Source organism: Tachypleus tridentatus, chromosome 10, assembly GCF_004210375.1.
Source record: "Tachypleus tridentatus isolate NWPU-2018 chromosome 10, ASM421037v1, whole genome shotgun sequence".
Lineage (NCBI taxonomy): Eukaryota > Metazoa > Arthropoda > Merostomata > Xiphosura > Limulidae > Tachypleus > Tachypleus tridentatus.
In genome coordinates this window covers 176,076,501-176,332,099 of record NC_134834.1, presented here as the reverse complement: position 1 = coordinate 176,332,099, position 255,599 = coordinate 176,076,501, and the positions used below count along the sequence as shown (strand labels likewise).

The window sequence follows — 255,599 nt, the reverse complement described above, 5'->3', positions numbered from 1 at the left end:
CAAATTCTTTACCACACGCTATACAGTTGTATGGTTTCTTACCAGTATGTACATTTTTATGTGCCTTTAAGCCACTACTTGTAACAAATTCCTTGCCACATACTGTATATTTGTTTGGTTTTTCTCTAGTGTGTGTTTTCTGATGTGTTTTTAGTTCAGTACCTGTTCCAAAGTCCTTCCTGTAAACAACATGATTATATGGTTTCTCTCCAGTATGTATCAGCTGATAAATGTTTAAATGATAATTTCTTCCAAATATTTTTTTGCACACTGTACAGTTGTATAGTTTCTACCAAGTGTGTATCTTTTCATGGATCTGAACACCATTTGTTCCAAATTCTTTGCCACAAACAAGACAGTGGTATGGTTTTTCTCCTGTATGTGTTCACTGGTGCACTTTCAGGCTACTACTTGTTTTATATTTCTTGTCACACAACTGTATGTTTTCTACACAGTGTGTGCCTTTTCATGCACTTTTATACTACAACTTGCTTTAAAGTTTTCATTACAATCAAAGAGTATTTGCTGATGTTGTTTTGGATAATCATTACTAAATGTTTTTACACACAGAGAACAATTGTACACTTTCACCATTGTTTGTATCCTCTCATATTTCTTTAGTAGACTGTTTGTCACATGCTCTTTGTCACATTGTACATAACTATATAGTTTCTGCTCATTCTGTATCCTCTCATATTTTTTTAGAACACCTTTTTTATCAAAATATTTACCACACTCAACACACCTTGACAGTTCTTTACTGTTGTTAGATATGAGTTTTCCATTTAGGCGATTATTCACTGTTGAAAATGTTTAAAACACATTTCCACTGCTTGGTTTCTGAAACTTGCTTGTTTATACTTCTCTGAAAGGAAACTTTTCACAATTGTTGTCAGTGTACATCACTGGATCTAGAAACAAAACACAGATGCAACAAATGCAGTTATTCATACGTGCATTATATACACTAGTAACTTAAATACACACTCTACTGGTTTATATTTAAGAAATTGATAATTATACTAATATCTAACTTCATGGAGATGCATGCTTTACTTGCCACAGCCAGTTTATCCAAGTACCCAGATTTTCCATTCCTACTACTTGTTTAGAAGTTTGGAGGAATTAAAAAAATTGTTTGTTACTTAAGCCATTCTAAACAAACTGTGCTTAACACCAACCATTTGTGTAGCTTTAAACACAAATATTTCATTAAAATAAAATCTTGAAATCCATCATTTGTGATACCACTGTTAACTTTCACTCTTACTCTCTACTTTATCTGACACTCAGAACACCTCAAGCAATTCTGTTAATCCTTTCTGGACTAGAGAGGTGCTGCTCATATCCTTTGCTTTTTACCTTTTCACAGTGGAAATATGTAAGGTATCTGAATCTCAGAAAAATCACACTGAATAGCATCTAGTTTTAGCTTAAAGCAATCCAACTTATTTGATTTTCTTTTTCTATAATTGTTCGATGTTGTGAAGTTTCTTAAATTTTGCAAAACAGTTTGGAAAACAATAAAAAATACATCCTTTAATCTTAGAAGTATTTAACTGTTGATCAACTTGTTTTTTTATAGAGTAAAGCCACCACTGCAAGGAATCAAATCCTGGATTTTAGCACTGTAAGTCCATAAACTTACTGCTGTCCCCCTTCCCCTGTAAGATTCCAGGGTAGTAGGGTAAAGGAGCTATGCCCCTAATATGAAAATAAGAAAAATATCATGGCAATTTTAGACCAGAAACAGGTGGTTTGTCAGTATGATTTCTTACAATGTGAAAATGTTTTTGAGCCCCATTGTTGAGAGTTTAATATTGAAAGATTACTTTTGGTTCATTTTCAGATACATTATCTGTTCCATATGACACAAATGCACAAAGCTTCTGGGGGTATTGCCCCTGAACCCCACCCTATAAACGTTTACACTCTCACTAATACCTTTGACAACATCTTTCCAAAACTTTAGCTTCCCATAAATACTAATTCTGGATCTGTCTGTGGTCCCCCTGGGAAGACATTGATCAGAAGTTTCCACTTCATATATCCAGCTTCAACTTGATGGATATATCTTATTGTATTTATTTTTATACTTTACTATAGATAAATATGACATACACTGTACTGTAAGTGATAAAATAAATCATAATAAACATGTCAAAAATTGACAAAAAGTTACTGGTGACTATTTCAAAATATTTCAAATATTTTAAAGAAATTATATACCACTTATTCTGAAGTTACACCCATAGTTGTTATAAATATTTAGTGCATTCACTATTGAAACTGTTCAGCTGTTATGCTAGATAATCAACTTGGATGGATATTTGTACTTAATCTGCAGAGAAATTCAGGAAGGTTATAACCTTAATTAACCTACAAGTACTAATTATGAAGTAAAAAGTCTTAAATAACATATATATGCATATATGTTATATATGTATGTGAATTTATATTGATATATATATAGATACATACAAATTAAAACATTTTAATGTACAACAGTAATAACACTTAATACATATTCTGTGTATGTGTGTGTAATTACAAAAAAATATTACATCTTGGTTATCAGTCAAATATTTTATGCTTGTTTGCATAAATCCATTTCATTTTTAAAATTTCTAAAGCAAATGATCTTGTTTCCTTATGTCAAATAAATATAACTTAAAGTGATCTGGTTAACCAGTCTCTGAAGCCATACAAGTAGTGTGCTGTTCATAGTGGTAGGAAAATATACGATTTTAAGATCTAGGGATCTATAAAAATATTAAATCCATGTCTACAATGGTAAGTATTTCACTGGTTAGGGCTCATTTGTATTATGTCAGTCTTGGCCTCTTCACCTTAAAAGTGGAACAAGCTATTAGAAAACGTTCAGAGAAGGACTACTAGGATAACACTTGAAATTGAAAAGTTGTTATATAATATCATATTCATATCTCTAAAATTGTTTTCTCTTGATAAAAAATATAAAAAGAGTTAGGATCTAATTGAGGTGTTTAAGATAATCAGTAATGTTGATGTATCAGTGTTTTTCATAATTAATGGTGAGAGTGGGGAGACTAAGGGATACACATACAAATTTTGGAAGAGTAGGGGATCATCTTCAGCTGAGATAATTCTAATTTTCTAATACGGTAATTGGCTTTTTGAATAGATTGCCTTCAGATATGGTGGAAGCGGTAAATTTAAGAGGAGGTTTGATAAATATTCAATGATAGTTTAGGATACATGCTCACAGCACAATGTTCACAGTAGTGTATATCAACATCCAAGGTGCAATAGCTTCCAAGAAACATGAGATCGAAGACCTAATACAAGAAATTAACCCCCATATTATAATTGTAAGCAAAACTCTAATATACAATAACAGTAGATTTAAAATACCAAATTATTCAACCATAAGAAAAGACAGAACAAATAAGAATGATGAAAACAGAGGCATTATGCTGCTCTACAAAGAGGAGCTTTCAGTAATAGAAATTAAATTTAGCAGTAGCAATGTACATATTACTGTAGACATTCTGCAAAGAAATAAAACTAAAGTAACCGTAGCAGGAATTTACTGCTCACCTAACAAACAAATAGATATAACATTACTTAGCAACATCTTTTCCCACAACCAAAACTCCATAGTTATGGGGGACTTAAATAGCAAAAATGTTACCTTTGGATGCCGTAGCTCAAATTCCAATGGTAGAAATCTAATAAAATTCATAGATGATAATAATATAGCTTTATTAAATGATACCACCCCTACACATACAGCGTATGCCACTAACACCAGTGACATACTAGACCTGTGTATGTGTACATATAACCTAAGCCAGAAATTAATAAAATTTCAAGTGGGAAAGGATGTTGACAGTGATCACCTCCCAATATATTGTGTCTTTGATCTTGCCCCCCATAAAAATATAACATATAGGAAAGAAAAATTTAATTACAGAAAAGCAGATTGGCAATATTATAAACAGGAATTAGACAACCTGTTACCTAATAAAGTTATAAAAGAAGTTAAAACACATGTCGAAATGGATAATTACTGTCAAACAATTACGGAATGCCTTCAGAAAGCAGCCAAGTTAACAATACCAAAACAACAAACAACACATGTAAACCCACCACAGAAATGATCAATATAATCAAAAAACGAAGACAATTAAGAAAACAGTACATGATAACAAGAAACAGAGAAACCAAAACACAAATAAACAACATTAGAAATCACATCAGAACACAAATAAAACATCAAAAACAAAATAAGTGGGACAATTACTGCAATAAACTAAATGATAAAACTGACCCGAAAAAATTCTGGTCACATCTTAAAAGACTCACAAATGAAAACACAAACACAAAGAAATATCCTCCACTTGAACATAATAATACTACAGCACACACAAATAAAGAAATAGCTGAAGCTTTCAAAGATCAACTCCAAAATACTTTTAAAACTCACACTGATCCAGATATGAATACATATTTCTACACTAAAGTCACTAATCACATAGTCAACAATAAACATCAATTTGAATCAATTTTTCCAGTAAACATAACTGATACAAATACAAGATCCATTACAGATTATGCAAGCACATTACTAACAAATGAAATATCCCTTCAAGAATTACTGGAAGCAATAAAAAACACAAAAAACAAAGCACCAGGTGAAGACGAAATACAAGCTATCCTCCTAAAAAAGGGCACTCCGAAATTGTTTGACCACCTAAATTCACTTTTTAACTTATCACTATCCTCAGGATACATCCCAGTTTCTTGGAAGCTTGCAAATATATTAATGTTCCATAAGGAAGGAAAGCCAGCGAATAAACCTAACAGCTACCGACCAATCAGCCTGACCAGCTGTGTAGGCAAAATTCTTGAAAGAATAATCAGTAATAGACTCTCCACATTCTTGGAGATAACATCAAAATTGCTAAAAGAACAAAATGGATTCAGGAAATTTAGACAAACGACAGACCACCTAATCAGATTAACTGAAACCATAATAGATAGCTTCAACAAAAAAGAATGTACAGTCGCTTGCTTCCTTGATATCGAGAAAGCATTCGACACTGTTTGGCACGATGGTCTAAGGTTCCGAATGAATGAAATGGAACTACCGAGGAATTATTCGCTGGTTATCTAACTTTTTGGAAAACAGAAAATGTAGAGTAAATGTTGAAGGAACCTTTTCTGAATACTTTACTCCACAAGCTGGAGTCCCTCAGGGAGGGGTGGTTAGCCCTATACTCTTCATCATGTATGTAAACAATATGCCACTGAGGGATCCAAATCACGGATTCTCTTCACAGTTCACAGATGATGTGGCATTCAGGAAAAGTGCCACAACACCCACGATAGCAGCCACTAACATACAACCGCAACTTAATAGAATAAGTGAATACTGTCAAAAATACAGAATAAAAATAAACACAGCTAAAACACAACTCGTAGTCTTTACGAAATCCACAAAACACAAAAAACAACAGCCAGAACTATATATGAATGGCACTCTACTCCAGATTGCCCCATTGGCAAAATTTTTAGGTCTGACCTATGATTCAAAACTAACTTGGATCAATCATGTGAACGAAATTAAAAATAAAGTCTGGCGAAGAACTAACTATGCTAGGAGTGTAACTGGTAAAAACAGTGGAGCATCTACAGATAACATACTAAAAATCTATAAAACATATATTAGACCTGTAATAGACTATGCAGCTCCAGCATGGATAACTGTAAGCAATAAAATAATTAAAACTAAACTACAAACAATCCAAAACACACTCCTCACAACTGCATACAGAGTTCCAAGAACAATATCATCTCAATTCATTCACAAATACTCGAACATACCAACCATACCAGATAGACTCTTACATATTACAATGATGTATTTCAATAAGAATTGGATGAAAAATGAATTACTATGCGAACTAGACAGGTACCTCATACATGATGAAGCTAGTCCTAAATATCTCTCTCCAGTTAACTTATATTTCAAATATAAAAATAAATAAGAAAGGAAAAAAATATAAAAACTCTAAATAATAAAAAATAAATATTTATAGTTTTTTTTGTATTTTTTTAATGCCACCAGCAAACTTGACATTCTGCTAATAGAATAAAAACTGTATACGAGCCAAAATACATGGACATTGTCCTGAAAAGGACCAAATAAAATTCAGTTCACAGTCATAAATATCAATCAGCCAAGAATATAAGTACGGGGAGGAGCAAGAGGTCATAGAGAACCTGACCCTCCAGGATATGAACTTTTATTACCCAAACACCGACGACATTCATTCATTCAACGATAGTTTAGAGATGTTGTTCTTTAAGTTTAGTAGATGGGATAGTCTAGGTGAACCAACATGTTTCTTGCTGTGTCTTTAAACTTTGTTAGTTTTATTATAGTAAATGAAGATTATGGTTTTTCTTACAAATAATTTCAACCATTATCAGTCTGAGTCTATTTTAACCTTTCTTATACCAAATACTTAGCTGTAAGTTATCTCAGTTTTAAAAGTAACTCAATATTCATCTTAATTTTTTTTCTTAATACAATGCACTTAGTAGCCTCAGTGTTTTGGTTTTGCATTTATGTAAGCTGTACTTACATCAGCAGATCACATTATTTACTAAAAGCAAAGCAGAGAATGATGTGAATTTTCTAATTCAGATTTATCACTTAAATATCCTTCATAAATACTTAATGTCATTGAATTTGAGGTTATAATGCAAGAACAGTAGTCACTCTGGATTTTGTGGAAACAACTGGTTTCTCTTTGCCTCATAAATCTTGTCAACTACTGGGAAGATGCACTCACCACACACACTCCTGGTTAGGTCTGATAAAACTAAAGGAAACACTACTGGAAATACAGCTTCAGTTTCCACCACCATAATAGATTGGATTGTCACTTTAAGTGTAATAGAGATAAACAGAAGATAATTTCAGTGGTTACAAAAACTTGTTTCTCTTTACTAGTTTTACCAATATCATTTATATCATAGATGCCTGTTGATAGTTCACTGTGCTAATCCATGTCTGGTGGAGCTAATGGTGAGGAGTCACTTCCACTATTTCTGTCTTCAACCACATTTCATTATGAAATTGTTTAATCTAAAGTGAGGATCTAACAATGTAGATGTTGAAATTTTGATCAATTTATAATTCTTCAAATCTCATACATTTCTCTAAACTGTGCTTTCACTGTTCCCAGCCCATAGTGACATGTGTTATCCTTTGATAGCTAATAATGAAAAGCATCCAGGTAGCTTTTAAAATTACAGCCTGTGTAACAATTTCCTAATGATTTCTTAAAATGACCATAGCACTTTTAAACACACCTTCAACATGGTGAGATTGGTGATGTTATTGTAGGTAACATATTGTCTTCTTTTGTTCCAAAATACTTGAGGGAATAGAAATATAAGTTCCTCCATTGTAATATTCTTAAAGTTTATTCTGAGATATATTTGAATTGCTTGGATAGCCATTAATTATAAAGATTTTATAGATGAGTGGTTAAAGTGCATAAAAACCTTTCTTTTGAATGATATAAGATCAACTACAGCTTTGTGGGATTCCAGAGAATTTATAACTACGAGTTGTTATGTGCAGAGAAAAAAATTATTCACTTCATTATCCAGCTTAATTAGAATCTCTCACAGTATTATATACACTATCTCTTATAAGGGAACTAAATATTTTTCATTTCAATTTCTCTTATATCTAGCAAATCTTACAACATTTTCCATGCCCCTTGACTTTCTGTTAGAAGTTGTTTCTCCTTTGCAAATATAAAAATAACATGAAACGTAACTGGCATTTTACTTTGAAATAATTAAAACTTCAAAGTAGTCCCACACAGACCTTTCACATTTTAAATCACTTGTGGGAAGTTAATACAATGAATTACTCTTCAGGCCACCAACAGAAATCAACAAATCACAAATTGATGTGTGAACTGGAAAAGACAAATTTGAGCACACTTTATTATATGTAGCTGACACAGTAACTGCTGACATTTTGCAGCTTATATTTAATGCATTTTGGGATTTATTAAAAATAATAGGAGACCTATCTATACAAAATTATACTGTTACACAATTCTTCTATATGTGTATGAAAACATTAATGGAATGTATAAACACTTCAAAAATCCAACTAAAATGAATGTGGGTATTTATCCAAAAGTATTATATGAACGTTTACTTTTTTCGTATTTATACATTCCACAATTTGCATAAAAATGATGCAATTTTAATAATCATATCACCCATAACACATGAAAAATATAATAATTCTAATAGTCCTTATTATATTTAATTACCTATTCAAAATAATACCAAACTATGTAGTAAATTAAAAGATACAAAACCTGAAAAATGCATGTTACTAATGTTCTAACAAGACCTACACCATTACATCAAATACCAGCTCTTGAACTGCATATTACTTACTTCTCTTACAACTTGGAAATTTTAAACATGATTGATAGAAATCTAATGGTACATCATTTAACTGAGTATTTTAATATATATAGACAAGAGAGTGATACTTATGTCACATGTAATTACATGTTGTCTTTGCTCTAACTTTCCTATTATAATATTCTGATGCAAAGAACTGTATACATTTTTGTAAATTTTTTGAGTAATTGTCAATGACAATTTTCAACGTCAAGGGTGAACCCATGGTAAAAATATGTTTAAGATGGTGCTGTCTCTTTCAATCTTAATGATGGTATGACAGTAAATTGTGGACTATTATGACCTGAGTGTTATATAGACCACACACTGATGCATCAGTACCAGATAAAAGAAAGCAGTAAGTTAAAAAACCTGAAACCAATGCACAGCCTTGCCAGAACAACTTCCTCCTTCCAATCCTCATTGTAGCAAGATGGCCAAAGAGCAATAGAAGGTTTGACCTGGAAAAGCTTGTTATCACATTGCTCATTCCAAGTCGACTGCCAACTGGCTCAGATCCAAGCCTTGAATACAGGACCATAGTCCATGTATGAGACAGGCATGGCAGTGATAGTACTGGAGCAAACAGATTGAGTTGCAATGTCAGCGAGCTTGTTCCTGCAAATACCAACGTGGCCTGGTATCCAGAAGAACTGGATAAAAATAGATGATAGAAAGAAGTGAAACAGTCAGTTGTAAATATCGACAAGAACAGAGTAAGAACTAATGTCAATCAATTTCAGGGCCAATAGAGAGCTAAGCAAGTCAGAAAAAATTATACAGTTCATGTACTGTATAACTTCTATGTGATCCAGGGCGAGAGAAGTGGCATACAATTCAACAATGAACACAGACTCTGAAGAAGGGATTCTGTGTGCAACAACCAAATCACAACAAACCATGGCAGAGCCCACAGAGTTACTTGTTCTGTCAATTGGGAGTATCCACTTTTCTCAGATGACTCAAAGAAAGGTCACAGTTGGGGATGGTTATAAGCTACAGTGGGAAGAGCTGACCAGTGGATACAGCAATGTTATCCAAGGACAGACCCAATTTATCCAACTGCACCTGGATACGAAGATCATCTATTCTGAAAAAGCATGGCCCACTGAGGAAGAAAAATACAACCCCAGGTGGGGTGCTGTAGTAAGGATTGAAATTTTGAAGCATACATAAAAGACAGTTGCAAACAGAGAAGGTATAGAGGAGGTTCATGAGACCCAGTGTACAAACTCTGGACTGGAGAAGTGCAGAAGACCTCTGTGCAGAGCCAAAGCCCCTGATGGCAAACAGGGTCCAACGTCTTCACAGCCAAAATCCTGGCAGAGCCATAGACCAGAGGCCAATAGTCCAGTTTCGATTGAATAAGGGCACAATAGATTTTTAGCATGGAACATCAATTCACTCCCAAAGAGGTGGAAGAGAGGGCACAAAGGATGTTCAGTACTCTTGTACACTGTGTGGAATAAAGGCCAGCTTATGGTCAAAGATAAGCCCCAAGAACATTGTCTCAGGGGTCACAGAAAGTACAACTTCTCTGAGATTAAGCTCTGGATCTGGGTGAATACCCCATTCATGGCAGAAAGGCATGCAAACGATTTTGGAGCAAGGAAAGGTAAAACTGTTTGCTGTGGTTCACTTCAGTAAACGATTAATGGCAGTCTGTAGCTGCTGTTCAATGAACCTCATGCTCAATGACTGACACGAAATGTGGAAGTCGTCGACATTAAAACCGTTTGCAACTGTAGGGGGAGTTGTCAAATGATGGCATTAATCTTTATTATGAAAAGTGTAACACTCAGGACACAGCCCTGAAGGACTCCAAGTTCCTGTTGGAAAGAACAAGAAAGTGTCAATCCAACACCGACTTGGAACTGCCCATTCATTAAAATATGTTTAATAAAAATGGGTAAATTGCCAACCAACCTGTACATGTAGAGATCTCATAAGATGCCATACCTCCATGTTGTATCATAACCTTTCTCAAGGTAAAAAATACAAAAACAAGATGTTGTCACTTGAGAAAGGCTTACCTGATTCACGTTTCAAGGTGAATCAGGCAATCCATGGTGGAGCAATGTCGTCGGAACCCAAATTAAGTAGGTGAGAGGAGGTTGTTTGATTGCAGGAACCAAATAAGATGAGCATTAACCATAGTAAGTCTGTCTCAAAATAAGAAAAGATCACTGCCCCATGGGTTACTGTCAACCCTTCAAGAAAAGTGAAGAATTGCAGATAGAAAAATCAACAGCAGTAAAAGACTGGCTACGTGCATGAAAATAAGTATAAGAACCAGTATTGAAGAGATGTAGGTTGTGATTCAAGAGCATATGCTTTATGTAACAGCCCCTCCCGTCAATATCAGCAAAATGCCAGAATTATGACCATTAAGACCCCTCAGGATTAAAAAGGGAGATGGTAACTGCTCAATGAGGGCATCAAGGTTTAACTGATCATAGGTCTCTTCAGGAGCCAGGTAGAGAGAACAAATAGTGATGGTACAACCCAAGGAAGCATGAATGGCTACAGCTTCCAAGGATGAATCAAGTGGCAAAAAAGGATGGGCACATACTGATCAATCAGCATTGCCATCACACCATGCACTCATTCATCACACAACCTGTCATTTCTGTACAAAGAAAACTGCCAAAGGGTGACTGTATCAGCAGGTTTCAGGAACATTTCCTGTAAGGAGAGACATATAGATTGTAAGAATCAATCAAATCCTTAACGTCATCTATATTTGAACGAAAACCCCGACAGTTCCACTGGATCAGGGTGGCCATTTTCATTTACATGGAGGAGAACATGGCAGGAAGCCCTTCTGTTTCGACTACATTTTTTTCTTTATTGGACAGAGGTCTATCGACCTCCATGGATCCTGCCGTGGGTTGAGTAAGCAGGTCTCTGTCTGTGGACAGAGATTCCAGTGACTGAGAGTATGAACGCATGATCGTTTTACTTCTCAGGACTGCAGAAGAGAATGTACCTGGACCCAAAGCTAAAGGAAATGGAATCAGGAAGTCACCAGAGGGAGTGGCAGGAATACAGATGAAAGTAGAGATAGATTCGTCAACTCTTTTAATCATGGAGGGCAAAATACTTTTCAAATGTTTTGCAAACGACTCTGCTGGAGGCACGGAGAGGTCTGTCTGCACTCCCACTGAGGCAGTGAAATGAAGTGCAGTAGCATATGTTCAAGATGGAGTTAAGGACAATACGTTCTGAGCTTCTGGGTAGGAGATGTTGTTTATAGTCTTCAAGCATTGCATCTTTTTCTTCTCTACCCATTTAGGGCAAGGAATATAGTAAGAGGGGTGTGGACCATTACAGTTAACACAGCGTGGTTCTAGTTTGCACTCGTGTCTTAGTCTTTGCAACCACAACGAGCACATGTTAAAGAACCACGACATAATATTTTTGAGTGACCAAACCACTGACACTGGAAACATCTAAAATGGTTGGAAATGTATGGCTGTACCTTACAGTTCAGATAACTTGCTTTGACTGTAGCAGAAATTAACCATTCAACCTGGATGGTATGAAAAGGTTTGGTAGTTGTGCACCACATAACGTTGGCAGAATATGGGTAAATTTAAATATTAAGCAATACATAATTTAATATAAACTATATATTTAAACTTGTTGAGTTTCATGTGAAGTTACACTAGGGATATCTACTCTAGCAGTCTGTAATTTAACAGAGAAAAACTAGTCAGTAATCACCACCCACCACAGTCACATTATAATGCCCCAATGGTTGAACGAGAGAGCACGTTTGATAAGGCAGAGATTCGAACCAGTAACCCTCAGTTTATTATCCAAGCACTTTAAACCACCTAGTCGTGCTGAACTACTTAAAAAGTTAAATACCCGACATTTAGTTCACCTTTTTCTTTCTTTTAAATTAGTACATTCACATTATTATAATAGTAAAATAAATTGATTTTGTGATATTGACACAACTTTCAATTTATATTTTGTTCAAACATTTTATGTAACTATTGTAATACATTATTACTCATGTTATTTACTGACAAACAAGTTTTATTTTGTAAACAATTTATGTGTTAACGAAACTTGTCAAAATGTAACAGTATATATTTCTGGTTTTGCTGGTGGGCCCGGCATGGTCAGGTGGGTTAAGGCGTTCGACTCGTAATCTGAGGGTCGCGGGTTCGCATCTCCGTCGCGACAAACATGCTCGCCCTTTAGCCGTGGGGGTGTTATAATGTGACGGTCAATCCCACTATTCGTTGGTAAAAGAGTAGCTCAAGAGTTGGCGGTGATGACTAGCTGCCTTCCCCCTAGTCTTAAAATGCAAAATTAGAGACGACTAGCGCAGATAGCCCTCGAGTAGCTTTGCGCGAATTTCAAAAACAAACAAATAAGTTTTGCTGGAAAGAGAAGGGAGGTAGAGGTTTAATGTACCTGACCCTCCTGGGTATTTAACCTCAATACCCAAATACCCACTCAGTGAGACCCCAACTGGAAAGAGAAGGTGTTTTTTTTTATTGCAAAGCCTTATTTGACTATCTGCTGAGTCCACCGAGTGGAATCAAAGGAAAGAAAAGTATTACTGTTAATAATATAAGCATATACCATATCACGCTCTGCTGAAATTTTACTTATGTTCTTTAATCACATTTTAAAATTACTATGTGATTCGTGGATTACAAAGCAAATAGCTTTGTGCTAATACCAAAAAGAAACAATGTTCATATCCTTATTTTTGAAAATACTGGTGTGGTATTAACCTTCAGATGACTGGAGGTGCGTTACGGAAGTGTAGTTTTGAATTTCGCGCAAAGATATGTTAACAGTTCCTAATTTATCAGTGTAAGACTAGAAGGAAGGCAGCTAGTCATCACAACCCACCTCCAACTCTCGGGCTACTCTTTTACCAACGAATAGTGGCATTGATCGTCACATTATAACGCCCCCACGGCTGAAATGGGGAGCATATTTGGTGTAACGGGGATTTGAACCCGCGACCCTCGGATTACTAGTCGAGTGCCCATGCCGGGCATCGTTACAGAAGTAAAGGGGCTTCTTGGATATGTATGGCACTAGTTTGTAATCAATTATCTCTCGAGTAAATTATTTTATCTCATATTTATCGTTAGGAGAAATAGAGCCTAACATCACAATATTGCATGTTTGTGACAACGTTTTTTTGACAAACTTGCAATTTGCAAGTGTGTGTATATGTTTTATAGTAAAGCCACATTGGGCTTTCTGCTATATCTAGAATGCAAGATTCTAGAAAAATTCTAAAGATGCTGGATTGTTAAGTGAATGATGTTTCCTCCACAGATTACGACTCGTAATTATAAACTATCTGGAGTTCAATGAGTTGTATTTGATTTAACGTGTTTGTGATTTTCCTAAAGCACAGCCACATCTGGCTATCTGCTGTGTCCACTGAGGAGAATCAAACCCCTTATTTTAGTGTTGTAAGTCTGAGGTCTTACAACTGTCCCACTAGGGGACATTTAATTTATAAACAGCCAAAAGAAATGCTGTTACAAATTTCTGGAGTGTTCTGCACATGCATATGGGAAAGGAGTCTTAGACACATAGAAATGGCTTTCATCCTGACATTTCACTTGTTGAGTAACAAGTTAATTTTGCTAATTTCAGGGTAGCAATTATGTGAACATAATAAATAAAACTTACCTTAAGACTGTTTACAACTTTCATCAATACAGATGAGATCATTTCAGGTTTTAAATGCTTCTTAATAATTTTTGTGCATCATGAGATTTAGTTTCTTCATATGTATGCTGTTGCTGTTTTGAAATGAAAATAACTTGTTAACTGTAAATGCTTCTAATGTATGTCTGTGAATAATGACTAACATATATTAACAGATTTTAAATAGAAATTTAAATTAAAGTTTATTTCCCTGTTTACCACAAAAAGACAGAAAATAATGTTAAACTCACAGTACTAACTAACAATTTAAAACTCAACCAAACTTTCTTAGAAACTAGAATACCAAGTTCAAGAAATTATCACTTTGTCAATATTATATACAATAGCATGAAGACAAGTTCTGACATTATGTTCTGATTCTATACATTCTTTATTATTTAAGACGATTAATAAAATACCTCTGTAATAAATAAATGTCAACATACAAGATTTACAGGACAGTTATTCAAAAACAAGTTCTTCACAGCATTAACTAGCAAGAGTAGTTATTCGTGATAGCAAGAAACCCACTTGAAGTAAAAATGTATCTCAAGATGGCTGGTATGGGTATTAATACTTTTATTACAATAAAGTAGAGAACAATGTTTTGATCTTCCATACCAGCTGTCTTGAGACACAAGAGTAATTATTTAAAAATGGAGAGGCTGAGAGCAATCCAGTGGTTAATGTACTATGATATGGAGTTCAGGTTCCAGGATGCTTATCGCGTTACCACATACATACGTAGTGTTTTGCATTTTGAAGCCATGGGTGCCCTGTAAGAGTGATGGTCAAATCTCACTGCTTAGTCACACAAGAGGAGTTCAAGATTTGGCAATAGGCAGTGTTGACTGGCTATCTTCCTTCTAGTCTATAACTTTAAAATATAGGGCCAGTAGCACAGGCAGTATCTATGTAAGTTTATGCTAAAAATTCCCCATTCAAGTAAACTTTTAAAGTAAAACATTGTTTATCTTGGAGTATGTTCCATGATGGGTTTACCAAATACCAACTTCAAACAAAACTGGCTGTTGTAAATCCTGTTATTGTAATCTTCCTTCCCAATTTCTCAAGCAAGGAAAATACAGACCTTATGATAACAGAACATTCTAGGTCTTTCCAAAGAAAAGAACCACAATGGCCAACAGAAATATAAACAATTCCAATTCTGACAACCAAACTTTTAATTTATTTTTTTAATAAAGTCAATTATTTCATGAGAGATTTTCATTAAAACTGATATTTTTCAGATTCATGATTTGCAAACATTTCCTTAAGACTTCTGGTACTAAAAGTTATAAAACTCATATTTCCAAGACCTGTCATGATTTCACAGGTTTATGGAAACCCAGTTGAAGGATCAACAGGTTACTAAATGAATAAAAACTAACCACAGAGATGGTAAAAAGAATCAAGAGATCAGAGATATAAGTATTTTCACAAAATATAAACAAGGCATTTCTTCTGCCTTTTGATGGATATCTAACAATGACATTTGGAAAAAAAAAGCATCTTTTCACTAACAAGTATATTTAGTGGATGACACAGTATATGAACTTGATTGCCATGTTTTAAAATCATACAGCATCATTGCTTAGGCCTTCATTTATATCGAATTATTTGCCAGAGAGTACTTAATTTAAAGATTAACAAGTGATCTAATATTGCTAAACAAATAAAATCATTATATAAATATGCAACATTTTTTTCTAATTTCTTTGTCACAAACTACATAACTGCATGATGTTATCTTAACTATGGGTAATATGATATCTTACTAGGATAAAATTATTTATAAAGAATATGGGACTGAATTGTTTTTTGTCTCTCTCTCTCTCTCATACACACATACATTATCAAATGGATAATTTTTTTTCACTGTATGTCTTTGGACATATTTTTAGTTACTAACTTCTTTTAAATATCTGAATACACACTACATAACTTTACTCTTTTGGTGAGTTTTTAAGCAATAACATCTCACAAATTTTTGATACACAATGTAAACCTGTATCATTTTTCTCTGAAGTGTTTACGTATTTTCATGCTTTCTTGTCACAGACTATACAATTAGCTTTTTTTCACCAGTATGAATCTTCTGATGTCTTTTTAAATGACTACTTCTTCCAAATTCCTTGCTGCACACTATGCATCTATACGGTCTCTCTCTGGTGTGTATCCTCTGATGTATTTTTAAATAGCTCATAGTTCCAAATTTTTTATCACATACTATACAGTTATGTTGTTTTTCACCAGTATGAATCCTTTGATGTCTTTTTAAGTGACTACTTCTTCCAAATTTCTTGCTACACACGTCACAGCTGTATGGTTTCTCTCCTGTGTGTATCCGCTGGTGTACATTCAAGTCACTTTTTCTTCCAAATTCTTTCTCACAAACTAAACAGTTGTGAGGTTTCTCTCCAGTGTGTATCCTATTATGTTTTTTCAAGTCACTGTTACTTACAAAATCTTTTCCACATACTACACAGCTGTATGGTTTTTCTCCTGTGTGTACTCTCTGGTGTATTTCAAATTGACCTTTACTGCTAAATTCTTTGCTACATACTGCACAACTGTGTGATTTACCTTTAGCATGTGTTCTCAGATGTACTCTTAAAAAACCCATTTTTCCAAAACTTTTTCCACATACCGCACAAGTGTGTATCTTTTGACAAGTATGAATTTTTTTATGTCTGTTTAGATGAGTACTCCTTCCAAATTCCTTGCCACACACTTCACATCTATATGGTTTCTCTCCAGTGTGTATCCGACGATGTATATTTAGGTCACTTTTTCTTCCAAATTCTTTCCAACACACTACACAGCTGTATGGTTTTTCCCCAGTGTGTGTTCTCATGTGAGTTTTTAGTTGACTATTTGTCCCAAATTCTTTTCCACACACTACACAGACATAAGGTTTCTCCCCAGTGTGTATCCTGTTATGTTTATTTAGGTCACTATTACTTCCAAATTCTTTACCACAAACTTCACAACTGTATGGTTTCTCCCCAGTATGCACTCTCTCATGTATTTCAAGTTGATTTTTGTTACCAAATTTCTTGCCACACACAATGCAAATATAAGGTTTCTCCCCAGTGTGTATCCTATTATGTTTTTTCAGATCACTATTACTTCCAAATTTTTTGCCACATGCTACACAGCTGTATGGTTTTTCACCCGTGTGAATTTTTTTATGTCTGTTTAGGTAACTACTCCTTCCAAATTCTCTACCACACACTACACACCTATACGGTTTCACACCAGTGTGTATATGCTGATGTGTTGTTAGATCATTTTTTCTTCTAAATTCTTTCCCACACACTACACACCTGTATGACTCCTTTCCAGTGTGTATCTTTATATGTATTTTTAAGTGGCTCTTTGTTCTAAAGTCTTTGCCACACATTGAACAACTGTACTGTTTTTCACCAGTGTGAATTTTTTTATGTCTATTCAGATGACTACTCCTTCCAAATCCTTTACCACACACTACACACCTATATGGTTTTTCTCCAGTATGTATACGTTGATGTATTTTTAGGTCACTTTTTCTTCCAAATGTTTTCTTACACACAACACAAATGAATTGTAGACCTCCAATCTGACATTTTTTTATATTATTTTCCCTAGGAAATATTCTGCCAAATTTTTCACCACAGCTTGGTTTCTGAGAACTACTGTTTTTTGTATTGTAAAGCTCATGTACCAAACCATTATACCCAGGAAACTGTCTCCCACAATGATTTTTCATGGAGGTCTCTGCATCTGCAAGTAGACAATACAGATGTACAATTATAGTAATTAATGCATACATCATGTATGAGTTTAGTAAGTTCTTGAATACATTACTTAATTACTTAACAAGAAATATTATTATAGATATGGATATTAATTTCAATAATATATACACAGCCCAGTTTATAGATCATAGACATCATTTGTGGTGAGTATAAGGCTATACATCTAAGCCAAACAAACAACTTACATTCTGCCACTATACAAAACCTGTCTTATTTATTTACTTTGCCTTTCCAAGCATTACTGATGAGCTGTGAATTCAGTAAAACTAGTTTGTTGCAGCAGTAGTAACAAACCAAGGAATAAATTAGGTCTCTTCATCATAATTTTATATTCAAATGCACATTTCAGTGAACAAAATAAACTAATGAATGAATAACACATTAAATAGTTATTATATAAACATATGAAGATATTTCCCAGCTGTGTAGATTACTATATGCAAACAAATGTAAAACTGATAATGTGATTAAAATTAATTGCAGAAATGTAGTAACTCTATCCTAGGCCTAACAACTTGATATAGCAGAAATGAATTTGCATCTCACTCTCTATAAAGTCCCTTCACTCGACTAATGATATTTGTGAAATATAATAACTGGAAATTTCTTGTTACAGCATATAGGATTAAATACCACAAAAAATAAACAAACAGAACATAAATCATAAAAAAAAAATTAGCTTTCATTCTGAACTTTAAAGACATTATAGATGTCAAACAATACATGATTCTGTTTAGTTAACTGAAAGAATAACAGCCCTGTATGCTTAATACAGTTATGTTTTTAATTAATTAAAATTATATTTTTCTACCCCTAAACTATTTTAGATTTATATTATGAATCATGAGATTTAGAATCTTTGTTACATCAATATAATGACAAATTCTAACAGATGTAACACTGACACAATAATCTTGCAACACTGAAATATCTCTTAAAGATGTGTTTTATATTAAGCACATTATTGAATGTTAAAGTAAAATAAAATAAGCACATCAGAGAGTTTTGATGCATTATTGCTCTCCACTTATTTATCAGTGAATGAAGCCCTAAAGGCAGAAATTAGAACATCACAAAATACAGTAAAATGCATATCTAACACCACTAATGTTCACAGTGTAAAACAAATAATAACAGAAAATTTTAGGTGGAAGAAAGATAGTATATTCTAGGTCAATGGTTCCCAATCTTGTAACCTGAGAACCTCTTTTAATTTCAAATCTTTTTTGCAGACCACTTAACCTATCAATGTTTTTTGGTTTTGAAAATATGCTTCTGTGAACATAAAAGCTGTATTACAAAATAACTGTTTTTCTTCATATAAATTTAATTTTATGAAATATACTTTCTATTCTATAAATCATACTTTATAATTTTTGTTATGAAATTTTGGATGTGATTTGCATTGTTTTATCAGTTCAGCATCCTCACTGTTAATATGTTGAGCCATGATTCCAATAAGATCTTAGGAGGTTAGGCAAGACTGGGAGATTTAGGTTATTCCTCCACACATATTAAGCTAATAAAGCAAAACTATCTTTGTAATAATATTACAATAATCAATACAAAAATAATGATATTCAATATATGAAATAGTATAACAATTAGTATTGAATGAAATTCCTTCAACAGTGGATAGATTCAAAATTATTGGAAGTTGGCTAATATTACTCCTCTTTATTAAAGGAAGATGATTAAATTGTGCAGGTGGTTATTGAAAGCCTGTTAGTGTTACTTTGTTAAATGATTTTTTGAAGTATCTTTCTTCAGACTTTCAATAAATCACACTAAGTAACAAACTTTGTTGGATGGTTAACACAGTTTCACTAAAGAGAAATACTGCCTCATTAATCTTTTGATATTTTTTGAAAAAGTTTCTGTTAATGTTGATGAATTGATTAAATGAAAAATAATATCTTTTTTAAATCAGTGTTCTTGAAAATGGGTTCTTATGTTGGTATCTGTACTTACCAAATGTACCTTCTAACACAGAGTCAAGTGGATGTAATTCTTCTTGAAATTCATTTTCTTTTCCTACTCTCAAAATTTCATCTTTCGAACTATCTAGATCAATATTATTACTCTCACTGAAACCCAAAACAACCTCACTTTCTTGGAAAACACCAGGTGGCTCAGGTTTCACTTTGATTAAAGTGTCCTGAAATATAAGGATCACATTAAATGGATCACTAACTAATAACAAGAATTGTTATTAAAGTAACCAAACACAGAAGTCTTCTGATCCAGACTTGGGTAGTTTTTTACTAAAACAATTTTTTATTGCCTATCACCAAAATGCTTACTTTCAGTAATAAATAATTTCAAAGTAACTTGAAAATAATTTCATTCTTCATGTGTTCTAACACGGATGTTTGATGGGTATATGAATTATTTTTGAACAACTAACACTGTGAGAAAAAAACATAGGCTAACTAAATCACACATCTGAGTGTAAAAGGTTTAAAGGTTAATGAAAGTGCTATATATTTCTTGTTCTTTTATGTATATGTTTTATTTACTGTTATATTTTCTAAAAAAAGTAATTCAAATATAAAATTTAGAACCTTATTACATAAAAACTGAATAAACAGCTACTCATGAAACAAATGTGGGCTGCTGTCAGGTAATATAACACAGCAGCTGCTTACCCTAAGCACATGCAAGATGATGTACTGATTTGTATCTCAGAGCAGCTGGTGTGGGTATTAACACTTTTATTGATAAGCAGACGACAATATTTCAACCTTCCTAAGATGGTCAAAATGATGTTCTCTGTTTATCAATAAAAGTGTTAATACCCGTACTAGCCGTTCTGAGATACATTTTTATTTCAAGTGGGTTTCTCATCATCAAGCATGTATTGATTTATCCCACTAAATGGACACTGTTCAAAGAGCAATTAAAACAACAAAAGTATATGAAAACAGATGTGACACTGTTTAGGAAAAATAATTACAACTGTCTGTTACAATCTTCAGTCCTGACAAAAAGGAGTATTTTTTTTACTGTTAGCAAAAAAATCAACTTTCACTCAGACTGACTCTGTAAAGACTTCATATGTTCAAAGACAATTAGTTAGTAAAAATAATTTATCAAATGTCAGATTTTTTTGCATGCAACAGACATGTAATGTTTAATAAACATCTCACAAATTTTGTGAAGATATGCTTAGTATATTCAGAGTTACAGTATGTATAATTTCATAGTTAGAAGTCTGATCAAAATTGCCAAACCAATATATTCATATATAGCTACTATAGTCATATTTTTTTCTAATCTACAGGGTTAGAAAGAGTTTTGGCAGAGATAAATATCATTCTGAAATACAGTTTACTACCAAAATGCTAATTTCAAATACAATATTGTACTTTTAATATAACCTGGAGATTAAATTCTTAAACTGAAATTGATACGAGACAGGATAAAGCACAGAAATATATCTTATGATTTTTGTAAATGAAAAAAAAACAGATTGAACTAAATCTGTAAACATACCAATTAAATAACCATGTGGAATTCAAAAAGTCACATATGTTGTGGTATATTTTGCTAACTCTTATGTAATTATTATTAACTGAATTGTTGGTGTTGGGTTGTGTGTGTGTGTGTGTGTGTGGGATGATAATGGTATTGAGGTAAGAAGTCTAAAGACCTGGTATTAAGGCACATCCTTGATAGTTATCTAGGTAATACACTGAAACACTAATAAATGTAACATCCCACAGTAGAACATTCTCAGTAGATATACTAGCTTTAATCAAACAGCAGACAAAGCAGTGAAATGGCACTGGAAACACAATTTATGTATTATTGAAAATGAGCCATGCTACAACATGGAATTTAAGTATGTACTGATGGAGTGCCAAACTATATCAGAATTAAACTGTCAATGACGGGATAAAATACACAATGTTACTTTAAGCAGGGATCTCTTAGAGAAAAAAAGCTAGGTATAAACTCATCTGATAATTAGAGATTGTTTAACCTACTCTTTAATTGGATATTTTTATCACTCATGCAGTTTTAACTATATTTGCTTTTATGAAGAAGAGAATGGGCAACCATGAGAGAAATATAATGAAAACTATTCATCAATAAAACTTGATGGATGTAACAGTCAGTGAAAGTGTAAGATTTTCCACTAAACATAAGTAACCATAAATAAAGCCACAGAAAAGTGGCAGGCCTGTTAAGGAAAATCTAGAGTATTCATCAAAGATCTACATTTAGAATAATCATGTATAAAAATAAGTGTTTAAGTCAGACTTCTGAGAATTATTGGAAATTTCCAGGGTTTTTCTCATCACAGAAAATATATATTATATGATTTATCAGCTGACAGAATGTTTATGAAAGTTAACATTTTCCTAACCTGAAAATGTATTTCTAATAGATGCCTCTTCACACACAAATACTATTTCCTTCACACATCTCTCTATAAGATTTGCATGCCATTAGCCTTAAGCTATCTTCCATCTAAATTCACATTTATTGTGAACTGAAATGGTTTGTGAGAATTGCATTATACAACAATAGCCCTCAACAGGAAAGTGATACAACCTCTATTCACAATAGCTCCCTCTATGCACTTGTGATAACTTCATTTTTAAACATGGTAAGAAAAAAAAGAATTGTGAGAAGTGAGAAAGATGGGTGGAAATGTGTATGGAAATATCTATTGGAAATAAATTCTTAGATTAGGAAACTGGTAACTGCCAAAACGATAACTCACCTTTCCACACAGTAGGGAGTTGAATGTTAGTAAGGACCCATTAAGTTCCATTAGTAGAAGAACCAAGTAAGTATGGATAAGGCAAAAGTGACATGAGCCATTGTAGTAAAAAGAAAAGAACAAACATCCTCTTAAAACACTTCTGCAACATGATGAAGAACCTTAAATGTAAGAAAAAGACACAAAAATTGGGCACTAAAGAGCAAGACAGAGGACAGATATCAGAGACTGATATTCTAGAAACAGAAAAGAACAGCTAGCTGTAAGCTAAGAAAGGTGAAGATTTTGCCAACAAGTTGCAGTAGAGTTTGTTTGAATCTTCCAGCCATCAAGTAATCACAGAGAAATTTCAGTATTCAACTTGTAAGTTACTTTCTCCCATATGACTAGCAATGTAATAACTTATAGCAGACTGGAATGCCTATTAAACCAAAAACTAGTAGCTTAATTGTTTTTATTGATCAAGGTAACTGAGTTGCTACTGAGAATTTTAGAAGAATTTTCTCAAAGTAGCAATTTCATTAAGGACATCCTGTTTTTTGTAATATATACTGCAGTAAATAAAGATGTGTTCTGTGACATTTGAGCTCTATCCAAGTCCTTACTCTTTATGAAAATTCCTGGAGTTGGTGATGTGTGTATTAACAAATGCATATCCTGGAACTTTTATATTATTTGCAGTGTGTATTGTTCAACACATGATCTACCCATTCCATTAATTTCAGACAATGATAATTATCACTATATTATTAAATACACATGTTCTGTTATAAACACATGCATGTAATCACTTTTCTATCAGAACAGAAATCTTTGTATTACCTCAGTCTTTCCTTTTATTTCATCACAGTTCTTTCCTTGTTCCTCTACTGCTACATTCAACTCATGGGCATGTGAAACTCCATTTTCTAAGCAGTTAGCTTCTGAAATTCCTAGAGGTATCAATAATATATGTGTCTGAAAGAATTTATATGATGACGATGATTAAAAAAAATCATCAAATTACAATAAAATCTCTTGTGAACTGTTACAGGGAATAGCTATTGCAATGTTTGGCCAAATGAAAGTGCATTCCTTAAAAATTCACAGTGACAAAATAAAACTTAGAAATATTATTATTAAAGGTGTGCTAAATTCTAATTAATTACAAACTAATCAAGAACTATTCTAATCAGCTGAACTGATCAATAACTGATTCTTGGCACAGGTTATTATGGAAATGGATAGGTAAGAAAATTAGATTTTTAAGTGCCCATATTTTATTTTTTAAAGACAGACAACAATGTAAGCTAATTAAGGATCATGTAAACAACAGATAATCTTATACATTATTAATTAACTTAATGATGCAATTTAATAGTAATTTTACAGTGATATGGCTATTTCTCCATCAATCAAAATGGCAAATGAAAATATCTGACGATTTAAGTAGCTCAACAAATGTTCTATATTTTTAAATTAATTAATTTTATGCATTCAAGATCTTCAATAATAGTAGTATTTTCATACACTGAATATAAATTCCTCACACACAATAGCTTCTCTCATTCAGTGCTACCTTCTATATATCCAAATTAGTTTTGCCCATCAGTCAACTTAAAACTCCCACTTACCCAACACTTAACATGGTTTTACCACATCTTTGCATGGGAATAATCATGTAGCAATCCTCTACCAACAGAAGCACACTCCCTGTATACTATTTGGCCTATTTTTCACTTTGAGATTAGGTGCTAAAGAAGCATTAAAAGGGGGAAGGAAGGGTGAGAAATGTGACTGAAGTAAAAGCATATAGAAAATTATTTTCACTGCAGGAAAATATTAACTTCCAATGGAGTATTCTACCCCCTCTAACATAATTGCTAGAATCCCACATTAAAAAGGTGGAGAGACTTGTGCGAAAGTTAATTAGATGAGCACCCTACAGAAAGCATCCAAAAAATGTCCATTGAGTGTGACTTCCCTCAAGAGAGTAACACATCCATGAGAGACTGCATCACATTTGTACCAGTATACTCTTCATCCATTGTAATATGAAGTATCACATAAGTGGGCAGAAATTAAATAGAGCACATCCAATAATTTGTACATGTTGGTTAATCAAGCTCATCACTCAATACAAACACCAAGGAATTGGCATCCAAGAGATGGAAGGAAGGAAGGTTTCCAAAGAAATATAGTAATGCTTGGGAAAAATAAATGGACGTGCTCCATTGTGTGGAATGAGTAGGGTGTGCCAGACCATACTTGGTGGGTCAACTTCAGTCCAACACCAGGCAGCATCAAGTATTTATCATCCAGTCTGTGATAGAAGGAGAGTCCCTACTGTCTTCACCTCTGAAGCAATATACCATTAATTGAATAATCTAATAGCAGTCTTGTCGAACACCAATCTCAACAATGTGCATTGTAGGCCTTGAGAGGTAACTATATATATATATATATATAGTTTTGTGGGGCCAACCCCAGGGTTTCCTCTGGTGAGGCATCCAAGTTAACTACTCACCTGATCATTCAGCTCCTTGCTACACCAGCAATAGTATAAAGAGTGATAAAGAGTACAAGAAAAACTAATGTTGAAGTTGCCCAACCTCCAATGACCACAGGCCAAAAGAAGTAGGAAATAGATTGAAAGTTGCAAGAGAACTAGTGGCTAAGAATTCAAAGTGAGAACAGATAAGGGTGTGTACAGAACAACAGAAATATCCCAATTCTCCTTATTACAACTTTTGTAGGTGATCCTGTATGCTATCTCTTAATCTAATTCCCAATTCAGCAATACTGTAGAGTAAGGAGGATGACTAATCCATAATGAAAGAAGAAGGTGTGAAAGATTGTTGGTTGGTTGATTTGGTGTTTTATGGCAGCTAGGCTATCTACACAAAACATCTGGTAAAAAGTTAAAGTTAAAGAAAATTTAATAAAATTCACAAAACAAAATTAAGGTAAAACAAAACAAAGTTTAAAAAAACAACAACATAAAACCAGCATTTACATCTAGTCTACAGTGGAATGAGAAAAACTACAGTGATACAAGTTGTAAAGGACTTTCTGTAGCATAATTGTAATTAGCATAGCTCACCAAGAAGACTAATAGGTAAGTGCAAAAACCACTGTCAATCACCTAAAGTTGGCCTTTCCAGTCCTGGTTCTGAGTTATTTGACATTATGGCCATTTTCAAAAAGTAATGTAATAAATGTTTTAAAAGACTTGAAACAAAATTTTAATAATAACTCACCAGGAGGAACCACAGAACCACAACAAACCATGGCACAGCCCACACAGTCACCTGATTTCAAACCATCTGTATGATAGGAATGGAAGGATGGTTCAAAATATGTTCAGCAAATAGCAGACAGTATTTCCAATTGGAAGTGTCTACTTTTCTCAGGTGACTTAAAGGCAGGTCACAGTTGGATGGGCTGATCAGTGTATACAGCAATGTTATCCCACGACAGACCCAATTCATCCAACTGTGTCTGGATAAGAAGGCCAAAAGAAGTAATGGCAGATTGTCTGTTCTGAAAAAGTATGGCTCACTGAGGAAGAAAAACACTACCCCAGGTGGTATACTTTGATAAGGAACAAAGTTTCAAAGCATATAGTAAGGACAGTTGCAAACAGCAGAGATGCAAAGAAGGTTCATGAGACTCTCTGTATAAGCTTTGAACTGGATAAGAGCAGGGCCAAACTCCTTAATGATGAATGGGTCCAGCATCTTTAAGACCAAGGTTCTGGCTGAGCCATAGACCAGTGATCCATACTTAAGTTTCAATCGAATAAGAGCATGATATATCTTTAGCATAGAACGTCGATCTGCTCCCCAAGTGGTGGAAGAGAGGACACGGAAGACGTTCAGTGCTCTTGTACATTTGACCTGTAGCTACTTGATGTGTGGTATAAAGGTCAACTTATGGTCAAAGATAAGCCCCAAGAACTTTGTCTCAGGGTCCACAGGCAGCACAACTTCACTTATATCAAGTTCAGGATCAGGGTGAACTCCCTGTTGGTGGCACATGTGGCAAACCCACACGAACTTGGAATCTCCTATCCATTAAAAATTTTTTAATAAAAATGGGCAAATGGCCATATAACCCATATATGTGACAGTCTCGCAAAATGCCATACCTCCATGTTGTATCATAAGCCTTTTCTCAATGTCAAAGAATATTGATACAAGGTGATGTCATTTGAGAAAGGCTTCTCTGATTGATATTTCAAGTCGAATCAGGTGGACTACGGTGGAGTGCTGTCGTTGGAACCAACACTGGGTGGGTGAGAGGAAGTTATTTCATTTGAGGAACCAAACAAGACGAGCATTAACCATCCTCTCTAAGGTCTTACAGAGACAGCTAATCAAAGCAATTGGGTGATAGTTTGAAGGAATCTTGAGATCCTTCCCAGGCTTAGAGAAAGGTAGGATAATAGCCTGGCACCAAGCATCAGAAAAAACATTCTCCTGCCAGATCCAGTTAAAAACAATCAGAAGAATAGCAAGAGAAGCAGGAGATAGATGGTGCAGCATTTCATAGTGTACATCATCAGGTCCAACCAATGTACTGCCAGACAGATGAAGAGTCAGTTTGAGTTCCACCAGTGTAAAGGGAAAATTATAGTCATAGAGACAATCAGCTCTAAAGGAAAGAGGTGATTGCTCTGTCTGAGTCTTGATGGTTAAGAGGGTGGATGACAAAGCAGAAGAGCTAGATACCTGGCAAAAGCTTTTACCTAGAGTATTGGTGATGCTCTAAGTATCAGCTACTTCTTGGCCATCAGAGAGCAAGATCGATAGGGGAACAGAATTATATTGCCCACTGACCTTATGAATCTTGTCCAATATGATTTTGGAACTGGTGGAAGAAGATGTGCTGATTGTGAGCTTAATCCAAGATTCCTTCTGGCTTTGACATCTTACCTACTGGCGTGTGCACGGGCCTGCTGGAAAGCAATGCGGTTTGAGAGTGTATGATATCTACAGAAAGTATCCCAGGCCCAGTTTGAGCCTTCTGTGCCATGTGGCAGGCAGGATTCCACCACAGATGAGGATATCATGGAAAATGTGTCGAGGTTTTAGAAATACATTGAGAACCTGCTTGTATAATACAGTCAGTTGCTGCTGCCACACAATCATCTACTGTTGGCTTACAGATGATGGCAGGATCAAGTTCTGCGAGTAGTGAAAGAGGGCCAGTTTGCATGATCCAGCTTTCACTGGGACATGCTGGTTAGGTGGCATCAACCACAGCCAGTTTCTCTCAAAATTATAAGAAAATGATCACTGCCTCGTGGATTATTGTCAACCATCCATGAAAAATGGGAGAATAATGAAGGGGAGCAAACTGAGATCAATAGTATTAAAGGACTGACTAGGTGTAAGAAAATAAGTAGAAGAACCAGTATTAAAAAGAGAAAGGTTGTGATCAGAGAGCATATACTCTACAGAGTGGCCCCTCCTATTAATATCAGCACTTCCCCAGAGGGGATGATGTCCATTAAAGTCCCCCAGGATTAAAAGGGGAGATGGCAACTGTTCAATGAGAGCATCAAGGTCTGATTGGTCATAGGTCTCTCCAGGTGACAGGTAGATAGAACAAACAGTGATGGTATAACCCAAGGAAACATGGATGGGTACGGCCTCCAAGGGTGTGTCGAGTGGCAAAGACAGGATGGGCACATGCTGATCAACTAACAGTCCAACCCTTCATACACTTGTCCATCACACAGCCTGTCATTTCTGTACAAAAAAAAACTGCTGAAAGGTGACTGTATCAGCAAGTTTCAGAAATGTCTCCTGTGAGAAAAGACATACAGGATAGAAGGAAGCAATCAGTGTTCTGATGTCATCCAGATTAGAACGTAAACCCCGTCAGTTTCATTGGATCAAGTTGGCTATTTTTATTTATGTATAAGCAAATTGGGTGGAGAACCCTTCTGTTTACATCTTTTTTCCTTACTGTCATCATTCGACGGAAGTCTATCGACCTCCATGGATCCTGCCCTGGGTCGATTGTGCAGGTCTTTGCTGTTGGAAGAGGATTCCAGTGACTGAGGATGTAAACAAATGATCATTTTGCATCTTGGGGTTGGAGAAGAAGATGTATCCGAGGAAATGCTTCTATCTGGAACCAAAGGAAGTGAATCTTGGGATTTGTTGGAATGTATGTAAGGGACAGAGTTGATTCATCAACTTTTTTAACCATGCAGGTCAAAAGACTTTTCATTTGTTTTGAGAATGATTCTATTGGAGGCACAGAGAGCTCCATCTGCACTCCCACTGTAGTAGTGGAATGAAGTGCAGCAGCATATGTCTGAGATGAAATGGTGGACAGCAACTTTTAAGCCTTGGGATAAGTAATGTTATGAATCATTTTCAAATGCTGCACCTCTTTTTCTTCTAACCATTTAGGGCAAAAATGAAAGTAGAATGGATTAGAGCCATTGCAATTGATGCAATGAGGGGCCATTTCACACTCATAGGCATCATGGTCCTTGCCACCTCAACGAGCACAGATCATGGAACCATGACATGATGTTTTTGAGTGACAGAACCACTGACACTGGAAACATGTGAGAGGGTTTGGAATGTATGGCTGTACTCTGCACTTACGATTACTTGCCTTAATTGTGATAGGCAGACATGGTGACGTAAATGTGAGAATGAGGACATTGGTCAGCATCATAATTCTATCTTTGAGAGTGGATATACATCTAACTGCAGAAACTCCTTGGGTGGAGAAACCAGGGAGAATCTCTAACTCTGGGATGTTTTTAAAATCCCTCTCAACAATAGCTCCTCATGATGAATTCAAAGCAGCATGAGGTGTAACCTCAATAGGTATATCCCCAATTGTCTTTGAATGCAAGAGGAGTTCACTGTGTTGAGATGTTGATGTTTCCACTAACATGTCACCAGATCGAAGCTTCTTTACTGACTTTGGAGAGCCAGCAAGTCCCTCTTGTCCCTTCTGAATGAAAAAGAGAGATATTTGCCCTAAAACTTTGTCTGAAAGTAGGATAAGAAAATAAGGTAAAACAGGTGTTACAGATGTTGAAGATTGCTGCTCAGAATCTTCAAGATGTGGTCAATTTACCTATGGACTATTTTTCACTATTTTCTTTGGTGGATCCATAATAAAAAAGGAATATTTTGGTGCCTTCTGACCCCATCTACCATAGAGCCCTATGAGGGGATGTACTACAATGCAAACAAGGAACTGCAGCAACACCAAGGTTTCGTGAGCACTATACCCAAACAGTAACATCAGATATTTGGTTAACACTGGTACTTGGTTGACCCTAGCCCAAGTGGACCAGCCGACTGACCCAATGGGAGCCACCCCAAGGCTGTCTGTCTACAAGAATTCAAGGCCAAAGTGGTGTGTTAGGGTTGGACCCCTCTACCACCAAGATCCTCTCTTCCTCTTCAAGGTCACCATACATGGCAAACATGTGAGTGGATGTTTAGATTCCAGAGGAATTAAACTGAAAGAACAGAACCTTTCCTGGGAGGTCCCCTTGCCACATACAGGAATCCGGGTGTGAAAGAAAGCACTTTGTAGTGTCTGTTAAACAGGTGTTGGACAAGGCTGTTCAATATACAGCTATGGTAGATACTAAGAAATTATGATCAAAAAGGCAGATAAAAGTCTGCAATTTGAGGTATGGTTGCTCGGGAAGAACTCATGGTACATAACCAGCAGTAAAAGGTCTGTCAATTTCCCTGCTAAACAAGAAATAATTAAGGGCAAACTGAATAGGAGTAAAATAATACCACACCTTTGAATAGTTGCTATCTCCTTGCAAAGGACCAGAAAAAAATCCCATGCAAAGATGGAGTGTACTAAATGCAAGTTGAAAAATGGTAAAGGAAAACCTGGAATTAGGGTTGTGCTGGCCTGAAAGGTGCTATCAGAAGTACTTGACACTGTATAGACTGGATGATTGATATAACCCTGGGTAAGAGAAGGACTGTTGGGAAGGCCAATATGTACAGTTCGATTCAGTCGTGACTGAGAGCATCTACCACCAAAGCCAAGATATGAGATACTTGGGGCTAGCACAGAGGGAAGTGGATGTTATAATGTGTGACAAAAGTATCCAAATAAGGAATATTCCATTATGTGCACAGACAGTGGAAAATTGGAGGGTCTAAGGACCACTCTGTTGGGAGGATCTGGATGTGATAAGGAAAGAAATGAACCATAAGCAGAGTAAATGTATTCAGAATATGACATGTTATGAGGTGTGTGTGAGAGGCATGGGCCCATAAAAATTGTTCTAACATCCATAATCAGTGTGATTATGAATGGGTGCCACCCTGTTGATTGACGTATGAGATAACTATTGAGCTGTTGGAATGATTCACAATCAATAATTCTCATACATTAGCAAGGAAGTGTTCCAAGGCCTGATGACCCAGAAGTTCCAAAATGTCGATAAGCACAATCCTCTCAAAAGAAAACCCATGCCTTAAAACCTCCTGATGCTCCAAAATCATCCCCTCCCAACCTTTGAGTAAAGCATATTTATACTCACTACCTTTTATAAGTACTTAAAGAGCTGCACTACCATAGTTATTTATTCTAATAGAAAAGGCTATACTTAGAGGCCTTAAGTTCTCCAAGTGATCTTTCAATCTGAGCCTTCTAGCCACAGCTAACATAGTTGATATCTTTTTGATCAACAGAATTTCAGTTTACAATTCATTTGTAGCTATTCCCATTTTTATACAGTGTTAATGCCCTTATCAGTTGCTTTGGTATAAAATCTACAATTAATGGTACATCACACAATATTTCCTACCCTGTTAATTTGGACAAAAGATCAGTACAACTAAGTAGAGACCAGTTTACACAAGTGTAAACAAATTTCTATATAAAACAATTAGAAAGTGGGAATGCTAATACCAAAAGTAAGGAAACAAGGTAAGAATGAACAGGATAAAATAACAACACTTGATGGTTTTTGACATGGTACAACCTTAAAGTGGGTGTGACCATCGTTCCACTCATTCTTACTTCGTGTTCTACTTGAACTTTATCAATTACAGATTTGAATAGAGTTTTGTCAGTTGCTAATCTTTTCCAAATATCGAACAAATTCAGAAGTTTCAAAAGTCAGTAACTTTTGATACTATTCTTCTGGCCTAGTCCTTACCAGTCAGACATTATATTTTCCTTTGCTGAAAATTTATTTCAAATTATTACTTCCCTTCTAATAAGATTAACTATTCTTGTCTAGTACTACCTTTTTGTTCTATTTGTTCTTTACACATGCCACAAGCCTTTGCTCCCCTTATCGAAAAAGCTTAAGAATATTTATATGCAAAGATCTTTCATCTACAGATCAACTACCCAAATCCCTGTGAGAAGTGAACAATACACCTCAGCTCTGAAGGATGCATCCATGAAAGATGAGGAGGAGAAAATGGGATGCCCACCAAAATATGGACCTTGTCCAACAACCAATGCAGATTGTCCTATAGAGTAAGAGAACGGGTAACAGGAGCTGACATGGGATCATGAGAAAGGTTCCACCTAATGTAAAAGAGCCATAGAGGAGAAGGTTGGGCCCTACTGAAATGGATATTACAAAAGACACCTAAGTGGACAAAATACTGGGTAGGTTGGAGGAAGGACTTCTCCAATTTTATTAACCAGCCCACTTGAGAGACCACTAGTTAGAGCTGACAGTATGGCTGGCCAACTCCAGTCAGGAATGAGCCAGAAGAAGCGGTTTGCTCAAATAATGATAGAATCATAACCGTGAAGCATGAAAATAGCAAGCAAAGCTCTGACCACCTGACAGAAAACATACAGGGCAGAAGCAAGCTTAAAGAGTAGGGTTCAAAATTGATAAACCAGCCTGTAATGGACAAACTGAAGATACAGATGAGACCATGGTGATACAGGAGTGTAGAAATAAGTATTGGCAATGTCCATCTTAATCATCCATAAACCCACAGAAAATGCCATAGTAGGGTGAGAAATGACTCAATGGTAAAACGAGGCAGCTGAACAAAGAGATTTAGGTTAGACAAATTGATAACATGCCTCCAGTCTCTGGTTTTCTTGAAAATAACAGAGTTCAGAATAAAAACCTGGTGAAGTATGTAGAACAGGTATGATGGCCTGCTGAGACAATAGTTCCCAAACCATCTTTGACAGATGCTCACTTGTCATGGGATCCTGAGAGAAGGAAATGGTTAAAGGAGACATGAGAGGTGAGGGAAAAAATGAAATCACAAATCCTTCCAATAAAATTTGAAGTATCCAATGATTCTTGAGTAAAGGACACCACTGATGAAAAACACTGGCAAACCAAGCTTCCACTGAGTAGTCACAAAGGGCACAGGAAAATCAGGAGGTGGAAATAGGTAATCCAAATCCTCATCTACCTAAACAGGCTCAGCTTGTTTGGGAGGTAGTGAGGCAAGGTTTGTAGACAGAGGTTGATCCATGTAACATTCAATCTCTTGGTCAATAAACACAGATAAATCCTTTGACAGGTTACCTGCACCTGAAGCCTGAGACATAAAACTAATAACAAGTGTCACCTAAGAAGTGGTAATATGAACTTCAGAATTCTTAATGAGGAAGAGTCAACCAATAATTGAGAGTATAAATAACAATGCAATTGTAGTAATATGAAATTAAAGTGAAGTTAAAAAACAGTCTTAATAGAAACTAGAATTGAAATAAATGAAAAATCACTTCTTAAGTATACTAAAGAATGTGAAACTTTAAACAACAAAAATTAACATGTCCAAGAACAAGCACTGCCAAACAAAAAGTGATAGTTTTGTTAGACATACACAGAGAATCACATGTGCCACATAAGTATGTCATACTCCTATTGGTGGAAAAGTAATTCATGATGATTTAAAAGGGAGACATGTCCAAATCATTTGATTCCAATAGAGAAGCAAAAGGCTTGTGGCATGTGTGAAGAAAAAAGTTGTACACAGAGGGCAACACTGGACAAGAATAGATAATCTTGTGAGTGAAGGGAAGTACCATATCAGAATGCTACAATGTCTTCCATGACCAAAATATGACCACTGGAACTTCCTGTCTCTTTTCCGACACCAAACACCCCCACTCGTAATGTTGTGCATTCCATATGGATCACGTAATTTAATTACACACACACACATATATATCTGTATTTAGTTGCTGAAACAAAGTTTACAATATAAAAATTTACCAAAATACACTATTTATTTAGTTTGAACAACCACCAAGTTACAAAAAGCACACAAAGTATGAAGGGGCAGAATGATGGCCATACTCACTGTAACGTTGCACCACATCAAAAATCCATCAAGTGTTGTTATGTTATACACCCATTCCTACCTTGCTTCCTTACTCTTTGGTGATCCCATTCCAAGTTCCAAATTTTTCTAATTAAAAAGCTATAGCTTTTTATGTTACTAAGTCTTGAAAGTGACTTGGCTCTAGGCCTATTGTTCTCATAGCTTTCTTTATGGCTTTACTATAATTTTTCCCTTTTCTTTGGCTGGATTAATAACTAAGGCTTGTTTTATGTATTCAGCATTATTGTTTCTAACCTTATCTATATTCTTGCAGTAATGTTCTCTTCACTAGCACAAAGATTTTTCAAAGTTACTGTCATAAGGTTTTCTCTTTTACTCTAATTTTAAAAACTGCAACCTGATGTTATTATGCCACTTAGTTTGAAAATAATGCAAAAGTAAATTATATAACTTATCATTCTTGTTTTCAGTCCAGAATACTCAAACAAAGCATTGTCAAACTTCAGTAGTGATAGTGTTCGTTTTCACATAGGAGACTGATGACTTAGGCATCAACTGCTGTGAGAGAATTGCTTTGTCCAACACAGAGCCTTCGAGTCAGATGCAGAAAACTAAAAACCTTTCTTTCAAAGGTTAGATAATAGTTAGAACCTTCATCTAGAGAATCTACATTGTCCAATTTTTCTTATCTAGCTGATACAGCTGCTGGCTGATCATGTATCACGTGTACATGAACAACTGTGCATCAGCACAAGATACAAGGGTAGGTTGTTACTTGGCAACTCACAGTGCATGTTCTTAATCACAGAATATGACTACTAATAGTGTTTCAAAATGGTTATAATTACTTATTGTATTAAAGTTATAATTAAAACTAAGTGAAATTAAATCACGCGCATTTACATTTGCATAAAGTGAATGCAGGACAGAGCTATGCCTTTCTGACATCATTAGTCAGTCAGGCTGACAAATCTGTGGCACTGTAAAATCTTTTGTTTTCACTCTAATGACTTTCTCAAGTGCCTTTTATTCTGAAGTTGGTTTGTTTATATGCTGTTTGCTGAGTGTTTGAGATTATAATTCTGGTCCTTCATGCAGTGCACTGTTGTAATGATTAACATTTTTATAAGGTCAAAAAATTAAGTAACAAAAAACAAACACAAAGTTGCAAAAATACAAAGATTATTACCCTGACTAGTTTTGCTGTACCACATATGTCAGTTTCAAGGATGTAGTGTGTGTGTGTGTGTATACAGAGATATCTTGTGTTGTATTATTTTCTTGGTCTGATTTCTTCATACATAACATACTGTTGCTAATGGTAGGGAAACCTGGATTTTAGGTTATAGCTGAAAATAAGCCTTATAAAGCTATACTTTCATAGTATAGATCATTGATTCAATGAAGTTTTAAGTATTGTGTTTATTCTTGGGCTCTTTACTTTAAGAACGGCTTGAATTTTTCAAAATAGTTCAGAGGATGGCTATGAAGATTAACTGGGATAGACCGGTTGTCACATGACAACATGTTAAGACCTCTCATAGTATTCTTTTCTTTAGAAAACCATCAGAAAAAATCAAATAGGAATGTTCAACATCAACAGTATCAAAGTATCGTATTTAACAGTGAGAATGGTAAGACTAGAGGACATAAATATACATTTTCAGAGGGAAGGAATCACCTCCAGCCTTCAAATGTAATGAAGTAGTAAGTTTAACAGTTTAAAGGAAGGCAAGATAAATATTTGAATGGCAATGAGTAGACTCGAGTTCTTTTTCAATTTAACGGATGGGGCAACCTTTGTGGACCTGCTGGTCTCCTGTTGAACTTAGAGGTTACATCATGTAAATATATTCTACAACTCTATTACACATAGCTTTATTATGAGCAATAGAGAACAGATTCAACTACCTCTGTTTTTTCTACAATCATGCTACTGAGTGTTTCATATATAGCAATGCCCAATAACTAGGTTGTGAAGTACTATAATTTCTATCATCAAAACATGCATTGTGTTAATGGCAAGTATGACCATTGAAATCATGTTAGAACTGGTCTAAATATTACTACTACAATAAAAGTATAATAATAAAATGATGTATCTTTAATTGTTCATGTGTCAAGAGAGTAAATAGCTCTGCTGACATTAAATAAGTTTCTAATCAATGTAAAAGAATATGAAACATTACTACACTATGAAAGCCAACATACACCATAATCATGAAAAACGTCAGGAAGAAGATGAAAAGTAAGTAAAAAAAAAAAAGTGTTTACTTACTATAAGGTGATGTTATAGTTTTTTCTTGATTTTCCATCAGTTTGATATTCAACAGAGCATTCTGCTCTTCATCAAAAATGGGTTCAACTTTTATTTCTACTTCCTCCATTGTGGAATCAGTATCATCTCAGGCTCAAATGAAGCACACATTTAGCCTAGAAATAAAGAATTATGATTTTTTTTTCCTTCTCCAAGTGCATGAACATTGAATAAAAATGTCAACATTTTTATTACTATGATGTGTTCCACCATCAGAAATACTAAAATAAATGTCCTCTGTTTTTTATATCTTTAAACTAAAATTTTTAACATACATGTTTTAATGATTTTTATAGCTTTGACTTCATGTATCTTATGCATATCTTGATTAGTAAATGGAGTTTTACTTCTTTCCTAGCTATACTTATAATAAATTGATCTTCATGTCTTTTATATGCATAAAGGTCTAGCATGAATTTTTCTTTATCTGATTCAATTAGCATTTCAAATTTGTTTCATATGCAACAGAAAATTAATATTTTCTTTACCTGAAAATGTATATATCTAATAGATATAGATACTAGCATCCATATATAGAATAGCTTCTTTCCTATTGAGGTTGTGCAGCTTGCATGCCATTAGCCTTGAAACAACTCCTAACTAATGTTACATAAAATCATGTGAATTTGCATCCCTACCTCCATCAAGAGAAGTGCAACACATTTCCATGTGCACTGACTCCCTTTACATTCATGCTCATGAATCCTCATGATTTGATTAAGTAAGAAAAAAATGTGCATTGGGAAAGTGAGTAGGATGAGTGGAAAAATATTTGAAGTATTTATTGGAAATACATTCCCATGTAAAGAAAATGTTAACTTCCAAACCAAATGTCAGTGCAAAGACATACGCAGTACTATTGTGCCATATTAAAATAACATATCATGTGTATCAAGAGAAATGTTATTGAATAAAATCACAGTAAACTGCATAAACTATCAGATTTGAAGTTAGAGATACCAGTTTTGACACATTCATGCATCCTTTTTTATCTTATGTCATCTTTTGAAGATATAAAACTGATGAGAATACACAACTAGATTCAAACTGGTAACCCAATTCCAAATATTCCGATAGTTTGTTCCATTTATTGTATTTTTTCACCAGTAAAATAATACATTTCATAAGTAATGAGAGAAGTACGAATCAGTAAATTAATTACATTGTAACTTAGTGTCCACTAGTATTGATTACTTTAGTTATACAACACTGCATATAAGTTATTTCTTATGTATGTGATAATTAGGATTGAACATGTAGTACTTTTTATGTCTACCTTGAGCCTAAATGTTTAATTCTGAAAAAAAGCAAAAAATATGTCAAGTGTCATATTGAACTTCCAAGGTAATATGATTGTGTGTATTTATAATTTTAAAAAAACAACAACTAAAATTAAAAATATAACATAATAATGATTAGTAATTTTGGGAATTCAGCGATAAGAGGCAGTCTCCACACTATTTACTTGTAATGGTATTACTACGCATACACAAAATAGAGTTAAGAGAGATCTGATGTAAATTAGAAGATTATATTTACAGTTTTATACTATAACCTATAGTAACACCTAACATTATTTTTTATCAAGTTCAACACAGGAAGGGTAAATAAGTTGTCACAAGTTATAACTAATAAAAAAGATAACTTTCGATAACTGTTTTTATTTTGTTATCTGCAAGTTGTACTACGCTGGTGATAAGCCAAGTTTTGAAACTTATCGAGAAAAGAGCAAATATAGATAGCATGACTAGGCCTAAACTACGCTCAGACTTACGTTAAAAGTATCATTAAAATTTCTTCCTTTCAATCTTGAAGAAAATATTTTATCTATGCAGTCTCCCAATGGGACAGCAGTAAGTTTACGAACTTATAACGCTAAAATTCGGAGTTCGATTCCCTGCTGTGGAGACAGTAAATAACCCTATGTAGCTTCGGTCTGCTGTTATAAATTAACTGACTAGTTGTTTATATATCCAGTTTAAAAAATACGTTTTCATGTACACAAACTTAAATGTCTTTGTTCATACCTTCTTGGGTACAGACATTAATGTTAACGGAGAGAAACTAATTTCTCGGTATCTTTCATTTTTGCAATTTTAAATTTAAACCAAAGTTTCAGAAGTACAAAAGCTAGTTAAGTTCCAAATCTATTACACCTATGTTTGTGACATTCAGGCAACAAAGAATCCACAAACAAACAAATCAAAACAACATATCTTAAAAAAATTATTTTGTCAGTTTATTGTAAATCGACAAAATTTATAAATGCCACAAATATTAATAATAATGCACAAGTTTTCACAAAGAAATAATAATAATAAACAAACAAACGGGGCTTCAATTTAATCTTTACAATCCGTGCTGTCACGTCCACTTGTTCTCTCTCTGTCTGACGACCGCGCATCCTGATAAAACTCATATAGTGTAGTTTTATTGCAAAATACTCCATCCTAAAGCTGTTTTGTACACTAAACCATTCATTCCTATAAGAATTTCCATAACACATTAAGTTTACAAGTATGACGGTGTCCCATTTGATATTTCAACGCTTTGATCACACATAAATCTCTATATGCTGAACATTATTTTTATTCTCCAACTTTATGAAGTATATAATGGTTAAAAGTTAAGTATGGTTGGAAACCTTTATCTTGGTGAATCCGTATGTTGTTGCTCTTGTTTCTAGTTGAAGATCTTTCTTGATTATGTTACGTACTTTGTCCGGGACACATGGTCAGCTTTTGATATTGATCTTTGTAATTATAGCTTCTCACCTATTACAATATGTTGCACTTTTCTAATTATGGTATTAATTACCATAACACTGTAATGTTATGGTGTGACGGAGTCACACATCATAAGTTGTATGATGTGATACAACATCACATAAAACCTGATTCTTTTAATATATATATATATATATATTCACACACATATGTTTGTTAATATGCCTATTGTTTATACAAAATAAACCATATTATCCTGGCCATGTTAACAATGAAGACGAAGTCCGTTTTACATACAGTTCAATCAGTTTCTACTGTCCAAATACCAGCCAGCCTGCTGGCCTACTACTGGCGACATGATGCCTAGGTACGTGTTTAATTAACCTTCTCTATTCGATTCGAGTATAGAGCATGTGTCATCTTCTGTAGACTTTCATTCAAAATTAAAATAAACCTAATTTGAGAACATTGAATCACGTGAAACAAAGAAATGTAATCCTATGCTTCTCTCATAACTCTTATAATAACATAAAACTTTAACCTGGAAAAGTATCACATTTAGGTTATAATATAATGATTTGTCATAGTATCGTATTTTAATATCGATCAAGAAACAAGCAACTACGACGTGAATTGGATTACTTCATTTGAAGTTTGAATGAACAGCGGTATTGTGACCACTACATTAGAATGTTAAAACTGAAAACGTAGGTAACCCTTTATTTTGTTACACATTAGAAAAATGTGTAAAAACAAATTCACATTTCAGAGATACAACATCAAAATTCCTAAATATAATTTTAAAAATTTACACATACAATCAATAAGTATTCCTCCGTACTTTGAGGAAGTAGTATGTGAGGTGAATTAAACGAAGCACTGTAATAATTTCGTATTTTTTAATACACTTCGCCTCTGTCTTCTGACTGTTGTTGGCTGAGGCAGTAAATATTTTGACTGCCGTCAATGGATGATATTATTTATAACATTTTTATTTATCACTCATATTGCCTCTCTGTTAATTAATGAATTAAGTACTGTATTATTATTTATTTTATTTCCCCTCTCTTCCGGGTCCTGGGGAACTTTTACCTGGTATCCCTGCCCTCTAGGTGGTCCTGTAAATCAGGTGTTGTTATCACTTGATTTGCTAATTTATATTTAAAATCGTTTTAACGTGATGCTTTTAATCCTCTTTCACATGAAAAGTCACGCTTTTCAGTTTGTGAATTAATTCATAAAAGCTTAATTATTGTGTAAAGATCTTTATGGCATCTGAATGCAATTATTTTAGTTTAAATAGCTTTCAAAAATGCTATTTTGTGGTAAATGTGTGCGTAGAAAAATTTAAAGTAATTTCAAAAGGATTCCTTTGGATTTTTCTGCTAACAGGTGTAAGCTTTAATCTATCCCTTCACATTTCGTATTCTCTTTTGGATTTTTTTTCTTTGTATCATTTTCAAAATGAATATAAAACCTCTCTTATTTTTTCACCGGAAATAACAAACAACGATAAGTGTAGCTAACTAGTCTTGGAAAAAAATATTGTTTTATGCATATAATGTCAAGTTTCTCAATTCGAAATAGTAATTCTATAGATTTAGCAAAGGTCTCTGGAATCTCCAGTTAAGAATCCATCTTTTGTTACATTCGTGAACTTGATTGTTCGATGTTCGTATTTAAAAAAAAAAAGAAGCTTCAAATCGTGTTCAATCTTCACCATTCTTCACAACTCAGACGGAAGTCCCTCGCTGAAATAGCAGTAGTTTTCAGATAAATATAGCTAAAATCAGGAAATCAGTTCCCCTCAGTGGACACAGTAGATAGCCCAATGTGGCTCTGCTCTAAGAAAAACACACACAAACACGAATTCAAAATTCATTGTTTCTCTACATTTTCAGGTTGATCCTTTTATTTTCCTGTGAAACCAACTCGAAGACGATTAATGGAAGTCAGTGTACTTGTAAACATTCTACCACGTTCTTATTGATTACTGATAGTTAAATATTCCACTTCACTACCTTTTGCATAACGTTTGGTCAAGTGCTCCACTTCGCCATTTGAATATGTTAACCAACCAGTCTTATTACATCTAAAAGGGAAGAGTTTAACTGATTGTTTAACTGATCATTATTACGATTTAGTGAGAGATCGCTTGCTTTGATTATTTCTATAATTTCTAAATAATCGCTTTACTTTTAGCTCTAGGGTGGTATAAGAAAATAATTTTTATCCCGAAATACTTATAACACTAAAAACTGCGTTTCGATATTCGTGGTGGGCTAAACATAGGTAGCCCATTGTGTAGTTTTGCACAAACTGCAAACAAACACAAAATATTTTGTGGCTTACTTGTTTCAAACTGATGGTATATTAAAGTTGATATTTGAAATTCACCTCTATATTGAGGCCTAGCATGGCCAGGTGGTTAGGGCGCTCGACTCGTAATCTCCGTCACACCAAACATGCTCACCCTTTCAGCTGTTTTGGGGCATTATAATGTGATTGTCAATCCTACTATTTGTTGGTAAAAGAGTAACCCAAGAATTGGCGGTTGGTGATGATGACTAGCTGCCTTCCCTCGAGTCTTACACTGCTAAATTAGAAATGGCTAGCGCAGATAACCCTTGTGTAACTTTGCGCGAAATTCCAAAACAAACATTCACATGGGATGCTAAATGTGTCTTGCTTTTGTTCCTTTAGTAAGGATTTTTCCGGGATAGGTAGAATGTTAATATTATGTGAATCTTTGAATATAGTTTTAACAGCAATGTTTAACTTGTTAAACAGGTTAATGTCTGTCATAAACGTGTGTGTTTTTATATAGCAAAGCCACATCAAGCTATCTGCTGAGCCCACCGAGGGGAATCGAACGCTCTATTGGAGGGTTGTAAATCCGTAGACTTACCGCTGTACTTGAAGGGAACGGTATAAAAGGGAATGAAACAGATTTTCTGCGTGTTATGTCATTGATAGGTAAAAGGCTATATTTAGCATATCTTTTTAAACAGTTTTAGAATTCAATAAAAGCCGTATCTATTATGTTGAAACTGAAACTTCTTTAAAGAGTTCAGCTAATAAGTCTTCTTGTGCGAGCCAAATTGTATAGCAAGATAATGCAGGCGAAATAGGAAACTATTTTCTGTGATTGGTTGTTGTTGTTGTTTTGAATTAAGCACAAACCTACACATTGGGATATCTGTGCTACGCCCACCACGGGTATCAAAACCCGGTTTTTAAGGTTAAGTTCGCATACATACCGCTGAGTTACTGGGGCGGGGGGGCTGTGACAGGTGGTGATTAGATTTTATGTGTGGCAACATGGTGATAGAATGGGTTTTCTGGTATATACTTGTGGCAAATTTAATTATTTTCTTCTTTCTGTTTGCATTAACATCTAAAAATAAAAGAAAACTACTGGATTCTACTTCACATGTGAAAATTATAACATTGGGTCTCAAGGTGTTTGAGAATTTAATAAAATTAAAGAGATTTAACTTAATTTAGTTTTAGTGCATGTTTAACACGGTGGGTCGTGATGGTCTTCCAGTAAGACCCACAAGACCCACCAGTAAATCTTGCTCTATGTTTTTAAATGGTCACTTATTGGCTGGGATACAACAGGTACATATACACTCTTCCTGAAAAAGTAATTGTAAAATGACTAGTGGGACCCTGAAAAGTATTCGCAAAATAGGCTTGGGAGCCAACGTGTTAAGACATGAAGTCTGATATAAGTAGTAGTGTTGGTAAGATCGACCTCAGTGTTAGTAAGAAATGTAGTGCCTGCAGTGATCACAGTGAGGTACATGTGAAGGTTTAAGGACACCAAAAAACACCAGATCCATCACTAACTGACATCTACCAGATGTGAGGAAACCTCAGTGTGATGACATCTCCAGTCCAAAACACAACAGCACTGGATATGGTTCTTCAGGCCACAGTAGAAGGTATACCTGGTCAGAGTGAGATCAACGATACCCTAGCAGAAATGCCCATGTAAATATAAAAATAACAAAAAATATTAAAGAAAACTAAGCATGCAATATAAACAGAAATGGCAACAAATTTTTAAGCAAAAAGAAGACTGTCTGTACAGTGCTACTAATGTAGAAATGATCAATAAGTGCAACTGCAAAGAGAGCACTGGTTACGACTGGGGCTGTGCAAGATATAACATTAGAATTATTATATTTATCTCTAGTTTCATTCGTTTTATTGTTTTTACTGAATTATATTTGTTTCCTCTTTTTCACTTATTTAGATTACAGAGGTTCTAGCGATCTCTGTCTGAAGCATCTGTATCTATGTGTCATCTGGTCCAAATTATATTTTGTCATACTTTATACCCTTGTTAAATCTTTTTTGTTTTGCACACAGATATGTTAATGATATCTGAAATCATAAATTATGATCATATACATTACATGGCTAAAAGTACGTGGACACCCTTTGCTGCTATAACAACCTCCACTCTTCTGGGAAGGCTTTTCACTAGATTTTGGAATATAGCAGCGAGGATTCTCTCCTATTCAGCTACAAGAGCATTCGTGAGGTCGGGCACTAATGTTGGGCTAGAAGGCCTGGCTTGCAGTCGCATTTCAGTCCAGTCAAATTTTTCCACACCAACCTCAGCAAACCATGTCTTTATGGATCTCGCTTTGTGCACCGGGGCATTGTCAGGCTGAAACAAAAAGGGCCTTCCCCAAACGTTTGCCACAAAGTTGGAAGCACACACTTCTTTAGAATGTCATTGTATGCTGTAGTATTAAGATTTCCCTTCACTGGAACTAAAGAGCTTAGCACAAACCATGAAAAACAGCCCTAGACCATTATTCCTCTTCCACAAAACTTTACAGTTGGCACTATGCATTCATGCGGGTAGCATTCTCCTGACATCTGCCAAACCCAGATTCATCCGTCAAACTGTCAGTTAGTGAAGCGTGATTCGTCACTCCAGCAAACGCGTTTCCACTGCTTCAGAGTCCAATGTCGGTGTGCTTTACACCACTCCAGCCGACGCTTGGCAATACACATGGTTATTTTAGGCTTGTGTGCAGCTGTTCGGCCATGGAAACCCATTTCATGAAGCTCCCAACGAACAATCCTTGTGCTGACGTTACTTTCAGAGGCAGCTTCAAACTCGGTAGTGAGTGTTGCAACTGTGGACAGATGATGTTTACACGCTTCAGCACTCGGCGGTCCCGTTCTGTGAGCTTGTGTGGCCTATCGCTTTGTGGCTTAGCTGTTGTTGTTCCTAGACGTTCCCACTTCACAATAACAGCACTTACAGCTGACCAGAGCAGCTTTAGCAGAGCAGAAATTTGACGAACTGACTTGTTGGAAAAGGTGGCATCTTATGACAATGCCACGTTGAAAGTCACTGAGCTCTTCAGTACGACCCATTCTATTGCCAATGTTTGTCTATGGATTTGTTTGTTTGTTTTTTGGAATTTCGCACAAAGCTACTCGAGGGCTATCTGTGCTAGCCGTCCCTAATTTAGCAGTGTAAGACTAGATGGAAGGCAGCTAGTCATCACCACCCACCGCCAACTCTTGGGCTACTCTTTTACCAACGAATAGTGGGATTTACCGTCACATTATACGCCCCCCACGGCTGGGAGGGCGAGCATGTTTAGCGCGACGCGGGCGCGAACCCGCGACCCTCGGATTACGAGTCGCACGCCTTACGCGCTTGGCCATGCCAGGCCTTGTCCATGGAAATTGCATGGCTGTATATTTGATTTTATGTACTTGTTAACAATGGGTGTGGCTGAAATAGCTGAATCCACTGATTAGAAGGGATGTCCACAAACCTTTGGCCATGTAGTGTATGTGTACAAATGCGCACTTCTCTGTGTAGTGCACGGCCTGTGTACAACACTAATTCAACTATGGAAATATTCTGAGCAACGTTAATGAGGTATGGTTCTCTCTTACACACAAGTTACTGGTATTCAGTGCATGGCTTCCAAATCTTAAGCAGAATGATATTCTCTGACTTTTCCTGTCCTAAGTTCATTATTACCTAACCATTTAAGTTACTGTTGTAACATATCATTGAACTATAGCCTATAATAACAGGTAAAACTACCAAACATTATTCGTGTCCTGTTTAATAAAAATAAGACAGGCTGTACGTTCAACACAGTTTACTCAGACGTCATCTCGAAAGGTTTAAGTATGATCAGTCATGTGATTCTTAAATTATTGATACATTATCAGAACACACAAAACAAAAACAGTTTATTCATTTGTTTATGATAGTGCATACCAATCACAATAACTGTTAATTTAAATAAAAAAATTGTGTATTACATTATCTTCAAGGCCAAGGTCCTGGCAGAACAATAGACTAAAGACCCATAGTCCAGTTTTGATCAAATGAGGGCACAATAGATTTTTAGCATAGAACATCAATCAACTCCTGAAGAGGTGGAAAAGAGGACACAGATGATATCTAGTGCCCTTCTACACTTGGCACATAGCTCCTTGATGTGTGGAATAAAGATCAGCTTACAGTCAAAGATAAGTCCCAAGAACTTTGCCTCAGGTACCACAGGAAGCACAACTTCTCCAACATGGAGCTCGGGATTGGTGTGTACACACCATTCACGGCAGAAGTGCATGCAAACAGTTTTAGAGCAAAAAGAGATAAAAGCCATTTTTTATGGACCACTTCAGTAAACGACTGAGGGCAGCCTGTAGCTGCTGTTCAATAAACGCCATGCTCAATGACTGATACAAGATGTGGAAATCGTCGACATTGAAACTGTATGCAACTGTAGGAAGAACTGTCCTCTGATGGCATTAATCTTTATAATGAAAAGTGTGATGCTCAAGACACAGCTCTGAGGGACTTCAAGTTTCTATGGGAAAGAACGGGAAAGTGGCAAACCCACAAGGACTTGGAATAGCCAGTTCATCAAAAAATGTATAATAAAAATTTGCAAATTATCAATCAATCCATACGAGTGGAGGTCTCGCAGGATGCCATACCTCCAGGTAGTATCATAAGCTTTGTCAAGGTCAAAAATACAGAAACAAAATGTTGTTACTTGAGAAAGGCTTTCCTGATTGATGTGTCAAGACAAATCAAGTCGTACACGGTGGAGCGCTGTCGTCAGAACCCACACTGGGTGGGCGAGAGGAGGTTGTTTGATTCGAGGAACCAAATGAAACGAGCATTAACCATCCTTTCTACGATCTTATTGAGACAGCTAGTCAAAGCAATTGGACAGTAGTTTGAATGAATCTTGGGATCCTTCCCAGGCTTAGAAAAATGGAGGACAATATCATGGCACCAAGCATGAGGAAAAAATTCTCCTGCCAGATCCAATTAAAAATAACCAGAAGAATAGCAAGAGAGGCAGGAGAAAGATGGCGCAGCATTTCGCAGTGAATATCGTCAAGCCCAACTAATGTCCTGGCAAACCGATGAAAGGTCATCTTGAGTTACACCATCGTAAAGAGGCGATTATAGTCATAGAGACAATCAGCCCGAAAGAACAGAAGCGATTGCTCCGCCCGTGTCTTGAAGGCGCTGGGAAGGTGCTATATGAAGCAGAAGTGTCAGATGGATAAGAAAAGCTTTCACCGAAAGTATCAACAATATTCTGAGCGTCAGCAACTTCCTGGCCATTAGAGAGCAAGAGTGAAAGGGAGCAGAAGTGTACTGTTCACTAATCTTTCGAATCTTGATCCATATGACTTTGGAACTGGTGATAGAAGAGATCCTATATTCCAGGTAGCATAACATTGGAAAAGGACTATGATGGGTCGTTATGATTAAGTATTTAGGTATTCTAGGATGATACCTTGGTTGCGTAGACTGACTGGCTGCTTCAGAGGGAGGGCGTGGAAAAGATGGCATCATTCCTCAAAATGGCACCAGAAGGCATAGCTACTTAGAGTTGTAGTTCATCAAAGTGGTAGAAGAGGACGCATTGGTATGATAAACATGCAAATATTTTGTGTACAAATTTCAACTTATTTCATCTTATGTTTACAGTTTGCATTAAATAGATTTAGCGCGTTTCTATAGACATATATTATTACTAATACATTTAACATCCTACTAAAACGTTTTATCAATTGAATATGTTGCTTTTATAAATACTGAATGAAACAGTTAGCGTAATCATTTGTGTTTCTATGATTTAATACACACTTAATATATTGTAGTACAGCTGTTTTTTCTGTATTTAGTTTGCATAACATTCTTTTAACAGTTATTGTCCTGAAGAGAATGTTTATTTAAATATCGTGTTTTACTATTACTATTCTTGCCTTTCTGTAGATGTTTTTACTAATCTTTGTTCAGAGCTTGTTTCCTGTTGGTTTGGAACTTTATCCATAAAGTTTGTGGTTTTAGAGTACAACTCATAAACGAAGCCTCTTTATGTGTAAATCCAAATGCCTGCAATTATGGCCTGGCATGGGCGAGCGCGTAAGGCGTGCGACTCGTAATTCGAGGGTCGCGGGTTCGCGCCCGCGTCGCGCTAAACATGCTCGCCCTCCCAGCCGTGGGGGTGTATAATGTGACGGTCAATCCCACTATCCAAGAGTTGGCGGTGGGTGGTGATGACTTGGTGCCTTCCCTCTAGTCTTACACTGCTAAATTAGGGACGGCTAGCACAGATAGCCCTCGAGTAGCTTTGTGCGAAATTCCAAGAAAAACAAAAAAGCCTGCAATTATTATCTTGCACAATATCATTTCTAACGTAAGGATCCCAAGAATGAACACAATATTTAATATGTGGCCTGACCAGTAACGTATACAATGAAATTATATCTTCTTTAAAATTGTAATCAATATTTGTGTAAATACAACCTAAAACTCTATTTCACCAAGCACAAGCAACAGCTCACTGCTTGAATGAATTAAGAAACTGATCAACCATTACATCAAAATTCCATTCTTTCATAACACTGTTAAGGTTATTCTCATACAAATTATACTTATAATTTAAATTATGATACCTTACACGCATTACCTCACATCTATTATAATTAAATCCAATCTGCAATTTATTTCCCCATCTCACTAAATTATCTAAATCCTTTTGTAAAGCAGCAGCATCCTCTTCACAGCTAACTTCCAAGACTTTTAATATCATATGCAAATTTAAATAATTTATTTACCATTCCTTCATCTATGTCATTAATGTAATAAAAAAAAGAACAAAGGCAGTAAGATTGGATCTTGAGGTACTCCACTTGTGACATTAATCCACTTTGTTTGTTGTTTTTTTTTTAATTTCGCACAAAGCTACTCGAGGGCTATCTGTGCTAGCCGTCCCTAATTTAGCAGTGTAAGACTAGAAGGAAGGCAGCTAGTCATCACCAACCACCGTCAACTCTTGGGCTACTCTTTTATTAACGAATAGTGGGATTGACCGAACATTATAACGCCCCCACGGCTGAAAGGGCGAGCATGTTTGGCGCGACAGGGATTCGAACCCGCGACCCTCGGATTACGAGTCGCATACCTTAACACGCTTGGCCATGCCGGGCCCTCATAATGAAATACATACTATATGTTTCGACAGAGCACTGGTCTGTTATTTTTCTGGTGGTTCTTCGTCGAATTCTTATTTTAAGACAGCCTCACCCTCTATTGGAAGTGTGATATCAATTTCTCTACCTTCTCCCCTCTCCCTGAGGTAGCCATTCAGTGCTTGAGTCCAGGATGTTACAATAACTATTGTGATATCGATTATAAGTTTTTAAACTTGATAAAGGATATTTTTTTTGTGTTATGTGAGAATGTGAACTTTGCTTCTGTATCTTTTTTGGTTATAGACAGAAATTAACATGATGACTTTATCTAATGATAATATTCCATCAGTTAATCTTTGTGTTAGTATTGTCTTCTCTATAGCTTTTCTCGCTTAATCACTTTAAGGAAAAGAAATGAAAGAAAACAAACACCAATCCAGGTAAGAAACCCCCAACTAATTAATGCATTTTTGCAAATTCACTTCGAAGAGTGCAATAAGCGTCGAGACCCGCAAAGCTAAGTGTAAACATTTTAAGCTCCGAATTATATATAGCCTCATTCAGAAATGAGCAAGCAGCAGAAATTTGTGGGTTAACTTATTAGCAAAAAGTTAAGTAGTTTAGGAATTAAATTATGTTTTAAAGTTAGTGCATGTTATTTTACACAAAAGAAAATTCTTGCTGAACAATTCTACTTGCACGTAACTTTTGTTCAATCTAAAGGATTAACGTAAGTTTAAATCTTTCAAATCTTGCTTACAAAGACGCCCACCAACCAGTGGCAGCGCCAGGATATTTTCGTTGGGGGGGGGGGGGCTGAAGTAAACTGTGGAGAGGCTTCCCAAAATGCCATCAATATGAAGTATAGATGGTATATTATAAAAATGTAAATACCAAGGTACATTTCAGAAAGGTGTGCCATTTTGAACTGCGTTTTCAATGCAGTTTTTATTGGATTAATAATTCATTATTATAAATTAGAAATAATCTGTTTATAAAAATATGCGTATATGTAAAAGAGGAAGCTCACCTAAATTCCACCCAGTTGACCTTCACAGAAAGGCTGGTTTCTTCATAAGTTTACATTATTCATACAGGCCAAACTGTGATTGTGATATTGTTCTTATTATCATAAGTGTGACAAGCACCTGTAACAATAATGTAACTACTACATTACATTAAATTTGGCAATTCTAAATAGCCCAATGACAATTTCAAAATTCATTCTGGAATTGTTTACAAATATTATTTAGTCAGTTAACATGTGAGGTTATTATCTAATCATAAATATAACATTAATTGGATTGTAATTCACAATTTTAAGTGTATGCCACAATCATCAGTACAATTTTGGATGGCTGATACACAATGCAAAATGATCTCACAGAGGACACAACACTGGCTAAATGCTTCATAGTTTTGACCTATACACAATACACTTTTACATGCATGCTATGTTTTACTTTTCAATAAAAGATAAATGAAATTAATGGGTAAATACCAGTGAAACCTTTGGTTTATTAAGTAAAATCCCTGATGATCTGTTGTAACTTGAAATCAACGTGGTTGTCTAATCTTCGTCAAAGCTCAAGATAGAATGGCATTACACAGGGAGCGGCAATACAGCGCATGAGTTTCAGTGCATTCAGTACGTTGCAATGGGACGCATGACACATACTTCTGTCTTAATGAAGACGTTGAGTTCTACAGATCTTTGTCTCTTTGATGTTAATTGTTAAGCAACAACGACGATTGTGTTTTCCATATTTTATGAATATATGTAGGTAACAATATTGGCGCCGCCACTGCCACTAACTATATAATCTAAACAAACTTTAGGTAAATTACCAGAATGTTTCCAAATAAAAATACACTCTTCCTAGTTAGGGAAGGGTAAAATATAATAGTTATTTCAACTACGATGACATTAAAGTGGTTTTGCTTTACTAGTCTGCAAAATAATGTTGTTGTTTGATTATTTTGGCTTCCACTTTGAGAAAAGTTTATGTATGAGGCAGTTGATTTGTCTACGTAACTAATATCTAGCACTTTAACAATTTAGCAGAAACTATTAAAATTTTATGGAATTTAAGACTAATAATGTTATTCAGCATTTAGCCCGATGTGGCTTTACTGTAAGAAAACGCACACTAATAATGTGTTAAAGATTTAAAAGAAGTTATGGTATATTTTTAGGAATAATTTTTAGTTTAACATTTGTCCTTGTTGATGACAAGAAACCCACTTGAAATAAAAATGTATCTCAGAACGGCTGTAATGGGTATTAACACTTTTATTGATAAGGAGAGAACAATGTTTCAACCTTCCAAGGTCATTTGAGATACACTTTAACCTTTGTGTTATTTACCTATATGGCAACTGATATAACAAATTTAAGAAATGCTTTTAGTGTATATGTGGGGGCCTGGCATGGCCTAGCGCGTTAAGGCGTGCGCTTCGTAATCTGAGGGTCGCGGGTTCGCGCCCGAGTCGCGCCAAACATGCTCGCCCTCCCAGCCGTGGGGGCGTTATAATGTGACGGTCAATCCCACTTTTCGTTGGTAAAAGAGTAGCCCAAGAGTTGGCGGTGGGTGGTGATGACTAACTGCCTTCCCTCTAGTCTTACACTGCTAAATTAGGGACGGCTAGCACAGATAGCCCTCGAGTAGCTTTGTGCGAAATTCCAAAACAAACAAACAAACAAAAAAAAAAGCTTTATGGGTGTGTTTTTCTAACAGCAAAGCCACATCGGGCTATCTGCTGTGTCCACCGAAAAGAATCGAATCTTTGATTTTAGTGTTGTAAATGCGAAGACGTAGCGCTGTCTCAGCTGGGGACTGTTTTCAGTGAAATACTTCAGTTTGACCAATGTTCTTTATTTGATCACGAAAAACACACCATTGGTAACTGGGTGAATTCACCGGAAGTTAATAGTGCCAATAAAGTATATACTAAATAGAATTTTCGCAGTTTTTCTAGTGCAAGTGTACAGTATTAAAAAAAAATCCAAAAAATAAGTACCAATATTTTATCTTCTGAACCAAACAGCATCGATATTTAATTTATTTCGGAAAAATTGCAAGGAAGGGCAGATATGTATCTACCACTTTTTAGAACTTTAATGATTAAGAAAAGGATGATTGGTGATACGTTCAAATATTTTGGATAGGCGTAGAGATAAAAACTTCCTTCCAGAAACTATATTATCATAATTCGAAGGGGCGTTTCAGTATTTTAGTCTCACACGTGGTTCGTTTGGTAACTCGTATCGAAAATAATACGGTTAGCATTTAATCGTATGGATATCAAAGTGTTTTTTTTTCACGTCGTTAGTATTTGCGACAGTTTAGTAAAAGATATTGCCTTGTTATTTGTGTTATTGTAGTAAGTTTTAAATTTGATACACATAGAAAGTTTTGAAATATGTAAGTAAATGATGAAGGGTAGAGATGCAGATTTCTTGGGTTAGGTTTCAGTTTTGTAACTTGAGCCTTGTTATTGTGACTAACAGTTATGTTGTAAAAAAAAAACCGTGTTTTATGAACTGATGGCAATGTATCCAACAGAAACAGTTTACACAGAGAATAAGTTGGTCTATCATATTTTAGTTAAGTATTGGTTCTGATGTTTCAGACTTTGTGTATTATTGTTACTAATATTAGATAATTAAGAGTAAAGCAGTATTAGTCAATCAAAACTACTTGTTGACCTGATGTGGTAAGATTATCATACAAGGTCAGGTTTTTATCTCTGAGATTATTTTCTCTTCACAAACTAAGAGTTGGGAAGTATTTAAGGTTCTTAGTTAAGGTAATAAATAGTGTTGGTGAGAATGGTAGGACTATGTGGATACACAAATATATATTTTGATAGAGTAGGGGTCATCTTTAGCTAGGACAGTTTTATTTTTCTAACAGGGTAGTTGACCTGTGGGATAAGCTGCCTTAATATGAGATTGGAGGAGTAAGTTTAAAGGAAAGCTTGAAAAATATGTGAATTATCAGAGGTGTTTTTTTCATTTTGGTAATTTAACAGATGGGACAGGCATGGTTGACCAGAGGGCTCCTTGTAGTCCTGAAATCTTATAGTTTTAGTTTCAGATACTTAGGAAAATAAAATTGGTATAGGATGAGTAAAACCTCTGTAACTTGTTCTGCATGATGTAACATAATATTTAGGGACAACAAAAGACCTACTGATCCATCTCAAACTAAAACTATAAAGAAAAAAGTCAACTCTTATCATTCACATAGCTGTTAAGCTTTATTTCAAACTTGCTCAAATGACAAGTGGCCATTGCAGAAATTTTTTACTCCTGATTATATTATTTTTATAATATGAAATCACTTGTTTTATCTCTATTGCATACTTGTATTTTTAAAAATTTAGTTTGTAGTGTCTGTGATAAGTTTCCAAGTAATCAGTAAAACAAAAGATTGCAAGACTTAAGTATTGTGAGATAGTCTTCTTTCTAGAGTAAATCTCTAATTATTGTAGAATACATATTAAAAGTTGTTAGAGAATGAATTTTTTTTAGAAACCTTTGCTTATTGGGGACATAAAACATTTAAAGTAGCAAATATTTCTGTTTAAAAAATGATTTATTATCCAGTACTTGGAGTTCATTGACATTAATAGATTTGAAATGAGATCTTAAACAGAAATTTATCTATCTCTAGGCTTACTTATCCCAGAAAATTCATCCTAGGATGGTTTGTTGATACTGTGAGAATGTTTTACATTGATACATCTGTAGTATTATTTGTAACCAGCAGGAAATAACCTTTGAAATTGATCAACCAACTTAAAGAAATTGTGTTTCGTGAGTGTGAATATTTTATCAGTTGTTACATGACAGTAAGAAAATTTTCCATGTGTAATTTAAAGTTAGTTTTACTGAAGCAATGATATATATATATATATATATATATTACATAATAAAAGGAGAACAGTGTATTAAAAGGTAGTTTTTTCCAGTAAGTAGTAGCCAGAAATAAATATATAATATGGAAGTTATTTTACCTGTAATGGAAGTAATGTATTAAACATTTATAGAAATGAAATTATTTGTTCCCATATTCTTTTTTGTATATAAATCCTACATAGGTTTCCATAATGCCTTTTTTGTTCAGTTTATGATTATTTATTGAACCTTGCTTCTGCATTTTAGTGTGAAAACCATTTTTTAATTACTTAAGTCTTAAATATGCTGAATATCATTTTGTGATAAATAGTAAAAGAAAATGTATTGCACAAGTCATAACCATATTAACTGAACATCAAGGTGCAATCATACTAAATGTATTATTTTACAGAAAAATAAAGTATTCACTTGATGTTTAACTGTTGTATATCATGAAATAAACCTAAAGATTTATATATGTACGTGCTATAACAAAACATTAATAAAAGTTTTCTCTTGTTCATTTTCTGGTTTTTCAACATTTGTAAGATAAGTTTAACACTGTATATGTAAACAAAGAAATCTGTGTGGAGAAGAAGGTTTCCTTCTTTTAGATTCATATCCTTTACATGTCAAACTACATAGTCTTACATGTAAAGTAATAAGTTGTTTAGATGAAGGATTAGAATGTTCTGTAATTGTTGCTAAAACCTTTGTTAAATCTTAAACTATTACGTCAAAGTATCAGTTGAAGTTTGCTTACTTCAAAATAATCACTCAGAAATGCAAGTTGAACTGGATAAAGAAAAAAATCAATACTGATCTTTATGTACTTAAGATACTTTAAGATCAGTACAGATTATGTGTATAGCCCTTAAAGATGTAAGATACCATTTAGTAGTAATATATGCATGAGGAACTTGAAGCTAAATCTATGAAAATGTGTATATTAAGCATTTTAGTTCAAAGACTTAACATTAATACTATATGAGAAAAATAAGTTACAATTATTTACAGTCTAAATGTAGGTTTCAGTCAAGCACCAAGAGTTACTTATACAACAATGGAGGTTTTAGAAATAAAAGTTGAACCTGTTTATGATGAAGAACTGAATGTTCCATTGGATACTGAACTACTAGAAAATCAAGCAACTGTAACATCACATAGAGGTAGGTAAAATAATGTTTTAAATTAAATCTCTTGTGCTCTTGCTGACTATTTTTCCTATTACAGTGTTTGTGTTTACAGATTTCTAATGCAACATTACTTTTCATTCTTTTCCATTGATTAGAAATTTATTTAATGTACAGGATAGCCCGTAAGCCCCTACCCATCCATATGTTATTATGTTATATTCAATTACGCATGTATTATAAATTTTTCTTTTTTTCCAGAGAAATATGGTCAATGTAAGCCCATTTACACTTGAAAATGTCTCACAGAACATGGCGTTGCATAATATTATGCAGTGAGAATGAGGGACACCACACAGATACACTGGATACATAAGATATATGGATGGGTATGGACTTACGGGCCACCCTGTAGAATAAAAACATTTAGTCTTCAGACACATAGCTGTTTAACTTTAGTATCATCATTGTATTAATTCTTGGTCAAAAAAGGTCTTAACCATCTGGCTACTTTGTCTTAATTGGTAAAGGGGAAATAATTAAATTTGGCCTTCTATGTTACCATTGTTACTCTACTCACCAATTTAGCAAGTGTCTGATGCTAACAGAGCATCTTGTTAGATGTTTTATCAAACAATACAGCAAAGGAGTACTCACTGTCATATCTTTTACACACTCAGCACTATAAAAGAAAATTGTATTTATAGGCATACTGAGTACAAGCCAAAGGAGATAATTATAAAAATTGTTAATTAGGCCTCAGATGTTATTACAATACTGTTTACAGTTTTGGTCTACATATTTAAGAAAATATTCTGACATTGTAAAAGGTTCAGATGCCTTTAGGAATAAAAGAATTATTATTTTTAGGCTGTTAAAGATATTCTTTATTGAGAAAAAAAAGTAATAGATCTTGTAGTTTACAAGATTGTCTAGAAGATTGACAGGATAAAGGCCTTATCTCCAATTTCATTATGTTGACTTCTGAAGACTGTAAGATTAGATTGCACAAGTCTAAGATTTGGCAAAAATAGGTGAAGCTCTATTTAATTTATTTTTTTATCAGTACTGTTCTCTATCAGTTCAAATTTTCAACACTCACCACTTGTCTTCGTCTTCCACCTCCTACTTCTAAATATCCACATGCAAATAACCATGGAACAGCCTTCCACTAACAGGAGCATTACAGCTTCTATTGTAAACAGCACCCTCTTCATATTTGCACTTGTTAATCATTTCTCAGTTGGCAGTAGTACAGACATGCTGGTTTTTGCTTGCAGGTTTATAGACCTTTATCTTAATGCTACATGCTTAATTTTTCTTTACTATTGATTTACATTTCTGCATTTTAAAATTATTGAATGCCCCCCACCCACTTCTTGTTTATGAAGGGGCCTTTTTGGCTAATGTATTGTAGATCCCTCTCTGTGGCCAGTGGTGTTTTCTTGTGTGTTTTAAATCCACTGTGTATGTCATGTGCTTAAGCTCAATGTCAATTAAGTTGTAGCTCTTCCTACCTCTCAGTGCTGTCATGCATTCTCTCCAGTGGATATTGTGTGATCAAAAGACCTTCACTTGGATCATCTTGTTGTCTTTCTTTCTTCCATTTGGACTGACCTAGCTTAGTGGTTGGACAGAGACAATACTACAACTGATTTTTCTCTCTCACCTCCTTGTCCAGACCTGCCGTCTTTCTACCAATGTTTCCTTTTTTTTTTGGTTGGAGTGCCTATCTTGTTCACATTTAGATTCCTGGGAGTTATTCATTGTCTGAACTTGGGCTTCATGTCTATGTTTTGGGGCTCTTAGCTGTTTGTCAAAATATGTCTCATTTCCTTTGTCTTCTTATGGGGACAGAAGTTATGGTGTATTCCAACAACTCCATAGTGATCTTGTACATCACTGAGCAAGGAGGTACCAAATCCTGTTCCCTTTGTTTTTTGACTCTAGAGCTCCCATTCTGGGTCCATGTGCACTGGATACAGCTCCTGGTTTTCTATAATCCTGGTGCTTTAGATTTTGTTGCAGATTTGTTGTTGACTCAGCATGTGCTCATTTCCTTAGATTCTGAACTTTTCTGGTGGTTCTGTTCTTGTCTTGGTTTCCTGTTCATAGTTGCATTTGTCACTCATCTCAACAATAAACTGCTTTTGTTCTGGTCTCTGTTTTTTTTTATTCACAGACTTTAGAGTCAGTGTCTTCAGTCAGGATTGACGTGGTCTTCCTCTTTATGCCCTTTTAGCCGTGGGGGCATTATAATGTTACGGTAAATCCCACTATTCATTGGTAAAAGAGTAGCCCAAGAGTTGGTGGTGGGTGGTGATGACTAGCTGCCTTCCCTCTAGTCTTACACTGCTAAATTAGAGATGGCTAGCACAGATAGCCCTCGAGTAGCTTTGTGCGAAATTCCAAAAAACAAACAAACAGACAAACTCAGTCCTCGAACAATTTATGCATGTATTAGTATGTACCATACTAGTCTATGGTGTAATAATTATGAAATTATTGCCTTTTGCCAGTAATCTTCATGAAAATAAAGGTTTTTTTCTGTAGTACAGAAATTATGTTTAAAGAATTGCAGAGGGCATACTAACTAACTACCTGAGAAGACTAGTGTTTTTGGTCACATCAGTAACAGTTCTCTGTCTGTTAGTTTGTTATTGAATCATTAAATATGTTTTTTATATTTCAGAACACTTTGTTTGTAGAGAAAATGGAGCAGTGTGGTAATTTAAAAGAAGCTGATGTTTTAGGGTTTAGTGAGAGTGATTATGGTGATATAGATAGTTCAAAATTTGAAATACTGAAAGTTGAAAAAGAGGATGAATTTCAAGATGAGATGCATAGAATTGACTTAGTGTTAGAAGGTACATTTTGTAAGTACAAATAGCAATGCAAAAACACTATATAAGAATACTGACTAAGAAAGGAGTTTTTTCATTGAATTAGATTAATGTTTTGTAATTGAAAATTTATGAGGCAGCTGCCTGATATGTTAAGGTCAAAAGTGTTTGGTAGAATAATTAATTTGAAGGGCAATAAAATAATGACTACTTAGCAAAGCTGAGCTTTCTGTTGAACTGGATGCATACACCCATTATATTAAAACCCAAAACAGTTTTGCCAACAGTACATTGCATTCAGTCTCTGTTGTTGGAAAACAAGTGCAATACAATTTTACTGAAATAACATATGGAATAACAAAAGATTTGTAAACAGACCACTAGACAATTACATTAGATGCATACTAGGATACAAGGCATTGCACTGATTGCACATTTTTAATTTATTCATCACTATGTTTAGAAAGATTACAAGTCATAATATATTACTAATATTTTTAATATCATCTATTTCAGTTTCAGTTTGAAAGTTTCTCCTATTATATTTAGGTTGAGAAACTTTGGGAATTTTTTTAAGGTTGTTACACCATAATTAGAAAACCAGTTAAATTATGATATCTATAGGGCAGGGTTTGCTTTGTTTATGTTATTATTGCGGGTTATTAAGCACCATATTTAAGTAAATAAAAATTTAGTATATTAGTACCATTACTGTACGAAAAAAAAAGTGCTTAAATTTCTCATGGAACTGACAGGAAGAAACAATAAGTTAAAGGTTTTGTGTTTTCATGAGTATTTATTATAAAAATAATATGAAAAATGTATTAGATTAGGTAAAGTTAGAATAGGTAACATAATAAAAAATTATGATAATAACATTCTTCATGAGGTGTGTTTAAGATAAGGTTATGCATTGTGTCACTCAATATGGTAATTTGAGCTACACATTTGTTGAGGTATTTGCAGCTCATGTGGCAGGTTTATTAGTTAGACACAGTTTAAAGGGCAATAAGACAATAAAATTATATATATAAATGGATGTACAGTGTTACAGATTTTAAGCTACTTAGAATAAATGTAGCTTCCTGTTAAAATCTGTATTCATTCTGGAAGGAAAAAAGGGAAAATATTTTAAAGTTTTACAATGGTTGTAAGGTTGGTCAAATTTATTTAATATGTACAGAGTTGGTATAGAGAAAATAGCAGATGAAATGTAATGTTTTACTGAAAAAATTTTGATATTTGATAGATAACATAAAATTTGATAATATTCAGCTGCAGAAAAGTATTTTTAATCTTGACTTAAAAATCACTTTTTACTCAGAGCAATCAACACTTTAATTCCATACATTTATGGGAAAATCTGCAGTAAAAATTGTTATTTAAAATTTGTTGTTTTTTTTGTGTACTAAAAATTTGTAATGTTCACTGAAAGCTTATCAAATTTTGTGAAGATAAACAAAACATATTAAAGTTATTATATAGAAACTCTAGTGGTTATTTTGTAGTTACAAGTTTGGTCACATTGACTGATTCCGTATGGAAAGTGTTAGTATTTTCTGCATGCAAACAATTCAAAACTCAAGGATGTAATTCCTTAAACTAAGTGAACAACATATATTCAGTGTCCTTTGAATTGAATTGAAGTTAAATTAGCAAAAATCATATGTTTCCACTTCTTAATATCTTAAAAATGTGCAAATAAATGAAACACCGGCATAATTTATGAGACATGAAAAAACATAAATATGATTCAGGATGAACTTATTTTGATATTTAGATTCAAGCCAAAATGATGTTTATTTATAATTCATTTAACATGATGAAATGCCTATTTTGCCAAAATAACACATTATTTTATTCATTCTGTGCAAACAAATGATAGATAAAGTTTCATAACAGTTTGTGTTGGATGTACCAAGTAAAATGTTTGTTTACTTTGTCACAGTGCTGCAACACTTAATGGACACTATGATGAAACTAACAGAAAGTAATATTTAAGTAATAAAATTGTTCATGTATCTGTAAGTCACACATACAGTACTGTACAAAAGTTTTAGGAAAAGATAATATTTTTCATTCTTTTCATTTTATAAATCTAATTGTTCTATATCATTACAGAATGTAAATTACAACACTATGGTAATGCTTCACTGATTCCTCTTAACAGTTGAATGAGCCAGGATGAGAATACTTAACTTATCATTCTGTAGAATTCCCATATACTTGTACCAAGGGCATTATGAGGGTTCTGCTTGAATGAGCATTACCAATCAAATTTAGGGTCTGAAATAACTGTTGTAGTAATCCATGCAGTGTGTTAACTATATACAAAGAAGCTAGAATGTGGTATTGTTAAAAGCTTCAAGAAATCAAGTTAATAGCACTCCACAAATTAACCATGATAAAAACCAGTGTTTAACACTACATACAAGTTTCTTGTTATGTCATGGCCTAAAGAGCATAGAGAGTTGTCAGTAGAGTAGAGAGTTCACATAAAGCTTTACATGATGCTGGTTGGACTCTCCAACATAGTACTACAAACTTGAAATGCTCCCCAGAAACTATTAAGTATGTTTTAGATCATGAAGCTGAGACAGGTAAATTTGAAAATGGGAAGAGAAGAGACAGAACACCTAAACTCAATGATACTGATGTTACGTATCTTTGTTTATGCAGTCTTTGGGACGGAAGAAAACCTGCCACTGATCTCAAGGACAAGATAAATTACCAAATGACAAAAAAAATATCCAGATTTACAGTATCAAGAAGTCTAAATAAGAATGGAATATTTGGTCATTTAGTAGTTAAAAAACCTTTACTTAAATTTTCTAAAAAGTACAAAAACTGGACTGTTGATGATTGGAAAAGAGTATTATGGATGGGTGAATACAGGTTTGAAATATTTGGTTCAAACATAGGTTGTACATCTGATGGAAGAAAGGTGAAAAACACTTACTTCAAAGCATAGTACCTATCATGAAGCATGAGGGAAACAGTGTGATTGTTTGGGGTATTTTTCTGATGAGGTGACAGGAGATATTACCTAAATAGAAGAAACAATGGACCAGCACAAGTTTCATCAGGTAGTGATGCTTCATGTTATATCTAATTGTTTGCATATTATTGGTAAAGGATTCTTCTACCAAGAAGATAATGACCCCAAACACTCATCCAACCTATGCAGATATTTCTTAGCTAAGAAAGAAACTGTTAGAGCCATTAAAATGATGCATTGGCCCCAGTCACAAACCATTTGACCAGATGTGTGATTTGAGGGATCAAAAACTTGATTAGAAGTTACTTTCAAAGAAACTTTATGGGAGATGTTTGGAATAAAATTCCAAAAGACACTTTAATTAAATATGTTTCAGTAATGCCTGAAAGACTGCAGTTATTAGAGCAATATGAGGACACACAAAATATTAATTATTTGCTGAACTAAAGTACTTCCACTGAGATTTTATTGTACTAAATATGAAATTTAATAAAGTTTTGATGTTTCATCTGTGATTTACCTTCCATTGCTTGTTAAGAGTAGCCTGAAATTTGATTTTGTCTTAATACTTTTTTACAGTACTGTATGTATATATGTAATACTGTTTGTTAATTAAGTATCAAATGCAAAATCATAAAAATAAAATTCTGTTGCCTGAACCTAAGTATGGAAACTTTATTTTAAATATAAGAAAGTCATTAAAATAGATCTAAGTGAACATTTTTGTGATGGTTAAGATTAGGTTTTATATTAACAGTGTTCTTGATGACAAGAAACCCACTTGAAATTAAAATGTATCTCGGAACAGCTGGTATGGGTATTATCACTTTCATTGATAAGAAAACAACATTTCGACCTTCCTAGGTTAAGAAACCTGAAGATGACCTAGGAAGGTCTGCTTATCAATGAAAGTGATAATACCCATACCAGCTCTTCTGAGATACATTAACAGTTTTTTTCTTTTGTGTATGTTAGTTGCTCTGTTAAAGATTTTTATCTTAGAAGAATCAAAAGAATGAATGTTTGAAGACATTAATTGTATATTTTAAATTTTTAAGCAAAGAAGAATAAACCTGTTCTTTAGTGTTTCCAAAACACCAGCCTGTGTGTTCCACTGCACATTTTCTGAAGTATCATTATCAGTTATGTTTTTTGTATAGAAGTTGACCAAATACTTTTAAAAGGTAGAAATTTGAATAACACATTTGTATTATTCTCATATTCTTTTATTGCATGGGGTTAAAGGTAAAACATAATAAATAAGAATATCTGTAGATTTTGTTTTCAATTTATGGCTTATTTTAAAAGGAAGTATTTACTAGATTAGCAACAGTGGGAGGGAAACTGTTTTGTACACGTAACTGAAATTTATGTTGTCATTCTTTTTCCTGAAATTGAGTTCTAACTTAATATTTTATATGTAAAAACAGCATTCTTAATGTATGTAAATTTGGCACTGATCATGAGGTACAACTTTTAGTTTGAGTGGTCTTGTGAAATACTGAGGTTTGGAAGCTAGTGTTTGTCTTTTCTGTAAGAATTATTTAAGAATAACAAGTTGACATGCATCTCTTTAGCAACAGAAATCTTATGTTTAGGTGTATCTGGTCTACATTAGAAAAACCATAATAAATAGCATTAAGATTATCATAAACTGTAAAAATATCATAAAAGTACCTAACCAAAAGAATAAGTTTCATTGAACACTTCAGAATTATTTATGGAATAGGAAGAATGAGAAACAATCAGAGAGCATCCAAACAAGGAACTTCCCAAAGTGTTCATGAAAACACTTTGAAAATTTAGTCATTTTTTTCAGTAAGTTACATCTGATGCAAAAAAACCCCAAAATCAATGTCTTCTGAAATCACCATTCTTAAAGCAATAAATGTTGTTTTGGAATGTTACCAAAAAAATTCAAGTCTTCATTTTTGCTTAAACATAGACATCATAGGAGAGCTTATATGTCTTTGCAAATGAATCTTCCAGTTTTCAGTTTGAGGTTGTAAATTAAACTATACCAATACAGTAGGGTGTGAAGGGAAACTAATTTTGTGAGTCTTTGAGAAGCCATGAATTTGAGGGCTTTGAGAAACCAAAAGATGGAGAAATTTGTATATATTGGTAGAAAGTTCTGAAATATTTTAAAATGTTTGAATTTCTTTTCTCTAAAAGGGGTTAAGATTTTTTATTTTTTTTTTGAAAAATGACATACATCATCAAGGAGTTTTTGTGTGTGTGTATTCTACACAGGAAAAGTGTTTGGATTGTGTTCTTTAGTTGTATACAACTTATTGCATCAAAATTATTAAATTTACAGAGCTCAAAATGCTAATAAACTTTATTGATGTAAACTGCTTTTATACATTACAAATGCTGTTCTTTATTGAAAAAGTATTTTTAGTTCTATGTTTAACAATTACATCAATAAAGATGTAATCAAACCCTTGTGTACAGTCCTAGTGAAAGTTGTGTTCTTGTTGTGAGGAGAGTACTTTTATTTAAACTTGTGTTCTGTCATAAAGAAATGGTTGTTGCATGTACCACAGCTATTTTTTTTAATTGTCTGAATCTTGAATACTCAGTGTGAAATTCTTCTATTGGTTTTGCTTGTGGTGCCATTCAGTTGATGGCTTCACACTTCATAAGCCTCAATCACTGCTTCTGGTATTGAGATCTTGTATTTCATCATAACAGATTATATAAATAACCATTGTATTTATTATTTCAATCACATACATAGATATTTAGATAGAGACACAGCCACACCAATCCTCCATTATAGGAAGAAGAAATACTACCTATCTCTAAATTTAACCATGTGTGTAATTGTAAGACATCATATTTACAGATTATTTTATGCAAATACTATATATAGTTATAGAGAGAGAGACCTTATACCTATTCATGTTTATAGTTGTAATGATATAAACTCCACATTTTCATGTTGATATTCTCACTTTCTATTTTGTATTTTATTTTAAGTACCACAGTTTCATTACAAATAGGAATAACATATCACAAAGTTACTGATTTATCAGAAACAGGTTATCAGATGTATGGAATCTCTTGGTAAGCATAATTATAAATAAATATGCCCCTGTTTTGATTTAAATGTTGCATTGCCTGCAAAGTTTTTAGTATTGTTTATATTGCCCACTCTTTAAAGAGCCACATAAAGCTGTCTATGGGAGAAAAGTTCCTTATACCAAAGTCTGATCTTAGATTTTGTTTGGTTCTGATACTACAGTTCTTTGATCAGATTTATTTTGAGATATCCTCCTCAGCATCTCAAGTCTTTGCTCTTTCAATTCTGTGGCTCTTTTTATCTTCACATAATGTGATATTTTTCTCATCCTGTCTTGTTTTTCCTTGAGAGGTTCTTGAACCCATCACTCCTTTTGCCTCCTAGATCTCTCTTGCTTCCCATCTTGAATAGCTTTCTTTAGATCATCTTATAAGTTTAAAATATACCCTAAAAATAATCTTTAAATAATCAACAGTTCATTTCTGCATTAATATTATCAGTATGTTGATTTTTAAAGATTTTGATTATGTATATAGATGCATTCTAAATCCATTATGGTAAGATAATACTAATAATTTTCAATTATATTATATACAGATATGTAACATGAAAGTAGTTTAATAGCTATTGTTAAGCATGCAAAAGGTCTATTATATTTTAATGTTTGATAACAGTATTTAAAAGTCATACATAAGTAGGAAATTATGAAATATATTTAAGAAGTTACCAATGTACTTGTATGTAATGTATAAGTTAAGTAATATTGTTATAACCTTTATTTTCTAATTATAGATACAAAGACCTGCATGAACAGCTATAGTGGAAAACAGTTTCCCTGTTATAATGGTTTAGTACAAGAAACTCCTGATATAACAAACAGCAATCCTCAGAAACAAGGCTGTGAAGATGAATTTGGCAAAACACTTTCAGTGGAAAATAAACTTGAAAGGTGTTGGATTCCCTTTGTTATAGGTGTACCATACAGTTGTGTTATATGCGATAAAAATTTTGGAAGGAAAAGTGATCTAAAAATACATCAGCGTATACACACTGGAGAGAAACCATTTCAGTGCGTAGTGTGTAACAGAGACTTTGGAAGGAGTAGTCACCTAAGTAGACATAAAAAAATTCACTCTGGTGTAAAACCATACAACTGTGTAGTGTGTGGCAAAGAATTTGTAAGCAATAGTGACCTAAAGAAACATAACAGGATACACACTGGGGAGAAACCTTACATCTGCATAGTGTGTAGCAGTAAATTTGGTAATAAAAATCAACTTGAAATACATGAGAGGATACATACAGGGGAGAAACCATACAGTTGTGAAGTCTGTGGTAAAGAATTTGTAAGTAATAGTGACCTAAATAAACACAATAGGATACATACTGGAGAGAAACCGTATATTTGTACAGTGTGTGGAAAAGACTTTAGAACAAACAGTAATTTAAAAACACACATGAAAACACACACTGGGGATAAACCACACAGCTGTGTAGTGTGCAAGAAAAAATACAGCAGAAAAAGTGATCTAAAAATACATCAGCGGATACACACTGGGGAAAAACCATATAGATGTGAAATGTGTGGCAAGGAATTTGGAAGGAGTACTATCCTAAGCAAACATAAAAGGACTCACACTTAACATATTTTACAATGTGTGGTAAAGTATTTGGAAAAATAAGTTATTTCAAAGTTCATCTAGGAATATATGCTGGAGAAAAATCATACAATTGTAATGTATGTGGGAAATAATTTGGCAGGAAAAGTGTCCTGATAATACATCAATCAATACTAACTGTAGGAAAGCAAAATAGGTCTGAAATGTACTGTAAAAGTGCACACTTTTATAAAGTGTGGTAAAAGAATTTTACAAATAGGTTATTTAGAAATATTACTCCACCTTCCTGTACCTAAGAGGTATTATGATAATACTGTGTGTGAAACTGCTGTGGAATTACCTGTGCTTGTTACCCTTGAACAAAACTCACTCCTCTACACATGTCTCTGTGTACTGCATTGGCCTATAACATAATATTTATAATACTGTTTATATCTCCACTAGTATGAGAGTGATACACTCTCCATGTGCAATAATCCCCATTAGCACTAACACATGATCATGGACTTATTCTTTCCACAGCATTTCCTATGTTTAGATTTTGTCTTCTAATGCCATTTGAATTTCTAGTTTATTTGATTGACTGCCTTTCTTCCTTTAGTTCTAAATAACCTTGTTTGCAACTTTGTTATCTCTAGCTACTATATATATGTGTTATTTGTGCTACTTTTAATAACACAAATGCTTAAAAAGATATCCCAAAGCCCATACCTATTACTTATAGCATTTTCATCAACTGAGTCAATAGTGATTGGAGGCACCTTATCTACTTATATAGCTAATGTTCAGAAATTATTTCTTTAGCTCAGTTAGTGAAACAAATGCTTGGCATATGACGGGCCACAATTTTTAATCTGTGGCAAGATACTATAAGTATTATGGAAATAGTAAATTACCGTGACCTTATCAAATTGCATTGAATCGTGGTGTGACAACATGTTCAATCCTGCTATTTTATATTAGGTTGTTAGGTCTTTTCAGCTTGCTTTTTTTCCAGTTCAGATCCAATGTCATTCTGTTTCAATGCTACTCTTGAGTCTGCCTTGCCTGCATGTTATCTTGGCTAGCTGTTTCCCCTCCAGTCTTTGCTTCTGACTGAGGTTCGTACGTGGCATGCTAAAGTATCTCATTTGCATCCTCATGTCATGGAGGTCTTAATGTTGAAGGCTATTCACTCTCTTTCTCTTCCTGTGTGGAAAGTTTGCTAACTGTGGCTTTACTCTACCCATGCATTTCCTTCATTGTGCTCTGGGGGGTACCTGTGGGCTGTGTCCTGTTATTCTTTAACTACCCTTATGTCTTTCTGCTTATCTTTACTGTCTTTTTTAACATGGTAGATAAATCATTTCATTGTAGTTGTATGCATGGTAATAACTTTCAGTGGTGCAGAGAGTTAAATATCTTCTGAAATACTTTTTAGGTAAGAAAAATGTTAAACTTCAGCGGGAGTATACAGCTGTGTGATGTGAGAAAAATAATTAAAAGGAATAGTGACATAAAAAACACAATTGGTTACACAATAGAGAAAACTTCAGTGTTGTTTAGTATGAATGGGAAAGAATATGGAATAAAACTGACCTAAAAGTTCACCAGTAAATACACACTAGAGAGAAAATATACAGTGGCAAAGTTTGTGGGAAAGAATTCAGAGGAGGAAATCACTTTAAAAAAAAATCATAGGTTATTTAACGGATGTTTAACACTACTTAGTAGAGAGAAATCTTAGTGTTGTATAGTGTGCCATGAAAAATTTTGTTGTAATTACTGAGAAAACAATTAGATAGTATACAAACTCCAGAGTGCTGATTCAGTTATACAGCATATATCAATTTTTTTAATTATATCTTAAGAATAACCATAAGATCAGTTATGTAAATATATATATATATATAAAAAAAAAAAATCAAAATATATCATGTTGTGTGTATCAAAAAATATAAAAATTATTAATCAAAAATTTATCAAAAGATTTATGTTGAACAAAAAGCATACAGTTATGTAGTGTGTCTACAGACTTGGGGAAAAAAAAAAGTAGCCTAAAAGACATAAAACTATACATACTTTGGTAAAAATTATTCAGTTGTAGTGTGTGTAATAAAGAAATGTTCCTAGTATGTAATTATACATCATTATAACAGGTGAGATAAGTCATAGTTGTGAAGTTTGTTACAGAGTTCTGAAGAAAGTACTTGAAGAATAAGTATTATACAGTGAATAAATAAATAAATACATGTCACTTATAATGCCTTTTCCTGATTCTGTACATGCTTTCTCTTAAAATATTAGCTATTCTCACTTGGTGCACTCCTCGAACTGTAAACCTTTTTATATGTCTCTCATGCAAATCATCATGTATCATTTGTTAACCAATAGGAGCATAACGTGCTCACTTGATGCATACAGCTACCACTATACTCTCCCACCTGATCCTCATTTGACAATATTCAAGTGCAGACATCTTTAGTTCTAGTTTAAGCTTGAAGTGGTTTCCCTTCATTTCACTTTCACTTTATTTTGTTTAATTCTGCTTTTATTTTAAAAGTATTTTTTTACCTGTGTTTTGCTGACAAATCTTTCACCATAAGAAGTGCCTTCCTGCACCTTATCTATGGATTTTGCTGCTCATTCCTGTCATGTCTTGAGTGAAGAACTCTGTATGGTCTGCTCTTCAGAATAGGATTTCATGATCACTCATTGCACTGTCTCCAGTGACAATGATCCTCCAAAGTGCAACACTTTCCTCCATTCTTCAAGTAGATTATGGGAATCTGTCAATTTCCAGTTCAAAGCTGCTGGGATGGTGGACCATGGAGCACCCTCCTGTATGAGTTTCACAGAGATGGCTATAGCCATTCAGTTAAGAGTAGGGTGGTGGTGTTATGCTAATGTAAAACAAAACAAAAAATGTGGCATCCATTGATGTTGCATATACAGATCAAGTGTCCTTATCCTACTTTCACAGGATGTAGATTCTTTGCAGACAGGTTTTGGACTGAGTGAACCATACTTGCATTTTTTTACAATAGTTGCTTACATACTTCATTTGCACTTATGGAATGGGTCCTAATACAAAACCTCCTCTGTAACCAACAGGAGCATAAATATATTCACATGAGACATGTTGAAATCTTCTAATTCCAACAGGAGTGTGAAGCTTGTGGCATGATTTAGTAAAACAAAGTTCACAGCAGTTGGAGGGCAGCACCAAACAATATTATCTAATCTTTTGAGAGGTGGTAAGTACCTATTGGATATACATTTTTCATTGTAGGAAAATTATAACATTTCTAGGACAACATTAGTTCACTTGTGATCAAACTGATCTTTATATTGTATAATTTCTGGTAAATAATTTAAAGGAAATGAACAGTGGAGTGATTACTTTATGTTATTACATTCACATCCTGACTCAGCCATTAAATTACCAAAAGTTTACTTCTTTGTGAAAAAGTAAATGAATTTTTTCTTTATCATCATTTTAGCAGAGTGGAGAAAGGTATGTGTTTATAAAAGTGTGAATATATAATTTTTCATCTCAAACCTTTTAAACTATTTTTTACTAGTCTAAATGTTTGTATTTTGATAAACATAAAATATTTTTGTTGTAAGTTAATTGTATGACAATGTTATTATTAATAATGCATGAAAAGACACAATAAATAAGTTTATATTTAGCAAAGTACTTGCTATAAGATGTTTAATTTATTGATTATTCTCCCACATGAGCAGGGGTTGAACAAAGTCTTGAAAAACAAGTTTTAAAAGTTATTATCAACACTGAAGTTCTGGAAAAATTGTTTTTAAGCCATAGTCCTGGAAAACTTATTGCATTTCTATTTGAATATGAAATTGTCAATGAAATTATCAGTTAACTTTAAAAAACTTTACATATATTTAAGAAATAGTTTGGCTATTGGAATTAGTTTCATTTGTCATGCTGGCTGTTGTGAATCTCATGTCTGATGCATGATGCCTACTACAAGAATCTAGAAGGGAGGTAACATAAAAATGTTTTTTTTTTAAGTCAGTATATGTTAAAGTGAGTAATATAATAAGATGTAAATATTTTACTGTGAAAGTTTACTTTTTTGGTTATTAAAGAATTGCATTTGCTAGTTAATTCTAAGAAAAACCTTTCTGAATAAGTTTCATGTAAATCTTTTATGTCTATTATAAGTGCAATTCATTAAAACCTTTGATTATAAAAACAAAAACTAGAATCAGAAAGAAAGGGTGTTTGGTGGCATATAACTAGCATCATTGTGTATACAGATTACATTCCTTTGGAACTATATTTCAGTTTGACTTCTGCAAGAGACATCAAGAGTCCTTTTCTGAGCTGCAGAAGGAACTTCTTTCTTTGGTTTTGTTAGGGTAAACATAACTACACATATCTACAACAACATATCCTGTGGTCATAATGCCAAAATTCTCTTTCTGTTGTATTTTTAAGTGAAACAGACTTCCTTCATGAGCAACAGGATAGATATGCAGCATAATGGAATATATTGAACAAACTATTTATTATGAAGTAATTCTTACTGCTTTGGGTGTGAAGGAAAAAAAAGAGTGGACATAGTGTGATAGCAAAGTACATTGTGCAAGAATGTCATAAATGGTGTCATCCAGTGGTAGGTCACCTTAGGCCTTGAGGTTATAACCTCTATTTTTCTGTGCAATTGATCAACCGAGATATAGATGGATATAGAAAAGTAATCAAAAAGTTCTCTGGAGAGAGACTATCATACTGATGAAAAACAATATAGTTGTACACTGTGACAAAAAAAAAGGGGAATATGGGTTATTTAAAGATAAGTAAATACATATCAGGAAAGCAGTAGCACTATCAAGTGTAAGAATGGTTTGGAGCATTCATCAAAGTGGTATTTTAAATATCTCCTGACTCAGTCGTTAAAACTTTATAATATGATAGTGTTAATTTTTATGACAATATGTAATGACTGAGCTGCATCTTTTGGGAATGTCTATGAATATCATAGCAAAAAATTAAATTTATTTTTCTTTGTTCTGCTTCATGTTGTATTACATCTCAAACATCAAAACAATGGTGCCATCCAATTTCACAGAGGTGATATAGAACCTCATTGTATTTAGAAGTTGGTTAAGAGTACAACACTTGAAACACTACATTAAAAAAGGTAAAGAAAAAATAAATGAAGATTATAGGAATACAGTTAAGCATTAATATACAGTGATATGTAACTATTAAGTCACAATTGCCCATGGTGAATTTCTTTATGTTGTGGGGAAATGTTCTGTATTTTCAGTTTATCTCCTCTGGGATGTGAACATCCACCCACATGTGGTGCCCCCTGCTCTCAGGGGAGGAGAGGATCCTGGTGGTTGAGGGATCCAAACACAACACTTTAGCCATGGATTCCTTCAGATTGGTGGCTTTGGGGTGGCCCCCAACAGGGTCAACTGGTACTGTTGGGCATTATCAACAGATTTTGTGAACATAGTCTGATGCTAGTGTTTGGGAATAGTGCTTAAAGAATTCTCATGGGGTGTAGGCACTAAATCTTCCTCTCTGTATTATGGATTATCCAGTCCTTGATAAAAAAAAAATCATGAAAAAACAGCTAATTGGTAACTACCATGCATAGATGACTGTTACAAAATCACTACCACATTTAGAACTTATCCAATGATTTGTAATTCTCCACTCTTTGTCAGACAAATCCTTTTTTAATCAAAAGGGATTAGAGGCACTTGAAGCTACATTCTAGGGACATTTTGGAGGGAACTCCTGCTAAATTCAAAGGCTATTGGTGATATACTCATGCTACTCTGAATGTCTTGCAAGGAGTGGTAACTGAGAGGAATTTGAAGAACTTTCCAGAGTTGGTGATCCTCACTTATTTCTTCAGTCAAGCTGCTTCTGTTGTGTACTATATTTCCACTTGCAAGGATGAAATTATGTTGCTGACAAATGTCTTAGTTTTTATGTTTGCATTACCACAGTCCACCTGCATCTGTTCAGGCAGCTTATATGAACTATAAGGTTCAGCCATACATTCCTAACCCTCTCCAATGTTTCTAATACAAGCAGTTCAAACATTCAAAAACATCATGTCATGCTTCTTTGACATGTGCTTGTTGTAGTGTCAAAAATCACAATTCCTACGAGTATGAGCTGGAAACACACTGTGTTAACTGTAGTGGTTCTTGCCCTAGGTGGGTGGAGGAGAAAGAAGTGCAGCATTTGAAAACAGTTAACATTTCTTACCCCAAAGTTCAAAAGTTATTGTCTTCAATTCTTATCTTGGACACATGTTGCTGCAATACGTTCCACTGTTACAGTGGGAGTGTAGACGGATCTTTCTGTGCCTCCAAGAGAATCATTTTTCCAACCATGTAAAGAATCAATGTCTACTCCTGTCTCTGTCCTCACCAACCCTTCCAGTGACTGACCAGGTCCAGCTCCTTCAGCTCCAGGTTCTAGCATCTGCTTGGGTCTACTTTCTTCACTCCAAGATGTAGAATGATTATTCGTTCACACCCTCAGTTACTGAAATGTCCATCTACTGACAGAGACCTGCTCACTCAACTCAGGACAGAATCCATGGAGGCCGACAGATCTACTCCTAATAAAAACAGTGTGATTGTAAACCAAAGGATTCTCCACCTAAATAAAAATGGACACTTTGTTTAGTGGAACAGTCAAGATTTCCATTTTAGACTTTTTTGTTTTTACCGTTTTACTTCTGACGTTGGACAGTGTCATTGACGATGGTGACTCTGTCCAACTTGTTTGATTTTAAAACTTTTAAGGAACCATTGGCCCTTTTAATACTTTTACTCTTATTTGAAATTTGGACACTTTCATTTTAACTTAATTTTTACAATAATTTTACATGTTTTTCGTGCAGATAGTCTAGGTGCTTTGTCCTATTTGTGTTAACATTTTACTGTTTGATTTCGAATTTCATGCAAAGCCTTCCCTAATTTAGCAGTATAAGACTAGAGGGAAGGCATAGTCATCACCACCCACCACCAACTTTTTTACCAATAATACATAAAAAAAATCCATTTATGATTATGTGAATTACACTAAACCTATATAGTTTATAAAACAATATTCTCTCCAGTTGGGCCTGGAGCTACGATTAAAAAGTAGACTAATAATAACATAAAAGAACAAATTATTCCTTTTAAATTATCGCATTATTTTGGATTTACAATTAATATTAATGATATCCAAAAGGAATTGGAAAAATTTTTATCACGACGACAACCTAAAAGTTTATTCGCTATCAGGGGCTATCTGAAAGCAGAAAAATAAAGTTAATAGAAACATGATAAAGGTATTTTGCCATAGAATAAGCCAAATTGTTATATTTATGGGGTTTGGTTTTGAATTTCACGCAGTTACTCAAGGGCTATCTGCGCATGTTTATGGAGAAAGTTATATCACAATGGTAATATATATACACACACACACACAAACAAGTTTATAACTAAAATTAAATAATTATTTACTATAATCAACCCTAGTTGTCAACATTAAGTCAAAATGGATAACATCTATGGCCACCCAAATGCGTTGGGGATATTCCATCTATCAAGCTCCTCATATGGGACGGCAGTAAGGATTCGGATTAACGATGCTATTATTAAGGGTTTGATTCTCCTAGGTGGACATAGCAGATAGCTCGATGTGGTTTTGCTTTTAAGAAAAACACACGTTTTGGCTGTCTGCAGCCAGTTGTGCGAAGGTAAATTCAAATATAACCTTAAAGTAGAAATAAAATCACCCTAAACATTCTATAAGGTTAAACTCCCATTTTATATTTCACTTATTATTATTAATCCACCATCGATAACAAAAGTACTTCCTTTTACTGTATTCCCCTTCTATTAAAACAACAACAACAAAAAGAAAAATACGCCTGTGACGTTGATGACTGATATGTGGAGGTATAGATAGTCCCACTAATGTGAAATGAGAATAACCTGTCACATGACAAGCGCTTGGTGCTCTGGGTATATGCGATGTTTTTCCAACAAAATACAAAAATAGTGAAAGTTGTTTCGGTTTGAACTCCCTTATCCCCTGAGAAAATAGAGATAACCGGGGGATGCTCAGAAAGATATTTTCTCTTTGCCCCACTGCTAAGACTCTGCTAGTAAACTCAGAAACTTGTTTAATATCATATGATATGTTTCGACAAAGTGTCATGGTAATTTTATTTGTTTCTTGTATGTACAGATTTTGTACTAAACATGTGTGGAAAAAGTTGTAAGTGTCAATCTTCATGTAATTCCCCTTAAGTGAAAAATTAGATTTTTTGGACACACTTGTGTAATCTTAGACCTTAAAGCTTCATTATGAATACAGAATTTTAAGCCTATTGATAAATTATTTTTTGAACATGATTTTGCTTATAGGAACAATTTCTTAATTACAAGTTTGTAAAGTGAGCAATCAGTTTTTTTTTCTGCATTATTTATCCTTCAGTATTATAATAATTGAACAAAAGTTGCTTTAAATAGTTTTAGCATTTTATTTCTCTTGAGCATTAGACAGAAAGTGCCTACACATGTATCTGGTGTATTAATATATTTGTTTCTATCCTGTTTCAACAAAAAAATATTCCTGTACAAACAGAAAATTTGAGTTCCAGTAACCACACAGTTGTGATGCTTTTGGCAAACCACTTTCAAAATGAAGTAATCTAAAAGAATTTCCATTTCCATACAGTGAAGTTAAACCATATGTTTGTATATTGTGTAACAAAGAATTTAGAACAAAATGTGGACTCAAAAGACATGAGAAGATACACACTGGGGAGAAACCATACAATTGTGTAGTGTGTGGTAAAGAATTTGGAACTGTTACCTGAAGGAACCTTTGAGGATATACACTGGGAAGAAACCATATATTTGTATGGTATGTGGTAAAGAATGTGAAACAAACACTAACTTGAGAAAACATGAGAGGATGCACACAGAGGATAAACCACATAGTTGTGTACTGTGTGGAAAAGAATTTAGAACAAATAGTCATATAAAAATACACCTAAGGATTCACTCTGGGAAAAAAATACATATTTGTGCAGTATATGGCAAAGAATTTGGAACAAATAGTAACCTGAAAATGCATCAGAGGATACATACAGGAGAAAGAACTTATAGTTGTGTTGTATGTGGTAAAGAATTTGGAAGAAATTGTGGATTAAAAATATACGAGAGGAAACACACTGGAGAAAAACCTTTCAGTTGTATAGGGTGTGGTAAAACATTTGGAAGAAATTATGAGTTAAAAGCACATAAGAAGATACACACTGGTGAGAAACCCTACAGTTGTGTAGTTTGTGCAAAAGAATTTAGAAGAAGTAGTGACTTAATAGCACATGAGAGGGTTCATGCTGCTTAGAAACCTTATTGTTGCGTAGTTTGTGCAAAAGACTTTGGAAGATATTGTGATTTAAAAAACTTGAGATGATACAAAGTCTCCACTTTCTGATTCTGTATTTATGACAACCATACCTGTAATGTCCATCCATGCCTCGACAGCTCTACTCATTAGGTGTTTTCCACATTGAAATACCTCTTCAACATATTGGTGTGGTAGATCTTGGTCTTCTCATCCACTTTCACCTTGTAGTTCCTTCTGTTGACTACTTCCAAATGTCCTTTCTGCTGCAGGATGAATTTGTTATTGTCTTTGGTTAGCAGAACTAATACCTTCTGTCTGACCTTGAAATGTCGATCCTTGTCCTTCTTGTTATAGAAGTGCTTCTGACTGCCTTGAACTGTATACAGACTCTCTCAACTGAGTTAACAGGTCTCTTCCAGTCATTTTCTGCAATCTAACATGTACTGGTTTGTGTTCCACACTTGTGACTCTTCTCTTTCTATCCACAATTCTCTCAATATCTGCATCTGATATTATATTATTCTTCCATACAGTAACTCAAAGAGTGAAAATCTGTTATTACTTATAGGACATCTTGGTAAGCAAATAATACTACCTGCAGGAACCTATCCCAGTAACTTGGTCCTCCTGACACATCTTCAGCATTCCCTTTAATTTTGTTGAATTTCTCTCATATGTTATGTCTGGGTTGGTATGGAGTGATATAAAAGCTGCCTAGTACTCTTGCATCAGTTCTAATATAAACTGGATCCCTCTGTTACTCAAAACTTATTGCGGAAATCTTCGAGGAAGGCTTCTAATAGTCTCTCTGTTTCTAGCTTTAACAGTGCTATGTTTTCTGGTAAAGTGTTTCATGGTAGACTACTGTGAGTATATACTGATTGTCCTTTTTGGATACATTTGCTAGTGTTATGATCAAGTCCACAACTACTCTACTGAATGGCTCTTCTATGAAGGCCTCTCCGTCAGTGAGACTTTGACTACTTTCCATATAGCTACTATCCCATGGCAGAAACCACGACCTGCAGAATCTTGTCACATCTCTGTTGACCTTGGACCAGTTGAAGTTGCTGGTGATTCTGTCTGCCAATCTTCTTCACTCCTAGGTGCTCTTCCACAATTGACTTGTGAGCCACCTTCATTACTGGAGCCCAATAATCTGTTGGTTCTATGATCTATTTAAGATCCCAAGTAGAACCATTTCAATAGATATGGTACAGCACTCCCTTCTGGTCTTCTATTCTGTAGATCCTTGGTCTTGTACTTGACTTTTTCTTCGGTACTGTCTCAGATTTTCTGCAGAGTCTTTCTTCTATGCTTTCTTCAGTTCCCATAGATCTGACAGCTTTTGAGACTTGCAGGGACTTGATGTCCTGCTTGTTTTTCTTCTTGCATTATAAGTACAGAATGCTATCCTGAAGTCAAATAATTCATAGCAAGAACAGTATGCTAAAATTTGAAGTGTTTTTTTTAGGAATTTGTCTTTTGAGGAAGATAGAATAAAGTGCCCATAAGAAAAAAAAAACTGAGGGGGTTAATAGGTTGCTTCATCAGCAAAACTTGTAATACTGAAAGTGATTTTTTTTTATGTTTCTGTTGAAAAAGATCTTTAACATTCTTAACAGCAGTATTAAAAAAATTATCTTCTGCTTGAACTAATTTCTCCAGTATTAATTCGTGTTTATCAATATAGAAAACTAACATCAATTTCCCAGTCCTCAATGGTTTTAACATTCAAACACTGAATGATTTCTAGCTACCTCTTAGGATTCAAAGACTATATGGTATTAATTAGCTTTTGGCTGAGGAACATTCAAAATTAATTCAGGGTCACTATAATTTGTTACAAATTTGAAATCACTGAGAGACAATCCCTGGGTGTACCCTGGCTGGGAAAGTGGGGTTTCTTGTGATTCTTCCATCTCTCAGTACAGCAAAATTCGTTTTTTTTGTGTGTGTGTTTGTGGATCCTTTGATCCTAGATTTTCTGTATTAAACTTCATGCCATATCAGTCATATCGTATGTTATTAATATTTTGCATATAAACATTAATTTTTGCAACTTTTCTGATTTAAACCAGTTTTTCAAACAGGAACTGGCTACTTTTTTTCACAGCCTTGGTCAGTCAAGTCAGTCTTTCTTTATCTAGTGGTCACCCCTCTCCTCACACTTTTCCTGTATTGGACTTTCTACTTTTAGTATTCCCAGGTTTCCTGGTTGTCATGAGGCTCTCAATTAGTCATGCTTTGTGCATATCTGTATCTCACACAGTTATTGACAATTCCATGAGCTACAATTCACATTGCACCATTTAAACTGAAGTTGGTCACTTAGTTTTATTCACTTTAGTTAATTGTCCAAATTCACATGAGTCTGCAAGTGGGCTGAAGAGAAACAGAAGTTTCTGAATGTCCTTGGTTGTCTAACAAGCCCTCCCCCAAAAAGGGCTTGTTAGATTTTAAAACCACAATACTCATGTAAGTTGATGCATACATACATACTTCTTTATTTCAAGGAAGTCACTGTCATGTGCAAAACTTGCAAACAGTTCTAGAAAGCAGAACCTAATGTTGTTATGACTTGTGTTCGTGACTCAGTTACAATATGTAGCACTCAGTTAAGTGTTTGAAAATTGATGAGTTTTTCTGGCAGTTGTACCAGAAACCTAAGTTAGGTTAGGCTCAGTCTGAACAAAGAGTTTATAGTATATATCTAAACACACTAGCCACTTACTAAAGAAAATTAATCTGCCAATAATTATAATTCTATATAGTGATAAAATTAAATTTTTAGATATAAAATTTTATGTAAAAAGTAGTTAAGATCAATAAGTTTTAGCTGCCACTCGAAAAAAATTATATGACTAGATACTTTCACTAAATATAATAAATGTACAATTTCTTAAATAAACTGATTGGATAGAAGAAAAAAATGTTGATATACATAATGAAACAGTAGTTAACAGTAACACAATGAAGTGAAATTTACAAAAAATTAGATTAACTACATAGAAATGTACAACACAACTTACCAGATGCTAAGAAATGGATAAAGCATGGAAGACAAGGGTGATTCTCCAAATCTAGGAAAAAAAAGTTACAATACAAACACAAACACGCACAATTATGGTGATAAAATAACTGCAATATTAATCAAACAAACCTTTATTTTTTTAACTCGTTTTTTTAAAATGTTCCATTTTTTTGCATACTAGTGTATGCGTGATGCAAAACACATATTTTGTGTTGTCGGTGTGTGGAAGTGACGTATTTTCAGTAAATAACTATTTTTTTATTTCTTTAATTATTTATGGTATTTAAATAAAATGACTTTTTTACCCTGTGACTTTATTTCCTTTCACAAGTTCTTCATGGATTGTGGTAAAAATCTGATAAAGGTATCAGTCCACATTTCAGGGATGTTATCTGTTGCCCACCTACATTGATCATCCAACACTAATGTCAAAAGTTAGCTTCTGTAAGGTTTTTAAAGAGAAATTTTTGTTACACCATCTGTAGCTGGAGTTCATTATTTGGATGTATTTATGGTTCTGTTGTTTTCATCCAGCTAAAAGTAGCTAATGTGTCGGCTGGTTTTTGTACTTCGGGTAGCGATTTTTGAAGCTTGAAGTTCTGCATGTCACCATGTGCTAATGTATTTGAGCATGAAGACCTTTCCTTGTTCTTCATCTGTATAGAGTTGATATGATCAACTTCATAAAAGATTGACATTGTCATATTTTTATTTCCTGTGAGAATTATAAAACAATAGAGGTACCAAAGTGAAAATTAAACTTTCTGCACAGATCATTTCATATTATGTTTTGAAAGCCAGTGACCTATAGAGAGCATAAACCATATTTCATACAGTCCTTCTCTCTTCTGCCTGGGCTATGTTATGTTTTATCAATATGAACTCAATATGAGATCGGTTGCTTGCTTTCTAGGTTTTACCATGATCTCTATTCCACCAATGTTTCCATACACATCTACTCGTGAGATGAACACTGCATATATTATATCCCCTGTGCCATGTATGACACTCAAGGTGGAATTAATCAAAAAGGATATGCAGGAGACTCTGTCACTTTGCTGTACAATTATTATTGTTGGTTCACCTGAGTTTGGCAGTTTAAGTTAGATGGCTGTACTGTAGAGACCAGAGCATAAACATTTGTTATTAAAGTCTTCACATGCACCCCAAACAGAAGGTCTGGCATTGAAGTTTCTTACTGCTAGATTAATAAGTGCTATGAAATATGTCAGATCAAAACTTTCATCTACACCTAATTCATATGTAGACATGGGTGACCAGGAATTGTGTAGGTAATTTTTGGTGGGTTGTCTAGATTGTTTTTTTTGCACTAGTAACTGTTACAATATATGCTGTCATAAACTCCATAATAGATTTTGCTGTCATGTCACAAATTTCAGATAGCTTCTCAAGACTGTATTTGATGCAGTAACCTGTTATAATGCAAGATTGGCAGTTTTCATGATTCATTTAAAAGCTCAATGTTTAGACCTTAGTTTCCCTCTTTTCCTTCTGAACAGCTGTGGTTCTCTGCAGAGTGCATTACCTCCATTATTCCTGGAGACTGTTGTTATAAAGTATCTTTGTTTGCAGACAGCATAGTAACAACTATCTGTTTAGAACACCATTCCTAGGCTTGACTACCCTAATGAAATAGGTGAGTGATACTGAGCCAATAACCTAACACTAGTCAATGAAGTGTAAAGCTACCTTCTCACCATTGAGAAATTTTGGCAAAGGACCTTATGTGAGTCAGCCCTGCTGATAACCAGTAACTAAACATCTCAAGAGGTAAGTTTGTATCTTGGAACAGCTGGTTTGCAAACTCTCTTTTTGTCAACTTGAAGATGACCTAGGAAGATCAAAACGTTGTTCTCTACGTTATTAGTAAGTGTTAATACCCACACCACCCGTTCTGAGATACATTTTTATTTCAAGTGGGTTTCTCGTCATCAAGGAGTTAAGTTTATTTTACATACATACCCCACAAGTGGTAATACATTATTATATTCTTTACCTTTACTTTGGAGAGCAGTCACCTTCCCACAACTGTCTACAGGCAGTAAAAGGTAATACAGATGTGGGACATTGTGGGCTTCAGCACCCACATCTTGTTCTCCTAATATCTGTTTCCATTTCTTTGATTATTTAATTATTCTTCATGTAAGTCAAGACTGATAGACAGTGTATCCTCACTACAATGTGGGTTCTACTTCTTCAATCACATCCATAACCTAAAGTTCATGTTATATCTCACATTATAGCCTGTACCCTGGGGATCCTTTCAGTTAGTAGTGTTGGTGATTTTTGTTTGAGCTTGTTTTTGTTTATAACAAATTATATATATATTTAATTTAACCTTATACATCATTACTTACGTTAGCAGTTTTAGACAAACTGCCTTCAGTTTTTGAGCCATTACCATGGTTACACAAACAATCTTATAGTATTATAGTATTTTTCTTAATTTATGTTTGGTTTCATATAACACTTGTAGAGAAAAACCATTGAACTGGTTTCATTTTAAAGCTGCCTTTGTTGTTCTTGGAAGTGATAATATCTATAACTGTCTAAGAAGGATATTGTTCAATACAATATATTTAACAGTTGTTCATGTGATGTCTAGAGTTTATAGATCCACCTGGGTTTTAAATAGCATGAAATCAAGTGAGTAGTGCAAGTAATTTTCCATTTGGTTTAGAATATCATTTAGTTCTACCTTCAGTAATGTTCTGTGATCAAGTTATAAGAAACATATACAATGTTTGTATTTAATGTTTGATAAAGGTTGTTCATTTTGAATTACATTCTGTGTCTAGTATCTTTGCTTCACTTTCATTGACACAGTAAAATTTAGTAATATTCCATATTATCTTGAAAATATTTCATTAGTTGAAAAATATGTATAAGAGGTCAAGTGTAAGAAAACTAAATTACTTTAAAGCAACTAATTACCTCATCTTTGCTATCCATTTATTTTATCATTGTGGGTTTTTGGAAAGCAAACTAATTTGCAAGTACAATTTTCAAAATAATGAATAGAACCTGAAACAAACTATAATACATTTTTCTCAAACTGTTACAACTTATGCTAGTCACAATACAGGCAATAAGGGTGGTGTTTTGTGAATTCACAAAAGAGAACTATTGGACAGCAGCACTGATACAAATGGCATCAGAGCAACAACTGTTCAAAGAATGCTGCTTGAATTCTAGCAAAAATGTGATGTTTAATGGCTTGAAGATATCTTAACAAAAGACAATGCTATCAACTGACTACTTATAACACTTACTTCTATACTCAGGGGATTTATGATTCCCCTCTTCAACATCTACATGTGAAGTCACTATTGGGGGTTTCTAAAAGGTTAAAATTAGATGGTTCTACTGCACAGCTGCCATGTTTTGCTTCCACAGGTGATGCTAATTTACCACATCTTCTTCAGACTCATCTCTACCCATTCCATGGGCAAAAATACTGAAAGAAAGTTGGAGATTCAACCCTATCAACAGTCATCAGTGAAGTATGCATTTACCTTACTTCAAGTGTCTAGGTCGATGAAGGATTAACAGGAGGATAGACAAGGCTGCTGCTCAGTTGTCTCATGGCAAATGGGGGCTCCAAATATTTTAGGCTAGGATACTGTAAGTAAAAGTTGTTGTTGAAAAAAGGAACTTTTATTAGAAAGGTTTTTAAAATGTGTCTTTTAAATTAGAAATGCTGTCTGAAATTTTATCATGAACCGTGGTAGTGATTGCCCATTTTTTCTGTTTTATTATTACTCATTTCATTATTATTGTTCTACCAACCTACAGAAAAAGAAATGGCTGCAGGTATTACAGTCAAATTTGGGCAGTATTACTAAACAGAAAATTGTGCATTGTGTGTAGTACTTTTAAGTTATTTATATATCTTTCATAACCTCAAATAAAATTATAATTCTAGTGTAAACAATATCATTACCCCTTGAAGTTAGATTTCTTACAAATATGTGGTTTCTTTATGAAGCTTAAGTACAGGGTGAAATAAGAATTACCAATCAATGATAGATTAACATTAGACGACTTTAACATGTAGCTGCTCGATGCTTTGTACACTATATAATCAGTGTCTTCAGAAAGCTGATTCTTATTTTACGTATGAAGTGAGGAAGTATTAAATAATCATATTAAATTTTGTTGCACACATTCATAGAATAATTACCTCAAGAGACACAAAGGTTTATTTAAAGTGATGTTTCATTTGAAAAGACTGCTTTTCTACTGGTATAATTTTATACACCCTTAGTTGGGGTTGTGTCATAGTCTAGGTATAATTTAATTGCACAGAAACTATAAGTGCTCATTATATTCTCAAATTTCAAGCTGCAGCTTAACATTTTACATTTCAAATTAATGCAAACAAATAGTCAAAAGCTGTAGTAGGTCATGAAATAATCAAGTGAGGCAGAAATTCTGTAGATGTATATTTATTTAAAACTAATTAGTTTCAGATAAAGTATGCAGTAGCGACAGCCCACCAATGTTTTGGGTCGTCACAGCAGAAAAAGGTCATAGAAGTGCCATGACCTAAATTCCATCAGAAATGTTGGGAGGGGTAATTAATACAATCAATTTAAAGTTGTTAATTAACACATATTTTTTACCTTATTTAGAGTATGTAGAATGTCACAAAGAGGAAAATCTGTGGAGTGCATTGAAACCACGACTGGCTTTACTATGGCATGCGTGTATAAAACTCTTGTGGTAACAAACTCCACTCAATGCACCTTTCCAGTGGTTCATTAGTCCTGACTCCCCCATATAGCTACAAGATATAAATACACTAGTTACTTAGGAAAGCTTAAAATAAGAAATACTGAAGTACATTATTTAGATTTAAACATTAAGGAAATTAATAATTAAAGTAATGTTAATATTTAAGAAAAAAGAAATTATTTCACATTTCCAATTTTTGGACTTCCCTTTTGCAAATAGTAAAGTATCAATAAATGCAATAGAGAGCATTATACAATCACATCTTACTGGACAATTTATATGCTATATAGTTAGATTAATGTAGTTGTATAAGTTTCCTTACACAAGATCTTCTACTGTATGGATCTCTTTAGAATCATTGAAGATCTAGGTAGTAGTATGGGAAGTGTATAAGATGGAAGCTATACTTATAATTTGGGTTTAGTACAGTAATACCTTAACATCTTGACATTTATGTCAAAACATCATACTGGGGGCTAGAATGCTAACTTCAAGGAGTTTGACTGCCCTAGTGATGTCTTGTGTTTTATTTTCTTTCTGCTTATTATCATTATTTTATTTTTGAGAGCAACCACCTTCCCACATCAGGCTGCAGACAGAGAAAGGTGGTACAGATGTGGGACACTGTGGACTACAGCACCTACATTTGCTCTATTAAAAAACGAAATCTTAAGCGTGTGAGGCTGTTGAGGTTAAGGTTAAACTGAATAGGTCATGTACCCCCCAATGTAATATGGGTCTTACTTCCACCACTACCTCAAAAACCAGAGCATGTTACATAATGACTCACCTCACAATTCATGCCTTGACATTGATGTCTGTATTGTATTGCAATTTAATTAATTTTTTCTTTTCAAGTTATTGTTATTTCTGTTTCCACAGAAATATATTTAAATATACAAGCATATACATAACATGTATCACAGTGATAATACATACACTACCACTATCAATGACACCAGGAGTAATAGCCATCCAATCTGCACTATGCAAAGCCAATTTAAAGGTTGTCATTGTTTTCCAACAGAGCATCATACACAAAGTACATGATTCATAAAACTAAACTGTTTCAAATAGATCAGTATTGCTGTTATACACATTTACATCCATGATGGAGATAAAAAACAACAACAGGATAATTAAAAACTGTTAATTTAAAAATGGGAATAGGGATCATAAGAAACAAGATAACTAGTTTAAAGTGAACATGCAGTCACAAAAATGTAAATAAATAAGGTCAAGGTTTGAGACACAAGATAAGTAAAAAATTGGGAATTTAAAAACCTGCTGACAAGGGTGGATATATTGTAAACTTTATCTACTCAAGCAACAAATCCCCATTTTGACTCCACCAAATGTAATTCCAGTTAAGAGCAGAAATATTATGTATAATCCAATATTAGAAATTTATAATATGTAATATTGATTAATTTAAAAAATATCTCCAAAGGTCTGTTTTCAGAAATTTTGTGAAATTCTACAGGATTATTACTACACAACCCTCCCTAATTTTGACTATAAGGAAGGCAGCTAGTTAACAGCCAGCCACTACTAACACTTGCACTCTTGTCTGACCAAATAATGAAATATGACCATCATTTTTGAAGAAAACCTATGGCTCCAGAGTGCAAAGTATATTTTAGAGAAAACAGATGTGAAACATGAATCCTAGGATTTAAAGTACATGCATGCTAAACAACAAGATACAACAAGTCCTTTTTACAAAAGTAGTACATGAATTCTTTTTACACAACATAAAAAATAAAATACACATCAACTCATAGTTTAGCCATTTTGTGACATCCTAGATTTTAATTAGAATTTTTAAAAAGCACAATAGAATCAGCTTCATGGAAAAACTATTAACACTGCTAATTTGAGAATGAAATGGATTGAAGATGTGGCAAAAGTAACAATAATTGATCATCACCACTAGAACTACCATCTATAAAAATGTACTATTAAAACACTTCACCCATTCTGGGATTGCTACAGTTGAATGGCATTAATGACAGTGGTTAAACTAATCGTGACAAAAGTAATGTTGTCACCAATCTAATTCATCTATATCACTTTTAAATCACAATCCAATGGGTTATTGTGGTGCAAGCTAAGTAAAGATGGTACACACTGTTGAAATTAACTATCAAAGTATAAAACCCAAACAGTTTTCTTAGTAAGTAACATAACAGTATAATCAAAAGATTATTTTAAAAAAAACAACAGTAACAAAAACACATCAAGATTAAAGTCACATCTAGAAATTCATTAATGAACATGGTAACAAAATATTAACACGTGTTTAAAAGATTAACTTTTCTTAACACAATTAGCAAATCTTAACACACATCTGACATACATCATTATTCAAAGACTTTATAAAGTGGAACTGTTTGAGGAAAAATACATCCATAAGTACATAACTTTTCCCATTCCATGAAAATGCTATTTTATGAAATAAATAGCAACTAATGATTAATTTTTCTCCCTAGTTTTTACATAAAATTACACATTGTCTACCATAATGCATAGCCACCACTAATTTTAAACTTTACACACTGAAAGGAATTGTCAGCCAACACCAATCTCATGCTCGTAAGTGATGCAGCACATGAATCTGATTGGTGTGCTTTAATAAAGTAAAATCTTGTCATCTAAACTTTCATTCCTTTTAATTATTTAGCCACAAAATAACCAATCTATGTGATCAAATGATATTTTACAGATAAAAATCACAACACATACATATATCATTCTTTTTATCTGATTACTTCACTGCTTTTCACTTAATAATTTCTTCCAAATTCTGACCATAAACTTCACAACTGTACAATATACTTTACGTGTGGATAATGTTTTTCTAAGTTATTTATTCATTTCTATCAATACACTTCAGAGGCAAGTTGGGAAAGGTGGTAATCAAATTTGCCCCTGAAGAAGAAAGGTCCACCTTTTTGAAAGTGCTCAGCTTATAGGGTTTTTATTCATTTCTATGAAGATTTCTTGAACCAACCTGTTTTTCTAACATCATGAATTCACTAGGATGGAAACATTTCTCCATCACACATCTCTTTAAGCTATCATTTCTTTAAAATCATCAGACATACTACAAATTGGATTTTTTTCTTTAGTGCAGATCTTTTGGTGTATTTTTAATTTATTTTTATAAACTTTTTATTGCACAATATATTATCATTCCTTTGTTTTATTAAGGTCACAAATGTTTTATGACACACATAACATCTATATGACTATGACAGTATATGCTCTTAAATTTATTTTTAAGTAACAATCCAGACTGTTATTTCCACAGACTATGTAAATATATTATTTTTCATCAGTACGAACTTTCTCCCACACTCTTTGGCATGTAATACATCTGTGGGGTTTCTTTCAAGTGAATTCTTATTGACGTATTTTTAAGTTTTTTTTTATTGTTAAACTCTCTTTTTTTTCCCCACACCACAAATATGTGGAGTCTTTTCCCTGCTGTGTATTCTTTGATGTATTTCAAGATGACCTTTACTAATAAAGTTTTTACTACTCACTACACAATTGTATTATTTCCTGCATTATATATTCTCAAGTGCACTTTTAAATAACTCAGTGTTCCAAATTATTTGCCACATGTATAGTGTTTTGTAGGTGAGTTTTCTTTCCAAACTCCTTGTTACACATTTCACATCTATATAGTTTTTCTCCAGTGTGTATTTGCTGATGAATATTTAGGTCATTTTTCTTTCCAAAGTCTCTCCTGCATACAACTGTGTAACTTCTTTCTAGTGTGTATCATTACATGTATTTTTAAGTGACTATTTGTTCCAAATTTTTTGCCACATACTACACAGCTGTATGGTTTTTCTCCAGTGTGTATTCCATTGTGTGCCTTCAGATGACTATTTCTTCCAAATTCTTTTCTACATTCTAAGCAAATATAAGGTTTCTCTCCAGTGTGTGTCCTGTTACGTTTATTTAGGTTATTATTGCTTTGAAATTCTTTACCACACACTTCACAACTGCATTGCTGATCAGCAATGTGAATCTTTTCATGTCTCTTTAGGTTATTACACCTTCCAAATTCTTTGCCATGTGCTAAACACTTAAGTTGTTTCTCTCCTGTGTGTATACAGTGAAGTATTTTAAGGTCACTTATTTTTCCAAATGTTTTATCACATGTGACATACTGTTTCTCATCCTCTGACTTATTTCAAGTTTGCTTTCACAGTAACCTTCTTTGCAACACACAAAACTACTACAAGGTTTCTCCTGAGTACTTTGTCTTCAGATGTGAATTTAGTTCCCCATTTTCATTAAATATTTTATCACATGAAACACAATTGAATGGTGCATCTCCAGCATAGGTCATCTCACATCTTTTTATGTTATTTTCTGTAGAAAATTTTTTGTCAGATTCTTCTTCAAAGCTTAGATTCTGAGATCAAACCATCACAATCAGGAAATCCACAATTGTTATTCACGGAAGTCTCTGGATCTACAAATAGAAGTGTGTATAATTATATCAGTTAATATATACATCATGCATAAATTTGGTTAACGTTTTAAAAACACTTTCTAATTCTATAATTTAAAATGTTAATAAGGTATTGTTATTAACATTTCACTCTTTTAGCATGGGCTCAACCCCTAGGACTGATCTTAAAACCATTTTGTGCTTATATTAGTTTTCATGCTATGACTTTTACATTATTAAGGATATGTTTACAAATTTTGACAGGTTATCAGTAAACATTACAATGCTTTCATACACAAAATTCAGACTGTTTTATTAAGTCTTAAGATTTGTTAAGCAGTACTTTCTTGTACCTTTTTTCATTTTGCAATTCAACATGCAAAGTAATTTTCATTTGAAGATTAAAAATACTTTTATGCATCAGAAAAGTTTGAAATTTTGTGTGCGAAATCCTTATAATGTCCAGGTAGTTATCAATTATTTTGTAAGAAAAAACTTCATATATTATGTTATTTTCACTAACAAATCTGTACGAGTTCAGTCAGTTTGATCAATCTCATAACCACCATAAAAAAGTAGGAAATTGTTTTTTTTTGTTCTAGAATAACTACAAATTATAACTAGAATGACTACAAATTATAACACAAAAACACAAATGTTTAGTCTAATTATTTTAAATCTCATAACATTATACATTTATATATATTTATCTTTCAGCCATATCTGGCTAGCAATAGAGAAGTTATAATAATGAGAAACGTGCATTTACGTTACTGTATCCAATAATATAAAACTGACATTAAGTCTTTACAAAGTGACCTGTTTTGGCTGTGATTTAGAAGACTAATATTTCATAAAATTCAGTCATGTTTCAATTACTATACATTATATTTGTGTATAGATTATTACTATTTACAAAAATATTTCTAAGCTTATTTTTCTTCAAGCATAGAACAGTAAATAATGAAGCAAAGCAAACAAGTTATGAACCTCTGTACTTGGTTGCTGCTCATAGTAGCTTGCTAAGCCTTAACAAATTTTCCACATGGAGAATGTGAAAACATTTTTTTAAGCTTATATATATATATTTGAATAACAAAAAAATCACAAATAACTATATTTATACCACAGAATTCTACTGTAATTTATCAAATTTAGTACCTGTATTTGTGTCTAAAGAAATATGAAATTTTCAATGGGCTTAAGACTCAACTCACTAGCATGAAGATTTGTATAACAGATGAAGCAGGTATATTTGAAAGTAACTGAGAAAATCACTCTGAACTTATGAATGTACATCCACATATCATACATTGAAGTAAGTGTATACAAGGGACCATTTACAAAAAAGGAAAGAGGTGAGCAAGACCACAGTATATGAATGATATCTCAGGAAGTAAAAAAGACAGGAGATTATTATTTTATATTCTATTTTATCAATATCGGTAACCTGAGTGCATAATCCGTAAAAAATTATAGACCTTGTATTTTGATATCACAAATGTTTAATTTGAACCAGTGCTACATTCAACATACTATGCAAACACACAAATATCAATGTGTATTTTTAATTGTTTCATTTTAAATTAAGAAATTAAATAATGTATAATAGAAAAATTGAATTATAATCTAGTATTTGATATCAAACATGACATAAATTTTTAAAATAACAGATGAATGAAATTTTGAATGCAAGTTAACAAATGCAATGACATGGCCTTTTTACCTGTCTGGAAAGGGCTAAATCATATGAATAGATCCACATTTGTAAATCATGATGTGGTACATTAACAATAAAACTATATAGTTGAGTGAATATTTAACTTTTTAATGACAATTCGAATAATTAATATATTCACAAGATATTTGAAATCAATAAATTTTACAAATAAGGGATCACATCCTTTTCTTCAATGATTATCTTTACTTTCAGACCCATGGTGTAACTGTGTTTCCACGTTAGCTCATTCTATAGGTAATTATTATTTTATCAGTATTTTTGTTTTCATGAAAAATAAGTTTTCCAGTTTTCTATACCACAGAACCTTTCACTAAGTGTTTTTTTTTAATCATTTACCAACAGCCAACAATTCATTAGGTAAAAAACAATAAAGGCATACAAGCTAATGACTGCTGTTTTAAAATTCATAAAGTAATGGGTGGAATTAATTTATACTCATAATTATACGAAATACTTTATAATTTATCCACAACTGCAATTAATCTATAAAAGAAACAACAACAAAAATTGTAAACTATAGGATACACTGTCGACACATAGCTTCTCCATCCTCCTTTTATTACAACTGACAGATGCAACTTTTTCGGTCATCGAAGAAGGTCGAAACGTTGTTCGCTCTTCTATGTAAAATATTTTCTCAACCCAAACGAGCCGTTTTTGCATATAAATTTCTCAACAAGTGGGTTTCTCGACATCACTGAAGTGGAAACACCATTGGGATAAGTGTGTGCGTTGGGGAGGAGAGTACTTTGAAGGAGTCCAAGACCTGTAACTTCTAAATAAAGTACATTTTGTTTTATGACGTCAGTCCGCGTATTTTTTGAACAGCCCTCGTACATGCAATGCAAACTCTTTGCTCATATGCGCATTTAACATAGAAGTAATAAATCCAAAAGTATTTGAGTCAGCAGAGCAGACACAAAAAAACAACACAAATTTATCAATTTTGCTGGTTGACTGACGCATTATTAAATGCTTCTAGCTACATAATAAACACATTATCATAGTCATAAGTGCATATGAGCCACATACTAGTGCTAGTGTTTTTCTGTACTAAATCACAACTCACACTACATCAGTCAAGTGACACTGCTCACTATTCTACGTGCCTTCCCATAAGTAATATCTGAAAATTTAATACAGAAATTGCATCATCATTTCTGTCTTTGTAGAAGGCTTTAATGACTAATATATGTGGTAGGACAGGTTTAAAAATGTTTAGACAAACAAAAGAAACTATCCCAACTCCACTTTTTCAGATCATGAATCAAATAAACCCTTATGAAGATGGGTGTGTCTGAGGAGCACATTAGGCATATAATGCTTTATGAATATAAAAAGGCAACAGTGCAGCAGAAACCACACGAAACATTCAAGGTGTTTACGGTGCAGAGTCTCTCAACAAAAGAAAATGTTGAAGGTGGTTTCAGAAGTTCAGATCAGGTGACTACAGCTTGAATGATGCGCCCACCACATTCAGGTCATCCTGTTGAGTTTAATGATGACTTGCTACTGGCTACACTTGATGAAGATTGTGCTATAACAGTTGAAGAACTAGCACAAAAGCTTAATTCAACCCATTCAACAATTCACCGTCACCTACGACAGCTTGGAAAAGTGTCAAAACTTCGAAAATTGGTCCCCCATGATTTAACAGAAAGCAACCTTGGAGCAAGAGTGGACATTTGCACTTCTCTGCATTCTAGTGAACGTAACTCACCTTTTTTTGACAGGTTAGTAACTGGAGATGAAAAATGGATATTTTATAAAAATGTTAAGCACCGCAATGGCTCAGTGCAGGTAAACTGGCTAAAGCACAGCCCAAAATGGACCTGCACCCTAGGAAAGTTCCGTTAAGTGTTTAGTGGGATATCGTTGGTGTGATCCAATTTGAGTTGCTGTCACTCAATATAACGATCACATCAGACTTCAACTGTCAACAGTTAGAGTGCTTGAATGTTTCACTGAAAGAAAAGATGCCTGCTTTGATCAGTTGTAAAGGTGTTGTGTTACACCAGGATAATGCAGCATTTAGCAAGGATCACATCTACAAAGATCAAAGAGCTAGACTGGAAAAATTTCCACACCTTCCTTGTTCTCCAGACCTTGCCCCATCTGATCATCATCTATTCCGAAGATTGCAGAACTGTCTTGATATAAAAGAGCTTGGAACACATGAAAATGTCAAAACTACCTTTTCCACATCCTTTTCCTCCAAACCCAAGGAATTTTATAAAAGTGGCATTCAGAAGCTTGTGAATCATTGGCAGGAAGTAATTAATAATAATGGAACATACATTACTGATTAAACAACATTAAAAGCATTTGAAATCCTATCTTTTTTTCTAAACTAAAGTCGGACATTACTTACGGGATGACTTGAAACAACACACATGCACATTCTGGATATCAACAAAAAGAAACTAATGATGCATAAGAGCATGTCACCATTATGACAAAAGTGCATAACAACTGGAGAAAATGTTTAAACAAAACTGAAAGTGTAGAAGTGGATGTACCAAAAAGTGAGAAACAAGGTAAAATTGGGCATGGTATAATAAAGTTTCCTATATACAATCTCACAAAGATCTGTGCCAAATATCCTTTCCATGCCATGCACCACTTGCCACAGTTTGTTTTTGAATTTCATACAAAGCTACACGAGGGCTATCTCTGCTAGCCGTCCCTAATTTTGCAGTGTAAGACTAGAGGGAAGACAGCTAGTTATCACCCATTGCCAACTATTGGGCCACTCTTTTACCAACAAATAGTGGGATTGACTGTCACATTATAAAGCCCTCATGGCTGAAAGGGCGTATTTGATGTGATGGGGATTCAAACCCACAACCCTCAGATGACGAGTCGAGTGCCTTAACCAGCTTGCCATACCGGGCTATATTTTGTTTTCCTGAAGAATAATAATGAACTATTCAAAAATGCTCAAGTTCTGTATCTCGTGGGAAAACCAATCCTTCTTTCTTGTGGTAAATGAATTGATCTATTTACTAGTAACAGATAGACCTGATAATAACAGCAGATATGGTCAGGAAATAAGCAGCATAATCTGTTTCTGATAAGTCCATCACATTTTAGTTTCATGATAAATGAACAGATTGGACAAATCTGATGGACATTGAAAACCTACCTTTCTCTAGACACAACAATAGAACAGTCTGTATATCTATGTATAAAAGTAGACAAGTGTCTCTTCTGGATTATTGGACAGTTCGCGTTTTAAATTTTTGTTCCATAAGATAAATCTCTGCCAAACTAGTCATGATGAAAATTATATGTAACTTAACTAAGAGAAAAAAACAAAACAAACTTAATCTGAATTCAACTGACAAATTTGTACAGTTGATGGTGTCACCTCATGCACTTTGTTCTCTCACAGCAGTAGTTGGCTACAATGTTAACTATGACCAGCAAAGGATACTAAGATGCCAATCCTTTTAACCCAGATGTTATGTGTTACTGTAATATCTTCTTGGATATAACAGGCATTATGTGATATAAAGAATAAAGAAAAAACAACTAGAATATGATAATTTCAATGACTTTCTGGTGCACATATTTGTGTATAGAAACTAATTAAATGATTTGTTTATTTTTTATTTCATGCAAAGCTACACAAGAGCTATCTATGTTAGCCATCCCTAATTCAGCAGTGTAAGACTAGAGGAAAGGCAGCTTGTCATCACTTCCCACCGCCAACTTTTGAGAGACACTTTTACCAACGAATAGTGGGATTGACCATAACATAATAACACCTCCACAGCTGAAAGGGCAAGCATGTTTGGTGTGATGGAGATTTGAACCCATGGATTACAAGTTGAGCACCCTAACCACCTGGCCATACCAGGCATGTCTAATTAAATGCACATAAGAGGCATGTGATATGCTAGCATATAATAAATTTCTCACTTGTTTTTTTAGATGAGCCATAATTAATTTCTGATTTTTTTTTATCAATTTTTGAAACCAAATTGATAATTAATTCATTTCTTTTGGCGACATAATTATGTATAAACTTTTACTTCGTATATTTATCAGAACCTTTACTTTTATATATTGGTTTGATTGTTTGTTTTTCTTTTAAGCCAAAGCCACATTGGGCTATCTACTGTGTCCACCATGGGGAAGTGATCCCTGGATTTAAATATTACTCTTTTACTCATGAATAATGGGATTGATCGGGCACTATACCGCCCCCACAGCTGAAAGGTCGAGAATGTTTGATGGGATGTGGGTTTAAACACGTGACCCTCGAATTGAGACTTAAGCATCCTAGCCAACTGGCCGTATAACTTGAATCTGAAGCAAAATGTGCGAGTTTCTTATTTTCAGTTGTTACATTTTTTGCCTTTAGATGAGCTATTATTTAGTTTAGGTTTTTATAACTTAATTCAATTCGTATTTAATGGATATTTATTTGGTATATAATGGTTTCAATAATAATTATATATATGTATATTAGCTTTTATAAATATAATTATTTAGCATAACTTACTTTTGTTTGTTATTAAACACAAAGCTGCTACTCAGTCAACTATCTATGATTTGCCCACCATATCAAAAATAAATTTTTAGTGTTACAATCCCTTAGACATTCAGAAGAAACACTGAGAAAGCATAATATATATATATATATATATATATATATACACACACACACACACACATTTAAGGGACAAAAGAAGCCCCTTGGCATATATGGGTTTTTCCTTTTATTCCAGCATCTACCTGCTTGCTCCCCAGTGATATAGTATTAAGTCCAGACTTGTAACAGTGGGAATAGTTTCTATATTCGTGGTAAGCACAGAACACACAGTCCACTGTGTTTTTTGTGTTTAACAACAATTAACAATCAAACCTACCCTGAGTATTCATTAAGCTCTCTTCACATTCTTTTGGATCTACCACATCTGAAGAGGACGTGTTCCAAAGGCTGCCCATACAAAATACATACCTTTACCCTTATCAACACATTTGAAGTGTAGAATTATGGTCCAGTGTCTAATATGGACTAGCATGTATATCTGGTGTAAGACCTAGGAAGGTCAGGTGTAATGGTGGACCTGCTTTCTTTTGGTTGTAATGAGACCTGGAAGACACAGGTACAGAGTGAACCTTTACCCACCTCCTTGGCTATTATTTAAAATTGTTTTAATATGTTCAATGAAGTCTACATATTCTTCAATATCACCAAGTACACTAGTGCTTAGTGTGTGGGAAGAGGCCAGGAAAAAAATGGCCTGTGCATATTAAGTATTGCTAATCATAGTCTCTTATAACAATCCAAGCCTTATAAATACATAACATAGGTTTTCAAAAGCTATTAAAATTTTCAATTTATTCAAGAAATTTCACTAAGATAGAAAACCAGCAAATAGCATAATAGCCAAATGTTCTACTGATCATTCTGATTCTGACATCAGAAGGGTTAATTCATCAATGCTTGAAGTTGTTGAGATGATTTATACACCAAAGTATTTGTATTTTAGCTTGGGGGGTACAGAAGCAGTATAGTATTTCACTAATTTGAACACATTATGTCCAGCAATACAACTAGGCTGAAACTGCTGCCTTCACAGCTACTAACCTTCATTATAAAATATTCATTGGCATTTTTAGAGAAAGAGAGCAAACGTAATAAACACTGTTTTGAAAAAAACAAGGATGATGTAAGGATGGAAATGCCAAAAAATAATAGAATCAAGGAAGGGATGGATACACAAAACCATACAAAATTCTTTACATAAGGCCAGTTGGTTAAGGCATTCGACTCATCATCTGAGGGTTGCGGGTTCGAGTCCCTGTTGCACTAAACATGCTCACCCTTTCAGTTGTGAGGCCTTTATAATGTGATGGTCAATCCCACTATTCATTAGTAAAAGAGTAGCCCAAGAGTTGGCAGTGGGTGGTAAAGGCTAGCACAGATAACCCTCATGTAGCTTTGCGTGAAGTTCAAAACAAACCATAAGTAGCCACAGAGTCAAATACTACAACCTTATGGGAACTATCCACTAACCATAATAAGACATTATAGTATTATTCAGTTTAAATGTTTTTCAAACCTAGACTTGCAAGAATGAAACACAAGTTTTCACACTTCATCTGAATAACTTCTAGAATCTCCTAAATCATTACAAAAAATTTCTTTTTTGGCAAAACTTTGTTTATTTCTCAATTTTTCTACCCAATGCTGTTATGTCATCAATGCCAAGTGAAATGAAAAGTTGTAAAATATGTATGTAGTTAAGCACAAAGCTGAATGATTAGCTGTCTGAGCTCTGCCCACTGTGAATATTGGTTTTTAACATTGTAAGTCCTCAAATATTAAATATACTGACTGTAGCAGATTATTTGTCCTAATATCTTTAACTCCTTTCACATTTTGTTTTTTAGTTTACTGCTTTACCCCGTGAATTTCAGAGGTTTCACATTTCATGAAGTCTGAGACAGTGTAGCATAAACAAACAATTTATTATCATGTCGCCTCAAACTGAATTATATTAGCTAGTATCACAAGAAATTTTTTAAATATTTTTTTTCAATTACATTTTTTTTTGTTTTCTAACTTAACAAGTTCATAATTTTTACATCTTAGTTTTGTTTAAAATATATAATAATAATAATAAATACACATGAAAATCAAGAAATTTATCATTAATTTGACTTTGAGAACATACTTGGATAATATTACTTTTTTCACACTCTGTTGGCTGTCTACAAAATAAAAAATAATACCTACTGTTTACAAATATGCATTTTATAACATGAAATGTTAGATACAACAACAGGATGTCTCAAACTACTATAATTTGAATGGCTTTTTATCTAAGCTAAAAGTGGGTTAAAGAAGTTCCATTAGCTACTCAGATCTGAAAAAGCATCATAACATACAATGGATGTTGAGCAGTGTGTATTTATGACAAGCAAAATGAAATAACTATATACAAAATCTTACAAAGAAAGATATTTTCTTTCAGTTGACTATAAATATGTCTAATAACACTGTCACAGAAATTTATAAACATGTTTTAAAATACAGAGAGAGGTGGGAGGGTATCTCATGCAGATGTAAAAAATACAGTGATATTTTAGTAAAGCAAGATTTGATGTTCACATTTTTATTCTGGCTTTGCAGTATTGCAAGTATTTCTAATTATCTATGTAAGATTTGAAAAAAGTCTTAAACTAGGGATTCAGAGATCAGACATGTCATATGATGCAGTGAAGATTTATTTATATACAAGGTGGTCCAAATTATCATTCCTACTTTAAAATTTAATATTTAAATAGCTGAAAAAATACATCATGTTGTTTACAAATCTTGTAGCCCAACTCAAACACATATTCTGACACGAGTTTTCTCAACAGAATGATGTTACCTTGTAAAATGGCAACCATGCAAGAAAAGATCTAATGCATCATTTAGCTTGCATGGTGAGTAAATTCTGTTGCCTCCACATTCTTTACATATCACTCCACTAAACTTCTTTCTTTGGGGGGTATGTTAGGGGCATCGTGTACTTAACACCTACAAAAAACAGCACAGAGCTAATGAACAAGATAGCATATGTCATCACCATTGTAAACAGATGCAGAAGTATATCTGCTTACTGCCTTTTCTTCCTAATCTTGAGAGCCATAACCAATTCCAGAATGTGTTTAAAAGCAGAATAAGCAACTACTTTTGGTTATTTTTCCTGCTATAGCATCTAATCTAATATAACCAATTTGGAAAGAACTGCCAAAAAAATGACTTCCAAGACTCATGTGATGACACAAATATCAATACACTAGCCACTTGTGGATCAGAACTTCTTCACTATCTTCAGCTGATAAATCTTAAGAAGGAAATTTCAGTTAATCATATATGTAAAAAAACTATGTTCTCAAGGAACAAGTTCATTAAATAGCTACTCTGTGAAATTCTTCACAAAAACTTCCTGATTAACCGTAACTGTTATGTCTTCTGATAGAAACTTTAACAAGTCACTGTCCAAGTCATTAAAAAAATGTTCCAACATTAAGTGTTCTTCAGCATTATACATCAGACCACAAAAGATCAATATCAAGCATTGAAATGTCTATTTCCAAGTTCACATTCTTGGGAGAACCTTTGAAAGTTAACCTGTTTGACTTTACCACCACTATATAGTGGTTACACAGGAAGGTACCTGCTACTATCATCTCTGGCACAGTGGGGATGAAACATTAACAGTGTCTATTATTATCCTCTTTAATACTGTAAGGGATATGTGCACCTTCAAATATTAACACATCATTCTAATGACTACTACAAAATGCAGTGACATACTGAACAGAGATATCTGTTAATGCTGTGCTCTGCCACAACTTTAGTGACTAGATCTTTACTTGATGCATCACATGACCACCTCACTAGACACACAGAGTCCTGGTCATCTTTATGTTGTCTAGTCTCAAGACAATTTGCTGAACTTTGAAACTTATGCTGTCTCAGCTCAACCTACTTATTATCATTAACCTTACACATTTCAAGCTTTTCTCAGACTAAAAGTGACTGAAACATAGCTGGTTAACATTCACCTTGTGGTTTTATACAGACTGAAACATTAAGTCCAAATACATTTAAACTGTTTGCTACCATCACAACCCACTTTCATCATAAGCTCCTGAGCCTGTAGCAGTCCTGAGGTCTTTCCTATTTGTTGTTAAATGTCCTAGTTATGAAGTCAGACTGATAATGTTAACATAACTTCCAGTATTAAAGGCAAGAACCCTTAGGCTAGGATATAATTCTTCTATGTCCTTTTACAGTATCTTTATCTCAAATGCAGACTCCTCCTCACAGCCATGTCTTCCACAAGAGACTGTTCAGGCTGAAAAATATGGAAGTTCATATCAAGCACTGTATAATTCACAATCAGCACCTCAGTTCAGAGGGAGAGGAAAAAGAGAAACATGGTTATTTTTAATGGAAATCTACTGTATATTAACACATCAATCTTCAATACTAGAACCACCATCTGTTAAAAATGTACTATTAAAACACTTCACTCATTCTGGTATCGCTGCAGTTTAATGTCTACAGGCTTCTATAGCATTAATGACAGTGGTCAAGCTGATCATGACAAATCTTTTGCTGTCAACAGTGAATATTATTTTACTCCAACACTTTTAAAGCCACAATCTTATCCGTTACTGTTGTGTACAATGAATGAAGACTGAAATTAATCCATAGCCCTATCAAAGTATAAAAGTCAATTTTCTTAAAAACTAATATGATAATATAATTAAAATTTATGTCTCAAAGGCATTACACATGAGAAACAGCAAGGGGTTAAAGTCAGTACATTATTTAAACATTCATCACTGAATATGTATAACAAAGTATTACCATCAGTGTTTAAATAATTAAAACCTCCTAACATAGTTAGCAGATCTCAATATACATCTGATGTATGTCAGTATTTAGAGCCATCGTATGTTACACATAAAGTGAAATTATTTCAGGTAAGATATATATGGAATTTCTGGTTGTATTAAAATGTTATTTCATGAAACAAGTTTAGGCTAACAACTATTTTTTAAGCAGTTTTCATAGAAAACTACACAATGGCTACCACAATGCACAATCATCACTAACTTCAAACTTACAGACTCAAGGGAATCCATACTGTCAACTAACTCCAAACTCTTGTTTGTAAGTAATGCAGAACATAAACCTGATTAGTGTGCTTTAATAATGTAAAATCTTGTCTAAAATTTCATTTCTTTTAATTATTTAGCCACATAATAATCAATCTGAGTGATTAAATGTTACTTCATAGATAAAAATCACAATATGTGCAAATATCTCTTTTTGAATCTCCTATTACTCCATTACTTTTCATGTAACAACTTCTCCCAAATTGTTACCATAAACTTCGCAACTGTACAACTTACTTCAGATGCAGAGTCTTTCTAGAAGTTAAGACTATCTATTTCTTGATAACACAACACTAGGACCTAATCACTTCCTAGTGTGTACCATCACAAATAGTTTCAGATTATTGTTTCTTTAAAATCTTTAGACACTTTACAAATTGAATTTTTTTCTTCAGCAAGGATATTTTCTTTTTAGTTAATATCATCTTAAAATTGTTTTTATTACACACGCAGTGTAACTGTCCCATTTCTCCCTATTATGTACTCTCAAGTATACATTTAAATTACTTTTTCTTCCAAATTATTTGCCACACACTAAACAGCTAAATGGTTTTTATAAATGGTGTTTGTACTGAAGTATTTTAGGCCTTTTTTCCAAAATGTTTTATCACATGCTACACATTCAATGTTTTTTCCCAATTGTGAATCCTCTTATTTGTTTATCCTCACAGTTGCCCTGTTTAGAACTTACAAAACAACTATATGGTTTCTCTTCAGTATGTGTCCTCAGATGTGAATTTAGTTCGCTACTTTCATTAAATGCCTTACCCCACAAAACACAACTATATGTTTCATCTCCGTTGCAGACAATGTCACATATTTTCATGTTATTTTCTATAGAAAACATTTTGTTAAATTCTTCTTCAGAGCTTAGGTTCTTAAAACTTCTGTTTTTTCTATCAGGTGTTTCTCATATCAGTTAATTACAACCAGAAAACAATCTTCCATAATGGTTGTTTCTGGAAGTGTCTGGATCTAAAAAATAAAAGGACACATTATATCAGTTAATATACACATCATACATTAACCTGACTAACATTTTAAAAACACTTTCAAATTCTCTAACTAAACATGCAAATAAAAATATTGATATTAACCTCTAAAAAGTATAAACAGATATATACAGTTAAGTGCAAGTTTAATTTTTTAAATGACAATTCAAATAATTAACATGTTTCCATAAGCTCTATTTCTGAAAGCAATAAACTGTGCAACTTAGTATACATTATTTCTTTAATGGTTATATTTGTTAGTCGCCTAATGGTGTAGGTATTGTTTTGTATTAGCTCAAACTCTAGGGTAATTATTTTATCAGTATATTTTTATTTTCATGTAAAATTACATTTCCAGAATTGTAAACAGTTTTATACACCATTATATTATTGAAGGTACGAAAATTATAGTTTTGCCATTTTCAAAGACCCAAATAACATTTCTCAATTAGGTTTTTTTTGTATTATTTACCAACAGTCCAAAACCTCATTAGATAATAAATACTAAATCTACACAACTTAACTGCTGCTGATTTAAAATTGACAAAATAATAAGTGAAATTAATCTATACTCATTATTGTACCAAATAATTTATAATCTCATCATAATTGTAATTAAGCCACAAGAAAGATAAAAAAAAAAACAAAACTGTTAACTACAGGTTATACTGTTAAATCACAGCTTCTGCATCCACCTATTATAACAATGCATTGATGCACAACTCCAACTTCAATTGATCTTTAACTAACAGACTTTATCACTAAACTTAAAATTCACATTGTATTTCTGTAACTCGGGTAATCCCATCAATCAAGTATAGTTCTTTTCTGATGTTATATTTGGGAACATTTATTAAAGGACACTTGGATGAGAGTATTATCAAATATAATATTTAAACTTAAGAGTTAATTCTGTGTCAATTATTAAACTTTAATTTCTTAAAAAAAAATTTTGAACCCAGATTCTTGAATGTATGTTTTTACTTACCAGATGCACATTCTACCTCAGAGTCAAGTTGATGCATCCCTTCTGGAAATTAATTTTCCTTTCCCATTCCAAGAACTTCATCTTTTGAAATACCTATATAATCATTGTTATTCTCACTGTATCCTAAAACAGCCTCATCTTCTTGTAAGTCAGGAGGTTCAGTTTTCACTTTGACCAAAGTGTTCTGAAATATAAGGATCACATTAGATGGATCAATATCAAACAAGATACTTGATGATGAGAAACCCACTTCAAATAAAAATGTATCTCAGAACAGCTGGTATGGGTATTAACACTTTTACTGATAAGTCAAACACACAAAGCTTCCCATTTCATAAATTTACTTGTACAGTTCTCTGTACAAACATTCTGTGATGTATATCAAGTTAGTTTGATGGAAAATCCCCTTTCATCAATGAATAATTTCCTCGCATATAAATGTTAACATTTTCCAAAACTAAAAGTGTACATCTGATAGATACTTATTTCAACTCGCATGTAGCTTTACTGATTCAGTGCTGCAATCCATATGCAAGAGTGTTTCTTCACCACTAGACTCAAGACACCAACTTGGTCTCATGTTTCCACACTGCAGACAAATAAACATACAATAATCTTCCACCAACAGGATGCCCAAGACTATATGGCAAAACTTTTCCTTAACTTCCCTTATGTCCTATCTTTCCCAAGCTCCTTCTCCACTTCCATTTGTCCCAAATTCTTTTTACTCTCTGTTCTTCTGTCCTGTTCCTCTTTTACCATCCACTAACAGTCTCATCAGTGACAATTATAAAAATGGTGGGGGCCCAACTGGTTTGATTTGCAATTCCATGGTATACATTTGTAGTTCATACTTGAGGACTACAGGTTTTATCTGTTGGATCTACCCTTCCTTTTTCCTCCAACCTTTAATCTACTGTTCACATTTTTTCCCTCCAAAAGATGATTCTGTTTCCTTTCAGCATTTCTTTTTGACCAAGGGTGCCTTCAAATAGCTTCTCACCCTTCTCTAGATTTGTATTCTTATCTGTTTGTTGTTCCTCAACATACTGTGGATTAACATCTAGTCATTTTCTATGCTGAGGAAAAAGTATGCATATAGAGGGCAGCACTGAATCAACACTGGATGTATTTTATCAGAAATAAATTTTACATGTGTATATTATCTAAAAATTCATTTAGTACATAATGGGTATATTATCTAGAAATATTTCCAAAGTCTACTTACTGCAAAATAAGCAAAGGAATTTTAGGAATCTCTTTACACCAGTAGATATTAAAAGTAATCTTTAACACTAAGTTCTTTGTTGGTATAATATATCAATCTCTGTGTCAGTGATGATACACATAATAATATTTATTATAATTCTGTATTTACTAAGTATATCTTAATGAATTTAGGGAAGTTTTTTTACAAGTTTGTTGCACATAAGAAAATCACTGTCAGCAAATTATCTTTACAAACATTTTGTGTGTGGATTTCCCAAACTGTTACTGAGTCAATCTCTCTGAAATGTGGCTTTCATGTCATGTTTTAGAATACTTGTTTCATCAAACAGTTTTTTATTTCAATAAAAAAAAGCCTCAAGAATATTTTAATATTAATATTTTTGTTAATAAATCTTTGTATTTTATCTCTTATTTTCTCAACCCTAATATTAACTGAATGACATGAAATGTTAAAAAATATGAAATAAAAGGAATAATACCTTTTTAATTCTTTGAATGCATATTCTACTTCAGGTTACTTAGTTTCTTAGTTTTAACTTAATAGCTTTTAACATTATTTACTTTTATTCACTGTATCTTGGAGTACAAGAGAAGTTTATTCTCCATCAAAAGCACAAAATCAGAAAAAAAAAAAAAACATTAGCTGTTTCATGAAGAGTATATGATGTTTGTATATAATTTTGTTCTCACAGCCTAAGGATCACCAAATCTCACAAATCTGGGTGTCAAAAAATAATTCATGTAGCTTTCAAACAAATATCCTAAAACACAAAAACATTTATTACATGTTCTGAGCAAGATTACAAAATTTTCTTACTAAGAAACTACAGCAAACTGTTAATCTAAAACATTTGTTCTAATAAAACTTGTACAAAGAGAATCTACTCTTCCTATTGGTTAAAATATGTCCATAAACTCAGTAGAGTTAGAGAGAGAGGGGAGGGGATTTTCATATAAGTTTATGTCAGTAAGTCAAATAAACAGGAGCCTCATGTGTAATAAAGTGATTTGTAATTATGCTTAGTTTTTCTAATTATTTGGAAGCTCTGGAAGCTTATTATTGACATCGGAGAATTCAGAGCTCAGACACATCTTTGATTAAAAGCAATGTAAGAAATTTAATTTTAGAAAATTATTATTATGTCCACAATAACAAACATATGTTCTGTTACCATTGTATGAATGCAGCCATCTTCCCCAAAACAGAAAACTGTAAAGTTTTTATTCTACAAGTTACCTCAGTCTTTCCTGTTACTTCACTACAGTTATTTTCTTGTCCACCTTTGGCTACAACAGACCCACAGACAGCATGTGAACCTCTATCACATAAGGACAAAGCTTCCACAGTTGCTAAAAGTATTAATAATACATCTATCTTTAATGGAACATACAGTCGTGATTTAAAAATCATAACATAATAATAAAAAAACCTTATTATTAAATTACCAGAGTACAGATAAACAGATTTTTATCCATATTAACTTTATAACACCTGGATTGTTACATTTTGCCTTTAAGGTAAAAACTGCAACACTGAATTAAAATAATTGGTGAAAATCAATTTGTAGTTATTTTTTCATACATAAAATATCAAAACAAGAAAGCTGAGATTAATTCATTATAACTTTTATTTATTTAATCTTGTAATTAAAAGGTTAAAATAACATACAAATTTGATTTTGGATTGATTTTACAAGATCCCAACAAAATCATTGTTGGATAAGAATTTCCTGATTTCTTTTTAAGCATAATATGGCATTCATAATACCCTGGAAGTCACACAGTTTTAAACAAAACAGTGATAATAAGTCTATGTAACTTAAAATAAGTATAGCATTTTCTATATTTAACCAATTTTTTTTTTTTCAACCACAGTTTCATGTAATATGAATGTTGCATCTCAGCTTTGAAACTTCATGGGCTACACATCTAAACATGTCCTGAAAGTTTTTTTTTCTCATTTGTTTAAACTATAAAAGTCAACAAGGCACCCACTGCATCATAAATGTCCATAAATACCACAATAAAGGAATAAAAGCTTGACCTTGTAGTACATAACTACTCAGTTAGAAAACAAAAATTGACAATATGAAATTCAAAATACATACAAGTATATTAGTTCTTATACCAGGAAAAGGGTGGAAATGCAATGCATATTATTTACTGACATACACCTTTTCCAACCAAATAATAAATCTTCAAAAGTATTTGAGAAACACCCTTAAGTGATAAATAAAACCACACACAAAATTACAAGTCTTAGAACCACTTCAGAAAGTTGGCAGAACAGATACAAACTACAAATTTCTCAACTTCACTGGCTGACTGACATTGCTGAATGGTTCTACCTATGTAACAAACAGATTTACTATAATTATAAGTGCAAGAAATAGAACAACAGCACAGTGAATCACATCCTAGTGGAAGCAATTTTCTATACTAAACTTCACCAGATAATTAATTAATTAACTAAATTATCAATTCATCCACAACTCCAACTACATCACCCAAATGATTACAGAGTGTGTGTCATGACATGTACAGCATATATGCACACTCACAATCTGTAAACCACCACAAATGAATAGGTAGTGGGTGGTGTTGACTAGCTAGCTTCTCTCAAGTCTTTCACTGCTAAATTAGGGATAGCTAGTGTAGATAACCCTCACCTATATTTGCATGAAATGCATAACAAACTAGATGCTCAAAGTTTCACCATTTGATAATAATCACAGCAGTGACAGAAATCTTTTAAAAGTATTTTGAATCCTTTCCAAGTTTGTTTTCAATTCTGTCTTCTTTATTATCTCTTGATTATAATCTGTATTTGTATATTGTTGAACAGAAGTCAGTAGTATAGACTGTAACCTCTCTGTAGAATTAATTATTGTTGCTATTGTGTCTTGTTTAATGTTTTATTATCTATATTGCCAATCAGCAGTGTTGAACATCATTTAAATCATGAAATTAAGACTCAGTGATGTTGAGAAATTAATCACAAACATCATTAAGACCTTTTCGACCCTACTGCTAATACAGTGATGTTGTTACTGTTAAACATACATATCAAGTGAGCTGATGGCTTTATTCTACACAAAATAAAATTTTAATCAACCAAGAAGAATGTAGAATGTTACTACATTTAAAAACAACATTAGGTACAGTGGTGAGAACAGTCAGTAAGAATATGAAAGATTATAAAATATTTACTTACCACTAGATGGTGTTATAGTTTTTTCTTCATTTTCTGTTAGTTCCAGATTCAATAGAGCATTTTGTTGTTCTTCATCATAAAATGGTTCCATTTTTATTTCTAAAACCTCCATTACTGCATCACTGACATTCATTTCACACTCACCTGAAGCCTAAAAATGAATAATTTAACTTCAAATTTTCTAAAAGGGCATTTACATCAAGTCTTCCTACTTTTTGTTATCATGATGTTTTTATCATTAAAACTTCTGAAACATGTTATTTTTTATATATCTTTAAAATTTTACACCTGTTATGGCTGTACTTATAACCTAAATTTATCTTCAAATATTTTAGATGTTTCTAAATGATGATTCAAAGCAATCAGAAAAACTTCAGTTTATAGTTTGACTATTAATATTTAAGACCTAACACATTTTTATGACAACATTTTGTTATATTACAGAACATTTTAACATGATATAAACTACCTAATACTTAACATTTAAGAAAATTTAGTTTGAGATGTAAAGAATTAGGGTCTATAACAATGGAACTTTGCCCACTCTTAAAACGTCTTTATTTACACACAGTATTACCTTGTACGTGTTGAATACGAGAAAAATTACACTAACTTGTTTTAAATATTTTCTATTACTGAAGACCAAATAACTTGGTTTACTTCAAGGAGTAAAAAAAAAGTCACCTGCATATAATTTTTGTTTTTCATAACTAACACATTTGACATGACTGTTACCAAGTTTAATATTAAATGTTTAAAGCTTAATACAATATCTTTTCATACTTACTATGTTATAATCAACATACTAAAAACTCATCTGAAGATTGTTATCACATTAAAATGTAAAAGTTCAATTGTAATGATATTTTTCTGAACAAACACAAAATAATGACAAAAAGATACTTATTTTTAAGGACTTCTTAATCATTTCTTAAAATTGAAATGGGTTACTTATGCTGCACAAATTTTATTCTGCTATGTCATGTAAAGAGATGAATATTAAAAACCAAAATTCCTCTTATTATTGTATTTTCTTATATTAAAATAACTGGTTTGTTATAACTGTGCAACATTTTAGAATACTTACATTATCTTTAGTTGCAGTTTAAAAAAAAAATATTCTAGAAGTTATTTGCTGAAGAAGTCCTGAACTGGTCAATAATAGCATTTGTCCTTTAACCTATGAACCAATCAATGACTTGCTTTGCACAATGTGTATGTAAATAATAAAACTTTGTAGAACAGACAGAATCTGTCTGTTATGAAGAAGACAACGTTTCAAAAGTCTTCTGTCTACTGAAACGTTGTCCTCTACACTTGTGTCTCCACAACAGGCAGTTGCCATCCATTCTACCCATTCTACAAAGTTTTATCATGAATATTCTGCCTAAACACTCTATCAAATAATTTATGTAAATAAGTTACACGTATTGCACAGAAAAATAATAATTAATTGGCATTTTGACCTCTAGCTCATTCCAGCCATGTAGTATAGCCATATCCAAGCATGAAATATTTACTACAAGCTGAGATACCTGTCCTTCGTTCACATTATGAACTTTGAAAAAAATGTAGGGGTGGATGCTACAATAAATAACAAAATCATTTTAAATGTAATACAATCTATTATAACATATTAATACAGGATTCATTGTTACCTCACCAAGAGTTTGGTATCCTGGTTCTGTGATGATGGTTCCAGCTCCACAAGAGGTCATTTGGAAAACACTGTTATATTTTCTAATATTGGTTAGAAGGTTCACAGACTCTTCGTTATTTCCCTGAAGGAGTACATTAAGAGATGATGGTGGTTTTCTAGTACGATTTCTTTCTTGTGTGGCAACAATTTCATCAGCTTTCTCTTGTGCTCTTCTCCTAGCTATCCTTTCCCTATCTCGAGCTTGTCTTGTAGCTTTTTCATCAGCTGTCTCCTGTGCCCTTCTTCGAGCTTTCCTTTCCCTATCTCGAGCTTGTCTTGCAGCAGTTTCGTCAGCTGTCTCCCGTGCTCTTCTTCTAGCTATCATTTCCCTATTTTGTCTCTGTCTCGCAGCGGTTTCTTCATGTGTCTCTTGAGCTCTCCTTCTAGCTATTCTTTCTCTATCTTGAGCCCGTCTTACGGCAGTTTCTGTTGCAGTTTCTCGCAATCTTCTCTCTTTCATTCTCTTGGCTACTTTTGATTTCCGTGAAAACAATGATTTCAAAACTCGTTTAGGCATCTTGACACACTGAGATAGAGGTGTAGTTTACTATTTCGGAAAGCATAAAATAACACCAATTACACACAGAGATATATATTATACCACTTACTTACAACTACCATCGAAGTGTGGAACAACATGAGACATCTTTGATAATAAAGATGAAACATTTTAGACCCACAAACACACATTCCAACTTCAGTTTCATGCTATTAAATAGATGAAGATCATTAACAGCGTTATTGATAATTTATTTTTTAAGACGTTGCGCCATCTATTAATGTATTTAATGTTTATTTATGTCAAAAATAATAAATGGCCAATAACATCAATTATCGGGGGTAAATGAGGTCATGTCCCCTTTATTAATATCATCCTTCTTCTTCCAAACTATCATCTCACAAATTTTGTTTGAGTTTTGTCGAGCGAACTGGAAATAGATAGATAATGAACGGAGAAACAAACAGACAGACAGACATACTTTTATGCTTTATATATATATCGAAGATATAAATTTTTATCAGTACATCAACTAAAAACTAATACTTGTATTAGTTAGTTAGTTTGGTTATCACCATTAGATTCCATCTTGGAACATAGGGCCGCAATCGCTTGCGGATTCTTCAACAAGTATTTAAGTGAGTAGGTTGTTAGCCCACTGCACCGAGCCGTCCCCAGTTTAGCAGTGTAAGACTAGAGGAAAGGCAGCTAGTCATCACCACCCACCGCCAACTCTTGGGCTACTCTTTTACCAACGAATAGTGGGATTGACCGTCACATATAACGCCCCCACGGCTGGGAGGGCGAGCATGTTTGGCGCGAACCCGTGACTCTAGAATTACGAGTCGCACGCCTTACGCGCTTGGCCATGCCAGGCCAATACTTGTATTAAGTAATTTATTTGACTGACACCATACGTTTTTATTTATTTTTTAATGCACAAGCTAATACTATTAAATAAAATGCTCTCTCTGCCATTCGACCTGATAGTGTTATTTATGGCAATTTCTTATGGCACTGACTCATCCTTTGTATATTTCATCCAAATATGTTAAACAAACTGTGAACGTTTACTTCTTTAATTTCATACCGTTAAAGTTGCTTTTCTCTCATGTCATCAACGTTTTCTAGAAATAGTCGAGTCGATAATTAAGGAAATTTAATGTGTTACAATAACATTAGTATATAACTGGTCATAATTAGCTTGGCTAAAAGCTGCTTTATTTTTCTGGATTAGTCTTATATGCTTCTCTAAAAGCTATTTTATTGTATTTATGGTTTGCTTCTTAGCTAGATTTTGAAGATTCATTTTGGATCCAGGATTCATCTCTCAGTTCATCTCTTAATACAATTATCTTCTCGTTATCTTAATATTTTATCTTTCTTCCTTGGTTTTTCATTTAATCTCTAGGATACGTTAATTTTTTTAGCTAAAAGTATTGATCAGTTTTTAGCTAGTATACCGTAAATTACAACCGCTGGAATGCAACAGCATACACATCTTCCATAACGTTAACACAATGAGTATGAAGTAGGTGTAGTATTTTAGTTTACATTGCCTCGTTGTTCATGGTGCAAACGTGTATTGCACCATCTATTGGCTTTAGCATATAGATAAATAACACTAAATTGAAAACCACATGACTTTCGGCTTGCGCAGCAGCTGCCATTGTTACATGTTGAACTTTCAAAGCCAACCAATTGCAATGACAAGGGTTGGTGTTGTTTTGAATTAAGCACAAAGCTACACAATGGGCTATCTGTGCTCTGCCCACCACGGGTATCGAAAACCGGTTTTTAGCGTTGTAAGTCCGCAGACATTCCGCTGAGCCACTGGGGGGAGCACAATGACAAGGCGATCTCAATTCACAGCTTATGTCCATTTCCATCTAAACTAGAAGTATGAAAAATTTTGTTTTTGACTGAAATTTATTTGGGCCAAGATGACCTAAATCTAATTTTTAACTTAAAAGTTAGTGTTAAATTTGTATAAAATGAAAAATGCATTGGATTTTAGCTCACGGGGAAAACTTAAGATAAATATCTTTTCTTTTTCTTTGGTGTTTATTATGTGTCCAAGAAAAATATACATCTCACTTCATCACTTGTTGTCATTGAACAAAAGACGGCGCTTTATGTCTTTTTTCTTAGGGGACAATGGGTGGAGAAGAATGATATTTATGCATCTGCACTTCCAAACATTTAACGTTCCTAACCGAAATAGATGAAAAGAATTTTTAAAAAATATCAGTATAATAAAATTCATTTGGATTTATTTTATAATTTGTGACAAAAATTATATAAATAGTTGAAATAAAAACAACAGCACACAAATCATTACACCTATTTCCTCAATAATGCATTACAAATACTGTACTAGATATCTATAGACGACAAATTTAGCAATGTTATTATTTCAAAAAAACATTTTTCCTCTTTTTACCGAGTTATGACGAATAATCATGTTCTTCTCCTTTCCCTTCACCGACTACTACTATATATTTTTTGGATCTGAGCCTCTTCCCTCCAAATGGTCTTTGCAAGGCCTTATAATCAAAAGCTTTAAGTGAATGAAAATTTTTGCTACAACAACTCTTCAGTTTCTATTGTTGCTTAACTAGTATTTTATTGTAAAGAGAAAATAAGGAATTCCTCATGGCATTATAAATAATTTATCATCTTGGTGAAACCCAGTTTAAGACATTTCACCAAAACACTGCTGGCCAAAATCTTAAAACCAATGAACATAAAGAGAAAATATGCATTTTGCGTTGTTAGACTCAACCACTTATTTGAGTAGAGCTTCGAAAAATGAAAATAAGAAAGGAAAAATAAAAATAATAAATTTTTTAGCATTTAATAGGGAAAATGTGAACATTATGAAACTAACCTAAATACTAGCCGGTTAAAAGTTAAAAACCATACTGAAACGATCGGTAAACACGTAATGAAATTTAGTCATTTGTGTTTAAGCATTAGCGTTGTCACCATCTCACACTGACATCTCCTGAGGTACACTGGATAAAAACATGGCAAAGTTTAAACAGTTGACAGAGTTTGAACGTGGCAGAATCGTCGAGCTGCAAAAGCAAGGTCTCTCTCAACATGCTATCGCTGGTGAGATTGGGCGTAGTAAAACTGCTGTTGCAAATTTCTTAAAAGACCCTGAGGAATACGGAACGAAAATTTCAAGTGATAGACACAAGAAAATTTCGCCGGCGTTGAGTAGGAGTATCTGACGGGTTGTCTGGCAAAAACCCAGCCGATCGTCGAACCAGAATAAAGCCCTTACGGACGCAGAATGCAGCTCAAGAACAATAAGATGGCATCTACGAGAGAAAGGCTTTAAAAACCGTAAACGTCTTCTTCAAAGGTCACGCCTTCTTCCACACAACGAAACAGCTCCGTTAAACTTTGCTGAGAAGCACCAAACATGGAACGTAGAAAAGTGGAAGGTTTTGCTCTCTGATGAAAAAAAAATTAACCTGGATGGTCCATATGGCTTCTAACGTTATTGGCACGATAAGGATATACCACCTGAGACATTTTCTACACGACACAGTGGAGGTTCCATCTTGATCTTGGGTGCTTTCTCCTTCCATGTAACAATGGAGCTTCATGTTATACAGGGGCGTGAAACAGCAGCTGGCTACATAGGCATGTTTGAGAGAGCATTCTTATTGACTGAAGGCCCTCGCTTGTGTGGAAATGAGTAGATCTTTCAGCAGGACAATGCTGAAATACACAATGCCCGCAGGACAAAGGACTTTTCCATGGCGAATAACGTGATTCTTTTGGACCATCCAGCGTGTTCGCCCGAACTGAACCCCATTGAAAATGTTTGGGGTAGATGGCAAGGGAAGTCTATAAAAATGGACGTCAACTCCAAACAGTGTATGACCTTCCTGAAGCCATCTTCACCACTTGGAATAACATTCCAGCCAGCCTTCTGCAAACACTTATATCGACCATGCCAAAGCGAATATTTGCAGTTATTCGCAATGACGGTTGTGCAACTTACTACTGAGATCTCTTGTTGGGCATTTCCTACCCTGTTTAGGACTTCTTTTTGTATGGCCTTAATCTTTTGACCAGATAGTATTTAGGCCAATTTCATAGTGTTCACATTTTCCTTATCAAATGCTAATTTTTTTTTGTTTTCCCTTTTCTTATTTTCATCTTTCGAAGCTCCACTCAAATAAGTGATTGAGTCTAGCAATGCAAAATGCATATTTTTTTCTTTATGTTCATTGGCCTTAAGATTTTGGCCAGCAGTGTATCATCATTCTGTAATCACAACAAAATTGTTTGGGTGAAATACTAAAAGTATCCTGATTAGAATAGTGGCTTTTGAGATCACCCTGCCATTAAGACCAAATATCATTCTCCTTATGGGATTCACCATTGAATGTCAGGTTATTTAATTATGCAAAACATTTTATTTTACATGAAAATCGAATATTACCGGTGTTGTACTTGTGAAGAGTAAAACATGTTTACATTTCATCTGATATACTTAGTTGATGATGACTTCATGAAATTACAGATTAGCGAATTATATAAACTTTCATGTGCAAATAAAACTGTATGTTTTAAAAAGGTCAAATTTATGGCTATGGACTTGGATAATTAAAAACAAATGAGACTGTCACTTTTCATTACCATTTGATTAGACTGACTTTCTCTAATCTGCATACCACAATACAAATCCAATCTTTACTATAAGTACTCAGGCGTCTTTCTTTACCATATTAGTACCTTCATTTTCCCATCAAGGATACTTCATTACAGTGTATAATCGTCCTTCTTTAACTTCTATACATTTATAATTGTACAATAATTTTACTCTACTGCATTTATAATAACAAACTAAAAGATTAAAATAGAAATACTTCTTCCTCAATACCTAATTTTCTCCCAAAGCGGCTATGTAGGTAATATACGCCACAAAGTAATTTCATAAAACTTACAAACATAATTAAATCGAAAAATACCAAATGCATAGGCTTGACTTTTTCCACTGAATATAATACACTACAGTGGATTAGTTTTAAAGTTACTACAGGAATATATTTATCTACAGTATAATCAACAATTTTCACCATTTAGTGGACAATTTATAATTATATACAAGCAAAATTCTGCTATTTCATGTGAGAATAATTTCTGCAGTACTTTGTTTTCATGCGAAAATGCAAATACACAACATAGATTGATTGTTTGTTTAGAATTAAGCAGAAAGCTACAGAATGGGCTATTTGTGCTCTGCCCACCTCGAATATCAAAACTCGGTTTCTAACGATGTGAGTCCGCAGACATACAGTTGTGCCACTGAGGGGCTAATAGACACTGTGCAAAACATTTATACACCAAACGGATACATTGAAAAAAAAACAACAGAAAGAAAGTTTGTTTGTTTTTTAATTTCGTACAAAGCTACTCAAGAGCTATCTCTGCTAGCCGTCCCTAATTTGGAAGTGTAAGACTAGAGGAAAGGCAGCTAGTCATTACTGCTCTCGCCAACTCTTGGGCTACTCTTTTCCAACGAATAGTGGGATTGACCGTCACATTATAACGTTCCCACAGCTGAAAGGGCGAGCATGTTTGGTGCGACTGGGATTCGAACCCGCGACCCTCAGATTACAAGTTGAACGCCTTAACCCACCCGGCCATGCCGGGCCTAGAAAGAAAGATATGCAGATTTATACTGTAATGAAACTAGGCTCACTCTGTTTCAAACACTCATATATATTACACAGGTACATTAATGTTGTTGTTAATAATGTTTTTCAAATGTTGTTAATGGAAAGGGTACTGCTACCATATGCTTTATGAACAATAATGTGAATTCTCTGATGCAAATTGCTGTCCAATGTTTTGATAAAAATCACTTGAGCAATTTTGTCATATGATAAGAACACTACAGCACATATCACCTAGTAATGACTGTTTTTCACCACTTACCCAAAGTATGTTTTTTCAAGCAACTGTTGTTGGTCTCATTCAATGGAATGTTTGTGAATATAGGTTACATTAAAGCCAGACATAAAACATTCTTTAGGACAGCATAGGTTTCTAACTCTTTAACAAATGAGAATGAGTAAAGAGCATTAAATTCATTTGATATTAATGATTTGAGAATACGTACAAGGAATCTGATTATTTTGTAACTGTGTATTCCAAATAGTGCATAGTGAATGATTAGGCTGATGAATATGTTATACAAAGTTCTGATCCACAAGGCTGAATGCATAGCGGATAATGTTTCTTTAGGACTTGTTATTAAACAAAGCAAACAATCTTTTAAGATGTTTGGATTATTTATTCATGTATGACAGGGACCAGAAAAGAATCATTTCTCTCCAGTGTGCATTATTTCATGCTACTTTTTGTTTTTTAATTATTAGATTTACTGTCAAAGGAATGTCTCTTTACCGCAATTTGAATTAATATCTTTCTATAAATGTTTCTGAAAAAACTATGTAACTATGATTATTTAATATAACTCTAACATCTTCTTATGTTGTAACATAAACACAGATTTATTGACATACTAAACAACTATGAGACTTTCTCTCTGGTACAATCTTAAGTAACCAACAGTTCCAACTTTATTATCACGGATCACGCAAACATTGTTCACATTAATGTGAAATTTTGTAATGACACTACTAAGAAATTACATCTTCCAATTCCTTGCTACACACTACACATCTAGGGGGTTTCTCTAGAGTATCTGACAGTGTACTTTCAAGTCATTTTTCAATTCTAAACTCACTGTCATGTTCCAAATACATGTGGAATCTTTTATATAACTTTGGTGCTTTTCAAGTTGACTTTTACTGTGAAACTTTATCACACACAACGTAACTCTATCAATTCTGTTCCTCATGTGTTCTCATTATCACACATATTGCACAAGTATACATTATTTCACTGGAGATTTTTATATATACATAAAAATTATTTGTCACACACTTCATATCTATGTAGTCTTTCTCCAAAGTGTATGATTAAGTTTTTTAAGACATTATTATTTCCACATTATTTTCCATACACACTGCACAACTATGTTCCTTTTCACCAGTATGAACTTTTTATGTCCATTTAAGTAATTATTTTCCAAATTCCTTGCTATATGCTGCACAGTTATATGGTTTGTCTCCAGGTCACTTATTGTTGCAAATTCTTTCCCACAAACTTTTCAAATAGATGGTTCTTCACATGTGTATCCTCAGATGTATTTTTAAGTGACTATTTATTCTAACTTCTTTACCACACACTGAACAACTGTATCGTTTATCGCAAGTGTGAGTTTTTCATGTCTATTCAGGTGACTTTTTCTTCCAAATTCTTCACCACAATGTGAACACCTATAAGGTTTCTCTCTAGTACGTACACTGTGATGTATTTCAAGTTTATCCTTGTAGTCACCTTCTTTAGAACACACAAAACAACTATATGGTTCCTCCTCAGTGTGTATCCTTTGATGTATGTTTAGTTCTTGTAATAATAAGTTACAATAAAGAAACTGTTTTCTACAGTGGTTGTTCAATAAAGGTCTTTGGATCTACAAATAGATACAAACACATCAGTTACTATATATACCATGCACCAATTTAGTTAACCTTTCAAAAGACATGTTAATATTGATATTAACCTCTAAAGAGTATAAACAGACACATGTTTATAAATAATAATGTGGTTCATTAATAATGAAACCACATAATTAAGTGAAAGATTCACTTTTTAATGACAATTTAAATAACTAATGTACTTCCATAAGAGGTATTTTTGCAAGTAAGGGATAAATTTTTTCTTCAACTCTTTCAGCATGGGTTGGTCCATAGGACTGACCTCATAGCCATTTTTGATTGTTGGTTTTCATGTTATTACCTTTAGGTTAGCAAGTGTATGCTTATGAAATTGGTAGATTATCTTGTAGCTATTACTAAGCTTTCATATTCAAATTATTAATTTTTTAAAATTAACTATTAAGGTTTCTTAAGCAATGTTTTTCTCATGCCTTTTTTATTTTTGCATCATAAAATTTTCAAATTTCACATGCAAAATCTTTATAAATCTCTAGATAATTAATAATTAAGTTTAAAATTTTTTTTTTAATTTTATCTGTTATTTTCACTGTCAAATCTCTGTACAGGTTCAGTAGATGTGACTTATCTTGTGACCACCACAAAAAATTTGGAAATAAATGTAAATTACACCTTTTTCATTCTATAATCACTGCAAGTTATATAAAAAGAAACAATAAATGTTTAGTCTAAATAGTTCAAATTTCATAATATATTTATTATTTTGAATTTTCAGCCATGTATATCTAACGTCACAGAAGTTACAATGACTTGGTGCACGGACATGCATGTTACTGTATCCTATAATAGAAAACTGTCTTTACAAAGTGACCCATCTTAGTTGTGTTTTAGTGGTGTAGTATTTTGTAAAATACAGACACATTTTAGTTATAATACATTATTACTGTGTATAAATCAGTTCTTAGAACACAGAACAGTAAATAAAGAATTACAGACTACAATGATCTGTTCTACTTACTAACTGTACTTGTTTGCAACCTACCATAATTTGTTAAGCCTTGTTAGCTTTCACACCTGGAGGATGTGAAAATAAATAATTTTCTTTAAGTTTTATATGTACTTTTAAAACAAGCAAAAATATCATAAATTATAATATCAATACCATAGAATTACACTAATTTATAAAGCTTAGTAACTAAGCTGTATCAGGGTGTAAAGAATTATGAAATTTTGAACACACTAGAGACTCAACTCACCAATTTGAAGTCTTGTATTGAAAGAATGAGCTGATGTCAGAATACTTAAAAATGGCTGAGAAAACCACTAGACTGAAATCTGGGGCATTCAGTTAGTTATTCACATATCACAGATACTTATATGAGGAAGTGCTTAAAAAATGGAAAGAGGTAGGTAGGGCCACTATGTCTGATTCAGTAAATGAATGATATTTCAGCAAACAGAAAAGAAGGAAGGTTCTCATTTTATATTCCAGATTGGCAGTATTGGTAAGTTGAGATATTAATTTGTCAATGTCAAAAAATGTAACAATGTGGCCTTTGGCCCACATGGAGAGGGTTAATGGTTATTTTTATTAACAATCTGGTCATGGACCTAATGTTTCCACATAAACTCATTCTCTAGGTTGTCTTTATTTTACCAATATTCTTTTCAATGTAAAATATGCTTTGCAGAATTATAAACAGTCTTACAAACCATTAAATTATCAAAGGAAAGTGAATATACTATTTTCAAGGACCTAAGTAACATTTTTACTTATGGATCACAGAAACCACAAAATGAACAGTACTGTACTCTTCCATGAGTGTTTTTTTTTTGTATCACTTGCAAACAGCCTAACAATTCAACAAATAATAAAGCTGTAAAAGTTAATGATTTCTGTTCTAAAACTGACAAAATAATGCATGTAATTAATTTACACTCCTCACTACACCAAACCCAACCATAACTGTAATTAATCTATAATAAAAAAAACAAAAAAACATCACAGATTTCTTAACACAGGATACACTGTGAAACAACAGCTTCTGTACCCTCCTATTATTACAACTGATAGATGCATGACTACCATTTCAGTTGATCTTTAACTAACAGACTTTTAGTTTATCATTAAACCACATATAATATTTCTGTAACCAAGGTAGTCTCATTCATCAGGCAGTGTTTTTCTGATGTTATAGTTGGGATCATTCATTAAAGAAAACTTGGGTAAGAGTACCAACAAACACAATTTTTCTTTCTACCTTAGAATTAACTCTGTGTCAATTATTAAAATTTATTTAAAAAAAAAACTTCCATTTTGATACAACATTCTTGAATATGTGATGTTGGACTGATATCTTTACTTACCAAATGCACGTTCTAACTCGGGGCCAGGTTTGTGCATCCCTTCTTGAAATTAATTTTCCTTTACCACTCCAAAAACATCTATTGATCTTCCTAGATCATCGCTGTTACTTTCACTGAATCCTAAAACAGCCTCATCTTCATGTAACTCAGGTGGTTCAGTTTTCACTTTGACAAACATGTTCTGAAATATAAGGATCATATTGGATGAATCAATAGCAATCAACAAGAGAACTATTTTAACAGTAGCCAAACACACAAAGCTTCCAATGTCATAAATTTACCGAGCATATATTTTATCTCACCTCTTCAAGTTTTTTAAATTACAAGTTTTGATAGTTAAGCTGTTGACAGATGTTTGCTTTTAACCTCATGGTTTTACTGACTGTACTTTGGACTACAGGAAAAGTTTTTTTTTCCCATTAATAGCATTAAATTACAACAGAAGGAACACATTAGCTGTATCCTGTACAATACATGTTGTTTATCCATAATTTTGTTCTCACAGTTTAAGGATCACTGAATTTCACAGATTGTTTCTCAAAAAAATAATTAATGTAGCTTTCAAACATAAATCCTAAAACACAAAAAATATATTAATCACTGGATTAGGATGTCTCAAATATAATAACAGGTGGCTTTCTAAGTCAGCTATAGGTATATATTAAAAAAAATTCATTAGATTATGAAAATTTTCACACCAAGAAACTACAGCAAACTGTTATTCTATACATACCAAAACTGTTGTTGTAACAAGTCTTGTAAAAACAGAATCTACTCTTCCTATTGGTTAAAATATGTCCATAAACTCAGTAGAGTTGGAGAGAGAGGAGAGGGGATTTTCATATGAGTTTATGTCAGTAAGTCAAATAAACAGGAGCCTCATGTGTAATAAAGTGATTTGTAATTATGCTTAGTTTTTCTAATTATTTGGAAGCTCTGGAAGCTTATTATTGACATCGGAGAATTCAGAGCTCAGACACATCTTTGATTAAAAGCAATGTAAGAAATTTAATTTTAGAAAATTATTATTATGTCCACAATAACAAACATATGTTCTGTTGCAAATGTATGAATGCAGCCATCTTCCCCAAAACAGAAAACTGTAAAGTTTTTATTATACAAGTTACCTCAGTCTTTCCTGTTACTTCACCACAGTTATTTTCTTGTCCACCTTCTGCTACAACAGACCCACAGACAGCATGTGAACCTCTATCACATAAGGACAAAGCTTCCACAGTTGCTAAAAGTATTAATAATACATCTATCTTTAATGGAACATACAGTGATGATTTAAAAATCATAACATAATAATAAAAAAACCTTATTATCATATTACCAGAGTACAGATAAAGAGATTTTTATCCATATTAACTTTATAACACCTGGATTGTTACATTTTGCCTTTAAGGCAAAAACTGCAACACTGAATTAAAATAATTGGTGAAAATCAACTTGTAGTTATTTTTTCATACATAAAATATCAAAACAAAGAAGCTGAGATTAATTCATTATAACTTTTTATTTATTTAATCTTGTAATTAAAAGGTTAAAATAACATACAAATTTGATTTTGGATCGATTTTACAAGATCCCAACAAAATCATTGTTGGATAAGAATTTCCTGATTTCTTTTTAAGCATAATATGGCATTCATAATACCCTGGAAGTCACACAGTTTTAAACAAAACAGTGATAATAAGTCTATGTAACTTAAAATAAGTATAGCATTTTCTATATTTAACCAATTACCGTTTCTCAACCACAGTTTCATGTGATATGAATATGGCATCTCAGCTTTGAAACTTCATGGGCTACACCTCTAAACATGTCCTGAAAGTTTTTTTGTTCTCATTTGTTTAAACTATAAAAGTCAACAAGGCACCCACTGCATCATAAATGTCCATAAATACCACAATAAAGGAATAAAAGCTTGACCTTGTAGTACATAACTACTCAGTTAGGAAACAAAAATTGACAATATGAAATTCAAAATACATCACAAGTATATTAGTTCTTATACCAGGAAAAGGGTGGAAATGCAATGCATATTATTTACTGACATACACCTTTTCCAACCAAATAATAAATCTTCAAAAGTATTTGAGAAACACCCTTAAGTGATAAATAAAACCACACACAAAATTACAAGTCTTAGAACCACTTCAGAAAGTTGGCAGAACAGATACAAACTACAAATTTCTCAATTTCACTGGCTGACTGACATTGCTGAATGGTTCTACCTATGTAATAAACAGATTTACTATAATTATAAGTGCAAGTAGAACAACAGCACAGAGAAGCACATCCTAGTGGAAGCAATTTTCTATACTAAACTTCACCAGATAATTAATTAATTAACTAAATTATCAATTCATCCACAACTCCAACTACATCACCCAAATGACTACAGAGTGTGTGCCATTACATGTACAGCATATATGCACACTCACAATCTGTAAACCACCACAAATGAATAGGTAGTAAGTGGTGTTGACTAGCTAGCTTCTCTCAAGTCTTTCACTGCTAAATTAGGGATAGCTAGTGTAGATAGCCCTCACCTATATTTGCATGAAATGCATAACAAACTAGATGCTCAAAGTTTCACCATTTGATAATAATCACAGCAGTGACAGAAATCTTTTAAAAGTATTTTGAATCCTTTCCAAGTTTGTTTTCAATTCTGTCTTCTTTATTATCTCTTGATTGTAATCTGTATTTGTATATTGTTGAACAGAAGTCAGTAGTATAGACTGTAACCTCTCTGTAGAATTAATTATTGTTGCTATTGTGTCTTGTTTAATGTTTTATTATCTATATTGCCAATCAGCAGTGTTGAACATCATTTAAATCATGAAATTAAGACTCAGTGATGTTGAGAAATTAAGACTAATCACAAACATGATTAAGACCTTTTGGACCCTACTGCTAATACAATGTTGTTAATGTTAAACATACATATCAAGTGAGCTGATGGCTTTATTCTACACAAAATAAAATTTTAATCAACCAAGAAGAATGTAAAATGTTACTACATTAAAAAACAACCAAGAAATTAAAGGATTCTATAAAAGCTCATATCTGAAAAAGAGAGAGAACTGCCCACATAAAAACAGAAATGGAGACCAATCACTCCCTCAAACAAACTCAAAAGGCTGAGATTTGATGAGAGGAGAACTGAATATCACAACCAAATGAATCGAATTCTAAAAAGGGTGTAAGATGAGACTTCTCCTGCTTCATCAACCAACAATTAAAATTGACCTGTTGAGATGGGGTGAAAAGAAACCAGTGTGAAGCTAGAGTACACATTATTTGTACAAATGTGCAAGGCTAGCACAAAGCCAAAAGGGAAAGTGATAATTCATAAACCCAACCCGATGAACAATCTGAAGGTAGAGTCTGGATGCTTTGTGTGAAATTCAAAACAAAATAAATTAGATGCTCAAAGTTTCACCATTTGTGATTAATGTCACAAAATGATGACTACAGACAAGTCTAATATTAATCACAGCAGTGACAGAAATCTTTATAAAGTACATTGAATCCTTTACACAATTATTTTACATTATCTTTGTTTGTTTTCTTTTTTCACTTTTGACTGTTTCATTATCATCTAAATTTATATATTGTTGAACAGAAGTAACTAGCATCAACATTCTGCACCAATAGTTATAAGAATAACATCTTGTTTAATGTTTTATTTATATTGCCAATCACCAGAGTTGAACATCATTTTAATAACAAAATTATGACAAGTTAACCATATGGTTAAAACCTTTTTGACCCTACTGCTACTACAGTGATTTTATTACTGTTAAACATTTTTGTATCAAGAGTTGGTGGCTTTATTCCACATGAAATAAACTTTTTAATCAACCAAGAAGAATGTAGAATGATGCTATATTTAAAAACAACAACATAAGGTACAGTGATAAGAACAGCCAGTAAGAATATGAGAGATTATAAAATCTTTACTTACCACTAGATGGTGTTATAGTTTTTTCTTCATTTTCTGTTAGTTCCAGATTCAATAGAGCATTTTGTTGTTCTTCATCATAAAATGGTTCCATTTTTATTTCTAAAACCTCCATTACTGCATCACTGACATTCATTTCACACTCACCTGAAGCCTAAAAACGAATAATTTAACTTCAAATTTTCTGAAAGGGCATCAACATCAAGTCTTCCTAATTTTTGTTATCATGATGTTTTTATCACTAAAACTTCTGAAGCATGTTATTTTTTTTTTATATACCTTTAAAACTTTACACCTGCAAGGACTGTACCTATAACCTAAATTTATCTTCAAATGTATTTGATACATAAAAGGTATATCACATGTAAGTGATCCAACTTATATTTCTGAATGATGCTTTAAAGCAAACAGAAAAACTTCAGGTTATAGTTTGACTATTAATATTTAAGAGCGAACATATAAACTGCCTAATACCTTACATTTAAGAGTATGTAGTTTCAGATATAAAGAATTAGGGTCTATAAAATTGGAACTTTGCCCACTCTCCATATTCAGCATATACCAGATAACACAATATATGTGAACAAAGAAGTTTTATTCAGGTGACTGCTACTACTTGAAATAAACCCAGTTAATTGTTTTTAACAAATAACATTTGACATGACTGTCACTCACCAATTCAAGTTTTTAACAAATTTTACAAGTCTGGTGCACACACACACAAAAAAAATCATATTTTTAATATAGTTTTGAATGTGAATTTCTTGACCTGTTAATGAGTCAATCTGAGCAATATGTGTCTTTCATGTCATGATTTAAAATGAATATTAATATTTTTCATCAGTAAAACGTGTTTGATCTATCATGTTCCCTGTCCTAATAATAATTGTATAAAATAATTGATAAACAGTAAAATGAAAGAATGTATTATGTGAAATTAAAGGAGCATCATGTTTTTCGTCTTCTTTGAGTGTATATTTTATCTAAGATATTCAAGTTATTTAAATTAACAGTTAAGCTGTTGACAGGTGTTTGATTTTAACCTTATGGCTTTATACTTAATGATTTAACTAATTTGCACATTTTGATTTGGGACCGATTTATGCAAGCTTCTAACAAAACCATAATAATTTATGAATTTCCTTAACATATTATGGTATTCACAGTCCCTCAGAAGTCACAACAATTGTGAACAAAACAGTGATAATAAGTTCATGTAACTTAAATACAAGTTCAATTTATTTTTTACTATTGGACCACAGGAAAAGTTTATCTCCCATCAAAATCATTAAATTACAGAAAGAACACATTAGCTGTCTCCTATAGAGTACATGTAATTTTGCTCTCACAGTCTAAGGATCATTGAATTTCACAATTGGTTCTCCAACAAATAATGTATGTTGTTTTCAAACACGCATCCTCTAGTACAAAAAATATATCAGTCACTTGACGAGGATGTCTCAAATATGATACAGCTGACTTTCTAAGTCAGCTATAAATAAATATAAAAGAAAATTGTATTAGATTACGAAAATCTTCACACTAATAAACTACAGCAAACTGTTATTCTACGGGTGCCAAAACCCTTGTTGTGACGAGCCTTGTACAGGAAGAATCTGCTCTTTCTATTTGTTAAAATATGTCCATTAACTCAGTTAAGTTAGAAAGAGAGAGGAGGGTATTTTCATACGAGTCTCATATCTCAGTAAATCAAATACACCAGGTTAAAATCAACACAGGAACTTTAGTTTTAGAATATTATTATTAATCTACAATAATGAAAACACACATTATGTCAACAATTGATAAATGCATATGTTTTCCCCAAAACAGAAAACTGTAAAGTTTTTACTCTACAAGTTACCTCAGTCTTTCCTGTTACTTCACCACAGTTATTTTCTTGTCCACCTTCGGCTACAACAGACCCACAGACAGCATGTGAACCTCTATCACATGAGGACAAAGCTTCCACAGTTGCTAAAGGTATTAATAACATATCTATCTTCAACAGAACACACAATGATGATTTAAAAATTGTAATATTATAATAAAAAACCTTTTTATCAAATGTACCAGAGTACAAATAAAGTGATTTTTACCCAAGTTAACTCTTTCACACCTGGATGTTACAGTCAACCTTCAGGGCAAAAATTGCAACATTGAATTAAAAAAACTATTGAAAATCAAATTAGACTTTTTTCCACACATAAAAACAAAATTTCACAGTTGAATTTAATTCATTAAAATGGTTTATTTAATTTTATACTTAACAATTTAAATAATTTACAATTTTGATTTGGGACTGGTTTTAGCAAGCTTCCAACAAAACCATAATAATTTATGAATTTCTTAAGCATATTATGGTATTCACAGTCCCTCAAAAGTCACAACAATTGCAAAAAAGACAGTGATAATAGGTTTATGTAACTTAAATACAAGTTTAATTTATTTTTTATTTTTAATCCATCACTGTTTCTCAACCAAAGTTGTCGTGTTGTGACGGAACTTCTTATATCTCAACTTTAAAAATTCACAGGATACACATCAAAAAATGTCCTTAAAGTCCATGAAAGGAACAAGTTCAGCACAAAAAAATGGTCTGCACAAGGAGGAAAAAAAGGTGATTAGAATACAAATGGGTGTTTTCTTACATCACACTATTTACTGTGTTCACTGAGGGGAATAAAACCCCTGATTTTAGAGTTGCAAAACTTATGAAGTTCTGTCCCACTGGGGGACAGAACCCAAATGAGAATAAAGATGAGAAAGAGAACAGAAAGATACTGGTAAAAAATGCACTGTTACCCTACCCTGCCACAGACATTTTAGGAAGAAAAGCACAATCGGAATATAGAGTACAGAAGAGATGAAAAGGAATACATATAGAATGTCACTGATCACAGGTGAAAAGTTTAAACTGTTGCTTACCAATCACTCTGCTTTAGAAACTGGGTGTGGTTATTACTAGAGAGGAGATAATTTATAGCTTTTTTCTTTGAAATCTGCTAATGTAATCTCAAACAAGTTACGTTGCAAACAAGTTCTGAAATGGGCTTTCTTGACAAGACATACATATACACCACAGATACAATATATTTAAAATAGAAGAAACAAAAGCTCCTTTTATCCACAAGGGTTTAATGTGACAACAAAACTGAAGTTTTATTTATTGTTTTAGAGGTCTCTTTTGAAGTAGAGGAATATAATTATAGACAATGGTTAAGACCTTTTTGACCCTACTGCTACTAGTGATGTTATTACTGTTAAACATTTTTGTATCAAGAGAGTTGGTGGCTTTATTCTACATGAAATCAACTTTTAATCAACAAAGAAGAATATAGAATACTGCTACATTTAAAAACAACAACAACATAAGGTACAGTGGTAAGAACAGTCAGTAAGAATATGAGAAATTATAAAATCTTTACTTACCACAAGATGGTGTTATAGTTTTTTCTTCATTTTCTGTTAGTTCCAGATTTAATAGAGCATTCTGTTGTTCATCATAAAATGGTTCAACTTTTATTTCTAAAACCTCCATTACTGCATCACTGACATTCTTTTTGCACTTAGCTGAAGCCTAAAAACAAATAATTTTAACTTTAAACTTTCTCAAAATGACTTAACATCAAGTCTTCCAAAGTTTTATTATCATGATGTTTTTAATAACTAGCAGATCTGAAACATTATTTGTTTATACATATAATACTTTATCAAAATGTTTTAGACATTTTATAGCTTGATCTTTAAGTACCTTGTGTATATAATGATTAGTAAATAGAATTTTAACCCTCTAATGGATGTATCTATAATGCTGCACAACAAAGTCTTTGCTTCTTGAACACTGTTGGGTGTTCCTTATAGATTTTTGGCTGCTGGTCACAAAAATCACATCCAAATTTGCCCATCACATACAGTTTCATTGAAATCTTCAGTTTCACCAGGACAGTGCTACAATGGAAAAACAATATCAGAGCAAATGAAATCCATCAATGCTTGCTGACTACTGTTGGACACTGTAACATGATGCACCAGACATTGAATACAAACGAAAATCAGGAGCAAAACACTTTTAATTATGATGAACTTAATAGTGTATTAGAAACATAAATGCAATTAAATATGTTATTGCTGGCAAACAGTTAACTGTCTATTTCTCAAAGTTCCTATGTGATGAAGCAAACCCAAAACTATATTTGTGCATATCCACCAGGTACCTGTCACAATCAGTAAAAACTTTTCAAAAAAATTGTTGTGCAGTATTATCTAACTTTATCTTTAAATACATCAGGTACATAAAGATCTGTATGGAATTTAACTGATCCAACTCACATTTCTAAATGATAATTCGAAACAAACATAAAAACTACAACTTATACTTTGACTATTAATATTTAAGATCTAATAAATATTTCTCTCCACACATTATATTATATTACAGAACATTCTAACATGATCTAAACTTCCTCAAATTTCATATTCTTAAATGTAAAGTATAACTAACCCAATTCATATTTCTTCTTCTCAGTGAAGCATATAATTTGTTTGGTTACTTGCTTCATTTGTCGGCACAAAGCTACACAATGAGTGAACTGTGCTCTGCCTACTACAGGTATTTAAACCTGCTTTTCACATTATAAGCCCTCAGTCTTACTTCACAGGGATGTGAAACACAACCATGTGAACATAAGTGTGTGTTAATCAATATCACACTGCAAAAATATTTTCTTGAATGTAAATAGAAAAACATAAAAACTACAGTTTATACTTTGACTATTATTTAAGATCTAATAAATATCATATTACAGAACATTCTAGCATGATCTAAACTTCCTAATACTTTACATTTTAGAATATGTAGTGTCAGATATGAAGGATTAGGGCCTATAAGAATGGAACATTGCTTACTCTTCAAATTTCTTTATTTACATATATTGAATTAAGCTTATCTCTCACATCTTGAAAACCCACAAAACTGACAGAAACTTATTTTTGATACTTTTCATAACTCACAAAAACAAATGTGTTTATTTCAAGTGGTAAAAGTCACTTGAATAAAATTTTGTGTTTGACAAATAACACATTTGACATGACTGTTACTCATCATTTCAAGATTAGTATTAAATGTTTAAAGCTTAATATCACATCTTTTAATATTTATCACATGTTACAGCCAACATACTAAAAATTCAAATTATCTAAAGATGGTTCTCACATTAAAATATGGAAGCAAGGCTTAAAAATGATCTCAAGTTCATTTCTAATTATATTCTTCACAAATACCAGATAATGACAAAAATCTTAACTTTAAGATCTTCTTCTCTCCCATTTTAACATGTATTCTATAAATACTGGTGTTTTTATTTTCAATAAATCTCTAAAACACTACCATGTCTTTCATTGTATCAAATAATATAATATTTATCTAAATCTTCAAAGCTTTTCCTTTACAGATTACTTGAAAACGTTTATTTTACACTTTAGTAGCAAAATTTTTAAGGGTATAAGTAACAGAAATACAGCAAATTATTTTATAATAAAACAAAACTATGAACAGGGATGGAAAGTTTTGGAATGACTTATTTATCCCCTAAGAATAATTTCAGATGTCCTTCCTTATTTATCCTGTACTAATTATACACATCCTACATGATGTCACATAAAGAGAAGTATAATGAAAATAAAAATTCATCTCACTACTGTATTTCCTTCTATTAAAATGGACGCTTGATCACAAAAAACTGTGTGATACATTAGATGCCAACATTATCCTTTGTAATGATTTCCAAAATCTTTAATAACTGTCAAATGACGATGTGATGCAGTGCTATGAATAATACTCAAATTTCATAAAACACCAGTTGTCTTGAATACATCATTACAAATTTTTGCATATTCAACTTTAGAACAGAATCATGGCCTTATTTACACCATTTTTAAACATGGTAACTGCATGAAGGTCTACAACAATGAAGTACATGTATCAACAAAGTGAGACCAATAAGTTTAATGATAAGGAGAAATAAATTATTTACTGAAGTACACTCATTTATCTTTAACACTGCAATCAATATTGAAGCAACTCCACGAAATGCACTTGTATAAAAAAAAAATTAAAAAATGAACCAGCTGATTACCCGTGGCACGGGTGATCACTTGGGATTCCAATGCATGATTGCTATTGGCGATTTGCAGTAATCTTTATTGATTTTTTTTTCTTGGTTATTGGTAATACTTACCTTGAGCCTCAAACACTTGACCTTACATTATCATATCATACACTATTTATTTAGTGGTGTTCACTTTTGTCATGGTAAGTCCACTACACTATGACCCGATATTTGCCACGAAATGTGTACACGTATTTTTATAACCAGGTGCAATATTGTTGAAATCAAATAATTTACATAAAACCTCTGGGGGATTTTCCTCAGGCTATAATAAAACACAGTTTTTCTTTCTTTCGAAAATAAATACGCTCTACAATGTACACAATTGAGTTTAAATACAATTTTCATCAAAAGTATCAAAAAAGACTTGACTTCAAGCAACTACTCGGTTTCCTTTACCTTACTACGTCTCTTTCTGTCACGAATCATTTGACGTTTTAAACGCGCCCTTCTTTCTTCTTCAGTTTCAAGCATAAGGCGTTTCTGTTGCTGTTCACGCACCCGTTGTAACCTCTCCAAACGTCGTTCATAGCTTTCCCTTTCAGCGCGATACTGACGGTTTAAATTTCGCTGTTTTTGATTGTATGATCTACCTGTTATTGATTTTCGTTTACCTTTAGTTTTTGGCATTTTGAAGTTTGAATACACTATAGTTTTATCAGTTATCCTGTTATTATACCACACTATTTTTTTCTTCGAATTACTGAAGCGACGTCTATATAAAATATAGCAATGTCACACAAATAAAAAAAGGTATACAATATAAAATGAAACTTTGTTTGTTTGGGAATTTCGCACAAAGCTACTCGAGAGCTATCTGTGCTAGCCGTCCCTAATTTATCAGTGTAAGACTAGAGGGAAGGCAGCTAGTCATCACCACCCACCGCCAACTGTTGGGCTACTCTTTACCAACGAATAGTGGGATTGACCGTCACATTATACACCCCCACGGCTGGGAGGGCGAGCATGTTTAGCGCGACGCGGGCGCGAACCAACATGAGTTTTTTGAGAATTTGTTGTTGTTTTTTTTCCATTTCGAGGGCTACCTAAGTTAACCGTTCACAATATATCTGTGTAAGACAAGAGGGAAGGCAGCTAGTGTTTATCACCCACCGCCAATTCTTAGGCTACTCTTTTTACCAACGAATAGTGGTATTGATTGCCAATTATAACACCCCCACGGCTAAAAGGGCAAGCGTGTTTAGTGTGACGGTGATTAGAACCCGCAGCCCTCAGATTATGAGTGGAGTGACCTAACCACTTGGCCATGAAGGACAAGTTTTTGGAAAAAATTGTATTCAGTAGAATGTAAAATTCAACCGTTTTTCGAATCTTAGTTTTTGTCCAAATGACAGGTTTATTTGCTTGAAAAATGGGAAGATACTTGAAAAATTAACAATATCAAACTGTCTCTTAAGCTATTCATTGCTTTATAACTCCGTAAAAGTCGAATCTGCATGTAACCTCTTCACTTTCAACGTTTTGCCCCACTACACGCAACAAATTCGGCTACCAATTTTTTTTCTGAACACTCGAATAGAAAAATTAAATTTCCCCGTAACGGGAAAATCGTAACCCTATTGCAAATCCAGATGCACATATGATAAAAAAAAGTTCGCAAAATTGAGGGTTACAAATCACGTATGATTGTTTGTTTGTTTTTTTCGAATTTCGCACAAAGCTACTCGAGGGCTATCTGTGCTAGCCGTCCCTAATTTAGCAGTGTAAGACTAGAGGGAAGGCAGTTAGTCATCACCACCCACCGCCAACTCTTGGGCTACTCTTTTACCAACGAATAGTGGGATTGACCGTTACATTATACGCTCCCACGGCTGGGAGGGCGAGCATGTTTAGCGCGTCGCGGGCGTTGTTGTGGCCCGTAGTATTTTATTTTCCTCCTAATTGTTAACTGCACAGTCAAAAACATCAGAACTAATATTAATAAGAATAAAAAAAAACCCCAGTAGAGCAGCTTTTTATGCAAAGTGTTGCAGGTGGTTACATCACACATAGAAATTATAATTATTGTAAATACCAAAAATATTAAATTGCCAGTCACGTACATTAAGTGATGTCTTAATATGATGCTATTTGTGCTTGTTTAAATTGGTGCACAAACTATCTATTTTAAAGCTTTATTTCTGAGCTAGCCATGTAATAGCAATAATGTCTGGATATGAAATATTTACTGTTCTTTGTTCAGGTTATGAACTTTAAAAAGTGTTGGTGAGTGGATACTACAATAAATAACACAAAAATCCTAACTTTCACAAAACTTATTTACAGCATAAGATATTAGTACAGAATTAGACATTACCTCACCAAGAGTTTGGTATCCTGGTTCTATGACGATGGTTCCAGCTTCTAAAGAGGTCATTTGGAAAGCACTATTATATTTTATAACATTAGTTAGGAAACTTGTATACTCTTGAGCATTTCTATGATGGAGTACATTATGACATAGCAGTGGTTCTCTCATTGGTTGCAATATAACGTAACACAATCCTGGCTTTTCATTGGGATAACTTTTGCACTGCAAAAATCACATTCTACAGATCTTCTTCCAACATCATATGCAGACTTTGATTCACAATCATGATTTGAATCATAATTAAAAGTTGTTGTGAAATTCACTCTAAATTCCCATTCAGCTACTGCAACCCCTCTTTGAACTTGATATTCCATGTCTTGTTTTTTTCTAGCAGCAATTTCTGCAACCAATTCTTTCACTCTTCTTTCTGTCATTCTTCTACTATTTCCTTTATGTGTGGAAACAGTTTAAACTGTTCCTTGTGCTCTTCTTCTTGCTATCCTTTCCCTATCTCGAGCTTGCCTTGTAGCAGGTTTTTTCACGTTTCTCGCGCTCTTCCTTTCGTCTTTCTATTGATTTTTTTTTTTATTTCCGTGAATATAATGACTTCAAAACTCGTTTGGGCATTTTGAGACACTGACGTAGGTAGGTATGTAGTTTGGGTGTGCACTTCACAAAGTTAAATGACTATTTCGGTAACTACAAAGTAACAATACTTATATATATACACAAAGTTGTATATTACACCAGCTACATACAGTTACTACTGAGAATGGAAACAACGAGGAACCTTTATGAAATTATGGGGAAACACTGTGAAACTAAGGGGTACATATGTTCAGTTTGTCTTCATTTGACGGCCACCAGTCGCGTTATAGAAACTTTAATTGTTGTTTATCCGTTTAACGTGGCCCGGCATGGCCTAGCGCGTTAAGGCGTGCGCTTCGTAATCTGAGGGTCGCGGGTTCGCGCCCGAGTCGCGCCAAACATGCTCGCCCTCCCAGCCGTGGGGGCGTTATAATGTTACGGTCAATCCCACTATTCGTTGGTACAAGAGTAGCCCAAGAGTTGGCGGTGGGTGGTTATGACTAGCTGTCTTCCCTCTAGTCTTCTTACACTACTAAATTAGGGACGGCTCGGTGCAGTGGGCTAACAACCTACTCACTTAAATACCTGTTCATGAAACCGCAAGAGATTTCAGCCCTATGTTCCTTGAAGGAATCGAGTGGTAAATGAATGGATCTGTTTAACGTAGGTATTTATAAATCACGTCAAAAACAATAAATTGTGGAGAGTGGAAAATAACTGAGAGAGGAGGATATTGTGAATCCTCAGTTAATACGCCCTTTACTTCAAACTGTCATCTCATAAACTTTCGTGAAGGGAGAAATACGTTAGTATAACATAATATTACATTGGTAATTATAAAACTTTTCATAGTATAAGGAAAAGAACAAAGAGATACTGATAATACGAGGTCTGTTCAAAAAATACGCGAACTGTTTGAATTGCGCGGGTCCAGTTGGATCCAGGGGAATCCGCTTGGTGTCGCTAGGTTTGCACAGATCAGCTGATTACGACGCCATTTTCCGATTGCAGATATCTTCATTTGTGTATTAGCTACGCGGTTTTAAGTGAAGTGCGATTTTTTTCGTTTGGCGGATTTCAGAAAGAATGAACTGAAGGAGCAACGACTTGCTGTGAAATTTTGTGTTAAACTTGAAAATCTGCAACTGAAACTTTTGCTGTGCTTAACACGGCTTACGGTGATGTTGCTATGAAGCGTACGGCATGTTTCAAGTGGCATGAACGTTTTAAGGATAGTCGAAAGTCCATTGACGATGATGAGCGTCCTGGACGTCCTTCCACGTCAACTGACGACCCACACGTCGACAAAATCAACACCCTGGTGCGGGCAAATCGACGTCTGACTGTCAGGGAGCTTGCTGAAGAGTGTGGGATATCAGTTGGATCTTGTTACGAGATTTTGACCGAAAAATTGAAGATGCACCGCGTTGCTGCGAAATTCAGCCCTCAGAACTCGTGCGTTTTTGGCCAAACACTCGATCACTGTTCTTCCCCACCCCCCTACTCACCTGACCTTGCTTCTTGCGATTTTTTCTTGTTCCCCAAACTCAAAAGACCCTTGAAAGGAAGAAGATTTGAGACGATTCCCGAGATTAAGGCAAATGCGACGAAGGAGCTGGAGGACATTACAAAAGAAGTGTACCAGGACTGTTTCAACAAGTGGAAACACCGTTGGGATAAGTGTGTGCGTTGGGGAGGAGAGTACTTTGAAGGGGTCCCAGACCTGTAACTTCTAAATAAAGTACATTTTGTTTTATGACGTCAGTCCGCGTATTTTTTTAACAGCCCTTGTATACTCTGTGCAATTCTCTCCTTCATTCCACTCCTCCGTGTATAATGAAAGTGTAATATCTTGTCTTATTTTTATTGTAGTTGTGGTTGGTTGGTTGGTTGGTTTGGCGTTTTATAGCGCAAAGCAACTAGGATATCTGCGCCTGCAGTTGTGATACAACTTTCCTCAGTACAGCATTGGTTACATAAGCTTTTTTTAAAGTTGCTTTCCTTTGTTCAGGATTGGCTGCATGAACCTATCTAGACGCACTTTTCTTTTGTACATAATTATAGGCTTAAGCTTGTACAGATGCAACTTTCTTTTGCTTAGGATTGTCTGAATAAATTTGCCTATGAGCTACTATTTTTACCTGGATTAGTCTTATAAGCTTGTTTAAAAGCTGTTTACTTGTATGTATATGTTTCGTAGCCAGTTTTCTTTAAAGAGTCTTCTTTTTGGGTTGAGGATTAATTTTACCATTCTATTTTTTTCCTTTCTACAGCTATCTCGTCGTTAACTGATAGTTTATCTTGCTTTCTTATCTAAGCTCTCGAAGACATGTTAACTTTTACCTTGCAGTGATAATCACTTTCCAGTTAGTGTACTGTACAATGCGATCATTGAAATGCAGCAGTAAAATCACATTCCATAACTCTGACACAATGATGCAACAAGTCAGTGCCCATCCGTTGGCATAGTGGTATACCTATGGCCGTACAATGCTAAAGACTGGTTTTAGATACTTATGTTGGACAGTCTATAAATATTTCATTGTGCAGCTACGTGTTTACCTTCAAACAGACAAATCAGTAAGATATTCTAATTTATAATGTCCCGTTTAACATGCGTATGCATGTATTATATCATCTAATGTCTTTGGGTTTGGTAGCTGTGATAGCTATTCGTTGTTATAGTAGTTACAAAATCCTTAATTGTCAATTGTGTCAACCTCGAAATTCTACCTTATAGACCTTCTGTCTAGTTTATGTACTATAAGAAATGAATTTATAATTAGCAGTGTATATTTGTGTGTAATTTGGCTTGCTTCACTTTAAGTTAGAATAAGAGAAGAGAAAATTGAAGCAGTGTTGAATGTAGTAGCTTTGCAGCTTTCTCGCAACAATTACCTTGCGTTCCACAGTGAGGGAAAGTCAAAATTACGAGACGATGGACCTCACTTCAAAATTATGGAATTGCAGTCAAGAGAATACTTTTACCATTAATGCATTCTGTTTATCTTCGCGAAAATTTGCAGGTTATCAGTGAACATTGCAAGGCTTTCGTATACAAAATATCAGACTTTTGTATCAAGTTTTAAGGTAGTAAAGTAATGAGTTGCTTGTACATTTTTTTTCTTTTCGAATCTTGACTGACCAACAAACAGATTAAGATTTGAATACTTTCATGCATCAGTTTGTTTGTTTTTGAATTTCGCACAAAACTACGCGAGGGCTATCTGCGCCAGCCGCCCGAAATTTAGCAGTGTAATGCTAGAAGAAAGGCAGCTAGTCATCACCACCCACTGCAAAATCTTGGGTTATTCTTTTACCCATGGCCAAGTGTGTTAAGACGTTCGACTTGTAATCCGAGGGTCGCGGAATTACGGGAATCCCAGTCGCATCAAACATGCACACCCTTTCAGCCGTGGGGACGTTATAATGTTACGGTCACTCCCACTATTCGTTGGTAAAGAGTAGCCCAAGAGTTGGCGGTGGGTGGTGATGACTAGCTGCCTTCCCTCTAGTCTTACACTGCTAAATTAGGGACGGCTAGCACAGAGAGCCCTCGAGTAGCTTTGTGCGAAATTCCAAAAACAAAAAAACAAACGTATCACACACATTTCACAACATCTAAGCCCGAAAACATTTTACATAAATACTCTTTTCAATGTTTTCTGCTCAGTTTAAAACTAATGCAGGTTGTTCATTCGTGGCCCAATTCATTGTTTATTTCCAAGATGTTACCAAGGGAGAGTTGCTTAGGTCTATATCGTGTGTAGTAATGGTTATATTCGCAGAGTAGGTCGTTTTTATGCCAATTGTTTATGTTTTGAATATTTCGATAATATTATCTGGTGGAGCTTCATGCTTTTTGCCTGTTAGATTTCTTGCATAATTTATTCATTTCTAAACTTTTGTTAATATATTATTAATACGCTAAACCTACATTGATTTTAGAATCGTAGGTTTGAACTAAAAATTTTGTGCTGAAGTTGTGGTCTGGAGAAGTTACTTGAAAGTTTATGAATTTTCGATTCGTACTGTAGGTACACATGCACAAATACAGATGTGTTATGATACCGTGGCCATCAAGGTACTTCTGTCAGCCTCCTGATTAACAAGGTTAGGAATGACCATTAAAAGGTTGGGAAATTATTAGATTTAGCACTAACATGGTTGAAACAAAGTAGCATTTCTTGATATCCAAGCTATTGTGTGATAAATGTACAGATGTATGCACTATATTACATGAGTTGCACTTAATTAAAATTTAGGATAATAATGTATTTCAAATGTTGTTAATGGAAAGGGTACTGCTACCATACACATTCAGAATAATGTAAATTCTCCGATGTGAAATGTTGTCCAACGTTTTTATAAAATGACAAGTAATTTTGACATGTGGTGAGTACTCTACAGCACATATCATCCAGTAATAACTGTGTTTTTGATCTCTTACCTAAAGTATGATTTTCAAGCAACCGTTGTTGGTGTCATTCAATGGAATTTTTGTAAATAAATAAGTTAAGCCAGACATAAAACATTCTTTAGCATGGTGTAGGTTTTTAACTTTAACAAATGAGAATGAGTAAATAGCAGTAAATTCATTCAATATAAATAGTTTGAGAACATGTACAAGGAATTTGGTCATTTCATAGCTGTGTATTCCAAATACTGAAAGTGTTGTGCATAGTGAATGATTATGAATCTTGGAGAGCCCACACATTATACCAAGTTGTGATCTAAAATATTGAATACCTTGCTAATAATAATGTTTCTAAGTCTCTTAAGAAAGTGCTAAAGAGTTTTTTCCATTTAATTGGTTAGAAGGTGTGTGTGTTTTCTTATAGTAAAGCCACATCAGGCTATTTGATGGATCCACTGAGGGAAAAGTGCTATTTGGAATGGTGTTCATTTTTAAGAACCTGAACACTTTCACAATGTGAACCTTTTTTCTTTAGGGGCCAAGGTACTCTGCATGGTACCTCAAGATTTGTTACTAAACACATCAAAGAAGCACTAGAAATAAATCATTTTTCTTCTAAGTGTACTATTTCCTGTTATTTCATATCAACTTTTCTTTAAAATTATTAGACTTAATCTCAAATGAATGTTTCTTAAGAGTAATTTTATTTAATAACTTCCAATAAATGCTTCTAAATAGATTATATAATTGTGATCACATGGTATAACTGAAATTAACATATTTATATAAATGTTTAGTTACACACTATATATTTATATTAACAACACAATACATATCACTCATTTTGTGATGTACTAAACAACTACAAGTTTCTCTCTGGTACATAGTCTCAAGTACAATCTTAAGTAACCCACAGATCCAGCTTTAATACCACAGACCATACAAATATATTGTTTACATTAATATGAAACTTTTTAATTGCATTACTAAGAAATTACTTCTTCCAATTCCTTGCTACACACTACACATCTAGACTAGAGGGCTACTCTAGAGTATGTGACAGTGTACTTTCAAGTCGTTTTTTAATTCCAAACATACGTGGAGTTTCTCCCCAACTGTCTACTTTTTAATACTTTTCAAGTTGACCTTTGCTATAAAACTCTTTATGAAACACCACATAACTGTATCAGTGCTCTCTATTATGTATTCTCACAGCCTCTCGCACTCCACACATATATACTGTTTCACTGGAGAGTTTTTTTATGTTTGTTTAAATGAGTACTTCTTCCAAATTCTTTACCACACACTTCATATTTATATGGCTTTCCTCCAGTGTGTATTCACTGATGCATTTTAAGGTCAGTTGTTTTTCAGTTTTCTACTACAACACCATAAATGTATGTTTTTTTTTCATGTTTGAACTAAAATGTACTTTTACGTGACTGCTTGTTCCAAAGTTATTTTCTGAACATCCTACACTGGTGTATTGTTTCTACCCAGTGTGTATTCTACTGTATGCTGTAGATGACTATTTCTTCCAAATTCCACATGGTAGGCAGGTATAAGGTTTTTTTCCAGTGTGTGTCCTGTTATGCTTATGTAGATCACTATTACTTCAAAATTCTTTACCACACATTCAACAACTATATGGTTTTTTCCCCAGTATGTATCCTATTATGTTATTTTAAGTCACTATTATGTCTAACGTCTTTGCCATACATTGCAAAACCATGGTTCTTTTCACCAGTGTAAATTTTTAATGTCCATTTAAGTATTTACTATTTCCAAATAATTTGCTATACACTGTAAAGCTATATGGATTTTCTCTGGGTAACTTATTGTTGCAAGTTCTTTCTCTCAATCTAAACAAATAGATGGTTCTTCAGAAGTATATATCCTCACATGTATTTTTAAATCACTGTTTGTTCCAAATTTTTACTACATGCTGAACAATTGTATTTTTTATCACAAGTGTGAATTTTTTCATGTCTATTTAGGTGACTTTTCTTATGATTCTTCCTCAACTGTACACACAAAACAACTATATAGTTCCTCCTCAGTGTGTATCCTTTGATGTGTATTTAGTTCTTGTATTCATACATTCCAACCAAGAAATTGTTTTCCACAGTGGTTGTTCATAGAGGTCTCTGGATCTGCAAATAGACACAAAAACATACTAGTTACAATATGTTTCATGCATAAATTTAGTTAATCTTTTAAAAATATTTTCTGTTTACATAAATACACATGCTAATAAAATGTTGATATTAAACTTTAAAAAAATATAAACAGACAAATTTATAAATCATAATGTGGTTCATTTATAATGTAACCATAGAGATAACTGCAAGATTAACTTTTTTATAACAATTTAAGTAACTAATGTATCTCCATAAGTTGTGATTTTGAAATCAATATATTTTGCAACTAACCTCATAACCATTTTGCAATTTTAGTTTTGACGTTACTATAAAATTGGTAGGCTTTCTTGTAAATATTGCAAGGCCTTCATACACAGTATCAGATTTTCTTATTAAGTCTTATAGTTTGTTAAGCAATGCTTTTCTTATGCCTTTTTTATTTTTGCATGTTGCCTAACCAACATGCAAAGTAATTTTCATTTCAAGATTAAAAATACTTTTATGTATCATAAAATTTTCAACTTTACATGCAAAATCTTTATAAATCTCCAGATAATTAATTATTAAAAGTTTTAAAGTAAAAAAAAAACTTTATTTTATCTGTTATTTTCACTGTCAAATTTCTGTACAGGTTCAGTAGATGTGACCAATCTCATGACCACCACAAAAAATTAGGAAATAAATATAAATTACATCTTTTTCATTCTGTAATTACTTCAAGTTATATGAAAAGAAACAATAAATGTTTAGCCTAAATAGCTTGAATGTCATAACATAATATATTTATTATTTTGAATTTTCAGCCATGTATAACTAACATCACAGAAGTTACAATGACTTGGTGCATGATCATGCATGTTACTGTATCCTATAACAGAAAACTGTCCTTTACAAAGTGACCCATCTTAGTTGTGTTTTAGTGGTGTAGTATTTTGTAAAATACAGACACATTTTAGTCATAATACATTATTACTGTGTATAAATCAGTTCTTAAAACACAGAACAGTAAATAAAGAATTACAGACTACAATGATCTGTTCTACTTACTAACTGTACTTGTTTGCAACCTACCATAATTTGTTAAGCCTTGTTAGCTTTCACACCTGGAGGATGTGAAAATAAATAATTTTCTTTAAGTTTTATATGTACTTTTAAAACAAGCAAAAATATCATAAATTATAATATCAATACCATAGAATTACACTAATTTATAAAGCTTAGTAACTAAGCTGTATCAGGGTGTAAAGAATTATGAAATTTGAACACACTAGAGACTCAACTCACCAATTTGAAGTCTTGTATTGAAAGAATGAGCTGGTGTCAGAATACTTGAAAATGGCTGAGAAATCCACAAGAGGGGCATTTGGAACTTTCGATTCATTATTCTCATGTATAGATATTAGGAACTTATGTAAGGAAGCATTTGAAAAATAGAAAGAGGTAGGTAGGGCCACTAAGTCTGATTCAGTAAATGAACAATGTCTCAGCAAGCAGAAACAAAGGAAGGTTCTTATTTTATATTCTATATTGGCAAGTTAAATTCTTAATTTGTAAAAACTATAGACATTCTATTTGTACATCACAGACATATAATGTGAACAGTGCTGCATTCAACATACCATGTGACACAAAAATTAATGTTGAAGTGTGTCTTTTTAATATTTACATTTAATTTAAGAAATAATGCATAATTATAACATTTCAATTATAAGCTACAATCCAATACCAAACTTATTGACATAAATTCATAATATAATAGTTCACTAACATTTTTAATACATATCAACAAATATGACATGGCCTTTGGCCCACATGGAAAGGTTAATGGTTATTTTTATTAACAATCTGGTCATGTACCTAATGTTTCCACATAAACTCATTCTCTAGGTTGTCTTTATTTTACCAATATTCTTTTCCATGCAAAATAAGCTTTACAGAATTGTAAACAGTCTTATAAACCATTAAATTATCAAAGGTATGTGAATATACTATTTTCAAGTACCTAAGTAACATTTTTCAGTTATGGATCACAGATACCACACAATGAACAGTAGTGTGTTCTTACTTTTTTTTTTTTGTATCACTTATGAATAGCCTAACAATTCAATGAATAATAAATAATAAAGCTGTAAAAGTTAATTATTTTTGTTCTAAAAATGACAAAATAATGCATGGAATTAATTTACACTCATCACTACAACAAATAATTTATAACCCAACCATAATTATAATTAATTTATACTACAAAGAAATAAAAACATTACAGATTTGTTAATCACAGGATAAATATATAGATAAAAACAGCTGGCATGGGTTGAGAAAATTTGTTATGTAGAGGAGCGAACAAAGTTTCAACCTTTTTCGGTCATTGTCAGGTTCACAAAGAAAGAAAGAGGTAACTGACCAATAGCTGACCACATGTTTGAAGGGGGTTGTGTAATTGAGTGTAGGAATGTAGAGGGCGTGCTTAGACGTTTGATTGTATTTATTGATATAGGTATGAAGGTGTTCCTTTGTATTGGTTTATTTTGGGCTTGAGTTGTATAAGTTAGGCTTCTTTAATTTTGCATTTGTTTATGTTTGTTTATTTATTTAGTATTTGGGTGTTTTCTATGGTTATGTTGTGTTTATTGACTTGCAGTATTTGAAAACTTGTGAAGGTGGCTTTTTATATTCTTTGAATCTGGTTTCCATTTTTCTAGTTGTTTCTCCAATATAGAAGTTGTGGCATTTATCACATTGTATTTTATAAATAATGTTGATGTAGTGTTTGTCAGTGAGGTTTTACGTAGTATAGACCTTAGTTTTGTGCCTGGTTTTTGAATAAATTTGGCATTAACTGGAATGCCATATTTTGTTACTAGTTTTTGCCAAATGTTGGTTATTTTTCTGCTGATCTTTGTAATATATGGTATGCAGCAGTAAACGGTTTAGTGATTTTTTAAATCGTGGGGTACATTTACTTTTGTCTAGGTGTGTGGGTATAATGTTTTCTATGGTTTGTGGAGGAAACTTCTTGATGTTGATGAAGTATTGTTTTATTTTGTCTAATTTATCGTTAATTTTATCTGATGAGCATAATTTTATGGCTATGTTTATTTGGTTTCTTAGTATGTTGAGTTTTTGTTTTGTTTCATGTGCTAAGTCTCAAGGAATGTATAGTCCTGTATGGGTTTTAAATTGTATCTGTTCTTGTAATTTTGAGGTTAAGAAATGATATTTAATTGCTTTCTTCCTGTTCACATGTGAGGTTAATGATGGATGTATGGAGTTAATGTGATTGAAAAAATTAAGTGTCATCTACATGTCTGTACCAGTATAATGGTGAATGTAATGCTGTGTTAATTGCTTGTGTTTCAACTTGTGTCATAAAAATATTGACTAGAACTGGTGATACTGGGTTGCCCATAGGCCATTTGTTTGTATATAGTTGTGGCTGTTGAACATGAAGTTTGTCTTCCTCGTGGTGAATTCTATGAGGGTTGCTAGGAATGTCTATTGATGGGTTAGGGTATCGAATATAGAGTTATATGGCTATCTTGCAGGCTTCAGCAGTTGGGACTTCTGTAAAGGGGATTTAACATTGAAACTGGTTATTAAGGCTTTATGATTAAGTTGATTAAGGTTAGACTTGAAATTAAAAGTCTTTGATGAATGAGCTAACTGATGTTACATATATGGAGATTACCCATATTATGTATTTACCAAGATTGTAATTAAACAATTCATATGTGGACATTATTGGTCGTAATGGACAACCTGGTTTATGAGGTTTGGATATATGTGGTGTGCGAGTCAGTCTTGTGTAGGTAGGAATAAAATGTTTTTGAAATTGTGATGGCTTTTTTTATTTTTAGTAGTATTTTGTTTAGTTGCATTTCCTGTGTCTTTGTTGAATTTGTGTGTATTGGTTTAAATTTGTTCGTGTCTGATAAGATGTTATTCATTTCTTGGATGTATTCATTCGTGTTCATTATGACTATAGCATTTCCTTTATTTGCTTTTAGAATTTTTATGTTTTTGTCTCGTTTTAGGTTTTTAATGGAATTAATGTCTCTTTTTGTAAGATTGTTTTTTAGTTTTCTGTTTTGTGAAATTATGTTGATGATTTTGTGAGAAAATTCTTGTTTAAGATGTTTTTAGGTGTTTCTGGAAAATATTAATTTTTAATTTTTTTCTGGGAAGTTTGGCTGTTGGATGTCAATAAAGTTGTCTTCTTTCTGTTGGTTGTTTTCAGTTGTTTTTGTTTTATGTGGAAAGTACTACAAGTCTCCTGGCTAGGTCTTCTAAACATGTTTAAATTTTTCAGGTTGGAATGTACCTAGGTGCTATTGCAAAGTTGAGTCCTTTGTTAAGTAGATATATCTCGTCTGTGTTTAATTGTCAGTCTGATCTGTTAATTATGAGGTTAGTCATTGGTATGTCGTGTAAGTATCTTTTCTGTTATTTGAATCTTAGTTTTTCTAGTTTTTTGTTGTGGCAGATCTTTTTGTCCCTGTGTTGATTTGGTTTATGTTTCATAGTATAAGTCCATAAATCTGGTATAATGCAGCATGCCAGTTGATGGTCTAGGTTCATTTTTTGTTTCTATAAGTCATGTAGTTCTTTGTATTTTGTGTTCAACATGGCTTTAAGTATTTTTTTCTGTAAATTTTGGATAATTTTTGTGCATTGATTAAAATTTTTTTATAGTTTTAACTTTACAAAGTCAGGGGTTAGTTGTTCCTTTCTACACATATTCTATATACAATGTAAAAACTACATTGACAAACACCACACCAACATTATTTATAAAATACGATGTGATAACTGCCCGACATCTATATTGGAAAAACAAGTAGAAAATTGGAAACCAGATTCAAAGAACACAAAAAATTACCTTTACACGTTTTCAAACACTGCAAATCAAATAACTATAAAAAACACCCAAATACTAAATAAAGAAACAAACATAAACAAATGCAAAATTAAAGAAGCCTTACTTATACAACAACTCAAGCCCAAAATAAACCAATACAAAGGAACACCTTTATACCTATATCAATAAATACAATCAAACGTCTAAGCACGCCCTCTACATTCCTACACAATTACACAACTGCCTTCAAACATGTGGTCAGCTATTGGTCAGTTACCTCTTTCTTTCTTTGTGAACCTGATGATGACTGAAGAAAGTCGAAATGTTGTTCTCTCCTCTACATAAGAAAATATTCTCAACCCAAACCACCCGTTTTTACAAATATATTTTTCTCTACAAGTGGGTTTTCTTGTCATCATGGATAACCACAGGATAAACTGTGAAACTACAACTGATAGATGAATATTATTACAACTGATAGATGAATGACTACCAGTTTAGTTGATCTTTAACTAACAGGCTTTAAGTTTATCATTAAATTGTATATAATATTTCTGTAACCAAGGTAATCTCATTCATCACATACTTTTCTTTGATGTTATAGTTGGGAGGATTTATTAAAGGAAACTTTGGTAAAAGTATCAATAAACATAATTTTTCTACCATAGAATTAATTCTATGTCAATTATTAAACAGTACTCTTGAATGTATGCTTTTGAATTGATATGTTTACTTACCACAATCACCTTCTAACTCAGAGTCAAGCTGATGCATCGCTTTTTGAAATTAACTTTCCTTTTCCACTCCAAAAACATATTTTGAACAATCTAGATTATCACTGTTACTCTCACCGAATCCTAAAACAGCCTCATCTCCTTGTAACTCAGGAGGTTCAGTTTTCACTTTGACCAATGTATTCTAAAATATAAAGTTCATATTAGATGGATCAATAGCAAACAACAAGAGAACTGTTCTTACAGTAACCAAACACACAAAGCTTCCCATCTCATAAATTTACTTGTACAGTTTTTTGTACAAACATTCTGTGGTGTCTATCAATTTAGTTTGATGAATGATTCCCTTTCAGCAATAAATAATTTCCTTGCAAATAAATGTTAACATTTTCCAAAACTAAAAATTTATTTTTGATAGATACTCACTTCAGCTCATATCTAACTTTACTGATTCAGTGCTGCCCTCTATATGCCAGTTTGTTTCTTCACCACGAGACTTAAAGCATCAAGCCAATCTCATGTTTCCACACTGTAGACAAATTAACATGTAACAATCCTTTACCAATAGGAATCCTGAGGCTATGCAGAAACATTTTTCCTCAACCTTCCTCGTGTCTTGTCTCTCCCATGCTCCTTCTGTTCAAGTTGTATTTATCTTCCTCCTAAATTCATTTTACTCTCTGTTCTTCTACCATCTATTCATCCATCATCTGTAGGTTTCAGATTCAACAGTCTCATCTGTGATTACTATCTGCCCTCAGGAATAGTGGCAGCCATTTAGCTTGAGTTGTGGTTCCATGGAATACATTTATAGTTGAGGGCTACATGTTTTAGCTGTTGGATTTACCCTTCCTTTTTTCTCTAATCCTTTGTCTACTGTTCCCATTCTATTTCTTCCTACAGAGGATTCTGTCTTCCTCTAGCATTTCTCCAATGAATCACCAGACCTTTTGGCCAAGGATGGTATCGAACAACTTTCTCACTAATCCCTAGATTTTATTCTTGTCTGTGTGTTGTTTCCCAATACACTGGGAATAAGCATCCAGTCACTGTTCTGTGGAAATTAAAGAAGTACGTATACAGAGGGCAGCAACGAATCAAGAAAACTAGTTGTGACTGTAAATTATGTACTGTATCATAAATGATATCATACTTAATGTTTAAAGTATCTAGTAATCATTTCAAAGCTTATTGATTACAATATAAGCAAAGAAACTTCAGAAATCTCTTTACACTAGCACATATTAAGACTAATCTTTAATGCTTTAAAGTTCTTTATCAGTACAATGTATCGATCTCTGTATCAGTGATTATATACATAATAATATTTACTATAATTTTGTATTTACTAAGTATATCTTAATGAACTTTGGCTAGTTTTTAGTAAACTTTACAAGTCTTCTGCACACAAAAGAATCATATTTTTAACTAATTACACTATGTAACACAAATTTTGTTCCTGGATAATATGTGTTATTTCTTAATTGCTTATTTTGTAGAGGTACAAAAAATGGCCATTATTCCCTTCAAACTTTGTTTTTGTGACCTGGATAATGAAATTTAGAAATTAACCTATTTTCTATGTAAAAACTGGCAAATTTGCACATTTTCATTTACATAAGGTCTGAATAAAACAATATGAATCAAGATTTATGTGTATTTATACTAAAGTTATACAAAAATGTCTAGAAGTGAGTAGTTTTTCGAGATTTGCAACTGTAATGTAAATCACTTTCACATATCAGCCCCAGATATAGTCTCCCATCATGTTTGCATTATACACTCCTTGGTAGCGGCATTCAAAGTCCAGTATATCTTGCTGGAAGTGCTCGCCTTGCTCCTCTGAGTATGCTACCATGTTCTCCTTGAATTTATCAAGATGAACGTCAAGGATATGGACTTTCAGGGACATCCTGCAGCCCCTTTTGCCATAATTCTTCACCAGAGCCTCACCTAGTTCCACATAATTTTGGTCTTGTGATTGCCCATGAAGCCCCAAACAACCGCAACAAAGCTGCCCCAAGCTTTCTTTCCTTCCTACTGAGCTTCTTTGGGAATTCTGTGCACTCCAGGATCTTCTTTATTTGTGGTCCGAAGAAGACACCTGCTTAGGGAAGAAGTCTTGAAGGTACTTGAATGCTGCAGACTCTTTATCAAGAGCTGTGACAAACTGTTTCATAAGACCCAATTTTATGTGCAATGGTGGGAACAACATCGTTTGGAGGTCCACTAGTGGCTCACACTTGACGTTGTTCCTTCCCACAGAGAACTCGGTCTGTTGTGGCCAGTGCTTCCTGTTGTAGCGTGCTGCAGTGTCCCTGCTGTCCCAGACACAAAAATAACAGGGAAACTTGTTAGAGCCTCCTTGAAGACCCATCAGGAATGCCACCATTTTGAAGTCTCCGATAACCTCCCAGCTATACTCATCATACTTAAAGGCTTCTAGTTAGGTCTTGACACTATTGTATTCCTCTTTGAGGTGCACCGAATGAGCCAGGAAAAGAGACAGATACTTATTCCTGTTATGAAGCAGCACAGTTTTGAGGCTTCTGCATGAGCTATCAATGAAGAGGCACTACTCTTCAGGTTACAGGCAATTCAAATTGCCTTGTGCAGATAAGATACTTTGTGGCAGAAGCAGAGCCCATCTTGACAAGTGAAGAAGCTTGAAAAATGTTGGTGATGCCTTCCTCTGACTTGCAGCTTGCACACTTTCATCTTACAAATCCCACTCCTTGGCTAAGATGTCAAAAGCTCAGAATTCGACTTTGTTAGACCAAGATCTCTGATCAAGTAATTGAGGTCTCTTTGGTTGGTGTAGTATGGGTTTTTCTCACTGGCTGCACCTCTGAAATTATAATCTGGATCTTTAATGCCTACCTCCTCTTCTGAGGATGGTTGCTTTCTCTCTGGCAGAGTGGGTACTGGGGCAATGGATGATGGAAGGCCCGGATACATGATAGCAGATGCATTCTTGCCAGCCCGACGTTTGGAAGGGTCCACCATGCAGAAGTAGCAATTGCTTGAGTGGTCAGTGGGTTCACACCAAATTCTTGGAATAACGAACTACATGGCTCTCTTTTCCCCTCTGTACCATCCTGCAAAAGAGCAAAATAAAATTGTTATTATAAAGAATAAACTTATTTCATCCACAACTAATGTGTAAGAGGTTCATGCAAAATATTTTATATGTGATATTTTTTCTATACTATTGGAAATTTAGAAAATATTTGAATTTTAAAAGGTCTAAAATTTGTACAATATAAAAGCTTACTATTCAAGCAAGCAAAAACTGTCTGTCTTCCCTTCTAGAGTTTTTCTGAAGTGCTTGCAGGTAAAATCAGGTGCCCAGGGTTTTGTCTTGATCCCTAACAGGCAGGCTGAAATATGTCTTGTAGGCTTCACACATTTTAGCAGATGCTGTTACAGAGTATTTTTTTGCTCTTGTCTTGATAAATTGGCCACATACATAGCAGAATGCATCTGAAGAATGCTTGCAGCTTCTTGATGCTATCTCTGATAAAATCAGATAGGTCTATGTGTTCACTTAGGCAGCTAGAACTAAACTGAAGTGGTAAGCACCTGAAAATTCTTATAAGTTCGAGAAAATTCTCTATCAGCTACTCAGCACTGAATCCACCTGGAATGTTCTAGAAAATGGGTAAATTTGAAAATTTCATTACCCAGGTCACAAAAGCTAAGTTTGAAGATAAAAATAGGTCTTTTCCATTTAGTTTAGGCATACACAATTGGGAAATAACACTTTCTGCCCAGAAACAAGAAAAATTAAAATTTTGTTTCATAGTGTTGTTTTTATTAAAGTTTTAAATGTGGATTTACTAGTCTGTTACTGAGTCAATATAAGTGATGTGTGGCTTACATGTCATGAATTAAAATATTTTTGTCATTATACATTTCTTACATTTCATAAATAAAGCCTCCAGAATATTTAAAATGAATATTAATATTTTTTATCAGTAAAACTTTGTGCTTTATCTCTCATGTTCTCTGTCCTAATATTAATTGTATAAAATCATTGATATATAATGAAATGAAAGGTTGTAAAATGTGAAATAAAAAGAGCAATATCTTTTTCTGTCTTCTTTGAGTGTGTGTGTTTTCTTACAGCAAAATCACATCAGGCTATCTCCTATGTCCACTGAGGGGAATCGAACCCCTAATTTTAGCATTGTAAGTCAGAACACTTACCGCTGTTCCAGTGGGGGACGTCTTTGAGCATATATTGTATTCCAGATATTCAAGTTATTTACATTAACAGTTTTGACAGTTAAGCTGTTAACAAGTGTTTTCTTTTAACCTCATGGGGTTACTGATTGAACTTTGGACCACAGGAAAAATTTATCCCCCATCAAAAGCATTAAATTACATTAAATTAAATTAAATGAACATTAAATTGTTCATATATAATAAACAACATGTTCACTACAGGTGACAACTTTCATTGGATTATCAAAATTTTCACATTAAAAAACTACACAAAACTGTTGTTTTATGGGTGTTAATACCTTTGTTGTAATGACCCTTGTATAGAAAAAATCTGCTCTTTCTGTTTCTTAAAATATATCCATCAACTCAGTAAAGTTAGATAGAGGGAAAGGGATTTTCATATGAGTTTGGTATTTCAATAAATCAAATACACAAGATTAAAATCAACACAGGAAATTTAGTTTTAGAATATTATTATTAATCTACAATAATGAAAACACACATTATGTCAACAATTGATAAATGCATATGCTTTCCCCAAAACAGAAAACTGTAAAGTTTTTATTCTACAAGTTACCTCAGTCTTTCCTGTTACTTCACTACAGTTATTTTCTTGTCCACCTTCTGCTACAACAGACCCACAGACAGCATGTGAACCTCTATCACATAAGGACAAAGCTTCCACAGTTGCTAAAGGTATTAATAACATATCTATCTTCAACAGAACACACAGTGATGATTTACAAATTGTAATATTATAATAAAAAACCTTACTATCAAATGTACCAGAGTACAAATAAAGTGATTTTTACCCAAGTTAACTCTTTCACACCTGGATGTTACAGTCAACCTTCAGAGCAAAAACTGCAACATTGAATTAAAAAAAACTATTGAAAATCAACTTACACTTTTTTCCACACATAAAAACAAAATTTCACAGTTGAATTTAATTCATTAAAATGGTTTATTTAATTTTATACTTAACGATTTAAATAATTTACAATTTTGATTTGGGACTGGTTTTAGCAAGCTTCCAACAAAACCATAATAATTCATGAATTTCTTAGGCATATTATGGTATTCACAGCCCCTCAGAAGTTACAACAATTTTGAACAAAACAGTGATAATAAGTTTATGTAACTTAAATACAAGTAATTTTTTTTTACTTTCAGTCAATCACTGTTTCTCAACCGATGTTTGTTATTGTGATGAAACTTCTTACATAGTTTTGTTCACCTGATTTGTTGTATACAGAACAGAAAGAATAAACAAGACAACCATAGACCAAATGTTGGATACACTCCTTTATGAGGTTGTACAAGTTTTATTACATCATCTATATTCCTATCTTGTTTCCTGATGTTTTTGGTGCACCTATTCCTATACTTTTATTTCTTTGAAATATTTTTTCCATTTGTATATGAACATATAAAAACATGAAACATACATACAACTTATCATATATTTTAAAAAAACACTAATTTAATGATTTTAAACAACAGGCATGATAATAAATTTAGTGTAATAACAAAGTTATTTTTATTGTACATCTCTCATTATCAACTCATTTACACTACATGTTTTGTTTTTGATTAACAAAAAAATATAATTTACTTTATTGGACAGTTTTAAAAGAATGTAAGATATAAAACTCAGTAATTAAAATCAACAACAAAATAGGTAATTTTTATCGTTTCATAAAATATAACACAATGAAATATTTTTGAAATTTCAAACATACCACTTCATACAAGTATCACATATACAAATGCATTACTTGTAGAAGCCACATAATCTGTAGAATATAATTCTGAAGTTCAGAACTATTTGACCCAATAGTTTTTTTTTTCAGTACAATAAAACAAACCACACAAATGTGTTTTAAAACAAATACGCATTTGTATCAAATAGTTAAAGTACATTTTTTCAAAACTTACCTCTAAAAATTGAAATTGGGAAATGTTACCACTAAAGAGTGCCTGTTAATAATAATCTAATCAATACCTCTTGTAACTTAAATCTTGGTCTGAACAATTCTGTCAAATGAATACCAGAAACAAAACATCCCTATGATGTGATTGAAAAACTCTACATCTTCCTCACATCATATCTATGTTATGTTATATTTATTCACTTTTATTTCAGAGCTTAACAACAACATAATGTTTCAAAAACTTTGCCCTCCCTTGTGGCATTCCAGTATGAATCATGTATTACCCTCAGATTTCAAAATGTAAATATAAAGAAGGTTCAAAGATAATTCTTCAGAGTAAAAATACTAATAAATGCAACAAGGCTTCAGCTTTAAATAAACTAATAGTATTAATCTGGTTTATTTTGTTTCGTGTTATGTGCTCCAAACAGAGATTTTGAGAACTTTAAATGCTGCATCACAACTGCTATAATCAACAACAATTATCTTTACAAAACATTTACTCTACTTGGCAGAACTACTCAAGCTCTAACTAACTTCATAAATGAGTTTAATTATGCCCAGAAATTCTGTCAGAAAAATAGAGTGGGCAAATGTAGTTTAAACGAAAATGTGCGAGAAAGGTGGAACAGCATTTTGACTAGCGAGATGAAGATGAAACTCTACAACTCATAGCTTTCTTCAAAATAGATGTGTTTATGTGGGTCTTCACACAGTTTTCATATTGTTTTTACATTTTACAGTCACTTATTGACTAATTCAGCATCATAACATAAAGGGCAACAAGGGATCTTTTCATCTACCTATTTACTTAATGTAGCATTGAAAATCTCATGACCAGCTTTTATTATTTAAATATTTTTAAACTTTTCCTTAACCCCCCCCCCCCTAAATTAATTGTATCTGTCACATCCAGAAGCATCTTATGCCAAAGGCCAACCATCGTGTTTGAAAAATAAATCTGTCTTTATGATTCTTACACCAATAAAATTTAGTCCTACCACTCTTACCACTAAATATGGAAATAGATGATGTACAAACACTATCAATTTCCTTTAAGATCTTAAACATCTCAATCAGATGCCCTCTGACTCTCATTTTTTTCAAGAGGAAATAAGTTCTGAGATCTAAACCTATCCATCCCAGGTATGATCCTAGTAGGTTTTCCTTGAAAACCCTTTCCAAAATTTCAGTGTATTTCCTATAGATAGCTTTCCTATTCACTGTTGTCCTCTATATGCAGACTTTCTTTGTTTGCACTAGCCTTGAGGCTCCCACCTAATCTCACATTTCCATGTGATATTACTGCATTGTTGCATGCAAACAAGCATGTGACAACCCTCCACAAAGACAAGTATGACACACCTTCCTTGAGCAGCTGGCTCCCTCTATACTGATTGTTTTTTCATCACTTCAAGATTAGGCAACAAAAGTTGCACAGAAATGGGGAGGAAGAGTGCAAAGTGTGAGAAGAGATATCTATCAAAATACATCTTCAGTATTAGAAAATGGTAAGTTTCAATATGATAGCTAGACTCCCATGTTAAAGTGGTGGAGAGGTCAGTGAAAAAGTTGTACCCAGATGAGACTCTTCCAAGAAACACTCAAAGTATACCCACAAAGTGTGACATCTATACCATGGAATAACACAGACACACATCTGTGGGAAACCACACACCTCGTCTGTATAAAGAGTATTGTTTTCATCTGTAAGTAAAGCACGTATCACTAGCATGCATGAATAATACAAGCACAGTTTCAAAACCTCCATCAGGCAAATGAAATTTATTGATGTGTAGTGTGTTTTGGGTGCATCAGACCATACATGGTGGGTCAGCTTCAGTCTGAGAATTTGACACTCGTGCTGCAGTTGCAAGAGGGTCTCAACCATCTTTATCAAAATGCCAGTGAGGCAGTATGGGAATTTAGAATCCAAAATGCAACTGAATGAAGACATACTAAATGAAACTGGTCACATTAGGGAGGTAACATCCATGTTACACCTTCCCATGCTTCAGTTGAAGAACAATTAAAGGTAAAAATGTGCTGAGGAATCCAAATATGGCACATCAACACAAGACACTGTAAAAGACCATGAAACCCTTGTTTTATAAAACATGCCAGCACTAAATTTTAAACTGGGAATGAAGATTAGGCAGGTGTTACCTAGCTGCCATTTACCCAATCAGAGACAGTAAGGGGTGTGGAGAATAGTAACTGGAGGTAGTATAAAGGTCAATGAAGAAGAAACAACCATGTTATGGAGAAAGTGTGCAACATAAGTATGAGGCTTTTCAACATGCCAGCCTGAACAACTTCCTCCAACAGACAGTGGAAATGAGGAACCAGAAAGTGTGCAACATAAGTATGAGGCTTTTCAACATGCCAGCCTGAACAACTTCCTCCAACAGACAGTGGAAATGAGGAACCAGAAAGTGTGCAACATAAGTATGAGGCTTTTCAACATGCCAGCCTGAACAACTTCCTCCAACAGACAGTGGAAATGAGAAACCAGAAAGTGTGTAGGGTGATGAACTTGATGGGAGAATATGCCAAATGGATGAAATGATGAAGCTATCCAGTAAGAGATAAGGAACCATGAAAGGAACAAGTACAGCACAAAAAATGGTCTGCACAAGAAGGTGATCAGAATATAAATGGGTGTTTTCTTATACCAAAACCCAATTACACTATCTACTATGTTTACTGAGGGGAATCAAACCCCTGATTGTAGAGTTGCAAAACTTAGAACTTACGACTATCTCAGAATCCATATGAAAATAAAGTTGAGAAAGAGGGCAGAATGATATTGGTGAAAATGCACTGTAACCCAACCATACCACAGACATTTTAGGAAGAAAAACACAATTGGAATATTGAGTGTAGAAGAGATGAAAAGGAATACATACAGAATGTCACTTATCACAGGTGAAAAGTTTAAACTGTTGCTTAGCAACCCTCTTTCGATTTTAGAATTTGGTGTGGCTTTTATTAGAGAAAAGATTATTTATGGCTTGTTTCTTTGAAACCTGTTAATGCAATATGAAACATGTAAACTTTCTTTACAAGACATACATATACATTAGAGACCAGTATAGCTTAAACAGAAGAAACAAAAGCTACTTTTAACCACAAAGGTTAAAAACAAAACTAATGTTTTATTTATTGTTATAGTTCTCTTTTGAAGTAAAGGAATACAATCATAGATAATGTAAAATTAAATTATAATGAACTTCATAATTTGTCTCAAAAGTTGACACAAGCACCCCAACCTTTCAAAGAAGCATCTGTAAAAAAATGAAGATCCAGACAAAAAGAAGGAAAAGGAACATATTTTTTTAGTATTAATTCTGTCAAGCCAAAGGTAAAAATTGGTTTGGCTGGAAGAAGGACAGGAAAAGACAAAATTTCATGTGAGAAGTTCCATTGATCATGCAGAGTCCACTGCAAAAATATGCATATAAGTATGGACCAAGAAATTAAAGGATTCTATAAAAGCTCATATCTGAAAAAGAGAGAGAACTACCCACATAAAAACAGAAATGGAGACCAATCACTCCCTCAAACAAACTCAAAAAGGCTGAGATTTGATGAGAGGAGAACTGAATATCACAACCAAATGAATCGAATTCTAAAAAGGGTGTAAGATGAGACTTCTCCTGCTTCACCAACCAACAATTAAAATTGACCTGTTGAGATGGGGTGAAAAGAAACCAGTGTGAAGCTAGAGTACACATTATTTGTACAAATGTGCAAGGCTAGCACAAAGCCAAAAGGGAAAGTGATAATTCATAAACCCAACCCGATGAACAATCTGAAGGTAGAGTCTGGATGCTTTGTGTGAAATTCAAAACAAAATAAATTAGATGCTCAAAGTTTCACCATTTGTGATTAAGGTCACAAAATGATGACTACAGACAAGTCTAATATTAATCACAGCAGTGACAGAAATCTTTATAAAGTACATTGAATCCTTTACACAATTATTTTACATTGTCTTTGTTTTCTTTTTTCACTTTTGACTGTTTCATTATCATCTAAATTTATATATTGTTGAACAGAAGTAACTAGCATCAACATTCTGCACCAATAGTTATCATAAGAATAACATCTTGTTTAATGTTTTATCTATATTGCCAATCACCAGAGTTTAACATCATTTTAATAACAAAATTATGACAAGTTAACCATATGGTTAAAACCTTTTTGACCCTACTGCTACTACAGTGATTTTATTACTGTTAAACATTTTTGTATCAAGAGTTGGTGGCTTTATTCAACATGAAATAAACTTTTTAATCAACCAAGAAGAATGTAGAATGCTGCTATATTTAAAAACAACAACAACATAAGGTACAGTGATAAGAACAGTCAGTAAGAATATGAGAGATTATAAAATATTTACTTACCACTAGATGGTGCTATAGTTTTTTCTTCATTTTCTGTTAGTTCCAGATTCAATAGAACATTTTGTTGTTCTTCATCATAAAATGGTTCCATTTTTATTTCTAAAACCTCCATTACTGCATCACTGATATTCTTTTCACACTCAACTGAAGCCTAAAAACAAATAATTTTTACTTTAAACTTTCTCAAAGAGAGTTAACATAAAGTCATTCAAAGTTTTATTATCACTATGTTTTCCATTACTAGCAGATCTAAAACATGTTATTTGTTTATACATTTAATACTTTAGCAAAAATGTTTCAGACATTTTATAGCTTGATCTTTAAGTACCTTGTGTATATAATGATTAGTAAATAGAATTTTAACCCTCTAATGGATGTATCTATAATCTAACTTTATCTTCAAATATATCAGGTACATAAAGATCTGTATGGAATTCAGCAGACCCAACTCACATTTCTAAATGATAATTCAAAGCAAACATAAAAACTACAACTTATACTTTGACTAATGATATTTAAGATCTAGTAAATATTTATATCTACACATTATATTATATTAAAGAACATTCTAGCACGATCTAAACTTCCTAATACTTTACATTTAAGAATATGTAGTGTCAGATATGAAGGATTAGGGCCTATAAGAATGGAACATTGCTCACTCTTCAAATTTCTTTATTTACATATATTGAATTAAGCTTATCTCTTACACCTTGAAAACCCTTATTTTTGATACTTTTCATAACTCACAAAAACAAATGTGTTTATTTCAAGTGGTAAAAGTCACTTGAATAAAATTTTGTGTTTGACAAATAACACATTTGACATGACTGTTACTCATCATTTCAAGATTAGTATTAAACGTTCAAAGCTTAATATCACATCTTTTAATATTTATCACATGTTACAGCCAACATACTAAAAATTCAAATTATCTAAAGATGGTTCTCACATTAAAATATGGAAGCAAGGCCTAAAAATGATCTCAAGTTCATTTCTAATTATATTCTTCACAAATACCAGATAATGATAAAAATATTAACTTTAAAACTCTCTCCCATTTTAACATGTATTCTATAAATACTGGTGATTTACTGTAAAAAACAGAAGATTGTATTATAATATCTAAATCTTCAAAGCTTTTCCTTTACTGGTTACTTGATAACTTTCATTGTACACTATAGTAACAATATTTGTAAGAATATAAGCAATAGAAATACACCAAGTTATTTTATAATATAAGAAAAGTATGAACAGAGAGGGAAAGTTTTGGAATGACTACTTGTCCCCCAAGAATAATTTCAGAGTCCTTATTTTTTTCCTGCACTAATTGTACTCTTCCTAGAAAATGTCACATAAAGAGAAGTATAATGAAAATAAAAATTCATCTCACTACTGTATTTCCTTCTATTAAAATGGACGCTTGATCACAAAAAACTGTGTGATACATTAGATGCCAATATTGTCCTTTGTAATGATTTCCAAAACCGTTAATAACTGTCAAATGACGATGTTATGCAGTGCTATGAAAAATACTCAATTTCATAAAACACCAGTTGTCTTGAATACATCATTACAAATTTTTGCATATTCAACTTTAGAACAGAATCATGGCCTTATTTACAACACCATTTTTAAACATGGTACTGATTCAAGGTCTTCTTGATGACGAGAAACCCACTTGAAATAAAATTTATCTCAGAACAGCTGTTATGGGTATTAACACTTTTATTGAAAAGCAAAAAACAACATTTCAACCTTCCTAGGTCATCTTCAGAAATAAAAAGTCTTAATACCCATACTAGCCATTCTGAGATACATTTTGATTCAAGGTCTACAACAACAAAATACATGTATGAAAAAAGTGAGACCAAGTAGAAAGAAATCACTTATTGAAGTTTGCTCATTTATCTTTAACACTGCAATCAGTATAGAAGCAACTCCACAAATGCCACTTGTATAATTAAATGAACATATGAAAAGCATCAACATTCCCATATTCATCAACTGCTCATCCATGAGTCAACCACGTGATATGTTTGTGGACTTTATTATTTTACCTTTCTGTTGATTATTTACTACACAGTCTAAAACATCAGAATTAATACTACTAATAATAAAAACAACACTATACCAGGTTTTTCATGCAAACTGTTGCAAATTCTGATTATTATAAACATAAGAAGTATTAAACTGCCAGTCACGTACATTAAGTGATGTCTTAATATGATTGTGTTTCTGCATGTTTAAATTAGTGCACAAACTATCTACTTTAAAGCTTTATATCTGAGCCACCCATACAATACCAGGTTTTTCATGCAAACTGTTGCAAATTCTGATTATTATAAACATAAGAAGTATTAAACTGCCAGTCACGTACATTAAGTGATGTCTTAATATGATTGTGTTTCTGCATGTTTAAATTAGTGCACAAACCATCTACTTTAAAGCTTTATATCTGAGCCACCCATACAATAAGCAGTGATATCTGAATATAGAATATTTACTACAAGTTCAGATCAATATTCTTTGTTCTGGTTATGTGGGTGAGTGAATGCTACAATAAATAACACAAAAATCCTAACCTTCTCAAAACTTATTTATTACATAAGATATTAATAAAGGATTCACTGTTACCTCACCAAGAGTTTGGTATCCTGGCTTTGTAATGATGGTTCTAGCTCCAAAAGAGGTAATTTGGAAAGCACTATTATATTTTCTAATGTTGGTACAGAAGTTTCTGGACTCTTGAGCATTTCCATGAAGGAGTGCATTGTAAGGTAGTGGTGGTTCTCTTATTGGATCCAATTTAACTTTACCTTTATCACAACACAGTCCTGGTATTTCATTTGGACACCTTTTTGCCCTGCACAAATCACATTCTACAGATCTTCTTCCAACATCATATGCAGACATTGATCCACAATCATGATTTGAATCATAATCAAAAGTTGCCGTGAAATTCACTCTAGATTCCCATTCAGCTACTGCAGCCCCTCTTTGAACTTGATATTCCCTGTTTTGTTTTCTTCTAGCAGCAATTTCTGCAACCAATTCTTTCATTCTTCTTTTTGTCATTCTTCTACGATTTTCTTTTTGTGTTGCAGCAGTTTCATCAGCTGTCTCTCGCTCTTCTTCTAGCTATCCTTTCCCTATCTCGAGCCTGCCTTGCAGCTTTTTCCCCAACTGTTTCTTGTGCTCTTCTTCTTGCTATCATTTCCCTATTTCGAGTTTGTCTTGCAGCAGTTTCATCAGCTGTTTCTCGTGCTCTTCTTTTAGCTATCCTTTCCCTCTCTTGTCTCTGTCTTGCAGCAGTTTCTTCAGCTTTCTCTTGTGTTCTTCTTCTTGCTATCCTTTCCCTATCCCGACTCTGTCTGGCGGAAGTTTCTTCAGGTGTCTCTTGTGCTCTTCTTCTAGCTATCCTTTCCCTATCTTTAGCTCGTCTTGCAGCAGTTTCTTTTTCCGTTTCTTGTGATCTTCTTTCCGCCATTCTTTGGGCTATTTTCGATTTCCGTGAATACAATGACTTCAAAACTCGTTTGGGCATTTTAACACACTCGCCGACTTTGATAGGGGTGTACTTTGCGTGTGCACTTCACAAAGTTAATTGACTATTTCGGAAACTTCAAAGTATCGCTACTTATATATATGCATAGTTTTGTATTATATCAGCTCCTTGTAATTGTTACTGAAACTAGAACCAACGAGGAACCTTTCTGAGATAATGGGGAAGTATTGTAGAGCTACATCTACTCAATTTGTCTTCTCTTGACGTTCATTGTCACGTTATAAGAACTTTTGTTGTTATTTATCTTTTTAAGTACGTTGCACCATCTATTAACGTAGTTATTTAAAGACCACGTCAAAAATAATAAATGCTCGATAGTAGAAAATGACTGATTTGGTTTGTTTTAAATTTCGCGCAAAGCTGCACCAGTGTTATCTGCCCTAGCCGTCCTTAATTTAGCAGTGTAAGGCTAGAGGGAAGGCAGCTAGTCGTCAACACTCACCGCCAACTCTTGAGCTACTTTTTTACCAACGAATAGAAGAATTGACCGAAACATTATAACGCACCCATGGCTGAAAGGGCGAGCATGTTTGTTGTGACGAAGATTCAAACACGCGACCCTCGGATTACGAATCGAGTACTTTAACCACCCGGCCATGAACTTAATGTGTGTGTGTGTCTGTTTTCTTATAGCAAAGTCACATAAGGCTATCTGCTGAGTTCATCGAGGGGAGTCAAACCCCTGATTTTGGCGTTGTAAATCTGTAGCCTTGTCGCTATACTAGCGGGGGACATTTAACTTAGTAACTACAGGAGTCAACTAATGCAATTACTATTAAAAAGAAAACTGTTTCTGCCTTATAATCTGTCATTGTTATTTTCTGGCAATTTATTACAGCACTAACACATTATTTACCTCTTTCAACACATATTTGAATACTGTAAACAAACTATGATTGTGTGCTACTTTAATTCTTTATAATTAAAACTACTTTTTCTCACGTCGCCAACAAAGAAACAGTTGTGCTGCTGCTTAATGATAACTGAGGGACGCGCCATGGCCAAGCGTGTTGAGGCGTGCGACTCGTAATCTGAGGGTCGCGGGTTCGCCTCCCCATCGCGCCAAACATGCTCGCCCTTTCAGCGGTGGGGGCGTTATATATAGCACAGATAGCCCTGAGTAGCTTTGTGCGAAATTTAAAATACAAATGATAAATGAGATGTTAAAATTACATTAACAGAACATCGACCACAAGTTTTCACGAAATTTAGCGCTAATTGAAGAGGCTTGTTTGTTTGTTTTGAAATTTCGCACAAAGCTACTCGAGGGCTATCTGTGCTAGCCGTCCCTAATTTAGCAGTGTTAGACTAGAGGGAAGGCAGCTAGTCATCACCACCCACCGCCAACTCTTGGGCTACTCTTTTACCAACGAATAGTGGGATTGACTGTCACATTATACACCCCCATGGCTGGGAGGGCGAGCATGTTTAGCGCGACGCGGGCGCGAACCCGCGACCCTCGGATTACGAGTCGCACGCCTTACGCGCTTGGCCATGCCAGGCCAATTGAAGAGGCAAACACGTTGATAAACGAAAAATAAACTTTCAGTAATCCCTCCTTTATTATCATTACCATTCTTGGTAATTAAGGAACTCTTCATACCGTAACGGCCCGACATGGCCAGGTGGTTAAGGCACTCGACTCGTAATCTGAGGGTCGCGGCTTTGAATCCCCGTCACACCAAACATGCTCGACCTTTCAGTCGTTGATAAAAGAATAGCTCAAGAGTGGGTGGTGATAACCAGCTGACCCTTTCCTCTAATCTTACATTACTAAATTAGGGGCGGCTAGCGCAGATAGCCCTCCAATAGCTTTGCGCAAAATTCAAAACAAATCATACTGTTAAAAAAATCAAAACAAGAAATACTAGTAATATACTTTGTGCAATTCTCTCCTTCAATCCGCTCCTCCCTCTATCGTGAAAGTACAATATCGTCTCATATTTTTATTGTAGTTGTTTTACATCTTCCCTTCGTTCAGGATTGGCTGCATAAACTTATCTAGACGTACCTCTCTTTCGTTCAAGCTTAAGCTTGTACAAGCAGCTTTCTTTTGCTCTGGATTATCTCAATAAGCTTGCCAGGAGCTACTATTTTTATCTGTATTACAATATTTATTATTTTGGGTTAGGGAACTGTGATGGCGATTACAAAACCTCATAATGTTTTCAATTGCGTCAACCTTGAAATCTCTTAATTTATAGACCTTCTGTCTACTTTATATATTGCAAGAATAGTATTTATACTAAGCACAGTATACTTGTGTGTGGTTTGGCTTCCTTCCTTTTAAGCTACAGTAACGGAGGAATAAAAATCTGAAGCAGTGATGTGTTTAGTAACTTTAAGGCCCTCTTAAAAATCACCTTGTGAACTCCAGTGATGGAAGGCAAAATTACGAGACGATAGACCTCCCTTCAAATTTATGTAACTTCAGTCAAGAAAATACTATAACTTTCAATACAATTTGGGTATCTTCGGGAAAATTTGCAGATTATCAGAAAATATTACAGAAATTTCGTATACAAACTATCAGACTTTTGTAGCCGGGTTTCAAAGTAGTAACTTGGACGTTCAATTTTGTTTCTTTTCGAATGTTGACTGTCCAACATGCAAAGTGAAATTGTATAATGTGACGGTCAATCCCACTAAAATACTTTTAAATGCGTCGATAGCCCTTGAGTAGCTTTGTGCGAAATTCCAAAACAAAACAAAACAAACAAAAAGCGTCGAAAATGTAAAAAAAAAAAGGTATGTTTTATTAACCTGTAGATGATCTGGAAGGTACTGACGTTGTTCTCTGCTTGTCAATAAAAGTGTTCATACTCATACCAGCCATTCTCAGATACATTTTTATTTCAAGGATGTTTAGATTGTGCTCCTTCCTGTAGATGTGACATATGGGTCACCAGAAGCACCTGCCTATCTTCAAAATTGTAGTGTCCGAGATTGATATATTAATTTGTCCAAAAACAACAAAGAATCACACTGATGAATGTGTAATGACAAGACAGTAAAAGAAGAGATATTTTAGGTGTGTGAACTAGCTGGATAATTCCATACCCGATAGCCCGACAAAATGATTCTCTATCAAACCAACAGAGTGTGCTACTATCTTTGGATGTGATTTATGGGTTGCCATAAGAATTACCCTAATGTTTTGAAAATTGTAGATAGTGGCCGAGACTGATGATCGTTAACTCGTTTGTTTGCCAAGAAACAAGGTAGCACATTGACAAATATGTTATGATACAGTGAAAGAACAGATGTTTCAGTGTGTGAACAAGGTGCAATTCATGGCAGCAACATTAAACAATATGAATCTGGCTGTACAATTCCAAAAAACCGATAGCCTGAAAAAGTGCCCCTCTAACATACAAGTTTGAACAGATGAAATGCACACTAAAGACTGTAGAGTATGTTATCACTTTGCACCCACAACTCACAGACAAGTCATTGGTGCACTTGTTTGACTGGGAGTCCATATACGAGACCAATGTCTCACAGATGCCACCTTGAGCCATACTCACCTACACGATGAGGGAGAAGCTGAAGACGCATCTGACAGCTAATGACAATCCATATGAAGAGTTACTGGTGAATGAAGTACCACCACCTTTGATTGGCTGTCAGCCTCCTGATTAACAAGGTTAGGAATGATCATTAAAAGGTTGGGAAATTATTAGATTAAGCACGAACATGGTTGAAACAAAGTAGCATTTCTTGATATGCAAGCTATTGTGTGATAAACACACAGATGTATGCATTATATTGCACGATTTGCACTTGATTAAAAGTTAGGATAATGTATTTCAAATGCTGTTAATGGAAAGGGTACTGCTACCATACACATTCAGAATACTGTAAATTCTCTGATGTGAAATGTCGTCCAACGTTTTTATAAAATGACAAGTAATTTTGACATGTGGTGAGTACTCTACAGCACATATCATCCAGTAATAACTGTGTTTTTGATTTGTTACCTAAAGTATGATTTTCAAGCAACCGTTGTTGGTGTCATTCAATGGAATTTTTGTAAATAAGTAAGTTAAGCCAGACATAAAACATTCTTTAGGATGGTGTAGGTTTTTAACTTTAACAAATGAGAATGAGTAAATAGCAGTAAATTCATTCAATATAAATAGTTTGAGAACATGTACAAGGAATTTGGTCATTTCATAGCTGTGTATTCCAAATACTGAAAGTGTAGTGCATAGTGAATGATTATGAATATTGGAGAGCCCACACATTATACCAAGTTGTGATCTAAAAGATTGAATACCTTGCTAATAATAATGTTTCTAAGTCTCTAAGAAAGTGCTTAAAAGTTGTTTTTTTTTCCATTCAATTGGTTAGAAGGTGTGTGTGTTTTCTTATAGCAAAGCCACATCAGGCTGTTTGCTGGATCCACTGAGGGAAAAGTGCTATTTGGAATGGTGTTCATTTTTAAGAAGTGAATAAGAAATCCTATCACCTGAACACTTTCACAATATGAATCTTTCTTCTTTAGGGGCCAAGGTAGTCTGCATGGTACCTCAAGATTTGTTACAAAACACATCAAAGAAGCACTAGAAATAAATTATTTTTCTTCTGAGTGTACTATTTCTTGTTATTTCATACCATGTTTTCTTTAAAATTATTATATTTAATCTCAAATGAATGTTTCTTAAGAGTAATTTTATTTAATAACTTCCAATAAATGCTTCTATATAGATTATATAACTGTGATCACATGGTATAACTGAAATTAACATATTTATATAAATGTTTCGTTACACACTACATATTTATATTAACAACACAATACATATCACTCATTTTGTGATGTACTAAACAACTACAAGTTTCTCTCTGGTACATAGTCTCAAGTAATCCACAGCTCCATCTTTATTGCCACAGACCTTACAAATATATTGTTTTCATTAATATGAAACTTTTTTATGATTTTAAAAAATTATTTCTTCCAATTCCTTGCTACACATTACACATCTAGAGGGCTTCTCTAGAGTATGTTACAATGTACTTTCAAGTCATTTTTCTTCTAAATTAATTTTTACATTCCAAACATACATGGTGTTTCTCTCAGACTATCTTGTTTTTTTTATATTTTTGAAGTTGACTTTTAGTATAAAACTCTATCAAATACCACATAACTGTATCAATTCTCTCCATCATGTATTCACACTGCTACCTACACTGCACAAGTTTCACAGGTGAATTTTTTTATGTTTGTTTAGATGAGTACTTCTTCCAAATTCCTTCCCACACACTTCACATCTATATGGTTTTTCTCCAGTGTGTATTCGCTGATGTATTTTTAGATCGCTTTTCTTTCCAAATTTTCTCTCGCACACAACACAAGTATATGGTTTTTCTCCAGTGTGTGTCCTCAGATGTATTTTTAAGTGACTGTTTGTTCCAAATTTTTTGTCACATACCACACAGCTGTATGGTTTCTCTCCAGTATGTATTCTGCTGTGTGTTTTTAGATGACTATTTCTTCCAAATTCTTTTCCACATTCTATGCAGATATAAGGTTTCTCCCCAGTATGTGTTCTATTATGCCTATTTAGATCACTATTACTTCGAAATTCTTTACCACACACTTCACAACTGTATGGTTTCTCCCCAGTATGCACTCTTTCATGGATTTCAAGTTGATTTTTATTTCCAAATTTTTTGCCACACACTATGCAGATGTAAGGTTTCTCCCCAGTATGTATCCTATTATGTTTTTTCAAGTCACTATTATTTCCAAATTCTTTGCCACACACTGCACAACTGTGTTCCTTTTCACCAGTGTGAATTTTTTTATGTCCATTTAAGTGACTACTTCTTGCAAATTCCTTGCCACACACTGTGCATCTATATGGTTTTTCTCCAGTGTGTATTCGCTGATGTATTTTTAGGTCACTATTTCTTCCAAATTCCCTGCCACACACTGTACAGCTATATGGTTTTTCACCAGTGTGTATCCTCAGATGTATTTTTAAGTGACTATTTGTTCTAAATTTTTTACTACACACAGAACAACTGTATTGTTTATCACAAGTGTGAATTTTTTCATGTCTATTTAGGTGACTTTTTCTTCCAAATTCTTTACCACAATGTGAACACCTGTAAGGTTTCTCTCTAGTACGTACACTCCGATTTATTTCAAGTTTATCCTTGTAGTCACCTTCTTTAGAACACACAAAACAACTATATGGTTCCTCCTCAGTGTGTATCCTTTGATGTATGTTTAGTTCTCTATCTTTACTAAATGTTTCACCACACAAAACACAACTGTATGGTGCATCTCCAGTATAGATAATCTCACATCTAAAGTTATTTTCTGTAGAAAATGTTTCATTAATTTCTTCTTCAGAGTTTAGGTTCTGAGAACTGTTGTTTGTTATGTTAGGAACTTCTTGAATTAACACATTACAATCAGGAAATTGTCTTCCACAAAAGGTGTTCATTGAAGTCTCTGAATCTACAAAGATACAAACATACTAGTTACTATGCATATCATGCCAAAATTAAGTTAACCTTTTGATAAAAGTTTCTATTTCAAAAACTACATGTTAATGAAATAGTAACATTACCATTCAAAATATATGAACAAACCCATGTTTATAAATCATAACATGGCTCATTAATAATAATACTTTACAGCTGAGTGCAGGTTTATCTTTTTAATGGCAATTTAAATATGTAATGCATTTTTTAAAACTTGTGTTTTAGAAATTAATACCTTGCAATTCAGAAATTGCATTTTTTCTTTAATGGTTATCTTATTATTTCCACACAAGCATATCTATTTAATGACAATGATTTTTTTTTGTGTTTACAAAAAATAAGTGTTCCCGAATTGTACACAATCTTATAAACTATTATATTATTGAGGGTATGTGAATTAGTTTTTCTATTTACAAGGACTCAGATAACATTTTTCAGTTACAGATTTTGGAAAACAAACAAGGAGCAGTGTTGTGCCTTTACCATGATAACAGTTTTATATAACAGAGCCTTTTATAAACACCTGTTTGTTTGTTAAGCAAAAACTTGCATTATGAGGTATCAATGCTATATCCACCACAAGTTATTAAATCTAGTTTTTCAGTGTTAAAAGTATCATAACATATTGCTGAACTTCTAGGGGGCCATTTTGGGAATAAGACAATGCTTCAGGGCAACTGTCAAAATTCACAGCAGTTAGATAAAACTTGTTCAAAATTAACAAAATGGGCAGTGTTACGAGTGTTAGTTGTAATATTGTACGACATTCTTAATTACTTCAAAGACACTTACATACACATATACGCTTCCACAAGCAAAGATTATACACATGAAAATTTAAATGTTTAATGGATGTGTGTGTATGTGTATTTTCATACCAACTACTTTAAAATATACATTTTTTCAATGACACAGTAATATGGATGTTCACTATATGCTAGCAGAAAAGGAAATTCTATAGCAATATTGTCTTTGTATTCTCATATATACAAACATTCTTTGATTCACATTCAACAGAAATATTTCTTTTTAAATATCTGCCCATGTATCATCATGAGTAAGTTTTCAACTTGTGATTTGGAACTTTGTTATTCTCAATGTTCCGAATTTCATGACACTAATCGCAAGAAAAGTTTTACGTTTGTTATATAGTGAATTAAGAAATAAAAAATAGAATCAAAAGCTGTTTTCTGGTAAATCCACACATGCTGAAATACATTTTTCATTCATGCATGAAACGTAGGTTTAGTTTTATAAAATGCTTCAAGCTCTAGCACCTTCACTGTTGAGTAGAAATAAATGTATTATCAATAACGGGAACTTTAAAATGATCTGCAATCCCCCTTTGTCTTAGTCCTAACATTGAATAAGCCTAAATTTAATAGCAAGATGAATTAACACTAACTTGTGCTCACTTGTTACTTTAGTATAGTTGGGATTTATTGTACTTTGTACCATCAATAAAAAATCTTATGTTATTTAACAATTAACATTAGCCAATTTTATACACTTATTTAATAAGATTATTACTGTATAAACTTATTTACTTAGAAAAGTTTCACGTATACCAGAGGCTTATGCAATTTGGCAGAGTGGCTTTAAATTTTCCATTCAAAGCTCCAATTTTGTTTTTTTATTTTCTTCCACACTCAAATTCAACTTGCATTCTTCATCAGTTCTATCACTTACCTGTGATGAAGTGATAAATGGTTTAATCACACATTTGACTTCCATACAACATGCATAATGTAGGCCACAAGACAAACAGTAGGCTTTATCTGATCTCCCCACCAAGAGTGTACAAGAACTAATTATGCATCATTTATTGTTGAAATTTTGTCTCAAAGAAAAAAAAGTTGACTATATATTGTATTAATAATTATATTTGGATTAATTATCATTAACATATGGTAAAATATTAGTTATAACTGAGAAAAGCATCTTTTGGGATATGGATTGCTGCATTTTTGATTGGATCATTTATCAGTGAAAGGTAATAATTATTTCGACATAGTACATATCATAAACTAGTGTCATTTTAAACTGCTTCACTTGTTAATTTCCAAATATTGTTTCTTATAACGATATCCACTCAGAATGTCTTCAGTAAATTCATTACATCAAACGTTTTTCACAAATAAGAGAATGAAACCAAAATTTTCAAATTGGAATCACTTCAGTTGGTCAGGGATTTGGGCATTGCTCAGTTTGTAAAGACAAGGAAAAAGCAATGAATATTTACAAGGCCATGAACATCCTACTAAAGACTACAAATAATGATTTTAAAATTAAAAGTACACAAAGAAAGGAAAATACAAAAAATATCATTTTAAATTATTTAAATAGACAGATTTTACTGCTGCTTCAAACTGCAGATACACATACATGTAATAGAAATAATCCTAAATAAACATTTTCTTTTTTAAATGGTGAATTCTATTTTTAAAAATGATACATTGTCAGAAGTGTGGTATTCATTGGTTGGCTATGAAGGCCTTTTCTATCTCACATTTTTCATGTAGTTTTGATTATTTGTAAAGGTCTTACTGACTTTATATAAAACTGAAACTATTGTGATTGTTGTTTGTGAAAGCATTCTTTTTCTCACATTTATGTTGTTACTGGAACTCTTCAAACATGTGCAATGAAGGAATTTTTATTTGAATTTTCTCGAGGTCATCATAAGCCACGACAATTGTTTAAAATTGGGTTGACCCAAGTTTTTCACAAAATGTCTTATAAAAAGCAGATCTAATTTGATACAACATTGAATGTCTTTATGTCAATGGCTAAGGCTACTAAAATGATGATAATGGCAAAAAATTTGATTTTCCAGTTGTTGAACAAAATTCTAAATTCATACATTTGTTCTTTGTATTATTACATTATTCTAGTTTCTAAACCCATAGAAAAACAGGCTATGAATATTTTATTGAAACCTAGGCTTATTTTTAAGCTGATACTTTTAAAGTTCAGATTTCCACTCTCTAAAATGTTCTAGTTTCTTACTCTCTAGCAACATAAACTCTTGCAAGCCATTCGAGCATTGCCGAAATGCAGAAGCAATTTAAGCACCATTATACTAGTTAGTAATGCTTCATTTAATTACAGTAAACAATTTATATGTTTACAACAATGAATCCAATCTTATTTTTAGTATTATTATAGGTAGTTTTACATGATACAACAACAACAACAAAAAAGGTTACAACTATTTTAATGACACCCGGACAATAATAATGTATGCAGTACCGAGTAAGTCACAGGGTAGTTTAAACAATAATACTGTATGCAGTACCGAGTAAGTCACAGGGTAGTTTAAACAATAATACTGTATGCAGTACCGAGTAAGTCACAGGGTAGTTTAAACAATAATACTGTATGCAGTACCGAGTAAGTCACAGGGTAGTTTAAACAATAATACTGTATGCAGTACCGAGTAAGTCACAGGGTAGTTTAAAAATTAATTCCAGCACTTTTCGTTTTTTTCATTTGAAAAATTTCTCCAAAAAAGCCCTTCAATTTCTGCCAGTGAATAAATCTGGTGTTCTACTAATGCATATTAATTGGAAAATAATGTGTAACTTACAGTGCATTAATTGGAAACTACCATGTTGAGGATTCATCAGGTTTCATGTTTGCTGTTGTACTTTTTTCTTCAACAACATGGTTTTCTGCAACTATTTCAGTGAATTTTTAACAGTTTACAGATTTAATAGCAACTTATTCTACTGATTTTCGTACTTCGCTTGTTAAATGCAATGTTTATACAAAACCACTTGGCTAAGTAAATAATAGACAGGTATTAAAAAAGCCAATTCAGTAGTAAAATATTGAAAAACGTGTAACATTCCACTGAATACATATGCGTGCGGCTTAAAGTTAATTCTCCATAATTGGAGATAAAAAAACTTAAAACAAGATAATTAAAAATTGTTAACTTAAAAAATGGAACAGGTATCATAAAGTACAGAAGCAAGAAAAAAGACAAAGGTAACATTTTCAAGCCTACAATTTGGCACTCTCAAAAAGAAAGAAAGAGAAGGAAACTAAACTAAACTGGAAATAATATCTATTATTTTCTCAAACTAAAAAACTCCTGTGTTTACTCCACTAAAATTAATAAGCACTGCGAGGCTATAGAAGGTTGCAAACCACAGTGCAAAGTTATGGAAATCATAGCAATGTAAAGTAAGTGTTTTTTCTAGTTATGTTGATGGTTTTAAAAACTTTAAACAAGTTCATATGTATGATTTACAATCACTACCTTTGTTTTTTTAGGAGCAGGGACAACTTCATTATATGCTTTATAGCTTCAAAACACTTTCACTTAAATTAAGATCACACTATAAGACTTTATTGTTGTTGCAAAGGAAGTCATTCTATCAACATAAAAACAGCACCAAGTTGACATCAACAAAAAATTAACAATGAAATCTTACTATTGAAAGAGTTATCAGTGGTATAGAACTTGTGTAGCAAATTGTACTTGATACATCTGTGGATGTAAAATTCTAAATACTCCCATGATTTATAACTTCTTGTGTTATGTACATGTAATAGCAATACAACTGAGTTTTCATATGAGCTAATCTAAATACAGAACAATACACTTTCAGTCAATATTTTCTGTATAGCTATAATAATTATACAATAAATTAATATTGTCTAAGTTTTTAAAGAAATATGGATTTTATTCAATTCACTGTAACATATTTAAAACATGATTTTAGTTAGAATATCATATTTTTTAAAGCTATGTTACATTTATAGTAAACATTATGATAATGACAAGGCATCTTCATGTGTTAGATGAAACTGCTTACAGGAATGAAGGTTTTATTCAGTGCTAAGTCATGACTACACTGTACTTTACCAGAATATCAAAATAGTTCATCAACTGGATTTAAATACTTATGGTTAGTATGAAAGTACACACAGGTTTATGTTAATAACACACATACATGCATTTATATAACATTTATGACTGGGTTTATATGACAGTTTCACTGCTGGTACAATTTACCTCTCTCACTACAGGCTTGGCCCCAAGGTTTGATCTCATAACAATTTTGTGCTTGCTACAGTTTCTAAAAGAGTAGGTGTATCTTTACAAAATTTTGCAGGTCATGTATAAACATTACAAGGCTTTACCATACAAACTACCAGATTATTTTATTAAGTTTTAATATTTTTAAAGTAATGAACTGCTTGTGCATTTTCTTCTTTTCACATGTTGACAATTCAATATGCAAAGTAATTTTGATTAAAATTTAAAATGTTTATGCATTAGAAAATTTTCAAATTTCACAAGAAAAATATTTATAACCTCCAGATAATTAACAAAGGCTTTTTAGAAAAACTTTGTATTTATACATGTTATTTTCATCATTATATCTATGGGTTTGGTCAATTTGACCAAATTTGTAACCAATATAAAAAAATTAGGATATATATATAAATTACATGTCTTACTAAGATTACAGAAATTTCAATGATGTGTTCGATGTGCACTCATGTGAGCACATCAAGCAAGATAAAACTGGCTTTAAAGTGAACTCTCTTCACTTTGTTCTAGCAAATCAATATTTTGTAAAATACAGTCATCTTGATTTTAATACATTACATATGTATAAATATTACTATTTACAAACAAGTATTTCAATTTTTGTTATTTTGGTTAAAACAAAATAGTAAATAAATATGTAAAATGATTTTTTTTCAACTTATAACAAACTTTTTACTCATTTGCATGCTTGTTGTAAAAAGCCTTGTCAACTTTATACATGGATAATAAAAACAATTTTATGTATTATATACATATTTTGAAATAACCAAATACTGTATATTACTATCAATATTACAGAATTTCACTCTAATTTATCAGGCTTATTAACTAAACTGTATTTGGGTATAAAAAAAGAGAATGTTTTTAAGACAACATTTGAACTTGGTTCATCCTTCTAAGATTTGAAACAAAGAGATAATCTTGGGAACTTTCTGCCTTCTAGATGTTGAGAAAACCACATGGGGGACATTCTGAGCTTTCTATTGGATATTCACAGGTTATAGACAGAATCAGGCATATGTGAACAAATATTTCCAAAAATGAAAGAGGTGTATTTGATTTTAGCAAACAGAAAAGACAGAAGGTTCTTATTTTATATTCTAGCTTGTCAATATCAGTAATTTTAGTTTCTAATTGATAAGAAACTACAGCCTTTGTGTTTGGACATCACAAACATCTAATCTGAACCAAAGCTGCATTCAACACACAAATGACACACAAAAATTGATAGATATTTTTGTTTTAATAGTTGCTTTTATAATCAAGAAATTAACTAATGTATAATACTAAAATTTGAATAATATACTATTGTTTGAAACCAAACTTATTGACATAAATTCATGAAGTGGTAGAGCAATAAAATTTTAAATGCAAGTCTACAAATATGATGTGCCCTCTGACCCTGACCATAGGATGACCTGTAGTGAAAGAATTAACAGTTTTCTGTTTCTCACAATGTTTAACAACAGTCCAACAATTCATTAGGTAATAAATAATAATGGTGTAAAGGTTAATGACTGTTGTTTTGAAACTGGCAAACTAATTAGTAAAATTAATTTGCACATCATTATACCAAATAAATTACAATCCATACATCCATAGTTATAATTAGACTATACACACACACGCACACAGTAAGAAGAAAGAATTAGAAATAAACATCATGAAGTTGTTAAATGCATGGTACACTATCAAACTACAGCTTCTTGACCCTCTATTATTACAACTGATAGATGCATGGCTCCCACTTCAAGTGATCTTTATCTAACAGACTTTAGTTTATCATTAAATTTAAAATCTACAAATAATATTTCTTTAACTGAGGTAATCCCATCTATCAGATATAGTTTTCTTATAAGATACATTTTGGAAGAGTATCAACAAACAATCTACCTCAAAGTTAAATGAAAAAACCATCTCTTTTGAAATAAGTGTTCTTGAACAATGTTTCTGTGATGGTATCTTGACTTACCAAAGGCCTCTTCTACATCAGAATCGAGTTGATACAACTCTTCTTGAAATTCATTTTCTTTTTCTGTTCTCAGTATTTCATCTTTTGAACTATCTGGATCATCAGTGCTCTCGCTGAGCTCCAAAACAGCCTCAACTTCTTGCAACTCACCAGGTGACTCAGTTTGCACTTTCAACATAGTGCTCTGAAACATTAAGATCACATTGGATGAATCAATAACAAACAAGAAAGAACTGTTATTACAACAGCCAAACAAGTCTTCTCATCTAGAGAGCTCGACTTGGAAATTTCTCTGTACAAAGACTCTGTAATGTCTTGTCAGTTTACGTCCATAAATGATTAAACTTCAGTAATGCTTCCTGGAAATGAAAATAATATGTTATGATATAGCATCTAGTAATCATTCCAAAGCTTAGGTATTGTAAAATAAGTAAAGGAATTTCAGGAACCTGTTTACATCAACATGTACTAAAAGTAGTCTTTAACACTCAAGTTTTTTGTCAGTTCACTGTATCAACATCTGTATTTGTAATGATATATAACATAATATATACTATAATTTTGTATTTACCAAAGTTTTTTTTCATGAATTTTGAATAGTTTTTAGTAAGCATTACAGACTTGTTGCACACAAAAATAATATTCCTGAACAAAGTATTTTTGCTACACCTCTGTCTGTGAGCTTCCAAAGCCATTACTAAATCAGAGTAAAAGATTATATTCATGCCAAGAATTAAAACTTCTTACAATTCTCATATTTCACTAATAAAAACTCTAGGATATCCTAAATTAATATTAATAGCTGTTTTATCAATAAAACTTTGTATTTTCTCTACCCTAATATTAACTGTATGACATGTACAAAAAAAGTTAAAAGGAATACCTTTATTTTTTGAATGCATATTCTTATTTCAGGCTTTGAAGTTACTTATCTTCAGTTTTAATTATCAAACTTAACACCTTTTTTTTATTATTTCATTAGAATTTCATAAATTAGCTGCCTTTCTAATGAAGCTATAAAAAAAAATTCTATCAAATGTTCAGAGCAAGAATATGAAGTTTTCACACCAAGAAATTACACCAGATGGTGTTATCATGTGGGCATCAAAACTTACTGCTAAAAAGTTGCTTGTAATTGTAGGTAATTTTCTAATTATTTGGAAACTCAGCTTATTTTTGAAGTAAAAAAAATTCCCCATATGGAGAATTCAGAAGTTAGAACAAAAAAGATACTTGGTAACTTTTAAGATCTCTTTTTGAAATTAAGGAGTCAGAATATAAGAATTTAACTTATAAATTTTGCTTGCATGCTAAGTGTATCGAAAACACATTTAAAATAAAGTGGTTTGATTAAATTTTGAATGTAATGCTGTAAAGGGTGAAAAGTTGGTGACCCCAGACAACTTGTTATGGCATTGATTAGAAGCTATAAGGCCAATTTAATTTTAGAAAATTATTAAATATATACTAGCAAACTTTATTACAAATGGGTGAACAGTCACTTTTCCTAAAATAGAAAACTATCAAAGTTTTTATTTTACAAGTTACCTCAGTTGTTCCTGTTACTTCACTGTTATTTTCTTGTCCCTCTTCTGCTACAACAGACTCATGGGCAGCATGTGTAGCTCCTTGACATAAAGACAAAGACTCCCCAGTTGCTAAAGGTATTAGTAACATATTTATCTTTAATAGTACATACAGTGAGGATTTAAATGCCACTAAATTTAAACAAATAAAGACTTTGTTATGAAACATACCAGGGTACAGGCTAATCCAAATTTTACCCAAGTTAACTCTTTTGCACCTTGTCTACCTTGAGTGCAAAAATACAATACTGAATTAAAAGGAATACTGAAAATAAATTTGTTGTTAATTTTTCACACATATAAAAATAAATCTTCAGAGCTGAAATCAATTCCACAAAAAGTTTCATTTACTTACTTTTATACATAAAAATTAAAATAATTTGAAAGTTTGATTTTTGGGTTTATTTCAGCATTTTCTCGAAAAAATTAAGTGTTTCTGTGGATTTTCTGAATTTTGTTCCGAGCATAATATGAAGTTTGTAGTCTCCTAGAAGAAATCACAATAGTTTTGTACAAAGCAGTGGTAATATGTTAATGCAACTTAAATAAGTGTAGTTCTACTGATTTCTAGTAGTCAACCACAGTTATGTTTTTACATAACTGCTTATACCTCAGCTTCAAAATTCATAGGTTTACACATTTAAGCATGTTATGAAAACTTTTTCAGTTTGTTGGAGCAGTAAAAAAGACAGTAAGGTTGCCATTTCAGTTAAGATGTTGTAAAAGCTTGGCTATGAACTGCTTGACTTGTCAACAAAAGTTGCCAAAAAGAAATGAAATAAAATACAAGTTAATATAAAACAGGTTTAAAATAATTACACACATTAGATGAAATGTTCCAATTAAACATTTTAAATAGTCAACATGATTATAATCATGTCATGGTAAAAAGTTATTTTTACCACATTCCAGTAATGATAAACTCAGTGGTACTATGTTTTGATTTTTGATTGATAGAAATAAAATGTACAGGTTTATTAAATAAAATCTATTTGAGAGTATCAAAATAATTTAAGAAGAAACAACACTTAGTAAACAGATATACAATAAAGGATAGACGATTGTATTGTTTGTTTGTTTTTGAATTTCACGCAAAATGACACTAGGGCTACCTGCACTAGCTGTCCCCAATTTTGAGGTGTGAGACTAGAGGGAAGGCAGCTAGTCATGACCACCCACTGCCAACTGTTGGGTTACTCTTTTAACAATGAATAGTGGAATTGACTGTCACATTATAATATCCCCACAGATGAAAGGACAAGCATGTTTGGTGTGACAGGGGTTTGAACCTGTGGCCCTCGGATTATGAATCAAATGCCTTAACCCTCCTGGTCATGCTGGGCCTAAACACTTGTAACTGTTGCTTAAAAATCATGCTGCAATGAAATATCTGAAATGTCAAACATACAAATTCAAGAAAAAAATATCATATTTCACTTAGAGAAGCTACATAATCCATAAAAAATAATTCAGGTTTCAAACTATTCCAGCCAGTACTTTTCTTTTATAATACAATAAAAGAAACCACACAACAGGAACATCAAATCAATGCACTTATGTATCACACAGTTAAAAAACTTTTTTTTCTAAACAAATTTCTAAAAATTGAAATCCACAAATAATAATAATGAAGGTATACTTATTAAAATTAAACTCTTCAATAATTGGTTTAATGAGCTGAATGGTGTACTTAAGTGATAACTCTTTTCAATTACTGTGGAAATGCTGCACAAGAAACTGAGGTTCTTTGCATTTTTATTGATTTGAAAAGGATAATGCAATAACATTCCCTGACAACTTTCAATATCATGACTAGTTCTCCATTAACTGAAGTGCCCTGAGGTGAATCTGACTTTATAAATAATAAAACTACATTTCTGAATTTATTTAAGTACTAATTATATTATTACATGTACTAAATAATTATACCTTTTCATATTCTATATTATTATAATGTATTTTTTTTAAAAATAAAAACCAAATTAACTAATCTTAGGATTATAATAATTTTTTTGTATTTTTCTGTGTGATGCATAGCCTATATACTGTATCAGTTAAACTTAAGCTATAAAGAAACTATTAGCATCATTTTGGTATTTTGGTTTGTTTTGTTATGTGCTTCAAAGAGAAATTCTAAAAACTAAATGCAATGTTATAATTATATAATTTTCTCCTCATCACAGGCTGTGTTACAATTGCCACAATAAAAAACAATGACCTTTACAAAACAGTTGCACTATTTGGTAGAGCCATTGAAACTCCTGCTCACTTCAGAAACTAGTTCAGTGATGCCACAAATATGGGATGGACAAATGACATCTGGAGGAATTTGTGCAAGAAAGGTAAAATGGCATTTTGACAAGCTAGGAGATGAAACTTGTCAACTCAGATTGTGTTTTTCAGAGTAGATGCATTTACATGCGTCTTCATAGAATCAATACACAGCTTTCAAATTGTTTTTACATTTTACAGTCACTCATTGACTAAATCAGCATCATAACATAAAAGAGCAACGAGGGATCTTATGGACCATCTTCACAATCCTTTTTAACATATTAAACAAAAAAGTTAGCCCTTATTTCAATATTTAGTAAGCTCTTCCTTAAACCTAATTGAATTAGTTGCATCTACCACATCTGAAGAGAACTCATTTGAAGACCAACCAACCAGTTAGAAAAGTAAAGTTTTCTTAACTGAAGGTGCCTCCTATCTTGCAAAATTTATAATTGTGTTCCCTAGTCTTACCAATTCATTATTAAACATGGAAGAGGATAATGCATCAATGTTATCAATCTTAAACACCTTAGTCATATCCTTCCTAACTCTCCTTTTCCAAGAGAAAAACAAGTACAAACATTCTTTTACTTATCTTCATATAACATCCTTTTCATCTCAAAAGTCATTTCCGTAGCCCTTTCAAATAATTCAATGTCCTTCCTAAGGTAAGGATCTGAAGACTGAAAACAGTACTCAAAACGTGACTTAATCAATAGCCTATAAAATGACATAACTCCTTTACACTTGAATTCAATATTTACGTAGATACAACTTAAAACCCTATTTGCCCTGCTGTTAGTAACAATATATCACTTGGATGGCTTAGGATAATGATGAATCAGAACAATGTTAAAGTTATTCCCATTAAATTAAATGCAAGATATTTCATGTGACATATCACAAGTTGAATTATGGATATACTGATTTTGATTACTTATTGAGCTGTAATATTAAGTGACATTTGCTTCTAAAATCCTTTTTGTAAAACAGTAGTCAGCAATACCCAAATCTGCAATATAACCAGCTAATTTAAATAACCTATTGATTATTTCTTCATCTATATCATTGATGTAAATCAAAATTCATGGATGTACAAAATTAATAAAGTCACTTCTTCCTGCAAGTGATTTTTAAGGAGCCTGTGTGTATTTTCTTTCAGCAAAGCCACATGGAGCTGTCTGATGCATCTACTGCAGGAAGTCAAATCCCTGACTTTAACATTGTAAATTCAAAGACTTACTGCTGCCCCATCACTGGACATAAAGCAGCTAAAAAACTGGCCAATTGTTTCAAAGTTTGACATCAACAGTGACGAATTTAGCATCCATCTTGATTTTACAACAGTCCCTTAGCATATGTTGTTCAAGTTTGTACTGTAAATCTCCTGTTTCTCACTCTTCCACTAACAACAGAAATTGCTGAACACTCATTTTCAAAACAATTCATGTGAACTTGTACAACTTGTGAACTGAATATTTAAAAATAAGTAAGAAATAAGCCTAAAGAAATGACTGTTCACTTTGTAGAAGGAAAACCATGTACCAATGAAAATCAAAACAGGTAAATAAAGACCATCATATAATAAATGTAATCCTATACAGCTTAATACATTATAAATTAAGTATTGGTAAATAATGAATTCTTCACATGTTTGGTGGATATAAACAATGTGGCTGCTTTCATTTAATTTCTGCACTATAGCCTGTTATTCACTAACTGAATTACTTTGATATAAAAATTATGAAAAACAGAACATCACACTTTCTCCAGACAGAATATTGGCTACAACCAGTGAAAGAGCAACTTTCATTGGTATATTTATAACCAATAGAGCAAAACTCAACCAAAGATGGCAAGACCATGCTTGAATCATGTTAAGTAATTTTAGAACATAAAGTCAGACCAATAATATACCTGAAACTTTCTTTACAAATTTGCATGCAAAATTATTCCTTGAAAAATGTTGATTTCAGCATTTAAAACTGAAAAAACAATCACTACAGTACTACACATGTGAATACTCTAAGTTCAAACAAACTATGTCATGATGCTAAAAAGAATAATTTTCAGTTACAACCTGTAGTAAAGAACACTAAAAAGGCTACTTAAAAACAGTCAAGTAAAAGTGCACACTTCACATTTTCATTACAACATCAAATTTAGAAGAAATACAAAATACACGTGCAACAAGAAGGAATTTTGTCCTTCAAGGCTATTCCTGCAAACATATTCTCATTAAAAAGTATAAATTAAAGTAGCCCTTCTTTAGCTTTTATAAAGTGTTAGGGTCCACTACTGCTGATAGCAACTCATTCCATAAGCTTGTTAAAAAAAACAAATACTGGAGCACTACTTGTAATTTTCAAACCTTAAACTTGTGGTATCTCATCCTGTTGTCTCCATGATGCAAAGAAGTCAGATGTTGGGGCTTAATCCTGCTAAATTCCCAGATAATCTCATAAACTCCTTACTTTTATTTTTCTCAAGAAAGAAAAATGTATCTTAACTTATCCCCAAAAAATAATCCTTCTATCTCTTCAGTCATCTGAACCATTTCCATTATCAGTGCATTTTATTAGATGACCAAAAACTATGCACAATATTTTAATATCCAAAATGTAGTTAGTGATTTTTACAGATAATTAACACTTTTCACTCATACTGAATGTGCAGATAAATACATATTAAAATTCTATTCCTTTTACTGTTAATCACAGAGCCCACTTCAATAGCTTGATTAACATCTACCATTATACAAAGACGTTTTTTTTCCCAGTCACCATAATCAGGGTATTCTATACTAGTTAGAGTGAAAGGTATGACAGTGAGTACTTATCTTCTGTGGTGTTAGGCTAAACTTGAAAGAAGAGTGAATTTTGCTGTGTTAGCACTAAATTCTCAAAGTTTCAGCAGTTGAGATTAGTGTCACAAACTGACATATTTAGACAAATTTGATAATAAATCAAGCAGTGATAGTGATCTTTTAAAAGTACTTTGAATCCTTTCCAAGTTTATTTTCAATTTTGTCTTCTTTATTATCCTCTTGATTGCTTGATTGTAATCTGTATTTAGATATTTTTGAATGCAAAAAAGAAGCATACATTTGATGAAATGTCTTTGATGTTTTTACCTATATTGCTGATCAGCAGAGATTATTATCTTTTTAGTATTTAAATAGATAAATCAGCCACATAGCTTAGACCTTTTAGACCCTATTGCTAATCTAGTAATGTTATTACTGTTACACCTCTGTATAAAGAAAATTAATGGCTTTATTCTAGGTGAAACAAATGGTTGAGAATATGGAATATTGCTACATTAAAAAAAAAAGCAAGGTACAGCAGTGAGAATAGTTAGCAAGAACAGAAAAAGATTTATAAAAATCTATACTTACCACTAGATGATATTACAGAATTGTCTTCATTTTCCAGTAGTTTGATAGCCAATAGGGTGTTCTGCTCTTCACCAGAAATGGGCTCAAATTTTATTTCTAAAACTTCCATTGCTGTATCAGTGACACTCTCATTTCATATTCAACTGAAGCCTGTAAAAAGAATTTTAACTTTCTCAAAGAATATCAACATAAAATCTTCCAAATAACCTCAAAACTTTCATTTTCTTCCTGTTCTTTATCATTAAGTGTGAAAATAAAAGGTTGCTTGTATATATTTTTCTCACCTGTCTTTAAACTAAAAAACTTTAACATAAATGTGACATTTTATCGCTAGTTCAACAAGTACCTCACATCCATGTAATGATCAGTGAATGAAATGCTGCTTTTTCTTTTATTGGTCCAACTTACATTTCTAAAGTAGTTTCAAAATAAACAGGAAAATTTAATCTCATACTTTGACAATTGATATCTAAGACCTAATAGAGAATTTTAACTCCAATGCAATTTTTTTCTCACAAAACATTCAGAACTTGTTTAAACTGCTTTGTAATTAACAGGTAAGTAAGAGTATGTAGTCGTAGATGTAAATGATTAAGGTCTATGATGCTGGTTCTTAATCAGTGAAGTGTGCCCTCTAAGGTGGAAGAGTGAAAACCTTCACAGAGGCATAAGTGTTTGAATAAGACTGTAATAAATTATAAAAATAACAATAAATATTACAAATTAGCATTATTATTATTCATTTATTTTTAGCCATATTTTTAAGTAGAAAACCAAGTGGACACAAGTTTACATTTTTCTAGGGACTGGTATGAGTACCAGAAAAATGTTTACAGTAAGGTTTGGTTAAAAAAAAAAGTGAACCCTTGATCTATAATATAAGAATAGAAGAACTTTGCCCATTCTTCAAATGTCTTTATTTACATATGTTAAGTTTATCTCACACATGTTGAAAACCAGAAACCTAAGAGAAAATTACTAGTAATATTTTCCACAACTCGCACATAAATTGAATTTATTTCAAGTGATATTACAGTCACCTGGATACATGTTTGTTTTTTCACATTTGACATGACTGTTACTCACCAATTCAAGTTCAGTTTTAAATGTCAAGAGCTTAAGCAATACATTATCTTTTAATACTTAAAGATAAAATACTAAAAATAAACACTTAAGCTATTTAAACATGGTTCTCACATTAAAATGCAGAATCAAGGACTAAAACAGTTTAAAACTAAGGCTGAGAAAACTGCATAAGTGGGTCTTATGAAGGTTTTGGTACACATGGGCAAATAGAAGGATGCAATAATAGAGAAGTTTATTGCTATAAATATATATCCTATTTGATTCCAATACAGGTGAAACCATTTCCTTACCACATACTTATTATTGGCCATTACATATAGACAAAATTCTCTCACTAACATGCACTTGACTTTTTACTATGTAAAATAAATTCCAAATCCTTCAATAAAGGTTTAATATAGAAAGATTTCTGATCATAAAATTATGAACTTATCTTTGTGGCTTATCAATTTCAGAAATTATTTCCAAGCTGGTTTATTGATTTGATGTCCTAACAATAGTACCATACAATTTTGTACAGGCAAGAAATTGTCCTGAAATAAACTTTCTGGGATTATTTAAATCTAGACTAGAAATAGACAAATTTCTTTAAGCATAACATCTTAGTTTAAATGTTGGGTTATCTCTGTGTCATATATACAAAGCTTTATATACAAACAGAAAGTTGTAACACTTGAAACTATGCCACTTTTCAATAAATTCACTTTCCAAATTATTTCTAACAGACTCCAACTCTAAAGCATAATTAAGAAATCTATTTTTAAATCTTTATTAATAATTTTTTAAATATATGTGCTACTTTCAGTTATGCTTCATGTCCCTAATAGTAATCACAGACTTTTTGAAATAGTATTTTTTTTTCAGATCATTCCCTTTTCCATTTTAACAACATGTATTAATGAGAGAATGGAAATTTGCTCAAAAAAGCAAAAGACCATATCATAATATTTAAGTCTACGAGCAGCTAAATTTTTAAAAATATAAGCAATAGAAAAAAAGCGAATGATTTTATAATACAAGACTATAAATATAGCTGGAAAAGCTTTAGAATGACTTGTTCTGCAAGGTATGTGAAAAATCTTCACTTATCCTACAGAATACCATGTACAGAAAAGTATAGTAAAACAATAAATTCACCTTGATACAGTATTTTGTTTAATTAATACAACTGTTTGATCATAACAACTGTCACAAAACTTTAAATGACAACCTTATCCTCAAAACAGCTTTTATTATTTTTCAACTATGAATTCATGCATTAGAGGTCCCCAAAACAGCTCTATAATAATATTAGCCCTTTAACCAATGCACCAATCAAAGATTATTATTAATTTACACTACATATATGTATATATGACAAATATTGCACTGAAAACCAATAATCAACTAAAACTTTGCCCTCTGATTCCAAATAAGTTGGCATAAACAATCTGCAATAAGAGGGTACCATGTGCAAAAGTTTATACAGTTGTTAAGAAAAGTGAATGTGCCCTCCCACAAATGTCAGACAAAGATAAGATGGCATGTAAAGAAAAATATTCTTGAACAGGTATTTTGTAATAAGTAAAATAAGCATTCGTTTTAAAAGTTACTTTTAACACAAAATTAAAACCTTTTAGCGTCAATGATATTAAAACAGAATCATGGCACTGATTACAGTACCATTTGTTACACCTAGTAACAGCATGCAAAAACAACAACAAAAAACAAGACAATATTGGCAATAATCAACTGACACTTTGACTTCTCATTCCAAAAAGTATCATATACAAAAATACACTACCTACAAGAGATTAGATTCAACTCAGAATAAACCAACGAAAATACAAGAGGGTGCTATAATACATGACAATTTAGCTTAAAAATTCACTGTTGGTGAGAATGATATATTTGTTACCATAACCGATAAAAAAATAAGGTTGAAGAACTCCTAACTACAGTATTTGATAATTTTTTACGATGTGTAGGAACACCTTTTGAAGTATCCATCAAGCATTATCATAAAACTATATTATTTATCTAATCTTACCAGTCCCAATATATTACTATTATTATTAATAATAAATTTATGATTATTTTGCTTTGGCATACAAATACAGTTTACTGCGTATAGAACACCGCTGAATATAAGTTTTGTATCAACAGTATTAATTTTACCTCACCTACACTTCGAAATTCCAGCTCACATCTACACAATTATTCTAAACGAATTTATAGCATTCAAGAAAATAGTGCTGCCACCTAGAAGAAAGCGGCAAATGTTTGTCCAAAACTATAATATTAATATAATGAAAAAAAACTATTATTTGCAAATTGTGTTGCATATTGCAATATATCGTTTACATCATATTGACTGTTTTTGTATAAAAAAACGCAGCCAGTATAGAAACACGAAATAAACGAGTTTTATAACTGTTATATGTGTGTGTTTTTTTCTTATAGCATAACCGCATATGCCTATCTTCTGTGTCCACCAAGAAGAACTGAGCCCTTGACCTTAGCGCAGCAAATCAGAAAACTTATCGCTCTCTAGCGGAGGACTATTATTATACACCTTTATTTTTATTTCTGGAAAATGATGTTTCGAAGTAGTGCTGTTCGTTAGTCCGTAAAGCTTAGAAGAAATGAGCATTTGTAGAACTTTGAAATCGCGTATTCACCATTTTTATAATTTAGTAACCAAATTCTTTGAAAATTTTATCTTTTAAATGTATGCGAGCATTCTCAAAAACAAAATAAAGAACATAACATAATATTTTGAAACAACAGGGGTCTACTGGTTCGCATAGGCAGTCCCATACACAAATCTAAACTTCTAAAAAAAAATAAAAAAATCTCAAAGCCAGCCAACCCTAATCATTCGTATATTTATCAGGTTCTCTTTTAAATGTTAAAAATATCACAATAAATTGTTTTCATATTTTGAATCCTTAATTCCTTTAACTTCACAATTTTCCGTAATTCAAACCGCCGTATATTAAGCCTTGTAGGACGCACTTTTTTCTTTAAAAATACCTTGAAAAAACCCCATGCGTCTTCCAAGGCGAAATTGGTAGATTAGCTTAGGGTCTACTCAAAACAGTCTCTCATACAAATCGTAATCTCATTACTTACCGTTACAAGTATTTGCAATAGCATAAAACATTCAATTTAACTAATATTGTCAAAATATTGTGAATATGATGTAATTCACTATTTAATTAGTAAGTTGAAAAAGTCAAGGCTGCATCAAGGTGTTGGTTGCTGAGTCAAAATATTTTTTCTTCGTCTTTCAGAAATTAGGGTGTCTTCCACAATGTAGCGTCATACAAGGCGTAAAATACGGTAATTCTTCACATCCCATCAAAGTTTGAACTTATTTTCAGGAGCATTCAGTCATGCTTGTAGAAGTAATTGAAACATAAGGCATTTCATTTGTATTTCTATATTTTTAAAATTAGCTATAGTGGTAATGACAACATGTACCAGAATATATCTTCATCCCTAAACACTGCCTTGCAAAAGTATTCATCCCTACCAATAATGTCACATTTTGATGAAGTACAAATAATGTAAACAAACTGTTAATGTACTTGTTTTTATTCAAAACTCTTATGAACAAATGTAACGATGTCATGAGTAAAAGATGTTAAATATCAACAAAACCTGCAAAGAAAATATACAAAATGAAATTTACTGATTGCATAAGTACTCACCTCCATAAGTCAGTACTTGGTGGAAGCACCTTTGGCAGGAATTACTGCTGTGGGTCTTTTGGGATAAATCTCTATCGTTTTTGTACAGTTGGATGGTGTAATTTTTTTCCATTCTTCTGGGTAAAATTGTTCCACTTCTGATACATTCGTTTAGAACTATTGAAAGATTGCAATCTTAAAGTCTTGCCATAAATTTTCTGTTGCATTCAAGTCAGGACTTTGACTGGGCTACTCCAGGACATTCACTTTCTTCTCTTGAAAACATTTCAGTGTAATTTTGGCCTTGTGCTTTGGGTTATTGTCCTCTTGTTGTGTTGTGCTTGCATCAGACATAATGCTTTTGAATTCAGACCAAAAAGCTTAATTTTTGTCTGGTCACCAAACTTTCTACCATATGTCATTTACATGCTTTGTTGCAAACTTTATACGAGATTTAAAATGATTATTTTTCAGTAATGGGCTTTTTCTTGCCACTCACTCATACAAGGCAGCTTTGTGTAAAAACCGGGATAATGTTGATGTATGAACACTTATCTCCATTTCAGACATGAAACTTTGAAAATCTTTCAAATCCACTATTGACTTCACAGTGGCATTCCTAAACAGTTTCCTGCTTGTCTGTGTGCTTAGTTTGGAAGGGCAGTCAGATCTGTGTAGTGAGTGGATGGTATGAATCACATTACACTTCTTAATGATAGACTTTATTATACTCAAAGTGGTAATGAGAGACTTTAAATTCTTCATGTACTCTTCCTTACTACTTTATTTCTGACTTGTTTGGAAAGCTCCTTGGGCTTCATGGTTGGTCTGACATATCATTATGTGAGTTGTGGTTTGACTAGATGCATTTACTCTGAAGTCAAGTTAAACTGCTTTGATTATATACAGACAGAGACCACTACACTAATTTTATGACCTTTTAAACTAATCTTTTGCACTTTAACTGATTTAGGGTTGCCATAGAAAAGGGATTGCATAAGTATTCAAATGAGAATATTCTAATTTTCTTTGAAAATATAAATTACATGATATCAGCATTTTTTAGCTTTCTCAGTTTGGAGTAGATTCTAATAACAAAAGACCCATTTGAAAGTTTTATGATTACAAGTTCAGATAGCAGCAAAATGTGGAAACTCAACTGGGGGTGAATACTTCTGTGAGGCACTCTGTGAAGATTTGTTTTCTGATGAAAAGGCCAAAATCTACATAACACTATATAAAGGGTATTTGCTCTCTTAATTTCACTCATATTTACTGCCTGCACTGCATCTAAAGACAATATATTTCAAAGAGAACCTACCCTGTTAGAAAAATATAACTATCTTAGCTGAAAATGGTTCCCTACCAAAATTTATATTTGCACCCTTAGTTCTATCACTCTCATTATAAAATATGAAAAACAATGATGAGCCAGTACTATCAATTCCCTTAAAAATAGTAAACATTTCAATCAGATTCTTTCTAATTCCTCTTTTTTTCCCAAGATAAATAATTTCTGAAATCTTATTCCCCCTTCATATGACAACCTTTCCTTTCCAAGTATCATCCTAGTAGTTCTTCTGTGAACGTTTTTGAATAATTAAATGTCCTTTCTCAGGTGAGGAAGCCAAGAATGAATCCAATACTCCAAATTTGGCCTAACCAGTGATTTATACAATGAAATTACAACTGTAGAATAGTATTCTGTAGAACAACCTAAAATCCTATATTCACCTTATTACTAACAACAGTACCTTGTTACAAGATCTTAATATCATCAGAGATAAAAGCATTTTATGAACCATTCCTTCATCTATGTCATTCATGTAAATCAAAAAGACCAAAAATAAGAAACATCTATTAAAATCAAACAAATTTTAAAAGAAGAAATACTGTAACAAATAATTAGTTAATTTTAAACCAAATGATTATTAGGTTCTCAGATGTCCAGTCTTTTTCTTGTGAATTTCTGTTGGAGCACACATGGTATTTAAACATCTATTGAAAGCTAAGTTTTAATATCTTAATTTGCTTGTTAGCTACAGGTAATACAACATAAAGTTTATGTTAATCGTAGATTGGCCCAGTATGATCATGTGGTTAGAGAGCTCGACTTGCAACCTGAGGGTTGTGGGTTCAAATCTCTGTCACACCAAATATGTTTGCCATTTTAGCCATGGGGCATTATGATCATTGTGTGAAATAGTAGTCTAAGAGTTGGCAATGGGTGGTGAAGATTAGCTGTCTTCTCTCTAGTCTTACATTGCTAAATGAGGGATGGCTAGCTCAGGTAGCCCTCATGTAGTTTTGAGTTAAATTCAAAAACAAAACAAAAAATGTTAATCCTAGAATTTTCTAGAACAAGACTTAGTAATAAAAATTGTTCAGTGAAGCTGTTATAGTAGTCAAGTTAGTTAAAATAAAATTGCTACAGTTTAGAAATGATGTCAATGTTATTATCACACTAGCAGATACAAGAAAGTTAGGTGTTTCTTTACAATGTGTAGCACATTTGAGTTAACATGGCTGTAAAATTCAGAGTACAAGTTACTGCTGGTGTTGCCAAGAACCACCATGGGCCCTGCGTAAGAATCAACATATGCCATCCTACTGAAATTTTTTTTGAATTACCTTGATACTCATATAAGTGACTGAAGACATTGGCAATGTTTAAATGTTCCATATTGATTTGATATATTCCTATCAATTTTGCCACTCTCATGGGCCCTAAAAATATTCCCAGCCTTCCCATTCCTTCAGTGGGCCTAATTACATCCTTGATGTAAAGATAATCATAAACCTTTAAAAACACATAAAGGAAATATTCTGATTGGTTTCAGGTAGGTAACTACTTGGAATGGCTGGAATCAGGATTTTAAAATATTGTGGAACAAGTTGACTTCAACATTTTGTCAGGTGATGACAGCAGTATAGCACCCCATTTTACACCTGTAACTTCTCTGACAAACACATGCACTTTAATTTATGATTGTTGTATAGCAAAAAGTATCCATGCTTTCTTGGGGTTTTCCTTTTACTCCTTCAAAACCTCTTGAAAGTGAGTTTCAGTAGTTTGACACCTAGGAAATTATCAACTGCATGGCCCTGCATCATAACAGTAGATATTTTCATGACTTCATCTCGATGTCACAAATGAAGACTGGTCTATAAATGGATACAAACTCATTTTGCAGCAATGTATAGTCCGTCAACATTGATATGTTGTGCTGTTTCTTTGATATATTTTCTACCCTGAGAATAAAGTTTCTGTCATACAGCTAGTGTTAAAAATGTTATACAAATACTACTGTAAGTAATTCTTTCTTTGTGGTGCAGTATTTGAATTCAGAGGCACTAAGCAATATGGCTCACATTCATGATTACTTGCTTCATCATATCTTGCATGTGCAATACAACTGCTCTAAATCCACTAACAGTGGCATCTGTATTCAAGTAGAACTTACAATTCTGTTTTGGACACACCATAATGGATGACTCTAATAAATCTCATTTCAAGGTGAGAAATACATGCCCACACTCTGGACAACATGATGTGAACTTCAGAATTAGTGGGGTATTTATGAGTGATGCTAACTTGGAAAACTTCCTCAATGGTACAATATTAACTCAAAGAAGCTTCAAATTTCTCATCTTATCCTGAATTGTGGCCAGTCTCAAACAACTTTGATCTTGACAGGGCTTTTTAGAATACCTCCAAGAAACGTATATGTATGTTTTTAAGCTTTAAGTTCAATCTTGCTATCCATAAGTGCTGTAAAACCATTGATAATTTCATTATAACAGACTAGATATTTTGGCCAAACATCAAGATATCATCTACATTCACCAATTTACTCGCTTTAAGATCTTTAAGTGTAGCTCAATTAACCTTTCAAAGGCAGCTGGAGTAATACATTGTCCAAAGGACAAGACTCAAAATTAAAACAACCTTTTATTAATGTTGAAAGCAGTTTTGGCCCTGCTTTCGATCACTAGTTCAACTTGTCATTATCTGAGGGCCAAAAGTGTTGAACCATTGGGCACCTTTCAGTCTATCCACATATTTATCTGCCTGTCGCAACAGGAGGGAACCAAAACACATAACAGAATTCCCCAGCATAAGTATTCATTACAAAACCTCTGGTTATCACCATCTTACCAAACAATTACCAATGGAGATAGTCACATATTCTTAGAGGCTTTGTTTATTCTATGCTTTAACACTTGAGTTATCTGAATGCTAACAACTCCTCTAGTGTTCCATTGAAGCTGGTGAGGTGATTGTTTATTAAAACTCACATAGCCTGTATGTATATGATGGCTGTTCTGCTCAATTGTCTGTTAGATCCAACAAATACACCAGAATACTTATAAAGCAGATTTTCGAGGCACTAGTTATACATTAAGCAACCTTAGGTGTGTTGAGAGCTGGGCATGAATTTTAAGCCAAGGTCTGATGGAATTGATCACAACATCACAGCTAATGTTGACGACTTCTACACTGCTTGCTATTCCAACTAGAAGCTGTAGCTCAAAGCAACAATAGACGTCACATCTATTGAGTCTACTGAAATAAGTGCTAGGACTACTTACTTGTCAGACTAAAGATGATGAATCTTGCACATTGGTTCAATAACCATGTTTCATGGCACTAAGACATGATTATGGCTGTAGTAAATCATGGAACACTACATGAATGTTTGGAGATACTTCAGTTCCACCCACTACAGACACAATTGTTCCACTGCCCCAACTAGGTTTCAACCATTATTGGATAGATGCCTTGCTGATAATCATTCTACCTGTTGAATAGGCAAAAATAGCTCAGAAAGTCTGCAGTATACCCATCCATAGTATCCTACTCTCAGACACTTGGTTTGTGGCCACAATCCTTATCCTTTGGTTCATGGAGACCAGACACAGTTGGAGATGTGCTTTTCCTTCTACATGTAGTCTGCCATCATTCATCAAAAAAGTTTGCTGCCAATAGCAAGAATGCCTGACACACACTAATGTCCATCAGGGTCTTTGAAGTTCTTGTGTCCACAAGGTACTCCCCACAGACATGCATAGAAACAGGCACATACCTACTCTTGAGAGAGCTAGCTTACAACACCTTTACCACAAATAATCTTCTGCTCCCCTCAAGCCAATGGGTAGATCCAACTTAAACTCTTTTCAGTTTTCTTGTACTTCACACATTGCATCAACTTCTAATGCAGTTGGTCATGATGGAGGTATCAGTCTATCTTATTGATAGGCAAGATGTGTACTATACTCATTTATCTTTAGGAAACTGATAATAGTGAAATTGTTATTGGGTTATATTTACTTGCTTTAAAGTGCAATATTTTGTATTATGCAAGGTTTTTTACTTGTAGTTTTAGCATGAATTGTTACCCAAGTGCTTTTTCAGAGATAAGGAAAAACTATTTTCATTTCTTGATTGATACACAAGTTAAAATTTTGATTGTTTTTGAAAGTTAATGTTGACTTTACCAACTTGGAAATAAATGAATGTTAAGTTTGTACTTAAGTTACAAAGCATGACAGTTAATGTTTATTATAAATAATCATGTGTTGCTTTACAGATAAAATAACTATACACATATTTTTCTAATTCCATGATTTTTTATTGCTTTTCAGATAACATTTTTTTTCTTGTGCTTTACTACAAGATTTATCTTAATTCTGGATAATATGATGTCTTATTAGAGACAAAGACTATTTATCTCTCTGTTACAGACACGATAATTAAATCACTTCCATTGGTGCATACTGTCCTTTTGAGTCAGCATTTCTTTTAACTCCTAGACACACAACAAAAGAATGTTTTGTTTTTCAGTGTGGATTTTTTTCTGTATTTTTAATTAACTAATTATTATATATGTTTGATAGATATTATGTAACTGGGGCATTCGAATGCACTTTTAGGTAATAACATTTTTGGTACACACAATACTACTATATTATTTCTCTATTGTGTGCATATCCTATATATATATATATATTAACATGGTAGTAGTTTTGGTTTTTAGACCTCTAGGGGAACAAAAACCCAAGAGGCAAACCAGGGGCACTCACAAACTTTTGTTTCTCTTCAGCCCCACACGTTTTCTTAGGTTAGGCCTATCTAGAAGAACAGGTTAGAATCTTGATTTATTTTTGTCTAGGAAAACTGAGGGGAAGGGTAGCTGGGCTATTTCGGTGAGAATGAATTCAATCTTGTTATAAGGGCTTCCTATGATGAAATTTGTGGTGTAGCAGAAAGACCCAAACTGCAGCCCATTGTGTATCCTTTCATGTCATTAATTATTATAACCTCTGTACGACACACTATACAATTAAATAGTTTCTCCCAAGTATTTATTCTCAAATGTACTCTTAATTAACTTACAGATACACCTATAGTTTTTCACTGGTATGAATCTTCTGATGCCTCATCAATTTGAGCCTTTGGATTTCTTCCAAATTATTTGCTGTACATTAAGCATCTATATGGTTTCTCTCTAGTGTTCTGTTTCATGTATTTTCTAGTAGCTTATATTTCTAAACTTTATTCACAGACAATACAGTTATACTGTTCTTTACCAGATATGAATCTGCAGATGTTTAAATGATTGTCTCTTCCCCATTCTTTTCCTCACACTTCCCAACTCCATGACTTCTTCCCACTGTGTGTCTGCTGGTGTATTTTGATATTGTTTTTTCCTTCCAAATTCTTTCACAAACACACTAGATGGATGTAAGATTTTTCTCCATTGTGAATCCTATTATATTTTCAAGTCAATATTGGATAAAAATTATTTTTCACACTATACATAGTTATATGGTATTTAACTCAGTGAGTACATTCTGATGTAATTGTAAATAACCTGATTTTCTAAATTCCTTGTTGTGCATTGTACAAGTGTCTTTTGTTAAGTATGAGTTCTTTTATGTTTGTTTAGAATAGTACTCCTTCCAAATTCCTTACCACACATTTCACATCTATATGGTTTTTTTCCAGTGTGCACCCGATGATGCATTTTCAGATCACTTTTTCTGTTAAATTCTTTATCACACACGATACAGCTGTGTGGTTTCTCCCCAGTGTGTGTTCTCATGTGTGCTTTAAGATTACAGTTCACTCCAAATTCTTTTCCACACAAAACACAGATGTAAGGTTTCACCCCAGTGTGTATCCTGTTTAGTTAGCATACTACTACTTCAAAATTCTTTCCCACACATTCCACAACTGTATGGTTTCTCCCTAGTATGTATTCTTTCATGTATTTCAAGCTGATTTATATGACCAAATTTCTTACCACACTTTAAACAGCTGTAAGGTTTTTCTCCAGTGTGTATCCTTAAATGTATTTTTAAGTGACTCTTTGTTCTAAATTCTTTACCACACATTGAACAACTATATTGTTTTTCACTAGTGTGAATTTTTTTATGTCTATCGAGTGACTGCTCCTCCTAAATTCTTTGCCACACACTAAACATTTATATGGTTTCTCCCCACTATGTATCATTAAATGTGTTTTTAAGTGACTTTTGGTTCCAAATTCTTTACCACAAACAACACATGTGTAAAGTTTCTCTCCAGTGTGTACATGCTGATGTATATCTAGTTCACTTTTTTTCCATATTCTTTACCACAAACACATGTGTAAAGTTTCTTCTCCAGTGTGTACACTCTGATGTAAACTTAGTTCACTTTTTCTTCTAAAGTCTTTACAGCATACATCACAATTGTACAGGTTTTCTCCTGTGTGTGGTATTTGACATTGCTTTATGTTATCTTCCACAGAAATTGTTTTGCCAAATTTGTCACTCCAGCTTGGTTTTTGAGAATTACTGTTATATGTAACTATGTGCACAAGTGTCATCTTTAATCTGAAGATGATCTAAGAAGGTTGAAACATTGTTCTATACTTTATTTTAATAAAAGTTTTAATACCCACACCAGCCATCTTTAGATACACTAGTCAGAGTGATAGATTCATTCAGAATGCTTGACACACAATAGTGTTTATCATGGTGTTTGAAGTTATTGTGTTCACAAGGAACTCCATAGACCTATCATGCATAAAAACAGGTACATACTAGCTTGAGAGAGCTAGCTTATAACATCTTTATCACAAATGATTTTTAACTCTTCTCAAGCCATTGTCCTTCTGTCAAAGAACTCACATTAGATCTTGAACACAGATGTTTAAATCTAACTTTTATTACTTAGTATAAAATATTGGATTTACCCATAACAACTGGTAGTCTCAGTTAACATAGGGAAGGCCATAACCTCAAGATATCATCTGACCTACCAGTGAAGGATACTGCTATCATCTGTGTTCTTGCAAGACCTATAGCCTTACATATAAAGTCTAGGGAGTAATACAGGGATGGAGATAGTTACAGTGAAGTCAACTTAATGACTGTGTACCTTGTGTTGTGTGAAAACTCTACAGGATACAGGATAAATGAAACATTTTGAAAAATTCTACATACAAATAAGAAGGAAGGAAATGGTTGATGTAAGTGTATACAAAATGCTAATTAAAATTCACATTATTCTACTAGAATTCAATTTTTTTTCTGTCATGTCAAATAGGACATCATTGTACTTACTTCTATATTACTTAGCCTGCCAGGGATAATCTACAGTTTGACTTACAGATGAAGAAACAATTATATATGGGAACAGGGAAGGTCAAAAAGAAATAATAAAAATATCAGTTGCCATTAATCACATGAACAATAGATATAGAATAGAAAAGCAATTCACAAAATGGATGTTAACAGGTATGTTGCACACTGATAGTATGGTGCACTTTACATTCAACTTACAGAATTTCTGATGTTATTTATTAACAGATTTTACTGGAATTCTGTATAAAAACACTGTTTTTTAGTCATATGTTTATTTTATATCTGGCTAACTGATACAATTAAAACTGTTTAATTCTTTACCCTCATGTCCTCTAGTACTTTATTCATAACTGTAATATAAGTACTATTTATCTCTCTTTTTCTTAATGAGCTATGATAATTTTAGATTATTGTTTACAGTGTAAATGGTATAATAAAATGTCAGATGTAGGAAAGATAAGTGTAGAATGATAGACATCAAGCAACCACTTGAAAAACATTCTGCTCTGACTTTCAGGCAAAATTAAATATATTGGAACTGTAATCAGTGCTTCAAAACCCAATGCTAATTACTGTAAAATAGCAAAATAACTATGTTGCTTTGCTTAACTGATGTAATTTTTCAACAAAAATGAGCTCTGAAAGTGAAATAATGTTTTTCATTAAGTTTTATTTGAAAGTATTATTTCTTTAGAAGTCAAAATGGGATAGAATGTTAACAGATCTAGAAAGAAATCATAGCTTTATAGTTTCTTAGAAGAAATACTCGTCACTGAGCAGGTATAATTGCTAGTTCCTACAGTCCAAAGACAGGCCTAAGTCTTTTCTGGAACTGTCTGACAGTTCTACAACAATGTGCTCATACTTGACATTCAATAATGTTCACCATCCATGAGAAAAAGGATTTTATTTAAATTTAAATTTAAAAATGAGTTATCATCACAAATTAGATTTTATTGAAGTATTTCTTTCTAGCTACACTTACCAATGAAAGTGTCTCTTTTTTTGCTGTAACATTCATGAGATTTTCACTAAAGAAAACAATTTGTTTTAAAGTTTATTTTTGTTTTATATGTGAAACTCACTCCTTTTTGTAATTTTTATTGGTTAAATCTGAAACATATCTCTTTTTAAGATATTCCAATTGTTTTGTTTGTTGCTCAGCTATAAAAATACTGCCTAGTTATAAACATATTATTCAGTTGTGACTGGTGATAACTAGCGTGGTAATTTCCGAGATCCAAGTTTTGGATGTGTACATTGCAAGCTTCATCATAATAAGATAATCATTAATGATCTTAGGTTCCATATAACATTAAAACCATCAAAAATAAGCTTCAGGTTGAGTGAAGAAAGAAAAAAAAAATGCAATCCAAAAGGTTCATTATGGTCTACAATGAACGGTATAAAAAATGTTGGGAATGTGAAAGAAAACATATTCTAAATCATTGTTTACAATGTAAAGTGAATAGTAACATGAAATGCAAGGTAAGTAAATGAAACAAGTTTACATTAGTTGTTTAAAATGCCATGTGGAGTATATACAACATATTCTATATAATTGTTTATAGAGTTAAAAAAAACACACACACACCAGAAGATGCTAGATCAAGGAAAGCACATTCTGGACATTTGTTTCAAATTAATTTAAGATGAATGATGAAACAGAAATGCCATGACAGATACATGTGTACTGATATACAGAAGAAACTTTACAAATACAGCCACCAATATCAGACTTACATCATCAAAAGGTCGAATAATGAACATGCACTGCTTTATAATATTACACAGTCACTTACCAGTTTAAGTTATTATGTTATGCTTTGTGGTAAATAATATATAATTTCCCAACTAACCTGTAACTAAAATATGTAATCACAAATCATAACAAAACAAAAATTTTAACAACCTTCTTAGAGATCAAACAATGACATTGGTTATCTGAATATCAAGGGCATAGTACATTGTTCTTTGAGTCAGAAAAATGTGTCATGGCATTGTTATAAAAAAAAAATATTAATTGAACCATCACTCATCTTTTCCTATTTTTGAAGTTGTATCCTCTCAACCTGTGTTTTCAGAATTCAGCATAATGAACTGAGGAGCCACATTTTTAACACATCAATAATCTTGTAAGCTTCATTTCTTTCCAAGAGAAAATACATTAAGAGATCTTAACCTTCCTTGTAACATAGTCTTTCAATCCCTGAAAACATATGAAATTCTTTCCAATATGTCAGTTACCTTTCTTAAAAATGAAACCAACACTGCATACAGTATTCCAGGTGAGGTGTAACTATTAATTTTTGAAAAATAACTTCTTTCTCTCACTTGTAAATATACGTCTATGTACATCCTAAATTCATATTACATGTTGCTTTTCCTCAATGACTTGAGTAACTCATCTTCCAATGATCTTTTTCTTCAGTTGCATTAGTATATTCCCATCTATATTAAACATGACACAAATTATATTTTTTGCATACAGAATTTTTTATCATTACATGTGTGCACATATACAACAATATTTAATGGTTTGCTGTATTTGAAAGCATTAAATATTTGTGTGTCAGTTGTGTTTGTTTTTTTTCATTCTACAAAGAATATTGTTACATTAACCCTACGAATATGGACTGGGTGGAATCCACCCAGCTTGTAACCATGAAAGCATCCATGAAAGTAATTATACTATAATTGTTATAGTGTACATGTATCTTTACAAAATTTTACAGACTATTAGTAAACATTACAAGGCTTTCATGCACAAAATATAAGGTTTTTAAACTAGGTATGAAGATTTGTCATTATTTTTTATTTCAGAATTTGACTATTTAAGTTGCAAAGTAATTTTGATTTTAAGATTTAAAATATTCTTCTTTATCCAAAACTGTCAAACTTAATTTGATAATCTATATATCCTTTTGAGGTAGTTATTAAACATTTTTTGGAATAAAACTTTCTATTTAATCTATTATTTTGCCAACGCTAACTCTACATGGTATTAGTTGATTTGACCTACCTCATAACCACAATAAAAGTCAGGAAATAAATCTGAATTACCTTTTCTTTGTTTTAGAATAACTGCAAATCATAACAGGAAACTACAAATGTTTATTTTAAACAGCTTAAATCTCATAACAGTATATATCTATTTATATTTATTAATTTTTATGTTATTGACTTTTGAATTATGTCATGTTACTATATCAAATAGCATAATGCACAAGTTGCTGTCACATAAACCCCAGGAAGATTTTTATTTCATTATTGTACTAATAAGTTTCTTTTTTTATACATTTTAGTCATTTGTTTGATGATAAATAGTGAAAAATTAAATATCAAACGTTTTTACTTTCAGTAAAGCTTTGTATTTTATCTTTTATTTCTGTTACTGTAACATTATACCTGATTATCCAGACCGTAAGTAAGTAACCAAAGTATAACAAAATAAATATTGGAAATTGAAAATCAAATGTATAGTACCGTTAATACAGATTTCAAGGTACTTATGGTCAGAGTGAATACTTCTCACCTTTTCACTCTTATTTTTTGTTATTTTACTGCTAGCAGAGCACTTAGAAATAAAATGAATAGTACTGTCTTTTCCTTTCAGTAAACACAACAAAATCTGCTGCAAATCTCCTGAGAGCTTCTTCCAATCATTTTGACACAGTGCTTCCTATGTTTATTCTAGTGTTAGTGGATGAAGCAGAAACCTGCTAAATATAAAACAATGAATCACCCTTTCTGTTTAGGTATCACTGTACTTTGACAATGTCTGTATCAAAAAACGTTTTGCAGCACAATTCCCAGAACTTTCCCTGCATTTAAAACACAGGACTTATCAATTTGTTGACAGTATAATGGTTACTACAAGAATTGTTTAACGTATCATAAAATGCTTATGCTATGGCTTTGTAAAAAGTCTGAGCAAATCCAATAAACTGGGAAGGTATTTAAACGTTGGCAGAAGTTTTCAAATGAGTCTATTCAAATCTCTGTTGTGAAAACACTGTTGGGTAGGAATTATTGGATCATTTAGACAGTACAATAACAGCAACAAGAATCATTTAATGTACTATAAAAAATGAGAGAATATATTTATGATATGGCTCTGTATAAAATTGTATCCAATCCAATAAATTAAGATGGTCAGGACTTAGTGTTAATATAGGTATGAAAGTGCTTATGAACATCCTGTTTTCTATTTTACCATGCTTACAGAGTAACCAATAAATTCATTGTCTCCAATATTTTATACGGTTTTGGTTACCATATACTACGTACGTATATTTATATATAATTACTATTTGCAAATAAATATTTACATTTTAGTCAGTTTTTTTAAAAACATAGAACAGTATATAAAAATATTCAGAAAACACTAATCCAATTATCTCCACTACTTACAATGTTTTCAAGTTCTTTTTTGCATTCGTTAGTTGTACTTGCTAACCTTCATTGTAAGTCTTGTCCAAATTCACACATGGATATAGAAAAATAATTTTTGTTGACTTTATATATGCATTTTTTTAAACCAAATAATTACAAATGACTACACCAATACCATAAAAATCTACTGTAATTTACCACGCTTCCTAACCATTCTATATTTGGGTCTAAGGAAATCTAATTTCTGTTTGAAAAATAGCATTGATGATAATACTTTAAACTAACCAACAATATAAAATTTTTTCTCTTGTAAATAACTTTAAAAAACTAAAAGAATTACACAGGGGAACTGTAAAGCTATCAATTGGTTGTAAACTTATAGGTATAAAAAAAAGGCATAGATAAACAAGTCCTCTCAAATGTTGAAATGGTGGGTGGAGTCGATATGGTGAATGAATTTGATAAATAGCATGATATTTCAGCAAAAAGAAAAGATAGGAGGTCCTACTTTATATCCTAGCTTGCCAATATCAGAAATTTGAGTTTATAATTCATATGAAACTGTAGATGTTGTATTGTGGACACCATACAATGTAATCTGACCAAACCCAGAAAATGACATGTGAGCGTGATACACAAAACTTGATATTTAACTTTTTTATGTTTACTTTCAAAAATAAAAAAATTAACTAATGTATAACACTAAAACTGAAGTAAAAATCTACACTATGATACCAAGTTTATTGATATACATTCATAAAATAGTAGTAATAAAATTTTGAATATAATGATGACATGCCCTCTGACACCTAGCTACATGTCTGGATAGGGTTAAGAATCAACATCACTATTATTGTGAAAATAGTTGAAAATAATACAAGAGATTCATATAAAAAATGTTTTTACTTACTACTAGGTGATGTTATTCTTTGTTCTTGGTTTTCCATTATTCTGATATCCAACACATCATTCTGCTCTTCAGTGGAAAGAGGTTCAACTTTTATTTCTAAAACCTCCATTCTTGCATCAGTAACACTAATTTCATGTTATACTGAAGCCTACAAACAAAGAATTACATTTTGCATTTTTCTCAAAAGATAAAGATCAAGTCCTCAAAAATAAACATCCAAAAATTAGGAATATTAAAATGAACATCACTTACCTTTTTGATATTGTTAAACTAATTTTTTTTAAATTTTTGTACAGTTGAACCTTCAAGTACACTAAGTACCTAATGATTAGAAAATGGAGTTTTACCTCTTCAAGGGCTATATCCAGAAATCTATATTTACCTACAAGTATCATAAATACCTAATGACTAAAAAATGAAGTTCTTTCTACCTTTATCTATAAATTACAGAGAAAATACTACTGCATTATGTACCTAAAACAAGGAAAAAAAATTAAATGGACGTTTTAGACAAGTAATAATATTTTTACACCTATTAGCAAACTATAATTTCCTAATTATTAGCAATTTAAATAACATCTTTTTCTGGCATTGAGTAACTATTAGAATTTTATCACATGCTCCCTGTTGTTGAATCACTCACTCTATTGAAGAGCTTGATCCCAAAAACTATTTGAAATTTGGCAAACATAACTAAGTCACTGGTTACAGCTTAAAAAGTTGTTACACAATTTTTTGAACAGCAGTTGAAATTAATTTCAAAAATATTTTATTTTCTGTCACTCAAAAGCTCAAAAAAAGATTTTTTGTAATATTTGCACCAGTGGAGAAAAGTTAAGTTGCTTGGAAGTGCAGCAATTAATAATCATTTTTGGCAAGTACAATTTTCAATTAGGTGTGTAAATGTTGTGCACATGCTCAGTTGAGTTTGTAGAGATTTTAATAATTTTTTACATCTATATTACTGATTTCTTAAATTAACTTTTAAATTAACTCAGTTTTAAGTCTTGTTATTCTATTAAAACACTAATTTAAATAATAATTTATTTACTTTTTAAACATTTGTAAAACACTAAACAAACATGTCCAGAGAAACTTCAAAACATAATGATTAGGAAACACTTTTACTTCTATAAGCTATACATATAATCTAAGTTAACTATCAAGTATCTTAAACCCATAAAATACTATAATGAATTTTCTTTATATGATTTAAATTATATTCCTCAGTGATAAATTCAAAGCAAAAATTCCAGTTGAAACTTTGAGCATTTAAAATCTAATTCATATTTAAACAATACAGTTTACATATATATTAAAGAACAATGAAACCATACTTCAAACAGCTTAGTACTTTACATATAAGAATATGTAGTTTCAAGTCTAAGAAAGGTACTTTTGCACTATTCAGATTTCTTTACTTAAATAAACTTTATTAAGCTTGTTCCACAAATGATGAAAACCAGAAGAGTGATTTGAAAATTACTTTTAATTTTTTGCACAATTCCTTCATAAAGAAATACTTTAGTGAATTTAAGTGTGTAGGAATATACAACAGGTTTATATATTCTCCTCAATATAGTATTATTTCTATAAGTTATTTTTTCATTCTGAATACATGCACATTTCACGTAACATGTGGTCAAGAAAACTGAAATCCGTTACGTTGATCTTATTTCAAGTTACCTTTACTCTTCTGTCATTTTCAAAGTTGGTAATACCAGTTACTACCCATGAGCAGTGTTGCTTATAATAGAATTGTCTATGGATGCTAACAATAGTGCCTTTTACAGGTAGAGTCTAGGTCATGAAAATCACCAGCCAAGTAGTAGTGCATAGAACACTTGGTCAATGCAAGTATCTTTTAATCTAAAATTCTTTGCATTAATTAGCCTGATGGGTGTCCTGAAGTTCAAAATATTTGAAAGAAGCAACTGTTGATTGTGAGAAACTTCAAGAACATTGTATTTGCACTCCACATAAAGATTGTAATTTTGTCTAACGTTCTTCTGTTTGGCACTAACTCGTTAAATTTCAGCAATACACCTTAGTTCCATATGTTGAATAAATATCCTATTTAGCAGACTAATCTAATGAAGCTTTTATGTTAATTTAGTCACCTGAATATGCCACATTGTGAACATATGGAAGAAGGAAATTTTGGTGTTTTTACAACAGAATATTGGATATTCAAAAAATGTATTCTAAAGATGGTTGGTATGGGTATTAAAACGTTAATTAAAGTAAAATACAGAACAACTTTTTGACCTTCTTAGGTCATCTTCAAGGAGGACCAACCATTGAAAAAGGTACAAAAGAGCTACCTTAGCAAAAGCCAAAGTTTAACATGCCAACAACCCTACCCACTACTAACATACTCCTAAAAATTCTGCATATACAAATTCTGTAGCAACATTCTCAGGAGATGACTGCCAAATGGACAGATGCTTGATAATGTATAACAGGATAAAGGAGGTACACCAGCTAATAACAACACTGGAACAGCTCTGACTGGCTCTTGCCTAGGCCAAAACAGTCATCAAGACATGACAATGGTATATCACACAGACACACACACATATATCTATATGTTTCATCTCTTTAATCCTATTCCACTTATGTGAATGGTTCAGGTATGTTTTGTGTTAAAAAAACATACTTTTTGAAAATCGACATTTCAGGCCTATAAACTGCATTTACTATAGGATAATTTTAAAGCTAATAAATATGTAAGCTGTATTAAGCAATGAATCATGAATTCTTAATATTATCCAATTTCTTGCCTCTATGTCTACCATTGTGCAAAAAATATATTTCGAGTTTTATAATTGTGCCAACTATATGATAATAGCTATTTCTTGGTGTGGAATATTCAGGAATTTAAGAAATCAAGTAAAAGTCACATTATAAGAATGAACAAAAAAGGCATAAATCTTCACATACCTTACAGGGTTATACCTGCCATTCAACATTGTTATTCTTTACCACTTTCCTATAGTATTGACATATCCCTTGCACAGTGAAAAAAACAAACAAATAATTTAAACACATATATATATATATATATATATATGTGTGTGTGCAATTCTTTGTTATATATTTTATGCTCACGTAAAGGGTTCAGTTACAGAAACTTGTATATAAATTACATGCACAAAACACATTAACTTATAGAAACCAGACACTTCTTAACTTCTAAGTTAGAAGTTACATTTATAATCAATGTGGTTTAATACGCAGTTAATATAGATATTTAGGTATGAAATATCTCTGTAAATGTTTGGAAATAAAATTATTTTAAACCACATTTTAGATTTTTAACTTTTAAATGTGATAAGTTGATAATATTTTTAAAGTACTGCATAAATTTTATAAATAATAGACACGTGTATGCATTGGAGAATCAACTAACATGGCATAAAAGAATCAACAGGAAGTAGCCTCATGAGTAGTATTGGGCAAACCTCACATTACACATTAAATGAAAACTTTAGAGTTGACAAAGTGCCACTGTAAATTGAAATTTAGTTATAAGACAATTACTACTAATACTCGTAATATTCACTGAGGTGTTGATGGCCACGTAACTGTAAGATGCTGCTTTTAAAACTCATACTAAATAACGTTTAGTTTCAGTAACTTGTAAGTGTATACCTGAATAACCTTAATATTTATTTTTTGAGAATTCAAAGCTAATACTAATAAAAAAACGTGTTTTTCACCATAATTTTATTTTTTACTACGCTGAATAAATTATATTACAGTAAGCCTTCGTTCAGTTTAACAATGAAGTTGTACTACATATGTAACGAGATAGATTTACAAAGACTAATAAACAGCCAGAAAGTTCCAGTCACTGATTGATACAAATGATAACAACGAATCAATGAAATTACCATTACGGTTATTCACATTATACCTGAACAGTAAACTACACTACAAACACGCTGTCATTTCAGTCTACAAATCACAAGCCTACGAAATATTCTGTTTATACATGGTAAAAAACCACCATCGTGTTTTGTATTTTTTGTAAACAGTGTGTGTGTGTGTGTGTCTTCTTATAGCAAAGACACATCGGGCTATCTGCTGAGCCCACCGAGGGGAATCGAACCCCTGATTTTAGCATTGTAAATCCGTAGACTTACTGCTGTACTAGCGGGGGGGGGGAGGTTGTAAACAGGAACTGCTATTAACGTAGAAAAAATAAATATTCACTAATTCAATAACTGGCTTTATTTGTGCATGGTTGTCCACAACAAAATACATGAATGATAAATGAAAATTCAGTTCTTAAAGAAAAAGTTAAACAAATCAAAGGAACTCTCAATATATGAAGTAGCAAATATAAATGTGAATGATAAATGCAAAGTTAATGAAACTGGATCTGCCATTACTTTCTGTTTTGTATCCATGATGCAAAATTATAATGTTTTAAAAGGAATAAAAAGTTATTTTTAAATACTCTTTTAGAATGCACAAATCTGATGGTTAGGGAGATCGACCCGAAACCTGAGAGCCGTGGATTCAAATATCGATCCTATCAAACACCCCTAGATGCCTTCCCTCTAGTCTGTCACTATTAAATTAGAGATGGCTTGTACAGATATCCTCGTATAGCTTTCGCGAAATTCAAAAAACCAAACCAATCAGTAAATATAACAATTTTTTATTTCTAAAAACATTAACAGACAATACCAAAGCTGTAAAATTTTGGGAACTGCAGATGGTTTGTTTTTAATTTCACGCAAAGCTAGCCGTTCCTAATTTAGTAGTTTAAGACTAGAGGAAAGCAGCTAGTCATCACAACTCTTGAACTACTCTTTTACCAACGAATAGTGGGATTGACCGTAATTTATATCGTCCCACGGCTGAAAGGGCGAACATGTTTGGTGTGACGGGGATTCGAACCCGCGACCCTCGCATTACGAAGTCGAGTTCCTTAACCACTTGGCCATGTCAGGCCAAACTGCAGCTGACTGGAACCACAATGGGACAATCTAAAAACGCTTAATATACTTAAATTCAAACTTTTCACGCATAAAACTTTACACAGTCCAAGACAGGCACATCACAATAACGTTTTTATTGTTTTCTTTACTGAAAATTTCCAATTTTTTAAAAGAGTGAATGCAAAAGAATAAGCCACGTTAACTCTTTACCCCGAAAGGTGAAAATGTCAGGTTATTTTGTTCGTTTGTTGTTGTTGTTTTGTAAGATATTCATTTAGGCTGAGAACATACAAAAAACAAGTTGTGAATTCAAAGTTATCGCTTTTTGTGTGTAAGAAAACTTTGGATGCTGAATAAACAAATGAATGAAAGATCCATGCTTTGAAATTATTATCCTAAAGGTGAAAATTATTTGAATTAGCAGACAGAGAGACCTCAATGGTTTTCTATGGTATTTTCAAATGGAACAGAAATTTAAGCCCTTTCGAATAGTTGATTAATTTGATTCAGAAGATAAAAAAGGGTAACTTTTAAAGAGCGTGTGTGTATGTGTGTTTTCTTATAGCAAAGCCACATTGGGCTATCTGCTGAGCCTACCGAGGGGAATCTTAAAAAGTTGGGTAATAACTACGAAAAGGACACAGTAATCAAGAAATAAGTATGAGAGTTTATTGGTCTAATATCATGATAGGTTCTCTCATAAGTAACGTTTTATCTTTTCATATTAAATGCATAACGTATTAACCTGCAAATTCTTCAAGAACAGACACACGGGATAATAGGAATCAATTAAAGCCTTAATATAATCAAAGTTAGCATGAAAATCACAATAGTTCCACTGTATCAAAGAGAGCTGGATGGAAAACTATTTTGTTTGTGACCATGATGTTTGTCTTTATCAGAAGGAAGTCTAGATCCAGATTTGGGCCGTGTGGGCAGATCTCTTTCGGAAGAAGGAGACTCCAGTGACTGAGTGCATGACCAAATAATGGTTCTACACATCAGGGCTAATAGAGGGGTTTTTTACAGTCACTGGAAGAGACAATGGAGACAGAGACAGGATTAGGTGTAGACTTGTCAATTCATATACCTTTGGAGGATAAAATACTTCATACTTGGGTAGAGAAAGAATCAGCAGGAAACAGGGAAAGATTCAATTGCATCCCACTGTAGCAGTGGAATGAAATGCAGCAGCCTATCTCTGACATAGAACAGGTGACAACAGTTTCCAAGTCTTCGAAAGAGAAATGTTATGAACCGTACATAAGTGCTGTATCTCTTTTTCTTCCATCAATTTAGGGCAAGAACGAAGGTATGAGGGGTAGGAGTCATGTATTGTACCTAATGTACTGAGTGTTTAGTTTACACTCACATGCATCATGGTCTTTGCCACCACAATGAGCACACATCATATTGATGACACTAGAAGTATTTGAGATGCAACATTCAAAAGTTGAGATAACGTGCTTTAACACTGGCTGGCGGACGTGCCAATGTAAATGTCAGAATAAGTACATTAGTAGGCTGCAGTATTTGAGAGTGGAAATGCATCTCACAGTAGATACTTCTTAACTGGAGAAAACAATGAGAATCTCCGACTCAGGAATGTTCCTTAAATCCATTTCAACAATAACTCCTCGAGAGATATCCAAAGTAGCATGGGGAGTAACATCATTAGCTATATCTCCAATGGCCTGTGACATGTTGTGGAGTAGATGTTGCCACCAAGATGTCCCCATAATACAACTTTTTCACTGACTCTGGGAGCCAGCAAGCCCTCTAATTCCCTTTGGATGAATAAGAAGGACAGTTGCTCTTAAAATTTCTCAAAATGAAGAGTGAAACAACGAAGTACAAGAGTAATAGGAGGTGGGGATTGGATATTAGTGTTTTTGTCACTGATTTGGTGATCATAACATAAAGAAAATATCCAAAACTCACAAACGTCATACACGATGAAGCCCTACGAGTGGATACACTAGAATGCTAAACAGAGGCATTATAATAACGCCAGGTTTTCGTGGGGCACTTTATCGAACACCATCATAAAACACAGTATTCACAGCACCTGTTTGGAACGTCAAATACTGACACTTAGTTGACCTAGCCCAACAATACCAACTGCTTGACCCTGAGGGAGCCATCCTAAGGACACTCATGTACAGGTATTAATGCCAAAGTGAAGTGTTGTAATGCCCCTGACATAAATCATCTATCACGATGATACCCCTAACAATAAGGATCCTTTCTTCCTCCTAAAGATATGCCACAGACGATAATTACATGGGTGGGATATTTTATCCCAAAGGAGCTAAACTGTATGTATAGAATCTTTTCTTGTAGGTCCTTTTACCATCTCCAGCTGAGGAGATAGTGTTACTGTCGAAAAAGTTCAGAAACAAGTTGAATCAAAATGTAAATATTATATTTTCAGGCTTACAACTAAGTGGTTTTAAAGGTAAAATATTCATAGCTGTTTTTATGTAGCGGCTTGTAAAGTTTTAATTTATAATAATAAGACTGGATACACTATTATAAATATACCCATTATTTATTTTAATAAAAAAGCATTTCGAATGGTATAAAACGGAGCGTTTATGGGTAGTATAAAGTTGTTTAAATGGCCTCTATATCTTGGCTTGAATGGTTTCAAAGAACTTATGTTGGTAGTGAAGAAGAACCTAAAAAATTTTAGAGGGTAGAAATCTCGACTTTCAAGAATCAACTTATAAACAGTCCCACAACTTTGACAGGAGTTTGTTTAGTAGGCTTTGTTCTTTGGACGGTTTTGAAGAAAGACTTGGCCAGTAACGACAAAAAATGATAAAAAATATTTTCCTTCTCTTTCAATAATCAATATAAAAAATTGTTTCATGACTTTTGCAGGAATTTTATTAGGTTTGCCCAGGTGTAAATAAAATATTCATAGGCGCTTTTCTGTAGGCTTGTGAAACAATAAAATAATAATATCAAGAACAAATGGATGAATTTTGTCTAACAGTCGGAAAATTAGATTACTATTATCAATATTTTAGCGGCCATAGCTACTGGGGTATAAGGTCTTGAGGCTCTTAGTCCTATTAAATCCAGCTGATGTTTTCGATAAACTCAACTCTAATTTGTTCCAACAACCTTCGAAGGCCTGGCATAGTCAGGTAGTTAAATCGTTCGACTCGTAATCCGAGGGTGGCGGGTTTGAATTCCCATCATACTAGACATACTCGCCCTTTCAACCGTGGGGCGTTATAATGCGAGGGTATTCGTTGATAAAAGAGTAGCTTAAGAGTTGGCGGTGGATGATGATGACTAGCTGCTTTTCCTTTAGTCTTACACTGTAAATTAATGACGGCTTGCGCAGATAGCTGTAGTGCAGCTTTGCGCGAAATTCAAAAACAAAGCTTGAATGGAAATATTTTGCGGTTTAGTGAATAATTGCCTGCATATTGTAAAATATTTGTACTGAACAAAAACCAGTTTGAGAATGAAAACCGTAAAATGTTTTCTTGTCTCAGTGAATTATTCGAAGAAATGATCTAAATTTTAGTCGTATTTGTAACACATTTATTCAGCTCGAAAAAATCAGTCACTTTGCAAATAAATTACAAGAATCAATATGAGAACACAATTGGATCCACTGGAGAATTTGTTGACAGCAGCTTGAAAACACTCACAGTAACTGTATTCTGATAAAAATCGTCAAGTAGAATTCAATTCAGAATCTCTTAGGAACATGTGGGTGCTAGGTTACATAAAAAGCTGACCTGTAAATAAAAGTAATGAACATACTTTCGTCTCTCACACCAATCTACGATGTATGAGCGAGTTAGTGTGTTTCGATGTCAAAAATTCAGCCAGGAATGGATCTCATCCAAAACCAAACCCATTATGTTCACAAAAATTGATGAGAAAACTGAAATTGTTTGCTTTGATCTATGTATTATTGTACATTGCGTGCACAATAATATTCATTTTTAGAAAGTTTGAGCGTCATAAAAAGTTTGCACAGCATTTGTTACTTTAAACATATCTAAGTTATATATAGTGTTCTTCTTGATTTAAATATGATTTTTCATTTTAAACTGAAATTACACTGTTTTTGTATGGTTCATATTAAAAGTAAGGAGTTTTAAATATATCATTTTACTACATGTTTCAGTTTCTTACGTATTGTACCATGTACGTCACCATTACTCTCCATTAGAGTTTGTATCGTTATTGCTTATCATATAGCTAATTGAATTTTAAATTTAACTGAAAGGGTATACACTAGTTATTTCAATTAATTAGATTATGTGTTGTATATAATATGCAACTGTTAGTTAAAGGGTCTTTAGTTTTATTATTATCTGTATCTCAAGTGTACATTTTAATTAGTTATTTTCTTATAAGTAGACGCAGTTCTTTGTTAGAGCTATGTCGGCATTCCATATGTATTGAATGACTTTAGGAACAGAAGAAAACTAACATGTTTGCTAATTACGATGTCAAGAGAGATATGATGAGATATATGTAATATGTGGGGATATCGTGTGTTTCTCCACCATCTCCATTGAGATAGACAAATTTTTAAACTTTTTGTTTAGTCCATCTATATGCAATTTAAGCCTAAACACATGGTCCTGAAACTGTTGAAATGATTTCAATTTTCCCACGGGAATTTTGCAACAAATTTGCTTAGTGTGGAAAGGATTAATAGCTGCAATGTCCTTTGCTGAAGGATTGGATAATATTTGTTATAGTTGATGACTGCCATGAGAAAATGACTAGTCATGTGTTGATTCTAGTTCAAAGAACGTAAAGTTTCTTGCAAGTGTATGACCTGTATACTTCGAGAGTTCTACTTAGTTGTCAAAATGTATAGTTCTCCAAAATTATCTCAATGAAAGGAAGCTTTTGATCAATGTACTGACCCAGTAGAAAGGCGAATATCTCATGTCTGTACAACTGTGCACAGTTTTTATGTTTCTAATAAAGATTTACTTAAAATCAGATATTCTTCTTATTTCTTATGCAGCTTAAAACTCAGTTACTTTTCAGACTCAATTACTTTGTTATTATTGTCCTTGCACCAAATATAGCCATTAATCACCACATAATGCTTCACTTACATCACCAACCCAAAAGGGTCCTGGCTATTTCTGTATTCTCTGGACTGAGAACAATATGTTGAACCTTGTACACTTTGTTATCACAGATTTTTTTTTTATTCACTTATTCTCTATGAACATATCAAGCTCTCCTCTGGCCAAAATTGACTGATAAGACCTGGGATGATCAAAATCCATCTTGGAGTCTCATATAGATTCCAACCCTCAGTCTTTTCATATCCAGATTCTTCAGTGCATGTCAATTTAGTTTCATTCTTATATATTCTTACATATAGCACTTAACTGATGAAGGTTGATCAGTTACAGTAGTTAGGAATTTTCCTAGAAGCTGCTCAAAACTTTCTTTATAAGATTAGATTGGGAATGTTTTCATTATTAAGAAGAGAATTATTCCATTCATTCTTCAATATCTTTATTTTACCACAACTGCAGATTCCTCCTCTGTATTACAGCTTCTATAAAGTCTCAGGAAATAGTCTTCCATTTTAATAATGACATACCAGATTTAAAGAGTTACAGAGAGCCCAAATGGAGGAAAAATTTACATTAAAAAGCAACAAACAAAAACGATACAATAACACTGCCTTTGTTATGGTAGACAAACTTAGTCTGGGATATTCAGATTTGTTGACTTTGCAAATAATAAAAGGAACAAAAAGAACTGAATTAAAGAAAACAAAACAATGTAAATAATAGAAAACGCATGAGGTACCACAAATTTTGCATACTAAACTATATAATATCTTCTCATTGTTAGCTTCCTCTTAAACTTGACTTATAACTTATTCATTTGTAGGTGGGTTCATTATATATTGTTTTAATTTTGACCTTATTAAGATCTTATGCAAAGTTTCACCTAGTTTATCTGTAATGATGTCAAAACCCAACTGCATGCCTGTCTAATTCTAGCTGAAATATTAGAACTAATATATTGTACCACAAAATTAGTTACTCACAGTCACACATTTAACATATAGTGGGTGACAAAGTAAGTGGCAATATAAAAATACTGGTTTTTTGCAAGGCTTATGATAAAGTTTTATTAAAAACTTGCTAATTTTGAAGACTTATCTGGTTGATGGATACAGAACCAGACTACTTCCAAAGATCGAAAAGGCTTCTATGAGTTTTGTAATGTATCATACACTTCAGAGGATGATGAAGTGCACAATTGTGACAACACTGCAATGAAGATAGTGTCATGCAGATGACACTGTAGCACCTAGTTCAAATTTAAAGGTGCTGTTGAAAATCTGAAATAATATTTGAGCTTATGAATATCCATATGTAGTTTCTTGATCATGCAATAAGCACACATGTAGTAACAACCGATTTTGAAGGGATGGTTCTAGTTAAGGGCTAGTCATGCTTATAATGACAAACAAGTTGTTGTCACCAGCGAGTTATTTATATTTTTTCTTTTGCCTTTAAAGCCACAATCTAATCCATCATTGTGGTGTAAACTGAATAAGGATGGTACATTGTGTTGAAATTAACTTGCAGTGCTATATCAAAGTATTACAACTCAAGAAGCTTTTTTAATAATTATTCAATATGGTTTAAATTTGTGCAAAGCTACATGAGGGCTACACTAAGTTAGCAGTGAAAGAGTAGAGGGAAGGCACCATCAACTCTTGGGCTACTCTTTTACTAACAAATTGTGAGATTGACCATCACATTATAATAGCTTTATGCCTGAAAGAGTGAGCATGTTTGGTGTGATAGAGATTTGAACCTGAGACCCTCATAATACAAGTCGATCATTCTAACCATAAATATTCAGACTAGGAGTGGAAGAGTGAAGCAAGTCTTCACCATAACTAACACAATTCAGTGGAAAGTTGGCTGTTGAAGTGAGCTCTTTGATACATGTAAATAACTTCTGATACCCCAGATTATGCTGTTTAGTCTTCAGCCAACACATATACAATAGTCTCTGTTAATGTATGAAACAATGGATAAGTTTTGGAACACAGTGATACAGCCAATAGAATAATTATGGATTGAAGACTTTTACAGTCCCAAGCAGAGAACCAATGACATTGAAAGGTGTATTTCAGAAAAAAACAACTTAGTATGCAGAGAACAAGCACTCATGCCAGTTCTAATGAACATTACAATTCATTTGTTACCAGAAAAATGTTAGCATAAGTTCCAGTCACACCTTGGAACCTCTTCCAGCATTTGTGTTGCACAAAGCCCATAGTATTTATTTCTTATCTCAAATCTCTGGGTGCCCTAAGTACAACACCATTGGAGTACTATGGGTTGATTGCAATGGCACAGCACACCTTACTGCTGTGTGAGGTATATTTACACTAGGCCAGAGTCATTTCAGTTGCTCATCTTTGGGATTCTGAAGCATCTCCTATTGTATCCACTTGCTAGAGGAGTAATCTTTGTCATAGTTTACATTTAATATATATGTTAAAACAGCTATGGTTTTAACTTTGACTCAGTGTCCAGGTCCCAGACATTCCACACATGGGTTTCGTTTTATCATTTGGCAGGATATCTGTTTGCATTTCTGTGTTGCAGGCCCAAGCAATGAACTACTATAAATTCACATTCTTCTGATGCCATAATTATATATTGGTAAACAACAACTTAAGCATAATGAAGTGATTTATTTTTATGGGGAACATACTATGTTTTGACAGATCATTGGTCTTTCTTCCTTTTATGGTTATAAAATCATTATTTGCCAATGTATTATTATATTTGCATAACATGTTTCTTGTTTTACTCAAGTATAAGTACTTGTCATCTAATTAGTGATGTGCATGAGTGGATTCACAAGATTCCCACTGTCCCTATTTACTATCTAGTGAAACCACAACCAAAGAAATGGGCTCGGAGAAGCTATCTACCCCTCTGGGTTTTAGGCTTACTAACCACTTCAGTGAAGCATGGTCCACCTGAATGGTGAACTTCCTTCCACAAAAGGTAGTTTTATGGTCATGACACTGCAAGAGGTTTTTTCTTTGTCATACTTTATCTGACCTTGAAAGCTAGAAATGTATGACTAGCATATGCAATAACATGTTCCACTCTATCCTACAACAGTGATAACACTATTTTATTCCATTGTTACTGGAGGTGATATCCAATAGAAACTCACTCTTAGCAGAAATTGGCCAGTGTTGGACCATCAACTAAAGCAAAGCTAAGGGAAAAGAAAGCTTAATCACATTTTTTACTTAATTCAAAATGTGTTTCCATTTTCTTGAGAGCCAACAATGGAGCTGTTTTCTTCAAAAAGTTGGCCACAAATAGTTGGCAATATGATATTAACCTAATGAAACTGTGAACTTCTCAATTCATTTTTGGCAAAGGCCAGTTTTTCAGTACAGCTATCTTAGCTGTCCATTGTGACTCCATCTCTCTTCAGAATATAGTTAAGAAACTCCACCTCCATTTCCATGAGCAAACATTTTACTGATTTCAGTTACAAGCTTCATTTCTGAATAGATTGGAACAATATCTTCAAGTTCTCAGTTGCAGACTTAAAGGTTTGACCAAACACCAAAACTTTGATTATGTAGACCATGCATCTTTCCCACTGCAGTCTCCCTAGTTTAAGCTGCATTATCCACTTAAAAATAGCTGGTGGATTACAAACAAAATGGCATAACATAGAATTCACACAAGCTATCTCTAGTGCTAAAAGCAATTTAGACCAGCTTTTATTATGCAGCTCAACTTGCCAGTGTCTGGATGTCAGAACCAGTGTACTGAACTGAGAATAAACTACTAGCACACCCAAACATTCATTCTTAAGCAGTACAGGTGTCAATGCAAGTTACCACACATGCTTGCCTAAAATCAACATAAAATTTTTGCATACTCTCCTTCTTATTGACAATTATTATTAGGGGTAAACAATTACTTTCCAGAGGCTGTGCAACTCCATGCTACAGTATACACTATTTCAGTAATTGGAACCCACTTAGTGCTCAAAGAAAGTCACTGCAGCAGTTGCTTTATCAAATGTTAATCAGCTGTATCTATAAGGAACTGAGCAACTTTTATTTCAACCAATCAGCCACCTGTTCACACAAACACATCAGTATTTCACCCAATAAGTTACCAAGTTGCTTTCACTGTGTTGAGTAGATTGGCAGCCACTGGTTTTTGGTTATGGTGTTAAGAATACAACCCTAGCATTATTGGCAGAATTAATTACTTCCACTTTGCTCACCATGCTTATAATTATTCCAGCATCCAACAGGAGAGCAAATCATCCATAGTTAAGAAGCAATGAAGATTTTATTCCTTGTTATATAGATGACCATCCAAGCCAGTGTTGCCTGCTTTCTGATGAGGAAACAGTTTGTTTTGTGCATGGTTTCCTTAACCACATACACAACTCAATGTATTAGATTTAGTCCAGATGAAATCCACAGAACACTTATGTGTGTGTGTGTGTGTATGGGGGTCTATTATCTCTTCTCCTATAAGAACTGAGGTCAACTGTTCTTTTGCTCAATCAGGTCAGCATTGTTTGACTCTTCAAAAGAACATCAGATAACCCACTGTACATGCACATTGTACTGATATACCTTGCAGTTCACAAAAACAAAATTCTAGATCTAAGATGAGAAACAACTTCTATAGCAAGGTCTGTCTGTGAAGATTCCTTAAGTAAGTTTGTTTTTTCGAATTTCACACAAAGCTACACGAGGGCTATCTGCACCCTTAGGTAAGAAAGGGTGTATATATACATTTATATATTGCAGCACTTTTCATAGTTTAGAAAATGAAGAATCTTTATTGAAGCAAGTTTTGGCTGAATAGGATGAACACAAATGAGGATTAGTTTCATCTGGTTTTTAAGTGGTTACTTATGGATAGAATTTGGGCAAGTTTGTTTGTATGTGGCCAGTATACACATTTTAAAAATGACATTTTCATTTTTTTTAATAGTGAGACAAATTTCTTGAAGTGGAATTCTGACATCCTTGCTTAGAACTTTACTTGTGGATGTCTTCCAAATGTGCAGATCCTAAAACAACCTAAATTCCTTGTTGAGCTTGAACCTAAATATAATTCCAAGGGAAGATAGTTCACATACAATGGTGTCAGCAATATATGTCATCAATCATCTGTAACTACTGATTATAGAAACAAATATTAACAAACAAGTCTTACATTAACATTTTTCTAAAAATGTTTTGCATAGAATTAATTTGCAAATGCAATTCTTTAACAACAAATTAAACTTTCACAACAAAAGTTTTATTTATATATCTTGGAAGAAAAGCTTTCTAAGTTGTTTTAAATGAACAAATACTGATTTGAATAACAAAACTGGCTTTGCAGATTTTATTACCACTTTTTCTGATTCCAAAGCACAGTTTGTATACACATACATACATAAAAAAAAAACAAACAACAACAAACTAATTTCCAGTCATGAAATTCATAGTGGTAAACCAAAATATACAGAAATTCAATTCATATAAACAATTTTTTTTTAATTAAGCCAATCTGATGATTTCATATTGAAACAGAAGTAATGGAATTTTTTGAAGGCCATGATTCAAAAACAGTCACTTTCTTAGGGTTTCACATATTAAAATTTTAAGTCTCATTTTTTATGAATTTCACAGATTAAAAAAGTACAAATCCTGTTCAATATCGAACAAATTTCCAAGTGAATAAGAATTAACTATATGTACATATAACCATGGGGACAAAATGTATATATGTATATGTAACCATGGGGACAAAAACTAAAAACTAAACACTTTGTATGTAATATTTACCAAATGTAAATAGAGTATTTTGTCTTTTCCTGAACTCTTAACAATAACATTATCATTTTAACAACTTATAATAACAAAGATTTTATATATATATTAAATTACGAGCCTTTAGACTATAAGAAAATTTAAGTAATTCCTTATTTAACATTTTTATACACACTATAACTGTCTGTGATGATGAGAAACCCACTTGAAGTATAATGTATCTCAGGATGGCTGGTTTGGGTATTGACACTTTTACCAGCCATACTGAGATACACTATAACTGTCATTATTCTGGAGTGTGTGTATTTCTCAACATTTTTCTAATTCACAAATTATGATACATACTTTTAACACATATTACACAATCTTATAGTTTCATGCCAGTATGTATTTTTCAAATTACCTACAGTTCCAAAGTTTTCATCACAGAGTATACAAATATATTGTTTTTCATAAATACAAATTTAAAATTTTTTTAAAGTGATTACTTTTACACACTTCCTTGCCACACACTATACAGTTGTGTGATTTAACTCAGTGTGTATACTTTCAGTTATACATTTAAATAACCTATGTGTCAAATTATTTTGCCATGTACGAGAAAAGCATTTTTTTCACAAATGAGATTTTTAATATTTATTAAGGTGAACACTTCTTCTGCATTCTTTGCCACACATTTCACACCTGTGTTGAGTTTCTCCAGTGAGTACCTGCTTTAGTTCACTTTATGACTTCTCTCCAATAGCTATTCCTAAGTTTACTGTGAAATAACCTATTTTTCCAAATTCTCTGTCAGACACTGTAAAAATGACTACTTACTGTTATATGTGAGTTCTCTTATGCTTGCTTAGCACAGTACTTCTTCCAAATTTCTTGCCGCACACTTCACATCTATATGGTTTCTCTCCAGTGTGTATCCGTTGATGTACTTTTAGGTCACTTCTTCTACGAAATTCTTTCTCACAAACTACACAACTGTATGGTTTCTCCCCAGTGTGGGTTATCATGTGTGTTTTTAGATTGCTATTTGTTCCAAATTCTTTTCTACACACAACACAGATATAAGGTTTTTCCCTAGTGTGTATCCTATTATGTTTACGTAGGTCACTGTTACTTCCAAATTCTTTTGCACACACTTCACAACTGTACGGTTTCTCCCCAGTATGTGTCCTCTCATGTATTTCAAGTTGATTTTTATTACCAAATTTCTTGCCACACACTATACAAATGTGAGGTTTTTCCCCAGTGTGTGTTCTATTATGCTTTTTCAGGTCACTGTTGCTTCCAAATTCTTTACCACATACTACACAGCAAAATGGTTTCTCCCCAGTGTGTATCATCAGATGTGTCTTCACATGACTCTTTGTTCTAAATTTTTTGTCACACACTGAACAGCTATATTGTTTTTCCCCAGTGTGAATTTTCTTATGTCTTTCTAAGTGACTACTCCTTCCAAATTCTTTACCACACACTACACACCTATATGGTTTCTCCCCAGTGTGTATCAACAGATGTGTTTTTAAGTGAGTCTTTGTCCCAAAATTTTTGCTGCACACTACACAGCTATATGGTCTATCACCAGTGTGAATTTTTTTATGTTTGTTTAGATGTCTACTCTTTCTAAATTCTTTGCCACACACAAAACATGTGTAGGGTCTCTCACCAGTGTGCATATGCTGATGTGTGTTTAGTTCACTTTTTCTTCCAAACTCTTTATCACATGTTATACAACTGTATAGTTTGTCTCCAGTGTAGGAAATCTGAAATCTTACGGCATTTTCTCTTGCAAGTGTTTTACCATATTTATCATCATAAATTAGCTTCTGAACATTACTAATCTTTGTATCAAGAGCTTCTTGCATCAAATCTTTATAATCACAAAACTGTCTTCCACAATGGTTTTTCATGTAGGTCCTTGAATCTACAAATAGAAAATACAGACATGTAATTATAATAATTGATATGTACATCACATATACAAGTCTAGTAACTTTATAAATACATTTTGTAATTTTCTAATAAAAATCTTACTGTAAGTATCGATACTTTCAAAATGTATACAAAACTCCATTGTTTATAGAAAAGATTCAAACTGAATTGTTTAGATCAATTTCAAGCACTCTCAGAATATTTTTTTCAAGCACCTTTTAGAATCTAAAATCTTTATCAAAATCATTTGGATTCCACTGAAATTTTATAAAATTCCTATTTATTTGTTCAACATATGAATGTAGACTGAAAAGGTAAGAAAGACTATTTATTGCACAGAAAAGAAGTGGTTCCTCATATTACAAATATGCACGTGTGTGTCTTTGTATTTGTGATCACTATAGCTTTAAGAGAAAAGAAACTTCAATATTTTCACCAATTTTAAGTGGACCCTAAGGGTGCGCAACTGGGTATCATTATTTATCTTTGTGTATGCACACACGTGCATCTTTTTTTGAAACAAGTTCTTGAAAAATAACAGAAAAGAACTGTGACCCTCATAGCTCCAAGAAGAAAGAACCAAGAAACTCGAAAGTTTGCACCCATACTAAGTGGATTCTGAAGGTGACCATGCTCATTACTTGATGTGTGATTGCCACAGCTCCATGAAGAAAGAACCTGAAAACTTAAAATTTTGCACCCAAACTAAGAGGTATTACTCACTTATCCATTTGCATGTGTGCCTACTTGTGCATTTTTAATGAGCTAAGATAGTGAAAATCCACATAGAAAAAAGTGGTCCCTTATATATTAGCTTCTAATGTACAGAAAATCCAATGCATTTTATGTTATGTTGATTAACAACAAAGGTATATAGGTTATACTTTTGTACTTGAATGGGTTCACAATATACACACTATCCATTTAATAATCCAGACCAAGCTGCATACTTTCAAAAATAAAATGACACATCTAGATAAAAAGTTTCCAGTTTTTGGTTTTATGGGTACTGTAAGAGCGCCAAATCATGTAAATCTATTCTAATATCCTATGAATAAAAATGATTACATATTAAGATTTCTAATATTTTATATACATTGACTTGTTTGTGTACATGTGCTGTGCCTATGCACAAATGAAACAAAAAATTCTGTTACTTTTTGAATTCTCATCCTTACCAAAACAAACTTTTTTTTATGGGATTGATCACTGGAAATATGTAAGTCTAAATATTCATGTGTATATAAGCATCAGAACTTTTTCAAATCGTGTACATAATAAAAGTGGTTTGTATTTAGAAGTTCTTTCTTCTTGATGGCAATCAAGTAGGAGAAAATACTTTTTTCCAGACTCTTAGCAAATAAGTTAATAAAATAAGACTGGATTCCCACTGGATGTTAACAGTTTTAAATATCAATAAAATGGTGAATTTTGTTTGATACGCAATGCATAATTATTTGGACTCCATGTATTATATTTTACAACTCCAAACAATAGCTACAAGTTATAGTGAAATGCTAACATGTCTTTGGCTCCAATATTTAGGATAAATGATGTGACATCACAGCATGAAAAGATAACAGCCTGGGTAAATGATGTTTCATTTGCATACTTCTTTTTTCACTACAAAACTTTGTGTTTGCAAAGAAAGTCAGTCTAGCGATACAATAATAGCTCCAAATGAATCCCAACAAAAGTTTCCATGAAGCTGCAATGGAGAGAAATTTATTTGTTAAATAGAATTTGAATAACTAATATCTGACACACACATGCACATGTGTGTGTGTGTGCAAAAACATTCACAGCAACACAAATAATCCTCCCCATAATGACAGATCAAAATAACAAATATTACACCTCCAGGGAACATTTTTGAAGTAACAACTATTGAACAACAAACATTTACAGTTATTACATAAGTATATATATGTACACAGACAATATATATATATATATATACATATATAATTAAATGCAAATTAAAAAAAAACAACTTGCACCTACAATACAAATATTCAATGCCAGGGCACAAATCATAAGGTGGGTTGTCATGTAATTTACCTCCTATCTCAAAGTCAAGTTGATGTATCTCTTCTTGAAAGACATTTTCTTTTTCAATGCCCAAAATTTCAATTTTTGGACTATCTAGGTCATCATCATTCTTACTGAACCTAGAAACATCCTCAACTTCTTGAAAATCACCAGATGGGTTAGTTTGTTCCATGATAAAAGTGTTCTGAAATACAAAGACCACATTTAATGACCCAACAGCAAATTAAAGCAGCCAAAAACATAAGTCTTCTCAGCTGGCATGTTTGCCTTCTGCAGTTCTTTGAACAAACTTTTTGTATCGCCTATCAACAAAATATTTATTTTCATAAATACTTCATTTTAAACAGTACATAATTTCAGGACAAATAAAAAAACAATATAATACTTAATGTCTATACCATCTTGCAACTACTTTAAAGTCTAGTTATAGAAAGATTTACAAAGAAACTTTATGGTTCTATTTATATCAGCATTTACTTAAAGCTATATATTTGCAAAGCTGAAAATTACACTGTTAATTAGATCTGGACAATTAGTGGAATTTTAAAGTTGATAACTCACCAAGTTCATAAATTAATTACATTCAAATTATCCATTATTATCACAAGAATTTGATAGTTGAAATAATCAAAAGTAGTATTAATTAGAGTTGGACAATTAGTAGTATTTAAGTAATTACATGATGAGCTCACTAATTACTACATATACATGACTTTCAGTTTAAGTTTCATGCAAGTATTGTGATTTAGATAGTTCATATAGCACAAATTTCATATTTAGTTATTTTTATAAGCAAAAGTTTATGTTTAGTTTAAGTAACTGTTTACAAATCACACACTGAGTAGTTAAACCATTATGAACTAGTAGCTGTTTTATATATACATATATTTTTAAAATATATCAGTAACACTGTTGTTTACAATAGTGAGTTTACTGCCACATGTTAGAATTTTCTAAATTTTGATTAGGAGTTATTGTATCAGAACATCTAGTGTTGTGTGGAATGTTCTAAACTTCTGTCAAGGTATAAACATGAGTTGAAAAATTATTATTTATTTCTAGGCTGTATGTTTGAGAGTTTAGCAATAAAGAGTGTATAGTGGTGATTTTTAAAGTGAAATAATCACAGGGTGTATTGTCGTAATAAAGCAGAGAAGAATAATTTGTCTTGCTAATTGAATTCTAAAGTAACTAAATCAGCCTTTGTGAACTTTAAGGAAAAAAAAAAAGAGACAAGTATATGAAGCTCTGGATACCACTGAGGTGACCAAAAGTGTAACAGACATTTATACATACTTTTGATTTTTTTTATAATATATTACTTTACAACAATTGTGCTGTATTTATATATTTTTTATTATTCATATTTATTGTCAACAAGTCACAAACACCTACTAGCACTACAAAACTTGACAGTGGAAAGCCAGCCAGAATCTGTAGTGATACATGGCAGTTGAAGAATACATAAACAACAGCAGCAAAGAGGCCTATATATGCACAGCTACAGCAGTGGTGAAAATGTTGTAGAGGTAACAAGCATTCTACATATAGAGGCCTACAAATGTATGCAGGCATGACATCAGAAGATGTTACAGACAATTACAAGTCAAAAGTGGGTTTACTGAAGTCAAACCCAACACTGGAGAAACTGTATTTCAGTTTGTGGCATGTTTATGGCAATACTTCATAAAATGGACTGACATGGCAAAATGTGAAGATAGTTTTTAGAAGGACTGGTAGATCTACTAATATGTGAACATTTCATGATCATGTGCTCCACTGATACATCACTATTCCTAAAGAAGAGAGTACTGAAGGACATGGATGAGATGACCGAGCTGTCAAAATAGTACATGGAAGCCTATGGAGGAAGTAAAACTAAAAAGTCAAAATCAGAGGTGACTGACCAAAAGCAAGATAAACCAAAGATGATAAAAAAGTCAACAGACAAAAAGAAGAAGAGATGTTATTCTTGTCAGAAAATGGGGAGAACTGTAAGTGAGCGCAAGTCTGTCATCAACAAGCAGCACCATAAATACCAACATAAAACAGATGGGGCTTCCAACAGAGATGGTGCTGGCAGGAGACGAGGAAAGTGACTGTTACCAAGGGCGTTGTTGAAAAAAAAGAAGACAACTCATCATATTCACCACAAAAAGGAAGTGTTAACACCATGAATAAATAGTGCATGATTGATGGTCAGTTCAAGTTAGCAAAAAAATCAGCAGTGCCAGTGTGACTGGAGCAAGTGGTAAACATAGAGGTGCCAATAAACCATAACATACCAGTATATAAATTTATGCTATGCCAGGGACAAGAAAGTGGAGTCCATAAGATACTAAACTAGAGACAGTAATTATGTTGTAGATATAAAACTATCTGCATGGGACAAGAAAGTAAAAGTCTATATTATAAGATACTGGATGTAGCAGTAAAAACCAGTCTAGTATCTGATGGCCAGATGATGGACAAGGTATATCTGAGTGTACTGATTAATAAGACAGTGAGGAAGTTTCCCACAACAAGAATAAAGATGGACATCTCATACTACTTGGGGGCTTTGAAGCCATGTGTATGAAGATACCCATTTATGACTTACTGATTAGAATAAACCAGGCAGTAGACATTTGGAGGAATCGGACCAAAAGGAGACTGATGAGGCATCTGCAGTCACTACAAAAGCTCAAAAGAAGAAAATCAAGCAAGACATTAAGCCCCAGCAAGTCTCAAAAGTAACATTCTGAATGAAGATCTGTGGAAACTGAAGGAAGCACAGAAGACCCTTAACTGCAGAAACTTTGGGATAGTTCCAGGGATGAAGAGAATCTACAGAATAAAATGCCAGAAGGGAGTGCTGTAACAAATCTATTAAGACAGTTCAACTGGAGAAGTTAAATAGATCATATTAGCAATAGAATACCAGATTCAAGTGATGAAGTTGGCTCATGAGTTGATATTGTGGAAGGGCACTTAGGAATAGCAAAAGACAGCAGAAAGAATCATTAGCTACTTCATTGGTCAGTGTTCATCCAAGATGAGACCAGATTATGTAGGTCATGTGACATAGGATAATACCTAAAGGAAAGGTAGCAAAGGTGTCACTAGGGAAGATGTATCTTATAAATGAGTGGACTTGATCAGATTACTAGCAAATGTATCTGGTACATGATGACAGTAGCTGACTAAATGACACATTACCAAAAAGTCATGGCATTGTCAAAGATAGAGATGAAGAGAGTAGCAGAAACCCTTTGCAAGTGTTCTGCTTAGAAGATTTGCCAAAAGAAATCATACATGACAGAGGGACCCAGTTTATCTTAGAATTAATACAAGAAATGTGAGACTCATTTTGCCACCACACAAAAATCCAGATTTAATGGGATTTTTGAAAAAGTTGATGTAATCTTAAAGAGCATGTTGAAGAGGATCTGCCAGAAAAGAATATGTGACTGGGCTAGGTACCTAAAGACTGTATTACTGCTTACCAAGAATATCCACACACATGTACAGAATTTTAACCCCGTGAGTTATTGTACTCAATAAAAATACACCAGACAGATGCTATCAGTTCAAGAGCATGCTTTATGAGTTAGTCAACTCAGCAGCAACACTCAATTGAATAATGAGGAAGATGCTACACAAAACCTTAGGAACCAAGGGCTGTCTTTATACTACAATTTGTTGAATATTAAAAATAAGTTCAACCCAGAAACTCCCTGCTGCCATTCCTTCTGTCCCCAGATTAAAAGAGAAAAATAACACAAGAAATAAATAAAGGCTGGTAGTGGGTGCTGTCTGGTAGATGGTGCTCCTTTATTTAGCAATTCAAAAATAATGACAGTAGAATATAGCCTTAGTTGCTTTAGAATAACAAACACATGCTTGAACTCAAAAATCTCAAATCACAAGGTATCTCATCTCATCCCTTCTGCCTATTATGTAGCTTTGTGCTTAAGAAACAAATATGATGACAATATTTCAAATATTTGCATGGTCTGAATAATGAAGAACAGTAAATAACTGGAAACCCTAATTTTAATTAGTTCTTTATTTTCATGATAAACAGTTTAATTATAATTTCAGTTAATCAACAGCTGAAATAAATAAGTAATAATTGTAATAATAAGTAATAACACTAATTTTATTTAGTTGATTATTTTGATTACTCATTAAGCTAACAAAACACTGATAGATGTAATCAGTACTCATGGGTAATAAATTTAATTTCCTAGCTCTATTATTAATAGAAACACTAATTTTGATTAGTTGATATTCTTCATGATTCTGAAACTGTCCAATCAGGAGGAACAATGTTTAATTAACTAAAACAATTAAGTAAGAAGAAATCATAATGATAAAGTTTTGCAGTCAAATGATACATCATTAGTTCTGTTGGCTGGATTGGTTGTTTGGCTGGTTTTCAGTATTTTGTGAATTGTATTTCCAGTTTCATTACATTGCTTTGTCATTTGTATCAACAAAGCTGGTATGTATTTTGGATAATTAATGTTTCTGACTATTCAAAACATTATCATTATGATTTCTTCTTACTTAATTGTTTTAGTTAATTAAACATTGTTCCTCCTGATTGGACAGTTTCAGAATCATGAAGAATATCAACTAATCAAAATTAGTGTTTCTGTTAATAATAGAGCTTTTTTCGATGAAACGAAAAAAGATATGATGCTGTTCCAACAACAATTTCTATAGAATATCACTAGGCATCGTAGTGCTTAGTATGTGGGGATGGGCTGAGGAAACAACAGCTGCCACATTCAATCTGTTACTCTACTGTGCTTCCAAATAACTGGTAACGTTCAGGTATAGTCTTATTTGAGCATCTAATTGCTATTATCAAGTGTTCACAGCTTATGGGATTCTCAAAAAAGTGTGAAGATTTTTGCATTTGTTTTAGAAAATCACATTATTAGTACTTGGGAACAGGCTATAACTAAGCTAAGTAACGCTTAATATGAGCTAAGAAAATCATAATTCTAGCATAAACGATGTTATTATTACCCCTTGGAATCAGCTTTCTTACAGAAGTTTGTAGTTCCTTTAAAAAGCTTAAGTACAGGGTGAAACAGAAAATAAATAACCAGCCAATAATGGATGAATATTAAATGACTGTAAGATATAAAATACCCAATGCTCTGTACACTATACATTAAGTTTTATTTTTGGAACCAATTCCATGATTATGTATGAATTGAAGGATAAAAAAAATTGCTAAATTCAATATTAAATATTATTACACAAATTCATAGAATACACTACTTTTCACCAGGGGAAAAATGTCACAAAATAAGCAATAAAAAAACATTTTGAAAATGTAAAACATGAATATAGGAATGATACAGCTATGCATTTTTCATATGTTCTTTTTTTAATGTAGGTTCTTCAGCATTAAGTCCCAAGATGTCAACCAGTCATGAATAAAACCTATTTTAGCCAATTGTATGGTATGATAATATCAATATCTGTGGTCATTCTACAAGTGCAATGAAGAAACTGACAAAACTTATATGATATTAACAACATATATTTCCACTGAATTATAAAACTGAAACAAATGTTCACTTATCAACTTACTAGGGTGACATTATTTAAATGAAGAATGCAATAATAATGTTGTCACATAATAAATGTAGTCACTGTTCCCCAGTAAGAAAATTGTACAAGTTCTTGATAATAAATTACCTCAGTATTTTCTACTAATCCAGCATGTTTCATTTCTTGTCCATCTTTTGCTATAACTGACTCATGGGCAGCATATAAAGTTTCTTTTTCTAAGGAGGCAGCTATCCCAGTTGCTAGAGGTATTAGTAATATATTTTTATCTGTAACAGTAGATATGATGATTTTACATATCACTATATTATAACAAAAAGAAATATTGGTACAAAATGCTACAAAGTATAGCTTAGCAAGTATTTTTATACCATGCAATAGTACATTTCTTCAAAACCAGCCCTGAAAAAATGAAATGCAGAAATGTCATTACTGAATGTGTGGTAATTAAACACTGACCAACCAATAATTAGCCTAATCAGCTAAAGTGATTTTCAAGTTGTAATAAGCACTGAGAATCTATAAAATTATACTGGCAAAAATTCTCTAATTCAAAAAATAACCAATAAAGTAAAAACAATTTATGGAATAACATTAAGGTTATACTAAAATGCTTAATAATTATGGTCAATAAAAATCACATGTATTGTTTAGAATTATTTAATGATTTAATGAAACAATGTAATAGTAATATTCTTTAAAGAATTTCACTATTATGATGACTAGAGTTTTCTAACAATTAAACTGATAGGAGGAAAAATTTGACCAATTTGAATAATTTTATTATTGAATAATATTATTTTCATTAATACTATAATTTCTGGTTTATTTTTTAAAGCCATGGCATTTTTCCCCAAATCTTTATTTTTAGTAGTAGTTCAACAAGTGATCTACACTTAAATAATAAAGAGCACACAACATTGAAAGAGATACATAATTAAAAACAATTTAAATTCAGGCCAATCTAAAATATCGATTCTACATGTTTTGATATTTTCCACATCATCATCAGAAGTGAACTTGCTTGGTATAACTGTTATACTTATTTCCTCTCACCTAGATCATGTGACCTGCATGTAAGTTTACTTTTCTACAAACATCTAAGAGGTCCTGTCACATTCTTAGATGATTGCCAGACTTTTTATCTCTATTTACTTATTCATGATCTTTTCCAAATTTTATCATTTCTATTATTTGCTCCAATACTCTTTGGTTGAGTCAATATTACTGTTTTTTCCCCATATCTTTTGCTATGTGCTTTATACCTATTCAGCTATGGTGGAAATTTCAGTCCTTTAATTTTTTTATACATTCTTTATATTTACTAAATGATATTTTAAATATAAACAATCCACATTCACATTCAATTGTATAAATTCCACCTTTTTCTATTGACTATAAATTATGTACAAATTATTATAAATGCTAAAAGTATAATATCCAAGTGTTCTATAAAGGCATTGTATTGTCTACACATTCCCATTTTCTCAATCAAATCACTACATCAATACTAACTAGTCCATGCTAGGATGTGTAAAAATAAACATAATGCAAAACTTAGTAAATATTACTTTTACCTTTTACTTAGATGATAGGTAATGAAGCAATTGTTATACATGACATCCAAAATTTTTTTCTTGGTCATGTAATCTGGTAAATATGACCCCAAACAGATTGCAATATAACTTGCTTTGGTATGGTTCTTTTAATAAAAGCATGCCTTTAACACATAAAAAAGTCCAAAGAAATCTCAGTGATGTAACATACAAATGTATTAGTAAAATTATTTAAAAAAAAATAGCAGCAAACTATAAAATGGTTTCAAAATTCATTTTCTTCATTGGGGCTTATCTGTTTTGTTTTATAAAAGTCTATACTATATTAAAGTGTTATGTTGCTCTTTAGAGTGTACAAACAGTTTTTTTGGGGTAATACTTCAACATGATAGTAAAATGACCTGGAAAACTATATATTTAATAACATGTTGAAGAATGGAATTAATTACAGACAATAATATTTTTATTATGGTTTGAATACTGAATTTTAATGTTTATACATGAATAGGTATTCAGATGTCATCCCTTCCAGACATTTGTTTTTGTTTTAAAATGAATGAAAATGAACAAAGTTTTTCATTTTAAATGCAATTCTCTAAGCAATTACTTTAAGAAATCTATGCTTTAATTCAAAAAAGCAAGGTAAATTATAATAGTTATAAGACATTGTTTGCTTTGTGTGCATAATATTTTATTTTCTTAAATGAAAATCTGAAATAAATAATTATTTAGTTTCCCAGTACAATCCCTGCAAAAAGAAACACAAGAGTAAGTTTAAGTTTCATTAATGGACTGACAGCAAAGAAACAAACAACAAAAGAAAAAAATCCAAAAGTCCAAACATAAGTACTGAATTTATTGTTTTTCCATACATATTCTACTTATTGTTATAAAAGTAACTATAATGTAAACACATGGAATTTACTAAGGTTAGAAAATGAAAATAAATAATAAAATTTCTCCAAGAGGAATTAGTCCTGAGTAGCTCATGCATTACACCACTTAACACTAACTTGTACTGCATGTTTGCTCTGTGAATCATAATGGGATTATTAGTTAGACACAGTTAAATGAGCAATAAGACAACAAAATTAAGTTGAAACAGATGTAAATTGTTGTGAACCTTAAGATGTTTAGGATAAACAGTTAATTTTCTGTTACAGTCTGCTTTGTTTTGGAAATAAAAAAGGGGGTAATGTGGATTTATTTCCTTTTTTTTGTGGCAGTTAAAAGGTAGGTAGGTAAAATTGACCAAGTCCATATATAATTAGGTAGAGAAAATAACAGATGAAATACAAAAGTTAGTGACAAGAAAAAATTCCCTGAAGAGGTTTTAAAAGTTATTCAAATGAAATGTGAAAAGATGAAAAAAGCATTTTTAGTCTTAACATAAAAATTACTTTGCACTTGGACCACTCAATTCTCTTACAAATCTTCAGTAACATTAAGCCTATGAAACTATACACAACTCTAAATTCAATAAGTTTACCTTCTTAAAATTTGGCAAGCTTTTAGAAAACATTGTAAATCTGTTGTATACTCAAAGTCAGATATTTTAATAAAGTATTTTAGCTACAGGTTATATGTATATTTACGAAGTCAGTTTGACTCAGACTCTTGACTAGGCAAAGTGCAAGGTGAGTTTGTGTTAAGAATAAAACTACTTCTCTTCATTTTATAACCTCAAAAAACTCCTGAATGAATATTAAAATGCTCATTTTAGTTAAGCTTTATATTTTGTATGTTATACATATCTCTCTCTTGGCACTAATAGTAGAAAAATAAAACGTTGGAAAATATGAAATAAATCTAAATTACTTTTTTTTTCGTTCTAGAATGACTGCATATTGTAACAGATAATCAAACATCATTTATTTTTATAGCCTTTCCAAATCTGGGTATAATTAGCTACACTTAGACACACGAGTCATTTCTCAAAGCCAGATATATTGCGTAAACAAAACGTTACAAGCACAAATGATCAACTTACAATCACATCTCATGATGTATCATAGAGTATCACAAGTAATTTTAAGTTTCTTACTCTAAACAATTAAGTTTCTAATTTTTACAGTTTAATTACTTTTACAACAGTAAGTAAAAAGAAATACATAAATAAGAAATTTAGTACCTATATCTACACTTTTTGCTGTCTCATAAATCTACTTTTTCAATTATGCCATTCTAAAATATTTTTCATTTCATATATGCAACTTAAAACACAAAATATTATCACATAAAAATAATATTCCAAAACTAATACAACTTAACTAGCTTTCTTATTAAGCTACAAATAGTTTAAAAAAATTCCAGTTAGCCCAGCTGAATGAACACTACAAAGGCTGTAATGGATTTAAAAACCATCACTACCACCAGAGTTGAATGTGAAAAGAATTTACTAAACTGTAACAACATCATTAAAAAAATCTTTTATGGAACTGTAATACAAATATTATCACTTACAAAAATCTTTTATGGAACTGTAATACAAATATTATCACTTACAAAAATCTTTCACACAAATATTATCACTTACCAAAAAAAAAATAATACTCATACCAACCATCTTAAGAATACATGAATATGGAATGTTGTTACATTCTAAAATGCCAATATATACTATAATGATGAAGACAATCAGCAAAAACCCAAGAAGTTTAAGTCAGAATATATATATGTTTACTTACTACTGGGTAGTGTTACACCTTTTTCTTGACTTTCCATCAGTTTGATATCCAACACAACATTCTGATCTTTACCAGATACAGGCTCAATTTTTATTTCTAAAATTTCCATTGCTGCATCACTGATACTTGTTTCATGCTTGAATAAATCCTGTGTTAAGCCTACAAAGAAAAACCTGTGTTTCTCAAAAAGTGTCAAAATCTTCAAAAATAAACTCAAAATTATAATACAAGTTGAACAAAAAACGTGGCCTGTTTAATTAATCAATGAATGTTTGCTGTAAAATCAAAGCTGTAAGTGTAGCCACCATACCAGTTTAGCCCTAAATTTTGATTTCATTCCTTTAAGCAACATACTTAATACTTTTCTGGCTGCACCTGTTTTTCACACTTAGTGTTTTTGATTAGATTAGTATTGCCATGGCTTGCATATGTACAAATGAACCTAGCCCTGATACTAATAGTGGCTCCAGATAAACTACACTGATTTTAATGTTAGGCTTCTTGCTCTTTGATATCTGCCTACAAGTTACAACAGTACAGTTCAAGTAAAAATTTTTTTATATAGCATAAAATATATCTTTATCATGTACTCATGCCATGTTGTTTTGTTACAAATTCACACACAAATCTTCAGAAGAACAAAGATTAATTATTTTCTAACATAAAACTTTTATGCTCTTAAATTGCATAATAATGAAAAATGAACAATCTTTGTCACAATAACACAAACATTTGTAATACTTGCTTTTACCTATGTTCAAGCACCATGTAACAATCACTTAATCACATCTCACGATCAAGTCTAGTGAATTTATTATACAGTTATGCCTATGGCTACTTATTACTAGGAAGAAGGTAGGTAAATATGGTGCTTTTTAAGGGATATTTATGTAAAATATAATTAATAATGTATATTCTGTTACATCAACGGATTTACAACATTAAAAGCAAATTAAACGTATTTGTCCTTTTTCTCAGTGGCTCAGTAGGAAGTCTGACAGTTCTTATTACAAAACAGTATTTTTTGGTAGTTGTGGTGAACCACAGAGAGCCATTATGCTAAAAAGAAACAAATAATTCTGTTTACCCCAATGATAAATCAGGGATGATCTAACAGACTTACATCACTCAAATTCACAGCTTGATTCCCTGTAATGAACAGTGTGAAAACTGCCTGTTGTGTAGTTGTGGCTAAAACAAAGCAAGCAGCTAAACTCCTTTGTAAAAATAAAAGTTTGAATAAGTATACACTGTAAAATTCTACATATTATTATGTCATTGATAGAAATTAACTAATTTTCAATGGATTTTAAAAGATACAAAAAGTCAGAATTGAATAATAGCTCATATAAAAAAACTTTAATATATTTAAGCCTTCATTTGTCTTCTACCTGCTTTAGTGATGTATAGTTTTTAAATATTTTCCATTCGGTTGTTTTCTATGCAGTTGAAAGCATAAATACAATGTCCAGAGAGTTGTTCAAATTACCATATTCCACATGACTTATTTGTTTGTTCTCTTGAGCGTACATGCGAAGGAGGAAGTGAGACAGTAAAACTTGCCCCATGTGCAAAAATTAATCAGTTACACCAATGATTATGCCCAAAAAGATGTCACAGTAACATATAACATACAGGTCGAAAGGATTAGTATGGTAGTACCTTTTGCTGTATGGGCTGACATTGTTCAAGTTCTACAGCCAACCAATGTGAGAGAACATATGTCATGAGATAATCCTATCAACAGAACAAATCAGTGAGCTTACCTGTTAAATATAGTTGCACGTTTTTTGGCTAAATTATAATTCTTTTTTTTTTTCATTAATTCAGCAGAGATTTATCTGTGAGTCATAAAGCTGATGAGCTAGTTATTCATTAATCCAACGTGATTGTTGACATAAATATGAACACCCTTCTTTTTATATAGTTATGTCTAAAGAAAGAAATTTATTGTTTTCACTGTCCATATAAAGTGTTTAATCCATTTATTTTTTACCATATGTAGAACTTGGTGAATTTATCAAACACAGATTGTGAGACTTATTTCCTGATAAAATTTGCTGTTATTATCAGATTTAACTATCTGACACTATTATGGAGATCAGTTCATCTGAAAATACAGTGAAGGGAAATTTGATGCTGTGACATCAGTATTTATTGGAGAGTTTTTGTTAAAGGTATGTACTAACCCTTGTGCAACCTTTTGTGTATAAAAGTTTAAATGAACACTTTACTAACATAGTAAGTTATTCTAGTTAGAGAGAAGTACACACCAAAGCCAAGAGAGAAACTTTAGGGAAACATGGTTAACTGAGAATCATTGACATGTATTTGCTTGTTAAGTCTGAACCATTTGGGGAAGTCTCAATATGATCCAAATACTCTTGCAAGCTAATAAAAAACTCAGCCACATCTCTATTCCACACTGCAATCAGGAATGATTTGAAGTACCATCACTTACAACATATTCTTGTTACGTTTTTTTTATTGGTAAGTGAAACACTGTACATCTTGGATAAAACTTGACATAGCCATTAGTTTGTGCAACTAATAAATGAAAGGAAGTATCTTGCTGCAACCCAAGTCGTTTCAAGTCACTGAGTGAATTTTCTGATGCAAAGTGTAATCTGACATTTCAAAAGGATCACTCCCATGATCTAGTTGTATGGTAAAAACTACATGCTGTATGCCACTCTGTACTCACTAGATTTTTGCAATTAACCCCAAGGGCATGGGGACAAAGGATTTGATTTTGGTTTTAAAAATTTCCAAATATGAAATTAACTGTGGTAACTTACCTAGAAAACATTATTGTAAAATGGAGCATATCTTCTATTTTCACTAATATTAATAATGTTTCTATTGTGATGTTCAAACGTTTGACAGAGAGTGAATTTCCTGAAAGATATAAAAGTAATAAAGTCTCAAGTATGAATAGAGAGAAAAAAACAGAGTTTTACCTGTTGTTTCTCATAGCATAGTGCAGAAAATATTTTAGTCTGATGATAAGGTGAACTTATCAGTAGCAAATAAAATTCATAAAGAAAACTTAAATATTTAGTAAAATATGTACAAGAGGTGTATCCAGTTTTTTATTTTGTTGTGATAGGAATATTTTCAGTCATAGAGAGTGAATTATTTTAAATAATGAAAAAGATGTACAGAATATTATTTTAACAATTTTTCTTCATAATGTTGTGGCTATATGTGTATTAAAGGGAAATGGAAAATAACATCCACATGGTGAATCTCTAATTTGGGCTCAAAACCAGTACACAATTTGCAAATGGAAGTCAATAACGAAGACAACAAAAGCAATGGCAAAGGATAATGGTCAAAGATATGGCTAGTGCCACTATCTCCAATCAGCTCCATTGTTTAGGACCTTAACAGTTTTGATTCCCATGCTTTCTACTGGAATCAGACTCTATCTATGTGACAACTAGATGGTAGAACAGGAAAGACATCAATTCAGAAATATGGCACTGTGTTCCCACTGTTCAGCAGAAGTGACATAGGGCAGCAAAATCACAAGATAGCTGGTAAAGTGGAAACCTAGGGAAGTCCTCAGGGCACATGTTTCATAAGCAAAAACAGGTGAGTATATATTAAGTCTGCAAAAGTGTTGCTTGATTAGTACTTATTTCACAGTCATAACTACACATTATGCCTCTTTAACATCTATGCTCTGTTGAGCCTTTGAAAAATAAAATTTATCTTAACTAGTATTGTAATCCAGATATTCAAAGAATGAAATTCTGGACTTGTCTGTTTTTTTGTTTTTTTTGAATAAGCAGCAATTTATAATTATTTTAAGTGGTCTTGAAATATTTTCTATTGCATGATAGTTTGCCAATACATTTAAAGATCATTTTAAGATAATGACAGTTTGGCCAGCCAAAACAGCTTAACTAATGGACAGCCTTCTCATGACACAATTGCTGGGTCTGAAATCCAAGTCAGAAGGTTATAAAAATGTTCACGAAGGAATTTCATCATCAGTAAATTCCAGTGCCATTTCCCAGCATGAATGTGTATATGCAAACATGCATTGCAAACTGTTCTGGTTATGTATTTAAATTTTTTTTTCTTAAGCATATGTATTTATATATTTTAATTCAACTGTTATTTGTATATATATATATATATATGTGTGTGTGCATGGTTAATTAGATGGTGTTTTAAATTACAGATTATTTACTTATTTATTAATAAATTAATTAATAAAAATTTACTAATTACTGTCTTTAATAATTCCACATCTGTGAAAAGTGTATGTTGACCTATTTTTTGAACGAGTTTGAAGGGGACAAAAAAAGGCCATTTCAATATACTTGTTTTGAAATTTTTGTATTTCTACTGTTTATGTACAGGGTTTAGTTTTGCTTCATTGTATTTTCATTATGCTACTATGATGGCTTAGAAAAGCAAGGTTTGTTTGTTTGTTTTGGAATTTCGCACAAAGCTAGTCCCTAATTTAAAGTGTAAGACTAGAGGGAAGGCAGCTAGTCATCACCACCCACTGCCAACTCTTGGGCTACTCTTTTACCAAAGCAAGGAATTTCTAGGCCATGCCGGGCCAGAAAAGCAAGGAATTTCTATTATATTTTGGAAAACAGTCTCCCAATCATCTGACCATTCTTGCATTGAAGAATAAATAATATTCACAACACGTGATTCATACATTCTGCCAATCTTTCCTACATGATGGTTCAAAAAGAAAGAAACATTACACACTTTCAGTCATCATTTGCTCAACCTAAAGATTATTTTAGCTTTAATCCATGGATGCCCACTGATTCACCTGACAGGTAAAAAGTTCTGATAAATGGAAGACATCCATTATCATTTCTTACAGTCCTTTTCAGTTCGTTATCTGCAGTCTGAACCAGAGCTGGGGCAAAGTTGCTCTGGCTAGCAACAGACTGGTAGACCTGGACTCGATAGATGTTATATTTCATACTATTGGCCTTCAGTTGCTCTAGAACAATGCAATAATAATGGACCACATGTTGTCACCATTACAGCACAGAAACTACATACCTAAAACTTTTTAATAGTTTCTATGACACTAAAGAGGGTAGAACACACAGTATGTCTGGACATCACATTGCAATAAATTTAATTTTCACTATCACATGTTTGCTGAGGTAGAAATTAGCCAAGGTACTGCTCTTTTTGTGGATTAAGCAATTGGTTCTCAAGATAAAATAACTAAAGGAATACTAATAACTTTATATATAAAACTGAACCCACTGTAATGAGTTCAATTACATTTTGTTGCAACAAAACTGATACAATACAGGCTGTATGAGAATAAACAAGGCCTATCCTGTTTTCTGACAAGGTAGAAGCCAGAAAACAGGATAGGCCAACAACAATTCATTGTTTTCTAATCATTTTAAATAATAATGTAAACACAGTATAATTAATTAGTTGTATTCCTTACTGGATTGATTTCTAGTTCTAATTATTACAAGGAGTTTGCTTTGATGAAAAGTTAATATTATATACCTAAGTTTGTAGACAGAATGTACATATGTACATGTAGCAGAAGATATAAACACATATCCGACCAGTCACGATGATACACAGTTTTACAATTAATTGCTGGCATAGTAAGATCATTCAACTCTCTTGATTACTTTCATTTTGTATGCACACAAATTAATGGCATTGCATAATGAAAATAAATAATTCATCTCAATAGAAATTTTTGTGAAAAAAAGTCTCTTGTACTTCTATCCACCTTTATTTCATTTTTGCTCTATACATGAGGCATGTTCTTCATGTGCACATATTACTTCATCAATCATGTTTTCACTTCACATTAATCTAGATCTTTATATGTAGGTTAATTTCTCTGTTCATTCCAAGTCACTGGGTGCTTTTATGTAAAATTAAATATGTCTCATCTTTAAAGCATAAAAACTATGTAAGTAATTAGGTGAATTTCTCAAGGTATTATAAAAAATATTTTCTATTGTGAAAAACAAAGAACATTATTCTCTTTTTTACGTTCAGTTCAAAAAGTTATCTCAATTACTGAATTTAATTTTCACTCATTGGCATAATAAATTGGAGGCTGATTTCACTGCCACAGACATTCATGAACTAATCAGATATCAGTTCTTCCTTCTCTAAGTCTTAATAATAGACCCAAGATAGGTTTAGTGTTTTTTTATTTTGCATCTGTTGGACAACAAATGAAACTGGTATCACTGTAATAATCTTTTACAACAAGTTCACTTTTTCTGCTTCCTGGTCTGTTTAATATTTTACCGATTCATCACTGTTACATGATTCCAGTTTCTTCACAATCTCTAAACATATTTGTAAACAGAAAAAACCCAATAACATTTGTAATTTAATGGACTGTTGCTATTAACTTGAAGTACTATTTGAACATTCAAAAACAAAATGCCCTCTCTTTCTATTACAGAATGGTTTTAAATTCTCCACTATTATATACATGTAATACACCACAATCACATGTAAAAGAAATAACTATACACCACAAAACTTATAGTATATTTTGAATGATTAAACTTGATGAAATTCACAGGATGTAAAATATATATGCAAGTAAAGTTTTTACAATGAAATTATTTGTAGATTTTAATACTTATTTCTCAATAAACCTTTTCAAAGGAGATGTAATCATGACAGAAAATGTACTTTGTCCCAATAATCCAATAACTGCATTGAATCAATAAATTATATTTGTACATAAAAACCCATTATTACAGATTTCTAAATAAGCTTAATTTAAACACTTACAAGTTAAGAAAGAACAAGAATTAAAAAGTTAAAGTTGTGCACAGATATATATTATATATTTGGTTCTCACTTATCATTATTCTTATGGTATTTAAAGGTTCAATGATTTTCTGTTGAATGATTTGGTACACACCAGATAATAATGGGAGGCTAGTCAGAAAAATCTATTACAAAGCAAAAAAAATCTGATATCCGAATTATTTTAACTACAACTGAGTTTCGCTTGAAAAAGAAACTGGACAGAGATTCAAACACAAACACATTAAAAACTAAAAGAAAATGTATTAGAGTGATTCATTTACTGAAAATATCTGCAATTCTCTAAACATACGTAATCTTAAAAACCAAAGTTAAATCTTACTTAATTTGTTTCAGGACAGTAAGGTATAGAATTATACACTACTAACAGCAATGCTATTCCTTTCACAGCACACAAGCACTACCCATCTGACCTACAGACACTCCCACTAAAAAAAACAAACAAACAGAAAAAACATGTTGTATCTCTGACACACTACCTGACTTGTCAGTGAAAAGAGATACTTATCAATTTCTATACAGCATGTTTAGTGCTGCAGTAACTTTTCTCATGAGGAATTACATGTGAAACCCTAAATGAATGACACAGTTTCATAATTAACTGGGACAAAAGAAACTTAAGTGTTTTGATTTCCTTGACTATCTATCTACTCTCAGAATGCATGTTCAATAATTATTGAAATGTTGAAAATTTGTATATTAACTAAGACAGGAGGAAACATATGGTATGTACATACATATTTCCACAAAAAATAGGTGCATTTAATGTATTTAATTTCACAACTTAGAAGAGAAATTTAGACAAATAGAATATGAAAAGATATTGTAAATATATCAAATGTATTATGTGAAGATACTTATTGTATTCAGCATCTTAATTCATTAGTGTTTGTTAAAATAATCACTGTTGTTGAAAAAATTAATAGACTAAATTTATTAGCTATACACATATTTATCAACATGTTAAAATACATTTCACAGACAAAATATTATTACTGGAATTTATATTATTATAACAATGACAACACAAGAACTACAGCTGTAAAACTGTAGTTCACTGTTGAGGAAATTTAGGTTTATGAAAAACAGAAATTTATTCTGAAATGCAAATGACTAGCCATTCAGCCTATGATATATAACAGTTGTCTTTAACACATTCTCATCTCAGCTGTAATATTCAGGTGAATTATGTTTAAGGTGCTCCAAAGTGTGCCTGAATTATGGTTAGACATTACAGATGATGTTGAAAATTTTCACTCATATGGAATCATTTTGATAAATAAAAACCAGCCAATCACAAAAGTATGTTTCAAGTTTGCTATCAGTGTCTCAAAGTGCCATTAGCATAATGTGAATTGATTGGAAATATTAATAATATTTTACAATACTATAACTAGTGAAGAATGTTAACAGCATTGAAATTATCCAGAAGTTAAAATATAGGTTAAAACAACCTTCAGAGAGTACTCGATCATCTCCAACCTTTCATGTCAACAGCTCAATGAGTTGAAATGACATTTACATCTATTACTTGGCATGCACAAACATGTTAAATAAATTGACAAACAAACATAAGCACCATACCTCCAATAGGCCTTTTCAAGAAATCCAGATATCAAGTGGAATAGCGAGTTGACACTGATGTAGAGAACCATGACACATAATCTCAACTTAGATGAAACAAATGAAAAAACCAGCAGTAAGTAGCTGACTGTTCAGTTCATAAGGAGTCAGATGAGTTAACATTAGTAAAGAAGCAGTCTCCTTGATAATTGGGTGATATACTCTTATTGAAGAGGTAGTACAGCTGAGTGGTTGAAAGATAACCAGCTGAAAGGGAAATGCAACCCTAACTTTCATAGATCATCAAGCAATATTTTGTGGCAAGACATTGATCTGTTGTCTTGAAATAACTTCTAAATCAAACTAGCCATATTATAATGGCATTTCTGTGAAGTATAGTTCACAAATCTCATTAAAATAAATACTTAACAATTACCTAAATTGTTAGATGAGGTCCAAGGGAAATGATTGACTTAAATTGACTGGAAACTGAAGAAGCAATATGATGAAAGGACACTGGAATCTTCACTTTCTAAGCACTCATATTAAGTTTTTGGCAAGTGTTGGTATATTTGCCTGTGAAGTGATAAGGGAGTTGTGCTATAGCACAGCATGATAAACTGAAATCAGAAATCAATCTACTTATTTATTTCGATCACATTTAACTTGTATCAGAAATCACACTATCTGTGAATTTTGAGTTTTTTGGCCCTCAAGTTTATAGTTTTTCAATCACAAACATCAACCAACTTGCAGACTTCACTGTCCAAATGATCTCAGGTTCTGGTAAGGCAACAAGACACTGGAGAGAGATACTGCATTCATGGGAAGACAGTAAGTTAAAGCTGGAAGGATGTTACACACCAGCATATGTTCAGTCTTGTTCACAAAGCAATCTTAGCAGTGGACTTACATATGCTGTAAGAATGTCCATTTATAAGTACAATATCAACACTCATCAAGCATGGTCTGTGTATGCACTGTGCTTATTCTCTTCCTGTCTGAAAATACCCAGTTACATCTTCAATCTTCGTGTTGCTACTGGCTCTGCTGTGGCCATACATCTTGAATATTTTGAAATTAAAGTTTTCAGTGAAGCCATGTGTTTTGAAGTGTCTGACTGTCTACTGCACTCACAACAGGACTACCATAACCTACTAGCAAACTTGAAAACAGCCTAACAAATAAGGGACATACTGCCAATATAAAGCTTCATGCACACTGAACTTGTTTAAACACTTATGGAAGCTAGTAATGCACTTTTCAGGTACATGCCTTATTACTTGGGTAATGTGCTAAACCATGTTTTCAATGAGGTCAAGAAATCAAGATTATCTTCAGGACAGGAGTCCAACACAACAACCACTATATTCAATACAAGTGCTTTCGCAACAAAATTTGCACAGTTATAAGTATCCATATTTTCTATAAGTTTATGGAAACTGTTTTTCAATATGATCAGTTTGTTTTTCTAGTTTCATGATTTTTTTTCTTGTTGTATTTCATTAAATGCTTAATTTACATTGAAATTCAATTTGTATTTTATACTTCCAATTTTAATTTGTAATGCGCGTTGAAATATTATTTTTGAATATTTGTAATATTTTAATTTATTCTGTGATTTTGTAATTTTCATTTATTTTGGTTTCTATTTTGTATTGCAATTTTTTTTTAATGTTAACTTTTTTTTAACCTCACCTCATTTAAATTGTAAACTGATCTACAAATGTGTTTGTGTATATATATATATACAATAACAATAACAATTTTATAACAATTCAGCTTGTGAAAATTGAACTGAAGGATTAGTAACAAGTAATTCACAATTGTTATTAGTTTTATGTTGTGTATTTTACAATGCAATACAGCAAAATTCTAGCTTTGAAAATTTTTAAAGAAATACTTTTCTTAAATGTCAAATCTATAAAGACAAACTGCTGTACATGAAATTTTGTCACCAACATTGTTTTACTTTCTCTTCCCAGAATGGTTCAACTGTACTATTTATGTCTAGTACAGCTGTTCTCCATTTCTTTTACATTCTTTGTCACACTGTACAGAAATACAAGTTTCTCACAGGTGTGTGTGTATCTTCTTATGTGTTTCAAGGCACAAATTCTTTCAAAGTTTCTTTTGCACAAGCTACACAATAGTAAGGTTTTCACCATTGTGTATCCTCTCATCAGGCCCTTCCAGTTTCTTTTCCACACACTTAACAACTGAACTGTTTCTCTACAATGTGTATTTTCTCATGTAGTTTCACACCTTCTAATTTTTTTAGAAAACACTACACAACTATATAGTTTTTCTCCAATATGTATCCTTGATGTATTTTCAGATTAAAGTTTGTTCTAAATTCTTTACCACACACAATACAACTAAATGATTTTTTCCTACAGTATGTATTCTCTCATGCTTTATCAAAACATTTTTATAAGAAAATTCTTTGTTACACACTGCACAACAGTACTGTTTTTCTCCAGTGTGTATCCTAAGATGTATTTTCAGGTGACTATTTGTTCTAAATCCTTTTCCACACATCACACAATTATATGGTTTCTTTCCAGTATGTGTTCTCTCATGTTTTTTTCAGGTTTGTGTTTGTTCCATATTCTTTGCCACATACAACACAAGTGTATGGTCTCTCCCCAGTGTGTATTCTCTGATGTCTTTTAAGGACACCTTTTCTACTAAATTCTTTATTATACAAAACACAACTGTAAAGTTTAACTTCAACATTAGAAACTTGAAGTCCCTCTGGATTAATTTCCTTTGAAAATGTTTTAATAAAAACATCACCACCTCACAGTTTCTGGGAATTGCAGACTTTTCTGTTTGTACAGGAATCTTTTGCTGTTAACACAGGATAACACAAATATTATAATACTCAAGAACAAATAGCTAGTAAATATATTAGTAGAAACTTTCGTTTAAGGATCATAACACTGAAAAACAAATATTAGCAGAAAAAAAAGATACCTCTTGAAGTGACAAGTTATTATGTTGTTTTAAAATATATTGTAATTATAAATTTTTCTCATAAGGAAAACTGAAGTAAACAACAGGTTTTATCAAAAGGTTTCGTCTCAGTAGTAACATGAATCAATTGTACCAAACATATGAACTTAAGTGAATATCTAAAAGACCCAATGTTTTAGGTAAGAGAAATTTACCTGTACAACATTTAGCCTAAATTTGGATGTGCAAGAACCAGAAAATCATCATGACACCTGTCATGGTACACACCATAGCTGGCAAACCTATGAAGAAGTTATACCTAATTTGTTTAGGAAAAATCAAATTTATAAATATACTCAAAATTAACAGCTGCAGCTCAAGTTTGGCCTTCGTAGAATAATGGCTCCAGTTATCCTAATGGATAACACAGATACAACCAGAAAATCAAAGTGCCTTGAAAAAGCCTAAAATCTGAGGTTTGTCTTTTTGAATTTCAAGAATAAGTAATTTTAGACTCTTGTAATTCTAAGGAAGTCCCAACAAAGTGAGTACATATCCTAAGCTAATCAAAGTGCAGTCAACTTACTCAGAAACAGTGAAGTCCAAAGTTGATGAGAAATGAAAACAATTCTACATTGAGTTATTAGAATAGATGGAAAACACATTTACTAGAGTACAGATCTTATCAAGGGACAAAGAAGAGGGACATAATTTCATAATATTCAGTCTTATAAACAATTTTACTGAAATAATTAATATACTCAACTATATTAACTGTAAGTTTAAGAACTTGAGTAAAAACTAGTTCTGAAAGACATTGGGAAGCCTGATTATTCATCTGGATAAAAAAAACTAAAGAGGAATTTAACATTTACAAAGTTGATGAGACTGAGCTACTATTCAGTCACTCTGAGTCTCTTTTGGTGAACAGTGCTCCAGTAAAATATTATGAATTGAAAGATAAAGGAATCAGTTATTTATAATAGTCTTCTCAAACAAGAATTGTGTTAAAAATTACTGGTGGACCAAGATACACCTAAATGTCTTTTATGACCACAAAAACTGTCAGAAGTTAATTAGTGTTGAAGGGTATCGTTCTATTTACGCTGATGAATTATGGTGGACAGGAGGAAACTAGACGAGACCTTACTTAGCTGGAATAGGGCAGCTAAACTCTTATGTTGTTGATAAATGTGGCAATGCACTGATAGAATCAAGTGATTCAGAATTTGACTTTTATGATTTGAAAGTGAATATGTCAGCATGATAGACGTAATGCAACTCTTAGATTTAAGTTGCACAAAATAAGAGTGGCAATAAATACTTCTATTATTTTGTTTTTTTTTTGTTTTTTTTCTGTAGCTGAATATTCTGAAGTGACAATTGGATTAGGCATGTTGGAAGTGAAGTAATTATGCAATGCAGCTTGGTTCATTCAGTTACTGAAATTCTACTGTTCATTTTAAAAGTATGAATTTTCAATTATGAATTAATAAGTATAGTGTAAAAAATTATATGCCCAGATCAACAACTAACAAACAACAATAAATCCCAGGATACAATAAACTACAAAACCTTATACCACTGCATACCATATGTTCCCAACAGCAGCAAAAAAAACTAAAACAAACAACATTTGGAAAAAGTTAACAAAACACAACATTCCAGCAAACACCAAATTTATTCAAAAACCAGGTACAAAACTAAAGTCTGTATTATGTGAAAACTACACTGACAAACATCACACCAAAATAATTTATAAAATACAATGCAACAACTGCCACAAGTTCTGTGTTGGAGAAACAAGCAGAAAAATAGAAACTAGATTCAACGAACACAAAAAAAACACCTTAACACGTTTTTGAACACTGCAAATAAACACAACATAAGCAAAAAAACACCCAGATATTAAGTAGGGAAACAAATATAAACAAACTCAAAATCAAAGAATCCCTACTTATATAGCAACTAAAACCAAAATTAAACCAATATAAAGGAACACCTTTACACCTATACTAATTAATAACCTAACATCCACCTGCAACGCCCCCAACAATCCCTCACCTGTTTATACTCTCGTCCCTAAGACATGTGTCCAGCAACAGTCACATTCAAATTCTCTCTTTCTTAACCTGAAGATGATCTAGGAAGGTCGAAACGTTGTTCTCTCCTTATCAATAAAAGTGTTAATACCCTTACCAGCTGTTCCGAGATATATTTTTTATTTCAAGTGGGTTTCTCGTCATCAAGAAATATAGCAGCAATGAGTGTCTCAGTATAGATAGTTAAAAATTTTACTTCTGATCTTACTGGATAATGTTAAAGTAATTTTGATAAACACAATGTAATACTGAGTTGTAGGCAAAAGTCTTGAAAACAACTTAGAATCTGAATGCAAAAGCCATAAGTGACAAAATCTAAAGCCAAGCTGCACCACTAATCCCTTTATTTGCTTTTATAATTTCTATTTCATTAATTATACATCTCATGGTTTTCTTCAGTTGACAATTTACGTTTAAGCTCAAACATTTCTCTGGTCACAAATGTATTACATTGCACTACTACTGATAGCAGTTAAATACAACTGCCAAAAAAATGAAAAAGAAACAAAATATTTTATTGATATGTTTTTCTTTTCATATCAGACATAAATAATCCAAAAGTAAATCTCGAAAAGAATTATTGACACAATGAGATAGGGAGAGCGTAGCATAAAGATTTAACTTTTCTGTTCATATTCAAGCAAAACAAGAAGCTTGAAGGATGTATCTTTGTACTACAGTTTAAGCAGTATTTATAGTATAAGTACGTTATTGGTGATACACTTAGAAGATAGTTTAACAGTAAGAAAGAAAATCTGAAATAGGTAATTTTCGTGAAAAAGTATTAAGTGATACAGAGAAATGAAACTTACAACTTATTTAAATACTTCCTTTCAATATTAAGAAACTACATAAATTCCAATTTGACTCATAAACAAAGTTGTGATTCCATGTTACCTGAGACATAAAAATAAAGAGATTCTTAACCCTTTTGTGACAGGCTTGGTATAAAATACACAAGTGTTTATAGTTTAACTTTTGGTGCAGTATAAGTACCCTTCTCAAAATTTGTCAGATTTTTAGTAAAGATTTCAAGTCTTTTCTTCAAAACCAGCAAACTGTTTAATAAAGTATTTTTACTAAATATTTGTTTGTGAAACTATCAAGTCTGGTTTGTTATTAATCTGAATGTGAAGTGATTTTCATGTTATTATTAAAAAATTATTGTTTGCCCCAAAAATCTCAAATATTATTTATTTAATATCTAAAACCTCCTAAATCTATTTCAAGCATTTGCTTTCAGTTAATTTTGTACTTTGTCTGTTACTTTCTCTACCCTTACTATATGGTGTCAATTTAACCAACCCCGTAACCACCATAAAAAAATCAGGAAATATAAATTATGCTTTTTTCTGTTCTAGAGTGACTGCAAATTATAACACAAAAGCAAAATATTTAGTATAAATACCATAAATCTCATAACATTATAGATTTAAAAATATTTATTATTTTTATTATACTGACCTTCCAGTTGTTCCTAGCTAACATTACAGAAGTTGCATTGATGTAGTACACATGCACTCATGTTATCATATCCAGTAATATAAAACTAGCTTTTACAAAGTGACCCTGTCTTGACTGTGTTTTAGTTTAAAATACAGTCACATTTCATTTATAATACATTTTTATGAATATACATTATTAATATTTACAAATAAGTTCTTAAAGTTATTTTTCTTAAAACATAGAATAATAAATAAAAAAGTATAGCAAACTATTATCTCTTCTAGTTAGAAACTGTGTACTCATTTGTGGCTTGCTACAGGTTGCTAAGCCTATCCAATTTAGCGCATGGAGGATGTGAAACAAAAAATTTTATTTTCAGTTTTATATAGATATTCAAAATAATCATAAAGTACTACATCAATACCATAGAATTCCACTATAGTTTATCACACTTGGTAACTATGCTGTATTTGGGTCTAAAAAAATATAAAATTCTGAGCTGACTAAAGACTCCACTTACAAGCTTGAAATCTTTGACAGAAAGAATGAGTTTAAGTCATAATATTTCAAAATGGTCAAAAAAGTTACTTCAGGGGCATTCTGAGTTTTTGACTGCTTATTTACATGATGTATATATACATAAAGTGTTTCCAAAAATGGAGAGAGATGGGCAGGGCAACTGTGTATGTTTCAGAACATGAGTGACATCTCAGCAAAAAGAAAAGATAGGAGGTTCTTATTTTATATTCTAGCTTGTAAATGTCAGTAATTTGAATCAATACTCCATTCAATATACCACTTGACATGCACAAAAGGTGTGCTCTTTTTAATTAAGAAATTAACTAATACATGATACTAAAATTTGAACTATAATCTATAATTTGATAACAAACTTATTGACATAGATTCGAAAATAGTAGGTGAACAAAATTTCAATGTAAGCCAACAAATGTGATGACATGACCTTTAAGTCATGACCCAATGTAACAGAATTAATCAAATTTTGAATGTAAATCTGTAAATAGGTAGTGACTTGCACCTTTTGACTCTACCTGATTCTATAACGGTAACTCAGTGAGACTCTTACTAGGCTTTAATTAATATATAGTTACTGAGATGTGCTCACCAGATGCTTCTTCAGGACCAGAGTGGATGTTCTGCAAATCGTTTTGAAATTCATTTTCTGTTTTCACATCCTTATCATCATCTTTAAAACTACAGAGATGATCATCTTTATCACTTTCACTAAACCTGGAAATAACCTCATCTTGTTTTAACTCACCAGTTTGCTCAGTTTTCATTTTGACAAAAGTGTTCTGTAACAAAAGGAAAAGATTTAGCAAAACAACAAACAACAAGCAGAGCTATCCCTGAACCAGATGAATAATTAAGTCTTCTCTACCAGTGGATATGATTTAGGAACTTCTTATACAAAATGTTTTGCATTGTCTACCAGATACAACTGATTAAGTTTTATATCTGTTTCAACCAAAACAATACACAGGGTTTTAAGGAACACAAGAAAGAATACTGTACTTCATGTACATTGCATTTGACAGTCATTCAGAAACCTACTTTGTTGCAAATAACAACACCAACAGAAAATCCACAGAGAATGCCTGTTTACTCCACTACAAATTAAATGCACTATTTAACATAAAGCTGATAATTGCACTGTTAACCTAGAAGCTGACCATGTTGTCAATGCATTTAATGTGAGAAAAATGACATGAACAAAATTCTATGTTTCACTTCTGTGGCACTGAGGATGCATATAAATTAAAATGAATCACTTCAAAGATTATTTTCCATCTCTTTTGTTTCCTTATTCCACACTGATTGCATTCTTATAAACTGAATAGTAAAGGTTACAAAATTGCTATATGACCTACTGGAAAAGTTCCTCTACCAAATTTTAAATATTATAATTATTACAACTATACTGGCATTCTTTCAACATTGCCAATCTGCAATATCAAACTCTTGTGGCTTAAAGTTTTGTCTTGTTTCTTTGACATTGCCAGGGTCATAACCATACATTGAGAATGACATATTTGGAAAACTTGTATCTTAATAACTTGAAACATAGTACAGACATCACTGTTGTTAATTTGAGTGATGTTTTTCTAAACTGGACAACTTTACCACTTGAGGTAGCAAACTGAGCTAACTATAAATATTTACAGTTCTTAACTCATTGACAATTTTCATAGCTATGAAGGGAGAGTCTAACTGAGTAAATCAGTGGTAATATTCAACCTTCAAGCATGGATATGGTAATTTCTAATTAATATTTTGACTTGTCCAATAAGCACAAGTAATAATCTAATTACATTTGAAGGTTAATCATAAGTTTGTAAGTCTAGGCCTCTAACTTTAAGTTAGGAACAGATGTCTGAGGTTAGCATAATAGCCCAATCAATTGTATGGTATGCAAAATGATGCTCACAACAAAGAGCACAACTGCATCATCAGGCCCATTACACAATACAATGGAAAAAAGAAAAATTATTATATTTTTATTCAGAAAAGAAGTTTATGTGAGAGTTTATTCTAATATCAGTTATCAAAACTCATAATTATTTTATATACTACATCTGTGGCTAACTGAAGACAACTTAATATGTTTGCCTGTAGTTAAGAACAAAACTACATAATAGGCTTTAAGTGCCAGGACACACAAGTAAAAAAAAAAATGGCTAAAATTAGGGCAGTGTTATAGAGGGAGTAATATACATTACCATAGAACACAAGATTTAAACCTTCTATTTTCTGGAAGTCAATTTACAGCTTTTAAAACCTCATAAGTTAAAATGAATAGATGATGCTTAGATTCAAGCAATAATTCTTAATTATGATTTTAAAATATATGCACAAAAATGCTCTATTTCAACTCATTTTGTTTATAAAATGTTCTTATAAAAATGTACTAGACACTTAATATCCAGAAACCAGACATAAAAGCTGAAATTAGAAGAAAAAAATGTGTGCACTTAAAATTCAGCATGAAAAATAATTTGAAACAGATTATTTACGATAGAAATTCTTTTTTTCTTACTTTGTGTTAACTGAGTTATACAGTAACAAGAAACATTATCAACAACTGAGCAATTACAAAACTTAATTCCAAGATATTGTTATTACAGCTAAAATATTACCTAAATGATCTGTCAAAGTTCCATACATGTAACCCTTTCCCAAATTGTTTTTTTTTGTAAATATACATTATTTCAATTCTTATATTTTTGTTACCTCATCAAACATGTAGTTCTCAGTTTGTTCTCCTTTCGTTGTACCAAATTCAGTGGTAAAATCTGAAGATCCTTTTCCCAAAACTGATTTTCCCATTCCTAAATGAATAATAATCCATTTATCTGTAACATCATGAGTGATATGACTTATTCAATGTTCTACCAATAACAACACCTTATTATGACAGGTTATCGGGTTTACAATACCTGAAGTTAAGTAACTGACAAATTCTGAAAAACTAACTCTTAAAAGACAATTTAATTCAGCAATCATTCTAGGATGTTTTCCCCATTTTTAAAAGTACACCTGAAATAAGATGTTTCAGTAATATTTATATACTTATACATAAGAAATCTTTATTGTGGTATAAAGCAACCACTATCTTTATTCAAGTATAACTAAGAAAAATAACTTAAAAGTTGAACTTAGAAATCACTAATTTGCTTTGTATATGCTTTGTCTGTATCTAATTGGTTAACATGAAAATGTTCAGTCAACAAAGTCAATGTATTAACCGTAATGCTTCAAAATGCATTGAGTTTGTTCAACTTGTAGTTGGATGATCACCATACTTCATTATCTAAATGAAGCTGAGAGACATAAAAAAATCTTTCTTATAATTCTAATTGAAACCTAAAGAGAGGAGCAGGCCATTAGAACAACACTAAATACTTCTACAGCTGTACAGAAAGGCAATATTCATAACAAAACAATTTCTTACTATTTGGAATAAATAACTAATTTAAGTTATACAGAACATTTCAAACCTATTTAACAAATTTCATTATTCTTAATCACACACAATACATACAAAAGGCTCAGTCCACTAAATATGAAGCTGTCTCTCAGTTTGGTTACATAACACTCCAAATTTAAAGAAAGTCTGTGCAGCCAAAATTCACCTGAAATTATTCACATAAATTCCCCTGATTTCAACTTATAAACTGACTGTCTTTCAGTTGTTATCAAATCTAAATTGACTAGGCTGTTGTACAACAGCAAAGGATGTATACATTTTATTCTACATACAGCCTGAATCATACTGTCTCATGCGACAATTTGTATATATGTTACTAACAATGTAATATTGCACTATGCCACTTTGAAAGCATTCTGCATATGTTACAGCTTCTTAGCACTACACAAGTTCAACTGATATGTTGGTCAAATGCTGCCTGAAATAATACATCCATGTATGTAGTTTGTGTAAAGTACAAGCATTACAGTTCACATTCATAAGTGTTATGCATTTTGAACCTTTTTTTGTTCATCACAAAAAGGTGTTATGATATCCCTCACAATCACCTATGTATTCTGTTTTTAAAAAACTAGTAATGTCTAAGCCAAACAAAACTTATGCCAAACTATACTGAGAAACACAAAAATGACTGATATTTATCATCTTCAAACAGAAAAGATGGCAAACTGTAAACAGCTAATTATAGTTATATAAATGACAACAGAAGCGTGCATTACTGATTTGGTATAATGATCACATTGACAGCAATGTCCAGAAACAGTTCACTGTGATTATTTCTGTATACTGGATGACAGTTGAACACAGGAATAAGTATATATCTAGAAGACTTACACCATTTGTATGTCTAGTGTTCATATATAAACATTTTCTAATGAGTGTAAAATACTAAGTTCCAAAAGTGGAAATATTTGGAAAACAATAACAATTGAAAAACAGAAAAGAACTGTAACAATTTATCACAACATGATCAAGTGCAATTAAAGATGTTCTTACGACCTACAGCACAAAACAACGAATGTTTTCTTATAGCAAAGCCACATTGGGTTATCTGCTGAGTCCACCTAGTGGAATCAAATTCCTGGTTTTCACGTCGTAAATCCGTTGACTTCCACTATACCTGAAGAGGACCAAAAAATTGTGTCAACTTAGGTATTCTGCTCTTTGATCTATTATAGATGCAAAATCTATTGTAACAGTTAATAATTATGAATTTTCAAAACTCTGATTTCTGGCTCAATTTTTATATAATGACCAAAAATCACTTGTGCTTGAAATGAGTGTACTTCTTCAGAATGTGCTGGAAGTGATAAGAAAATATTGTAATATATATATATGTAGCTACATACTTAGAATTAGGTCACCAAATATATTATAGTTAATTCCAAACAAGATTAAATAAAATACTTCCAACATTCTTACAGTCTATAGCCACTACCCCACATAATGATTAAAACGTTTTTATTTTAACTGATGTTACGCTGGCTCTGTTTCCAGAACATGTAAAGTTATTGAACTCAATTGACAGATTCAAAATGTCACATTATTCACTTTTCAACATACTCCATGAATGGATTCAATACAATCACCACAGATTCACTTCACTGTGTTAAATTCTAACTTTGCACAACAGTAAAAGTGTTAAATTGTTGACACAACACACATTACAGAACATGAAAACCAGAAGTTTCTAATAGTGTTGGATCGCAACAGGCAAACATTTTAAGTGATAACTTTATAAAATTTTTTGTCTAAAAGGAAAAATGTGTTTCATGGATCAACTAGAACATTATGATAAAATTCATGTTACTAAAATACATCTGATTGAAAATGTCAATCTGGTGTTGCAGGACTTCTTGAATGAGTCAAAACAGTTGTCTGGATGAAGGGTATCTTCTGATGCTTTCTTCCTTCATGTTATTATACAGGATTTTAGACTCTACATTTTGTATTTTAATTTTCTATTGTTATTTTTATTTCATGTTCTACAACACAGATACATTTTTTTTTTTATATTCCCTGACAAAATTCCAATTCCTTTTATTTCTCTGACCTACTTCACTTCCCCGAAGTTTCAAAGTTTGTGAAAATCCAGGATATTATCTAAATGCATTCAGTTAATTAGCTCAGGCTTGTGGACAATGAGTTTGTACCTCAACAAAATAATAGGAAAAAGAAAATCACTGCATTCACAAAAACATTAAAAAGCAAGTGAAACAGTTGTGTTAGCATCTACTATAAACTTAAGCCTTTTATGAACGTTAGTTAAACTAATCGAAGAAGTTATGGTAGAAGAAATAAATTGTTTTCACTAAGCAGGCAGGGCTTTGGTTTATTTACAAACAAGTGTCATAAACAAATCTTCTCAAATAATAGAAATAGTTAAAAACTTATAAATGTACCATACATCAAGATAAAACTTAAAAATAAACTGGATAGTGCTTAACATCAACTATCTGTTGGTCCACCTACATTGCAAACAAAAGTGCCTTGAATTCTAAGTTAAAGAAAATATTATGTTGTGTCCTTTCACAAAAACTAGAATAGGTATTTTTAACAGTCAGAAAATTAAATAGAAAAGTTAAGAATTAGCAAATTTCAAGTTATCTTGCAAGCACCAACTTAATTAAAGAGGTGATAGTCTACAAGACTTTCTTCCATGATAAATATAATAACAGACGTTTCCATAAACAATATGTTATCCTTAATAAATGTGCAAAATGAAAAAGCTTATTTAGTGCAGTTGAAATGGATAACAACAAAAATCTGTTCCAGTCACTGGAAAGGCTCAGTTCGTGTTATCTGTACTTTGTATAAATTATTTAAAAAAAAATCAGTTGAGGAATGATGAATAAGAGAGGAAGAATAAGAAAAATGAAGAAAGACTGAAACACGGAAAGAGACAAAGAAGGATGATAGAAACATTCTGTTTTAAGATTAGAAATGGAGACTTTTCACACACTTTTACTGGCAAAAAATGCCAAAAAAATATCTTATTTAGGTCTAATACTTGTGTGCCCTTCACAGTTCTTACCAGCATAAATTACCTCACTTGCTTGGGCTGCCTTACAAGAAATAATTTCAGACTCTTACAAAAACAAAACTTTCTCGTTAATCTTTGTCACTTTAAAGTCAATAATTCTATAAAATAAAACTAAAAGTAAAAAATGTGTCTTGTATAAACACTAAGATATGACTTGTCCAAAGCTAAAGCAGGTATTATTCTAGCTAGTGGGCTTATAACATAACAGTTAAGGAAAAGTCCTGTTGTTCCATTAAGACTATCCCATCCTCTAATCTTTTGAAACAAACACATATTAAAAACACCCTTAAGGCCAACTGTTATCAGTTGATTATTTACTAAGCCTTATCTTTAATCTGCTGTTTCCACAACATCAAAACATAACACATTCCAAACCTAATCTACTCTCTTTGAAAGACAACTCTCACCCTGACAAAATCTATATTTGTCTTCTTGTCCTTCCATTCTCACCACAAAGTACAATAAAAATGTGACAGACACTGACACTATAATTTTCATAAACAATCATTTACACCATATTCCTTCTAAATCTTCTTTTTTCAAGAAAAACTATTTTGGAAATTTTAACCTATACCCACATGACAAACTTTATATCCCAAGTACCATTGTAGTAACCTCCTTTGAACCTTTTCCAACAAGCGTAAGTTATCGAACCCAAGACAAAATAGTCTAAATGAGGCCTTATCAGTGATTTATACAACAAAATTATAACCTCTTTAGACATAATTATATTCAATAATTTTGTAAATACAACCTAAAATTGTACCTACCTTCACTGACCTTTCCAAGACATTGTTAATAGGATTTTAAACAAATATACAATGCAACTATATAACAGCTTGTTAAAATCTACTAAACATTAAAATGCTAGCAAAATATAAACAGAAAACTGATCAGTTTGTAATTCTTTTACTGGATTATTTTCAGTTTTTGGTGTTACAACCATAAGTTGTACCAATGCATCATATTTTGAAAAAAATCATGTACTTCTTCTATTATGAACTAAATATTTACATCGTATACCTGTAAGTATAAAGCCATTATTTAACTACAGCACAAAGTATTATTCACATAACTTCACAACAACGTGCAAATACCTCATCACAAAGTTATCAATTTGATGATCAAAGCTGTTCAACACTACGTCGGCAGTAAATTAGGATTATTAAATGCAATTTAAATTTTATTTGGTGCATGAAATATACATGCAACATTTTTTTTTATTAATTAAAACACTGTATGCAAGAAAATAACCATTGGTAATTATGGCGAAACTGTGCTATTTTCATTAAACATTATGGCTACTCCAGAGTACTTCTTAAAATTAGTTTGATTACTAACAATAAAACTTAACAATTGACCCCCGTAATAACAAATGGTTGAAATTGTTTACGAGTTCCTATTTCCTTACTCAAATATTCTCAGGATATAAAACGCAAAATATAGAAATAAGTGAACATAAAATATATACATGTACGTTTTTCTTTATTTTCGAAATAACGTCAAACTATAAATTAGCTCCATCATACTGTGGAGTGAAAAGAAGTATTTACACTTTCCAAGTTTTTGTTTGTTTGTTTGTTTTTGGAATTTCGCATAAAGCTACTCGAGGGCTATCTGTGCTAGCCGTCCCTAATTTAGCAGTGTAAGACTAGAGGGAAGGCAGCTAGTCATCACCACCCACCGCCAACTCTTGGGCTACTCTTTTACCAACGAATAGTGGGATTGACCGTCACATTATACACCCCCACGGTTGGGAGGGCGAGCATGTTTAGCGCGACGCGGGCGCGAACCCGCGACCCTCGGATTACGAGTCGCACGCCTTACGCGCTTGGCCATGCCAGGCCAAACTTTCCAAGCTTTCCACAAATTTTCGTATGTAATAAAGTTGATTCTTAAATGTAATAATAAATGACATATCGGCTATATTTCAATGCAAGGAAAAAGTGGGGTTTGTGAATCAGATTCTCCCAAAGAGGGTTTAAAATATACACAGCAGCACAACGAACCTAAGCCACATATACACTGCTGGCCAAAATCTTAAAGCCATGAACATAAAAAGAAAACATGCATTTTGCGTTGTTAGACTCAACCACTTATTTGAGTAGAGCTTTAAAAGATGAAAATAAGAAAAGGGAAAATAAAAATATTTTTAGCATTTAATTGAATTATTCTTCTATATCTCTGTTGTTGCAGTACAAAATCTGTAACTTTCACTTTAGAAATCCCACATTATGGCTAAACTGAGAATCGTGCAATATAACTTCACTTTCTAGCAGTGGCACAGCGGCTCACAGAATGGCTCTGAAATTCTTTTCTTCAAGTACAATCGTTTAGCTCATATCTCAATCTGTTGACCGATTTGATACCTAATTAAAATGGCGGCTATTGAGGATTCCTTTTTGTTTTACTTTTATTGCATGCGTTTATACAGGGACGTAGATTTTTTACACCCGACAGGGAAATGATATTTGCAACCACTTATGTGGACTGTTCAATTTGCAAATTGGAAATCTTTGATTACGTGAACCTGAAAGCTTTAAACATGCACTCACAGAGTAAACTTGTTGCTACGATACTTCAAGGTTTCCATGTAGGTTTGTATAAGTGAGGTGTTGTGAACAGTTTTCAAAATGTTAATAGAATAAAGACAAATGTGTCACAAATTAACTGACACATGAATTTATTCCTGCACACTGCACAGTATAAAGGATGGCCATTATACTTGACAATGTTACTAGTAACTTTCATTGCATGAATTACGTTTTCAGATATTAATAAAATTAGTAATTCCCTTGATAAGTTTACATCTACTGAAAAACTATTCATGTTATTTGATAAAAATAATTAAAATGTCTTTGCAAGCTCTTGGAAATTACACATCAATACAATGTAGCACATAATTATTCATACTTTTCATTGAAGTAAGATTCATTTAGTCCTCTAGTCTACATGTTCCCAAACGTAGACCTCCTTTGTGATGATCTGTTTATGAATTCTTTCATAAGCTTTTCCATATTTATCTTGTGGACCTCATCTTTGTGAGTGTGACAAACTGCTACATGGTCGAGGCGGCACTGAGTCATAGTTGACCTTAACCACGTCTTCAACCGTCTTAATGAAGAAAAGTTGCGTTCACATTCGCAGCTGGATATTGGACATACAAGCAAAATTTTCGTGAGAAGAAACACTTCACTAAACATTTGCTGGCTTGTTTCATGCATTTTACAATAAGCATCGTTCGCACCTTTTAGAGATACTGCTTTTGTTGTTCCTTTAAACATGGGCAACTGAAACCAGAGCCGTTGTGCAGAGATTTCTGGATAGAAGTTTATAACCGAGTTGTCAATCTTGCCAGATGTGATCATGTTCTCAAGTGCCAGATATTGCCTCAAGTCATTGTTGTCTGCATTGAATCTAGTGGTAAGATGTTCTATGACTGTGTACTCAAATGCAAAATATTGGCTTCTGTAGGAATCTCTAGCTGCTGCAGAATGGTGTGCTGAGCCATCACCTTTGATCCTTCTGAGGGGGTCTGCGAATGCGTGGTTGTTCAATAGGCACCAGATCTAGGGAAGTTACCTTTTTCTCAGCATCATTAAATATCTTGTTTTAATTTTCTTCTGTTCGCAATACCCGCAATTGCTCAACTGTCATTGTAGATGCTTCAATCATGCCAGATACTGTCGCTGATTTTGCTTGGAATGCACGGTTTAGTTCCTCTAATGCAGCTTATGAATGCTGAGCGATCAACAATCCCAAAACTGTTTTCCATTGCCAAATCTGTCCAGCAGACCTCATGCTTTCACTGCTACATCTGATTTTTCATTTGCTAATTCAGACAAAGAATCAACAATGTCACTGTAGTGATCATTAGCACATGCAATTGCAGATAGGCGGCACAACCAGCGTGTTGGACACAGTGGGCGGATGTATTTAACTGGACCATTGTGGCTGTCTGACGATACAATATTTTCAAAAATTGTCTTGTATATGAAGTAAGACACCAAGTTCATGTTCCCTCTGGATAGAATCCCGAACACATTCAAAAGCTTCAACTGCATGTTTCATTATTAAGTTAGCCTTGTGTGCTCTGCAATGAAAAAACAAAGCTGACGGTTTCTTTTTTTTTATTTTTACATGGCTTCCACTGTACGCACCACTCATGTTAGCGGTTCCATCATAAGTTTGTGCTCTTAATTCTGACAGTGGTAAATTGAGTCTAGTTAGTACATCAAGTATAGTCGAGGATATTGTTTTACCAGTTGTATTGAAAACTGTACGAACCAGGAAATGTCTCATGGACGTCAAGGTTCTTATCTACGTATCGTACACATATTGCTTCCTGTTCGGCACCTGTAACATCTTGAGTGCCATCAACCATTAATGAAAATATTTTACTTTGCTGCACTTCGTGTGATATGTTCCTCAGTATTTGATGAATGAACATCTCCATTATTTCATTCTGAGCCTGAGGTGATGTGTATGTGATTTTCTTTGACAAGTAGGCCATCAACTCAGAAATTTCCTCTTCCAGGAGCTTTGTTAACTGCAGGAAGTTCCCCTCCGTATCAGTATGTCCACGTAATGCTAAACCTTGACGCAGTAAGAAACGTAAACTTCTGAATATTTTGGCTAAATTTCTTTTGCATTCTTCCTTCTGCTTATTTTTCTATCATGTAGCTGGACAGTCACTGGTGTTACATCAAGTAAACCTCCTGGAGATATAGCGAATCTGTGCTGAAAGGAGGATTGGTGTTCGTTGAATTTCTGTTTTGCTTTTTTCCTGTTGCAAAAACCGGTGGATATGAAGGTATACTCTACTGGCGTCTCCAATTTCCCTGTAAAAAGACCTCTATTTTCCGCCTTAGCACAATGAAAGCGTATGACTTTTTTAGTCTGATTGTCGAAGTGCAGCCATGGGAACTCATCAAAGCACTTGTCCTGGAAGTTGATATCTTGAGATTTTGCTTTCTTTCGTGGTATTAGTTGTGCGTCTGGATGATATGGCTTTCCACACTGTATCTGTGGAGTGTCAGAGTTTTTATTACTGCACAAACTTGTTTCACAACTATCTGGTGGTTCATGATGTACAGTAGTTGCACAAGCATTTTCACACTCGTCCTCTGATGAACATGGTATTTCCTCTGTATGGCAAGTTTCTATTCCTTTGCTTGAGGTTGTTGGATTATCTGCATCTGCATTGTCACTTGTCGTAGTAGTAACTAGCTTGTAGAACTGTCTAATATCGAAAAGTTTCAGACGCTTGCTTGTCATAATTGGAATCTGTTTCCCAGATGACTCAACAGGCTAAAATACAGTCTTTATTGAAAAACTCTAACGTACAACGAACGAAGATAGAGTAGAGTTGAAGTAGGACTGAACTGTACAAAGTACTTAAGTCGAACGCGCGAACCTCACAGTGGCTACCGAACCGACTGACCGCCTGGGCATCGCTGGGACAATAATGTGTGCTAGTTACAACACAAGTAATTGCAAGTTTCTCGAAATAAACAATCACAAATATATTATATTTCTGTTAAAGCTCATCAAAAGGCAAACACGTTGTGATATAATGTCTATAAGCACGTCTATTAAATAAAAACACCTAAATAAAACTAGCAACACAATTCAAGTAGAGGCTTCAGGCTGTTGAAATCGCTCCATTTGTGTTCTAATTATACAAGAAAATACAATATTTTTACTACCTATGATAAGAAAATATATTGTTCTTTTACAATAAAGCACCAGCACTTAATTAGACGGTGGTGATAATATGTAATTTCATGGATTAATGAGGGCCACAAACACAGGTCTAATGAGCCCTGTTGTAAAATCGAGGCTCATACCTAAGGATGCAAGGGGAGTGATGTAGGGCGCGTCTGGATCCGAGCGGCCCGAACCTGTCGTTAACTGTACACTAAAAGTACTTCATAGTCTGTGGCTTCGGCAGCTAAAGAGTAAGGCGTTCGACAATAAAACAGGCTAGACAAGCATAAGAACAAATGGCGAAGGAAAACCACACAATATACATATAAGATTGATGCAGCTAGAAGCTACAAATAGTCTGCCAGTTCTAGATCACAGGAGTTTACGCTTGTGAGTAATATTTTCGAATTTTATGCTCTGTTCAATCTGTTGTGATGAAAATTTTACTTAATCTTACACTACGTACAAGACATAGGTAGATTTTGTGATAGCGCTTGCAAGCCTTGCATGTATACTTAGGCCTACTGACTCATACTTACGAATTATCGCTTAGATCAAAAAGCTTAGAAGCACGCCAATATTAAAGATGTACATTTCGGCTACTGAAAAAGCCGACATCTAGGCCTTATTATGTAATTCGATTGGTAAGAACACGAGAATCACAAGAACAAACATACAATTTATAGGTTTGTGGTGCAATAAAACAATTCAACAGACCAAACTCTTGGAGGATGATTGTATGCACCATACCCCTCACCTAAAATGAAGGGGGGATGTATCCCCCATCCTTTCAAGATCTACGCCCTTCGTTCATAACATGCAGAAGTAAAATCTAGATCCCTAGAAGAATCCTAAACATAATGAGAAAAACATAGGAGCTTCGAGTAAGATGACGGCAACAATATCACAAAACCGTAGCACAAAAGTCAAACAGCATACATGATACACAACATAGGAATCGTATGGAATTACGTAAGGAAACTTGTCATAATTATAACTTTTTTTCAAATTCTTGTTAAGAAATGAGATACCTTCAAGAATCAGCAAACTGTTTATTAATAATGAAATATTTCTTATATTGATTTTCATAATTTTCCTGATCGAAATGTCATATTCGCCTTCTTTTACAGAAACAGGAAACAGTGCTTTCAATGAAACTGAGTATACTGAGTACATGAAGAGTGAATATTAGAAAAATAAGGAATAAAAGAAAAATAATAGAGTTTTTAACTGCCATTATTAATATTGTAACAGAATATAAGGATTCACGAAATAGATATATTTCTTATCGAGAAATATAAAGCCGATCCACTTTTGTCGGATCCAACCTGGTTGTCAAAGTTGTCATTTTTGGTTGACATCACATCCCACATGAATGAATTTAATTTGAAACTTCAGGGGAAGAATAACCTTGTCTGTGATCTTTATAGAATCATTAAAGTATTTCAGAGAAAGCTGTCATTGCTTGAAGCACATTTGGAATGAAGAAACCTATCTCATTTTCAGTGTTTCAATGCTGGAATCACAGAAGATGTCAACCTGGAGTTTCAGAAAAAAGATTATTGGTGATTTAAATTAGCATTTTTAGAGAGATTTTCGGATCTCGACAGAATCTAAAGTGACATTCTCCTTTTTCAGAATCTTTTTATTGTGTCATTGATGACTTGCTAGTGGAATTTCAGCCGGAGGTCATCGATTTGCAAGGAAATGACTTGTTGAAAGCAAAACACATAGAGGGGCAACTTATTGAATTTTACAGCTGCATACCTGAAGATGATTTTCCAAAGCTGAAGCAGTTTGCATCTGGTAAGACATCAGTGTTCGAAACGACTTCTGTCTGTGAACAAGCATTTTCAAAAATGAAGTATGTGAAGCCGGTACTTCGATCAAGGTTGACTGATGACAATTTGAAAGCAATTCTAATGATTGGATGCAGCAATTCAAAACCGAACATTGAAGATATTTTGAAAGTCAAACGCCAGTTTAATAAATCTCACAATCTTTTTTTGCGGCTTAGCGAAATTTAGATATGGACTTACTATGTGCGATGTGACAATTGTTTTTGCTCATGTCACCTTCTTTGATAATCTTTTGGTAAATAAAAATGTTGGTTGTATTTCTGTTTGTTTTTATTATATGTGTGTATTGCATGCAACTCCCACATGGCTAATGTGACATCCTAAACTTTTTGTTAAGTCTTTTACAGAGAGCTTTCGTTCTAGCTTATGAGCATTGAACATAATGATCATGTGGCTCGCGTTTCTCATTCCTCAAGTAATCTGGCCCCTGTGAAAAAAGTTTGGTGACACCTGCAATAGAATATTAGGATTCACGATGACATCATAATTATTGCCGATATTTTCTTTTTCGAAAACACGAATACTTCAAGTTATTCTATTGACACTCAGGAAGAGGGGATTCCAAACTTGCTAAGTGGTGAACTCCCTTCAAGTTCCTTACTGTAGTGGTGGACCACCTCCCGTTGAAGAAAGTTTTTATCATGTGTAACTGGTGTATAATATGCTTGATTCTAGTTTTAAGAAATCAACAGTGAAAAGTGTCATAAATATGGAATATTAATAACAATCTTTAATGTGAAGGATGAAGGTGCTTTGCTGAAACAGTTTTGTGAATTTCTGGGTCTGACAGTTTCAAACAATGATCAATATTTATATCATTTCACAACGAATATATATAACTTATGTTAATCCGTGATGACGAGAAAACCCACTTGTAGAGAAAAATATATTAGCAAGACGGCCGTTTCTACGCATGCATAATTAATGTTAATTACAATTATTAAC

At 32.8% G+C, this 255,599-nt stretch overlaps 7 protein-coding genes and 2 long non-coding RNA genes across 46 annotated transcripts; 2 read left to right on the top strand and 7 right to left on the bottom strand.

Moving 5' to 3' along the window:
- Positions 1-14,364: 14,364 nt before the first annotated feature.
- On the bottom strand, positions 14,365-38,703 carry LOC143230983 (uncharacterized). 3 transcript variants are annotated; one of them, XM_076465373.1, is made up of 5 exons: positions 38,640-38,703; positions 36,274-36,428; positions 23,542-23,651; positions 19,959-20,145; positions 14,365-17,952 (listed from the first exon to the last, which is right to left on the bottom strand). In XM_076465373.1, exons 2-5 carry the CDS (start codon positions 36,380-36,382, stop codon positions 16,250-16,252), a joined length of 2,109 nt encoding a protein of 702 aa, XP_076321488.1. In that variant the 5' UTR covers positions 36,383-36,428; positions 38,640-38,703; the 3' UTR covers positions 14,365-16,249. The 3 variants fall into 3 exon arrangements, with proteins under 3 accessions (XP_076321488.1, XP_076321487.1, XP_076321486.1); XM_076465372.1 differs by having other exon boundaries at positions 38,644-38,703; XM_076465371.1 differs by lacking the exon at positions 38,640-38,703 and adding an exon at positions 38,087-38,270.
- Positions 38,704-51,740: 13,037 nt separating this feature from the next.
- Positions 51,741-81,794, top strand: LOC143230979 (uncharacterized). 14 transcript variants are annotated; one of them, XM_076465359.1, is made up of 4 exons: positions 51,785-51,821; positions 53,219-53,361; positions 54,460-54,611; positions 64,237-68,734. In XM_076465359.1, the coding sequence occupies exons 3-4, from the start codon at positions 54,506-54,508 to the stop codon at positions 65,085-65,087; spliced, it is 957 nt and encodes a 318-aa protein (XP_076321474.1). In that variant the 5' UTR covers positions 51,785-51,821; positions 53,219-53,361; positions 54,460-54,505; the 3' UTR covers positions 65,088-68,734. The 14 variants fall into 14 exon arrangements, 11 of the variants coding, with proteins under 11 accessions (XP_076321482.1, XP_076321481.1, XP_076321474.1 ...); XR_013016724.1 differs by lacking the exon at positions 51,785-51,821 and adding an exon at positions 80,947-81,794 and having other exon boundaries at positions 51,842-53,361; positions 64,237-68,299; XR_013016726.1 differs by lacking the exon at positions 51,785-51,821 and adding an exon at positions 70,352-80,301 and having other exon boundaries at positions 51,842-53,361; positions 64,237-68,299.
- Positions 81,795-84,502: 2,708 nt separating this feature from the next.
- Positions 84,503-156,024, bottom strand: LOC143230978 (uncharacterized). 6 transcript variants are annotated; one of them, XR_013016723.1, is made up of 10 exons: positions 155,114-155,699; positions 152,477-152,627; positions 146,711-146,823; positions 120,691-120,841; positions 117,839-117,951; positions 104,594-104,744; positions 102,617-102,729; positions 100,150-100,333; positions 98,938-99,144; positions 84,503-86,750 (listed from the first exon to the last, which is right to left on the bottom strand). XR_013016723.1 is itself a non-coding variant. In XM_076465355.1 (9 exons), the coding sequence occupies exons 1-8, from the start codon at positions 155,248-155,250 to the stop codon at positions 100,199-100,201; spliced, it is 1,059 nt and encodes a 352-aa protein (XP_076321470.1). In that variant the 5' UTR covers positions 155,251-156,024; the 3' UTR covers positions 94,940-99,144; positions 100,150-100,198. The 6 variants fall into 6 exon arrangements, 4 of the variants coding, with proteins under 4 accessions (XP_076321470.1, XP_076321466.1, XP_076321467.1 ...); XR_013016722.1 differs by lacking the exon at positions 84,503-86,750 and adding an exon at positions 94,940-97,340; XM_076465355.1 differs by lacking the exon at positions 84,503-86,750 and having other exon boundaries at positions 94,940-99,144; positions 155,119-156,024.
- On the top strand, positions 133,550-134,792 carry LOC143228267 (uncharacterized). Its single transcript, XR_013015297.1, has 2 exons — positions 133,550-133,890; positions 134,598-134,792. It is a non-coding gene; the product is annotated as an uncharacterized LOC143228267 (long non-coding RNA).
- LOC143230982 (uncharacterized) lies at positions 134,855-138,052 on the bottom strand. Its single transcript, XR_013016727.1, has 2 exons — positions 137,599-138,052; positions 134,855-136,326 (listed from the first exon to the last, which is right to left on the bottom strand). It is a non-coding gene; the product is annotated as an uncharacterized LOC143230982 (long non-coding RNA).
- On the bottom strand, positions 141,952-144,779 carry LOC143230981 (uncharacterized). Its single transcript, XM_076465370.1, has 2 exons — positions 142,333-144,779; positions 141,952-142,090 (listed from the first exon to the last, which is right to left on the bottom strand). The coding sequence occupies exon 1, from the start codon at positions 144,296-144,298 to the stop codon at positions 143,987-143,989; it is 312 nt and encodes a 103-aa protein (XP_076321485.1). The 5' UTR covers positions 144,299-144,779; the 3' UTR covers positions 141,952-142,090; positions 142,333-143,986.
- Positions 155,592-156,023, bottom strand: LOC143230980 (uncharacterized). Its single transcript, XM_076465369.1, has one exon. The coding sequence runs from the start codon at positions 156,021-156,023 to the stop codon at positions 155,592-155,594; it is 432 nt and encodes a 143-aa protein (XP_076321484.1).
- Positions 156,025-160,896: 4,872 nt separating the features above from the next.
- LOC143230977 (uncharacterized) lies at positions 160,897-199,576 on the bottom strand. Of its 7 annotated transcripts, XM_076465346.1 has the most exons (7): positions 198,951-199,179; positions 198,482-198,549; positions 195,539-195,686; positions 176,840-176,989; positions 171,131-171,240; positions 169,583-169,766; positions 160,897-162,516 (listed from the first exon to the last, which is right to left on the bottom strand). In XM_076465346.1, exons 4-7 carry the CDS (start codon positions 176,946-176,948, stop codon positions 161,249-161,251), a joined length of 1,671 nt encoding a protein of 556 aa, XP_076321461.1. In that variant the 5' UTR covers positions 176,949-176,989; positions 195,539-195,686; positions 198,482-198,549; positions 198,951-199,179; the 3' UTR covers positions 160,897-161,248. The 7 variants fall into 7 exon arrangements, with proteins under 7 accessions (XP_076321461.1, XP_076321462.1, XP_076321463.1 ...); XM_076465347.1 differs by lacking the exons at positions 198,482-198,549; positions 198,951-199,179 and adding an exon at positions 199,458-199,576; XM_076465348.1 differs by lacking the exons at positions 198,482-198,549; positions 198,951-199,179 and adding an exon at positions 199,435-199,530.
- An 11,318-nt stretch (positions 199,577-210,894) lies between these two features.
- On the bottom strand, positions 210,895-248,466 carry LOC143230975 (uncharacterized). Of its 12 annotated transcripts, none has more exons than XM_076465334.1 (8): positions 248,184-248,446; positions 245,047-245,163; positions 243,287-243,384; positions 241,161-241,350; positions 225,147-225,305; positions 221,033-221,172; positions 215,342-215,516; positions 210,895-213,272 (listed from the first exon to the last, which is right to left on the bottom strand). In XM_076465334.1, the coding sequence occupies exons 3-8, from the start codon at positions 243,380-243,382 to the stop codon at positions 212,173-212,175; spliced, it is 1,860 nt and encodes a 619-aa protein (XP_076321449.1). In that variant the 5' UTR covers positions 243,383-243,384; positions 245,047-245,163; positions 248,184-248,446; the 3' UTR covers positions 210,895-212,172. The 12 variants fall into 12 exon arrangements, with proteins under 12 accessions (XP_076321449.1, XP_076321452.1, XP_076321453.1 ...); XM_076465337.1 differs by lacking the exon at positions 248,184-248,446 and adding an exon at positions 247,857-248,177 and having other exon boundaries at positions 245,040-245,163; XM_076465338.1 differs by lacking the exon at positions 248,184-248,446 and adding an exon at positions 247,857-248,177 and having other exon boundaries at positions 245,043-245,163.
- Between the last annotated feature and the right edge of the window lie 7,133 nt (positions 248,467-255,599).

Bases quoted from the DNA above. Each gene is read 5' to 3' on its own strand.
- LOC143230978 (XM_076465351.1), bottom strand. From the start codon at position 155,554: ATGACAAAAAGAAGAATGAAAGAATTGGTTGCAGAAATTGCTGCTAGA. The intron at 152,628-155,113 runs GTAACAGTGAAT...ATTTGTTTTTAG, and splicing joins GATACCAAACTCTTGGTGAG to GCTTCAGTTGAGTGTGAAAA. The intron at 117,952-120,690 runs GTAAGTAAAGAT...TAATACTTTTAG, and splicing joins AACTATAACACCATCTAGTG to CAACTGTGGAAGCTTTGTCC.
- LOC143230983 (XM_076465373.1), bottom strand. From the start codon at position 36,382: ATGGAGGAAGTAGAAATAAAAGTTGAACCCATTTTTGATGAAGAGCAG. The intron at 20,146-23,541 runs GTAATACAAAGA...CTTATATTTCAG, and splicing joins AAATAAAAGGAAAGACTGAG to GACACTTTAATCAAAGTGAA. The intron at 17,953-19,958 runs GTAAGTACAGAT...GTCTACTTGCAG, and splicing joins TGTGTTAGAAGGTACATTTG to ATGCAGAGACCTCCATGAAA.
- LOC143230980 (XM_076465369.1), bottom strand. From the start codon at position 156,023: ATGCCCAAACGAGTTTTGAAGTCATTGTATTCACGGAAATCGAAAATA.
- LOC143230979 (XM_076465367.1), top strand. From the start codon at position 54,506: ATGGAGGTTTTAGAAATAAAAGTTGAACCTGTTTATGATGAAGAACTG. The intron at 54,612-64,236 runs GTAGGTAAAATA...TTCTAATTATAG, and splicing joins AACTGTAACATCACATAGAG to ATACAAAGACCTGCATGAAC.
- LOC143230975 (XM_076465331.1), bottom strand. From the start codon at position 247,530: ATGGAAGGACAAGAAGACAAATATAGATTTTGTCAGG. The intron at 241,351-243,286 runs GTAACAAAAATA...CTTTTGTTACAG, and splicing joins AGAACTACATGTTTGATGAG to AACACTTTTGTCAAAATGAA. The intron at 213,273-215,341 runs GTAAATTACATG...TTCTATTTGTAG, and splicing joins ACTTGACTTTGAGATAGGAG to ATTCAAGGACCTACATGAAA.
- LOC143230981 (XM_076465370.1), bottom strand. From the start codon at position 144,298: ATGGTGGCATTCCTGATGGGTCTTCAAGGAGGCTCTAACAAGTTTCCC.
- LOC143230977 (XM_076465347.1), bottom strand. From the start codon at position 176,948: ATGGAAGTTTTAGAAATAAAATTTGAGCCCATTTCTGGTGAAGAGCAG. The intron at 171,241-176,839 runs GTAAGTATAGAT...TAATACCTTTAG, and splicing joins TTCTGTAATATCATCTAGTG to CAACTGGGGAGTCTTTGTCT. The intron at 162,517-169,582 runs GTAAGTCAAGAT...GTATCTTTGTAG, and splicing joins TGATGTAGAAGAGGCCTTTG to ATTCAGAGACTTCAATGAAC.